Source organism: Leguminivora glycinivorella, chromosome 6, assembly GCF_023078275.1.
Source record: "Leguminivora glycinivorella isolate SPB_JAAS2020 chromosome 6, LegGlyc_1.1, whole genome shotgun sequence".
Lineage (NCBI taxonomy): Eukaryota > Metazoa > Arthropoda > Insecta > Lepidoptera > Tortricidae > Leguminivora > Leguminivora glycinivorella.
This window is the reverse complement of record NC_062976.1, coordinates 14,213,255-14,501,612: the sequence shown is the minus strand read 5'-3', so window position 1 is coordinate 14,501,612 and position 288,358 is coordinate 14,213,255. Positions and strand designations below refer to the sequence as shown.

Genomic DNA, 288,358 nt, shown 5'->3' with positions numbered 1-288,358 from the left:
TTGCCCGCGCAGACGCCACTGCAAAGTTGATGTAGCACCGAGGCAGGTCACAACTATTTTCATAAAGGGTGAGTTTAATACAAAGCGCCGTTGAGCGTCGCGTAGAATAGTGCTTCAGCGTAAGTGGAAGGCGTTATAGCATTGCAGCGAGCGTAATAGTGCAGTGAATTAAAGAGTTCCGCCGAATTTGTTGCGGCATAATATGTAAGTTGGCACAGCACCGCGTACTATGCTTGAAATAATGTGTTCTACTCGTTTGTATGTTTATTTACTTTATTTATATAACCTTTTTTTTTTGCAAAATAAAAAGTTATCGTACCACTTAAATAAAAAAAGAAAAGATTGTAACTGATCAATACAAAAAGGACTAGCACTAGAAAATCATCAAAAAAAATTTGTTACAAATCACTAGCGCTATATCTATTACGCTACATAGACGCACTGGTGCCGTAGCCGAATGGCATTTCTGCGACGCCAAACGAAAACGAAACGCCGCGAAAGGTAGTTAACAAGCGTTTCGTTTCGTGACCGTTTCGTGAGCGTTTGTGCCATTCGGCTACGTACCCAGAACAGAGAAGGCTAGGTTAGTCCCAACATTCATAAGAAACACGTATGCAGGATTTGTCGCCGATGACAAATCCCCGAGCTAGCGCGGTCCATGGCACATGAACTTGTCGCAGACAAATCCCGAGCTCTGTGTGCGCCTTCTAACTTGTCTATGCCATGCCTTAGCTGTAGGTAAAGCGCGAGCGAGGCTATATCAATCATAAACGCGAGCGAAGCGAGGCGGACGCACGGCACACTGTTCCAAGACGTTGCCACGACCCGCTCATTCATCACACTTCGAGCTCTCCTAAGTGCTTTACCCGTATCGCATTGCGCTCTCATGCCAGAACCAAGACTGTTACACTATTTTGATGAAAAAGGCAAATGCGAAATCGATTACCGGGTGAGTTATTATTTTTACGTAGATATAAACAAAACAAAACTGTCTTCCTTGCGATTAAGTAGCCGACATGATTTTGTTTAGTACTGCGGTTATACATATTATCTGTATATTTTTAAAGGTAAATTAGGACATCACACTGATTTAAACTTTCACGATTATTACACATAATTATTTTTAAAATCGGGACTTAATCGCGTATGACTACATATTAAACTGACCTCCAACGTTTCAGGGACGGCGTTGTCCCCGCGGTCTCGTGGTGTAGTCATACGCGATTAAATCCCGATTTAAAAAAATAATTATGTGTTAAATTAGGACATTTTTGAGGATTAGGATACGCTGAGTAGGCGTAGTTTGCCGTTTTTCGTTCCCTGTTGTCGTTGTTGGACACGTGTTTTTAGGGTTCCGTAGTCGACTTAACCCTTATAGTTTCGCCATGTCTGTCTGTCCGTCCGTCCGTCCGTCCGTCCGCGGATAATCTCAGTAACCGTTAGCACTAGAAAGCTGAAATTTGGTACCAATATGTATATCAATCACGCCGACAAAGTGCAAAAATAAAAAAAGGAAAAAAATGTTTTATTAGGGTACCCCCCTACATGTAAAGTGGGAGCCCCCTACATGTAGAGTGATATTTTTTTTCATTCCAACCCCAACGTGTGATATATTGTTGTATAGGTATTTAAAAATGAATAAGGGTTTACTAAGATCGTTTTTTGATAATATTAATATTTTTGGAAATAATCGCTCCTAAAGAAAAAAAAGTGCGTCCCCCCCCCCTCTAACTTTTGAACCATATGTTTAAAAAATATAAAAAAATCACAAAAGTAGAACTTTATACAGACTTTCTAGGAAAATTGTTTTGAACTTGATAGGTTCAGTAGTTTTTGAGAAAAATACGGAAAACTACGGAACCCTACACTGAGCGTAGCCCGACACGCTCTTGGCCGGTTTTTTACCTATGTTATCGTCTTGTAGCGCGTAGCATGAGCTAGCTCTTAAATGGCCCGGGGATATACACAACTGCTACGCCGTAGCATGTAGCATGTATAAGCAACAAATTCTTGCAGTTACTATATCTCTACCAATGCAAGTCATAGAGGCTGTTATAAACAGCACTTTCTTGTAATAAAACAATCTGTTTTACACCTATGCTGTTAACAAGAACATTAAGCAAAACTGTCACTGTTTATACTGATAGATTCGATTCATGGCGTATCAGATCATTCTTTTATTTAAATTATAGTAGAGACCTGTTAATGTTACCGGTTCTGAAAATCTAGTTTACCTACACTAGATAGCAGACTGATTAGTTATATTACGATAAGTATATTATTTCTGTAACACTCGATTTACCAATCTCCCTGAAGCATAGGCAACATTGTTTTGATGTAATGTTAAATGTTAGCTTTCATTCACATGATCTTATTTCCCTGAAGCTAGCAAACGCTACGAACTGAAAACCAGATAGCGTTTCTCTGCAGTTCAACAAGCCAAACTTATCACACATTTCATTTTACTGAACATAACAAGTTAAGTTTATAACCGCTTAGCAAATCATCTGAAACGGAACGAGCGAAATGCCAGCTTTTGACACAGTCATTTTATTCTACTTTTAATGAAACTGAATGAAAATAAAAATTAAACAGACAGAGTCAAACTAAGCTGGAAACGATTTTGACAGTCAATGCAAGTGTCATAATTTCAAAACTATGTTTGACTTTTAGTACATAACACTAACTGTAACTATTTATTTTATTTCATAGATTTAGTTATTACATTATGTCCCGTTTTAATTTATCAATTTGAGTAAAAATCGTGTTAGTTTAAATTAATATACCTAACAGTTAAACTCAAAAAAAAAATGGGATATCATTTGGCTCTGCATCTCATTAGGTACTCTCATTAGCCTTAAATACTAACTAAATTACATAATTTTGATGGCAAACGTTTTCAAATGAAATGAGTCTCTATATCGAGTTTTAGCAGATTCGTGATACGTCCCTTTAACATTTTAGTCATAAAATAAGTACTTAAAGGAGGCATATTCATGGTTCCCCGTTGCGGTACCGTTTTTTTCTCCAAGACCACAGACAATCCATACTAATATTATTAATGGGAAAGTGTGTGTGTCTGTTTGTTTGTCCGTCTTTCACGGCAAAACGGAGCGACTAATTGGCGTGATTTTTTAAGTGGAGATAGTTGAAGGGATGGAAAGTGACATAGACTACTTTTTGTCTCTTTCTAACGCGAGCGAAGCCGCGAGCAAAAGCTAGTCAGAAACAAATTGTCGCATAAAAGTTATTGCCAACTCGTTTCACTCGTTTGTAGCTTCACGGCAATTTAAAAAGTTCGAATGTGGCTAGGTGGCTCCTGTCCCTTGCAAAGGACCACCCACGTTTGTTAAGAATTAAATTAAAATGTTAATTCATTCAAAAAAGAAAAAAAATATTACTTCTTCCTCGGGGTATTGTGTACTAAATACACCACAGAGGCTGTTTTATCCCAGTTTTACTAGTTGAACAGAATTAATTAAGTTAAAACACAAGGCAGCCCTATTGTTAGGATCAATTTACTGTGAGTCGCTCTAGATCCAAACGGTATTGTCATGAGCTCATGTCGATCGAACCCGCGCGTTCTGAGCCGTAGTTTGAATAACAAATTAACGTCTTCTCGAATATCGCTTCATACATAAAAGTGGCAAGGATTGAGCCGGATTTAAGAAGTCTTACGAAGAAATTCTTCGGTCAAACCATTTTCCTAATACTTTGTAGAAGCAGATAGCTCTGAAAATTACTATTTTATATATTATTTTTTTAGTATATTTTTGTTAAAACTGAAAATCGTTTTTGTTCGAGTTAAGACTTTATTTTTCCATTTTTTTACAAGTTTTACAATTACTCTACAGTCTCTGCAAACAAAAGCTGCAATAACAATGTGGGATTTTAATCACTCGAGTTTTTACAGTTTATTTCGAGTCTGATTATGTTACTAGTATATATTTAGTAAATTACAGTTTTAATATGATTATGCAAACATTAAAGACAAAAGAAAACTGAGAGAAGGTAAAGCTAATTAAAAGGAGTAAAAGAACCTGTATTATATGAACAAGTAGTTCCACCAATCACACAGCGGAAGCAGTTTACAAACTCTCACATTAAATTAACTTACTCACATTTGACTTTACGGTAAAAACTATTCCGCGAACACGGGACCTAAGTGAGCGCGCGCGGGATTATTAAAATTAATGGCTTTATTACAGCGGGAGCGCATCAAAATATGTAAACTACGCCGCACCATCCATATGAATGGCTTAGCTGCGGTAGGAAATATGACGGAACCCTTATTCGGAGCAGACAGCGGCCGGCGCGACGAGGGCGCGGCATATTAGGACCTTACCGCCCGACCCGACCCGGATACACGTCTTTATCAAATCTGTTATTAAACTTGGCAGCTGTAGAATACGTAAGGAGACAGATAAATCGAATCGGCTAAATCATCCAAAACGGGCTGAAGTCGCTCGTCTCAAACAAATAACCGATTATATAACTAGATGTGAATTATGCCATAATGTAGTCTTTGATCTGCTCGTAAAGCTAACGCGTCGTGCAAAGTTGATAGCCACTTATTTTATACAATCTACTCGTAGGTCCCATATAACGAGCTGTCAAAGTTATTAAACGTTTTCCTAACGTACTATGTTTTATAACGAGGATTTGGTAGATAATTATAAAATACCTAATAATCAAGTATCAAGATTTTGAACTAAGTTCAGCGAGTATCGGAAACGTGAGTCCGTTTAATTGCAATTTAGACTAAGCCCAGTGATCGGTGCATAAGCCGGGAACAGTGAGGCGAGGTTCTAGAGCAGCCAGATATAGCCGCCACTGCCGGCTCTAATTTTATTGATGCGAACTACAACTGCGGCAAAAAACGAGTAATTCGGAAACTGGAAATCTAAAAATTGTTGAATAGCTTGCTGAACTAATCAATGTGTTATTTGATTTAAAAAGTTGAAATTGCTGAACCTTCCGAGAAAAACAAAAATATGAATGTTTTCGTAATAATTATGCGGATTTGGGGTCTTCAAAATATATCAAAACTAAGTGCAGAATTTTTAAACAATGATAATATTGAAATCGCATACTGTCAATATCCCTCTGCGCAGATGTCAAAATAGATTTATTTAATTGATGGTTAGTAAAAATCCAATTATTTGATTTGTATGAATGCCGCGTGAAGGGTAAGTGGAGCAACCCTCGAACTGCTTAGAAAATAGACCCAGTATGAATTCAGTCAAGTAGCAGTAGGTATCTATATCTTCCGGCACGCGCGACAGAAACCGCAACATCTGAACGAGAAGCCGCATTTACGGCCGTCACACTCCCGCCACAAAATTGATAGCACTTGTCCTAGAATTTCAGTTAAAAGGCAACTATGTCGATACCCGGAGTAGCGGTCAACTTAACTTTTTCAATTTAAATACATTCTGTTTAAAGTGATCTTTAAAGTTTCAGAACTGACGTTATAGTTCGTTGTAGTTAATTTAAGCTTCTTAGTTAAATGGAGATACTTTAATACGGCCATTTTGTAGATAAAATGCTTCGAAAGTGTCAAGTCGAAGAAAAGAAAAGAAAGAAAATGGTTAAACATCTGAAACGCAATTTAATTGACATCATATTTTCTGATAAATTAAATTCGGAATAAGTTCTTTATTATTTACATCTTTTTTAATGGAAAACCGCGTACCAATACATTTTACACGTAGGTACAGTCAACAAATTGGAATCCTAGGCCACTGTAGAACTATGTCATAGTGACATTATAAATCAGATTGTAAGAAATCTCTTACTGCTTGTCATTTTGACATGGTTGTAGAGTGGCCTGGGATTCCTATTGATTGCCAGTGCACTGTTTTTCACGTTCTATTAAATGTACCAACCGCGCTAGACAGCGAGTTCTACAAATAAGATAGATCTAGTTGTCTCAGAGAAGCAATATCGCCCGTAGCTTAAACAACAAGCAGATCGTAGAGGTGTCACATAATGGGGAAACGCATTAAGCTATCCGGGGTTTCGCCGCAACACGGCTCGGTATAAAATGCACTAATGATTGTGGGTCCCGTAACGACCCTCAGCGATTAATGCCACTTGATTCCCCAGTACACTCCAACACTATACGCTTTCAGGTAAATTACATGTTGCAATAGTAATGCGCTACATGGAAATAGACAAAAGGGAATGTATAAAGCTTTGATGTACCTACTATACAAATGGTGTTTCACTGGTAATCTATTTCGCTGGTAACGAATTTCTGTGCTATATTGTATATTTGCATTTCAATCATTATATTATTATATTAATGATAAAAAATATTAAATCAGTCATGTATTAAATACATAAAAATCTGTTCGCCAAACCCATTAACATTAATATAACAAACGAACGGAAACGAGCAAATCCATTGAAACTTTAATTTGTTTTTGAAGCAACATTTTGATTGCGATTATTATAATAGGTATTCTTATTTTGTCACAAAATAAATCACAATGATCGACCGGAAATTTAATCCGTATAATTGCGAAAGATGATATTAAAATAAAATAGAATTATGCATTTGTACTGTGTGTACACTGTTTCTACAAATTGGATATTTGTATATCTGCCACGAGAGTGCTCAGACGAGTGCAAACCATATCAGATATGTATTGGGCAGCGTTCGCTATCATAGCAGCATTGTGCCTAGTCGGTTTCAATCAGAGCGATAACGCCAATTTTGTGAGTAGAACTAAAATGTTTCATATTATCGTTAAATAAACAAACATTATTTGATATTTCTACAATGGATAATATTTGCGGTAGTCTCTACCATCAAAACATGACTAGGTATGTAAATGAACATAAAATAAACTCGCTCAACAAAGTTTGTATAAAGTTAACTGAAAAGTCATAACCACGAGAAGAATGATTACTATTTAAGTTATGAGAAATGCTCGGAACGAACTTGGAATTAAATAAGAATATCAGCATATACTTAAAAGTGAAATTTGAATTGATGTTTATTGCAATAGTGGTGTGTAATTTAATAACCTAAAGGCCGTCGCGATAAACGTTTGTCTATCTTCTTCAAATTATTCTCTAATTAAGTTAACTGAAATTTGTCGGGAAGTTGGGACAATGACAGCCCTTATAACTACTCCAACACTCAGGGCCCCTACCGGACCATATGGAGGTCATTCGAGACGTGCAAGGGTCCAAAACAAGGCGACTGTGGCAATGTGACAATTCGAAACACTCAAAACATGTCGGACGTGATATTTCATTTGGACTTTCCCAAAGATTGTCCAGTAACAAAGGTACAGTTTTACTCTAAGTAATGTGAAGTTTTTAAGACGCCAAGATTTATTGCAACTATGTTTGTAAATAAAATGTTTTCAGGCAAGAGTAACTGCAGGATCATTGCAAAAAAATAACTACACAAAGAAATTGTGGAACTACGCTTTGGAAAAACCTTGCCAACATTTCGTTTTAGGCCCCATACTAGTAGACGCATTCAACTTGAGTAGTGCTTGTAAAATTAAAAAGGTAAGTTTGTTATATGTTAATCATTCTTCAGCTTTAAATTAACTTGTATAAATATTTGCTGACTGTAAATTAGAAATACACAGAGTGGTTATCTTTATCTAAGTGATAGTACTAGAAGGTGTCCTGCCGTTTCGCCAAAAAACGTTTCGTCAAATTTCAATTTTGTCAACTATTTTTTTGTCAAAAAATGTTTCTACAAATTACACCACGCAAAACCACGCTTGACAATAAATATTATAAGGCATAAATGTAATGTAATAATTTTATTAGTATTGTAACAGAAAACTCGTGTGCGACAGGGTCAGTTTAGGTGCGACGACGAGCGAAGCGAGGAGGAGCGTGTTAGGTTGACAGTGAGCAAACCGGAAATGGCTTTTTAAAGTAATTAAAAATTAATAGAACATAATGGTTTTGAAAACATAAGGTTTCTTTTTAATAAAATGTATCCGGACATGTAAGTAAAAATGTCATCCTTGACATTTGCAGCAGGAGGAAAAAAAATACGACATACACATTATTTCACACAAATCTTGGACACAAAATATAAAATCAACAAACAAATTTCTAGTGCGCAATTTAATTAAAATATATTGGGAAATGGAAATTTTGCCTAACAATACCTTTGACTAAATAATATTTGGTAAAATGAAATTTGACCATGTAAATATTTTGGGAAACAAATACTTGCCAAAAAAAGTTTTGCTAAATGTCAATTTGCGATAAGTTGTTTTGCCAAACGTTTATTTGGGAAATGATAATTTGGGAATAATAGTTTGGGATGTGAAACTTTGGGAAACGTTTTTTGGCGAATCGTCAGTAAACCGTCAATACAATACAATACATTTTTTATCACGTGGACATGGAATGCAAAGGATAATGTGCAAAACTAAAGCAATGGATCAATCATAGAAATCCCTACAAAAGACTTTATATAAGTATAATATTCGAGAGAGTAATCTGTTTTTGTTTAATTATTTACAGGGGCAGTACGCAGTCCATGTTAATATGCAGGAAAAATGTACTATGTTCCTGGGGACAAGCTTCTTTTATGGCATTTATTCATTCAAAATAGTGGCATTCAACAACGTAAACAATTTTTTCTGTGTCAAAACTGAATTAGAAGCTGGTAAGCTATAAAGGAAAAATGCGTCACTTGAAGAGTAAAATATTGTCTTATAGAATTTTATTGTCATTGCCTTTTGGCGAAAAAATGTAGGGTCGCAATTTTATGATATCATAGTTCGTTTAATGGAAGCGAAAGGTGGGGGGGCACCGCCGCGTGGGAACAGGGAGAGGCGAACTGGCAAATTTGATCGCAACAACGCAATTGAAAATCAAAATTTCTTCGTAGCGCTGGCTCTCTGACAAATATTGGGAATGCATCCCGGTATTCTCTGTTGTCCGTGATTTACCTACCTACCTCTAAAATGTTTGGATGAAAAAATGTAGGTAGGTAATTCATTAAACGGTAACAATAGCTTTTTGTCTAATGTTTGCAGCATTATTTATTTACTGGTAAGTATCAAGAATAAATTTTGTTCGATATGGAGCAAGTTATACAAAGTAGGTACAATTTACGTTTAAAACAGTTAAACCAGTTTATATTACAATTATATTCTAAATTCAGGTATAAAATAACGTGCAAAGCATTATTTGAAAGAAGAGATAATAATAATAATCATCACAAGACTAATTTCCGCGGCACGATTAAAATTCGTTATAAATGGTCGCGGTGGCGAGCTCGGGGCCTGTCACCATTACCGCAAAAAGATGAAAACGGAGCCCGCATTAAAACGCGCTGAAAATTTGTGGAACGTGAACGTATCTCACATTATACCTGTTATATTTAGGCCGTTTCGGGCGGTTTATTAAACAACTGCTCCACCCTACTCAAACAACTCTTCATTCAATTCTAATTAATGCTGCTTTGTTATGTATAACTATTATATGTTTACCTGGAAACAAGGTTTTTTGTAAAGCGATAAAAGTAGTTCAAAATTTCGTGTATTATGTCTAAATATAATTCATTATTACAACTGTAGGGGTAGAGAGCCTTTGTTCATTAATAACTACCTAGTAACCTCACAGGACATATAGCTTTGTGGGCGAGTAAATAGCCTAGGTATTCACCTTCGCCTTGAATAGATCTAGATCGCATTTGTCAGAATACTGACGACGGGAGCGAATTCCATTCCTTAACAGTAATTGCGTAGAAAATTAAATCACGGCATAATAGTTAATACATTTTTAATGGTCGGTAATAAGTAACCGGCAGATTTTTCGTCTTAGTGGAAGGCCGGGTAAATCCGGCGGGTAATGGCGCGGCGGCACCTGAACGGTTTTTCCTACTTAACGAGCACCACGTCTCGTACCGACCAGTAAAACAACGTTTTGCCATTGCTCATTGTTGTTCCGATTCTACAGGTCACAAAATAGTGGTAACCTGAAGCGGCTATCTCATTAAGCGACGAGAAAATCAGTTCAGGTCTCGGCGCCGACGATGGCGTGACACAAAGAAAATATTACCGAAAGCAGTAGCAAGCAGACTGCATTCAATTTATTAAATACTTGGCACTTAAACCCGTTTAGGTTTGTATGCATGTGAAAATTTAAAATACTAAATCCTTTATTTACAATTTAATTTCAGTTCAGTTGGTTAAAACATAAACATGCGCAGGAATATAGAATAGATAATACGAGAATAAACTGTATCTAAATTAAAAAGGTTATAACACCTACACACATCACGGATAAAGTAGGGCTTTAGTTTCATGATTATTATTAACGATTACTGTAATATTCTGTCTAACAATTATGATAAAACATAAGCCATAGAGTAACTAACAGATAGTTGGCCTGTAGTAGGGACACATGAGTTGCTTAATACAAATTAATTTACTGTATGTTTCCAGTAACGGTCAACGGTCTTTCAGAGATCCAAGTACATACTCTGTCAGACTACTTGAAAAGACCGTAACTACCGAAGTCTAGAAACCGAGTTGTATTGAACCAAGTTTGACGGCGAATCTTCGTTGGTCTTGTTTACTTATCCAGTTGATAGGTGTATTTACTTTGTGACAGAATTTCTGCACTTAGTTTGGAAACTACATAAAAACTTACGAAACTTTGAAGGGCTCTCGCCTGTGTAAAATTGTCGCAACTACTGTTTTTGTGCAGAAGAAAGGCAGTTTCAGGTTTTTTTTGTAACTAATGGCAAATAACAGCCGAGTAGCGGCACCATAAAACAAACTGATATTTTGCGCACAACACGAAAAAAAGAGGAAGTGCCGGATGACTTGTACCTATACCTGCTTTCTAACTTAATTTATTCATATCAATGTCAAGGTTAAAGTTAGGGTGGATTGGCAAACTTGGTTGCGGTTTGTGCGGATCTTCGCCCTTAAATTAGACACGTAACGTGCTTGGCAAGCCTACTGTCTATCTGTGTACTTCCTTGCGGTGGCGGTACGTTGCGAGGTCTCGCTAATTTCGCTAAACGCGATATAAATTACCGCCGCAAACAATGACGTCGCGTCGCCTGGCCGGTACGGACCTACATTTGTATTTATTTTATTATGGAAATTTCATTCTGCATTAATTTTTAAACAAATATATTTTAACCACACCTGCCTTTTCAACAAACTTTATTCATATTTACTGTGAGTAATGCATAATTTTATGTATAGGTAGCTCTTGCGTTGCATTAGTGTGTTCTTTGTTTATTACAAATGGGCTTCATCATGGCCATAAACTTGCTGAGGCGAAGACGTGGACTACGATGGAGCTCGCTCGCCTAGAAAGTGCTTTCTTTTCATTACTGATAGGTAATATATAGGACAGTATCATGATTATTTAAGTAACGTACAAGAGTATAATGAAATCTTTTTTTAATGTGGTGTATGGTGCGTTTGAACTTGTGATTTTCTGTTTAGCTTTAAATTATTAAACATGATATGGAATCTATGGTGCTTTCTTTTTTAATGTTTTATAAAAAGTTTTGCTTTTGTTAAGTGCGACTCGAGCTCGAGGAGAAATATACATATATGTATTTACTTTTACCAAGAACTAGTTCATTTATTATAGGAACATTCTAATATTGCATAATAGTTGTTGTGTATATCTTAATATTTTTTTGTAAAAGAAAACATGAACAAATTAGAACTTCAAACAGATAGCTAAAAAAATGTCCTTCAACGTAAGTTATAAGTAACATAAAGCGAATAAACTATAGTTATGCTTCCTCTTTTTATAACTTTTTATAACACATAGGTATTATGTAAAATATTTAATCTGAACAAAAATTTCACATCAGTACAGTAATTAGAGCCTGCAGGATATTTTCTTTTGAAGTCGGGAATCGTGTTTTTACATTGGATGCGAAATGTAATCAGGATTTCGAGCTTTAAATAAAAGCTATTTTAATTAATAAAAAGTCAAAGATGCACTCGGGTACAGTCGCCATCCGGTACATCAGCAGGGCTAGCACATGATTGCCGCGAGAGTATGTCGCCGCGAGATAGGTTTTCTTGTAATAGTATTAATCATGTGCTAACCTTGCAGCGCGGGCAAGGTGCTCACAAATATCGAAACACACGTCTGTAGGCTAGTTGACCCTTTTTTAAAGTCTCTCTTATATTATTATTTATTAATTACTGTTAAATATTGGCATATTTTATTATGACTTGAAATGGAATCTTGAGCGTTGCGAGTGTTTCAAGGCATGAAGGTTAAACAAACTTTGCCACCGAGTGAAACACGAAATTTTTCACCACACCAACACGAACAAAATACTGACTATAAAACATCAAACTAGATCAAATCCATCGATTTATTCAATATTTATGATTTAAAATCATCATTTATAGGTAAATTCTACCAGCCAGCTTAAGACATCAAGTTAAAATTTGTATGAAATTACTTTGCACTCTTGTAGATAAAATGCAATTTTGCTATCTGTTATCGAATAGCAAAGTAAGTCTTTACCAGTTGGTGTGGTGAAAAATCATTTATTGTGACAATTTAGATAAGTCTGGTAGCCTATTACCAAAGCGTTCAAGTGCGTGTTCCGATATTCGTGAGCACTTGGACCGCTCCGATAAATCAGATAGCCACTGTACCTAAATAATAAAACTGGTGCAGTCCTCACCAAAAGTAGCGGATAAAATAATACTTCAGAAGAACTACCATTTTGAAACTGATGAATGAATAAATGATTAACTAAACTTGTTTGTTGGTTGTTTTCAGTTTTGTTACAAGTTCACCTTTTTGTTTATATGTATGTTGATTTTAATTAGATAAGCAGTGAAATGGAGTTTGTGCGTACCGTTTTATTATTATGCTTGATGTTTAAACTGCTAACTCCTCAACTTGATGCTATAAATTATGACGCATCATGTACGACCCAATTTTATTAACCCACAAAACCTGTGCGTCCCACAAAAATAGTCGACATAAATTGACGGAAACAACAAATACATTTTAAAAATAGAAGAAGAATAAATCTGCACAGAATAAAAATAAGAAGTTCGTTATTGCAAACATTGCATGCATTTTAAACAATATGCTACGAGTCTAAAGTTTCATTTGAAAACAGAAGTCTTACGGGATAAGGAGATAAAAATAACAAAGGTAAGCCCTGCTTAACGCGAAGTCGGAAGGTATGCCGCAGTTAGACAAGAAAATATTATAAAGGAACACAATATAATATTTCAGAACAGTTGAAAGTTTTGTTATGCAAAGCAAAATACTTCAAATTATCAAGTTTACAGCAGAATAAATAATCAATGAAAATAACTAAGGATTGTCCACGATAAAAAGTGGTCATACATAACATGATAAATCTTTATTCCTGAATGCACATTTTGAAGCATATTTATATTTTGATAAATCTATACACATAAAACTATATAATAATTAAAGCTATTCCTTATAATGCTTTAGTATGTGTGAGGTTTAGATGGTATTTCGCCGAATGTATACCATCAAGCATTTCATTTCTTGTACAGCGTTTTTTAACAACCTTCACACGCTTCCTAGCACAATTTCATAATTGTACTTATATTTTTATAAGCTGTTTTACGCACATTAGAATGACATCTTTGCAAAAAAATACTTTTTGAAACTTATTTCGAACTTTGGGAGTCAGGAAGACTTTCTACTCCAAGCACTGACAGTAGTTTTTGTACGGAGAGCCAAAAAGTGTCAAAAAATCGAATTCAGCAAAGTTAGAAAATCTCAGTACTTTCTTAATCTGATTACAATCAGAAAAATGATTACTATTGTAAAATCAGTATGTAATAGGGTATATTTTGGCTAATATACTCGTAATTAAAAATTAAAAATATTTTTAACGGGAAAACTTAGTAAAGACTGCGAGAAGACACTGTACAAAAAAATATTGGTATCATGAGATACATACTGCTAAAATTCATAGGCCACCTAAAGTTATAATTTGTTTGTATTTTTATAATGTAGTTTGATATCTAAAAATTATTTGAAAAAAAATGCTGCTTGTAAATTCTCATTGTATCAAAAGATTTATCATGTTATATATGACCACTTTTTATCGTGGACAGTCTTTATGTGAACCAGCGATATTCTTAGTAAATTATGTTTAGCATAATAGGATTGTGACAATACATTATTCAGAGCCTAGTTAAATTCAGATCAGACGGATCCTACGCCCACCTCGGCGCAAAACTTAGACTGGTAACTAAGACTTCAAACTCTAAGTAGCGTATAAGTAAATTTTTAAACAGAGTTGTAATATCTCAGGAACCTCCGAAGGTTCAGAGTCAAACACTTTGAATGGAAGCATCCATTTTTGCCGAGTCAGATGGTTAATTATTTTCAACGGACAATGAGTTGCCGAAGTCGCCTCATTATCTTACAATGAATGTACATTTTTCAAGTAAATTTTAAGAACCCGGTATTGATTTCGTGATAACGTCGAACGCGCCATTGTAACTTGATTATTTTCCTACAACTGTACATTCGCGTTTACTTGTAAAAAATAACAAAAAAAGATTCTTGTAATAAGTTTTCAAGTTACAACAAAAGTCACTCGGTTTGTGCTGTTAGAATATCCCAATATAATTTCGTTAAACCGCTTGGCAAAACGCCTAGACTTTTCGGTACGCCTTCTACTCGACATTAATAAACGTTTACTTACATAATTCTGCCAAAGTTAGGTGTTATGGTGTTATTAAAACTGAACTTAGTTAGGAATTGATGAATGCCGGCGAGGCGTGTCGTTGCATCGATTTATCTTAATGATTTTCAGCATGTACAGAATAATAAATAGGACTGCGGAATAGTAAGTCGTACGTACGTAAAATATTATATACGTGCATCAGCTAGTAATGGTGTTATGCATGTTTGGAATAAATCAGACCTGAGAACATGTTGCGAATAAAATGGGTCACGCTCACGCACGACAGATATAGTTGTTCCCAAAATATTATTTGTATACAAGTCGCGTTCTATCCGAATATACATCTGCTTCAATACTGTCCCATACAACCTTCACAAACGAAATCAGTCAAGAAAAAAAATAGGCGTTATTGCTTGTTTCAATTTATATGGCAACGACTATGTGTTAAACAGTTTTAATTAGATATTATTTAATATAATATTTATATAAATATGATATAATATTTACCTATGTTTAAAGCTTTGTAAATGTTAAATAATTACCTCCATAATTATACAATATGTAGAAAATTAAAATGTTCTCAAAGCCCAACTGAGTGGATTTAGGATACAAATAAGTATTAAAATTATCTTCATGCATACCTTACCGACAAACAAAGCGAAACCTCAGCTCACAGAGGTGGAAATGTAAATGACGTCACTTATCTTATGGCTCCCAAAGTCGGCGTTAGTACCAAGGGAGCTAGCTGATAAATAGGAAATCGTCGATTCGAATTGTGGGTGAAATGAAGGATATGAATTTCATGTGAATATGTGAACCGTTTTGATCGGAAGCAGGCTATTTAAATGCGCGACCCGTCATTAGGCCGCGCAGGCCGGGCCGCTCGAGTACGCACTCGATGGGCTCGCATAATCGACCCGTTAACGTTTCATCGTGTTACCTACTGCCGTCTACCCTATTACCACCGCTTATCATCACGCAGCTAAGCCAAGACCTCCTTTACCAAGTGTTCGACGTATACATTCGTTTTAAAATCAAAATGACATGGAATAAGATCAGAAGCCTCCTAACGGTTACTTATTGGAACCTGGAACCAAAAAGAAAACTTTTTCCGTGACGCTTACTCTATCGAGTGACGTATACTAAAAAGTCAGAAACTCGTGGTTAGAGGCTCTGTATGTACTTTCCATGAAACTGGGTGATTAATATACATTCGGAACATACATTGATTGATGAGTAGAAATAATTCTGAAGTATTTGCTTACCGTTGTCGTGATGTATTATATTTTTGAAGACATGGCGGATAGAAGATTAGCTTACCTGCAATAAAAAGAAAGGAGATAAGTAAATATTGAACATGATTGTGTGCCAATAAGGGATGCTAATTGAAACGTTCAACGACCAAGACAAGACAGTGCGTAAATGTATGCTATTGGTAGTTATGTGAAATTGTGATACATGTACCGAAATTGATCAATTGATTACCTACTGAATACTAGTTATATATTTACAAGACAATGACTTGGTGTAAACTTGACATTATAATATGTCTATATATACTTGGAATGCTGGTTTGTAAAAAGATTTCAGTTTGATGCGTGTATATATCTATGAATCTCAATATCACATCTAGAACTGCCCATTCGAATTAGAACCACTCACGGTCAAGATCCTAACGTCAAAGGACGTTTCGAAACTAGGCCATGAATAGGCATTATCGGACCCTGGACCAAATGCACTTCATTCTGATGCGTTAAAGAGCATTCAACAATAACCCTGAGGGGTGGAAGCACTGTAGTACCTGTATTATGTTGATCCCGTTCGATACTGTGATATAGGTACAAAGCCGTGGCTGAAGGTAAGTAGATACATTTTCTATGCGAATATTCATTTGATAAAACATTTTATAAAAGTACCTTCCCATAAACAAATGATAAATTAGCGGAAACTTGTATACGAGATGTCATTAATTAGTGCCCGGTTGAATCCTTTCATTTTTTAAATACCCGGGAAATGTAGAAAAAAGAGCAAGAAAAAACTCGTTCCGCACTCAATGTCACTAATAAATAGCTAGCAGACGAGAACCTTTTAAAATGAGTAGATACGGCCTACCTGCTTTCAGCGCTGCCCTGAGGGTACCCTTCGTGTTTGCTCTTGCACAATTGGTGTGTTTATATACAAACAGATGCACATATAATACGTATATATCCACGTTATGCATTAGTATTGTGTAGAAAACAGTGATGTTCGTATAGGTACTCGCTGGTTACGTAGTAATTCTTGAACCTATTGTAATTAAACACAGGGAGCTAAACTGTAATTGACCAGTAGGCCACTGAACTGTTCCAAACCCTAGGGAAAGTAGTTACTTATATAAATACAATAATGTCAAGTTTACACCAAGGTTCTAACAAATTACGAATGTGCAAACTTACACATACAAAACGAAAATGCGAAACGTATTACATACAATAATGTAATACGTTTCGCCGCAGCAGGGTTAAAATAAGTTAACAGAGATTATTTTAAAATATCTAAAGTCAGATTTCAAGACATGTTTTCTCTTATAAAATAAGGGTTTCATTTCGTTCAACCACAGAAAAGTTATTTACTATATTTATATTTAATGTTGACTTGCTCGTATCCAATATAAGGTGAAAGCTGTCAATGTCAAGTTTTATTAAATCTGTCGTAAACGTGCCCTTCGCAACGTCAACAGCAGTAAAACCCGATAAAAAGTAGAGTGGAAAAGTTGAAAGAGGAGAAAAACACTATCACTTAAGTTGTTAGTATTTTGTATTGCTCAGAAAATACAACAACATCTATCGCTGCCGTGGCGTGGGGCGCATAAAAATGTTTTCTTATAATTTGTATTAGCAGGAGGTAAATTCTATATATGTATAATACATTTCACCTGAAAAAGTGCGACACTATTTCGTTTGCAAACAGATCACGTTCGGGACTATTGAAATACTATTGGTAGTACATACATACATAATAAACAGTAAGCATCTCATATACGTACGCATCTCATTCAATACATTAAGGAAACCAGGTCAGCAAGGTAATTATTTCGAAATTAAGTTAAGGAAACTTTGTTTCTCACCGAAAACCGTAAGTATTTACCTGAAACCATCAAATTGAGTTGGTAATATTAAAAATTCATCTATCCCCTTTACTTTAAAGTTCATTGCGCCATAAGTAAGACGTAAAGCATACAGTGAAAGTAAGTATGTATAGGGGCATTTTCAGAATTTGGGACCCCCCAATTAGCGTAAGTTGTTAACAAAAAGTAACTCACTGTCAGTTTTGTGACGATAATTAAGCATGAAATTTTAATAAAAATATTGTTTTTGTGTCGATAACATAAACTTTAAGCGATAATCTACATTAAGAATGTGAAAAAAGTGAATTTTTAAACAGATTTTATGCTAAATTGTCGTCACAAAACTGACAGCGAGTTAATTTTTGTTAACAACTTGCGCTAATTTGGGGGACCAAAATTATGAAACTGCCCATAGTACTTATTTAGTATTAGGTACTAAAAGATGATATATATGCAGGTAGCTACAAGGCCCAATTAACAATTCTATTCACCTACAAGTTAAGTCTGCGCGACTGCGATAAGGGACTACAGAGGTAAACACGACATCACATGTGAAGGTTTATCAGGATGAGCCCAAATCAATGACAATAGAGATAAGCTCAGTGAGATACATATTTGTTATAGCCACAGAACTATATTTAGATAGAAGAAACAAGTTCATCTATTTGTATAGGGGCCGAGCGTGTCAAATTTTGTACTGAAGTTGTTTCTTGCCTGTAATTTTAAATATGTCTCAGGCTCTTGATTGTTCATAATTTTTGTGTTGTTGCAATTGAATATCACGTAACGAGGCATTTTTTATGTTTTGATTGACTTCAACTTACAAAAATTGACGCCCGAAAGCTGCAAGCTGCGATTAAAGACGGACAACTCAGTGGATTTCACTGAGTTCATTTGACACGCTAAGTAGATACGTTTGCTTGATCTATGGTTATAGCTAATATACTTAATATTAATATGGAACATCCGATTACCTATCGAAACAATTCGACTGTATTATATTTCTGTTTCTTCAACAAGTACTTCGAGGAATTTAACTACCTAGGTTTAAGCGAATTTTCCACGCCAGTATGTTTATTTATCACAGAGAACCTCCTATAGAGTGGCAGTCTTGTATATTTGGTTCGCGATACGAGTCACCAGTGTTTGGGGTGCGAGGAGCGGGCGGGGAATGTGTTAAGCGCGCTGTGATTGGCCGTTTCAAGGACGGCGGGCAGTCGCGCCAGATGAAAAGGGACAGAAGTATGACTGTCCCTCTACTGACGCGTAAGTGGCCAATGTAAGTTGACCTATGCCGGCTCTGAATAAATTATAAATATGACTTATTTGTGGAATGTAATGCCGTCTGTTTTTAAATTCTTCTTGCTTCTTGTTACCTTTCCACACCATTTCACACTACAGGTGGACATCTTTAAGGCATCAAAATACCCTTTTCCAATTTTTTTGTGCGAAAAACACGCGCTGCTTTCGGGTCTGTTACTTGGTCGATACTGATCGGGCACGGCGAGCGCCCCTGCTTATATCAGTGCAAATACTAGGAAGGCTGGCGACCGCGAGTCGTCTTGTAATAGATGTCTATAGGGGTTGGTCTGTGTTATTTATCAAATAATCGATAGCTAGTGTACTTATAAGAAATCATAACCCTGGTCAAAGGTCGGAGGTTCTAGGAAAACTCCAGAATTCGACTCAAGAGTAGGCCATTCAGCAATTTTTTCTGTACTTGTGGTTAGTCAATAGCCTAGTTTCCTACTAGTCAAATCAGCTTCAAGTCAAGAACTGAATCGATGAGCTCCATCTTAGACTCTGTCTTCACTTCCCATCAGGTGTGACTAGGATCAATCGCCGATCAGTCCATAATAAAAATAAAAATAAAACTATCAACACGATTTGCTTATATGGAATTGCTACAAGTATGAAATACTGAGGTCTGACGTCACGGTCAATTCATTTACTTTATATCTTTCTCTTTGACTTATTAAATATAAATTATGTTTAAAGATAACTACTGTCCATATTTTTTTCTAATTATCTAGTGCTTTATTGCGTGCACTGCATAATCTTATACTTTTAAACGAGCAATTCTTGTATATTTATTTATTTATTTATTTATTTATTTATTTATTTATATATACCGACGATCTCGGAAACCGCTCTAACGATTTCGCTGTAATTTGTTATGTGGGGGTTTTCGGGGGTGAAAAATCGATCTAGCGTAGCCTTAGATCCCGGAAAACGCGAATTTTCGAGTTTTCATGAGTTTTTCTTTCGCGTTTGTAAACGTAAAATATGGTCGTTAATTTCGCCGCGCGCGCATCGATTCCGCTTAGCTCAGTCGTACGAGGTCGGTCTAATGTACGCAGATAGATCGTAGGTGTCAGGGTTTCGAATCCCGGCCAGAAATTAAGTTTTTGTTTTTTTGTCTTTTTTTTTGTTTTTGTATTTATAAGAGTTTTTTTTTTATCTTTAGACGTGATATATTAAAATAGAACCGAGCGAAGCTCGGTCGCCCAGATATTATTTTATATATTTATTATATATATTTTATTTTAAGTATAGGAAACTAGCCCATTCAGTACATATTTCTACATAATATGAATGTGATTGCCCAATATAGTAATAACAAATATCTTGCTACAGTACAAAACAATGTTACAAGCTCAGAATATATTTTATCCATTGCAATTTCCTTAACCAAAAAGCCATTTTCGCTTATTTTTATCACTTTATATATAAAATGATATTACGTGTTCTATCCAGCATTATCCCAAGTAAAGTTCAAAGAAAAACAAAAGGCATGTTTATTCAAACCGTGCATAATGCCAGGTAATTTCGCCCCGAGACTCAGAAGCAGTCTATAAGGTAAGACGCCGTGGGCTATATGAAACACAACACACGCCAGGAAGATACGATCCGTAATATACACTTGATTAGGCGAGCGTATATCTAATAAATGTATCTACAACAATGCGTATATTGTTAACGTCCGGTTGACCGAAGATTTCCGTTGTTTATCTATTAGAGCGGCTTATGGCATTATGAAGATTAGAGTTTATTATTGCAAGCAACGTCAGAGATCTTGAATAAGTTATCTTTTTTATCATTGTGCAAAAGGCAAATATCAATCTGAATAACTACTACGGCTTACTACGTCTATGACATTGAAATACTATCGGATCGGATAAGTCAGATTCAAAAGTGACATTTTTGCCTGAAGATACTCGCCTTAGGCTCGTTTCATAAACTCACACTTGTGTTGTAATGCACTTCATTATGCACAGTCGCATAATAGTATATTGTGCAACAAGGTAGGTAAGGGGGATTTTGTCAACTAATGTTAATAATTCGCGACAGCCGCAGGCTGGAGAGAGTTATTAACTCACACTTGTGTTGTAATGCACTTCATTATGCACAGTCGCATAATAGTATATTGTGCAACAAGGGAGGTAAGGGGGATTTTGTCAACTAATGTTAATAACTCTTGACAGCCGCAGGCTGGAGAGAGTTATAGACACGAGTTTACAAAATCCCTACCTCCTGAGTTACACACAATATTTTTCATCACATTTGAGAGGAAACACAGAGAAAAAATATCATAAGGCAAAACCTCAATGAATGGAGGTGTCGTACTACCCGTTGCTATGGCAACGCGGTCAAGCGTCACAATTTCCTGCCAGATTGCAAATTATAACGATTTATCTAAGTGAAATTTACAAAATAAATGTAAAACACACTGAAATAATTGTAAAACATATATTAAATGCATTTTTTCATACCGTATAATATTTTTTTATAGCTTAATAGTCAAATTTTAGTTGTGTAAAAAAATCATTGGCTGATTGGAACATCCTTTGCCTATTTGTATATTGCCTACGGATTGTATTAATTTTTAAAACTAAATCCATTACTCCCTTGGGAATAAAATAGTATTCAGTACACGTAGACGCAATGAGACCTTTAAACAGCAAATGTGATGAAAACTATTATTAAACATCACACAAGTAGCGTGTAAAAGTCAGTGACTCCATAAAATTCACGATAAAATAAAGAGTAATAAAAACGTAAACCCAAACGGTATCCAACGAATAAATATTCCACCGACAACCAAATCCACAGTTCGAAGAAAACTCTAGTACAGATAAAATCAAAATAGCTGAACTGGTAGCCAAGAGTTGGCCGACATAATGTAATCTTGCCGCCATCGCAGACGGTGCCTAATGATTCGCCGCAAAAAGATAATTTGAACGGCGAACATTATTGTTCCCCATCGGAGGCAATCGAGAGCTCTCCAATTACAAAAGCCTCGGTGGACGGAGCCATATTTGAATTAACCGTTGCTTTTGACATTCAGGATCAGTTGGTGAGTATTGCTAGTTATCATTGCGTTGGAAACGCCTGTCTATTTTGAGTGTTTAGTGCCTACAAAGTGTATAATCTATCTAAGGACTTGAATACATTTTTTTTTTTGTATGAATAGGTAGACGTTTGACCACGATCACGCCTGATGGTAAGTGATGATGCGGTCTACGGTAGAGCACGCTTACCTATGAGATACCTATTTACTCTTGCTTTAAAGAGACCTGGATACATTTTACATTTTTAACACTTTTCCCACAGGTTAAATTATTTTATTAATGTTTCATTGTGAAGGTTGATAAATATAGACTAAATATACATCAGTGGCGGCTGGTGAAAAATTCTGCTAGGCAACACTGAGCAAAAAGAAACCTACCTTAACATTAGGTACTTTACTAGTAATCAATTTTAGGCAAGCCGGTGGGAATCGGCTTGTATGGACCAGCCGCTGCTGCTATACATGTATATATAAACATGATAAATACATTAATGAAAACGTGCAATGTGTATTTCGTTGTATTTATATACATATTATTTAACTAACATATAATGGTAACAACATGGAAGCACACATACCTAGACAGATACTAAGAGCCAATTACAAGTCTCACCGGTAGTGTAAAAGTCCTAAGCTATTTTTATTGTACCCGAGGTTATAATAGTTTAAAGAAAGCCTATTACCTACCCGCAATTTAATTGGAACGTTTTGTTCAGTGAGCAAATCTCTAGTAATGGCACGCTCCGTCGCCGCCTGTGTGCAATGGCAGCAAAACCTGTATATGAAATACGCCAGCCTAAACAATAACGCGAATCTGAACTGAAAACCAGCGCCCAACATGAAATCGTTTCGGCGAGCAGGGAAACAAAGAAACGTGTACATCAAACATATTGCTCACTCCTAGGTGGTCAAACATTTCACACACGCTCTTACGGCTCAGCCACGACATTGGTCTAAGCGCGACAGCGGTGAGCGGCGGCCATACATTGGAGCGAGACACAGCGATTGGACTTTTCATTCGCACGTATGGCTGCCGCTCACCGCTGTCGCGCTTAGACCAATGTCGTGGCTGGGCCGTTACGCTCCAGGCAATGTATCAATTCATCATCATCGTCACATCAGCCCTTTATCGCCCACTGCTGATCATAGGCCTCTTCTAGTAAACCACAATGAATATTAGGCCGAAAGTACACTATCATATGTATATCATAGAAATATAATAATAGGTCTGTGTGCTTCCCTTTTTCTCCAACGTAAAGAAAAAGGACGGCATGTTACCTGTGATCATATTTCTATGATAAACATATGATAGTGGACTACCGGCATTAGTCTCATCTAGTTGTGATCCGCAATTCACCGGGATATCGTCATCCAATATCAATTATGAATTATCCCTTTTATCTGATCTTCTACAGATACAAACATTCAAAAGTTCTTTGACGATTAAACTGAGCTGAACTAAGCGAAATTAAACATTGTAGTACGTAAATCTACGGGCTTAAAGAAAATCTGTTAATACAGCTGTTTGAATTACCTCCGACAAAGTAAATACGTAATTGAAATTTCATACCGTCTGCACACTTTTGCCTGTCTACAATTCCTACGTACGTACGTTTTATTGCATGCAAGGGGATTAAAAATGAGAAAAAAATATTGCAAAATTTGTAAGAAGCTAAAAATCTATTTATCATTTCAGTATCGTATCACATAGGTACTAATGTAGCAGCCTGGCAGCATTAGATACAACTCTTACAACATTATATATATTTTCAAAAATTTATTTTGTTTCCAACAAGATTACGAGCAACAGATAATATAAGTGAAGTGCACTTAATGCGAAAAAGACAATGTTCTCGTTTATGGCAGCAATTTTAGAAAAAAATATTACGGGCTATATTATTTTGGGCAAGTCATTGTTGAGCAGTCACGCGCATCGTATAGAGAACAGAAGTCCGCACCTGCCGGATTTTGCCAACTATCCTGTGCCATAAAACACGAGTGACAAGCGTAATGATGATGTGCTAGTTGAGGAAGCTTTCAAAAAACATTGAACAGTACTTGAAAATGTCATTAAAGTTTCATAAGAAATATAGAAAATTAAAATGTTTGAAATTAAATGATTCAACTTTCCATACGAAATTGAGGAGAGTTTCTGTTTTTTTTTGCGAATTTCACAGTATTGGAAACTTTCCGTTGGAAGATCAGTAGACAAGCGATACAGAACAAACTTACACGGTGCGAAAACTCGCATGCGAGTTTCATTTAATTGTGGTATTTGATGGGTGTGCTAAATTGGGCGTAACCCCAACTGTCCGCAATGTAATTTAAATCGTTGGTATACGAGTTCTAGCGGCGTGTGGTCCCTTAGTTTTGCCAGAATTGCTGTCTTTGACTAAATTGATGTTATTTGACCCTAGAGACTATAATTTCAAAGTTAGTCGGTTAAGTTATATATCGATGACGTTATTACTCATTCAAGGATAGTCCCCAAAACAAGTAGAATTTCTTTAGTGATTTGGTAATTTTTATTCGTTATCATTAGCAAAATTAATCCGATTTTATATTTTTTTTGTCCGCATACAAATAAAAAACGCGACAAGTCTCACAGAGCCACCTATATGCTGATTAAGTTCAACCTTAGCCTTTTAGCAACATAATATTCTAGAATCAAAATTAATTTTCAATAAAGATAAACGCGAACACGAAAATCTTACTCTCCAACCTTGAATAAAGGTTAAATCTCAAAGTTCATCGAGGCAACATACATGCTCTAGATAAGCCAAACTTTGATATTGTGGATAAAATAATATCATGTGTCATGTTATGTTACAGAAAAATGTTTGCCCTACGTCCCATTAGACATTGCTACGTTTAACTATATTCTGATTCCATTAATCTACCATAATACTTGTAGCAATAGCGCCACTAATGTCCTACGAAATATCTATTGACTGTGTGGAAACGAGTGGGTGGAGCTCTTAATCATAAAGTTATATAAAAGTATATAGAATAAGTATCCAGATATTCATAGTAGTATTAAAGTTCAAGTAAGCAGCAGTAAATTACTTACAGATAATACATGCCCCAAGAGATTCCCAGGTAACAAGGCAAAGACCACACGCGCCAGTTTCCAAACTAAGTTTACAACACAGGATGTTCTAATTTGAATTAAAACTTCAGTACTTTCGGTTGCATTATCACGGCACCCGCCACTCGGCGCTAACACGGGCCACGGGCCCACAAGGGACCTCGTTCCAAACTATTCCTTTGTATTTCCACCACGCAACACAACTTTATTTCATTTTTCTCCTCATCCGTCGATGGAGCGAAATGAATAGCCTCTATAATACAACTGCTTACCAAATACATGTGAAACGGAACGGTCGCGGTATGAAAATCTACGAGATCTTACGCTTAAATTAGCGCTTTCAAGCGAGTTACATCAATTAAAGTGTAGTTGACGCTTATGTTGCCACGTCTATAGACGTTACCCGCCAAAGGGTTAGCTATCAATATTTTGGACAACGGTATTTATTTACATTCATTCCTTGGGAGTAGCCTTTAAATGAGGAAGAAAGTAATTTAGGTTTTATATCGGCCAAAATACTCGTGACGGGCTAAGAATTTTACCATCTTTTTTCTTCCCGTGGGTGTCGTAAAAGTGTAGTAAAGTGGCACTGAAACTTGTCCTGCTCTGCCTACCCCGTTTGGGAATACTGGCGTGATTTCATCGATGAATTAATTAGTATCGGTATAACAACGTGTCTTTATTCATCGCATAGCATGATTAATTCACAGATACTGTATACACCTAATTAGGGATTGAGGTGAGCTCATTTCGTTGGCGAGGTCTTCAAAAATTGTCAGAAATTTCATCTGATTTACTTTAAATACAACAACAGTAATTACGTGAAAATTTGTTTCCTGAAATAGACAAAATTATTTACGGTCAATTCTGCTAAATCCATCTGCAGGAAAATCATACACTAGCAAATGCAACACACAAATAAACAATGAACGTTACAAAATACAAAAGCGGTGCAAGATAAATATTTACAATATTGGTGACTAGTTGGAAATTGTTAATCGTTTTAAAGTATTAAAAAAATATGATTATATTTTCCACAGGTAACATTACTTCGTCCACGTTGCAGGTATCGATGGATTGTTGCAAAGTAAAATTGCATTTACTGCCATCTTTCGACATAGGATCAAAATTTTTAGAGCCTGACTCTTGACTATTTTCCTCAATTGTGAACCGTAATCTATTCGAGCATCAGCTAAAAGTGTAGTGCCATGTCCAAGACTATTGTTTTTATTATTAATATAAATGCCAATAAATGGGCTTACTCTTGGCCATAGAGACTAGCCTATACATTTTTCTGGATGTTTCCGAGGTACGTTTTTTCTTTGAAATTATTTATTTCACACGGAGTTATTAACAAATTAGAAGTAGTTTAAGCTCCAGTAATACGCAAACCTCAGAATCCAATTACTTTAAATGAATAAGTCGTTTCAACCTTCCTCAACTTTTGAGCCACCTCAGGCCGAAAATGAAATTCATTCGGCCGTTTGAACTTTTGACCTTAGACGAATACAGTACGGTACACTCTTAGTTATATAAACGAAATTAATGGAAATTCATTGTTCGCATACCTTGCAATGACATATTGAAAACGGTCTGTTTTTGTCTGTTTATTTCTATCTGTATGGCAAATGTAAGTCCTATATCGTATAAAAAATCCAAATGGAGTCGAATATTTTATACAACAAAATTTAAACTGTTGAACCAATGATGTTTTATCCCGCCAGCAAGGGCGGCTCACTCCGCGATTCTATCGCCGCGCTACAAGTACATGCCGGCGGCCGCGAGTTCGCGGCCTAATCAGGGGTGGCGCGCGTTCTCACGGAACGCACGTTCGCACTTTCTAATGTTACTTTACGTCGCGAGTTTTTTTTAAGGTTCATATGCGATGTCCGCGTGTGGAATGGCTAATAATGCTTAGTTAAATAGATATCATGAATAAAGTAAATACCATGGGACATGTTTACACAGATCTACTATTGATTAAGGCCCCGAAAAGATTCAATAAGGCTTGTGATATTGGAACTTAAACAAAAATTTATAAATACTATATATTTATACCTAGAAAGTACCCACGACTTGAATATAATAATAGTATAACATTTTATCTGAGTATTAAATCGTTTTAATCCGTAGGGAACCCTATCGCCGGGCGTCGCGCACGTGCGGCTCGTTTCTTTGTTAGAATTTTGTAGGCATTTAAAAAGGCGGCATGTCGTGAACATCAAAGCAGTGGGCCTTCTGTACTTGTACTATTATATATTCTGTGCCGGCCAGGCGGCTTCTAAGTGTCTAGGCATGTCACTGTCATTCATATGTGAGAGAGAAAAAAAATATCTTCTTCTCGCTCTCACGTATGAAATTCTTTATCTATGCAATGGACTAATAAGGTGGCGCCATCTGTCATAATTTTGAATGTGCCTACTCATTAAATTCACAGTATTCACACAAACAGCAGCGTTAAAGTCATAGAGAAAAAATAGGTATTTTTTATCCGTTAATGTTCAAATGAACACAGACACGTGTTACACTAGTAGGTATATATTTATTGTAGCTCTGCCGGCCGGCTTACGCAGGCTTACTCGTAGTCCCACAACCGGGAATCAGTGAGTCGACACATATCGCGACTTTGGCTTACACGATGTGCTACTTGCTTCACTGTTTAAACATTAAAGTTTACTTATAGTAGTAATAGTATAAACAAACAATACCTTGTCTATGTTCTGACATGAATCGATACAATACTTGGGCGGTCTAAATAGTTTCAAACTTTTTAAAATGTCACTTAGGTATGTAGACTACGGTCGTCCTGAAAACGAGAGGCTGGTATACCAAACTGCTGGCTTTCATCACGTTTATAATCTGCTAGTGCAACAAATATGAATAAGTAGAGCTATAGATTCGCGTTGGCTAAATATCGAACACCGTGCTGAGTTGCTGACCCAGCTTTATAAATTTGTCAACACGGTATTTCACAAAACGCCAAAAAGTTTACCGTAAATTTCAACTAAAAGTTACTCCTCTTTGACGTGATGTATTTCTCATCTGTTTATTTTTATAGCGTGAGGATCAGCAAATGGGTAAAAGTTGAACGGGAAATGTTTAAGCAAACAAACAGGTTTTTATCAAAATTAAATGCATATAAACGTGGATCACATGAGTAAACAGGTGTGTAAGTGTTAACTCCCGTCACTTACAGATATAAAGGCTAAACGAGACATAAATAAAAAGCCTCGGATCCAGGGTCATAAAAACGTAACTGTACATAATTGAAAATCCACACGAGTAAAACCGCAGGTAAAAGGCAGTAAGTATCCATAAACACGGTATTTCAAATAAGCGAAGTGCCTTGTCGTTACGACTAGGCGAGGACGTGAGTTGAAAGAAGCCTCGGGACGACAGCGTTTATTGGCACACCTGCTTTAGCTGCGCAAACGGCTTCTTAATAAAATAAACCCATCCAATTGCTAAAAGCAATTGTAAACACCATTTGTGCTTGATCAAACAGTATAACTGATCACACTACACAATGAAATATGTATACAATAGTACCTATACAAACACAAAAAATCAAGCACCATATTTACTACAGGTCAATCAACATTTTCCTTTTTTATCTCTAGCTACCCCGAAGTGGTGTTTGATTAACAATAATAAACATTCCAAAAAGTATATTTATCTACGAGCGCAATTAGTAAAGACATTATTACAAAACTTAAATCGCATTAAAGTTTTTTACACTGCAGCAAATTGCACCTAAATTGCTAAAGTTACCTATAGTATTGGTTACACAGTACATTACAATTGCACGTGAGCTGAAAATTCTAACGAAAAGTTGGGTAAATTGAAGACATTCGAATCGTGTCGTATATTTTAGCGCCGGCACCGCACGGAGGAAAGCGGGTTTCAACGGAATTACCAAACTCGAATCTTCCGCACCTACCCTGTTCCTATAAATTTACAATACGGCTGAATTAATGGCATGCCCGACGTAATCTAAACAAATGTACCCCCTATAGATATTACTTTGATATTGAAATTAATTTCTGTCTCTATTGAAAAGATCTTTGAAATGTGGTTTCAAGGTTCGTTTGTTTCGAACCATAATATGGAATAGTTTACGTTAACTACCCAATAAACAAGAGCCGAAAATGACAAAACATTATCTAGATATATTTTAAAATTAAAACATAAAATTAGCGATTAAGATACCGACGACAACAACGTACAAGGCGCAATCTGCGATTTTTTCTTGTAGCAGATAGCACCTTGTACGTTGGTGGGTAAGGTGCAATTTTCTGGGAAAAAAAATTGCAGATTGTACCCTATACGTTGTTGTCGTCGATACCGTGGCCACAAAAATCTGTGTAATTAAAAGCCAACCTGTGCCAATCTGTGTAATTAAATTAAAAGTCATCTATGAGCTAAGTATTTAGGTTTTTTAGTTTTAATTTAGTTTTATTTGTAGTCTAATTAGTACCTACTTTATAAGTTTAATTGAATAAATATGGATTTTTTATTAAAAGCCATATTCCTGTTTACCTACTTTCAAAGAGGATCGAGTATTTATAGAGAGTTACTGTCAAAGTAAAACGTGTAATCACAGTGCAAAGACTGCCATCTCTTTGAACCTCACATTTGACAATTTGGCCCATATTTTTAGCTTGATATGTGTTATAATGTCGAATAATAATATTAGAGCCATCTAGCCGAGCGTTCCCCAAAGGTGTAACGCCATCTAGGCCACCGTACCTTTTTCTCTATGGCTTTGAGGTAATACAGCATTTTAGACGCATTTTAGATAGAGCATGTAAAAAAATACAGCATTTTAGATTCATTAAAAATCATAATTATTTTCCATACATGGGCAGCATAAGCTTGGTATTCTTTAAAGTGTAACGCCATCTAGGCCACCGTACCTTTTTCTCTATGGCTTTGAGGTACGTTTTTTTCTTAGACTTAACTCATATTATCCGTCTATATGGAGTTACATTATCGTCACTAATTTTAAAAAAACTTGTATCTTCTTCTGTCAATGAAAAGAAAATTGTAGTAAGTATGTATGGAATGCATATAAACTTACTGCGTTTTAACTTTGAGGAACAGTGTGAGATACGAGATTTTTTAAAAGTAGTGACGATATGTCTTTGTATTTATAATTAGATAAACATAACTACATAACTGGTAAGCCTGTATGCCTACTACGATAATTAGTATGCGCGCCAGTAACTGACGGCGAGATGCGACTTCATTAATTGCCGGAATTTCAACCAGCTCCACTCAACTTTCACGCTCAACAATTATAACAATCCTCCTAATTATACTTTTAACAATCTTCCAACTTAGGGTAAGTTTGTTAACTCGAGGAGCGAGGTGGATTAATCAGTCAATGAGTATGTCATAACTGTAACCAAAGAGCTTTTAAACGATCCTTAAACGATGTAAGGCGGGCAAATCTGACAGCCGGGTAACTTCAAATAATCCAAGTGGTTCAAACATATGTTACAGTTATTATATTAATCCGATAAAATTTACACAAAGCCAAATAAACAAAAAAATGCTTATACATGAAAATTATTTTATTTCAGATTATTTTGACTTCATTATTTCATAAAAGAGAACATATTTTTTTTAACGTAAAATTCTTGTCAACTCTAAAACTTGTATTTTTTTAACCACATCCTACAATGCGCGTATATGTATTTGAATTTTTATTCTATGATATTTTAAGCGGGCAGGAGAGTCCTAAGCAAACATAGTCATACACTCTCACTGGACACGGTTTAAAAATATTTATATCCTGTGGTGGATCTACAAAATACAGCATTTTAGATTCATTAAAAATCATAATTATTTTCCATACATGGGCAGCATAAGCTTGGTATTCTTTAAATCTAGTTTTATAATCGAAAAGAAAATTCAAAACGCTTCAATTTATTTCTGTAGTAGACTTGCTATATAGATTGTAGGCTACATTAATATCGTCAGGCTTAACAATGTCTATTCTAAAACTAACACCTAACAGCAGTTATTCAGAAAACTCTAAATATTAGCTAGGAGCTTGGGTATTTGATAACACGACAAAATAGGTACATTTTCTAGCAGTGTACAGTGGAAATTCAAAAAAACCAAGAGATCATGAACATGATTATAGCTTATGTTGATAGTGTGCATCAATGAACCCCAGCAGAACTGCTACAACTTCACCCGGCACATAAGTACTTTGAATTATACAAAATTACCCGAAACACACTTTTATGCATGCAATGGACCAGATGTGGACTTGCGCTTTTCTGCTAAAGAAATAGGTGCCACATTAGTGCTAATTGCCACGTATATACGTGACTCTGCTCAAGGCACTAAATTATGCGAACCTGCGGGTAGCTGGTAATAAATATCTTTCTACTCTAAAGCAAACACGTAGACCATTTAATTTAAAAAGCACTTTGGCGTTTTGGCAAATGGAGTAAAATGAACGCACTAGACCACCTTTTCAAGTAAAAATAAGGAACAAACATAAAAGTATCAAAACAATATACTAAATACTCATGTGTCGGCGGAGCTGATGAATGAAATTCTACTTCAGTAAAATTTACAACAAGCTACATACGTTCATTAACATCAAAATATTTATACCAAGCTGAAAACCACGTCGCATGATACCATCTATAGATAAATATACCTTATAGGTACGAACGCGAACAAGGTAAAGAGATGAACTAATTATATTTCCACTCAGAAACTCATCTTAATTAATAGAATGTCTCACATTCTGCCACTTCCTCAAAGTTATTCTGTAATTTAAATTAAAAACGAAGAATAAATTACGCGAAAAAGTTAATTCAATCCATTGGCATTTTCATCCTGCATATTCCGGTATTTTTTGTTACATAATAATTAGTTATGCCGCGATATGCGAAGATATACACATGCATCTATAACCATCAACGGTACTGACGAAACCGCAAACAAACAAGCGCTGCAATAAACATCTACAAGAGACGTTGTGGCCAATGGTGATGGTAGTGATGATTTGGCAATTAAATAAACTGGATAATTCTGATTTAAGCGACAACCACAGCTACATAAGCCTATGCCTTTCATTCTCTAGGAATTAAATAAAATAGATAAACATCAACGCATCACCTTATACGCCTGCGATGGACTATGACGCAGAGATAGAGAGAGATTGGAAAGCTTCGAAATGTGGTGCTGACGGAGAATGAAAGGGATTAGTTGGACAGAAAAAATATCAAATGTTAGAGTTCTAGATAAAGAAAAAATAAATATATTAAAGACAATAGAAAACAGAAAAGGAGTACTAGTTGGACACCTGCTACGACACGACCTGTTCCTCAAAAACATCGTAGAAGGAAAAATAGAAGGAAACAGAGGAAGAAGAAGAACTAGGAGAAACCATTTCAGCCAAATTAAAAACCGGCCAAGAGCGTGTCGGGCCACGCTCAGTGTAGGGTTCCGTAGTTTTCCGTATTTTTCTCTAAAACTACTGAACCTATCAAGTTCAAAACAATTTTCCTAGAAAGTCCTTATAAAGTTCTACTTTTGTGATTTTTTTCATATTTTTTAAACACATGGTTCAAAAGTTAGAGGGGGGGGACGCACTTTTTTTTCCTTTAGGAGCGATTATTTACGAAAATATTAATATTATCAAAAAACGGTCTTAGTAAACCCTTATTCATTTTTTAATACCTATCCAACAATATATCACACGTTGGGGTTGGAATGAAAAAAAATATCAGCCCCCACTTTACATGTAGGGGGGGTACCCTAATAAAACATTTTTTTCCATTTTTTATTTTTGCACTTTGTTGGCGTGATTGATATACATATTGGTACCAAATTTCAGCTTTCTAGTGGTAATGGTTACTGAGATTATCCGCGGACGGACAGACAGACATGGCGAAACTATAAGGGTTCCTAGTTTACTACGGAACCCTAAAAACAGGTTCAGGTCGTGTCATACCAGAAGGTGAAGGAGTTGGTAGAGGTCCGGACAAGTTGGAAATTGCTCCACCGAGAAGAGCACAGCTCTTAAGTTAGAAAAAGAAGAAACATCAAATCGATACTATAAATGCCAAAATCCATATTAAACTCAACAGTGAAATGTGCATGCACCAAATGTAAAACAAACAAAAGCAGGTATAGAGGTATATAATCATCAGCTCTGTGTGTCCATTTGTGTACACTTCATCAATGACTTGATAATTATGATACATTAGTACATTACCCTTCACATTTATTAATGAATTTCTATCATGCCATACTATATCATTAAATTTTAGATGTGTGGCTGTGGAAATTAAAAATACTTAATCATTAAATAGGTAGTTGCATTGTAGCCAAAAGTTTTAACCCTTAAATGCATATTGTTGCCATTTGGCCACAATGTCTATATTTTTAAATTAACTAGCTAAAATATAAGCTGGACTTTTTTATTTATTTTTCCTAGATCCTACATCTTTTTTATTTTTGGTTGGAAATAATATTTTTATTTAGTTATTTAAACAAACTGTGCACCACATCGTTTTCGAATGCCCCTTAACTAAGTACAAAGGGTCACCCTCGGACTTCAAAAACCTCACGAGCGACGCTATCGACTATTAAATTTACGGATTGTTAAATTTAAGTTGTAATTTGTATGTAAGATTGTAAACTTGCCATACGAATACGATAAATAAATAAATCATAGTGTATCTTTCTAATAGTAGGTAGTAAAACTTTTTATATAAATTGTACCAATAATGATACATTTATATAAATAAGATTTAGCATATTTAACTTCTTCTAACACTGATTTAGTATTCAAATCGATGTTTTTCCCTGGAGTTGAAAACCATTGTCTATCACATCTAGTTAAAAGAAAATCATGCATTTAAGGGTTAAAGCGTATTGGTCTATAATATTTAATTCCAATTAATTTGGTTATCAGAACAAAGAAAGGTATGCATTTCAAATAATTTTTAACGTCTATAGACATAGACATAGACATTTTATCAATAATATTATAAATATTACACGTTCATCAATAAAATTATTTAACAGCAATTAAATTAAGATTAATACAATTTCAGTCTAATTATAATTTCGAATATTTAATTGAAAGATGCATTCATTGATTATATTACATATTACCATGCAAACAAAGTCAACTTCCATTTTGGATACAGTTCCGTTTCAATGTTCACAATCACCGTCGATTGTACGATTTTTCTGCGGAGTTTCTATGCTACACCAACCGCTAAATCCATTAATATTAATTCAATTGAGCTTTATTAACTGATTCTTCATTGCGGGTATCAAATTCTGTTATAGGCAAGAGCCGTTATCAATCATAGCGCAAGACAAGTGGACCCTCCTCTAACGCCAGCTAAAAGTTCCATTACTCACCGGGCCCCGCCCAGTGCTGATATGTTCACCGCCCGGACCCACATCTACTGATTGCCATTATTCTTATAACCAATTTAGCTCAAGTATAACTTCATTATCACATAAGAGCAACCACCAATTAATTATAACTGGGACGCAATAAACAAGGACCCGAGGACGTCCTGAAACTACGTACAAAAGAGAGGTATGGGCATTGTGAATGTCATCTCGCTTTGTAGGGACACAACTCAGTGGATGTTATTGCAAATCTAGAGCAGATGCCATTAGGGAAATTACTAGACCTTGCAGAAAACCGCAGCCAAATAACACTAGACCCTTAATGAAATGAAATGAAATGAAATTTTTTATTCGTAACATACAGTTATAAGTCAGTAAATATGTTAATTATTTATATTTGTTACAATTTGTAGAATTAGCTAATTTATATATTTTAATATCATATTAGCGGTAAATTGAAAAAATCTTGATAATTATAAAAGTTATTTCTTCGAGCCACGACTTTAGCCTATATTTAAAAATTTGGGCGGACCGCAGCCAAATAACACGGATCTTTCCGTCTTCGCAAGACCTTCCAACTGTTTGGTTTTACCATGCAGTCCTCTTATGTTTTGGTGGCTTACTCATAGTGTTGTGTTCCCGACGGAAGGAAAGGTTGCCAGAGGTCAACAAGGTTGCGGTGTGTTGCCCTGAGAGAAATTTGCATTGTGAATTTAACAAGTTCGACTTGTTGCGGGTGTATCCGTATGAAACAAAAGTATTTTAGTAAACGGAATAAATCAAAATATTGATGAAAGTCGGATTTGTTAAAAGATACCAAACTTGTTAACCAAACCAATAACAAACTTGTTAAAAGATATTTGATTGAATCAGCCAAACATATGTTTAATACAATATGCGTCACGTTGCTTTTATAAAATCGACTTGTTGATTCAAATATATTCTTGATTCAAATGACAACTTGTAGAATGTACTAGTTTCACTTAACAAAATATAACTTCTTGTTTGAACCAAAAGCACGTAGGCGCTATTTTAACCAAGAAACTTGTTGAACGAACATGAAAACTGGTTGTTTTTTCTCTCAGTATAGGGTTGGCAACGCGCATGAAACACCTCGGGGAGTTGCAGTCGTCCAGTCGTCTAGTTGAAGGCTCTAAGACTGCTTACTATCAGTCGGACTGTTTCATTGCCACCAAAAACACAATCTGACAGATCAGGTAAAAAGAATGTTTGCTGAACCCGCATTCCCATCGGACAGGGTTTGACGATCCGTCCAAGTGGAGATAAACGTATCCATTACGTTAAAAGCATTCACAGTCATTAATGTAGGAGACTTGCGGAGGTTATTTCTATTATGCTTCAATTTCTTCCAATAGCTTCTATAGGTCAAGGACTTGTCAATAAAAACAACGATGAGTCTACGAGTACATAAAAAGTCTAGGCTAGCAAAACTCTCGAGTTACACAATATAGTAAAATGAAAGTGCACTTAAAGCAACAAGTGGGACAATTTTATAGCTACAAGAAAGTAATTCTTTCCGAAGCTGTATTGAATACAAAAGAATCTCTTCTTGACAATTCTAGTACCAGCCGAAAATGCGCGCAGTTTCAGTTGAATTGAATTTAAGGTCCAGGTAGTTCAACCAAAATAAACTATATATTTATTTACATACCTTTTCAGATTGATATTAAAAATTTGGTAAAAATAATAGGTATCATGAAAAAAAATAAAACACTTTTGAAATATTGTCTTCGGTTACCGTGATAGTCACTCATGGACACTATGGAAACGGATTATGGATTATGACTATTATGAGTGACGAGTCACCCGTTGACCACGATTACTGTAGTGTTCGAAACGTGGGGATGAATTGTAAATTCATTAGACGCGATATAATCCGTTTCCATAGTTTTATTTCCTGACACCACTTTTGAATTTTGATACACAAAGAGGAAAAACAATTATTAGGTATTATTACTTTAGGTAGAAAAGTCTGATAAAACGTTTGAAGCTAAAATGAAAAAAAAATGAAAAATAGTACGATAGATAAGCACTATTATAAAAACTTTGTTCTTGTTCTCTCATCTCTGATAAAACAAAGAATGGTCGTAGCGTAGTTTACTGTTCAATTTTGTCTAGCAAACCAGTAGTAGGTATTTCCAATATACCTTCCATAAACGCCAAGATAACATTTGTTTAACGATTTAACGATAGCTTAAAAGGATAATAGTTAATTATTTAATACTAGGGAATTTTATCACTGGTAGTAAACGCGTTGTCATAATAGCGTACAAAGCAATTTGACGGTAATAGTGAAGGTTCCTACAAATTAATTATAGGTGTTTTAATTAGGAGGCGCTTATTGAACGGTGCACGGCAAGCCGGCCGGCGCCGGGCCACGCCGGAGCCGGCCGAGCGCTAACACTGCTGTTTTAATTAAACTCGCCTGCCTACTTGTTCGACAAACGCCTGTCTATGTATCTTCGCTAATAACGAACAAGTCAAATATTGCGTACGCAATGCCGATATTTATATAACCGACAGAATGAAACTGAAACAATCCAGCTTTAATTCCAATTCATGGACGAGCGGGGGGAATACAGTGCGTAAACGTAATAAGGGCGATAAATGAAACCAGGCATATAATTCAATATTGTTATCATTAATTAAGAGGTGTTTTTGAGTTACTCTTAAGTTTCAGCCCATAATTAATTTTTGAAAAATTTCCCAGCAGCAATGTACTGTAAACGTGGTTGCGATGACAATCAATGACAATTGTCAACGAGCGTTTAACGCGAGTGTGTTTGCATTACGTTGCGGGCCGAATTAATTTGTATGGATAAAAAAAAATATTTCAATTTTAAGTAAAAGTTATCTAATTCCATTGTTTATGTCCTATACTCACCACCGTTAAGAGGTTCGCCCGTATTAGGTTTACACCCTGTATAAGTGCAAACGAGCAAGGCATATTGGGTTTAAGTAGATGGCGGCTGGGCGATTTTTACGAGACCGAGGGGCGTTCCTGTAACTTATGGCGCCTATAAACGCTACTCATGTTGAGTTGACGATTTAGGAAAATTTCAAGCTCCGCACAAGGTACCGCGGAATCTGCGCACGCCCGTCTCCAGAAAGCTTTCAAATTACCGGGATTCGTCTCGTGAATAGCCGTCGTAATGACGAGGAAAATTTCGTTACAAGCTGTGTTATATCATAAATAAATAATTTAACGACGAGGCGATAAATGAACGTGTATTTTGGTGGGTTTGTATTTGACGAATCTTAAGTAACGACCATTTAAACAACCTAATCGAAACTATCAAAGACTATTTGTTGATAACTATTTGTTGGCGAGAGGTAATTAACAGTAGCATACCATAAAACAAATTTTTAGTGAAGCGTACACAAATATAAATCAATTTTACCTAGATACCCAATAGGTAAGAAGATTTAGTAGTTCCATGTTCGGAGATTGCAAGTTGGGTATAGCGTTCTAGGTGTGAAATACAATTTGGCATCATAAACGAAGATTGTTTGGTAAACAGCAATATTTAGTAGTTGCCGACATTAATCCGGCAGGCGGTGCACTCAGGTCTGCTCATCACGGATTCTCGAGGGCGCAACGTTAAATGTAGGCCACCAAGTTCCCGACGGCGCTCCAGACGGAATATTGCTTTGTCACTTGCGACATTGTACAGCTCCGCTAAGCCCAAGTAATTGGAAATAGTTGAAATAGGTGACTTGCGGAACCTCTCTACTATCGGAAAGACATTTTAAAACGTATACATTTCAAAGTTGTTTCGTTTTACATGGACGCTCCATTAATCACAAGTGCCGCTCTCTAAAGACTACTTAAGCGTGGACAAATACAAACGCACAGAACTCGTTTAAAAACCAAATAAACGAATGATGAAAGTCTGATGTTGATTTTCTCCGCGCCATTCGCCGGTTGACCGACGAAAAACGAATGGAAAAACAACAAACTGCGGGCTCTAATCTTGGCAAACCTCATGCGGAACCAATCGATACTCGCCTTCCCTCACTCCTGTCCTGTACATTTAGGATACAGATTAATTACGTGTATGTTATGTGTAAAAATACAAGTATGATACTCGATTTAGTTTTAGTAGAGTGTTAGACTTATATTGACCGGGATATAGACCGTGATTACCTTTTTGATTTTTGTCGAGCTTCCGATATTTCGACGCAGTTGCATGCATCATGCGTGCGTAGATCGCGCGCTGTCTTACGCAACTTTGACATCCACCCGCCTTCGTCAGTTTTCCGTCTATATCCCGGTCAATATAAGTCTAATGAAAATAACAAGTCTATAAATCTAATAAATAAAAATGCAAGATGTCATACTAGAAATATATGGCACAATGGTAAGCGGCCACAGTTAGTATATGAAGGCTTACAGCACAGCAACGCCTAATTTATGCAGAAAATCCGAATTATTCTAATCAAGTTTTTAGTTTTGTTCGTTTTATCTTTGTGCTTTGGCAATCTATCCGATAGACAATTTGCATGTAGATTAGTATATGGACCAGTCCGGAAAAGCCAATAGGTATCGTGACTCGTGTACAGTCTCTTTCTTTCTAAAGATTATATATAATGTTAAGGTAAACATGTGCTTTAGTGTTAGTAAATATGTTACGCTGTGATTTTCATGGCTATTTTAGTCAGCTAATTTAGCGAGAATATAAAAGCACCACAGGATAGCTCTGGTAGGTTTGTGTAGTACATGTACTAATAGTACAAAAGACACGATTCCCTGTACCATACTAGACCGAACTACTCCCAAATGATTCTGTTCTCTAGTACATTTAGTACACTCACACACGCGCAACAGAATGAGAGCGAAAGAAGCGAAGAGCCGAGAAGTGACAATGACAGCAAAGCGATCCGTTTGATCCGACCGCAACCGAACTAGAACCGAATGACTCGGACCGAGAGCGCGCGAAAACGGCCGATCAGCTCTCGGCTAGCACGAGCGGGCGTTACTGTACGCCATATGCACAATTTGTCTCTCGCTCTCTCGGTGTACTACTGTCCTAAATGTCCTAAAAGAACGAACTAGTACACTTCGGAGATCGTACTAGTTGGGAGCGATCTTTTCAGTGAACGAGCAGGCACAACTCTAGGCCCTGGAATCAGGAATTGTGAGATGGCTCAGACCAAGTTAATAATTATATAAGGTTTATATAAATGCTATTTTCACGCAACGATCTGAATGTGACTTTTCGTGCTATGCAATGTTTAATAACTGTAATGGCCAATTTGTAACCCAGCGGTGCGAAACTTCGTTACTTTTATTGTAACTGGGACAATAATATTTCGGGACAATAACGGGTACAAACGAATAAATAAATAAATAAGCATACCTATGAGGGGCGGTCAAATTAAAAAAGTCGTAATAAACGATAACAACCGCCAGGGGACGCACGGGTCGAAAGAAAGTACCGCAAAACGTGCGAGAGAGCGAGCGGGGTCAATAAAAATGGAACGGGATTTTCGCGGCGCCGGGTATGCAGCGTGAGGGACAAGAAGGAAAATTCTAGCGGGCAAGTCTGTCTACTCCGTGCGCCGGTAAACTGACATTCCGGTATGTATACTAGATATCCATTTTAGACTTGCCGTGTAGTACAGACAGACTACACATGAAAATATAAATATACGTATTATTATTTGGCACAAATTGAACATAATGATTGAATGAAAATATGCATGTAACTGATTAACCAATACAATGGAAACTCCTGGTTTTCGTAAAGCTATCTCTACGTATGCACAGATGAGGTGCGATGTTGGACGTTTTAAAATTAAAAATAAAAGTTTTTTAACAAGCAACCCCTGTTGAAGTTTATAATTATGGGACTGGGACTGGTCACGCCTGCCATATGCAGAAAGACCTGCAGGGCTAAATCAGTACAGAGTGGGAGGCCGTGGAGCAATACAGAGTGGACAATTTGAGGGTCGGCTTTTGCCCAGCAGTGGGACACGACAGGCACATGTTACAACTATTGAAATAAAAAATAAGACTTCAGGTAACGGACAGCGCGATTTCGCCTATTCATACAATTTTTTCCCTGGATATTAACATTATCCATCTATTACATATATAAATGGGAAAGTGTATTCTGTTTGTTTGTCCGTCTTTCACGGCGAAACGGAGCGACGACTTGGCGTGATTTTTTAAGTGAAGATAGTTGAAGGGATGGAGAGTGACATAGGCTACTTTTTGTCTCTTTCTAACCCATTTTCGAATTTAACGCGAGCGAAGCCGTGGACAAAAGCTAGTCATGAATATTTTCTCCGTTCCGTATCCGCTACCGCTACCGCTACCGAGACCGATATGCTTCCCTGTCGCCAGACGGCGCCGGCGGTGACTCGTAACGCTTGCTCTCATTATGATTGGATTCATTGTTTTTCGCTTCACGCCACGCCATCTTCCGTGTTTTATAATTTCGTGAATAATTCATGAGCATTCATCTCTACTAATAACGCCTGCAACAATGTAGTGACTTGTTTACAACTGTCAATTTGTTTGGGGTTTTTGGGGAAAACGTTTATTTGTAGCAGTCCACACAAGAAAAAAATAAATCAACGAGCATAAATACCTATGTACTAAGTTATTAAAATGAATATCATCGAGGACATGATTACATTATACTTCCAAGTTCTACTGTGGATCTATCTATCTGTGTATTTATTTACCTGTAGAAGAAACGAATCAATTCAGCTTCTAGTTTATTGAAAAAGGTTTTGATCAAGTGCCTCTTACTGGAAGCTGTATTATAACATCAATTTCGATTCGATATAGCCCTTATTGATTTGCATTGTTTAGTTATTGAGTTTCAAGAATCAGCTAGTAGTGTAGGAGCATGGCACACTGCCGTAGTATGTCGTTGTGAAGTGCAAAGCAAGATTCAACGGATTCGTAAGCGGCAACGATGGTACGATGATCCTTTTTTCCCTTATCTTCGTCCGAAGCTGCGCGTCTACGTATAAAATTCGGTACAGTAATCGCTTTGTAGCACAGACGCACCACATCGCCCGGAGGCACGAATCATCGTGAGATACACTTTTGTGCGGAGAGACGGTGCCATTATGTAATATATCATGTTATTTTATATAACAAATCGAGATTCTACAAACAGCCGTATAAACCAATTATAAAGTCACACAAGTGATATATCCGTGCATATAGGCGTGTCAATGCGATTAAGATCAATAACAAGAGCTGCCTAGTGTGGATTGATAAGCGAGGTTGGTCCATTGCTATGTCCTCATGTATTGATTAATTAAGTCCGTGACGAAGATCAGGCTACTAGACTGAGCACAATGATTGTACTGAAACACTTAATTGGCCAAAAATGTAAATACGCATAATTGACTGGCATAAATAAAGGTTCAGTTATTAATTTTGATACTTAGCATGACAACTAAATTCACCAGCATTCGTCTTCATACCATGTCAACTTAGTTTACAATCTATAGACGAGTGGCTGTCGTTTGTATTACGTGGTACCGCGTAGCACAGAGATGCACGCGCTAATGAAATCGTTTATTATAATATATCTTTCGATATCCTAAGTAACAAACGCTACTACTAAGTAACTGACCTCAAGGCCACATTTGCATAGTCTTGTAACTAAAGTGCTTTGCGCTACTTAAGCCCATTATTACACTTTATTTGTTTGTGCATTTGGTACAATTGTTCAGTCGTTTATAAAGATTTCTAAAATTCTGGATCCATTGGAATATGTTATTAGTTATTACACTGATATTCATTGATTCACGAATATTTCTCATTATTTTTGGTAAAACGGGACTTCATCGCGTATAATTATTTAGTTTTTTTTTCTACTTTTAAAAATTTCTTGCGATGGAGAATGTTCGTAACCGCGGAATGTAGTCTCTGTAGGAGGTTGTCTCTGATCAGCTACGTACATAACTATACATAGTATACACTACACCCGTACTCGTTGATCGGTGCTCCACACTGCCTGTCAGCCTCGTCAAATTGCATGATTTAACCGCGTGTTCAATTCGATGTTATATGCAAGTGAACCCGATTCGTTAGCCCGAGTTATTGCTTCTACAGAAAGCCGCCGACTATTCTCGTATCTGAATAATCGGTTAAAACAAAGTGAATTTTTTGCCGATGAATGATTTGATGTCTGTATTTTTATTCTACACAACTATTATTTCTAGTTATATGAGAAAAATAAAAAGAAATATAGTCAGTCGTAAACCAGTTACGCTGAAAAACTTGGTAAAAGAAAATAAAGCTCGCAAACTCAACATACCAATGCTTTGAGCATTAAAAACAGTAACACGAAAATGAAAATTTCCTGGAAAATACCAAACAAGTCTGTGAAAAAACATTCGACCCGTCTAAAACGCTATTCGGAATTACGAGACATTAATAAAAGCAATGTGTTTACTTTTAAAATCGGGAATCGATATCCGTACAATGTGCATTCTACTAACTCTTCAATAACATACTCGCGCTTAAATTTTAGGTTCGATTGTAGGTGCTCTCTGCGCCACTTTTAGTGTGGGGTCAACTCTCTTATGTCATGACATAAAAATATTAGCTACTTTGGCTTATCAGATGTCTATGTTTTGTGTGGGAGAGCCAAAATATTATCCACTCAGTTGCTTTTGGTAGCTCTAGTTACCAGCTGTCACCTTTATTTTATTTTACAATAAAGCCCATTGAAAATTTTAGAGAAATTGAGAGATCTCAATTTCGCAAGTAGGGTTGTACTGCATTAAAATTCCCTTAGTAGACGACATAAAATACACCAAAAGACAAGAAATTGAGATTTTAACTTAACCAGTGTTGTACTAAGAAGAATGATGATCCTAATTAGCGCAAAACTTTGCTGTTAACGTCAACACTTTTAAGGCGCCGCTTCGAGAGCGATCAGTATGCGAATCTCGCGCGCACTCTGCGCCGCTCCGCCCGCCGCAACTGCACGGCCAATATGCCGAAATTGCTACGTGATAACCTCGCAATACTTACACGCCTTAGGTACTTGCAGTATTGCGCACATTTAATATTTTTATTTTCTTGCATAATACATTATTTTGGGCTTATTTACCCGACCCGAGTACGGGCGGTTAAATACGAAATAACATTTACGCGCCACTAGGCATCATCGGTCTAAGCTTGTTATTTTTGAATTTTGAATAAATACATGCCACACAAATACCTTTGCAGTTGAGTCGTTTTTTAAATATTTTTGAAACTTTTTTTGTCGATCGCATATTCTATTACGATGGGTATCTATATCAGGTTATATCTATTTTTTACACTTTCTAACTTTTATGTTGTTCTAGTTTTCATAACATAATACTAGGCTTTCTAATTAGGAGTGCACACGATTTTCATATACTCCAAATGTAAATAAGTAACTCGGTTTCAACTTTCTGCGCGGAACATCTCCTGTTGATTACAAAGTTACTTCAACTTGGAGTAGAGTATATTCCAGTTACTTTGGGGACGTATTCCTGTTAAGTGATATGAAAATTGTATACATTGTGTCTGCTTGCTCGCACTCTAGGCCATCTTCTTTAGTTACTGATTACTACGAGTTTAATTTAGATTTAAATTTACCACCGCGGTTACGAGGACGGCGTTGTTCCCGTGGTATTGGAAAAGGCTTAAAATTGATATCATAATATCAACATCTAGCCGCGCGAGTTTTCGAACTACTTACATCTTATAACGAGTAAAAATCGTGAAAGTATAGGTAAATCTGTGATCTGCGTAAGTTTGAGATTAACTGTTTAAATATATTACATTTTCGTTTATCAACACGAACCCTTGGGATTCTATTTCGTTAAATTGAACAAAGTATTATCAGGTGTATACGCATTGCTAATGGTCCGATGATCCGGCTACACAAGATTTGGAAGGTTCGCTTCGGCTATTCAAAGGCAAACTAAGGTCAGGCTGGGTCACTGGCTCCTTTCTGACCAGGTTTGTTATTTTTCTATTACATAAGGTTACAATAATAAATCAGTTTATGTCTATGGAACGACACACTGTCTTTCCAAGACTTTCCAAGACATCCTTCTGCACTTCCATCATTTTTCGCGAATGAAACATTATTGATTTCCGATTTCATAGGTTTCAAACTTTTTGACAACCGTATCTTATTCATAATAAACAGAACAGTGTGCTACTCAATAATAGATATCGAACCAGAAAAGGAGCTCGAATTCCTTGCACGTAAACAAAGATAACAAATATAAATTTACGATCGAAAAGCAGTTTACTATTTTATAAAGTACCTCGAATAGCATTAGTATTCGCGATACATCAAGGAAATGGTGTATTGGAGAGGCAAGCACTGAGCGGGATTATATTCGCTATTGTGCATGTGAGACAGATATAGGGATGAAGGGCTTAACCGGATTAGAGCCCAGAGCGTCGGCTGATTATGCCACTGCTTGATTTACGATGACGCGATACGGCGCGACCTGCTTGCCTAACAGACCTACTCGCCGAAACGGACAATTTATAGTGTTTCATATACCGATACAATCAATGCCTACCCGCCGACCCGAACCCAAGCGAGAAAACACTGAAATATGAGATACCTACGCACATGTCAATTTACAAGCGAGAAAGGGTCGATCCGCCGCTACAACAGTTCTTACAAATACTTACGAACGACTTATTTTCAGGAAAGGGGCCGACAGGTCTCGAAACTTTCGAAGTTAGGCAATATTTAAGCGCGAAAAAGTCATTTAAATGCGGGCGGTGGTAGTGATTAGGCCGACGACTGTTCGCCGGCAGCCGAGCCTTGTACGAGGATTTGACCTTTCTAAAAAGCTTTCCGGCATTTATCCAAGGTACTCGATTGCACTGGCAAGGTAACACTTTTACGATCTTCACAGACCTGAAAGTTGCGTAACTCGTTCGTGCCTGAAGTTACATTTTCTTTAGCATTCAGAACTTTAAAGATTTGTTCCCATGATATTGAGATGACACTGGCAAAGTGAGCAGAAACTTTGCCTCTTTACTATGCGGACGGGGAAGGAATACGATACAGCAACCAGCAAGTCACATATGGTAAATTCCCGAATGAAAATAAATTTGTTTTCCATCCACGGAAACCTTTGAGGGTTTAACTGGGCATATTATTCACTGCCGAAATGTGTGTAGAATATACCAAAAATCTCAACGATGCTTAAGTATAAAGGATTCGGGAAGATTAAAGTCTTGTCGAGTATTGCACGTGAACGAGAGTTCAATTGTGCTTATCTGTAAACAAGTATGAGTATCCGTGTGCGTCTATACGTGAGTAATCATAAAGGGTTGTACACTTATAAGGATTGCGGAATCAACGTAAGTGGAGGGACGGAATCTCCTAGATACATAAACCGCACTAACCCAACCTAACAAATCTGACAACACAAATACAGCAGCGAAGTTCTATCAACTTTAAATTAAGAGAACTTACTCGACAAGACTTGTTTACGTCGAATGATATTGCTTCGTCTCACAACAGAATTACGTGGATGAATGTTTTCAGCGTGAAAAGATATTTTATATATACATTATTTATATACAACATTAAGCATCTTGAACATATATATTTTCGAGCACTATATTTATTGTTCCGTTCGTTGAATATATTTGTAACTGTCTAAAAACCCATTACATTATCATAAACTGGCAATAATATAATATTTTAAGTTTAGGCATGGCGCACATGGGGGCCTACATAGTCGCATTAGGAGCATTACACCATTATGTAAGTTACAATACGTGGCGCGGGTAATGGTGATCCGTAGGTACGACAGCCCCATCCGGTTTTACATATTTTTTCTATTTATAAATGAAATACGTTTTTACAGTATTTTTATAAATAAATCACTACATTTCTGAATAATATAAATATGTCATGCTACATAGTGAAAAAGTCCACAAATAAATACTTCAGTGTATAGTCATATACTGAGGGTGAGTTAATGTTATTGTTCTTAAACTACTTAATAGGACACGGGCATGTCCTTAAACTACGACAACCAATGTTAGTAGGTCCCGCAAGGGGCCATTTGGTCTGCTACCACCCTCCCGCCGAAATCCAGGCACCGAATAGCCTTGCTGCGTTTCATCTATGTACAGTGCCAGTGCCTTTGGATGATGATTGGGTATCAGGTATGTTGCTTACAGCTAGTCATTTTGGATCCTAAAGTTTACCGGACCCAGTAGCTCACGCTGGAAGGTAGCGAGATCCGAGGCACGGTCTTGTCGGTCGCCGACCGCAGGAAGTTGGGGGCTAAAGCAGTAAGTGTAAACACCAGCGGCACTTCCTCTTATTGAAAGTGCACCTCACCAACGTGCATATAGTGCGATCTGTTTCTCCACCATCTTGAAATCGAAAAGCTTATCAAAACATCATCCTCCTGGCTCTGCAATGTATCCAAAGCGGTGAGTTGGTATTTAGCTGAGCCGTCCCGCAGGTGGCTGCAATACTACGTATATGATCGGAGTTGAGCTTTGTAGAGCATGGAGAGTGGATCGACATGGATTTCACCAGACAGTGGCCGGATCCCAGTGGAGCTGAGACCGAAACCGAGTGCCTTTTTGGATCAGTTGTTAGCAGAAGGTCACTTTCCTGGTTTCCGCTGTACGTCGGTAGACACAGGTATACGATCGCTTTCTCAGAGCCCAAGTAAATAATTATCCACAAAGCGGACCTCTCACCACCCCGGACCCGGTCACCTCAAAGAATCAGAGGCATTGTAGAAAATGCCGTCGCGGATGTACACACAGACCCCAGCATCTGCTCTGAACTTGTCCTCCAGTGAGTAGCCTGGGTAGTTGATGTACGCCGCGTCCGCTGGGTTTTTAATTTGCGTATTCGCCAAAAAGAATATGTGCGGCTTTTCGATTTCAGGATGGTGGAGAACCGGATCGATATAGTGCACGTTGGTATCACCTGTCATTGACAGTTTCTCACAACAAAATGGAACTGCCGCATTACATTACATCGTCATGTTTTGGCAACCTGCGTGAAGGAATGACGCTGATTGTCATAAATATACGTTATTGTGGACATTTCAGACATAATTAAGCGGCCGTAGGAAATAATCTGATTCCACAAGATTTAACATAGAAAAGCCTACAAAGTGCGGGAATCACCTAACGAATAGATTATAATTATATATATGTGTGTGTTAATTGATTGAACTGACCTGAGTTGGGTAGGTTGTCGGAGTTGGGCCGCGCGGAGGGCGCGCCGTCCCGTGCCTCGACCTCAAGCGCGTAGGCGCCTTGCTTCTCCCTGTCGAAGACCACCTTCGTGAAGATCTCGCCCGTCTGCATGCTGATCTCGAAGAAGTCCTTGCCCTCGTTCCGCGGCGAGTCCACGATGTAATAATACACCTGTGGGACAAATGGGAAAAGTTACAACGGTGTGACATATCAACATGTACGAACAATTCTGTATGCGCCCTGCGTTGATTAATTTTAATAATAAAACTACCGTGAGACACTGACATATTAAATGGGGTAACTCAATGTAAAATCGGGTAACTCACGTAAAATTATTCGTCGTAAAATTGTGTCGGGCTTCTCGTTACGGAGCGAAACATGTCGAGCGACCTTCGACAGTTTTACATAAGTTACCCGAGTTTACATGTTTAATACGTTGATTAATTAATTAGTTTGATATTCTACTTTTCACATATTTGTGTAATATCGTGTTTACAGACAAGTATATTTGCATAATCGCTACCAAAAATCGCTAAACGAAATATTTGCTGTCAAAAATACACACAGACAAACGGTCTAATTCAAATGTTAATTTACATCAATTTTATGTTCTAGATTATGATAAAGATGGGATGAGTCAATAGTAGGTGACGTACTTTTGCTTGAAGAATCGTCACTTTTCACGCTGACGAACATGTAATCCAATACAGTATGTAAACTAACGAAAACCATTTACTGTAACCCGTAAATGTCCAGGTGATACTGAGAAACTTTTACTATGGGATCAACCCCGAAATCACGAAAATATCTTCTTACAGTTTCATAGGTAGTTTTATTTTATAGTAAGTATTTCCGATGGGAGAGTAAATTTTTATTTCGCGTTTTGGGTGTTGGTCCCATAGTAAAAGTTTCTCAGTATCACCTGGACATTTACGGGTTTCAGTAAATGATTTTCGTTAGTTTACATACTGTATAAGTATAATATCGTATATAAAACTTATTAATGACACCTAAAACTGGCAACAGAACGTATTTTATAGCACAAATTATTTTTTAGATAGCTACAAAATTTATATCTTAAAACAAAGTACCAAATTCCCGTTAACGCTAGACATACTACATATTTCATCGTAACGAATGAGTATTCATGTCTGCATTAATAAGTTGTAAATTCAATAGCTGCGCTCGTCGTATCGAGACTTTGTAGCTCGTAGCGAAGTTCGTAGCTATCTTTACTTTAACTGGCAACTGAGAGCTCGAGACGTGACAGACTCGGTTCAAACTTACCAGGTAACAATGTATTACCTATATGAAGTTTTGACAAAAACATGACGCAACATGCGTAAACCAGTGTGGCTATCATGCAATTTATTATGTCACACAATAGCGTAAACGTCACGGAATTTACATTAACTATCGAGAATGTAATTTAAAAAAAAATAGTGCTTGGAGTCCCTCCGCGCGGAAGCAGTGAAACTTCTTAACATAATTATGATAGCTGGGGGCAACACACGACAGAAGAAAAAATAAACAAAATAAAAAAAGTTTTGCGTTTGCCGGGGATCGAACCTGGCTAGCGTGGGAGCAAAATTGTACCATGAATCCCATTGGCCCATCGTGGTTTATACAAATGGATGCAAATTTAAGTGTTATGTTCAAGTAGATTTAATGAGTGAGTTAGCGTTGCGCAAAGTAAGACTGACTGAGTGTTACGCGCTGTCAATTCGCAAGTCGCATTAGAAGTTTCACTTCAAAAAGTAAAAAAGACATAGTAGAGGTGCTGGATTACTCATTAACTGTACAAAATAATGGTTTGCGTTTTTTCGTCCAACTTGATAATTATGATTTAAACGTTTCACCTCACGAAATTTAAAACCGGTCTATGTTTCAGTTTTAATCTAAACTCATTACAAAATATGAATTTGTAACATGTAAATGCTCAGTAACTCAATTATCGCTATAAATCCGTATCGAATTCTAATGCAGTACTTCTGTGCGTACCTGTTGACCTGTAAGGTACAGCGGGCCAAATCTCGACTGGGGGGCAATTGTAACTGATTTATTTTATCCATTATTTACATTAACATTGTAAAACATGGAAAAAATGGACCAGTTACATTTGTCGAGATTTGACCCCCTGTACCTTATTTTTGTTTAAATTTTTTTTTTGTTATAGTCTCTGGCAACCGGATCAAACTGCCGCGTCTGAAAGTCAAGCTATTCAATAAATACGCCAGCATTATTATCATTACCTATATCTCACAGTCACAAGTGTGAAACCCATCAGTCAGAATAAGAGCAGCTATTCAGCCAACAAAAAAACCTCTCTGGTTGGTCTATAATAGACGCAAAAGGCCAATCATTATTATACCAAACAATAGTACGTAAGCATCGAGTCAGTCACTCAATCATTTTTGTTTAAATTTTTTTTTTGTTATAGTCTCTGGCAACCGGATCAAACTGCCGCGTCTGAAAGTCAAGCTATTCAATAAATACGCCAGCATTATTATCATTACCTATATCTCACAGTCACAAGTGTGAAACCCATCAGTCAGAATAAGAGCAGCTATTCAGCCAACAAAAAAACCTCTCTGGTTGGTCTATAATAGACGCAAAAGGCCAATCATTATTATACCAAACAATAGTACGTAAGCATCGAGTCAGTCACTCAATCTTACAGGTTTGATTAAATCTATGCAAAAATCAATACCAAGAAAACATTTATTCGGCAGCCCCAAATCTCAAATAAGAACGCAACGCGTGTCAAAAAAGAAAATGGCACACATCCAGGTCACCCAAGTTGTTTATGCGTCACAAGCCTTAAAAAGACGCTAATCGTCGTAGCAAATCGCTTTATGCTCGTGCAATATTTTCTCCAGGAAAATTTCCACCCGAAACGTGACAGGTCGGCGTCACCTTTCTTCGAGGCAATTTTGCGCCAGCAAGAATAGCCTCCTTGAGTTACAAGCGTACTCAAGTTGTTTAACGTCCCCAGGTTTTGTGTGTAATATTTGTAAAGGAATTTAATATAATTTTATTTCTTACGTCTTATTATTTTGGGAAATACAAAGGTAGAGAATGTCTTATGGCATTAAGTTCGCCTATTGTATATTCCGTTTCTTTGTTCAATTAAGATTAAATAATTAAATAAATAATGGTGGTTATTTCTGCGGATGGGTCAAAAAATCGTAGGTTCCAACCTCGGCTATGCCAAATAGAAAAAACCGGCCAAGAGCGTGTCGGGCCACGCTCAGTGTAGGGTTCCGTAGTTTTTCGTATTTTTCTCAAAAACTACTGAACCTATCAAGTTCAAAACAATTTTCCTAGAAAGTCTTTACAAAGTTCTACTTTGGTGATTTTTTTCATATTTTTTAAACATATGGTTAATAAAAAAACGTTACGGAAAAGAATGCAAAAAGATGACCTAATTTTACGCACGGATCCGTGCACAAGCATGCGATGGGTTAAACCTATAAGGAAATGTGAGGTCCAGTTTATTTATCTTGAGACGGTAACTGTGAATTTGATGAAAAAAAGATGTATTAAAACATTAACAAGATTATTGACCTGCCAATAGTAACTTGGGTAAAAAAATGATTTTGTACAAATATTAAAATACACTTGGATTTTGTTAGACATCGCGCCTTCCATGGGACAGCATAACCCGGGTGTTAAACCTGTAGTGGGTTTCTTTGTAATTCATGAAATTGAAAAATGTAATGAATTATAAGAGTGTAACGAATGTTTTTACGTAATTTGAAAGTCTCCACTCTGAGTCAAACGGACGGTTCTGTTTTCAATATTATTCTTAATTATTCTACTTAGCAATTTTTTTCATAGAATATTTATAATTTAGTTACGTAAATATCCATTAAATAAATAACATAATGTATAAAAGATTGAAAAAGAAATGTCCCTTAAAAAAATACTTCAATAAATTTGATTCTGAGTTACGGCAAAGATACAGATAACAAATATTTAATCATTTTTCTTTCCCTTAATTTGCTCAAAGGGTTTGTTTATATTTATTTGATTAAACCTACGAATTGTAACCTACATCCTATTTTGTTGATACCTACAAACCTGTATATCTAATCATCAATAATCTACTATAACAACGCACAGGAAATTTGGACGAATATACTAATTTATACCAACAATGCAATACTGATTACAGACATATCGCTGACGACCTTGTAATTTGGCTCGATTTGATCTTCATTAAGTTATTTATGGACGTATTTATGTCTTTGTGAAGTTTTGTCTAACCCTATAGACTCTGCAATAATAGATCTGATTGATGTTGTCAAACTTTGAAATTTCACGGAAAATGTGTGTAATTTTTGTTAGATCGCTTGGAAGCGTTACTAATATCTCTGTATTCTCTCAGAGCGTGCGCAGACAGAGAGCGGCCTGGAGTTCTGCCTTCCGCATTCAGAGTTCTGCGTTTTTAGGGTTCCGTACCAAAAAGGTACAACAGGAACCCTTATGGTGCGACTCTGTCCGTCTGTCTGTCCGTCTGTCACATTCCTAAATATCTCGAGTACTACTAATGCTATCAACTTGAAATTTGGAATAGTTGTGAACATTGTGAACCTCTACAAATAGAAGGTATAATTTTTTTAAATTTATTAATTTTAATTGTAGAAAATGGCCAAAATGAAAGGGGGGCAAACTGTAAATTTCAAGTTACTAGGTCAAGTGGGGTATCGTTAGAAAGAGCTTAAATTGAACGTAAATAAACTATTTTTTATAATTTTTTTGTTGTGGAAAAAAAAAGAATTTTGAAGGAAAATGTAAAAAAAAATACCGTTCCCCCCCTTATCTCCGAAGTTTACCAACGAAAAATTATGAAAATTTTAGGAAACATTGGTTTTATGCTAAATATTACAGGAAAAATATAATCGTGTTTGTATCTTGAAAACTTTTTTTTTAATTCACAAAAAACTTTTCACATTTTTACTTTTAATTTACCCACCTTTGCGGATGTATATAGTATTTCAAATTAATACGAGATGTTACGTAAATCATCTTCTTTCCAATAAAGTAAAAATTGTTTAAATCGGTTAACATTATAAAGAATAATCCCTGAAAAACCAACATACTATGGTCGCGCAAATTAGTTAGCGAATTCACCGAGAGATGGCGCTATACACAATAATGCTCATTAGTACCTATACTTTTGTCTTCTAGTCAAGTCGTTAGAGTTATGTGAAAACATGAGATTATTTTAACTGGGGAGTTTGAAAGTTTGTACGGAACCCTCGGTGGGCGAGTCCAACTCGCACTTGACCGGTTTTTTTAAAATGTACCGAGTCTGTAGCAGCAACACACACAGCGAGCAGTCTGCCCGCGGCGGTCAAAGCGGAACGCCGCGTTCTAGCGTTCTTTTCCCGCCGAGACAGAGAACGCCGGAACGCGGGAATGTCTGAGGTTGCAAACACAGAAAAAATAATGAATTTGCTAGGAAAAGGAAGGATTTCTGAGGTCGAATCTACGGATAGTACACGACGAAATGCTGTTATGTTTATTTTATCCTTAATAAATAATTACAATGTCCTAAAAATACAGCAAGCCTTTATTTTTCTCAATTAATGAACCATATTCATCGACGTGCGAATAAAAATATCGAATCGCTGTTCATCTGTAAGGAGAATTTAATAGGTGGAATTTTTGAGCAATAATTCTTCATAGGAAAACGAACTTTTCAGTGACATGTTGCATGTACAAAGACACAAACGAAACTAGAACGCGAGAATTTCAACGCCGCCTGTGTGCGTTGGAGCTCTTGAGCGGTCAACGGTCACCAGAACGCGGAACTCTGACAGAACGCAGACCGCTCTCTGTCTGCGCACGCTCTCAAAGTTAGCTATACTTAGAGTAATATTTTCTGAAACTGACTCTTAGTAACGATTCTACGTTGAAGACTAACTTAGTCGAATGCTCTCAAAATCCCACAGAATAACAATGATGAACGTTTCAATCGTGAGATGAGCAACATCCGTATGAATAATAAAACGGCTCAGCCACCGAGATCCGTCTTGCAGAATGATACTGATTGTACCGTCTCGACGAATCTAGACTTACACGTGCAATTATACAGGGATCTCACTAGAATAACTAAACCGAGAGCTTTGCCAAGAAATAATTCGCTAATGTCGCGTGCTGCCGCCACCGATATGTATCTTGTATTATCATTTTTAGCACACTTTCGGGTTTATTCTAAGAAGCAATATTGCGAATTTTGTTATTTTAGAGATACAATGAACGGCAGTTGTACTGATGACAGTGTATTGTTGTGATTACATTGAAAAAAAAACCGGCCAAGAGCGTGTCGGGCCACGCTCAGTGTAGGGTTCCGTAGTTTTCCGTATTTTTCTCAAAAACTACTAAACCTATCAAGTTCAAAACAATTTTCCTAGAAAGTTTTTATAAAGTTCTACTTTTGTGATTTTTTTCATATTTTTTAAACATATGGTTCAAAAGTTAGAGGGGGGGGACGCACTTTTTTTTTCCTTTAGGAGCGATTACGGGCCACGCTCAGTGTAGGGTTCCGTAGTTTTCCGTATTTTTCTCAAAAACTACTAAACCTATGAAGTTCAAAACAATTTTCCTAGAAAGTCTTTATAAAGTTCTACTTTTGTGATTTATATCATATTTTTTAAACATATGGTTCAAAAGTTAGAGGGGGGCGGGACGCACTTTTTTTCCTTTAGGAGCGATTATTTCCGAAAATATTAATATTATCAAAAAACAATCTTAGTAAACCCTTTTTTATATTAAAGGAAAAAATGGAAAAATTTACGCTTCCGGCGGGACTTGAACCCGCACCATTTTTGCAATCCGTGCAATGCTCTTAGCTACGGAAGCCACGCCGGACCTCGCAAAATCTTAGTAAACCCTTATAAAAATTAATTTAGTTTTAAATACCTATCCAACGATATATCACACGTTGGGATTGGAATGAAAAAAAAAATCAGCCCCCACTTTACATGTAGGGGGTACCCCCCTAATAAAACATTTTTTTCCATTTTTTATTTTTGCACTTTGTTGGCGTGATTGATATACATATTGGTACCAAATTTCAGCTTTCTAGTGCTAACGGTTACTGAGATTATCCGCGGACGGACGGACGGACGGACGGACGGACAGACAGACATGGCGAAACTATAAGGGTTCCTAGTTGACTACGGAACCCTAAAAACGATCTTAGTAAACCCTTATTCAATTTTAAATACCTATCCAACAATATATCACACGTTGGGGTTGGAATGAAAAAAAATATCAGCCCACTTTACGTGTAGGGGGGGTACCCTAATAAAACATTTTTTTCTATTTTTTATTTTTGCACTTTGTTGGCATGATTGATATACATATTGGTATCAAATTTCAGCTTTCTAGTGCTAACGGTTACTGAGATTATCCGCGGACGGACGGACGGACGGACAGACAAACATGGCGAAACTATAAGGGTTCCTAGTTGACTACGGAACCCTAAAAAACACACACTAGTAGGTACAGTCGAGTTCATAAATATGTGTACATTTCGTCACCTTAACTCGTTGAAATAAGGTGAAAAAGTGTACACATATTTATGAACTCGACTGTACTATACAAGCATACACGCTTCTGGTGTTGCAGGTGTCCATGGCATCTTTGTTTGCCTCCGTCGTGGTATATATAAATATTGAAGGCACTTTCTATGATTGTATTAAAAAATGGGAAATACTTTGTCAGTCACAGCCTATAGTTTACGTTTTTGCTCATGTCAAAAGCCACTCCAGGGGCGCAAACCTGCAAGTTACGCAAAACTGAAAGTTACAAGCGGAAGTCTCTTTCCACTTGTCATATTAGACCCGCGTTGGGTTCCAGGAATCCTTTAGGAAGGCAAAAGATCAGCCTGAGTGGAGAGCACTGCAACGTACAGCGAGTTATGGTGGTCACGACCCTCAGTCATGAGGTTTCGACTAAGAAAAAGAAGAAGATTAAACACTTGTAAATTTTAACTTGTAGCTTCAAGAAATGGGCCCCGGTATAGCAAACATATTTATTTTTAAGTAAATACCTTTAACATAAAAAGAAAACGTTCGTTACAAGTATAAAAATATTATTGAACAATAATATTTTTATACTTGTAACGAACGACTCAAAATACTTATACAAATTAAACTATTTTGAGTGTTGAGATGAAAATGATGAGAGGTAGTCTGATTGCCTAAAGCCTACGCGCTAGGTATGATTATGATATGAGAAATGTTTATATTTGATACATGCGTAAATCCTCAGTCACTCCCAAGGTTAAGCAAATGCCAACAGACTAATAATTGTAATTACATATTACAAACAATACCTACACTGAGAGAAATTTGCATCGTGAATTTAACAAGTTCGTCTTGTTGCGGGTTTATCCGTTTGAAACAAAAGTATTTTAGTGAACGGAATAAATCACAATATTGATGAAACAAGTCGAATTTGTTCGAACAACAAGGTAAAACTTGTTAAAAGATATTTGAATGAATCAGCCAAACTTTAAAACAATATGTATCATGTTGCTTTTATTATAAAATCGACACGTTACACTTAACAAAATCTAACTAACAAACATACAATCACGCTGTATGCCATAAAGGGGTAGACAGAGCACATGAAACTACTCAAGTTTCAGTGCCACTCTTGGCAAATAAGAGGTTGAATATGGGTTGAATGAAAACGAAATTGTGACATTGCACTGACAGGTTGCCACTGCCAGCCTGTCGCCTACGCCACAATTTAAGCCATATCCCTCAGTCGATTTTTACGACACCCACGGGAAGAAAGGGGTGGTGAAATTCTTAACTCATCACTACACGGGCGACTAACAAAACTTGTTGTTTGAACTAAACACGTAGGCGCTATTTTAGCCAAAAAACTTATTGAACGAACATGAAAACTGGTTGATTTTTCTCTCAGTGTACGTTTCAGTATTAACACATGTAGAATTTTTGATTAAAATATGTCTTTAATTTATATGGTGTAAATTATTAGTTAAATTGTTACGAAAAATATGTTAAATATGTAATACTGGGCCTGAGCATGTGATAGAAATGTTGGCTAAAATCTATTCTTATGTGTTAATTAAGTACTGTACAAAAGAAAATAGAATAATGAACACTATTATTATTTAAATACATAGTAAATAGAACAGTTTGCGCCAAAAAAACCTTGCACAGAGCCAGAACGTACAGTCGGGTCTTTCAAAAGTAAGTATGTATCCATTTTTACTTACAAATTAGGTAGCTCAGAACAGACTGGCGATATGGGTAGGTACTTACATAAGTCGCGCTTTTATTAAACCTACGGTCGTACGTACTAAAATATGGGCGATCTATCAATCAAATACAAAGTGGCACAAGGAACCCAATTCACCCCATTTAAATATTAAGAAAGTTAAGCTATTATGCTGATCTGCCTTCAAAATTATTCAAAAACATAAATAGATTTGCATTAATCGACGGAGTTATGCCTAAATAATAAAATGAGCAAAGTACTTAATCCTCTGTTTCGGATCTGGATTATATCAAAGATAAAATTTACTTTTCAATGAAAAGCCGTTGTGCTTAATAATTTGTGTTGACAGCTTGTATATTTTAATTGCGATAAATGTTACGGATTGCGTAACGAGGGCATTAATTCAATAACTAACAACACCCAGGACAGGATCATTATTAATGTAGGGTAGTCGCCATTAAAACATCTGAATACCGACTCGCTCTCGAGCTCTTTATAAGAGCCTCTACCGTGAGCTTTCGACGTTTTAGAATATTTACAACAAATACGTCGATGCAATAGATAAAGTGCAATACAAATTCCTTAAATTCGTTATTCGTATATTTTTCGGAGCGCAAATGGACCATCTAGCAGGTTATCTCTGGGCAAAAGCTCATTTTGAGTTTTTATATGTTTTCCGAGCAACGCTCGGCCTACCAAATATTGAGTTGAGTCTTACTTTATAAACCTCTGATTTTTTTTATTAAATGTTGTTTTAATCTGATAAACAAAAAAAGGAAAATGAATCAGAGTAGCGGGTGCTAATCTGCGAATACAAACAAAATTCGGAAATTTCGGTGTAGTGAAGCCGATATTGAAACAAAATTCACGTCATGTTTTGTTTTTATCATTCCGTATGATGAGTAATTTCATTGAAATTCGTAAATAATAATTTCGAAATAAAATTATGCTACTCGTATAGGGATTGTAAAATTAATATATTCATCCATTTTAATGGTGACGAAACGTACATATTATACGACGTACATATTTTAATAATGTTTAATTGCCACGGTGATCACAGAGTAGGTATGTACATACGTAAAGTAAACTTCGAGCAGATTAGAATTGTTTTCATCTGACTTTGATACGACGTTGAGGAATTGAGGATCGCTTGACATTAATTGGTGTTCCCGAAATCTCACTCGCGTTTGCCAATATTCGCGAGAGATTCCTGATTAAGTGATTACACAGCTTCAGAGTTTATCTCAATAATATGAAACTATGGCTTAATCTTAAAATATTAATCAATTGATCACGAATACGACGGATATCGCTTTTTAAGGACAGTGTTGTACTGGGAAAAGACTGAGAAAAACCAACCTAAGGGAACTAAATAAACCTGAAGGAGGAGAAAGAGTAAATAGTTGATTAGACATATTTATTCTGATTTACATTTACCCGAAACTTTACGTATAAATACTTAAAATGTGGTTTGATATATTATTTTCAGAAATCCGTAGTGATGGCAGATGACGACATAGCACATGACAATAGTAATAACCATTAGATTTTCTAAAAAAGATTACTAAAAAAAGAGTAATTCGCCGCTGTTTGTTTAATTCGTTGCGTTTTTGATCAACATCTATTTAGGAATGTAACAACATTTATTTAAGTTACATAAGACTTCAAACCGCAACCCCAATGTTAATGAGTAATGATAATCAAGGGCGCTGTAATTTCAACTAATTATACCTTACTACACAATTAATACACGTTTAATTTAGAATCGCAAAATGAAATTGTATTAAAATTGCTTCATAACAACAAATTGTAAACATTACTTAGACATCTAATTAGTTTGGAGGTATTGCACTATGCTCAAATAATGATTGTTAGTTCTGCTCATTCATCCGTAAGTCTGGTAGTACCTATTCAGTAAATAAAGTGGTTTACTCTAGCCAAACTACTGTAACTGCGCTTAGTACGAGATCTTAGTTTGAACGGGAGAAGACTAAAGGAATATTGTTCCTAGTCAGGTTCTATTGCAGCTACGACTCGATACGTTTATGATGGAAATGGTATGCAAAACAGTCTCGACCTGCTGGGGTACCATGAAGTGCTAAAGCCGTTCAGTTTAGGTTGAGAGAGAGGGACGGAGCTATGGAACTGCTATAGCTTCGTCCCTTTCTCTCAACCTAAACTGAACGGCTTTAGCACTTCATGGTAGCCCACCTGATCCGTTTACGCGAAACTACAATAAAGCAATCGTAACTGCAAACTCTGTAAATTGTTGTACTAATAATTACATGGTGAATATAATTTTAAATACTTTGATATTTTATTTTGTTATAGGCATTTATCAATTAAGGTTGTACAATCCTGATTACCTACTACCAACTTAGTTAATATTAACAACCACGGAGCCATAGATAAAATTGGAATTGTGGAAAAATTGATATCAACTTAAATAATATTATATAGTAAAAAAAAATCTTTAAAACTTTGAAAGTCGTACACTGTGTGTCAAAAAAACAAATTTTGGTAATTTCTGAAACTTCGGAAGTAGGTTTGGAAACTTTCATCACCACACTACCCTTTTTTCAAATTATTTGAGAGAAAAATAAAAACCACATGATTCAGGTTCGTCTACCCACATATAATATATTATGTTCGTATGTAAGTACCAATATATCGTATAAACATTGTCATAAGATTTTCATCCTCCAGTGAATAAAATTATTTGCAAAATTGTATTGGTCTCCTCATAATGCTATCCTCTAACAAAAAGTTATTCCAGGAAAAGCAAGTAGGTAATACTTCTCATTTTCTCAAGTATGCTTTTAGGTTAGTAGCTACGCTATCCCGGTGCACAATGCACATGTTGCAGTCATATTTTATGAGCACTGTGCATTGTAGATTGCCTGTACCAACCTTACCATATAAATTAACATACCTACATAAAAGTAAATCATTTAATGTGATTTAAAATACGAGTATTGTCCGGTATTTACAAACCGGTCAAGTGCGAAGACTCTCCCACCTAGGGATCCGTAGAATTCGAATATACCTAGGTATACTTTTCTAGTTCGAGGATTTAAGATTTATTCCTATTTGTGTAGTATAAGAAGATTATTGACATTATTGTTCACTCCCTTGAGTGTAGTCGTTGTGGCAAAGGCAGGCCCATTTTTATACTGTTTGAAGGTACCGTTAGATCTGAGTACCTGATACCTCTATTTATGATTTTTACAAACAGACGGACTGACAACAAAGTGATCCTATCATATAAGCGTTCCGTTTTTTTTCCTTATGAATCCTAAAATAAAAGAGTGTCACGGCAAACTAAACTAAAGTAATATATTTAATAATTCACAATCGTACACCGATTGGAAGTGCAATCACAACGGGTGAAAATTGCATTTTTATTCCCACGCGGCCACGAAATTATAGGCCGAGTAAATTGCAACCGTTGCATACTCACAAAAATATACACTCCCGGTAAGTGTTAACTTGAACTGCACTGCGCATTTTATTTTACAGTTTGATTCTTAGAACAGTGCTTTCATCTTGCAAAATAAATGGTTGTCGACTTGCGGAAAATGCCCAGCATAAGTAACTGACTAAGTGCTTTTATCGAAATAAAGTTCTACGGACTTATTCCGAAAAGAACTAGTCAGTCCAGTCCAGTCACGTTATAACTAAACTAGCTTTTGCCGGCGGCTTCGCTCACGTTAGAAAGACAAAAAGTAGCCTATGTCACTCTCCATCCCTTCAACTATCTCCACTTAAAAAATCACGTCTATTCGTCGCTCCGTTTTGCCGTGAAAGACGAACAAACAAACAGACACACACTCTTTCTCATTTATAATATTAGTATGGATTATTCTACGATTTTAACTACAAATTATTAAATCTATTGCATTTTTAATATTATACTAAATTAATGTTTTTAAAGTCTCAGAAGCGTTTGGCAATCGCTAGTCATTATTATCTTCAGGACATTTGTGTTTCTTAGAAAGCGATAACAATGAACAAAATGTTTTCTGAATAGTCAGTTCAGCCATTAACATTTCTTATTTTTCCTAACCCAGCTATATTTATTTTACACTCTTGCAGTAAACATATAAGTATCCTTAAATCAAAGGTACAGTGGGCTGCAAAATTGCATGGAGAAATTATGAATGAATTCATTGATAAATTCGCAATGCACTTTTGCAGCTGATAGTACAGTGGGCCAAGAAAGTGGTCTACCAGTTTTGACAAAAGTTTCTGCGAGCTCTAACGATCGCTAAGGTTGACTTGACAGATGGCATAACGTAAATATCATATATAGACAGAGCAATTGTCACCGACATAATATTATTGCAAGCAGAAATCGACCTTGTTGTCTCATGACGTTCAAACGAACCTCAACCGTAGGGTGGTAAGCCACATTTTTCTATAGTTGTGTATCGTCATTTACAGTGTAGTGCATAGATCTTTAAAACCCTACATAAAAGATGCCAGCCGGGGCCCCGCGCACCCACGCATACGATATAGCTCTTAAAGCATTGTTAGGAAGCCTTTAAGGGATATAGCGTGGGTGCGCATGGCGCCGAAACTGGCGGCGGCGGCAGCGCGGGGGAGTGCGAGCGACAGGGTGAGGCCGGAGCAAAGGGGAGGCCGACAAGTCAAAATACAGGAAACAGTGAGAATTTCACGAAAGTGATTCTAGAAAACTATTAAAAAATAAGTGCATGCAAAAAATACTCGTGGCGTCTTTTTTAACAATTTTCGGCTTTGCCTCAAATTGTTCCTCACGCCACTCGTCTTTTTTGACCTCACTTAAACGCCAGTTGCATAAAATACTATTATGGTCGACTGTACTTCGACCGCCACCATCCTTCAGTTTAACGCTTTGCTCGCCGCCCTCATAACAATAAATCGTGAAGGACACATTTAATAACAAGAGGAAAACTATTTGGAAGAGCCATTGATATAACAGCCTCCCGTTTACGTAAATACGACCGACGAGAGTTGGGAATCTTTGGGATATATCTGGAAAGAACTGAGTCAATCACACTAACTGCCAAATCAATTAGGAGCCTATATCTACAAACGAATAAAAGGGATCGAGCATGTTTGCTGAAGGGGTCTAAAGGTTTCAAAAGATTTCATATATTAATGTGTACCTACGTAGTAAAATGAGAAAATTTGCTTTTACAGGTTTAGATTTCAAACCTCTGTGCAATGGTCTTCAGAACCCGTACCATGAGTTTTCGACGTTTATGAATAAGTTTCTTTGTGTAGTACTCACGGAAATTGACATTCATTCTATGAAGAAATTAAACGGCGACCTCAAATGCTTACTTACTAGTACTGGAACGAAAAATTACTTACAAATCTCATAGTAGAGACGTAAGAAAAGGGAACGGAACGAGCATCGGTCGAAACATACCTAATCCCGGGGAAATTAAGTTACCCTCATGCGCGCGTACTATGTCAATAAATTTAATATCCCATTTACTAAGCCAATACCTGGCAAGTCGTTAACAGGCTCAAATAAAATAAATACTCGTAAAGTTTTACGTGTTATTGAGCAGGTAGGTCTGTCAATACTAACCGAAGTATTTAGCGTTCAGAAGATGGTCATTGGTCAACTTTTTTGTCACTTATTTAAAATTGCAAACGGGACTTAATCGCATATTACTATGTTTTAAACACTAACCATACATAACATAGTAACACGCGATTAAGTCCCGTTTGCAATTTTAAATATGTGTAAAAATCGTGAAAGTTTATATCAGTGTTTTTTGTCGCTAATAGCTAGGATAAATGTTATGTTATAGTTATAGGCCCACACCATGGTCAATTAGTCATTGGCTCCTCCATATTTGGGCAGGAAAATGGCGTGTGCCTTCTTTACCTAAAGGCAGATTATTAACAATAAAAGGATTTCTATTATTTTGTCTCTTTCTATCTAAACAAGGGTTGGCCAATTACTATTTATTGTAACGACTAATAATTATTACTATTACCAAATTATACCAACAATAAAATGAACATTAGCATGATAATAATTTCAGTAGCGTATCTAAGCCATAATAAAGTATGCATTCACAACGTGGGGGACGCAATGCTCGTATTTCAAGGTGGACTTTAGGTTAAAGTTTAGAAAGACAAAGGTTGGAGCTCCTATATCCTCTTGTGACCTAATTTTGAGAGCTGTTGACCCCTTAGTTAACCACAACGGAACGGGGACGGTTTCTGCAGTTGGGGATGAGATTGTTTCTTTATTTGCGTATGTGTGTGTTGCGGTGAAACCTCTGCGATGGATTTGAGATAAATTACATCTGAATTTTCCTCCTACACCGTGATCATTTCTGTCAGTTTATCCATACTAATATTATAAATGGGAAAGTGTGTGTGTCTGTTTGTTTGTCCGTCTTTCACGGCAGAACGGAGCGAAGAATTGACGTGATTTTTTAAGTGAAGATAGTTGAAGGGATGGAGAGTGACATAGGCTACGTTTAGTCTCTTTCTAACGCGAGCGAAGCCGCGGGCTAAAGCTAGTTTATTATAAGCAGTAGGCCTAGCACATGATGGCCGCGAGAGTATGTCGCCGCGAGATAGATCACACGTCTTCTTCTAACTGTATAAATGACATAAGGACGGGTAGTCTATCTCGCGGCGACATACTCCCGCGGCAATCATGTGCTAACCCTGCAGGGCCCGTAACATTCATGCCGATGACATCAATTTGACGTCACGCTGCATATAGGATGATTCAAATAATTTTATTGTAATAATTAATCATTATTCATTAATCAATTTAATCATGTACAATTTGTACAAATGACTTCAAGAGCTACTCATACGTGAAATAATTAATAACCTACTTGATACGTGAAACGAAAAAGAAACTATTTTGTTTTGTTTTTATAATTTATTGAAATATGGTAACAAAACTATTTAATAAAAGGTATGTTTAAAAATAAACAAATAATTTAATTTACTATTCACGTATCAAGTAGTTACGTATGAATAGATTACTATTGAAGTCATGATTAAAATGATTGATGAATAATGATTAATTAAATCAAATTGAAAAGTTTCGATTTTGCCAAGAGTGATAGTAGTTAATAATACAGGCGATTAATGTATGTAAATAAAACTCTTGAATCACCTATATGCAGCGAGACGTCAAATTTATGTCATCGGCATGAAAGTTACGGGCCCTGATTATAAGTATTAAGACCCTCCTGCTTAAACACTAGAGTAGCTAGTACCCACCCCGCCGCGCCCTGTAGCCGTAAGGTAATACAAAACAAATAAATATACAATAGTCTTTGTATTAAGAATGTCACAGGCTACGAGTTGAAGTACATCAAAATGAAAGTCTCAGATCAACACAGATGTCATATATACCATAGATCAAGCAAACATATCTACTTAGCGTGTCAAATGAACTCAGTGAAATCCACTGAGTTGTCCGTCTTTAATCCCAGCTTGCAGCTTTCGGGCGTCAATTTTTGTAAGTTGAAGTCAATCAAAACATAAAAAATGCCTCGTTACGTGATATTCAATTGCAACAACACAAAAATTATGAACAATCAAGAGCCTCAGACATATTTAAAATCAGATCAAATAAGAACGAAGTTCAAAATGATAAATCAATGTCACTATGTTATTGGCTTCAAATATCTTCGTTCTACTTACGCCAGTAAAACTTAAAAATGTATTCAGTAAACATCCCAACCGCCGCGGACGCGTCAGTATTAGAGTATGGAATTTGGGCAACTATTGTCCGCATGCGCAAGTGGTTATAGGGCCATACATTTTTACAAGCTTTTATTCAACTTGCCTTGTTAACTAACAAGTGTGCGTCAAAACGTAGAAGCTAAATTTGACCCACTTCCCGGTTTCCGATTGAGCTGAAATTTTGCACACATACGAGTATGTAAATCACGTGACAATGCAATATTATGGTATCATGGAGCTGATCTGATGATGGAGCAGAAAGGTGGCCATAGGAACTCTGTCATGAAACGTCGTATCCCATCAAGTAAGGGGTTTTTAGAAATGTCTCGGAGAGCAGTAGATGACTGTTGAAAGAAAGGTACAGTCGGCGATAAAAGCTTGTGCCAAAAATGACGTTTTTGCAAAAAAAACTTATTATTTACGATTTGTCTCGTGCGTAAGTAATAAAAATGTTGATGTTCAATAATCATTTACGATGACATAATCGCTACTAGGTCATTACCTATTAGGTCTAAGTATTTTTGTCTGTCTGGCTCGTCTCATTCAAGTTCATTAAAGTTATCGTGTTAGTTCATACGTGCCTTATATAAGATGTTTCATTTTATTCACGGCTATTTGGTTACCATTGATGGTGGTATAGATGTCGGTCGTCCCCGCCTTATATACCTACGTAAACTGAAATGGACTAACCTGGTTGTTGGGAAACGTGCCGTCCTTGTCTATCGCGTTCACTTGTGTGACCTTCGTGCCTATGGGCTCTCCTTCCAGCACAGTCTCCTGTTCTCGTTCAGTGAAGAGCGGTATCTCGTCGTTGACGTCCTCTAGCATGATGAAGACCGTTGCTTCCGAAGCCAGTTGTTGAGCGCCGTTGTTCTTGAGGAAAAGTGAAAAATTAGAACCTCAATCGTGGACATACGTTTGACAGTGTATGATCAGTACCAATAAACGTATCTCTATCTCTATCTTATAATATGTAAGTACCTAATTTAACCTCGTAAGGCCCGCCATAGTTAGTTTTCCCATTTTTAATTTGAACCTTATTCTATAAATAAATTGGTAAGATTTTCGTTTGTTTCAAAAATTAATGTAACAATGGAAATCCTACTTTATTCAGTTCATGGATGTGTGGAAGGTTCAAATTAGACTGCAACACTATGTACATTGTAATGTACATAGGAAATGCCCGGGTCACTCGAAACGCATACAAAATAAAGACGCAACACTCTCAAAAAGGCCGGAAATCGTTACACTGTAATGTACATTGGCTATTAGCCAAGTTTTAAGCACGAGGATATGTAGTATGGTCGCCTATCATATAATATATTGACATTATTGACTATATTTGTCAATGATTATGCTTTTTTGCACTGCGATTAGAAAGCTAACTATTTACTGAAGACGCTAATATTTTCATTGCTGAGGAACCACAACAGCAGCTTTTTGATGCTAAGTCTAAAGTAATAGAAAATAGATCCATTTTAATAAGTGCAATACTATTTGAACACGAAACGAAAATTTTCTATAAAGCTATTTTCATCGATATTGTACAGTCGAGTTCATTGCTTCACCTTAACTGGTTGCAATAAAGTGAAAAAATGCTCACATATTTATGAACTCGACTGTACAGTACGATGGTTAAAAATTCCTTTAACTGGTGTAAACTGTATAAAACGCCCTCTATCGGGACAATAATGCACTCCCTAGGAACCTTGTTAAGTGAAGCGCACAAATTGCTTTTAGTTTAACAAACTTTGGTCAGAGGGCGCTGTGAAAAGTACTGTAGAAATGTGCGTTACTGGCGAGCGTTTTTAACCTTCTACTACATTCTCGTGTGGTAGGAAGCACAAAACGCAGTTTTTTCTTGTTTTTGCTGTCTGTACTTTCAGGCAGGCGTACTTAGGAGAAAAAAAACAGGAGCGAAAGCACGCCGAGGTGTTAATGTTTCCCTTCCTCAACCTCGCTTTTATGACCCTGTTTTTATACATACATATAGGTATGTATTCATCAATACTGTGAAATCTACAGAAGTAATGTCTAAGACAATTACATTTTGCATAAAATTCTCTGCTAACTTGTCTTTGCAAGTACCTACCTACATATAAGATTAAGACTGATAGTTTTTAAATTATATTTCAAACCGCAATAAAATTCGAATTTATTTTAAAAAAGTCGTTACTAAAAAAAATAAACGAACAATTACCTCCACTCGTATCGTCAAATTGTACTCCTTAATGGTCTCATAGTCCAACGGGTGGTTAACTTTTATATCAGCCCACGTAAATCCATTATCAGCTCTTTGTTGCAAATAAAACGTATGAAACTTATTCGTTTGGGCTGTCGATCCGGGCATCAACCGGTAAAACACGGTCGGATTGTTCTCTATGCCCGAGCTGAAAATGTCAATAGGTTACAAAAGGAACTTTTGTGATACCACATAAAGAGACGTTTACTGGAAATCTACTGGCACTTGACATCACGACATCAATGTTGCGTATTTAGGCAAAATAATGAGCCCAGATTTTGAATGTAAATGAACCTTTCAGCAGTATCGTGTAAGCCTAAACCCACGGTTTTAAAATAGGGCGGAGGATGTGTGTTCTGCGTGTAGGTATTCTTTCGGCAGAGCACACATAAGATGTTTGTTCTCGGAAATTCTTAGGCAAAATCTTTATGGGTCACTAAATAACAGCGGCTGAGCATAAGTCAGTGGATAGTTGCAACACTTACTTCAGGAAAGTAGGTAAAGTCAACCAATTGGAACCCTAGGCCGCTCTACAACCATGTCAAAATGACAAGCAGTAAGAGATTTCTTACAATGTGATTTATAACGTCACTATGACATAGTTTTATAGTGGCCTAGGGTTCCAATTGGTTGACTGTACAATAAGCTAGCGTTGCGTAAAAAGTGTTCCTCCTAGTATTTTAGTAGCTATGAAAGCAAGTTACGCAAACGTTAGCAAGTACCTAGGTCAGTGTTGACACTATCAGGTACTCGTAGCAAGGCTGCTGATATTCTCGGTATATGTACTAGTAGTATTGAGACTGAGTAATATTGAGTCATTGATAAAAATAAAAAAAGATATGTATACACATCTGAATCTGTTGAAAGTATTAATAACTAAACAAACCGTCCCGAGATAATCCGAATATAAAACCGTGCGTCTAGTGCATATCAATCACAATTAATATATCGACGACAACAACGTATAGGGTGCAAACTGCAATTATTTTTTTCAGAAAATTGCACCTTACCCACCAACGTACAAGGTGCTATCTGCTACAAAAAAAAATCGCAGATTTCGCCTTGTACGTTGTTGTCGTCGATATGTAGAATAAATAAGCCTAGAAAAATAAAACATCAATATAATAATTCATAAGCTGCAGTACATATATTTTATTTCTCTCTCTGAATGTTTTTTGGTTTCGGTTTTATGACTTGAATTTCTAGGCTTTAATATTCATGACTGACCAAAAAGGTATTGCTTTTTTTTTGAGAATATCATTTTTCGAATTTTCCTTTCCTAGTTTCTTATTAACAACACAAAGTTGACCTAAAATGAGAAAAACGTATGTCGCCGTTTAGTAAACTTTGTTAAAAAAATTCAATACTTTAGTTATAACATTAAGTGATTCTAAAAGCCAGATAAATGGACTACAGGTTTTGAGGTTTTTTATATTTTTCCTCTCAAAGGCAACAAAGAAATTTTACCTTAAATTTAAACTATCGTAAAATTTCCATACATTCGCCATTGCTGTCAGAATTCTCCTTTCGATTAGACGCCCTGAGCGGCTCATCGGAGGCAGACGTGTCGCCGGTCGCTCCGCGTTGACGTTTAAATTTGACAAATATTTTGACAGAAAATAGTGTACGTACACGAAAAACCATACCAGTGTAAAACTGTGCTCAAAATAAATAGGGTAAATCAATAATGTCAGGTGGAGATCCAATCTCATTTAAAGTTTAAAGGTGCATGGCTTGTGCATAAAAAATAAATAAAAATATATCACATTATTAAAGAAAATAACGAACACAACCGAATGAGTATAAATGATTTCATTCTAGTTCGGTTAAATTGAAAAAAGTTTCATGTTTTCTTTTACTCATCGGAATACATTTTCATTACGCTGGTATTAACAGTACGTCATTTTAAAAATATATATGACAGCACCTACGTCAAATTTTGTCAACCAAACTTCACAGGTTGTATGTAAACAATTACAATTTAATTTATTCATACATATATTCAGATACTTATTACTTGATTCTTACTTAGAAAAGAAAAAAGGGGAATGCGAGCGGGTATAGGTTTAGTGCTTCTAGTTCAAATTTAATTGTATATATAAAAAAATGTCTCAATTTCATTAAAGATTTACTCTGTGCATACCACGAACACGTAACCGTAAGTTGAAAACAATAATAATTATAAAGTACCAGCGGACCGCAAGGCGGTATGGGAGAGCAAGCAGCTACACGGGCGGTTCTACAAGGCCCTCACGGGACCCGATGTAGACCTGCTCGCATCGGTGAACTGGTTACGATTCGGGGACCTCTTCGGAGAAACCGAGGGTTTTGCCTGTGCAATTGCCGACGAAGTTATGATGACGAACAACTACCGGAAATATATCCTGAAGGACGGTACGGTCGACATTTGTCGGGCATGCCGCCGTCCCGGAGAGTCACTCAGGCATATCATCTCCGGTTGTTCTCATCTAGCTAACGGTGAGTACTTGCACAGGCATAATCTCGTAGCCAGGATCATTCACCAGCAGCTTGCTCTTCAATACGGCCTTGTGGACCGCGAAGTACCGTACTACAAGTACATACCTGCGCCAGTTCTCGAAAATGGCTATTGGGATCGATCTATTATCACTGACAGGACTATTGTAGCCAATAAGCCTGACATTGTCATAATAGATCGATCGCAACGCCGGGCCGTGCTCGTCGACATCACCATCCCCCATGATGAGAATCTCGTGAAAGCCGAGAAGGACAAGTCCAGTAAGTACCTAGACTTGGCTTACGAGATAACCGCCATGTGGGATGTTGATTCGACGATCATTGTCCCGATAGTCGTTTCAGCGAACGGTCTCATAGCGAAGAGTCTCGACCAACATCTAGAGAGACTCTCGCTAGGTGGTTGGATCAAGGGTCAGATGCAGAAGGCGGTGATCTTGGACACGGCGCGGATAGTCCGACGGTTCCTCTCTCTGCAGCCCTAACCACCGGCAGCTTGGGCCCTGCCCCGCTGCTGGCGGCACCCTAGGTTAGGTTTTTTATAATGTGTTTATATATTTTGTATTGTTTTGTAAGTGGTTTTGTATTTTACTTTTATAATCATATTATAAAATAGCCTAGCCTGAGATTTAAAATGAATAAAGAGAATTATAAAGTACCTAAATATATATTTAGAAAGTTAACGCTCGTTTTGAATGGCACTTCTCCACTCAACTAGACTAGACCAAATATTCATGGAACAGTCACCAGCATATATGACGACATATTCCCGGCGTAAATTTGTGATGCTCCGTGACCGGCAAAAACATCGTCTCTCTTTCTAGCGTCTCGCGAGCGTAGCGTCGGGCCAACTGTATGGAAAAAGACGCCGCGTAGGCGCGGCTTAGCCATACAGTTGGCCCGACGCTACGATTGCTAGACGGCAGATGTGGGGAGTGTCCTTATCCGCAGAAATATCTGATCGGGTAGCTTAAAAATATTTGATTCCTTATAAATAAAAATCTAAATTACACTCTCACTCGCATAAATATCTATCCATTGTTAAAGCAAATATATATCTTACGGGCTAGAAATCATTAATATGTAATTAAAGTGCAATAACAAACCCTACCTTAGTTGCCTTAGAGCGGTAAATTGTATGAGGTGATTTGACATCAGACTCACGAAACACGTGCAGTATTGTCAGTGCATATGTCTGTCTCATCTGTTGTTAAACTATGACAAGTAAACTTATTACAAATCTGATATCAGAAGCCTTTTTACAAGCTTTTATTCAACTTGCCTTGTTAGTATATCTTAGTTTGGGCCAAAACGTAGAAGCTAAATTTGACCCGCTTTCCGATTTGCGATTGAGCTGAAATTTTGCACACTTATGTAAATCACGTGACAATGCAATATTCTGGTATCATGGAGGTGATCTGATGATGGAGCAGAAAGGTGGTCAGAGGAACTCTGTTATGAAACGTCGTATCCCCATTGAGTAAGGGGTATTTAGAAACATCTCGGAGAGCAATAGATGATTTTTGAAAGAAAGGTACAGTCGGCTAAGGTAAAGCCTGTGCCAAAAATGATTTTTTTGCAAAAAAACTTATTATAAATTGGGAGGTGAATTTTTATATTATCTCTACATATCATTAAGAAGAAAAACCGGCCAAGAGCGCATCGGACCACGGTCAGTGTAGGGTTCCGTTCCGTAGTTTCCGACATTTTACATATTGACAATTTAATAAATACCGTAATTTGGGGTGAATAGGGTTCCCGGGGTATATAATGCTATTATATTTAAATAATATATTTTATGATTTATGTAAATAATATATTTACAGACATGAAAATGTCTGTCAAAGTAGGCATTCAAATTTATTGGATTTTTTACTCATTTTAACTTCATTTTTGTGTGAAATTTTGCTAAGAATTTGTTCATTATCCTTTTGAATGTAGTGTATACCTACACTTCTAAAGTTTATGTTTAACAGAAAATCATAAGACATATTTTCATTTTTATAATGGTTTTCATGAAGAAAGCGATGCAACTGTGTTGGGGAACTTTTACGGGATGAACAAATATCCGCGGCCTGAGGGGTGAATAGGACCAATAATGGGGGGAAACGGGTCGCAAAGGGGGTGAATAGGTTTACGAAGGGGGTGATTAGGGTCGGAAGAGGGGTGAATTGGGATGTGTAGTCAATGGTTGTCAAATTGTATAAAAGATATATAACTTACCTAAAGTGATGTTTTTATGAATGACCTCTCTGTATATGGACGCAATTTATACGTCAATGTATTGCTTCGTAGTTAGACTAGATACAATAAATTAACATTTAGAAATGTTAATCACACTTCTGTCAACCACAAGTCAACGTTTCTACTTAAGTCCACAAAAATCACCCATGGTTGCTATAATATAAACGGATTACTTTAAAATAAAAATCATAAGTATGAAACTATACATCTAGGGAAGAAATAAAATTATTTTATTGAATAATTTTTGATTTGTTATTTTCAAGTTTATATAAATTCTCAATTCGCTCAAAGGTTGGAAGAGATCCCTTATAGGTATAAGTTCGCCTTTGTACACCATAACTACATATACTGTATTTTTATGTCCTAACTTGTCTTATGTACAATAAAGTGTTCACATACATACAAACATAAATTGAAATAGATATCATACACGAAAGAAAAAACGACAAGGCCCACTGGTGGCCGAGCCGGGAATCGAACCCGGGTCTTCAGCTTACGCAGCTAACGTCATTACCACTAGGCCACCCGCCCGCCGTGTGGTACCCGACGAAATTTCTCTAGTGTATGTTATCTCTGATAGGCACATTTTGACCACCTCGTATATGAATCTTTAAGGCCCTTTTGCACCAACCACTTAACTCAGAGTTAGTGGGCTCATGGGCTGTCAACTGTCAAATTCCATGTAAAATGGTGGGTTAACCCTCAGGTTAACCCTCCATATTCGTTGGTGCAAGTGGCACTTAGAGGATTAGGGTATAGCGAGAGAGATGGCGGGTTCGATTCCCGGCTCAGCCACCAGGAGGCCTTGTCGTTCTTACTTTCGTGCGTGATATTTATTTCAATGCATAAGTATGAAAACGGTTATGACTTTATTTTCAAGTAAGTAATTTTTGCTGATAAACTTTTTTTTCGGCATTCAATTTTGTAAGGTATGCTCCCAGCCGAAGATCAGCGCTGATGAAGAGGCACCAAAGAAAACACGTCCGTTCCATACAAGATTTATTAGCAGAGAGCGAAAATATAACCTACCCACAATCAATCGGCGCCTAATTACTAAACTACCCACATTTGTCACAAAATTATTTCAAAAATACTTAAGTCATTATCAGTTTGCCGTTAATATTTGTGGGATATTAAATTGGACCAGGAGTGATATTTAAAAAAAAACTATACATTTATAACCTTTTGAATTTTGGAATTCGGTTAAAAAATCCGGCCAAATGAGAATCTATTTTCGCACAATTGTAAAACTAAATTATCTTTACTAGAAATGACATCTATTGCGACTTAAGTAGTTTGCATAAATTAGTAACCCAATTCACCTAGAGATGGCGCTGTACTTTGGGCTACTTAGTACATCGTTTTTTGAAGATTTTGGATTCATGGGGTCGGAACGGGTATGAACTAACTTAATTTGTGGTGAATAGGGCCAAAACCGACTTTTGAACGTCGATAGCAGTTTTTTTATATGTGCCATGCTAATTTTTTACACAAAAAATCTTCCAGCGGTGTGAACTTCGGGTGGTCTTTGAAAATATGTCGTTTTATTTAGTAATTTTCGCTCACCCTAACGTTGGGGTGAATAGGGTCGGGAAGGGGGTGAATAGAGAAAAGTGCTAGGGTTGATTTTTTTGGATTACGAACAAAACCTGACCTGTCACGAGCATATTATATTTATTTTATCAAAAAATAAGGAACTAATATGTTATGAGTAGTCGGTAATGTATTAATAAAATAAATTTATCGAAATCTAGACATATGATAACCCTAAACCAACCTTTATAGTTATATGGTGCTCTGACGCAGTGAACAAGTAAGTATGGTCGTGGGCAGTGCGGATAACGTGTCAAAATATAAGCATAGTTTGTTGCTATTTTTCATGTTTAAATAACTTCTTAACTAACGTAGTGGGTATTAAAGTAAAAGGTTCTCAGTGAATATTAGCTTGCCAGACATGTGTTTAGCTATACCATTGTATTGAGTGTTGTATCATAAAGTCAAACTAGGCATTTATTACTAATTATTTACTATGTGGGGTGTCTTTGATCACTTGCATGGGGTAAGATTGACCATAATGACACATAGTTGATTATTGTCTGATTATGTCACGGTACTTGTTGAGACTGATAATTTGATCTCTTCTTGTGATAAATATTGAAACAATTGCAAATAAAGGTGGTTTTTCGAAGATAGTAATTTTTATTTTTAATCAAAGTAACCCCAAAATAGCGTTAAAGAGTTGTAATATTTGACTCTGCGAACTGTTTTTTATCTTTTCTTGAGATAAAATACTTTTGTAAGGGATTACATTCGATTACCATTAAAAAAATACATAGGGTATCAAAGTAACCCCAATGTCAGTTTAAGTTTGATAACATCGTTTTTTTTTTGCGTACATTATTTTGTTACCTTTCTAGATTTTTAGCAGGAAAAGACTAAAAAAGTTGATGGTCCCATTTTTTTCTTTCTTTGTTACGTTACATTGACCAATTATGGAATTGGCTGACAGATGAAATAAAGACATCATGCAAGGTCAAGCGAGACTTATTCATTCAAATTAAGAAAAACCCGGATGCACAGTTAGTAAATTATTATAAATCGTATTGTGATATGTTGAAAAAGAAAATTTCTTTAGCTAAAAAAAGTTATACAGAAAAGAAAATTATAAACTCAAATAATAAAGTTCAAGCTACTTGGAAACTTATTAACGATAGCATAAAGGGCCCCAAAAAGAATGTTCACACGGATCTCGTGGGATTGTCCAATGGGACAGATACAGCAATATCTATGGGTGAGATTCCTGACATGTTTAGCAACTACTTTAACTCTATAAACAATAGTATAAATCAGGCTCAGTTTACGAAATCGTCAGTGCCTCCATATGTAACTAGTACAATGTTTGTAAAACCAACAGATAGAGAGGAACTGAAAAAAATTATATCAGGATTAAAAAATAAAAAATCCTCTGGCTATGACGAAGTCACTTCAATGGTTATAAAACATACCGCAAATTATATTTTGGATCCTCTTGTACATCTTATTAATATGTCTATCTCGGAGGGCAGGTTTCCAACCTTGCTAAAAAAGGCAGTTGTAAAACCTTTGCACAAACAGGGAGATAAACTTTTTGTAAATAATTATCGCCCAATATCCTTGCTGCCAATATTTTCTAAGGTATATGAGAAAGTAATGGTAACTCGTCTTTTTAACTACCTAACACTAAACAAAATTATAGCCAAGGAACAATTTGGCTTTCAGAAGGGTATCTCTACCACTGATGCATTGTTCGAATTGACAAATTATGTATTTGAGTCACTGAACCAACAAGAAAATGTAATCGCTGTCTTTATTGATCTTTCTAAGGCGTTCGATCATGTGGACCACACGATAATGCTAGACATATTAGATCGTTATGGTATAAGAGGAACTATAAATGATTGGTTTGTGTCTTATCTTACACAACGTGAGAACTATGTAACTGTGCCATCGTTAGATTGTGAAAGCCATACCATGGTTGACTTAAAATCAAATAGCACAAAGCCTCTTTTTGGGGTGCCCCAAGGAGCATACTGGGACCTATATTGTTCTTACTTTATGTTAACTTTCTTCCAAAGGTTACATCTAAACGTGTCATCATGTTTGCAGATGACGTCTGTGTACTCTTTAAGTTTAAAAGGAATGAAGTAGAAAATCTTACCGTAGAAATAGAACAAGCTCTGGCTAAAATTGTTGATTGGTTTAAAACTATTAACTTATCTACCAATGTAAATAAAACCAAAATTGTACATTTTAGAAACATTAAAATTAATTCATTAAAACTTGATATCAATTTAAACAATGCAACTGTCGATTTTGTGGAGGAAACTAAATTTTTAGGTGTATGGGTAGATGAAAACTTAAATTGGAAAAAACATGTTGATTCTCTCAGTAACAAGCTTAGCAGCTTCGCTTTTGCGCTTCGAGGACTGAGACGAGTTTCCACTCAAACGGCTGCCTTGCAATCATATTATGCATTTTTTCAGTCAAATATGATTTTTGGACTAGCAATTTGGGGAAATTGTGTAGACATACAAAGATTGTTTATACTTCAAAAGAGATGTGTTCGTATTTTGAGTGGATTAATGTCAAATCGTGAATCATGTAGAGAATCTTTTAAGAAATTAGGTATACCTACTCTGACATCACTGTATATTATGGAGCTATGCAAGATTGTAAGGCGATATCCTAGTACATATCCGCCGAAAACAAACTTTAATAGCGAAAGGCTCAACAAGATATTTGCCCATGACGTCCAGGCTCCTGTGAGCAAATCAGCATTGTTCATGAGATGCCACAGGCAGGTAGCGGCAGGGGTTTACAATGCCTTACCGATAGAAATAAAGTCTCTTTCATCCACTAAATTCCTCAATCGTCTAAAAAAATATCTTATCGAACTGTGTCCATATAGTCTTAAAGAGTACTTTCAGCTTGTAAAATAAAATAAAATGTATTGCATGTTAGTTTTACTTTTGTAAACATTGTTTAAATAATGCTACACCAATCTGGTAAAATTGTGTTGAAACTTATTAAACATGTACATGTACCATCTTATGTAAACATACAATTTATGGCAAATAAATGAAATGAAAAATGAATTTATACCCATTAAATGTAGAAGCTAGAGAAGTCGAAATTCCCAAATTGGTCAATGTAACCCCAGTTTACGGCAGACACCGTGAACCTTTTCTAATAATTCTCTTTTTATTTGAAAGAAAAATCGTTATGATACTAAAATATGCAATCTGAGATAAAAATGCTTTTCATATAGTTACAAACTTAGTTCAGAATTTTTTTCTGTAAAACTTTTATAAATTGTTCTACCTATCAAGTTCAAAATAATTTTCCTAGAAAGTCTTAATAAAGTTCTGCTTTTGAGATTTTTTCATATTTGAGAAAACAGCCCTTATTGCCTGAAATACGGCGACATTGATATTTGCTTTTTCGTATTTTGATGGTATTTTGACTGCACTGTTGTATTTTTTGCCATGCTAATTTGAACCTTATCTCTGAGCGATGTTTTTTAATTTTCAGTCACGTCACAGATGTTTATGACATAACATCTAGGTATTTAGCCATTTAAAAGAAACTACAAGTGGCTTTACAGACGTGGCGACTGCAACTGGTACAGGGCCTAAGCCATAATTTAAAATTATATTGTGATTTTTATATGTATTTGTGTTTTATTTAATGCTAAGTATGAGTTTCAACATTTTCAACTCAAGAAACTGAAATTAAGAGAAGAGACTAGGAAATTGGGTAAGATCAAGAGTCTGATGCAGATAGCGATGGCGGTATTGGATATGATAAGATATGCGTCGATATTCCCTGTCTTCCTTTGGGTCTCTGACTTGACTGCTGCTAGCTGTACTCTATTCATTAGGTTTTTATTTTATACACATGCTTTATTTTTGTATAAACTAAATGATAAAAAAACCTAACGACCAAAAAGAATAAAGAAAATATCTGATAGTCTTTAATACAACCCGCATATACGTAATGCACAGCTCAGGCCTCTGAAGACCTGCAGGGCAATCATGGTCGCGCGATAAATGATAAAACATCGGGCCGTCCCTATCGCACTTACAAATAAAGCGATAGGGCTGATGTTTTATCATTTAGCACGCGACCATAATTGTTTGCCTGGAGGTATCGGCCTTCACACACGTCTTTGAAAAATGTATGCGGGGATAGGCGGGCTGACGATTTTTAATCTAAGTATAGAAAAGTAACGCAAAATGAAGTGCAAAGTAATTTGAAATACATCTAGGTAAACAATCAACTGAGTAAGGAACGTTATCTACATATTTAGGTAAATTAAAGTCACATGAGACATGGACAGAGAAGGAAAGCTAGATGACGCGTATTTTTTCTCTGTCTTCTTGTATGCTACCTTTTTTACAGTTTTAATTTCTCAAAGGAGGTCAGTAGTTGACTACAAACTCAAAATAACACTCTTGAAAAAAATTAAGGGTCACTGACCTTTCACAGTAAATTGAGGTAGTGTGAGTGAAGGGTGTTTGTGTGTGTAATGGGGTAATTTGACAGATTCTGAAAATTCTCCCTGCTCTACCCCCTCTTAAAAAGTAAGTTTTAAAACTGAAAAAAAACTACTGGGGTAACTTTCATATCTAAATTTAAAAAAAAGATTATCAAGCCACAGTTACACCGGATACAGCAAAATAAATCTCAGAAAAAATATTAAAAGGATGTATTTTATTTATTATTATTCATACACTTCTAAGTTCTTCTATCACCCAGCAACAACTTTGCAGTTCTAATTTTTCCAAAAAGTTTGTTCAAAGTTTAATTTTTTTACGGTGTCAAGAAAAATGATATTCCCAATGGAATTACTGAATAACGTAACTTATTAGTAAAGTGAGTTAGTATTCGTTTCAAGTATGTCTCAGTAACATGTGAGTGTGAAGTGTGTGTTTTAGGACGAACAGATAGACATCAGATGTGAAACTTGCCATCGGCCAACACAGTGATTGATGCACTAGGTAACTAAGGGCCCATTTACACGGTGATAGAACTCGCATGCGAGTTTCATTACATTGCGGTGATTACATTGACCCCATACATACATAAATTCACGTCTGTGTTCCCAAAATTTGTAGCTGAGCACATGAAGCTACTCACTCTTAGCAATGAATGAAGAACTGGTGACTAGCCCATATCCCACAATGTGGGGCCTACACTCCAAACCCCATGTAGTCAACTTCTCTGACACCCACGAGAGAGAAAAAAATAATCTGATCCCGTCACCACATGGGTGGCGATTAGTGTGCTGAATTGTATCTGACCTCAAAAGTCCGCAATGTAACTAAAATCGCATGCGATTTCACGCCCCGTCTAAATGGGCCTTAATAATGCGATTGCTAAACAGGTATCTAACGGTAGCCCGTGAACACTTAGTGATGCACATTCGCTTTACCATGTCGCAAAGATGGAGAAATTTGGAAAATGTTCAGCCAATTGGGGTGACAGTCATAATCTTCAACCATTTTGTATTCTATTCAGTTCCTTGTAGGGGTAAATCTATTTATACATGGTGTTCACGTGAATCTCGAAAGATTAACCTCGCATTGATGAGTAAGGTTTAAGTAAATATTTCTTAAGTTTTTTTGTTATTTCAAGTATTGTAAGATTTGTAAGTAATTGTATTAGCAAAAAATTGTTAAAATTTTACACATCATCTGTCAATAAGTACCAATACTTAGTCTAGATCATTTTTTTTAGATTTATTTTTGGAAGTGCGCATTTTAGAAGAATTTATTTATTTAATTAGACAATTTTGGTCGGTTAGTAATGTTATTATTATGACCGGGAACAAACTGTATTTTTTACTCAGGTTCCTCGTGAACACCGTGTAAGGAAATTAGCAATCCGACAAAATTTTATTTATATTTCTCCAGATTAACTTATGATTGAAGAAAATGTCAGCTATTAATACTCACAGTTCTACGGAATTCCTCTAAAACGTAATTAGGAGCCCTAGAGCAGTTTTAAAATACGATAAAATATGCTCAGATTTTAAACTCATACGTTTTAATCTAGATCAAAAAGCGACTAGGAATAAAGTTTATACTTTTTATAACACTCACGTCACGTCAATTTAAACTGGATTTTATATTGAAAAGGTTACGACTATAATAATTTAAAACTGACTACAGATTGAAATTAACGAACTAATAAATGAAAATGAAGATAATAGTTTGATACTTCTAATCCAACATGAACGTTTGCAAGCAATAAGAATAATTCAAAATAACTTTTTGATTCCTACTTCAACACTACGTTCTACCTAGAACAAGAATTATCCTTGACATGCTAATAAATTAACCGTTACATTGAAATTTTGTTAAATTAGACAATTTAAAAAGATGACTGATAATTTCATAATAATCATAATGCACTGATAAGTCAGCCTACATGCAAGATACAATGGACATGGACGTTCGCAATACGTAGGTACCATTATCACCTCTCACCGTTTGTTCAAAAATATTTTTGCTCTACAATGAACACCAATATTTAAGGAAGCTAACTCTTTACCCAAAAATATATTTGAACAAACGTTTTTGTCTGTGATCCCCGTTCCATGTAAGCAGTGAGCCCTTTAGGTTGCACGCAGGTGAACGACAAAACCGAGTGAACTCGTGATGATGCTCAATACATAATTAATCACGGACATGACAAATGTCGTCAGATCACCAAGTGAGAGGCAAATAAAACGATAATTGAGACGCGCGCAGCGCACAAACATTGAATGCAATTTCTAACTTGGTCCTCACGGGTCACCGACCGCGGCACGCGCTGCCTCGAGCAGCCGAGTGCCCTGGACAGAGCGCTCGCAGGCGGCCACGCGCCGGAGCGGGCGGAAGCGCAAGCGATGTTTGGGCCGCGGCGTACAGCGCACAGCGCACACTGCGTGCAGGTGACGGGGCTGCGTGCGGTGCCCGTGCGGAGTTGAGGACACGCACCTTGCTTTCACGGACACCACTTTGGCGCCCACGGGCAAGTTCTCTCGAATGTAGACCGGGCCGTACACCGTGTGGTCCCACACGGGGGGATTGTTCGCGCGATCCACTACGTCTATCTGGACCTCCACGGTTCTGGACAAGGGCGGGAAGCCCTTGTCTTGAGCCATAGCCTCCAACTTGTACGTTTCTCGCTATCGGGGATAGAGTCGACGGAAACAGACAAAACCACGTCGTTAGTAGTGTTAGGGAGCGGAGGAGCGGCGGGCCCGGGAGCCCGCTGCGCCTTATACCAACCTGGCTTTCACACTGGTCACTACGGTACCCACTGTGACATTCTCTTTGATGTGAACGGGGCCATACGTGGTCATGTCCCAGATGGGGGGCTTATTGTTCCTGTCTACCACGTCTAATTCAACGTCCACGTCTGCGGAGGAGGGCGGCTCGCCTCGGTCGGAGGCGCGCACGCGCAGACGGTACCTGTCCCGCTACACAGACACGGGCAGAGGTCAGCGGGGACAAATAAACAGAACACAACTCAAATATAAACACATAACGTACGAGTCGCTAATAAACTAAAACAATCAAAAATAAATTAAACTATCGTTCTCTTCGGTTCAAAATTATTGGCTATAAAATAATCACGTTAGCTGATTACCTACTAACGAAAACATACCTACACGCATTCGTCACACAGGCATTCGATAAGCCAAATAAAATCAAGATGAAGAAAGATATTAAAATTTACCGTAAGGGTCCTCTCAATCGTCTACTTGCATATACACATTCGAGCCAAATACAGATCATTCCCGGTAGCCAATATTCAGATGGTGCAAGAAAATAATTGGAAACAAAATGTTTGTAATATTTTACAAGATCCTTCTGTACACTAGGGAAAAAGACAAACTGTACAATATAAATAATTACTTTTTACAACAACTAAACTAATATCGAAACGAAAAGAAATGAACATAAAGCAGGCAATGCATGCAGCTCTGCATCCAAGACATGGCGGAAAGGTCAGTCTGTCATAGCACGGTTTGCGACCTCGGTAGTAACGACTACAACGAAACGACACTCATTGAAATGAATATATTATACAAACGATGGACGTTACGGTTGTACTGTACAAATTTTGGTTTTGGAAACGTTGCCCCTTTCACAGAAGGAATATGTCACAACTGGCCGATGGCCAAACTGCCGAGTAGGCAATCTGACCAACATTATAATTGATTATATACTAACAATGTACAATAAATATCAGTTAGAATCAGGCGCCCTGTAAAAAATTTGTATTATCATGATAATAGATAGGTTAGAGGGTGGGATGATATATGATAGATATGAGGCATGAGTGTTCGTCTAATGTCCAGTATGACAGTCGAGGCGGCATCGAACGCCTCCGCGGGTTCACTCCGCTGTTGCACATTAGTAACAAAACATGTACGTATAATACAGAAAGGTCATTAAAAGCGTAAGCTTCTGAAATCAATTAATCGATTACTTACAATAAAATAAACTTCAAATCTATTTGTGCGAAATATACAGAGGTGCTGTTACAGAAACTGTACATGTTTTAGAACTAAACATAGGTCAACGTGAAAACATATTTACAGGGAGTCTCGTCTCTGTTTCGGATATTGTACACGGGTCATTTTTTCGGCAAAGAGTCGAATGCAAGATAGTGCTGCGGAAATAAATCTTAACGAAGATTAGTGCGGAGCCGGCGCTGGCGGCAACTGAAACTAAATGTGCTGCAAGAAGAACAAGCCCCGGCGGCGCGGCGGCGGGATCCCGTCCGGTATCGGAGTCACCGCGCCGCCTCTGGACGACTACTCCTCACAGCCAGGATTGACCGCTCTCCACAGCAATGTACAGCAGCAGTAATTTAGAACTATTTACATTTAATCAACTCAAACGTGTGCCAATTGAATCCTACGGCCTGTAGGTGTAGCACTCATCCGCCAAACTTTGTAGTAAAGTTGATCTCATTCATTCGTCGCTCTTGTCACACGTCTATCTTAATCTAGTGAGATACGGCTGGATACTTACGTCGAGGGGCTTCTTTAGAACGATCCAGCCCGATTCGGGCTGGATTTCGAAATATTCGATATCTCCCGGATTGTACGGGGCGCTCAGAGTGTAAACTATGGCGCCGTTATTGTCTGCATCTTCGTCGGATGCTGACACTCTCAATATGTTTGTACCTATACTGGCGTCCTGTTTGACGTTCTCCACATATTTCTGAAAGAGACGTAATAAAATAACGGTTTAAATCCCTTGAAGTATTTGCACAGGGATTCATGCGAAACACCGGTGTTGACGTGCATTTATAGTGCGAAAATAAACAAAATGTGACTTACTTGTCTGTCAAATAGCGGTGGGTTGTCGTTTACGTCAGTGATTTCGACTGTGAAAGAGCATACGCCCTCTAAAGATGGTTCACCTTGGTCCGTAGCCTTCACCGTTACCGATACAAATTTACCATCATCGCCTTCTCTGTCGAACACTTTGTTAGTTGATACTTCGCCAGTTTCTTCGTCGACCGTAAATTTAGTGCCTTTTTGATTAGGTTGCTGCACGATCGAATATTTAACTTGTCCGTTTACTCCTTTATCTTCGTCAGTCGCATGAACTTTCAATACAGGACTACCGTTAGGAGCTCCTTCCTCAACCTTTGGGTAGTAGGTTGGGCATTCTTTGAAAATGGGTTTATTGTCGTTAACATCAGTTATAAACACTACTACGACGGCAGTCGAAGTGTGAATCGTGGCATCTCCATTAACGCAGCAAGCTCCATCGTCCATGGCAGTAACATTGAGTTCGTACTTATCTCTGTCCAATGATATAGCTTTGTTGTGCAAGCGAATTACTCCAGTTATTTCTTCAATGACGAATTGTCCAGAGCTGGTGCCGCCACCGACGAAGCCAAACCTAACATTATCACCGTCTTTGTCTGAAGCGACTACAGTTGTTACTAACGTATTGGGTCCAGCATTTTCATCTACATTAGGCGTGTATACTTGTTGTGAGAATTTGGGTTCCTCGTCGTTCTTGTTCTTAGTGTAAACTCGAACTGTAGCAGTGCCAGTTTTAGCGGGTTCGCCTTTATCTTTAGCTGTGACAACGAACTCGTAGTAAGCATTGTTATTGTCCGCGTCAAGCTGCTTATTGTTCGTAATGATGCCGTTGGAGTCGACACTGAAGTGATCATCTGAAACACGAAAACATTCAATGAGAATAAGTTAGGAAAACGAGGAAAGAGCCATCTATTTACAGCGTGCCTATATTTTGTAAGACTGGAATGTTGTACTAGATGGCGCACAACGTTGTTAAATGTCCTACGCTCCGCCACTAGATGGCTTTACCAGTTGTGTTGGTGACAAAATTTTCACAATGTAAGAAAGTTTTTGAGTATGGTTGTAAAAACACTCAAAGATGAACATTATTTTAGTAGAAAGTGAACATAACATTTCATCTAATAAATATAACATTTCATCTAATGATTTGATGTTTTAAGTTGTGTCTTCGACTTTTTGATTTTTGTGTCATGAAAATATACACTTAACGGACTGTTAAACTTGCATCGTTTAATCGTGCATCGAGTCTGCATCCATGGCTTTATACTTTAGAATATTGGTGTCCAGCGGTATATCCTCGTTGACGTTGCAAGCCTGGTAGTCGGGCAGCTCGAACTTTACTCGTTGTATTTCATGTCGCGCGAGTGATTAACCGGAATCAAGTACCATACAAACATTAAACTTACCGGACACTAAATATTCGATCTCTGCATTTTTCCCCGAGTCGGCATCCATGGCTTTGACCTTGAGTATGCTGGTGCCCAGCGGTATGTCCTCGTCGACGTTGTGAGCCTGGTAGTCGGGCAGCTCGAACTTCGGCGCGTTGTCATTCACGTCCGTAACGCGAATTGTTAACTGGAATTTTGAAAATAGATTTCGTTACCTTTAAGCTTACAGAAACACTCGTTACTTATTCAGTATGTCACAGGACGTGTATGGAATAATATACTATTTCGTGTAAAAAGTAACACTGAGGGTAGATTCGTTCTCGAAACGGGGCATAACATCGCTGATGCCGGCGACTCCGCCTATCGTAAACAGACTTGCGAATCCGACTTTGACCCACAGTTTGTACACGTGATGTTTAGACTGGTTGCTCCGAGAAGAAGATCCTCGACAATGAGGAGGCACACTCAAAGGTTATGAGAGATGGCGCCACCTTATTAGTCCATTGCACAGATAAAGAATTTCATACATGAGAGCTAGAACATGATATTTATTTCTCTATCTCACATATAAATGACAGTGACATGTCGAGGCACTTGCACAGGCGCCGCCTGGCGGGATAAAATGTCAGTGTGCCTCCTCAATTAAATCGAAACATATCGGGCGTTTTTTCTGGCATGGGCAAATAAAGCATTATTATTTATTATTATTTTTGCGAAATGATAATATATACTTACGCGAGTTTAAAATAGTTTTCATACCTACCATTGCGGATAGGTTTTCACATACTTAAAAAGTTATAACATCAACATTTTTCATAGATCTAACTATCTAAATAATGCCCACCCCTTCGATTAAATCAGTTTATGAAGGGATGTAATATTTACCTCAACGGACGTAGAAAATCCTCCAGAATCTTCAGTAGCAGTAACCACCAGCGAGTAGACATGCGGCTGTCTCAGGTCCTCGAAGTCCAGTTCCTTGGCCAACTTGACGATGCCCGACGTAGGCCCGATGTTGAAGGTGCCGGCGCCCTGGCCCTGAGCCTTCAGAGTGTAGCGGATCTCACGGTCAGCAAACGACTTCGCTTTCACTGAGATGATGCTGGAAACAAACGATGAACATGTTTGAAGTATTATTTATAAAATGATCTGCTAAAACGGGCCAAAGGAGGCGCAAGGCCATTACCTACATTTTTTCATTTCGTCGTTTTTAGAACCCACAAAACAGAAGTTTTGTTGATTATACAGGATAAACACATTTACAATATACAGACGTCAGGCAAATGACATCATAGTATATAAGTACACGGAATAACAACTATTTTACAAACAAAAGTAAACAATTTTATTAAAACAATGAAGCAGTGCGAGAAAATTTTCACTACTTCTTTTAAAACTAAAGAAGCGCGATAAGCGCGGCGGCGCACGTGCAATGGCCAGTGCGCGCGCTTCACATGAACCTCGATGGTGCTCAGACCAAGGAGGCTGACACTGCGCCCGTTGTTTACAGACTGGCACAAAAAGTAGAAAATAATAGGGGCGCCACCATCTATGCAAACCGTTTTGCATGTGGCAACTATTTTGACACTTTTCTATGAGAAATTGAGAATAGTTAATTGGGTTAAATTGTGGCTTGTGGCGTAGGCGAGAGGCTGGCAACCTGTCACTGCAATGTCACAGTTTCATTTTCTTTCAACCCCTTACTTGCCAAGAGTGGCACTGAAGCTTTAGTAGTTTCATGTGCTCTGCCTACCCCTTTATGGGATGTAGGCGTGATTGTATGTATGTATGTATGTGTTCATTGTTGCTATGATAAAAAAAAAACAATTAGTTCAATTTCTACTCTTTTTTGCTACGCGTACCTACACCTATAAAAGGGGTTGTTGTTATGCGATTTACGCCCGAGTTGAATACCACGCTTCATGAGCAAAGTGATGCGTTCTAATTAAAGATTTCCGCAATCATAGGCGACGCTTTGACTAATTATTACAGTCCCGTCTAATTGGCCGTGTCGCCACTTGCCCATTGGTCCCATTGCTAACGACCTTTATTGGGAGCACAAGTCACTTGTATCAATTAGAACGGCGTGATTTCTAGACTCTCATATATATAATGAATAATTTGTTCAGTTTCAGGAGAATGACTGAACATGACACTGTTTTAAGAAAGTAGGCCTGTCTCGCGATCGATATTTCGAGTTAAATCGATATTTCTTATGGATTTTAATGCGATTAGAGTGAGTTATATTACTGACCTTAGCGTCTATTTCATACGATTCATGGTGCAATGTCCGAGAGACATCGCTTTTGATGACTAAAGAGACCTATGCGAGAGCGACATATTTTGCCACACAGCTGACAAGGGAAGCTTGCAACCGATTGCGACGTTTCGCTATGGTGTCTTCTTTCCCTTTTGTCAGCAAGTGCCGCAAACCAGGCCTCATCGACGAACTTGCGACCATCTCCAACGCACTTTTGCCACTTCGTCCGCTTCTCCACAAGCTTCTCCCAGTTTTGGTTGTCGATTTTAAAGGCTGCCATGTCCCTCTTGGCGCAGTATTTGAAGCGAAGCTATATTATAAGCGAAGTTATATTATGGTTATTATATTTTACAAACTTTCAGCGATCAGAGTTTAAAAAAATCTACTTACATAGCTGTTAAAGAGCGGCCAACTTCGGCGTCGATTGGAACAGAAGGCGCTCGTAACTTACTCAGAATCTTTCTTCTTGTTTTCAGCAACCTCAACCTCGTAGCAGGATAAGTAGAAATACGGGGCACGTTTGCCTCCTACGATGCTCAACCGTTCCTCCGGTGTCGATTGGAGTTTCTCTCATGTACGAGGCTACTTTGTCAAACTTACTTAGAATCCTTCTTCTGGTTCTCAGCGATCTCGGCCTCGTAGCTGGGTAAGTAGAACTGCTGGGCACGTTTGCCTCCCACGATGCTCAGCCGTTCCTCCGGTGTCGATTGGAGTTTCTCTCGTGGACGAGGCTACTTTGTCAAACTTACTCAGAATCCTTCTTCTGGTTCTCAGCGATCTCGGCTTCGTAGCTGGGTAAGTAGAACTGTGGGGCACGTTTGTCTCCAACGATGCTCAGCCGTTCCTCCGGTGTCGATTGGAATTTCTCTCGTGGACGAGGCTACTTTGTCAAACTTACTCAAAATCCTTTTTCTGGTTCTCAGCGATCTCGGCCTCGTAGCTGGGTAAGTAAAACTGCGGGGCACGTTTGCCTCCTACGATGCTCAACCGTTCCTCCGGTGTCGATTGGAGTTTCTCTCGTGTACGAGGGTACTTTGTCAAACTTACTTAGAATCCTTCTTCTGGTTCTCAGCGATCTCGGCCTCGTAGCTGGGTAAGTAGAACTGCTGGGCACGTTTGCCTCCCACGATGCTCAGCCGTTCCTCCGGTGTCGATTAGAGTTTCTCTCGTGTACTTACTTTGTCAAACTTACTCAGAATCCTTCTTCTGGTTCTCAGCGATCTCGGCCTCGTAGCTGGGTAAGTAGAACTGCGGGGCACGTTTGCCTCCGACGATGCTCAGCCGTTCCTCCGGTGTCGATTGGAGTTTCTCTCGTGTACGAGGCTACTTTGTCAAACTTACTCAGAATACTTCTTCTGTTTCTCAGCGATCTCGGCCTCGTAGCTGGGTAAGTAGAACTGCGGGGCACGTTTGCCTCCAACGATGCTCAGCCGTTCCTCCGGTGTCGATCGGAGTTTCTCTCGTGGATGAGGCTACTTTGTCAAACTTACTCAGAATCCTTCTTCTGGTTCTCAGCGATCTCGGCTTCGTAGCTGGGTAAGTAGAACTGCGGGGCACGTTTGCCGCCCACGATGCTCAGCCGCTCCTCCGGTGTCGACTGGAAGCGGCGCTCGTCGACGCGGCCACTCTGAAATTTATAGACGCGTTCGTAAATACCACCTTTTTTACAAACTACAATAATGAATTACTTACAAAATGGCGGATTTGATCATCACATTATTCAACAGTCAACCATAGCGCTGGATAAAGACGTGAAAATAACATATAGATGGTGAAAGGCAAGAACCAATTTATTGATTTCTTGCCTGCTAGAAAATATACATAGAATAGACTGTTTATTGATCCGAATTGGCTTTAATAGTATCCACTTATTGAAGTTTCGAACAACATACAGACGCAACAAATAAAAAAAATGTGAAGATCAAACTCTTGTTAATTCACTGATTAAAACTTTCACTAATTACACATAATTATTTTTAAATCGGGACTTAATCGCCGAGACCAGGGGGACAACGCCGTCCTTGAAACGTTGGAGGTCAGTTTTGTGTAGTCATACACGATTAAGTCCCGATTTAAAAATAATTATGCTGTAAATTCAGTTATCATTATCACTTTGGGAAACGCGCTTTACATGCGACTTACTAACATATATACGACTAGCTTTTGCCCGCGGTTTCGCTCGCGTTAGAAAGAGACAAAAAGTAGCTTCGCTCGCGTTAGAAAGAGACAAAAAGTAGCCTATGTCAAGCTCCATCCCTTCAACAATTTCAACTAGGCACTAATGAGTATTATAGTGTATAAACTTCGGAGATAAGGGGGGAACGGTATTTTTTTTTACATTTTCCTTCAAAATTCTTTTTTTTTTCCACAACAAAAAAATTATAAAAAATAGCTTATTTACGTTCAATTTGAGCTCTTTCCAACGATACCCCACTTGACCTAGTAACTTGAAATTTACAGTTTGCCCCCCTTTCATTTTGGCCATTTTCTACAATTAAAATTAATATATTTAAAAAAATTATACTTTCTATTTGTAGAGGTTTACAATGTTCACAACTATACCAAATTTCAAGTTGATAGCATTAGTAGTTCTCGAGATATTTAGGAATGTGACAGACGGACAGACAGACGGACAGAGTCGCACCATAAGGGTTCCTGTTGTACCTTTTTGGTACGGAACCCTAAAAATCACGTCAATTCGTCGCTCCGTTTTACCGTGAAAGACGGACAAACAAACAGACACACACACTTTCCCATTTATAATATTAGTATGGATTACATGATTCACCATTCACAACTCATAAGTAACCAAAAATTCAGATACAGTAATTGAAAGCTTGTAACAGGAAAATATTTTAACATAAAATCTCGAGCATTCAGGCAGAGAAAAACATGGTATCATCATAAAAGTTGCACGTGACGTACTCTGCTTTCGGAAACAATTCAGAATTACCGAAGTGGGATCCGCTTATATTACAAAGTAAATATTTACCGCGGAATAACGGGAAAGTCAAGTAAATCGTGAAACTGGGGGCGGGTTGCAATAAACAGCCGCGTCATTATGGGTTATTACAAGTTTCTTTTAATTATAATAATTGTTATGACGGGGACCCCCACTGGTTAGTCGCCTTTAGGGACGTTTGCAACTGCAGGGGTGCCAGATAAAGTACCTTCGACTTTTGCAGAACCCCTCAAATATGGCATGTGGGATTACAACTAACAGCTTATCGTATTATTTCTGTACCTCTATAATTGTATTTATCTTTATAATCATTGGAAACATATACTACATGTAAGTTTTACGTGTATAAATCAGGGATCGTTTTGTAAATGTTAGTGCTTTTCAGTCTTTTCACAGAAACAGCGCAGCGCAGAGTTATTCAATATGTGTAATATTTATTCAAGAGAATGTTTCTGGCTGGTTGGAATGTTTGCAAATGGTACGGCGTAGAGCGCGTAGCGAGGGCTGCGTAGGCTCCCAACCGTACACTCGGTAAAAGTGCACTCGTGACGGAACAAATATAGGGTAATATTTATATTGAACAAATATTTTGACATTTATGCACTTTCATTTGAGAGATTCTACGTATTCGGATCGCAATAGTTCGAAATGTCATGTGTAATCCCAGATTTAATCAATAACAATTTTTCGAACCCCTCAAACTTCCCTTGTACGATCATGTAGGGGTTGTCAAAATTGAAAAAAGTTTACGTCAATCAAATGAATTTAGAGAAAATTACCTGATCTTCGGCCTTCACATATAACACGTACTCCATGTCCAACTGGAAAGGATCAGTGCCTCTAGTGCGGACGACACCCGAGCGCTCGTCGACTTCGAATCTGCCTCCAGTCCTATCCCTCACGATGAAGTAGTGGATGTTGTGGTCCGTGTCTGGATCCCGAGCCTGTAGTGTGAACACCGGAGTGTTGGGGGCAGCGTTCAGTTGGACCACCGTCTGCATCGGCAGTGGTCGGTTGATAAAGTACGGAGGCTCATCGTTCACATCCTTCACGTGGATGATCACACGCTGGTTATCCGTGTCTGAAAACATTAAACAATTCCTAAAATATACAAAAGTTTGGATTCCTTCCCAAGCGGTATGTTTACATTCAATTTGTTAAATATTCCTGGGCTTGCCAGGTTTCATTAAGTTTCTGTTGTCTTTGTTGAAATTAAACTCAACACAGAGTTGGGTTGTGCATGTGAGGTACTTGGAGCTTGGTAAGTTAAACTAAACAGGAAATTACGACATCACTCCAGGAAGCTCAAAGCAAAGGGACAAAGGACCTAACTAAACATGAAAAGCGATTTGAGCTTTATAGAAATTCTATACAAAATTTGTTTAAAAGTATAAATGGCAGGGAGTTATGTAAAAGAGCGCATTTCAAGCGTAAAGAACACTATGTAAATGTTCTCTTTGTCGTATTGTCGGGACAGTGCTCAAAGATATTATTGCAATAAAACGCACGAGCTACTCGAAAGTTCGAGCAAACCAGTATAAGAACGCTCTCAGATTATGTATCGTTGTCACTGGACTAGAAGCCCGTGCAGCCTGATGGACACACTTGCCAAACCAATGTGAATATGCGGCCTGAATACATAGCCCTGATACTTTTCGCTTATCGCGGCCAAATGCCCGCTCTGAATGTTTAGGCGCCGTTAAGTTTGGAATTAATGTGATTTTTTATTCGAAGCGGAAAAGGGCGCAGAAAGTCTGTGGTCACAGTATATCTCTTGTTATTTGTGTTTCTGAATTCTCCGCATGCAAAATAAAAAGAAAATCCAATATTTATTCTAATCCAAGTAGGTAACTTAGTTATAAAACTAGATTTTGTAGTTGCTTGAAAGTTATGAAGTTTCTTGCGATACTTACATTTTAAAGCCACTGCAGGGTTAGTTGCGTGAAAAAAAAGACACATTATGATATTAGATAAGCATTTAAGCAATCATCATTAGTATCATTACCATGAATAAAACATATCTAACGTAGTTATTTCTTAAAAAAAAGTACACATTCAAAATTTGGTCTACATTCTTCGACTCTTAAGATAAGGTGAATTTCATATAATTATAATAACCAGTTTTTATTGTTATGTACCACAAATAGAGGATTCGTCACTAATCTTAGTGTTTAGGGTCCTTAGGCCAAACTGACCAAAGCACACATCTCTAACATTTGCTGTTATTGACTACTGGAAACATCGTAATATAGATTAGAGACATGTCTTATTTGATCTGATAGCGTTTGGAAAGTATCAACTAGGCACGTTAACGTTATGGCTTCTCTTCGCAAAAGGGTTGCCATGACCGAGAGCTTTTGATGCACAACAATATTATAAATAGTTCTTGTATACGCGCGCGTGATTCAAAATCCCTTAAATAAAACGTATATCATAAGGACTTGACCACAGGATACAAATATTACAAATAACGCTATTATCAAACATTGCTTCTAATATCCTGGTCACGTATTCCCACCGCTCTCCAAGTTAAAGCAAGAATTCCCGGCAAACACCAGTATATCTGTGATCTCAAGGTGCGTACAGTTATTTATGATTCTAGGGCCGAGTGATGATGGGTTAAACAAAAAGGTCGTTCAGCGATGGGAAGAATAGTCCTAGTATCCTTTTTGTCCGTTGGGATTTCGGTAAATCCGCAATATAAATCCGACGTTTGGTGTAATCCTATTCGTCGGTTCCGGTTTCGTGCCCAGTTTCACGCTGCTCAAGCACGTTGACCCCTAGGGTGAACCTCGTGGACTTGTATGTAATCAACGGGCAGGCTAAACAGGTGTCACTTTGTCAATGATACCCGATATCACAGGTGAATGAATCATTCACAATATAATTTATGTTTTCATTAGTCAGTTTCCTGTCTTCACGCAGTTATTGGAAAGTTATTTATTAACATAAATATTTCATTATTTAGAGATGATATGGCGATGATAATAACCTAACCACAAAATTAAAATTTTGAAACACCCCCGACCGCGACATAGTGGACCGGTTTTCATGAAACATGGCTAAGAACACTCCCGACTAACTCAGCTTTCAAACAAAAAAAAAACTAAATCTAAATCGGTTCATCCGTTCGGGAGCTACGATGCCACAGACACACACACACACACAGACAGACAGACACGTCAAACTTATAACACCCCGTCGTTTTTGCGCCGGGGGTTAAAAACACTAAACACGCTAAAGAAACTGAATACTAATACCTCGCCCTGGGTCTAAAAGCTTGCTAGTAGGTGTACCGGGTACCGCAGGTGGCAGTTTATTTTTACAGATTTCCAGTATTCATATTTATTTGGAGTAAAAAATAATTCAAAGCACTTAAAGAATATTAAAGTGAATTTAAAAATATGTCTTAAAATATTTAAAACAAATACCGACACGTTCAGGGATTGCTGTAGCTTAAATACCTTCAGCGACAAGTAATATAATTACGCCCACGACCGTCAATATTCAAACAAGGCGTAATTTTCAGCGGCAGCGGACCAATTTGTAAATGAGCTGTTATAACAGAAATTAATTTTCACGTCGGAAATGCTTAAAAGTTTACGTAAAATTAGTATATTTAATTTGTGTTGTGTGAAGTGCCACATGAGTTCAGGTACTCGTAATTCAATGATTACTTTATTTATCATTCCATTACACGATTAATTACTTCAATTGAAAGTACATTCAACAGTATCTCTAAAATGAACCCAGTAACTTAAGCTCAAACACTGCAACTAAGTATTAGTTACAAGGCTGAAAATACATCTGGCTCACACAATACAACAGTTTTGGTGCATGTGAAAACATAAACAATCCCATAGTTTTTGTAGTATTTGTACGAGTAAGAGTACAGATCGAGTCATCCAACGAGACAATATGAGCCAGAGTACGAGTCCCACTCCCACCTTAATCCCAGCATATTCATAAAAAAGTTACTGAACTGATTAGTTAAAAAAGTGTTTTTCACCACACCAACTGGTTAAAGATTAATTTAGCTATTTGAAAACTGATAGCAAATTTGCATTTTATCCACAAGAGTGCAAGGTAATTTCATACAAATTTTAACTTGATGTCTTTAGCTGGCTGATAGAATTTACTTACAAATAATGATTTTGAATCATAAATATTGAATATTTAAATCGATGGATTTGATTTAGTTTGATGTTTTTTATAGTCTGTATTTTGTACGTGTTGGTGAGGTGAAAAATTTCGTGTTTCACTCGGTGGCAAAGTTTGTTTAACCTTCGTGCCTTGAAACCCTCGCAACGCTCAAGATTCCACTTTTTCACTAATCCGTTCTGTAACTTTTTTATGAATAAGAGGTTACTTAGTGACATCAAGAGTTCTTATATATAAGGGGCCACTCACACCCCAGCAGGGGTGTCGAATGAAGACGCACCACCAGAGTTCTTATATGACATTAAGCAATATTACAATCACAAACAATTATGAACGTATGTATCAAAGCTGTTAAAATCATGTGGAACAGAGCCACTTAGCAGTATCAGGACGACACTCTTCTGTATTCACAGGACCCATAGTAAACCTTCATGAATCTAATATTCATAAGGGTTTACTGGGGCATCGTCTGTCTCTTGATCCTCATAATAGCTACATAATGCGAATGCGAGTAGCAAGAGCTTCGTTTCTTAGGACACTCCTGTTAAAAATTTACTCGGTTAAATGGTTACGACAATAAACACTTTAAGTTCTCGTGCTTTGTACACATATTTAAAGTCACATACGGGTCGAACGCGATTAATTAACATTATTTTTAACGCGGAGTCTTCCGCGACCACGACCAGTGCAACCTGGCCGAAACGTTGGGAAAAAAGGTAAAAATACTTAATGTTAATTAATCGCGTTCGACCCGTATGTGACTTTAAATACGACGATAAGTCTTTGTGACTATTGACTCGAGCTAAGGAAATCAAGCTATGCTCAGCTAGACAGCTTGTTACAAAATATTGATGGAAAAGGTACCTATTCGTTTATATGTATATTCTATTGAATTCACAACATCACCATCACCACAAAATAACATCTACTCTAATACAATAAACAAAAGCTAACAGAAACAAAATTCTACAAGGCATGTTTAATTCATTTGTTTCACGATTTATTACTGCAAAAACTATGTACATAATTCACATGGCTTCTTTGACAACAACAGAGTCGAATGGCCGTCTAGGGGTGCAACGTACGGTCACCATCTGAAACATCGCAGCGGGCAAAACGCTCACAAAGATCGAAACACACACTAACGCTTTGATAATAAAGGCGTGTTCAGATATATGTGAACACTTTGCCCGCTCCGATATATCAGAGAGCTACTGTACGTGGTTACAGAAAGCTGGACGGTAGCCAAAAATAAAAACATATGCGTACCTACAAGTTGTAGTAGTTACTTTACGGTTTTGTTCAAGCGGCTAACTTTGTATTACTGTAGGTACTTATTTTTAACCCCCGACGCAATAACGATGGGGTGTTATAAGTTTGACGTGTCTGTCTGTCAGTGTGTGTACTGTGTGTATCTGTCTGTGGCATCGTAGCTCCCGAACGGATGGACCGATTTATATTTAGTTTTTTTTTTTTCTGAAAGCTGAGTTAGTCGAGAGTGTTCTTAGCCATGTTTCATGAAAATCGGTCCACTTCCACTATGTCTGGGCTTTTTCAAAATTTTAATTTTGTGATTAGGTTATTTGTAAAATCAATATGGCAGAGATACATTGCGATATATAGATATAGATATTCATTCATGGTTAAATCGTTGTTTTAAGTTGAAAACGAATAGTTTTTGCTGAACTTGTTTAAAAAAAATATCATTATTAAATTGAAAAAAAAAATTTAGTCTAAAGCCTCCGCCACACAAAGCGTTTTGATAGCGTAGCGTTAGCGGAGCGCAATGATAGCGGTGCGCCGGCGGAACACTGGCGTTCCGCTCGCAACGCGCGCATTCCGCTCGCAATCCGAGCTCGTTAGTTACCGCCGGCGTCCGCTGGGCGCAACGCCAGCGTTCGTCCGGCGCACCGTTATCGTTGCGCTCTGCTGACGCTCCGCTACCGCTCCGCCTACGCTATCAAAAAACATGTGTGGCCGAGCTTTAATAAAGCGATTAAAATGAAGTATTCATTTCCGTAACCATTTTATAATATGCGTTTCGGTAACAACAGTTGATGATATACCTTACAGAACGGATAGCAAGGCAAGTACTGAACAGAACGGATAGCAAGGCAAGTACTTACTGCATTATTTGTTTATGTGTCCAATGTGTGTATAGATAGTTGCCTGAACATGGGGATTTATAGTTAAATATCTAAGAATATCAAAGATGGCGGCTAAAATGTATGGGATATCGGTCCTACATCCAATATCGGATCGGATAATGTGAAAACTCACTTATAGTTCTAACGCATGCTCGGTGAGGAATAAATTTTGTTTCAGGTATATTTGACACATAGGTACTTTTATTATTTTTTTTTTATACATAATATTTTCCTTACTTCTAGTTTTCTCCTAGTAGTCCCGAAGGACTAGACAGCTTCTCGCAGCCAGCCGACCCCACGCTTGTCCTCGTTTGGCTGAACGCCAGTACGAGTACCCATTGATAATATCTCTGGCCAAGATGAAAACCTTCCCGCCCCAACATCATGATAATCTTTATTTATTTCCAATTACTTACACCACACAAGAAAAGAAAGAAAAACCATACGGTTCATTCTAGCATTTTTTTTTTCATAAAAGTATGTAACTATGTACATATGTTGAAAAGGGTTAGAATTATAATATCTGCTAATCACCAGGCTTTGGCAATCTTCAGATCTCAATATCTGTTATCACTATCACTACATAGTATAAAACAAAGTCGCTTTCTCTGTCCCTATGTATGCTTAAATCTTTAAAACTACGCAACGGATTGTGATGCGGTTTTTTTTAATAGATAGAGTGATTCCAGAGGAAGGTTTACATGTAGGTATAGTACCCGTGCGAAGCTGGGGCGGGTCGCTAGTTCATTAATATTTTGTTATGTACAGAAAATCTTAAATTTCAAAGGGTACCTATACGCACCCAGGTGTCGAATTTAAAACATAATAGAATATGAAGAATATGTGATTTGCATAAATTTCAATTTCTCACCTGGCAATACGCTTAATTATCAAGAGCAGTGACACTCGGATCCCGTGAAATACGGAGGGTTTTAATATGGTGGCGTGCAGAGTAAAGTTCACTTCGTTCCACCTGTGGGGGGTGTTATTCTGGCGAATCACACGATGAGATATAACAGTGTAACTGTGGTCTCTGATAGCATAATACTTGTTACGATTTCGAGGTCATAGTTACGCTGGTACTCTTGAGCATACTCGGCTGTATACGATAGCACGCCGGCGGCCGGGTAGATTCCTCATCCCACCCCTGGACCGTAGGTGGGGGGTATTCTCCAATGGGAGGATAGGATATCGTAGGCGCATAACGCATGCGTACTTTTACGCCTCGTGCTTCCCTCGTGGTTGCTACTGGCGTGGCGACTGAAGCAATCAGTTTATACGGCGACGACTTTTATGCATAATATATGAAATGAAAGGTGTTTCATAATATATGCGCGGCAGAGAATGTGACGGTTGGGTGTATCGTGGCGATGGGATTAAAGAATTGTTATTAAACGAGGTGTCACGTTTGTGTTTGCATGAAGAGAAATAAAAGCTTGTTCTATAAAAGTCAAACCTACCTAATATTGTGGTTTAGCCACTAAAAAATTTGGCAAAGAAGGAGGGGCTTGGTTACATCTAACGAGATATTTGGCGATTATCATCCTTACGCAATTAAAAAAATCAATAGTTTAGTTTAAAAAGGTCTTAGACGGAATGGTACCTATGACGAAATCGGGCAGATTTATTTAGGTACCTTATGACATTTTTACAGTATACCTAAATGAAACTTGCCGCAAACTTTAAGACGTGATCAATCAAAATTACGAATTTGTGTACACTTTGATTAATGACGCCAGTCTCCTTGTTTCAAGAGATTTACGAAGCAACGAGAAATGAGTGTGACATTTTATCCTTCCCACGATTAGGTCAGATAATAAACACTATCGATATCTCGAGATATGTACTAGTGTAAATTTTCTGCTTTTAGTCAAGTCAACTTAAGTAAAAATGCAAGTTAAAATTTGTGTTCAATTATATGGGCACTGCCTGAAATAAACAATTTTTTTTTTTTTTTTTTTTTAAATAGCTTGGCCTGTTAATCCATAGAATTATTTTTTTATTTAAGTACTTAAGTTTTTACGGAAGATGGTATTTTTATCTAACTAGAGATAAGGGAAAGCTATGACGCCATCTATATATATGTAAACCTTTGACAGTTTCCAACCAAATTGGAACTACAAGTGTGACGTGTTTAGAGTAATTTAAATATTAAAAAACCGGCCAAGAGCGTGTCGGGCCACGCTTAGTGTAGGGTTCCGTAGTTTTCCGTATCTTTCTCAAAAACTACTGAACCTATTAAGTTCAAAACAATTTTCCTAGAAAGTCTTTATAAAGTTCTACTTTTGTGATTTTTTTCATATTTTTTAAACATATGGTTCAAAAGTGTAGGAGCGTTGACCGCTCAGCCGGACTAATTGACTGCGCCTGGACAATCAAATATTAAATGAAAACTTATCATGCTAAAATCTAAATCCAACTATCGATCGCGGGCCGTCTGGCCGGGCGGCAGCAAATTGAACGGGCAATTTATTACTGGCGCTGCGATGCCACAGAACGAGCAGTACAAAATGATATTATTAAGATATAACGCGGTAACTTATTACGGTTACACCAAGTATATTGTATAGTTTAGGCCCTATATAAATTTAGCCAATGTATTAAGTATTTATTTCACCGTCAATATTCTGAGTATTGTACTTTTCTGTGACGGTATAAATAAAACATCACGCCAGTGAGACACTTTATAACTAGGTATTGGCAGGGTGCAAAGCGGGTGGAGGGGGTAGCTAAAACAATCACAGCGCTCACTACGGCCAAAATTGACATCTTAGTCGCTGACTTGTGCTGTCAAATCCATATTGCAGTAAACATTTTCATGTCCTTTTTGAGATAAATTTAATACGGGCCCAGTAAAATTTGTTATGGCGAATTGTAATAACTCCAAGAAAATTAGCGACTAAATTCTAGCTATTTCCAAGACCGTGGTGGAAACGAAACCACCGTTTAAGTGAATAGTTGCCGTAAGAAGAAAAGTGTCGTCCAATTTCTGAAGTTTTACTTAAAGTGCGTAATCATTTGATACAAGTATTAAATTGAATTTGCGGTGAATTTATAGTGCAAATTTCATTGGAGGTAGAAAAGCCGACATGGAAGCCAATCCCAGTTATTTTCGAAAATCATTTTATTTCTTTCCTCATCTGTGCTCCTGTTTACAAATCGAAACGGATTGACGAAAATGCGTAAATATCGAGGTTTCAATGGGAAGGAGCACGAGAACAATAGAAGCAGAAGCAGTCCATCCACGGAAGGCTTATCACATTTTAAATAACATTCCTGAGCACTTATTTCATCGCATTCATGATGATTGTATTTGATGTGATATCTGGTAAACCTCCAATATTTTCAAGTAAATGAAACAAGTTTTTGTAATGTATATTATAATTAAACGTTATTATAGCAAGTTTGTTTTTATTTTGCAATAAACCCTGTACCCTGTAATGATATTTATAATTCCTATAAGTAGTTAGCCTATGAAAATGACAGGATAGCAGTGAACTGATCAACTATTTCAAAAGCCAATGATTTATTTATACTTTATTGCACATAGGTATAAATGGTGGAATAATGTCTTCAATCTGTAGAAAATGCCCAGCTAGCACCAATTTATTGCCTTTATTCATCGTCTCAGGCTGGAAAATGTTTTCTTGAGCGATGGCACGAAACCCCGTTTTAGTCACCAGTTTGTTAATTTCTCACTGAAAACAACGATTTAATGTTATTGGCGATAATGTTTGTAACCACCATCGTCCAAAATTGTCTAATGTAAATAGCACAAGATTTCATTAATTTTTTCACAACGTTTACTTACTTCTCGCTTCACAGCGGTTACAATATTGTCACTGTCACGTGGCGTTGTCGTCGCGCACGGTCCCAATAGTGTTATTTAAGAGCCCGTCACGATGGGTAAAAATTCAGTATCTGTCAAATTACCCCATTTACACACACTAACGCACGTCACACTCACCAACATACTTTTCGCACACTACCGCAATTTACTGGAAGAGGTCAGTGACCTAAGTGAGAGGAACTTAAGACAGGTCTATAGTTTCACTGAAGATCAGTTGTAACGTTAAAATCCCATCAAAACAAAAAAAGGGAAATATGAGCCAAGTTCAATATTATATATGCCTTGGTTGTTGGCGTCAACGACAAAAGCAGTGAGATCTAAACGGGTGCCAAGTTCAATGGCAGTCCTCAAAATGTTTTATGACAATTGATGACATAAAATATCATTTCTTATAACTTTTATAATAGAATAGAATAGAATATAATTAATTTATTCGTTAACACACACACACAAAATAAACGTTACAAATAATAAGACATAAACAAGAAGGAGATCCAACGAAATGGTCTAATCTTCCGATCAGACCATCCGGTGAAACAATCACGATAGGCACATAATATGTATGTCACAAATATCAATATAAGAGCCAAATTTAAGACGTTTATGTGAAATAGTTTTTGTTGTGAGGACGCCCATAGAGGCTCCAAATAGTTCGTGTAATATTACACACGATGTTGTCTGCCAGTTCGGTTACTTGAACTTGGCTTGACACGCTGCCGCGTGTTACCATCTCACACGAATTGACTCCGATTATTTTTCAAAATAAATTTGTGCAAACACCATATAAAATCAAAACAACTCTGGTGTAAAAAACAGTGCTTCGTTTATTCTAATTATAAATGGTAAAACCCTTTTCCGAATGAATTAAAATAATTCACTGTTCCTAAACGGTTTAGCCATTATAACATCCGTTATAAATGCACTGAGACAAAGGTTGAGGTTATGTATGAACAGAGGTTGACAGTCAGTTTACATGTAAAATTGTTGCCATATATATTGCCAATTCTTCATTAAAATAATAATTTTCAAAATTTTGTCAAAGTTGAATCTAAGGTTACGTGCCCCGTGTGCAAACACCATTTAAAAATTATATTGAACGTAAGAAGGTAAGTCATACAGAACAATTTTGTGATAAGATAATATATTATTACAATTAATAATTTCGCCATTTACGTAAATAATCGTTTATAGAATATAATTATAATGATTAGTTCTGTTAGTTTTTTCATACGCCACACTGAATGTCTCTTCGCGAAAGAGAATGTTACACACACTGACACACTAAATAATGTGACCAGTATAATGAAAATAAAGTCCAACGAGTTAAAATTAATTTTAAAACTCTTTCATTTTAATAAAGTTTAGAAGACAAAAAATACCTATATTTCTTATCATTGTATTAAAGTTACATATATTTTTTTATTTCTCAACAATAATAAGTAGTAAACAACACAAAAAAAAACGATTTTAAACTGAGACTCTTTTAGACGTGACGATATTTATTTACCTTATTACTTTTGAATACATTCATAGCACTGGCAATCTTTTTGTATCCGTATATTGGCCGCTGTACACATATGGCCAACGGTTCCACCAACCCTTTGTGAAACCCCTTGGCCAAGATAAGAGCCGCTGTTTCCACATTGGCGAACCAATCACTTGGCATTGGCTCTTCATGAAAGATGGACGTGGAATGGAAAAGTCTAGGAAATTCTAGATCATAGACGTTGACAGAAAAATTTGATAAAAAAATAATAACCCCGTAGTAAAATTTAATTATTTGAAATATTAACAATTTTTTGAATATTATGATAAGAACATTTATCTTTTTTAGGAAATACATTAAACATTTGCAAGGTTATTTTATTTCCTAAAATCTACACTATTATTGACATAGATAAACTTATTATTTTCGTAAATATTTCACTACCGTCCTCTCTGACGGCTGACGACCAACTGAATGAAGCGCCAACGTGTAAACGCAGTTGGCCATTGGCGCCAAGATCCTTTGATGTGTGGACAAAAAACCGACACCAATCGGTTGGCCGGCAAGCGCAAGCGCCAACTGCCAACTTACGGCCAAGTAGCCCTCTACACGCTTGGCCAAGGGGGTTGGTGGAACCGTTGGCCATGTGTGTACAGGGGCCATATGATTTCCAGTGTCAAAAACAAATGTCATTGGAGCAAATTTGGCGACACGTCCGCTCCGAACGAGCCCGATCGGGCGTCTGACTCAATAGAATCTGTTCGCAGTTTTGACGTTTGTATGGAAAATTTACGAAAGTTTATATTCAACATTGATTTTATTCGTTCTCTTTGTAAGGAAAAATATGAAAAGGTAATAATTCTGTAGTCCAGTTATCTAGCTTATAAAATAACATTATTTTAAAACTAAAACACGGTCGTACATATTCAAATTTATGAAGATGCCAACAGGGGCCGACCGCATTTTAGTTACAACTTTAAGTAAGTATGTATCTAAAATTGGAAGTGTTTCCTGATTTGTATTACACACTATTTTGCATACACATACTTAAAGTTTATAATTATCAAGAAAGCCTTTTGTTTGCCTAAAAGGTTTTCGAAGTAATTGCCATTTGATTCGAAGTATTTTTAGACAAATATTGATGTCGTTTAACTTCCATTTACTGTATTTTAGTAGCATGCTAACACACATGTAAACTACTGAATTTTTAGTTTAGGATATAAGTAATGCGACAGCATCAATTTTAGCAGCCTAAAGTATACAAAATTGAGCTCAGCTCACTCAGACGTGAGCACTATTTGCGGGTTTTCTTAAACTAGCGTCAGGAAAAAAATCATAATTAATTCAGGGAGTAACTTTTCCTTGATGTTAACTACTGATTTTGTAGATAAGAATACGCGCTGTTTAAAACAAGTGCTTTTCTTATCAATACGTATATACTGAAACTAAAACCGGACGTAGAAAACTACCAATTTTACGATTTTCTACTTTTTGATATTGACGGCCTCTTAAGCGATTACCAAATATACAAATGCGTATTTTATGGGCCAATTATTGTCATCTTGCTCTGCATTGGGCTTGTTATTGTTATCTTTATTGATTTAAAATCAATTAGATTCATCGCAAGATTGTTAAATGTCGTTACGGAAGTCAAATAAATAGCTTTATAGCTTTGATATAACTTGCTCACACACATGAAGAGATTTGTACATAAATGCCTAATCTAATGTTCAAAATTGGTCCTCAACAACCCGAACTAAATTGAGTACGTATCCAATAAAAGGGAACTAGTTTGAATTCGTTGATCAATTTCCCGCTCTCGGCCGTCTTATTCTGCATTACATTGCCTGCACTCGCTCAACCAATTTCAAGACCTATAAATTCTGCAGAATTCGAATTAGACGCGAAGCTATGTAATATAGAAGTTTGAATCACTTTAGTGGTACGTAGTGTCATAAATATTTCATATTTCTGAATTTATCGTTCAGAATGTTCGAAAATTTAATTCTGACGAAAATTAAATCTCTAAAAAAACCTCTAAATAAAATAGTTCAATATATTTCATATTTCTGTATGTTTATACTTAATTATATACCTTCTGGTATATACACGTTGTGGATTAGTGACGAATCCTCAAAACAAATGAGATCTCAAACCTCTATGATCAGTCCAAATTGGTGGTGTAAACACAGGAGATAAATCGAAATTACCTGGAAATAAAAAAGATATATGTTAATTATAAGTCATAAACACTTTAGAAATATACATATTAATCACACTTTTTGTCCTATAAAATTCCGATAAATCTTTGTCTATAAGTTTCTAAAATAATTGATGGTATTTGAGTGAAATATTATTTTTAATGTCAACAAATACAGCAACAGGTACAGGCTTTTTCTAGGATAATTTGTAATGGTAAGGTAACTAAGGTGTCATGAAAGGTATTATAAAACGTTAAGCATTATTTAATTTAATGTAAAGAAACATGGCAAACTTTTCGTAAAACGAATTAGGTCACAAGCGTACCGTGTAGCTTAACTATCATCCTCAGGAGAGTCTCGGGCCCAACTCAGCTTACAAAATTAATAAATTATGTCGCCATGTAACAATCTGGCATACAGAGATACACCAAAATAATGAGGAAGCTTCGCTTTCAGAGACAGATGACACAGTAGAAAACCACCCTAACAAACAATTATTCACTTTACCTCTAACAATTTGCATTAAAGAATCAAGCGACAAAATATGTCTCATAGTACGCTACGGCGAAATAAATTAACCTCATCCCAGTATTAGTTCAATAAAGAATCAAGCGGAAAAACGTTAATAACTTCGAAACTTGAATAGGTATGGTGTTATTTTTTTTATCTATTTAAATTATGAACACTTTTATAGGTTCAATGTCAAAATTAACTTTTTAACTTTATAAATGAACTTACAACAACTGATTCAAATTTCAAATCTTTCTAGCTCATTTTCTCGATTTCAACTAACTGTCGCTTGATCGCTTATTCCATAACACTGTCCAATTATTTCGCACTACTGCCCTGACACAGAGGAACTCGAAACACAATTTAAAGTTTAGTACACGTGTTCTGGTATTCGGGTATGAAACGATTTACCGTAATTTATATTTATGAACTAGCTATGATACCCGGCTTCGCTCGGGAGTTGATATGAGATTACGTGGTAGTTTAAATAAAAAAATAAACTATGACGTAAACGGTAAAAAAATTTATTGAAAACATTTTCTCATCATTTACACTACTTGTTTATAAACAACATTTTTTATTTTATTATCCGGGGTATATATATATAAATTTTTCGAATTTCCTACTCTTGAGCAAGCTACATATAGCTGACCGTGTGAAAAGCAGGATTCTTTGAGGTTGATGCCACAATATTTTAAAGTTTGCCCTTGCGCTTTGTTAATCGTGAAACTGAAGGCTAATTTAATTGGAAACTGCAATATTTTAAATTGAAATGGCAATTCAGAAGAGATCAGTGGTATTCTAGGTATAAATACTGTGTGTCCTTTGCACTTTCCAGAAATAAGTTCAGCTTCAATGATATTATTCGATAACTGTTTTACGATCATCCTCGTTCCATTACATAGTTTTGGGGAGTTTAGATTTCTGAGTAGTATGATTGGAGATCCAACTTTCAGACGAAGGCAGTGTAATGGCATTCCTGGTACTTGTAAAGAGTTTAGAAATTCAGTAGGGAAGCTTCGCGCTCTTCTTCCGTTTCATTTCTTCGATATTCTTTTTGTTTCCGCCGTTTCGCTGCAGAACTGGCAAGATCTCCTCCTCTTTTACGTCTAGGCATTGTATTCTGTAAAATAAAATTAAACATACATTTAGGTGTCCGTGCCTTCGCTTGAACCACTAATGAGATTAACACCTTCATAACTCGGCCCTAATCGAGTGAATTCCTCGACTAGTAGCGCCATCTGGCGCGCCAGTCAAGTACTAGTGTCGCCCGGTTACCAGCGCTCGGCTGCTTTTTCCTCAGTACGCTTTTGTAACTCGGCCGAGCAACACGTTTACAAAAGCAAGTCTTAAAAAGTTCGAGAAATTTAAAACATCGAAAAGATTATGATTACTTCTAACTTCGTGATATTCCGCTCGGTGCCTTTGGCCCAGCGACGAGACGCAGTGACCTCCTATAGGCACCGTCATAAGTACGCGGATACATATGCCTCACTCACGTGAGACTGACATGGCGTCGTCCCGTGAGACGACAGACGTCGTCCCGTGAGACGACAGACGTCGTCCCGTGAGACGACAGACGTCGTCCTGTGAGACGACAGACGTCGTCCCGTGAGACGACAGACGTCGTCCCGTGAGACGAAAGATGTCGTCCCGTAAGACGATAGACGTTGTCCTGTGAGACGACAGATGTCGTCCCGTGAGACAACAGACATCGTCCCGTGAGACGAAAGACGTCGTCCCGTGAGACGACAGGCGTCGTCCCGTGAGACGACATGACGTCGTCCAGTGAGATGACATGGCGTAGTCCCGTGAGACGACAAGCGTCGTCCCGTGAGACGACAGGTGTCGTCCCGTTAAACGACATGGCGTCGTGCCGTGACACGACAGGCGTCGTCCCGTTAAACGACATGGCGTCGTGCCGTGACACGACAGGCGTCGTCCAATGAGACGACATTGCATTGTCCCGCGAGACGACAGGTTTGTTCCTGTGTGGTGGCATGGAGACGATGAAGAAAATTGTCAGCGATGGGACGCAGTGTAATCCTATGCACCGTCATAAAGAATATAAGGGACAAATGCCACGCTCACGTAAGACGAGACAGAGCGACGTCCCGTGAGACGACATAGATTCGTCCCTTGAAAAGTCATAACTTCGCCTCGTGAGGTGACAGGACACAAGAGATGTCTTGAAACGACAGATGAGGTCCCATAGATAACCTGGCCTATGAAAAGATAGGGCCCACGATCCGATAGGGCATCGCCTCGTGATATGATAAAGGAGATCATTCATTGTGCAGACATGATTCGTCATTAGAGACAACATGAGTAAAGTTGTGCTGTGCAAAAAAGTACACTGTCATATAAATTGACAAGCGTCGCCCCGTAAAAGATTAAACTTTGCAGCGACTTGGAATTTGGATTTCGTTGCCCTATCCGATGATTTACGACATCCTGTGAGAACCCATTGCTATGCACTAATTCACCTTTCGTGTCATGAGACGAGCGTTATGATCACGAGGCAAAATGTTGTATTTGTACTCGAATCTCAATGAGATTATGTCGCTTTAACATCTACTTTGCGGTAATTAGCACAACGCTTAACTAAACATACTTTGTATAAGGTATTTCTAAACATATGTACTTCGTAGAAGGTCTTTCGAATCAGAACCACAGCGTACGTGTTAACCTGAGACATACACAATTACACAGTTTAGTCATTGTCTTATTATACAAAAATCATCACGTGATGGGTTCCCATAAGTGGGGTCGTTTTAGACAGGTAAAGTGAACGACATCGGCGTCGTCTCAGTTGCCTAATTAGCTAATACATAATCAGCGTGGTCACCTGACCAACAGATGAATGATTGTGAAGAATGTCCAAATTTCTCTCACTCGTGAATATCTGAACGGCCATAATGATGACGAATGTGTGATCCAATTACTGTAAAGCAACGCCGTTATTGCCAACCTAATTTGTCATGTCAACTTTTAGAATGCTCGTCATGATAGAGGTTTATTAGCAGGTTTGACGTTGTGAAAATTCACTTCCACATCTAAAAACGTGTGGGTGGAGCTTCGGTAGCAATTAACTAGCACTTTGTTGCCAGATACTAAGCGAATTAAGAAATATACATAATAGTGATGCTAAACAGAATGAAAAACCACTTTATATTACAAAGCCCTTCTTGCCCAATCAGAAAGGGAGAGGGGGCGGCGAGGATACCAATGGGAAAAAGAAAATCCATTGATTTATGCCACTGTTTTACGCTATTCCTAGAGTGCAGATTCTTTATAATGAATGATTAGAGCTCTAGTCTCATCAACTCACGGGCGTCAATAATTGACGCATGGTCTTGGGTCTTGATACGGACTTTAGAAATGCAGAAGAACCACTCAGGTACTTAGCAAATGTTGACTATTAGCTACAAAATAACTTACCGCAAAGGAAAATTCTTGTACTAGGCTCATTACTCTGTGAAACCTGGATATTCGTCTGTATTTCAGCAAACTTATAGCTGTCCGGCTAAAACATCCAGTCGGACTAATGGCGGATAATGTTCCAGTATATGTTGTTCAGTATACCGAATTGACAAAAGTATTACTTCTGTAACAATCGACCAGTAGAGACTTCTGAACCAATTCATTTAGAAATAAAAAGCTACAGCTCGGAAAGTTTTCTAAGTACGATATATACATATATGTACTACAAATTGACCTCAAACTGCCGTTAATCGACCAACGGTTAGAATACTCAATCATGCATTATTACTAACGTTAACTAGACCAAGGTTACAGACAATCCTTGAAGAGGTTAATTACAAAGACAACAAACTCGTACCGGAAATCTGACTCCCAAATATATACGATATTTTGTAGATAGTTTGGCAAAATGACTTAAAGTATATGTTATTTAGTACAGTAGCATTTTAGTATGCCTTGTTGCATTGTTACTCAGGACGGACTCTCGTCGTAAAAGGATTTGTCGGTTGGCCAGTTCGATGGCGTAATGTTACGAATCCTATGTTTCTATAAATAACTAACGAATTAGATTAAAGAGACGACCGAACAATATTCTCAAACTATTTACAGCGAAGAACTATGGCTTACATCTCTTGATCGAAGTAAATGAAATTGGTCCTAAACTTAAACAACTACACAAAACAAAGCAAGAAACCGTGTAGGTAAATTGTATTCAAAGTGCTTATTTGTTGTATGAGTATGATATATCGAAAACACTTTAAGCTCATTAAAACCAATAGGGCAATACATTTTCCGAGAGAAGCCGATTTTAACAATTTGCTAAGGCACTCTTATGGATAAAATGTTGAAAAGTAGTCACTGAATGTGGAGGCCTGTTTCTGAAATAATAAATTAAACGGAAATTGAAGGATGAATCTCTTTCGATTTTAGACCACAGTTTCCTCTTACAAATAAAGAGGCGCTCGCATCCTAAAATTATCACCCGCTACTGCGGTATTACTAACAGAAAGTTCCCGTTTATTTCATTTGACAAATGTTTTCTGAATAGATTTCTGGGGCCTAGAGAGATTAACAGAAGTTGTGTATTTACAATTAACTTTTGGAACTCCATTAGCGCGTTGTAGGATCGATACACATTTCCGCAGTTGCTTACTAAGCGCCATTTATTAGAATTTTGCGGCGCGACTATTTGTCAGTAACAGAGGAGACGCCACAACTTATTCAAAAACGGTTCGTAAGGTCAGAGGACGAGTCCCAGTCCCAATTGAATTTAGTATAAGGAACTAGAAATATGATGTTTATAACATTACTGTGCTTATGACTTAATTTAGAAGACTTCGGACTCCTAATATACCTGACATACAAGAATTTGTTAGGACACATAAAGGGGAGCGCAGATTCTAGACAAAATGGGTTTCTAGTGGTAACAGAAAACTTAAAATTATTGCCGTTTAAATAGATATTGATGATCTATATTTATCGGAAGTAAGGTCTTTAAACCTAAATGAAAAATAAAAGCTCAGCGCTTAAGGTATGCAGTACTTATAGCTACGATATTTTGACCTATTGGTCTCGAATGACAGGCAAGTGTAAATACCATTATCATCGTCCGTGGCGCTACATGCTACAGCCGTGCGCACGTACGACTTTTAAGAAAATTCTAATTATATGCCATACGATAAATAAATAATTGTCATCTCGGTATAATTGTAGAATCAGGTAGGAAGTCCCGCTGCATATGGATTTTGGGAAATAAGCAAGAATACAGTAAATATTAACCCGTATGTTTATGTGTATACATCAGTTTATAAAGAACGTGAGACATTTATATTATTCGCACAAAAGAGCAATATAGAGTATATTGCTTTGCAATTTGGTGATAAATTACGAAAGTTCTGAAAAGAAAACTATTTACTATCTTAAGCTGATGACTGAATTTTAATTATAAATGGGTAATCGTACATCATTAACCCTTATTTGAAGAGTTATCTGTCGTCTTACATTCTTATTAGAATATCGAAATGGACTAAAGAGCCATAAGTCGTAATGTTTTAGAATTACTAGCTCATGAATCGTACGATTTTGCCTTTATAAATTCGGCTAATCAGCACATAAGTCATAAAAATGATAAGCCTAAAAATATATGCATCACATATTCATAATTATTCAAACACAAATTAAATATTTCAAATATCGAAAAAAAAAAAAAAAAAAACATACTAGCTAGACATAGTAAAAGACTAAATAAAGTTGACGCGTACAGTGTAGAGAGGATTCCCGCATTAACATTCATGTATATTCATGGAAGTATCAAAGTCAATTTAATTAGAAATGATTGCCTTCATTTGATCTTCGCCTAAGTATGTGTGACTCATTAGATCATTGATTCGTTTCAATCACTTGTATCCCAAAGCTTTTTGCTCAGTTGACCCATTTTAATTTAATAGGAAAAATTTGCATAGTTTCCGTTCTCGTAAAGACTTTGAGTAGGAGCTTACCTTTTATTATATGGATCCTTAGCTAATCATGGCCATGGTATTGTCAATTCAGTCAGAAGCCGAAAATGTATTATCATCTTATTGTATTATCATGGTATTGTCAATTCAGTCAGAAGCCGAAAATGTATTATTTGCAGTTTTGCTACCAGTCCAGCAGTAACGCATACATTATCGTGATGTGGGTATACAATACAAATTAACATATGATAGCGTGCAATTTCTTCCAACTCAAGCGTCCATTTCAATTGTTTTGGCAAATTTATATTTCATATACAGAATTCATAACACATTATGCAATGGGAAATGTTGACATTTGGCAGTGGGCTATGTAAGACAATGTTTAAGCTATGTCAATATTGCTTATTACTCAGTATACTAACAATAATATGTGCATATTCGGAGATAAATATAGGCGCATTACTTATGGTACAGTAATCAATTTACATGAAAAATAAAAATTTCAACATAATGTCATAATGCTCATGGCAGTGCTATGATATAATTGTGTATTATAGTTACATGATATAATTATAGTTATCTTAAGCAGAAGAAGACTAGTATCTTGGTGAATTTACAAGATAAAAAACATGTATATGATCTTGTTCTGACTAGGGACTGTTGTAAGGGAAACGTGAGACAAATTTTGCCGACGTTGATGTAACACCATTGATGAAGGGGAAGCTCTTCAAAGTTTGGGTTGCTACACATATTTTCTCACAAAAATGTTATTGAAATAACAGGTTTTATTTCCGTAAATATTGTTATACCGATCTACTAACTACTGGCTTCCTGTCGGTTTTATGTTATACATAAATTAAGTGATTCACCACCATCATAGAGTCATAATGGATAACTGTACTGCGCTGTGTGGAGTCAGTTTCAACTCATGAAACCTTAGTGGCTAAATTTTGAAACATCCCTTAGTATACCTTCCTATTTCTTATTATGACATTTCTGTATAAATAAAGTATATCAGTCACAGTACGCCCTAACCAGCGCCGGCAGAGGTTTAAACACGTCTCATTAGTGGTTCAAGCGAAGGCACGGACACCTAAATAGAACCGTTTTTCCCCCGAAGGGTAAAAACGGATATTTAGGTTCCTGCCGAAGCTTGAACCACCCTTAAGGGCCTTGCCGGCTAAAGGTACTGAGGAAAAAGCAGCCGAGCGCTGGTAACCGGGCGACACTAGTACTTGACTGGCGCGCCAGATGGCGCTACTAGTCGAGGAATTCACTCGATTAGGGCCGAGTTATGAAGGTGTTAATCTCATTAGTGGTTCAAGCTTCGGCAGGAACCTAAATATCCGTTTTTTACCCTTCGGGGGAAAAACGGTTCTATTTTATAGACAAATATATTGTTACGTAAACGTGGGGTACGTTGAGACAAAGCAAAAATTTTATTTAAGGAAATTACAATTAAAAGAAAAGAAATCTATTAGAATTAATTAAACACACTATTAAAATACTCACATTTGATATTTCACAGTAAAGGCTCACAGACAACTTTTTTCTTCTTCGCTTCAAAATGGAAAATTATTATACACACTATTAAAAATACTCACACGTGATACTTCAAAATAAAGGCTCACAGATAACTTCTTTCCTTCTCGTTTCGAAATCGCTTGTTTCACTGTTCAAATCGAACTGACTCTGGCGGGCGACACCGGGCTCTTATATATTCAGAGAGCTAGGCTCTAGAATATTCGAGAAAGTTTTAGAATATTTTCCTTCTCATATCTTCTAGAATGTTCTCGATATTATAGTCTGCCGTGACAATAGGTTCTGCTGCTGTAGAATACTTTCAATGAAGTTCAACTACTCGACAACAGATGGCGCCACTATACTTAGGGTTGAAGAAGCCCTTATATCTTTAAAAACACGCCCTTTAGGTTATATCTTTATAGGTTATGAATTATAAGTTACTTTGAACATAGATTTATTTATTTATTTATTTAGACTTTATTGCACGACATAAAATTGTACAAAAGGCGGACTTAATGCCTTAAGGCATTCTCTACCAGTCAACCATTGGATCAAACAGAAACCTTAGTTAGTGCAGGATTGTCAATATAGAGATGTGACAAGAAACACAAATCAAATTACCTATGTATCCAATAAAAGAAAATGTATACATATATGAGTGTATAACACATAAATATATAGCTTATAATATAAACTTACATACAAACTATAAATATATAACTAAATATATAATATATATAGATCATATTTGAGAGGAAAAAAATTGTTTTGATAGACTGTCTGTATACGCGAACTAGAACTCATTATTTCTGTTTGACCTATTTTGTACGTAACTTAACGTTTATGTAATGTGAACATTAAATGTAAACTACACTTGCAAGTACAGGGCTTTGAAACCTGACAGAGGGAGCCCTTAAATAAATCAACCCGAGCTCAAAACCTCAAATGGGAACAGCTGAGAAGTTCCTTGTAACGTCACCGTCATCATTACGACGACAATTAGTATAGGTATCTAAATAACGGTATAAAATTGCCACCACAGTATAAATTGCGCATTGCACGGTCAGTGAACGAGAACATTGTGGCGCGACTTATTTGTTACCCGATTATTATGGAACGCCATAGACTTAGTAAACATAGACATCTACCAGTGCGGTCGTGAACAAAACATGTGCAATGCGCCAAAATTAAAAACACGTTCGAAGACTGCTCATAACATACCAAAATCAATCTGCGTAAGTTGGTCGGGTTAATTTTTACCCACGATTACTACCCAAGTTTGGTGGGCAACAGAATACGTACGTGTACGATACGTCACTTAAGACTTACACGCCTGCCCATAAAGATAATTATGTATTATTTTTAAGAAGGCAGAAAAGAAAAGTGAGCCTACTCTTAGAAAGTCCCGTAAGAGCATCTTGTTGGGTCATCTCATCTGTCCCTACACCAAGTCATCTCAAAATTTTTGTACCTTTATGTAGAACGCGCATACCAGAGCAGAAACATGGCGACTAAAATTAGAGTCCGCGCTAGTGACATTAATTAATACTAGACCGCACTAACTGCTCGTGAAACACGGAAGCCGAAATATTAACCTGACGAGTTAATGTTGTGGAAAACCGGAATATATGCTAGCTGCAATCTGGTCATGTTTACACGCCTCTAATGACATAAATCTGCTCGTATCCAGGTGAGAAAATACGGTTTAAAGTTTAATCTCCTTGTATGTACCGAAAAACACTAGTATTGTAATTTTCATTTTGATAATATCTTATTCATATTTCTGTTTTTTTTTTACATAACATACAATCACGCCTGTATCCCATGAAGGGGTAGGCAGAGCACATGAAACTACTCAAGTTTCAGTGCCACTCTTGGCAAAGAAGGGGTTGAAAGAAAACGAAACGGTTTTATTTTTTAACGTAATTATAAATGATATTGTATATGCGACATACGTAGAGTTGAGAAGTTATCCTTTTGAGCACTACTACATACTCGTAAATTCCAAAACACGTTTTGGTTATGTCACATAACGACCCTTCACTTCGATGTCCTCAAGAACAATTACAAATTCAAATTCCATGTTCTTTAATTGAACGATGAGAATGGCATTATGTTATGAAATTAAAAGCATAACGATTCTATTTCCACCCCAATATTTGAATGTTTAACAAGCTGATAATATAAATGACATATTGGTATCTATTAACAAAAGCAAACTGTTGCGTGTCTTAGTCAATTTGCCGGGTCATTCGGGGGCGGTAGTGTAGAATGCTGCCCTCAAGGCTCTGAAGAAACTAACTAGGTGTCCCTACAGACATATGACCTTTCGTATGTCGAAGGTCGTATACGGGCCCTCCATAATAAGGCAATTAAATACTCAGTGCGGGGCTTCATTAGGCCGATACGGGTTTCCACCACCTTAAAAACTATCAATTCATCCATAGTTGAACTTTAGAAGGAAATACTGATGTAGTTGCCTTTGTATCTACAGACATGCTACATGCTATTAACATAGATTTACGTGTCGTCTTACACGTGTGGCTTTTTATTTATTCATTATTACACGAGTGATTTTTAATTTATTCTTTTTCCTTTTCTATAATTATGAAAAAAGAAATGTGACATTTCACAACAATTGTACTAAACAAAAAAATTGATAATAATAACAATTTTACGACTTACATAACATACTTAAATAGACTTATATTGACCGGGATATAGACCGTGATTACCTTTTTGATTTTTGTCGAGCTCCCGATATTTCGACGCAGTTGCATGCATCATGATCACGGAAAACTGACGAAGGCGGGTGGATGTTAAAGTTGTATAGACAGCGCGCGATCTACCCTCCTTCGCGCGCGTCGGCTGCGTTCACTTTCAGCGTTACCACTGGTCGCATTCACACTCGATGGTCTGTCCAAACACACTACACTCACAGTGTCACTACGTTTGTTCAATTCTGACTTCACCGGTTTTTTACACAAACAAATCACTGGATTCCATACATTAGATAGTAAAAAGGTAATCACGGTCTATATCCCGGTCAATATAAGTCTAATGAAAATAACCGTGAATCATTCAAAACTCTTATACTTAAATAAACAAAAATAATAAAATTTCCATGGGTATGTGGAATTCGGAAACAAGAACCCACATCACAGAGCCAATAAAGAGCTACGTTTGCTTTCCTTATACTCGTTTGAGGGTAACAAATAGTGACCATGATAAAACTGAAAAACATATAAACATTCCTAAAATAAGTTCGATCATTCACAAACTTGAAAATGAATTATTTTCAGTTTATGTTTCGACGAGATATAATTTGAGTCAAATTTGTTTACTGTGTCTGTTTCATTAACCTTACATAACATTATCTTTCAGAATATAACCCGTTCGGTCGTAAATTGGCTTTATAGAAAAACATTTTAAAGCTAAAATTCTATCAAAAGCCAGGCGGAAGCGGGTATAGTGGTAAAAGCTGCCCAATTTCCCGGAGCGAGCGCCCCGAGCGCTGAAGGGCGGAGCGGCGCACAATGAAACCTCGTCTAACTGAAAAGACGTGCAATTGACAGTTTTGCCGATGCCGACTAAATCCGACTACACGGAACGGGAGTCGTAAATTGGCAAAATCAAAACCATTAATCATTTTGTATGATGAGCGCTGGAAATTTTCAACCGAATTGCATAACTAAGCAGCTTCCAAGTTTTACTGTAAACCTCAGGAATCCTCATAATTTCATTTCGTGGACGAGGATCGGTTTCGTAATCAGTTTGCCAGACCGCCACTTTGGTTATGTATCTATGTATATAATATAATAGGGCTTTTAATTCAGTTATGGAATAGATGTTAACAGGGGTTTATTCCACCCTATGCATGATTTTTCTGTATAATTTGTATGTAAATATTTAACTGTAATTATCACTCCTATTATTATTCAATCGAAGCGGAATGGTTCCCCCATAAATAAGTAAATAAATGTTCGTTTACTTTCCACCCTAAACGATTGTGCGATTAGGGTTTGTATGTCTAAATATTTCCAAAATCTTACGTCATGGTTTGTAAGTAGATATTACTCATAAAAGCAAGCTACACTCTAATAGTTGTATGAAGTATGTATGTACATTTAAATACCTCATTATTTTTGTTTGACATATACACGATTACTTGTATATTAGGTATATTAGATTTTGCAAAAAGATCTTGCATTTATTGGATAAACAATGAATACCTACTATTCTATAAATAATTCCCAATTTACATTAAGTAAACTTTCAAAGAATCGAGGAGTTACCTAAATAACCACGCAAAAGTCCAAAAATAAATCCGGGAAGGTGTTTATTTACTTATACCCCACGCGAACGTTTTAAAGGCTCCCATCAAGGCTCGGACAATGGTCCCGCCCACGCACGTCACTTCAAACAAAAACGCTGAGTATTACTAAAATTATTGACACAAGTATGTCCTCATAATCCATGAGTATTATGTTTGGACACTTGGCTCCGATATCGAAGAATAAAACTCGTCAGAAATTGGTACTATGTGTTAAGATCGAGAAAACTAAACACAAAGGAAAGATTGAAAGGGATAAATTCGCCTTTGTACATGCATTTTTCTCTTAATCCTATTGTACATACGATGAAGTGGGTTGATAGGATTTTTTTATGAAAACCTTTAAAAAGCCTTCATACCTCAATATGATTTATCCGTTTCTCCCAAATAAATATAAGTAGTACCTACTTATGTTTGCTACTGGTAACAGCTAAGGTTAAAAGAGAGAGAGATAAGTATGTAAGTAGAAGTTTCCCGGATCATCTAGTCTAGTACCTACATAATCAATATTTTTACAATTAGACATTAGCGATAAAGGGCGCATAATCCATCTAGATCCAGATACAGATCCAGATATATGAGAGTAAATTGTAGACGACTGTAGTCGCGTTCAGTTACGCTTTGTGCTAAAATTATTAGTCGTGTTCAAATATTTTTGTTCGCGTAACTATCTAGATATTGCTGAACGCGACTGTTACAATCACAACAAAAGCCGCTATCTACGAGACGGGCGGAGAAGTCCCGTCTAGTGTGATTGGAGCTCAGAAAGGGTATCTCGCTCAACCGCTTACTTAGAGTGATACTACTCCAGTTAGAAACATGCGATAAAGTTTCAGCCCTAAGTAAATATACCTAGTTGAGTGAGTTACAAGCTCGCGTAGTCTGTGAAGACATTTCATGTCAGCGTGTAGATTGAATTTAATGCTTCATTTATGAAATTCGCTTTGAAGCATTTGAATTTTCAATGAAAAACTAAAGTCACAGACAAATCTAAGTTGATAACGATTTACCACAGATTGCGTAAGGATTACCTATTTCAAACGTCAAACTTCTATCTATTTATGACGTTTACCTACTCAATAGCCAAACACGTGAAAAGTCTGACATTATTTACAGTATTTTATGATGCAACAGGCGTTTAAAGGAGGTCAAAAAAGACGAGTGGCGTGGCCGGCGTGGGTAACAATTTGAGGCGAAGCCGAAAATTGTTATTAAGACGCCACGAGTATTTTTTGACTTAGTTAAACACCGTTGCATATAATAGTTTTTCTACGACCATGCACTTAGTTGTCAATAGTTTTCTTGAATAACTTTCGTGAAATTCACACTGTTTCCTGTATTTTGACGCAAAGGTTTGCACTGTTAGCTCAGCTGCCCAAAGCCTTCCCACGCACGCGCGCAGTATCGTTATAACAATGCGTTGCCATGGTTACAGAGCCAAACAATGCGTTTTCAGTTTTTTTTTCGATACTGCGTGCATGCGCGGAAAGCCGGCGGACGCTGGCTTTGGGGAATAGACTTTTATCTGGGGTTTTAAGTTCCGGTTTTAAGGGTATGGGAGTAGAAAAAAAAATTAAGTCTGTCATAATCGAAAGGATAGTTTTAAGTTTCGGTTTTAAGGGTATGGGAGTAGAAAAAAGAATTAAGTCTGTCATAATCGAAAGGATATTACTTCAGATTAAGCCGATAAACACTCAGGGGTACAAATGTGTATGCCAAAAAGTTAGTACTTGTACTAAAGAACATCTGACCTAATTAGAAAAGTTACATACATACATACAACATACATACAATCACGCCTGTATCCCATAAAGGGGTAGGCAGAACACATGAAACTACTAAAGCTTCAGTGCCACTCTTGGCAAATAAGGGGTTGAAAGAAAACGAAACTGTGACATTGCAGTGACAGGTTGCCAGCCTCTCGCCTACGCCACAATTTAACCCATATCCCATAGTCGCCTTCTACGACACCCACGGGAAGAAAGGGGGTGGTGAAATTCCTAACCCGTCACCACACAGAAAAGTTATAACAACCTAAATATTAAGTAAAAAAATGTGCAACGTGTCTTATCTAACGGACAAACTGTAACTAGTTAGGTACCTGCCTATGTGCGGAACGCCCTCGTATAAAAGTTCAGCTGACTACATATTGCACCGGTATAAGTGTTCACAATGAACACCTGTCGTTAGATCGTTACGGCACGTGCCTCCTGCACGGGCTGATGATATAGAATTTATGTTATTTAATAGAAAAACGTCGTTAGTGACAAACTGGAGTTAGGGCCCTTAAACACGGTGAGAGAATTCGCATGCGAGGTGCGAGTTTCATTAGGTTGCTGATTTAGGTTTATGTGCTAAATTGTATGTTACTCAAAAGTCTGCAAACTAACTAAAACCAAATATAGACCACACGAGTACCACAAATAATAGGCTACTTTCCTCTTAGTCAAATCAGCTTCTCTTTAAGAACAGTCAAAACGATTTTGAACGACTTCCTAATATGGAATTAATATGAAATCGAAATCATTTGTAGGTTCAATTGAGCTCGTTGATGGAGTCCATTGAAGTTTTTTCGAGGATAATATACATCTCACCAGCTCAGGTACCGTCAGTCAGTGTTGTCACATCTACCTATTTATAGGTAGATCTACCTATTTTGCCTCCCGTCTACCTGTCTACCTATTTCGGTCCTAAATCTACCTATTTTCTAAAATATTACTATTGTAGAAAATTCTCCATGCGTGTTACGAAATTAAGTTTTACCTGTCTTATAATTACAGCATTTTACTTAAATCGGAACGTGTTTAGTGAATAATCTGTGGGTGAGTCAGCTTGAAAGTCTTGATGTTTGACAGTTTTGACACTGACAGCCTGGTAGTGACAGTGACAGTGTCATTAAGGAACAGATTATGTACGGAAACGTTAGAGGGGCTGCTTCATACAAAGCGGTTAATTGCGAACAATGGAGACGCTTATAGCTTGTGTTTAAAATATTTTAACAAAAACATGTATAAACACCATAAAAAACTTACCAAGTAAACCATTAAATATATTTTTAATAGTTTAGAAGCATTTTTAATCATTAAAACTGGACTTACCTTAGATGGTATTAAAACAGGTAGATCTACCTATTTTTCGTTTCTAATTCTACCAGTTTCTACCTATTTTTTCACCCTGGTCTACCATTTTGTTCAAATTGTATGTGACAACACTGCCGTCAGTGGTGTAAAGATGCACTTGAAAATTGGCAATGCAGTCAAAGTACGTCATCTGACCCGACGTGTTAACATACGAGTATTAAGTTTGGTTGCGTTGCATACATCAAATTATGTTAAAGCATTTTCCATCATTAGGGAGCAAAACGAGGAGTGTGTAAGTAGAATCGATCGTCCCTACCCTCTTTAAGTTTTGCTGTCTCCTGAACGGTAACACTGCAGCACTGGTAACAAATATGACTTTTAGTTTCCGAGCGCAGCGCACGACTAATGATACAGCGCCCGCGGGCAGTAGCCATTCATTCCGCCAAGTGCTCCTAATTACCACTTGCTATTACAACTTAGGAACAGTATTATGTCACTGTGAAAAATTAGTACTTTGTATAGAGAATCGATTGTCATCTTTAAGTTGTGTCGTCTTCCTAAAACGGTAATAGATATGACTTTTAGTTTCCGAGCGCAGCGCACGACTAATGATACAGCGCCGGCGGGCAGTAGCCGTTCATTCCGCCAAGTGCACCTAATTACCACTTGCTATGCAACTTAGGAACAGTTTTAAGTCACTAACTATGAATTATCTTTACAGTTTTTGCAATAATTTAGAAGTAAGAAGGTAATTTAAAAAGGCCAAGTATATGAGAAGTCTCTTCACTGTAGTTCATTCATCAATGAGCCACAATATTCACAACGCGACACTACGCAACGGTGATATATAGTATTATACCTATATTAATGTACAATTGTACATAGTATGTGATATCATGAAACTGATGACATGATAGATGAAACTGTTTACTGTAATTGTCTTTTCCAAGCTTCAAAGCGAAGCATAGCATCCTATGTCTATCGTCACCTAGTTACGACATAGGGAAGAATTCGGGGCACTGAAAATCAAAATAAACAGCCCAGAATCGGGAATTTACCTACATATTTAGATGCATCGTTCAACCTATTGCGCATTTATCAATTCATACAACCATTTTTGCCATTGATGGAGCCTACCGATATATCGAGGGTTTACTGGTGAAACCGGATAATTTGAGCAATTTCCACAATGTTGTTATATCAAGGACAAATTATTTCGATTTATCGGGTTTCACTAGTAAACACTCGATATGCCCGACAATTATTTAATATTTTGTACGTAAGTTAAAAAAATTCAGGTTTGAACATAGCGACCTTCAAACCCCTCTTTAATCGACGTTTCAGTCGAACTTAATTTTTTTTTAAACTTTATTGCACAGTAAAAATATACAGTTACAGAAGGCGGACTTAATGCTACATGGCATTCTCTGCCAGTCAACTTTTAGGCCAAACAGAGAAAATCGTATCGAATTAAAATATTGTACAATAGCTAAAGAGTTCAGTTACAAATAATTGAAATATCATTGAAACCGCACGATTTTCCAGCAGTGAAAAATGGGTTCAGTCGCGAAACCCGCCACTAGTGTGGGACACGTCCATTACGACGACGTCCCGCGCCGGTTCAATGTCCGGTCCGCTCTATTTTTACCCCGCTAGCCCCGCATCAACACATGTTGCGATCTGAACAATGCGACCATTTCCGATGCTACTCTGACCTTTCCTGAAATTTTATCTTTAGGTTTTCGGCACGAGTTGCAAATTAGCTTTTCGCAACTGTATCGTACAGTCGAGTTCATATGTATGAATAAAAGTAACCCCCTTGCACACAAATTTGTATGTACGGGGGTCTATTACTACTACTTTTCTCTGCAGCTGACTGTACATATTTTCACCATGAGTTAAGGTGAAGAATGTTCACATATTTACGGTATATAGGTACGAGCCTTTTCAAGTTTCAACATAGGGCACAACACAAGTATGCGCATTAGTGCGATAAAGTTATTTCATATGTACCTACTGTAGATAATTTTTCTTAACAACAGAAGAAGTAGTTCAGTATCCGATACAAACGATCAGGATACCTTGACAACTGGTCAACTGTTTAAGCTCTGGTGTATCATAGTTATCCCTATAGCTCTTCCGTATTAGTGCGACAGAAAACAACTGCGATACGCCAAGGTGTGAATGATTGACAATTTGTCTATACTTATGTTATGTCTACGCACTCGGGTAAAATGTGAAAATGAGTCTTATTTCTAGTGTAGTTTTGCCAATAACGTCTTATATAAACAGCCTGACACAACATGAATTAACTCCCCCATTTTCAATTCGATCAAAATATGGATAACTGTGTAGTTATTTAAATATTTATTCATTTCAGTCATACGTGGCTTTTACTAACGATCCAATCAGTCCAATTAAGGACTTAAACCAAAGTATTCCAATATTTTCTCACTTAAACGAAACTTCACATTTAATTAAAATTTACTTGTAAATCATATGAACACTTTGAACATTATATCGAGAAACCATGTGATCTTTAACAGAGCTATTGTAACTGACATATCGTGTTTGATTATATTTTTTCTATACTACGTCGGTGGCAAACAAGCATACGGTCCACCTATAATATACCTATTTCTCACACCTATAAACATTTTCAGTCTAAAAACGAACCATTGAGTCTGGGTTTTCTATAGATAGGCTAATAAGTGTACAGCGTGCACAAAATTTCCGAACAAGTAATTGTATTATACCAAAAAAACGCATATAATATTATCATAAAAGCGTCCATTTTATGAGTTTAAATAAATTTATTACGATTTCCAGTCACGTATTGGCGCTGTTCCTTTCTCTTAATGAAGCCATTAGTTGAAAATGTACTGTATTTACAGAATCGGAAGTAGAGGTTTTACATTGCCTTTTTTTTTACAAAATAGGTTAGAGACGATGCCAGGCGGGGTCAATTGTCCATACAAACGCTCTCGACTATTTCCTCCCTGGTTTTTGAAGCTAGAGCAATAATTTTTTCAACACAGATTATTATTATTTTTACTTGTGTCGGAACGTTTTGATTTGAGCTCATCAAAAAATTCCAAAAAGGCTTTTTTCATTATGGCGCAAAAAAAGTGTGGTATTCAAAATTGGTAACAATTAGCCAAAAATATTAAACGGTCCGACACAGATTATTTCATTGTTATTTCATATGCTCATATTTCGTTACGATTGATTAAGTTTTGAAGGAGGAAGCAGTCGAGAACACGCGTACCCTCGATTTTAAAGATTTTTTTTTGCAATATCTTCTGAGTTGTTCTGAATGGACATTTTTTTTTTTGACACTAGTATATTTAACTAAAATCCCCAAATTGAAAGAGGGGCTCCTTTCCATTTTAGCATTTTCGCTCCTGTAGAGTCTTAAATTGACATATAGACGCACCAAGGGATTGGTAAAACTAAACTCGTCATAATAATTAGGGTTTCAGTCAGTAGTTACTATGGAACCCCGTTGTAGTACGCCTGATACATTTTTGTTGACTGGACATGTTCAAACGGCACTCATCTGATCAACCATAATTATTTCACTCAACAGGGCTAGCACGTATTGGCGCGACAGTATCTTACCGTGACATGGATCAGATCACACATATTTTTAGGGTTCCGTAGTCAACTAGGAACCCTTATAGTTTCGCCATGTCTGTCTGTCCGTCCGTCCGTCCGTCCGTCCGTCCGCGGATAATCTCAGTAACCGTTAGCACTAGAAAGCTAAAATTTGGTACCAATATGTATATCAATCCCGCCAACAAAGTGCAAAAATAAAAAATGAAAAAAAAAATGTTTTATTAGGGTACCCCCCCCCCTACATGTAAAGTGGGGGCTGACATTTTTTTTCATTCCAACCCCAACGTGTGATATATGGATAGGTATTTAAAAATGAATAAGGGTTTACTAAGATCGTTTTTTGATAATATTAATATTTTCGGAAATAATCGCTCCTAAAGGAAAAAAAGTGCGTCCCCCCCCCCCCCCCCTCTAACTTTTGAACCATATGTTTAAAAAATATGAAAAAAATCATAAAAGTAGAACTTTATAAAAACTTTCTAGGAAAATTGTTTTGAACTTGATAGGTTCAGTAGTTTTTGAGAAAACTACGGAACCCTACACTGAGCGTGGCCCGACACGCTCTTGGCCGGTTTTTTTTTAATTGTTTTAATGACAAAAGGACGGGTAGTTTACGTCGCGACGACATAATCTCACGCCAATCGTGCGTTAGTGATGCCTAGCCTTGGTGCAACAGTTAAAAGACAAGTGAAAAACAACAAAAGTCCGTAATTTGTCTGGCAAAGGAAGCGAATGCAAAACTTTGGCCTTGCCGCTGCAATCGATAATGCCGTCTCGACCGCAACCCCCGTCTTACGTTTTTCCCTTCTCTCCGATAAGTTTTTGATAACGTTCAACTCCAGTTACCGGATACCTATACTTATCAGTCACATCTATTTATATGGGAAAATAGCCCTGTCTGTTATATGCACTAAAGGATGTTAAATAGAAGTTTATGAGTACAGTGGAAAGATATTCTACGCAGTCGTGAGCAGAAGTTTGTAATTACATACATACATACATACATACAATCACGCCTGTTTCCCAGAGGGGTAGGCAGAGATCACGGATTTCCATTTACTACGATCCTGACAACACACTTTCATAACGTTTCTCATACACGCTCGTCGGTTTCGAGTACTTCTGACCTGGCCTTTTTGCAATATTTCCCCGATTTGATCAAGAAAAGTTCGCCTAGGTCTTCCACTACCAACTGACCCTTCCACTCCTCTTTCATATACTTTCTTCGTTAATCTCCTCTCATCCATCCTCTCTACATGCCCAAACCACCTTAACATACCCATCTCAATCTTTGTCACCACATCTACATCCACTCCACACTTCTCTCTTATCAAGTTTGTAATTGCAACCTAAATATTTATTTACACTCACTCCACGACTTTGACCATGCTGTAAGCTTCTTTATGTTAAAAGTATAATTGACTATATGAAATTGAGTGAAATTCCTTCTGAAAAAAAAATGAGACTAATGTTTGTCTGTTAATTTGAAAATCCAAATTGGCATAATATAAGTAAAATTTATTTATAAATTAATATTTCTTGTACTAATAAAATTGATAATTGACTGTAAAGAAAATATTGTACTGCAATTGACTTGGGATCGATTACCGGTTTTCGTTATTGGATGGGGTTAAGGAGTTTTGCTGGTAACCGATACCAGGCTCAAGGGCCAATAAAGCTTTAGATTGTGAAGGATAAGGATTGGTTCGAAAATATAGTGAGGTTGTGGATATAATTGTGGTTTCATTACTCAAGAAAAATATCACCTGGATTGGGTATTGAAAGGATCTACCTTTCAAAGCAATTCATCATCTTTCAGTCTTCACCAGTCGCTTTCACCAGTCATGGAGGCAAATTTCTTTTTTTTTGTGAGATTACCTTCACTAACGTGACATTGACACTGAGAGTGAATAAAATTAATATTTAATCCCACTATTTTAATAAAACCTTTACATTTTTGCTGTATTGCCAAACTTTGTTTATTATATAAAGAGTGATAATGTAAATTAGAATACAATATCACGAATGAAAATGTTTTTCATTAAAGGCCGAGCCAATTTCTCCCTAATATTGGATACCTACCTAGTAAATGTTTTTATAATATGTTTGCTTTCAATATCAGTAAAATTATATGAAAAGATTTTTCATATTATGATTTATAACCCTCAAGTCTTTTAATGACGAAAATTTATAGGCACAATAAACTATGGGTTAATTTGATCGAAATGTGATTTAAATGAAAAATCATATTTCGATCAAATTAAGTCTGCAATTAATATTGCTTGGAATTAATAAATAAAAATAGAATCAAAATATTATTAAGAACCAGAAAGGAATTCATGAAAATGTCACCTCAACTAATGCAATTTTCCAATAACAATATTGAAATATTTAGTGTAGGACATAATTACGTATACGGTACGTAACTTTTTAATTACGTAAAACAAAGAAATGTAAGTAGTTATTATTATGATAGTGCTACGCACATAAATAAGTATTTATTCTTAAAATAAGAAGAAAAAGAGCATACACCCATATTAAAAGCCGGCAACGCATCTACATCCCTTCTTGTATTCCGGGTGTCCATGGGCGGCAGTAATCGCTTACCATCAGGTGACCTGCCTGCCTCCCACTGCATAAAAGAGTGACTAAATTACAGCAATATAAGAAGTAGCATACATACACATTACACATACTAGCAAGAATAAAGTAGCATTTAAAGTAATGAGATCTAATGAAGGCGAAATCAAATAAGGATTAAATAAAATATTCGTGATAATTTAATTTCTTAAGGCTGCGGTCATCCTGCGGCCGTGGGACGGTTAAGCCTGCCACCGCAAGGGTTAACGTTCAATGTTAGATAACCATTTCAGGGATTAAGAAGCGGGTTAGCTCGACCAAAAAATGAACGCGGCGAGTAAGAAATAAGGGAGACATTTAACAATTATGAATTACAAACAAACCTACATATAGAGTTATTTATTTCGTCCTCTTGTAAATTGTAAGTAATGTTATCTCATAATAAACATAAATGTGAAATGAGACCCAAGTTAAATTCTGAAGAGTAGCCAAGTCAAATTCTGAACTTTAATTATGTATATACTTAATTAATAATTATACATAATTACTTACCTACAAAGTGAACTAGACCTCAATTCTAGTCGGCAAAGTTCACAACGAGTATTATTTTATTAGTGTCCGTATAGGTCATCCTTAAGCTACTAAGCTAGTTACTCGTAACTGCCACAAAAATTGTCATTTAACACTTTATGTTATCAAAATGTTTAATGTTTAGGTACTCGTAACATTTATCGTTCGAGACACGGCCGTTGCAGGACCGAGATAGAAGGACAACTTCCTAAACTCATCCGCTAGCCCCAGAGAATAACATTTTCCCCTCACTAGCTCGGAAACACGTGTTTTGTCCTTTAATACCAGCGGGTAAAAACGCATTTTATCCACTAGTGAGTAAAGTAATTTGACCTTGAATAAAATCAAATTGACTGCTTTAAAATTGATAAAAGTAGGTGAATCTAGTAATAAAGATGATTTACCACCTGTGGAAATACTGGAAGCAGTGATAAACGCATTTTTTGCGTTGTAGTTTCCTCGCTATAGTAAGGGGAAAAGTTTTGTGTTACACTCGGGTGCAAATGTATTTTACTTCTCGTGTGTTAAAAAACTCGCAAGTTCAGGATTCTATTCTCGAACCACTCGCTTCGCTCGTGGTTCAACTATAGAATCCTTTCACTTGCTCGTTTTTCAATTCCACACTCGACGTTAAAATACAACTTTGCCCCCTTGTATAACAAATAACTAATAACATACTGAGGGCTGCCAAGCGATCGACGCTTTACAAACGGTATGGTACGTTACGATACGAGGAATTAAGAAACGAGTGGCGATAAATTAAAACACGACTGAAGGGAGTGATTTGAATCGACACGATTGACAAATTTCCTTTTCGTTCTTGTATTGTATGACGTGTTTTGGTACATAATAAGGCCCTTTAGGGTTTCGACATGACAAGAAATATACTACTTTATGCACGTACGAAAAAAAACACCATAAGTATATGTAAGGTACAGCGGGGCAAATCTCGACTGGAGGTCAATTGTAACTGATCCATTTTTTCCATTATTACACTATGATGTTGAGTTCTACATGTATCCACTGAACACGCCTACCATATATAACCGGTGGACACTCTATTTAATAATGCAAACATTGTAAAACATGGAAAAATGGACCAGTTACATTTGTCCCACAGTCGAGATTTGCCCCGCTGTACCTTACTGAAAAGAAAGTATTGATTTCGTACATAATAAACACTCAGAACTATCCAATAACCTAACAAGATACAGTGGGATTGAATTCGATGCCACATACGTCATGTAAATTGATTCAAGCAAGCGGCACATTTTTCAGAAAGTTGCCCGACCGTGATCGAATGGCGCACGATACGTTACAGTTAACCAACTCTGGCAACCCTAGCTGGCAGGAGTATGGCACGCTTGCCAGCTTTACTTTGAGCAAACTTTCTTATACGATTTGCTTCCACTTCGGCCCAATATATAACGTGCTAAACTGGCAGTTGAGGTCGCCAAAACACAATTTAGCAGAGTTGATAAAACATAAATGCCTATATTTATAATAAATAACTGATAGTTTATTGTTGTTTTGACTAAAACATTTCTTGATTGTTTTTATCAAGCTTTAAATGTAGAAGGAGGAGGATACTATTTATTGTTTTTAACCGACTTCAAAAAAGGAGGAGGTTCTCAATTCGACTGAATGTTTTTTTTTTTTAATTTTTTTTTTGTATGTATGTTATTCGATATCTCCGAGAATCGTGGACCGATTTTCAAAATTTTTTTTTTGATCGAACCGGTATAACCCCGAGATGGTCCCATTGGCACCAAGTCAGGGTCTGATGATGGGATCCTGGAGAAATCGAGGGAACTCTTCAAATGTTATAGGCACATGTAATGTTTTTAGTCTATTTTTCAAAGGTACACCAGTATTTACGTCTGATGGTAATAATTTTTTGTGGCTGAGCTGATGATGGAAGGTCAACTCCTCAATGGTTAGGAGTTTAAGGATAATTCTTTCACTACTGTACATGTATTCGGACTGATACATATAATATCACTAGGAACCACTAAAAATCAACAAATAAATAAACTTTTTAACAAAAAATAAAACCGCCTTCAAAAATAAGCGCGTTACAAAACACGGAGAAACTAAAAAGCCAAAAATAATAAACCTTTCAATTCAGATTTCTTATCGTATTGCAATAAGCTAAACATCCAAATTATAAACAAATCAATTATTTTTGGAGTCGGTACCAGCCTGTGTATGGTTGGGTGGGGCAAACAGGCAATAGCAAGGTGACGAACAGGTCTGGTACCGACTACAAAAATAATTGATTTGTTTATAATTTGGATGTTTAGCTTATTGCAATACGATAAGAAATCTGAATTGAAAGGTTTATTATTTTTGGCTTTTTAGTTTCTCCGTGTTTTGTAACGCGCTTATTTTTGAAGGCGGTTTTATTTTTTGTTAAAAAGTTTTGTTTCTACCCAGTGTAGCTAAAAGATAAATTAAATAGCACCGATTTATATATAAAAGAGAGAGCTCGTTATAAACTTAATACAAATATGGCATTACCCGGTTTTGCCATTGCAAATGCCGTGTTCTAACTATAGGTTCGACTATATGACTCATAAATCCTTAACTCAATTTGTCTATCAATAGAATATATTGGGTTGGTAAGAAAGTAATGAGCGATCGATTGAATTCCACATAAAATTTTTGAGAGAGTTCTAGAATCTTCTATGGTCGAAAGTATATAAAGGGCGAGTCGCACAGTTTCTCGTCAGTCATTCACTAGCTGTCGCCGAGCTAATATAAGGAAGAAAATGGACGAATTAAAAGTGCATGTAAGGCATTGCTTACTATATGAATTTCAGTCTGGCCATTCAGCCGCCAAAGCAGTGCGTAATATATGTCAGCGTGTTGCTCCTGAAGTTGTGTCTGAGGCCACGGCGAAACGATGGTTCCAGCGGTTTCGTAGTGGCGACTTTTCATTATCAGATCAACCTAAGTCTGGTCGACCGGTAAAGATTGATGTAGCCAAATTAAAAACCTTAATTGAAGGAGATCCGAGGCTAACGAGTCGTACTCTTGCTACCGAGTTAGGCTGCTCTCATGTCACCATAGAAACACATTTACACGAGTTGGGAAAAAACTACAAATACAGTGTTTGGATACCGCACGAACTTGATAGAGATCAACTAAACCGCCGTGCCGATATCTGCATACAACTTCTGTCTTTTCGCCGCACATTCAACTGGTTGGACCATCTTATCACTGGAGATGGAAAATGGGTCTTATATATAAATCACACACGCAAACGTCAGTGGCTAGCTCCAAACGAAAAAGGAATAGAGGCACCAAAAACAGAGCCTCACCCGAAAAAAGTTATGCTGTCCGTTTGGTGGGATATTCATGGTATTATTCACTGGGAACTCCTAACAAGTGGAATGACTGTTACCGCATCAGTATACTGTAATCAGCTTGAAAATTTAAACCAAAAAATCTGTCAGAATCGTTAACAGCATGCTAAAGTTTTTTTCTTACACGACAATGCTCGCCCACACATTGCAAAAGTGACTCGGCTAAAGCTATTGGAGCTAGGTTGGAAAGTGATACCTCATCCACCGTACTCTCCAGACTTGGCACCTACGGATTACGCATTGTTCAGATCGCTAAGCAATGCCTTGAATGAAAAAAAGTTCGATGATCAAGCCCATCTACGACAGTACATAGCTGAGTTTTTTGAATCTAAACCTAAGAACTTCTTCGCCGATGCTATTCATTCTTTACCAGAACGATGGAGACAAGTAGTAGATAACGAAGGCCGTTATATTTTTGAGAAATGATTAAAATAATAAATAAAAATTACAATATTGGTTATGATTCGCTCATTACTTTCTTACCAACCCAATATTTTCTACGAAGACATACGAGACTGAAGGTAAGCAATTGTAGGTATAATTTGGCACGAGCACTTTATAAAACTCACATCCCTCGCAGACGTCTCAAAAGGGTATTTTGCGAAGAGGACGCGCAATGACGCCGAGGGCTACAATTCCAGCAATCTTTCCCTCTGCTTCAAAATCACTCCCCATTTTTTTTTATAACCCTTCTGGGAAAACAAGTCGAGCGAGTTACGATAGCGCCATGAAAATGTTCAGCACATATTGAAGAAGCTTTAAATAGCGGTTTGTGTTAAATGAAAATTTCTGAACGCAATTACAAATATTCTTGATATTGAAGTCATGGGATCCCATCCCAGCGCCACAAGCTTTTTGCAGAAATCGCAAAGAGTCTGTTTCGACATAACTGGTGAACGAAAAGCTGACGACTTCCTTGCACTGTACATGTATTAGCATTGTGATACAGCATAGAAATGCCGCCAGCATTATTGGTACAATTTGCCAAGGGCCTATTTATATTTGAGCTAGCTATATAAATTGTACCTATACTTAGTCATACAGTGTTAAGTTTCTCATATAAATATTCTTTTGAGGGCATAATAACGAGCGTTTTTATAGCTTTACAGGAAAATTGGGAAATTTAGTGTAAAAAGGTTTTGTACGGGCGGAAAGCACAGCTGAGGACGAGGCGGACGTAATAAACCCTGGCGAGCGGAACGAACGCATAAACACTGCTTCAGAGAAAAGCGCTCTGCTCTTTCAAGCTACGGCATAACAGACTAGTCACAGCGTGAAAGGGATCCTAAAATGACGAGTAAAATGCGATGTTTATGGAGAGATGTTGAGCTGGTGGATCAAAAAGACACTTTTTTAGAATTAGCAAACCTAATAGTTATCAATCAATGACCCTTAGTCTATGAAGTCTTTGTGCAAAATTTCAGCTTTTTTAATCAACATCTTCAGCCCCCCCCGCATTAGGTTTGAAATTTTGAAAATCTCATACAAACCTGAAAATTCAACTTTCAGATAAAAAAAAAACTTTCGGCAGTTTTATGTTCAGTATACATTATTGATACATATTATTACAAGAAACTACCAAAAGTTGCGAAAATAGCGTTAAAAATCGCAAATTTTCGATATTTTAGCGGCTATTTCGGCAAATGTACTAAAACTAGGCGAACTCTGGCGATTTTTGATGCTATTTTCGCAACTTTTGGTAGTTTCTTATATTGATATGTATCAATAATATATACTTAACATAATACAGCCGAAATTTTTAATATCTGAAAGTTGAATTTTCAGGTTTGTATGAGATTTTCAAAATTTCAAACCTAATGCGGGGGCTGAAGATGTTGATTAAAAAAGCTGAAATTTTGCACAAAGGCTTCATAGACTAAGGGTCATTGATTGATAACTATTAGGTTTGCTAATCCAAAAAAAGTGTTTTTTTAATCCACCAGCTCAACATCTCTCCATAAACATCGCATTTTACTCGTCATTTTAGGATCCCTTTCACGCTGTGACTAGTCTGTTATGCCGTAGCTTGAAAGAGCAGAGCGCTGTGCATATGCTGCACATTGACAAAGACTACAAAATTGATACCCTCTTAAGACCCAGACTTTTTTTTAAACGAATTTGGGGATATTAAACAAAACAATCAACTTCATTCCATCGCCATGCCCAACGGCTTATCGAGTATCCCTTGTCCTTTCCGTCTATAAAATACCTAATGCTCTTTCGCAGTGGGCACATTTTGCCTCATTTTCAGAAATAAAGATCTACTTACATGATATAAGGGATCTTGTATCCAAACAAATATTATTATGATACCGTCATATAATGTTTGTTTGGAATAAAGACCGCCAGCGATAGTGCAACGTAAAAGCTTCATAAATCATGAGATTCGCGCACTTTATTTTACGGCCTTATGAAAAGGAAGGCATTCGTTTTCCGCGTAAAGATGATTCTATGTAGACATTCTCTCCCTCTGTCTATTATTGTAAAGCAAATAAAAATACGCACGGATCATGTATTTATGTTGATTACCTTGATATTACCATTCACATATATAAAGTCACGTCCGTATTTCCAAATAGAGCAGGCAGAGCACATGAATCTGCTCAGGTTTCAGTTCTACTCTTGACAAATTACGATGCGTTCACAATAAAATTATTTAAGTCCCAAGACTAGACCATACCTCCATGGTCTACTATACTAAGGTTTATGGTAATAATCATAATGAAATAACATATCAAAACACAACATATTAGATGACATAAACAAAGGTTTAGCTAATACTATTATGGGGATTGTCTCCATTTTCAAACTATCCACCTCTACGAGACTGAAATCCATAGTTTAACCCGAGTCTTGCTTACCGCCCGACAACTATTTACTTATTTCTGCGGCTCTAGTTGAATAAATAAAATACGTACTGAATACTAATGCGTTGTACGCAAAGTTTGTATACGATTCAAATAGCAGTAAGACAACTGGGAATAACAGCTACAAACACTTTACTGTTCGCGAAATAGTGGAACGTAAAGTTAATGTTAGCGACCTCGCTTTAAAAGTAGGTACCGAAGCGTGATTGTACTGCGACTTGCATGTTCTGAAATAATTTAAACTGCAATTTACCCATTAATTTCGGCTGTTAAGCTTTTCAAGCTGGAAAACAGTGTTTTGATTGTGGCTTTCTGGCTACGGTTAAATTAGGTACATTCTGGTAAAGTCGGGTTATGCGCGATACGGATGCATTTCATTTCATCTGTAAATCAGTCAAAGAGGCATAGAATAGAATGTTCATATTGTTAAAGCTCAGTAACAAGATACTAACGAAAAGGAACTCTTTGCCTGTTACACTTTCATTCAATACTTTTATGTCGAATACAAGTACGATATAAACTTGAATAAATGTAATTTGTTTGCCAACCCGTTACAATACCACAAGTTTGTTTTCTTTCAACCTCTTAACTTAATTACCGAAATGAAACTGAAACTTGAGCAGTTTCGTGTGCTATACCTACCTCTTAGGCGTATTTATTATGTATGTTACTAAGTTACAGGCAACTTATCGCGCAACGGGTTTTAACGACCAATCTGAGCATCTAAACAAATTGCAATACATATTGGGTCAGCGAGACAACAATGGCGGGCAATTAAAACTCCACCACGCAAACAAGCTATTAGCACTACCGCTCTCTCGGGAACTACATTATTCACTTATACTCTGAACAGATGTACGGGCCTTCAAAATGCAACTAACGAGACTCGATAAAACTTTGACTTTTATACTTGCATCATCAGCGTTTTATTTGGATTTCGGAGACTAGTTTAATTAGTATTAGAGGATATGGAAACGAAGTTTATTCGCTACGTGCAGAACTGGTGCTGCCCCCACCATGTAGGCTTATATGTACATACATATATGCATGATTCCTACTGTATATAATACTGAACAAAATTACTTTGTTAAAGCTAATTTAATTTAGTTTAATTTAGTTATAATTACCACTGGGTTCTGTAACACAGGATATCCTAGCTCAGAACCCAAAGTCATGTTTATCCACTTTATATGTTTTTTTTAAGTCAATAAATATTTATATTTCTATTTCTATATATTCAATATGATTAAGTCTAAATAGCTTCAACAGCCGCCGCTAATATTAATAATTGACATTCCTTTAGGTTATCCTCCTGATAATCAGCGCCACTCCTTAATGCACTCCTTATTGTTCTTCGACGGCGGTTCACCTATCAATTAAATTCTATCAATGACATTATCAGTCTTAAGTGTCTTAACACTCAGGACCGATGACTGACGGACGGGCTGCAACCCAACTGCAACTATAGGAACTGCACGGCGACGGCAATTCTGACACAAGTCACAGTTCGTCTGAACAATCCTGTAGCTAGTGTTATATACTCCTATAAGTATTTGGTTCCTAAATGGAAAAAAAATGATGAATCATCTCTTACAAGTCTTACAACCTTAGTAGCTATGTATACGTATGAATGCGGTTTCACCCTCATTGAAACTGAAATAAAAAACACATGGAGGTTGGAAACTCTTTGAATAGGTTTCTCTATGCTCACTAGGAATGCCAAACCACATTCACCACTTCCAACTGATAGATCTGAAATTGGTTTTTGTTTAAATTAGTTGCGTACTTTTTAAAAACCTATAATGAAAACAATATCCTTTATTCTCGTTAATCTTATTTTCACTTGTTAGTAAAAAGCTCGACAAATACTGCAATATTATGTAATGTACATCTATTATTATGGGAGGTTACCTATCTCTTTTTCTTTATTTGCACTTTTCTTGCGTGGAAAATTTCGCGCCGTTTCTATCCCCAGACAAGTTAATCTCAAATGTTAAGCAGCGAATCGTGCTAGCTTCTATTTATTCGCGAATCCAACTAGCGAATATGCATATTTTATTCCATTTCAGTCGTCGCCGGCCCGCGCAGACATGCACAGCACAGCAGTCTTGAAATGTGGGGCTTGCTAATGTTAACTGGCGTCTCATGAGAGCCGGACTGAGATCTTTTTGGATCGCTCGGAGAATGCATTTATGTAGCGGTCCGATAAAAAAATTAAATTTAACCCTTCGTCTGTGTTTGATAAAGATCCTAACACATGCCGTTGGACTTTAAAAAAATATGTCAAAGTTAATTATTTAATGACAATTTTGACAGAAACAGACGACGGGTTAATGGGTCTCATGGTACCGACAATTTACCTCAAAAACACAGCAAGTCGATTTCTAGTAGAGACCATGAGAATACTAATACAAGTCTGCATACTGGTCCAGTTCTTTATGCACCGAGCAATCGCTTCGCTTCAGGCTACAGTTAGAGCGATCTCTATTTACGGAGATTTTTTATGGATATTGATATCTCATTTAGACTATTTCAGCAGAATCACTGCTTGGTAAGAGATAGGAATACATTGGTCCTGCATACGAGTATTAATGCAGAGCATATATTAGGCGGCGAGCGGACGGTCTCCGTGGGAGCGTTAAAGTGTTCTAACATTGTTAACATGTTACATTAAATTTTATGCCTTTTACGGGCCGAAATATTTGAGAAAGAATCAGCTTCTTATAGTAGATTCTACACAGCTCGGCAACAATGCAAGTCCGGCTTCATAGACTCAGTGACCCAATATCCATCCGTAGGGGGGTGCGCCAAGGAGATACCATTTCACCCAAGCTTTTTACGACGGTACTTGAAGACGTCATAAAAACGCTTGAATGGGACGAAACTGGTATCAACATCCATGGTGTCTTCTTGTCGCACCTGAGGTTTGCCGACGATATTGTATTGTTCGCCGAGACCCTAGAAGAGCTCCAAGGCATGGTCGAAGACCTGTACCATGCTTCTTTGAAGATAGGTCTTAAGATGAATATGTCCAAGACTAAAGTAATGACGAACATCTCTGGTGATTCGGTCTCAACCATTATGGTGGGGAACGAAGAGCTAGAGTCTGTCAAGCATTACGTGTATCTTGGACATATTCTATCTTTTTACAAAACACACCAGGAGCAGGAGATCTCGAGGAGAACCCAGCTGGGTTGGGCGGCATTCAACAAGTTGGCGGACATCCTCAAACCTGTTAACATTCCACAATGCCTGAAGACTCGCCTCTTTAACCAATGTGTCCTGCCCACCATGACCTACGGTGCCGAAACATGGACGCTCACTAAAAAGGCTGTGCATAAGATCCGAGTTGCACAGAGAGCCATGGAGCGCGCCATGCTCGGTATCAAGATTCAAGATCGGGTAAGGAATGCCGAGATCCGTCGTCGCACCAAGGTGCTAGACGTGGGTTTCGTCATTACCAAACTAAAATGGAGTTGGGCGGGACATGTTGCTAGGCAGAGTGATGGCAGATGGACTAAAATGTTAACAGAATGGTGGCCGCTCACAGATGTCAGAAGCGCTTGGCATCCGTTGGCTCGTTGGGTGGACGACATCCGGAAAATTGCGGGCCACAACTGGATGAGACTAGCTCAGGACCGGGACAAGTGGCGTACTGGAAGAGAGGCCTATGCTCAGCAGTGGGCGATAAAGGGCTGATATGATGATGATGATGATGATAGTAGATTCTAGAGATACGCTGAATGATGCACTCGTAGTTCGAGCCTTGTGGATATTGATGAGATACAATGTATACGACATAGGAATAGTTCACTACTCGATTATCTTATTGAGATTATCCCTGCCTCTTTGTATTAGGTTTAGGTACACGTTATTAAAGCGTGGGATCTAAACAGATGTCTTGGTAGCGTCGTCGCCTTGTCCACTGTGACAAGCGTAAGGAGTCCGACTTAGTATTTAATTTTTGTACTTCTAGCCTTTAATTACCTAATGAATTTTATAATGCTTTTAAATTTCAGTAAATATTTTCGGCCGAAACAGCCGAGGAACAGTATAAATGGGAAAAAATATAAACTATCCCATAACATTAAGGCCTTTTTGTGTAAAAATGTGTCCATAGGTTACGGTGACCGCTTTCCATCAGGCGGGCCGTACCTATGCTTGTTTGCCACCGACGTAGTATAAATAAATGTACTCTACAATTACAAAAAATGTACGCAGCAATATCTTATTCTGCATTAAATATCTATTTTCTTATAAGTTTTCGCGTGCCACTGTCATTCCCCTATAAACCAATCACCCTACCCCAAGTACGTATCTAATCCCATATTCGACAAGGAATGTGGAAAGCCCTAAACCTATACAGTTTGCACGACACAGTTCAAGGACGCTCGGCCGGAGCAAATGCTGATTTATTTATAAACTGAAAGCATTAGGGGCACGAAGTTCTACTTTAAATTCGTCGCGCTGAATTTCTGATGTGCCGTTATATTTTATATCATAGCTGTTAAACAAAACACGATGATGAGACGATGACCGACATATTGATATAAATAAGATGTAACGTTTGCCAAAATAGAAAAAAAAACACAGGTATTTGTACTGATATGCCGACGGAAAGTTTCCAAAATTCTGAAATTTTCACATAGGAAACCTTCGGAAACTTTCCATACTTTGTATGGACAATTTTATGGGTGGAAACTTTCCATTTCATATATTTATATTCCCTTTATTTTTCGTGAAAGTTTCCTGATATTTTCAAGAAATTTAAGATTTTTTTGGAAAGTTTCCGCAAATTGCACATCACTAGGTATTTGTATAGACCAATATTATAATGTGAACTGTTGCGGCATCTATCTACGTATTTCTAACAAAACATTCTTGATTAGATGCGTAATATTCTTTTCCCCTCACTAGCTCGGAAACACGTGTTTTGTCCTTTAATACCAGCGGGTAAAAACGCATTTTATCCACTAGTGGGTAAAGTAATTTGACCTTGAATAAAGTCAAATTAACTGCGTTAAAATTGATAAAAGTAGGTGAATCTAGTAATAAAGATGATTTACCACCTGTGGAACTACTGGAAGCAGTGATAATAAACGCATTTTTTGCGTTGTAGTTTCCTCGCTATAGAGAGGGGAAAAGTTTTGTGTTACACTCGGGTGCAAATGTATTTTACTTCTCGTGTGTTAAAAAACTGGCAAGTTCAGGATTCTATTCTCGAACCACTCGCTTCGCTCGTGGTTCAACTATAGAATCCTTTCACTTGCTCGTTTCTCAATTCCACACTCGGCGTTAAAATACAACTTTACCCCCTTGTATAACAAATAACTATAAAAAATATAACAAGTCGAAATCAAAGCGAGTACGAAAATTAATGGACTTGTGTAAGTCGCAATATCGCCTTGCAGATATTGCAAAAGGTCTCAAAAACAAAACTCATTACTTGAAGTTATTTCTTGGAAAGGCGAGGGCACGACCCTCAGCTCAGCTCCAATAATAAAATCGTTACTATTGATTTTGGTGTCGAGAACAATCAATTTGAAGAAAGCCATGTCGCTACAGCTAAATCGCCAACATCCGCCCGTCTCCCTTTATTATGATCCAATCAATAGCCCTGTGTTGTTATTGTTACGGAAACAAAATTCCTGATTTTGTGTAGGTATCTCCAGATTTGCCTGCTAGATTAATCTACTTATAGCGATATTTACCAAAATACCACAATTATTTTTGCCTAGCATGCATCATAATCATAACGTAAAAATATCCAAAGAATAACCTTAAAAGGGACTTAACCTACGGTCAACCAATGTGAATTCTAGGCCACTTTAGAACCACGTCTTATTGACACTGTGGCATTGAATTACTATGTACTAACGTACTAGAAATGAGCGCCGATTAAAACACTGGCTTATTGAGCGCCCGTTCTATAACTACAATGAATTTTTAATGTATAAGAGCAGTTAGCCCTTTATTTATTTTTTATAATTTTATGAGCCATGATTATGTTATTTTTATTAATGAACATTTGTAATTACAATTTTGTGACTGAAAATGTTCAATGTTATTTTTATGATTAATTTTACTGTATTGTAAAATAATGTATAAGTAATTTGTAAATTTATTTCTGACTTGTAAATTGGTTTTATAAAATAAATTACTATGACTATGACTATAAGTCCACGGACTTATTATGTTCGTGGCGCAAACTTTTTGTTCGCAGCGTCCTCTAGTACATTATACCTCAATGCACTGTGGTGTATTTTTCATAGAAGTCACTTCGACGTTTACTGTAGTAAGGTTCTACAGTGGCCTAGGATTTAATATCCCAAATTTCAAAAAAAAAGCTCTCACATAAAAAATTACGAAGTCAGCCAAAACGTATGCAGTGGCAATTTTCCTTGGTTCCATAGTAAAAGTAGTTAGTTCCTATTAATATTAGCCGTAAATTATTGTCGGCGTATGGAACCCTGAATCGAAATTTGCAATTTGTAAGAATGGCCGTAAAAAGTGCACACAAATTCGTGGCATAATTCCAAATCATACTTCACATCTTCAAGCAGATTTGGTTGTAGTTGGTGAACGAAAATTCTACCAAGATTCTTGGTAGGAAATGTACGACCAGAATTATTTTCGCATCCGTAATATTAGAATGGCAGTGTGCACTTCGTTTTGGAGACAAGCTTTTACGTTAGCCAGGCTATAAATAAAGCGACGTCTTTAAACTGCAGACGTTTGCCAAAAAGCCGATCCAGCCGATCTGATAAAAAGAAAACCGGCCAAGAGCGTGTCGGGCCACGCTCAGTGTAGGGTTCCGTAGTTTTCCGTATTTTTCTCAAAAACTACTGAACCTATCAAGTTCAAAACAATTTTCCTAGAAAGTTTTTATAAAGTTCTACTTTTGTGATTTTTTTCATATTTTTTAAACATATGGTTCAAAAGTTAGAGGGGGGGGACGCACTTTTTTTTCCTTTAGGAGCGATTATTTCCGAAAATATTAATATTATCAAAAACCGATCAAAGTAAACCCTTATTCATTTTTAAATACCTATCCAACAATATATCACACGTTGGGGTTGGAATGAAAAAAAATATCAGCACCCACTTTACATGTAGGGGGGGTACCCTAATAAAACATTTTTTTCAATTTTTTATTTTTGCACTTTGTTGGCGTGAATGATATTCATATTGGTACCAAATTTCAGCTTTCTAGTGCTTACGGTTACTGAGATTATCCGCGGACGGACGGACGGACGGACAGACAGACATGGCGAAACTATAAGGGTTCCTAGTTGACTACGGAACCCTAAAAACAGTAGTTGACGTAGTTGTAGAAAAGTTAGTACAGCCACAAAAAAAAAAATACAAAATCATTTATTCAGCAAATAGGCCACGGGGGCACGTATACATGTCTCGGACACTGGCGATGGCAAATATCTGAAAGAGGCGCGTTACTAGCACATATTCTAAGCTCGTGTAGGTATACGCGTACCATGCATGCTTGTATGAGTGAGATATGACAGGTCGACTGTTAGCGTTTTTGACAGGCGGTAACTATATGGTAACCGAGAGGGGATGGGCGGCATTTACGTCGGAGAGCGGGAGTGGCCATCCTGTACGATAGTACTCTTTAATATACTGTGATACAGCTAAGAAATGTTATGTTATGTATTAATCAAAATTGCAAGTTACTTTTAATTAATTATAACAGTTAGTTTTATTATAACATCGTATTTTTTAGCTTATATTGAAATTGTTAATTTATATTGTAGTGTATGTGTATAGGTAATGACTATTGTATTAAATAAAGATCTGTGATTTATTATAAAGTTTTATATTTAAAATCTTTGAACAATTAAATTTCTTACGTCTGAATATCGTGCAATCTTAGATTTTCCATCAGTAAAGCGAATGAACTCCTTAAATCTAATCTTTAAGATTAATTATTCAGGCTACGATTCCTCAGACATGTAAATTAGCCAACAAATGCTCGTTAAGACCAAACCCCTCACGTTTTAATAAGTTAAGTAACAGGCATTTTACTGACTTTCTAGGAACAAACTTTTATATGTTACCCACTCATGTATCAAAGGTTTTATGAAGTAGGGTTAGTTAGTGAAATAATAGTTATTTGTTATACAAGGGGGCAAAGTTGTATTTTAACGCCGAGTGTGGAATTGAAAAACGAGCAAGTGAAAGGATTCTATAGTTGAACCACGAGCGAAGCGAGTGGTTCGAGAATAGAATCCTGAACTTGCGAGTTTTTTAACACACGAGAAGTAAAATACATTTGCACCCGAGTGTAACACAAAATTTTTCCCCTCACTATAGCGAGGAAACTACAACGCAAAAAATGCGTTTATCACTGCTTCCAGTAGTTCCACAGGTGGTAAATCATCTTTATTACTAGATTCACCTACTTTTTTCAATTTTAAAGCAGTTAATTTGACTTAATTCAAGGTCAAATTACTTTACCCACTAGTGGATAAAATGCGTTTTTACCCGCTGGTATCAAAGGACAAAACACGTGTTTCCGAGCTAGTGAGGGGAAAACATAGTCAACGATAAATGAACTAGACTGGACCTTCGTATCTACAGCACTCCTTTAGGAGAAAAAGCTTACCGAGGTAGTATGTCTCCGTCAACTGATCAGGAAGGTTAAAATCGTCATCTGATGGTGGATCATCATCGAGTGGTTTATCAACATTGGTACTAGCTACAACTACTCGCTTTTGTCGAAATTGTGCAAAACTTTCAATGACCGTATCTCAGTAAATATATGGCTTCGTGCTGTATTGGTGGCAGAGTATGGTTGGCAAAAAAACAAATACACAAGTATTTAAAACATTATATACTTAACAAATTATGAAATATATACATATTTATAATTACTTATCTAAACTACATTGAATAAATAACTAAAATTTGTTCAACAAATTTGGCTTCGTGCACTACTTTTGACTTGAACTTTGTTCGCTTCACACCCCGGTATTACCGGACTTTCTAGGAACAAACTTTTATATGTTACTCACTCATGTACTGTACTAGTCTTGTTTGCTTCACACCCCGGTGTTACCGGGTCGTATAAGTAGTAGTACTCATAAAACGGGATCCATTCCGTGCCTCATATTCGCTGCTAGCCAGAACACCGGCAACTTGGGTTAACCAGTGTAACGTGAGCCTAGACCATATGGTTCAAGTCTTGACGTAGGAGTACATTTATACTGGTACTCTAAAATCCTCAGACCACTCGTAAGCGGTAAGCGGTTGCAGTGACACCCCTATACGCGAGTTGTGGCAAGCCCAACCCCAATAGTAAGCGTACGGACACCACTCCACTCCACAATACAAACATTACGAGTATATCGACTTTGTATAATAGCTTCCGGATAGATATCACAGTTTGTTAAGTTTCGTAGCGTGAGCAGAGCTTCCGCTTACGAGAACATACAGTTTTTAATTAAATGTGAATAATAGTGAGTAAGACATGGGTTTAAATGGATTGATGAATGGGAAATTAACTGTCCAGTATAAAATTTATAAGTTAGCGCATGATGAATTTCTGTAACGGTAAGATAAAAACTTTTACATTATAGGTAATTAGGCACTATAGAGTTTGTTAGGAAGTGTCTCCTTAATGTCAAATGTAGTTAGTAGTAGTAGTAGTAAACTCTTTATTGTACAAATTAATAACAAAAAACACAGTAGTTACAGTAAAGAACAGTACAGGGGCGAACTCATCCCTTTGAGGGACTAAGTTATCTGTCATGTATTTATAGATCTATTACATATATGTTAAATCAGCGGAGTAGTATTTGCGCACGTGTGAAGATACTGTTAGCGTTATACTGTGCGAGTCTACGCCTGCTACCCCATGCATCCACTGCATTGCGGAATGAGAAATACACATATATCATTTTTAGAACGTGAACGGTCGCGTTATTTAATATTTCGCATTGTGCTCAAATGCTATTTTATGAGTTTTATGACAGGCTCAACGAACCGTTCGTCCCTGTGGTGAATGAGAATAGTTGGATTAAACGTTATTGTTGGACATTATTTGAAATTGGGATTAGATTTTAGGTATAAATGTGAATGTATTAGTTCTGGCAACATCTAACTAGAAGGGAAGCATTGTTATAGTTAAGGTCCATAAAGTTGACGATCTGTCTAGCCTAGCGGGGCCTTGCCCGTCAAGTCTAGGTTTGAACCTCGGTGAGATCGACATTTGTTCCTGTCATGGATGTGTTCTATGTATTTGTGAGTTAAATAGATCGTTGTCTGAGTATCCACAATACAGGCCTTATTGAGCTTACCGTGGAACTCGGATTTTTTAAACGGTAGGTACATTTAGAACTGTGCTACTTTTAGCCGTGAAAAAGCTTGTATCCCGAGGGAAATACCCTTTCCTAAGCTGTTTTAATATAAAAAAACAACACGCAATCAAAACAAAGGGTTATAATTTGCAATTCCGCTTTTTTCCTAAAACCAATTTTCAGAACTTGGATTAAAAATAAGAAGCTTTATAAAATTACTAAAATAATTGGGTACAAGAATGGAATGATATCAAAACTTTAATTTTTAGAAACATCGCAGAATAAATAATGCGTAGTTACTCCACATCATTAGAGTAGCCGTCACGAAATGGGATAAATATCAACTTCTCTTCTTTGACAAAGGCAAAAGGGGGCATATAAGGGACGGACGTTGCTACGATACTTTCATAGGGTTACCAAACTTACCAAACGTCTGAATTTTAATTTTGGAATTTTGGCCAGTTATTAAGAATCAAATTATCAGGTAAAATATAAAGCTGAATTAAAGATTTTAAACCTACTCCTAGGTCCTAACCCTCTTTAATATGTTAACACATGTTACTAGGCTAAACTAATAGGTATCGAACATTATGACGTTATAAGTTTACATGCGTATTATCCAACACCCACCTTTACTAATTAAATAATCCTAATTTGTTCAACACTACGGGATTTATTTAACATTGACATGTTTGTTCCATGAAAACGATTACAATATCAGCTTAGGGACGTACTTGTTTGGCACTGTCGGTGTCGGTCTGTCCGATTATAGAAAAAAATCTATACAAATAGGAATCTGCTTACCCTAACTACGTATATCGCGTGCGCTCGACAATATTTCTTAGCAAATGTGCCGATATATCACCCGCCCCCAGATATCTTGGTTCGCTTCCGCTGACTAGCTGGACGATTACGCAGACTAAGTAATACTATCGTGAAAAAACTACTTTCATTAATTTAGTTGTCTACTGTCAATGTGGCCCTGATCTTAAAAATATAAATCGACTATTTTCAAAATTTTATTTTTAAAGTATAGACTGAGATTTCACTAACAACGCCGTAAATATGTAAAAATTTTAGTAAAATATGAATTTTCCATTTCGTATTGAATCTCATCGTTCATCTCATAAAATGAGAAATGAACTTGTTTTGAACGCTACTGCAGATACGCTAAGCTAAGAATTAAATTAAAACCGGCCAAGAGCGTGTCGGGCCACGCTCAGTGTAGGGTTTCGTAGTTTTCCGTATTTTTCTCAAAAAGTACTGAACCTATCAAGTTCAAAACAATTTTCCTAGAAAGTCTTTATAAAGTTCTACTTTTGTGATTTTTTTCATATTTTTTAAACATATGGTTCAAAAGTTAGAGGGGGGGGGGACGCACTTTATTTTCTTTTAGGAGCGATTATTTCCGAGAATATTAATATTTATTTATTTATTTATTTATTTAATCTTTATTGCACAAAAGAAAATCTTGTAGTACAAAAGGCGGACTTAATGCTTTAAGGCATTCTCTACCAGTCAACCTCAAGGCTAAGCAGAGAGACTGTGAATATTATCAAAAAACGATCTTAGTAAACCCTTATTCATTTTTAAATACCTATCCAACAATATATCACACGTTGGGGTTGGAATGAAAAAAAATATCAGCCCCCACTTTACATGTAGGGGGGGTGGGTACCCTAATAAAACATTTTTTTCCATTTTTTATTTTTGCACTTTGTTGGCGTGATTGATATACATGTCGCAGTAAGATAGATAAAGCCGTTATATAGTTATAACCCTAGGGATATAATTATATGTCGTGACATAGTTAAACGAAAGCGATTAATTGCTATCTTACTAGGAATATAACTATAATACGTTACTAGTTTAGTGATATAATTATATGACTGGATTCAGTTTAGTGAAATGATTGTAGGCAGGAGTGCGGCCGTGCGGCGGAGGTATAGTTATAACCCTAGTGATATAATTATATGCCGTAACATAACGATATCACAGAAAAAGTGGCGAAAATTCAATAAATAATTATGCACGAAAACTCAACCGTGACGTGAACGACAACTGATGCCGAACGACTGCCTTGTGGTAGCGGGTAAGCTCCCGCCCCCGTCTCCACTGCATCCCCGCACTACACTGCTACAATTATACTACTGAACTTAATCCAGTAATGTAACTATATTACTTAACTAGAGACGTATTATAATTATAATATATTATTCCTAATATATTATCCCTAGTAAGATCGTAAGGAATCGCTTTCGTTTAGCTATGTTACGGCATATAATTATATCCCTAGGGTTAATACCTCCGCCGCACCGCCGTAATCCTGGCTACAATCATTTCACTAAACTGAATCCAGTCATATAATTATATCACTAAACTAGTAACGTATTATAGTTATATTCCTAGTAAGATAGCAATTAATCGCTTTCGTTTAACTATGTTACGACATATAACTATATCCCTAGGGTTATAACTATTGGGTTGGTAAGAAAGTAATGAGCGAATCATAACCAATATTGTAATTTTTATTTAATTTATTATTTTAATCATTTATTAAAAATATAACGGCCTTCGTTATCTACTACTTGTCTCCATCGTTCTGGTAAAGAATGAATAGCATCGGCGAAGAAGTTCTTAGGTTTAGATTCAAAAAACTCAGCTATGTACTGTCGTAGATGGGCTTGATCATCGAACTTTTTTTCATTCAAGGCATTGCTTAGCGATCTGAACAATGCGTAATCCGTAGGTGCCAAGTCTGGAGAGTACGGTGGATGAGGTATCACTTTCCAACCTAGCTCCAATAGCTTTAGCCGAGTCACTTTTGCAATGTGTGGGCGAGCATTGTCGTGTAAGAAAAAAACTTTAGCATGCTGTGGACGATTCTGACAGATTTTTTGGTTTAAATTTTCAAGCTGATTACAGTATACTGATGCGGTAACAGTCATTCCACTTGGTAGGAGTTCCCAGTGAATAATACCATGAATATCCCACCAAACGGACAGCATAACTTTTTTCGGGTGAGGCTCTGTTTTTGGTGCCTCTATTCCTTTTTCGTTTGGAGCTAGCCACTGACGTTTGCGTGTGTGATTTATATATAAGACCCATTTTCCATCTCCAGTGATAAGAATGGTCCAACCAGTTGAATGTGCGGCGAAAAGACAGAAGTTGTATGCAGATATCGGCACGGCGGTTTAGTTGATCTCTATCAAGTTCGTGCGGTATCCAAACACTGTATTTGTAGTTTTTTCCCAACTCGTGTAAATGTGTTTCTATGGTGACATGAGAGCAGCCTAACTCGGTAGCAAGAGTACGACTCGTTAGCCTCGGATCTCCTTAAATTAAGGTTTTTAATTAGGCTACATCAATCTTCACCGGTCGACCAGACTTAGGTTGATCTGATAATGAAAAGTCGCCACTACGAAACCGCTGGAACCATCGTTTCGCCGTGGCCTCAGACACAACTTCAGGAGCAACACGCTGACATATATTACGCACTGCTTCGGCGGCTGAATGGCCAGACTGAAATTCATATAGTAAGCAATGCCTTACATGCACTTTTAATTCGTCCATTTTCTTCCTTATATTAGCTCGGCGACAGCTAGTGAATGACTGACGAGAAACTGTGCGACTCGCCCTTTATATACTTTCGACCATAGAAGATTCTAGAACTCTCTCAAAATTTTTATGTGGAATTCAATCGATCGCTCATTACTTTCTTACCAACCCAATATATAACGGCTTTATCTATCTTACTGCGACATACATATTGGTACCAAATTTCAGATTTCTAGTGCTAACGGTTACTGAGATTATCCGCGGACGGACGGACGGACGGACGGACGGACGGACAGACAGACATGGCGAAACTATAAGGGTTCCTAGTTGACTACGGAACCCTAAAAACAGGCAACATCCGCCTAAAAACAAAAAGAAGTTCAGACTGAAGTAATATAAGTTAGACACGAGACCGTCCACAGATCAATAGCCGCGGGTGGTGCTCCCTCATTCGCGTCACGACGCCGAGATTTGCGAACAGAACTTGTTATTAGTTTTATTATTTACCCTTTATGGTTAGGAATATGGACGTGGAGTTTTACGTATTTGGAATACTTGATTTTTCCGAGGCGTACAATCAAGTATCATTAGAATATTTTGCCACATTGGCATGAGCATAAGAGTCATCGGTGGGATTACGTATTATTTTATATATGTTCTTAACCCGTCAACACTCATAGGGAGAGGAAGACGTGCTAAGAATGTCAGTTATCTGTCTGGCTGGAACATAAATATTATAAGATATTAAATATTATAAGACATTCTTACACAGATTGACTGAGGCCCACGGTAAGCTCAAGAAGGCTTGTGTTGTGGGTACTCAGACAACGATATATATAATATATAAATACTTATATACATAGAAAACATCCATGACTCCTGAGTCATGGATGTTTTCTATGTATATAAGTATTTACATACACAGATATTTGTTCCTGAACAAATATCTGTGCTCATCACATAAATAAATGCCCTTACCGGGATTCGAACATACGCATTGTATGTTTGTGATGAATCTTCAAAAATAATAAGATCTCAAACCTCTACAGTAAATCAATTGATCGACGTTACAGGCGAAATCACTCGAAATTACCTGAAAATAAAATGAACACACGTTAATTATATAATAAATTACCTAAAACAATTTAGGAACCTAGTACCCACTGAAACCTTTCGCGTTGAGCGATCACCACGCAGGTATTCCGGGTTTATTGTAGTTCAGAACTAATTGCAACAGTTGCAACAAGTGATAGTTATTGTCATATGGTTACAGAATTAAATAATAAGGAATGAAACACGACACTCTTTGGTTTGCATAACTACTGCAACGAGTAGGGTTTGTGTATCATTTATTTTGTTAAATCGAAATAGACTTTTTGATTCTATAAAATTAACAAAACCTACCAGGCAAAAGCCGCATTAAATAAAGTGTCCAAAATGATTCATAGAAACAAAACATGAAAACCTTTCACGACTATTTTAATTAATATAATATTAATAAAACCCTTGTACCTAACAAATCTACGCCATCATCATCAGCTTTATGTAAATCATTAGTAATTTTTCAAAACGTACAAAAGCAGCTAATTAACGTAATAAAGTCATCAAAGGGTCATTTAAAAGGGAGCGTGATAAAAGTTATTATCGTTGATGTGTCTTGACGGGCTTAATTCTTTGACCGTTCTTGCAACCCCTTGTAAAGATCGAGCGAGCGTTTGCCTCCTGACCCTCGAGTCAACTAGTATAAAAGATCCGTAGTAGGGCATTACCAGAAAAAAAATCTAGTTATTACAAATCTTGGTGTTTTTGAGCTCATTCTACTCAGAATCAACAGTAGTTTCCGTCCAACCATATAACCAAAGATATTCCAAAACGTCAGTTACATAGGTACATTACATTACGTTATCGAGCAGTTAAAAGAATTATTTCATTAGCAAAAATATGGGAGGATCTGAGATAATTGGGTCTGGGCTTTTTTTATAGCAGCGTTCTTAGAAAAAGCCCAATTAAACCATATTACACAGGCAGACCACGCTATACTGGACGAACTCTGACTCGCGCTATGTAACCGATAGAAATATAACGCCTTATCGGAGAAGGAAATATTGTAGCCAAGCCACCCTTGAAATCGCTTCCCTGCCGCGTCGAGGGTTAGCTCTTTATAGGGTTGACGGTAATCGTTTTATTTTCTTTCTGTAAAATATTGACTTTAACGTGTCAGGTTTATTGAGCTTTTATGGGTTTTTGGATTTTATAATAAGGACGTTAGTTTTATGGTGTAATAATGTAAATAATGACAATGGCTCGTTTTATTTCCAATATCAGTGGATGTTTGTTTGTTTATATTGATGTAATAATCGTAACGAAAGGATATAAACATTGCTGACTCTCTCGAAACTAAAAGAACCCTAAAAGTAATATTGATAGGTACTTGATTTGACATTCAAATTTGTCTTCTATGCTTTTATCGATATTTTTTTATTTATTACTCGCGCTGATAGATTTGCTTAAAATTTTTGCCTATATGTATAAAAGATCCAATTAACGCAATCTTAGACGTGAAACTCATAAAAATTCCTTTTTTTTTTACTGGTAGCCCTAACTAGAGGGAGGGTTCTTATGCAGCGGCCGTTGACACGGCGGCGTTGTTTATACACGGCTCCGAGGAGCCGACGCCAGAAAACAGAATCTTACATCAAATTGTCTCATCAAGAGTAAACTGTTTCATATTTGATGCAAGCTTTTACTGTCGATTATAATATTTATAATAGAACAGTATTTGCAGATAAATCTATGAGGAGCAGGATACTTATGATCTAAAATTCGTCGCATTTACGTCGACATTATATGCAAACGATTTTTAAGATGCCCGTGAACTCGGCTTCAGAAAAATCTGGAAGGATATCGCTCTTGAGTTGGAGTAGCAAGTCTGAATCTACTTTAAAAAGTGGAGTTCAATAGAAATTGCTAATAATAGCATAAAAATTTGGTTAAAAAACTGTCCAGTATCCACGTCTACGATAGGGAGCCAAAAAGTTTCGGCCATTGACTGCATTGTTTATACTTGGCTTGATGTTACAGCTTGCATGCGTAATATGCGTATGGACCTAGTTACCGAACATACAAACAAACTCATGATTTTTATAATTTACTGATGTATCAATGAGCAGACACATACTCTTAAAGAAAATATAATGTTTATACATTTACACATCATCTTATTGTATACATAGCCAGAAGCAGGTTTACCATAAGTTACCCACCACTGAAACCAAAATCGAGCCTCCTGGTGAGCTTCACTGACATGCAAATTCCAGCCCGTTACATACCTATTTTTCCCGCGCTTAATATCTTTATAGGAAGCTCTCGCAGCCAATTTTAATACAGATGTTATATTATTATACAATTCTCTCAGCTTATTTTTATGATCCACATTTGAACACATCCTATCTGCACATAAAGTGAATTCAGCAGGAAAATTAATACACTTAAGTTCGTTCGTACAACAATACTTATATTTTTCCACTTGCAAAGCGTCCCTCTCACCCCACTTCACCCTATCAATGGGACACGAGTGACTAGTTTGAACTTTTGCCTTTATTAGCTTAAAATCACATTCCAGTAGCAAAGGGTAGTTGTCTGACCAATAAACGTTGTTATATAACACTGCTGCACTAACAACCGTGGACCGCGCAGCGCTTGTCACCACGCAGTGATCATTTACCCCCTTATTCATAAACGTTTACTAAAGTTATCACGCCGCCGATAAAGTTCGTTTGTCCCTTTCCGGCGTATTGGTGTAATAGAAAGCGACAAACGAACTTTATGGGCTTGATACTTTTAGTTTACGTTTATTAATAAGGGGGTTATTCTTTATAATCTAACATTTAGATTTGCCCCATTAATATTTCCTGAGTTTCTTGACCTGATTTCTGAAAGAATCCGAATAATTTTAAATTATATAAGACCCGGACGGATAGCCCGTGTAAGTATCCGAAACGAATTTACATTATTTTATTTAAATTCTTGAAGTGTGCCAACTATGCCTTTGAATACTTTTTCGTTCAATCTAATTTTGTTTTTAGAGGAGCATGAATGTATAGAGCCATAGAAATGTTATATTATTTTCAATATATTTTTTTATATGGAAAGTTATTTATCAACCTTATTAGGTAAGACCATGATCCATAAACCCAATAGATATTTAAAAAAAATACATTAACGGTGTGTTGTTCAAAGTTCAAAATGTATCACCTAAGAATTTTCATGCGAGATAATTTTATACCCACAGTCTACGTCTAATCTTTAAGCAATGATCTTGCCTAGCCTACTATTTAGGTTAGTGTTTAAACTCACGATTTGGCAAATTGATACGTTTATGCTATAAGAGTAAATATTTTTAAACCCTTATTGCAGTCATATAAATTGGACTTATTAACGTGTACATGGCCAAGTTATAAGAGTAAATGTACTATTGGCCAAATCCTCTTATAATGAGCTACTATAAGAGTAAATATTTTTAAACCCTTATTGCAGTCATATAAATTTGACTTATTACATGTGGTATGGCAATATATGAGCATTTAGGTACTGTACAGTCAATATCAAAAGCAGCTAATAAAACAACGCTTGTGAAGTGTCTATTATTCTGAAGCCGCTGAACAAAAAGGTGTAGGTAAAAGTATCGAAGTATTTAATATATATAATATTAGACTATGATACTTCTGACCGCCAACTGTATGTACAGATTTATATGTAAAGTTATTTGGGATGTCAGATACTGTAGGTGCGTTGTTTTTTTTATTCACTAGCTATTGATATTTCAAGCATTTCATTGGTATCGAATAACTTGCGAATATATTATGGCTATTGTTCATATTTATCTCAGTAGAATCAAAAGTTATTCAAACATGTTGATTTCAAACAACGATTTTTAAGAGTTATTCGGAGCGTAATAAAGGTATATTTCCCTTCAATCTGTTTCATCCGACAATTGTTTTTAATATTATGTGCCAGTAGTATTTTGAATATACTTCTAGAAAAAAATGCATGAATTAGAAGCAACAATGTTGATAAGTTGACGTTTGTTGACATATTACTTTCAGATAAATTAAATCTTTATGTTGAAAAACCAGGTCACACAGATATTAAAGTTATCGGCCGCATTTTTATAGGCACGGACGTCTACACAAACATTATTTACCTACCTACATTCATGTTTGATTACCTAAAAGTTGATAGAGTATCAAACTTATCTCCCCAAAAAAGATAGTCTAATCGCTGAAATTGCACTTAATGATCGTTATAGTTCGAGATTGTTGAGCTGTTTGCCTTAAAATATGATAATAATTATAAGCAAAGTACTTAGCTCATCCTCTCTAATCTTAACTTATTTATTTATCGCTTTTTTGTCGCTTTACAAGTTAATATCCGATCTTAATAGAATATCATCAGCAAGGATCATACTCCAGACCAGAAACCAAAATTCGCACTCGTGAATTCGACGAACCCTTGTGAGTGCAATTAGAAGAGAAGCTATCCAAACTAAGCCGATTTCCCTTATCCGGACAATCCCACTTTGTCTCCCGCTCCATTTATCCGCCGATTTATGGTTAAACAAAAGAAACATTCGGACGTAAAAAGCATTTTTAGATTTGGCGTCTTGACAGCGTGAACCATACCTCCCAAGTCTTAGTCAACTCTTAGTCATTTTTATGTAAATTTGCAACCTTCTCGGATTGAATTTGTCCATTTAAAAGGACTTCGGGACTTAGAAGGATGTCTCGCTTGAACCGTTATTTTATTTGTGTAATTTTCTCTCACAAGAAACGTGGCTTTCTAGTTTTGTAACTTTCAATCAAAGCTCCTTAAAACGACCTTACTGCACCTGAAGCATACAGACCCATTTATACAACGAAATTGGTTAATTTGATGCCAAGTTGCCAACATTAAATAAACGTGTAACGAAACCATTCGTAATTGAAATGGAATATTAAACAATAACGAAATCAGACGTCAGTGAACTGTACAGAACTTGACATAATTACATACAAGTGCAAAACTCTCGCGGGAATGTTTCACGGACGAGCCAACAATTAACTCCCCCGAGTCCAACTGTTTATTTTTACACTACTCGAATAAAGACGATAAAACTCTTAAAAGAACACTGACATACGTTTCAAAATAGTATAGACTAGAAATACCTACACAATATCATCATGATATTCATGATCATCCATTTATCGCCTACTGCTGAACATAGGTCTCTCTTCGAGTACACCACTTATCTCGGTCCTAGCCTGATCTAATGATCATGTCCCACGATGATCAGATACTTTTTTCGTCCGTAAACGGCAACAATTCTGTTATCATTTTGGCCCACCTGCCATCACTTTGCCTGGCAAATGGTTCTGCCCACTGCCCTCTCTTTATTTACTGGGCGAAATCTCGTTTATGACATTTCAGTTCGAAGCGTATACTCGTACATTCAGCGCAATCGAATTTGTGCCGTTCCTTTATTATTTATTCAATTCAATTCAATTCAATTCAAAAAAATTATTTCAGGTAAAACCCATAGTAAAAGAACACAATTAAATACAATAAAAGCAACAGAATTTAAACATTACAAATCGTCAATAAAAATTAAAAATATTAAAAATAAAATAAAAATAAAATTCAAAACATTAAATAAAAGTCAAAAAACATAAAAATTAAAATTATTCAATCTATTCCGATATTTACATTAAATTATACACCACGCCTCTAGAACCCATATGCAAGGAATTCCAGTGTCTCCAGAATGTACCGGCAGGATATCCAGAGATGAGCTGAAGCAGGCTGTTGGGACTATCACGTACCCGGTGCATGAGAGACGCGGTACGTTTGCGGATTATAGGCCCGAAAGAATCTACTGCAGCCTCCGCAAACATTCCTGAGGCACTACAGTACCGTGGCATTTATGCAATGTAAACAAAACTTACGCACACCGCAACATACAAGTACCTACGTATCACCAAGAACGGAGGTGATGATTACACGAGTATCGTACCAATGTAAATATTCGATGAATAAATAAACAAATTGAAAGGATTCATAATCAGAAAGGACGTGCTGAATAAAATATTGGCTCAACAATATCTGAATTAAGATGCGCGATGGAGAATGTAATTAAGATGGAAACATTAAAACTAAAACCGACTGAATTAATGAAAATGCTAATACACATCTTTTTCATAAATGTGGAGCGTCCTAAAACCGGTATCTAATTTTAAATTTATTGACTTGCCCGTATTCCATTGTGGACGTAGAATGGTAACGATTTCAATTAAAAAGTAATCTAAATATTATACCTATTATTTGTCTTATCTTGATAAATTAGCGTTTTCCTCTGGCAAAAGTTAAGGAATTCATTTTTCTTCATTATTGTAATATATCACCTTCTTTGCTTTTTATTCATTTAATGTCACGATTATGTCAGAAGATCATATACTGGACCACGACCTATTAGCATCAACACCGCACCGGCACCATTGATCCGGTAGAAGTAGACCCCTTACTAACTGGATGTCCCATCATTAGCAAGCCCAAATAGCTCTCGAATGACCCAGGGTACGTAGCCAAAATGTACACAAATGCTTACGATAATATCGTTATCGTAGCTAGACTGCTATAGTAGCAGACGGTGTTTCGATCGACGTTTAGCGTCGACGATTGTCATTTCGGCAAGGCCGGCTGAACGGAGGAGAGCCGACCACAAGTGATATGGGTAAAGAAAGGCTAAACTTTAGGTTAGATATTTAGGTAAGCAAAAAAAATTGGTTTAATTGAAATTCAACCTTTATTTAAATACCAGCATAAAACTAAATGTACGCCGTTAAGTGTGGTAATACTGGTAATTTTAAAATAACTGTTTTAGCGTCCGCTTGAAAGGTTCGTTAGTCGACGCGGCGGGTGTCCGCCAATTAGCGTCAATTAAACAATTTAATCCGGGGCGCGGCCGACAAGGGGAATTTACACACTTGTTATGGGTTTAATGTGACCTTAGAAAAATCAAAGGTTAATCAGAAGTCATGATAGTTTTAATAGAGCAATAAACAATCAGGGGCGATTATTGAACTTCGACCGCTCAATAATACATCCACTAAACTAGTCGTCTAAATTATATTAATGGATTTAATAGAATTTAAAACGCGTGATCAATATCACTAGATTCTAAACTTCAAACGCCAGTATTTCAAAAATACTATTTCGCCATTTTACACTGTATTTTGAGTGACGTCGTGCGTTCGTTTTTAGTCGAAGTAAATTTTAATTTGTTGTCAAAGGTTTGAAAGCAAAAATTTTAGATTGTAACGTACTTAAAGAAACAACAATAATATTTTGGTATAAAAATGAGCTCATACAAATGCAGAACACGCTTACAAAAGTTACAAACTTCAAATATCGAGGACGAAACCCTGAAGTTTATTTCGGCTGAATAGAATTGAAATAAACTGTAACCTTTATAAAGCCTTAGGTTGTTTAACAAAGCTGACAGGAGTTAGGTCACGTAAACAGAATATTGATGTTTTGTCAGACGTGTACCTTATATGTTTAGGTAAAGCGGTCCCATTATTCACCCCGGTAACGCCGACACCCTTGAGGTTATGTATATGTCTGTAGCTTAGGTACCGCTCTCATGAGTATACGTTTGAAAATATTGAAATTACGGTACCTCAACGATTTTAATGAGGGCTAGTGTAGAAAATGTAGAGAGTTATTTTATTATATGGCGTTTATTTTGTAGGGTTGCAAAACGATTACTGGAAGTTAACTTTGTAGCACATTAGGAAATGTTGAATACCTACGTCAATGACAACTAACAATATATTTTGTTTGAAAGTTTGTACTTTGTACTAATCGAGTGTAATTTAATTTAGAAATAAGGGCTGTCAAAAATCGATTGATGGTGGATTAAAACGTGCGCTCAAAAAATCTGGGAGACGTTTAGCGCACTATAATAAATAACGCACAGAAATTTATGGTCTTCTTTCAATTGACTCACTTTTTAAATATCCTCCTTTTCAATTGATTGTAAAGATCTGAGTCGGCCCTTTTAATAAATTTTAAAAGCTGGTGCAACCAACCAGGATACTCCATTTCAATAAAACGTTTCCAATTTTCACAAATGGTTTAAATATTTAGAATGGGTACTCAAGGGATTTCTGGCTCGCGAAATAATCAGTTTTCGAAGGCTAAATACATGAGCATTGAAAATTATTTCTTCGCGTGCAACATTGCGGGTTTGCCCGGTTTCCACATGAGAAAGTTTTAGGTCAAATCGAATTTCCAGTTCACTTTACCCGCTTCTTACCTCGTATATCCGTTCAAAATCACATCACCCCGATTCGACATGCGTAGATACGTATTTTGCGTGTTAAACAGTATCAGCGTGCGGTTCAGAGGATCTACCGCAAACTAAAAAGTTCACAATTTACGAAATATTTTCTGTCATTCTAATTATTACGTCCAAATCTGTTGAATATAAGCTTTGGCGTAAGTGCAAACTTTGAAAATATTGAATGACCTCGATCGAAAAGATTACACGGCCTGTTTTCCTATACCTATATTTTCCCTTACAATGATTTCGCTGCGTCAATCTTGATTTGCACACTGTACACAATAATGAAACACGACGCAACCTGTACAATAGAGGTGTTATCTTATTGTTAAGTTGAACCAAGTGAAGCATAAAATATGCGTAGTATGGAGACGATCCGTTTGTAGATACAGACATTCAAATAGGATCGTTCGACCTGTGCGATACGTCGTTTGTATAATCCTATACTCAGTTAACACCTCCAAGCATTGATGCTATCGGTGCTTACTATTCAAAACTAACCTGCTTAGCTATGCAACGACGTAGTTTGTGATAACTTAAGCCGATATACACAGAATATATAGACATAACGACTGTTACGACACATTGTTTGGTACCCGTTGAAGACCAGCTTGCTACCTTTAAAAGGAGTTGCTAGGATGTTACTAGTATGTAAAAGAAAGTCTAACAGGTAAGACCATCTATGCTCTATTATAGCTTCAAGCTTCTTGCGTTATCTTGCGTTAGCAGCGCTGAAGGACGGAAGATCGTCCTTTCGGACTATGTGAACTATATTATCCGAGCGTGCGAGAGTTCTTGCCCTACTTACCTATAACAGTTCCCGTAACTAAATAAATTCTCCACATTGATCTTAAAAGGTACACTAATCTGCAGTTGATAGTTATTTCAAAACAATCAGAAAGTGAGCGACAAAGAAATCGTTCATTCAATATATTCGTTGAAAGTTATTTGAACAACATCGTATTGCTGTGAATACTTTGTCATTGCTGTACGCTACTGGCATTTAGTTGTCAGCGTAGTAGGCAGGCCAGTACAAAGGCCGCAAGACCTAAGATACAGTTAGATAATCTCGGTCACAATCCACAATTAAGTCTCCTCACGACGTACTCTAGAGTGGAAGTGCAGAGCTATCGTCGCCCTGATCGTCGGGACGGTCACGATCTCACTATTGTGGGAACTACTTTACGATATATCTACGGATTTCGTTTCTTTTTTACGAAATACCCCCACTTTATTTCCAACTGGACTTGTTCTACTTCGAGTTGGTAAGTACACGATGCAGTCACGACTGTGACAAACGTAGCATAATATTAACTCGTCTCAACCCTGTTTTTAAATTGATCTACTTATTTGCGGCTTCTGATTTTACCTTTTTCTTGACATTTGGCACAGAAACACAATTTGTATTACCTATTACTCATTCAAATACATATAACAAATCGGTGCCAAGCAAAGGTCGTCAAAGCCTACGCGACAAACTGAAATAGTGTTGAAAAGTGAGTTAAAAATTTTATCGCATTTTATATTCACCGACCAAATCAATCTCATACAGCCTGACAATAAATGGTTTGTAAATTAAAAGTGTATATTTTTATAAAGGTCAGACACAATATTTATTAATAAATTTTTGTGCACAAAATATTTACGTTTGCCATTACATTTTGAGAATAAATAGCATAAACATAAGGACACAATAACTTTTTGTATCAATATCGAAACGCAATCATTCTACCACGAGTCAAAAGCCGCCAAAGTCAACCCTTCCGCTGCTCAAACACGTGTGAATAGGACTTTAACAGATCCCATAACAATTGCTCCACATTATAACACGACGTGGACGTGACCACACCGATGCACATTGCACACAGCACGTTTATACTCAGCGCACACACCAAACCAGTATTCAAGTGATCCCCGCCTACGAATTGTTGCAATGGAACGTACGGTCTAGTTATACTGGGAAATGGCGTCTAGTAATGCGAATAAGGTGGACTGCACGCCAGTGCACGCAGCCTGCGGTAATTGAGCCACTTCCTTCCGCAACGAACATGTTTTATACCATGCGGTAAAAACGGGATTCTGATACTAATGTGGGCACTGGTAGTGTTAAATTGTGTCACGTGATGTAAATGTGATTAACAAAATCATTAAATCTGTATAACTTAATACATATTTTTATTTTAATAAGCAAATTACAGTTGCACAGTATTACAATTGTACATACTTAATATATGTAAACAATGCGAATTTACAAAGCTAATTAAAATACAATGTACCATAATCGTTTTTGGGACAACATTTATGTATAGATACTTTTAAAGAATCTGTTAAAGAACCTGGACCTAAAACAAGCCATACCTAATCATAGAATTTAAACATAAATAAAACTTTGAATAGATACCATTTTAATAAGCGCGAACGTTATGTCGTTATGTGTCTACTGTCTACTCATAATAGTCGTACATGAGAAATATTTAAACTGGCGTCAAGCTTCGAAAGAAAAAAAAAGTTGAAAATAGTTACGTGATGCTCAAGTCAGAGTTAGTAACAGTAGCACTGTAGCATCCATAAAGCAGAGTAAAATAAAAAGTATCGTATTCGGGTTAATTAAAAGTTGCATAAAAGACATTCCCCGATTCGTTAATAGGTTTAGAAATAGGTCACTGCTAGTTTTATTTGTATCGCGTGGCAGTGCGCGGCACGCCACGGCTGGTAACGGGTTGCAATTGTATTCCACCGACATGTGCTTGTGTGGTTCCACTTTCGACCAATTCGCTTCCCTGATCAGACTTTTATTTGATACGAGTATCGACATAATTACTACAGTGCAGCCCTTTAAGCAAGAGAGCTTTACACAACTCCGCATCCTTCGCATCTTCTTTTTCTACCGATGAAGGAATAACGGAATGGTATGGGGCAGATTTTTCGCCTTCGAACGCACGACCAAACCCAAAAAATTGTGCAAAACAACCAATGCTAGTCTTGAAATACCAGAGTTGAAAATTGGGATCTGTTGGTGGTCAACACTTGTTTTGAGAAGCAAACTAGAAATTAAATGGTTAGTAGTTGAGATATGTATTATTGAATGAAATCACTAAACCGAGCGATTGAAGAAAATTGTCCTCCTTGACTTTCATGACGTAAAATATATGAAAATATGCAAGACAATTCATCAAATCAAACGGAAGTTGATCAAAACACGTTGTGGCGTCACATGTGTACTCATTACCCACTTCGGAGTAGCAAATTATTTAGATGTTGAATAGCTCGTTTGATTTATTAGGTCAAGTATTCAGAGTAGGTAGAGCAGCATAGAGGAACAAAAGTTGATGGATGTTTCACCTACCCTAGGATAACGTCGTGGTAATTAATACGACTCTGCTCTGGCTAGGGTTGTAAAAAAACGGTTTTTTTTCTGGCTTGAAAAAAAAACAGTTTTTTTTCTGGAGAATGTTTTTTTTCTAAAGTACGAAATCTCAAAATTTGCAAAGTAGTTAATACTTTTTTTTATACGGTTTTTTAGACTTAATGTTAACTATTAAACGAATTTAATCAAATAACTTTGATTTCTGGTCTTATAAAAGTAACATTTACGAAATCTGTAGTTTGTAGTTATCACTATTTACTGTTGGCAACACCACCGCCTCTCCACGCTACACGCCGCATCGGGGATTCCCCAATAAACGTTTGTATACTGAATTAAAATGTACGTTATTGTTATTGAAACACGTTACAACTCACGAAAAACCGTTATTGTCGTATTATTTGTTCATCTGAAAAAAAACCATATTTAGAAAAAAAACCAAGGTGCTCGGTTTTTTTTTTCATGTTTTTTTTCATAATTCTGAAAAAAAACATTTGGTTTTTTTTCTATTTACAACCCTAGCTCTGGCGCCAGTTTTTGCCTAAGAAAGCATATTCATTCACAACCACTAGTTTGGAAACCAGGACGCCTAATCGTACTTACAAATGGATTCCATTTTGATATACCTACCTACAACTACATACATATATCGTAACTGAACATTCTAACTAGGTACGTTGAAATGACAAATTGATGTATTTTGATAAAATAAATCAGACAAATTACCTGTAACGAAAAAATATCACTGTTATAATCGATTTAGTGTTAAGGATTTCTTGAAATAAAAGTTGCAGAGAAAACAGCTTTCTAGTGCTTACGGTTACTGAGATTATCCGCGGACGGACGGACGGACGGACGGACAGACAGACATGGCGAAACTATAAGGGTTCCTAGTTGACTACGGAACCCTAAAAAAGTCATTAAAAACTACGATTTGGGTCGAAAATCTGGCCAAATGTGGAACCAGCCCCGCCCCGAGGCGATCGATGCCTGACCCCGTGCAATGTCGCCTCGGCTTTTAGCACCGCCTCTTTTGTACCTTGGCTAGGGTTGCCATAACTGTAGACAGTTCGACCGGAACAAGACTGTTTTGGGTACGGAACCTTCATAGTACCAATCTAAGAAAAAGAAGTAGTAGAGGATACTCAAGAGACCTAGAAGCGAATGTTGTTATGTTACAAAGGAACTCTTAGTAACACAATAAAATATTGAAATTATTTTGGAATATGTACTAAAAGACTCAGGAGGCTATAGTGCGTTTAGTTACAGTAGAAGTAGAAAAACGAATAGGTATTACCCAAGAGACTATAAGACATGACGAGGACACCGGAACACCAAGCTTCGAACGAAGACATGTCCCGGTGTACGGGTACTTATGCAACCCTAATTTTGACGCGACGCTGTACCTCTTCATTATATTCACAATCCGTCGCGACATAATTCAATAACTCCTCTTTTCGTCTGCTCTCCTGGTACTTTCGCGATGTTTGTGCAACGTTTCCGATAATACAAGAGTGGCAAAACTGACAAATTTGAATTTACATACATCTTTTGCGTGAACTCGAAAACAGTAAGCTAATGGACTAAATAGTAAAAGTCACCATGAAGTCACCCTTGTTCTTATCTTATAAATATTGTCAGACAAGTTTTTATTGCAGGTTTATCTATTTTTTCCCGTATGTAAAAAAAAATTGTTAAAAACGTATTTATCTGAAGCAGTTTTTTTCCCTGTATACCAGGCACAGGGCGACAGTAACTTCTACGAAATAAGACTACATGACTTTTTCTTACTGTAACAATTTGAGTGTGACGAGTAATCAAAATTTATCTTACGGGCAAGATACTGTTGCGCCGCTCGAGAGCTCTGCTGCTGACTACACAATGTTTACAAAAGCATAAGTCGAGAGGTATCTAAAATTCCAATTTCAAAATCAATAATGGACAAGTGTACAATGCATGTTTCTATGAAGAGGCAATCATAGTCACACAATTCAATTTATTCATGTCCAATCCCGCCTGACGCCCACTACACGGCCGCGCCGGTTGTCTACAACGAAAAATAAACGAGACAGATCAACTCTATGAATACGTAACAGGACTACTTACTATTTAGGTTATATTGTTGAGTTTGAGATCGAAAGTCATATAAACAAGAAGTTGTACAAGATAGAAATGAGATAGAAAAATGGCGGCCAGATGAAACGAAAAATAACTGTTTTTTTACAGCGCCGTTTCAGAAACGGGGTTTTTCCCTTGCTAGAAAACTTTCTTTCAATTCTACATTTGTGTTATATAATTATGTTTTTAGTTTATACATTATTTTGCAACATAATGTTTCCTGATTGATGATAATGGTCATGTGTGATGTGAATAACACACGGTGGCAATATTATTTCCATCTTGGTACTGCTAGTCAAATGCTGTAACTTTGCCCACCCTGTCCAACATTGCCTGGGTCTAAAATGGTAGTAATAATCAAAATAGGTGTCTAAATCAAAATGTTGGGAGACAGGACAGTGACCACCATTATAAATAGCTTATTATAAAAGGCCTTTCGGCAATAAATCAGTATTTTTTGAGCCAGGCACTGTTAGACAGGGTAGGCAATGTTGCAGCATGTAAGTGTTAACACTTAAATCCTTCACTATGCTGACAAGACTTACATTAACACCCTCGTTGCAAATATTTTCCACGCTTGTGATATTTAGTTTAGCCTCCTTTTCTTTATTCGTAAGGAATTCTAGGTTCCTCTAACCCTTCCTTAACCCAATTAATGATTACACGTTCTTCCCTTTATGATTGCAAGTTATCTTCTTCCCTTTCACTGTATTAAAAAATCGTAGTTTGTTTACTCTGACCCAGCGCACGTGTTCCGCGCACATGCGTACGCGCATTGTTTGCCTCTCGTCCAATGTGGGGCGTAAATGTTTCGACAAAGCTCTAAAAAGGGAGAGCTCGGAAAGAACAACAGATATCCGTTATGCTCGCGTTCTAACAAAGGGGAGTTCCGACTGTTTGAATGTGTACAAATTTTTTGGGCAAGTTTTTTCGGTCATTGTAATTCGGCACGAGTTTATAGTTTCCACAAATTGCAAGGCCAGGCCCCGTAGCCGAATGGCATTTCTCCGACGCCAAACGAAAGCGATACGCCGCTGGCTCTGTCGCGCCAATACGCAAGCGCGATAGAGATAGATATCTACTAGCGCTTCGTTTCGTGAGCGATTGTGCCATTCGGCTAGCCACCCTGAAATTGACAACGTGTGTCAATGTCAAGGTTAAATTTAATAGAAATATTAAGAAAAATTGTACCTAGTGTAATAGTTAAAATGCGTTGTGACATTCCATTCAGAGAAGGGTTATAGTAGTTGAAGAGCAATAAAGACCATTTTATCTGAAATTCCAGCAGACATTTTGATACGACGGTCTTTACTGCAATTGAAGAATAAGGACCCTTCTACAAAGGAAAACCACATTTACTTAATGCGTAAATGATTCTCAAAAGGAACACAGAAAGATGCCTATCGCACTGAATGGTCCTCAAAACAATCATGGCGGTTATCTTCCAATCTTAAAAACAAAAGCGCTCTAATGCTCTTTTTTTAGGTAAAAATGTGCGGGCGCTAACAAAATAGCGAGAAGCTTGCTGCAAGATGCAGACATGTGTTATCACGAAAGGGAACACGGTTTTTCATACAATTTAGTCCTCATTTTCCTCCATGGATATTGACATTATTGGAAATATGTTTACATCATTTGATACATTTTAATCATAACCCTTTTTTTTCATTTTTTGACTATCATAAATATTAGAGGCGAAAAATATAGATATACATACAAATTTATACACATTTACAAAAGCTAGTTTTTAACTCTCATGATAATCGAAAAATCAAACGTAAGATACATAACTATAATTGTTTAAAAATATTTTACAAACGTACATATCCAGGGAGGAAAATAAGGACTACATTTGTAGACAGAATTGATCGACCCCTGTCCTCTAAAAAGGCAAGAAAAAGCAAACGGGTGCAATAAAAACAGAGCGCGGGTTGTCGCGCACGTGCATCCGCCTTTCCCCTCTGTGCGAAGTTATTTTTGATGAACCACGCCGAACTGTGACGATCAATGACTTCTTTAACGTCTAGAATCACAGTCTGGCGGCCTTGTTATTACTAGAAATAGATTAGTCTAGTAATTCTAAGATCTACATATATAATATCGCATTTGCTCCGCTGAGAATTCCAAGTATTTGAATCTTTGCTATTAACGTTACGTCTCGAGCGAAGCTCATTTCTTATCTGTTCGAAGTACGACCTATCCAATATCTTACTTTATTTCTCTTGTTAATGTTATCTGCTCCAACCTCAGGTACTATATCAACTAAATAGTATCGGTTCCACGATTAATAGCTACGTGTCTTATTGGACCCCGTATCAACGTAATATATAAAGACCTCTTAATTACATCACCTACGCGGCTTCTTCTCAATAACATAATACCCGTAGTATCTAAATACCTATTCGATAAGCCGTATCGTATCTACTTACTGTAGATAAAACGTATAAATTGAGCTGTTAGTAATAGTAAGCCGCTAAGATATCCATTCCGTAAGCTCTATTCAAGATTTACTTTACGATGTGTCGAGGCTAATTCCCCAGAGACGTCGGCCGTTGATTTAATAACCATTCAGGCGGAGTTATTAAAATTTGAAATTATGCCTACTTATAAAATAAACATTTTGTATTCATCGCCGCCGCCGGCCGGTCATTCCGGGCTTAATTACGATATCAAAAGCTGCATCGTAAGCTCCGACAATTATGTGCACGTGTGATATCTCCGTCCCGTTCGAATGGATAGGCCGCTGCATAGCCACTATAGCCGGCATCGCCGATTAAACACGTTTCTATGCGCGGTCTCGTATTTTTGTGCCGGTCCCATACAGCCTCCGTACCTTATAGACACACTCATAAATGACCCCACTTATATCTCGTGAGACCACGATGACTTGGCAAAAGTGGCTCGTTGTGGGGAGCAATTTCGAAATGTAGATGAGTATAATTATAAGGCGTAATACTAAATAATATCTAATATCTCATGTGTCGACGCATTATTAGGAGGTTCGATAACGATCTATCTATCACTGCGGGAATGTCGGCAGACTCGGGAGTAGTGATGTGGCGATGAGAACATCCTCGTTTCTAAGAATTCCTTTCTGGATAATTCTCAACTTTCTCAAAAAGTTCTCTTACTAGTAGAAATTAGCATGAAAAATTTTGCTTCAAGGCCTTTAAGTAATATGTTTGGAAAATTGTGTGAGGTTTCACTGCTGGGCTTTCATACATAGTAATAGATATGTTTAGTTACATTTCCATGAAAAGTACTAAGTATGTTATTTAAAAATTTCATGATATTTATCTTATCTTTTATACATACTAGCGATAAGAAAAGACTTCATCGCGGTTTGCGATAAAAACGTTCATCAATTTCAAAGAGAGTTTCCAGAAATTTCTGAGAAAGTTTCCGAAGGATCTCTGTTCTCGGGGAAAGTTTCGAGAACGGCACAGGTTCGCTACTCGAGAGATGCGCCGGACCGGGCCGCGAGAGCACGAGAGGGCGTGAGAACATTGCAGTGGCGAGGAAGCGGTGCACGCAAATGAAGTGCAATTTCGCCCCGGGCTGGGATTGTGGCTAGGTATCTCGCGGACGGTTAGTTATGCCGCAAACAATCGTGCATCTCTGATACCTAATTTCCTAGCCTAACAATGCACTGGTTAATAAGTAAACTGTGACAGACCCATATATGTAGGTACCTACATTTATATGTTGACTTTGTTGTTTATGTCATATACATATTGCTTGTCCCCTAATCTTCAAAAAATGCTAAGTGAACGCCGATTAAATACTTCCCAAAAAGCACCAACGAAAGCATACACCACACTAAAAAGAATCCTCTTTAAACATCAAAATAAACGGTTTATTTATCCAATACATATTTTTAATTAAACGATTGATAATATTAACTGGCCGGACTTCCGTCCGCATCCTAAGTGGGGCAGCTGCGAAGCTCCGCTACCATTTCAAAGCGTCTTACGTATATAACTAATGTAGTACATTTACGCCTTTCTAAGTAACTTAGAACAGCCACAATTTCAAAGTACGACCACGGAGCTCATTGTTGCAGGACTTGCAGGTAATTTCATTAGGCTGCTTGCCCGTTTCAAGCTAGTATTGTTCGGTTCAGAGGACTTCAGTTGCTGCAAACAATTGGCGCCGTAAATTGAATGCGACTAACTTGCCAACTCGAGTGTAGTTGCAAAGAAATGCTATAAATCTGGGCAAGAGGAAGAGTAAGACAACGGAGTGTTATCTACTGGACTTTACTTTTTTATATTTTTTTCAATGCTAATGCTAGAAACACTGAAGGTTTATAATATTAAAATAAAAAAAGCGTTATTGAAAACCATTGTGTATGCAACCATTTTGTACGGAAATGACAATGCGCTTACCGCTGCTTTTATCGCATAAAACAATAAATCATTTTTAGATTATCTGATTCAAAATGGGTGTGCGGCAATTGCGTTTGACGCTCCGTTTATAACATTAAACGAATAAAACTTACATACTACTGAGTTATAACGTATTAATTAAAAGATATCATGTTGCTAGGAAATAACAATAAAACTTTAAATTATGTACGGAACGTAGAATAATACTGCATGTTCATAACGTAAATATTTTAAAGTCCACATCAAATGCCAGTGGGTGTCACGACCCCTGCGGTCTACACGCCAGTGATTCAAGTAATTTGTTTAGTGAAAAGACTATTCATAATCCAATCGTTTTACCCATTAAAAAGTGCTCGATCGTCGATAAATCAAATTACATTCATACATAAATTTATATTCAGCTGGCCTAAAGCAAATACAAATCACTTTTTTAGGCACGGCAACCGCAAGACAAAAACATTAACTACAGAGCTTTTACCATTAAAAGCGTTGACCAAAATTGTTAGAACGCTTTCGCAATCGTGTATACAACTTTTATAAGCTCGTATTTCAAAATAGTATTCAACGAAAATGCAACAATGTCAAGAGTCTGTTAGAGTTGATAGTTCTTTGTAACGTGGAAGCGTGAAATAAGCATGTGAACATTATCATACTAGGTGTGAGTGTATAAAAATATTAATAATGGCCGGGCACGAATCGGACAAATAGTCGATGCACGACATCACCATCAGTTAAGTCCGTTAGTATGTATTAAACGTCAGAACGTCATATCATCGTCACCTGCGGACCGAAGATTTCGTCTTCGTTTAATAACTAAACTTTTATAAGAGATTTATTCTAACTAGCATTTACTCGCGACTTCGTAGACTACTTTCAAAGGGAGAAAAGATCATCCTGCTATTTTTCGAGACTTAAAATAGGTATTTCCATACCAAACTTGATCTAAATCTGTTTAACGGTGAGTGAAGTTGTAATCGATGGATACTTGTACTGTTGTATTTGTAATTCTACCGGATTGAAATACATGTTAGTAGATGTTAAAATGGTGCCATTTACAGATGTAGAAGGTATAATCCGTAATTCCATAGCCATCGTAACTTCTCGGAAACATGCATGCAAGACATTTTCGTGGAAATTCGATGCTGAGGGATTATGCACCAGCGACCAGCGTATATTTACAGGACTTTCCTGACTTTACGTACCCGGAATTACCTTTCCGGTATTAGTTTCATTTTGCGTCACACTTGCTATGATTATTAGTGCCTAAAGTAACGTATCTACAGTTTATAGTATAACAAACAGAATGGATATAAAGGATTTTTGTCAAAATGGAATTTGTCGTCAAAGTGCACTTACTGCAATTTCTTGAAACAGGGTCAAATTGTAACTTTTAGAACATTCCGTTTTGATTTGATCCATTTCATGTACCTGATATGGCGTGGCGTGGCGCCAACTGAACGAACATACATTTTTCTTGATGTTTAGCAAGGTACTTCGGTGGAGAGTTTATTAAACATGGTGTTAGAAAAGTACGACGTAAAATGCATTCGGGATATAAACTAACGGGGCAGCGATATTTCGAAGAACAGTACGCAAGTATCCCACAATCAGGCACTCGACGTATTCGAATGATAATAGTTTATCATGAAAACTTTTTTCACTTAAGCGATAAATTCTATAATCGTTTGATACTCACGCAATAACTACCTTAATGCAAGAATAATTGCATCAATTAAACGGCCACAAATTCCAAATACCTAAATAACAGCTTAGCGGACTCTTTTCCTAAACGATTAATCAAAGCACGCAATGCCCGGCAAAAATTAAACCGTACTTTATTGCAGTCGAGAAGACAATGTTGTAAAAGGTCTTATATGCATCTTATGGGAGCCTCGTCTGCCAACAAACCTCAAAGTGGTTTGGCAGAAGATATGTAATAGGGTTAAGCTTTACGTTCTGAATAAACGTTTTATTTTTTTTATTTTTTTTATATATACATGGCAGATACGTTCATAATTCTAGGTCAGGTATAACGTAAAACTTTAACTTTAAAGAATAGAAAGATCGCGAGCAATCTCTTTTTATAACATCATGCGCCCTTATGGTTCTAAAGCTTCAATATAAAGTCCGAGTTGATAGATGAATGGGTAGGAAGAGTACGTAATTATTATACGCATGACATGATTCATGGCAGGAAATGGCGAGGATTTTTGATAGCAACACCGTAAACGAACGCTTCTTTATAGGCAAATTTTATAAACATGCGATATAGTTTTTACTGTTTCTATTTAGGTAGGTAGATTTTTGGTAATTACTCTTAGAAGTGTGTAACTATAAGTAATAAATAATGTTATGAGTCATTAAGTAAATGTAAAGCATTATAAGCTTGTCAAAAGAAAGCAAAACTCGAAGCTGGTTAGCCTCTATGCGTGCGTTTATTTAAAAAAAAATTTGCTAGTCGCTAAGGTATCCAATAGCTCGCTTTATCTTTAGATATTTGTAATTATTTCAAGTAGTAATAATCATAGCAAAACTTATATATAGATAATTGTTGAACATCCTGGTATTCCTGGTGCTTAAATTCCTCGTAATTTATAACTATTATCCTTTTTGTAGTAAGAAATTTAATGAGGTTAATTAAAGTGCAAGTTCTGTGAGAACAGGATAGAAGTCATTATTTAATGTCCCTCGTAATCCGAAAAATGTTCCGTACCTCGAATGAGACGCGCCCTCGCGGAAAAATGTTATAACCCGAACCTGACATGACTATCTCACGTTTAAAGTGTTCTGGAACTAACTTCTTTCCGTATCGAGGTTCCTTTTCATACAATAGATGCCCAATAAGCAGCTCTCATTTTAAACAGTACTGCGCTATTTTGCCGAACTAATGCAATAATTAGCACTTTAAGAAAAATTAAAGGGTAATGTAGTGTAAAACGTGGTAATGATGACTAAAGTGCAATTCGCCAAGTTCAATGATTAGATATCCATGGTATTTGTGGGGTCAGAAGAACATTAATTACTTGGTGACTGGCCGCGTGCCGAGGGCCAGAACGACGTTATGGCCCTCTGTATATTTCCCAGGGGCCAGTAGAAGCTTGACCTGTCCCCAACGCTTAGAGAGCGAGCGCACATGAGTTCCTTACTCAACATGACCAGCGCATCTGTGACTTTAATAGTATACCAGAATGTATACTAGATAAGATCGCGCTTACTGGCTAGCTTTAGTAATGCGTAGGGAACGACAGCCCCGCTGATAATGCACCTTCGGTCCAGAGGTGCAGTAAATCTTAATAAAGTATGCGCCATTGTGTTCCCCTTGCAGCTTACTACTAAATTAATCAGACGAGCTAAGCAACAGGAACACTATTTAGCAACCTAGCTACATTTCCTGGAATTTCCAATAGACTAATCCTAACATAATACCTAGTTTGTAAGTACACTAAGTTATATAGTACCAATAGAAAATTGCTTTTGATTCGACAAACAACAACTAGAATTGACGTTATCTGGAAATTACGTAGATATCATCAATTCGGAGGCAAAGTTAAAATCAATAAAACTAGACAGTTATAGTCATAGAGTACAGAAAGCAATAGAAATGTGTTATTTAAATGTAAGCCGTTGAAATATGGCAGCTGCGAGCAATGCATCACGTACCACCTCCGACTATAATTAGAAACTTGTACAGACTATATTTAGTTGTAATTCAGTTTCAAACACACGAACTTGTGGCCTTTGTGACCCGCCTCGCCTCTTACTGTATGTTGGTAAGTACATTCAGCAGCAGAATTTTAACCCTTAAATGCATATTGTTGCCATATGGCTACAATGCATGTATTTTTTAATAAACTAGCCAAAATATAAGCTGGACTTTTTTATTTATTTTTCTTAGATCTGTAGGATCATCATCCAGTTTTTTCACACTTTTCCGCCATTTTTTCTTAAATGGTTGGAAATAATGTTTTTATTTAAGAAAAATGGCGGAAAAGTGTGAAAAAACTGGATGATGGTGATTTTTAGTACATGATTCAGGCAGATTTTTTCAGAGTTAGTAACTATTTTATGTTTAATCATTTTATCATAGGGGTTTCTCAAATAGTGTACCTTTTTAATAGTAGTAAAAGTTTTCTTATAAATTTTACTAGTATTTATATATTTATATAAGTAAGATTTAGCCTATTTTACTTCTAACACTGATTTAGTATTAAAATCGATGTTAAATATTTTTTTTATTATTTTTCCTAGAGTCAGAAAACCATTGTCTATCACATTATTAATTTCTAGTTAAAAGAAAAAAATCATGCATTTAAGGGTTAAATAATCTTGACACTAAGAGAATATGGACGTGCTAAGTTAGCAACTTTTGCAGCTGACTGTACTTGTATGTATCTTGTGTACGTATCGTGATAGTTGTGATTCTGAACTACGAGTAGTGTAAGGAAAATTCGGTACATGTAAGTATGATAATCCGTAACTTATTTGGATGTTTTGAAGTAAATAAGGGACATCATTCGTAAAAATTGTAAGAGCAAACGACCGTAACAAAGCAGCTCCATGGCTTCTCGTATTTACAAACGCCGAAAGACGCTCATCTCATAATTATAGCGTCATTTAAAATTTAAAAGCTATGAAATAGCAAAAGGCCTCGTAGGAGCTTAAAGCTTAGGGCAATGTATTTCAAATTTAGATTACAATTTACGACTTACGATGAGAAAGAGCACCCGTTGACACACATTGATTACTTTCACACATCTATGTCTGTCTCTCACTTAAATATGTTCGTTGTTTACTGTACTTCATCATCATCCTCCTTGCGTTATACCTCGCATTTGCCACGGCTCATGGGAGCCTGGGGCCCGCTTTGTCAATTAATCCCAAGATTTGGCGAGGCACTAGTTTTACGAAAGCGATTGTCATCTGACCTTCCAAGGGTAACTAGGCCTTATTGGAATTAGTCCGGTTTCCTTACGATGTTTTTCTTCACCGAACAGCGACTGGCAAATATCAAAAGCCATTTCGCACATAAGTTCCGAAAAACTCATTGGTATGAGCCGGGGTTCGAACCCGCGACCTCCGGATCGAAAGTCGCTCTTACCGCTAGGCCATCAGCGCTTGTTTACTGTACTTATGTAGACTAAATACACAGCAACTATACAGCAAGTTAGTAAATTACTCCATTAATCTCCATCGTCACAGAAATGTCGAAAACACGCCGGTTACAATAATCGCGCATCTTGCTACTCTCGAGTGCACAAAGTTGAAAGTGAGCCTTTATTACAAACAATATCCTATCAAATATGTAACAGGCTTTAGCCCTCGGCGGGAGTAAAGTTTGAGCGTTCTATTATGGCAAAGTAATGTAGCGATGTACTAAAATAATAGGTGTACGTCTTCTTTGTAGAACAGAACAAAAGCACTACAATTTTAAGGTTTAAGTATTACAATTTAATTTCTAGATGAACAGGGAAGTGTGTTCGTGAATTTCACTATATATTATTTTTCGATATTTTATTTTAACTGACAGTTATATATAGTTTTACCACTTGTACCTATACGATTATCAGGAAATTTGGATAAATACGATTACCTGGGTAGGGTAACCTATCTGGCTTTCGGTTCAATATTCGTAGCAAAATTAAATACACACTGAATTAACGTCGATATGTAGGTATTAAAAACTCATTCTAAAACACACTGTAATGGACGATTTTTTTATTTTTATGCGAATAAACTTTCAGAATATTCTAATGACAACCGTATGGTACCTTTAGCTTGAGAACGTCACAATCGTTTATAATGCAACATATAACAGTCTACTTGAACTCGAGCCGCCGATAAAACAATCCGTCTAGTTCCCAAGAACTCTTGCCAACTTTAGGTATTTTGCTTTACAATCTACCAAGGTAGGGGGAAGTTTCTGAGCCGTCTGGCACCGGCTGTGAATGTCAATCGTGGTTGAGGAGGGCTCTCGAGCACGGCTATTGCGGAACCGAACAATGCGGAATGAAGTGCATGCATAAATTGCACACGGTGGCGCGGTAGGCTCGCCATGCGTCGAGAATTCGCTAACGGGGGACCTAGGTATTTGCTTATGAATAGACCACCACAATTCACCTCACCATGAGGAATAAATACTTTCAGGAAATAGTAAGTACGAAACTCAGTTTAAAAACACGCGTGAATGATCCTGGTTGATTGGTCATACAATAAACCGGATTTTCATATCGATGAAAAGGGGTCGGTGCAATACCGCGCCGAATTCATTTTCTAAATTCAACGAGGGACTCAATTGACCGTGGCAACAGAAATTGCGCCATATGTTCCCGGTATTGATTTTATCCCTTCCTCAAAAATAAAGAGCCGACGTTTGGTATACAATAAATAAACAAGAGAGGAAATAACGTTTGCTTTCAAATAGCTTATTACGGAGTACATGAACTTGATATTTCGAAGACGCGAGGTCGTGTGAGCGGTCGAAGGTATAATAGGCCAATGTGTTGTACCTGTGGAGCGAAGCCTCTTACTAACACGGACATGACACGGTATTGATGGTGTATCGACGCCGCGAATGACGGAGATGTATTGCTTCATTAATTGATCGTTGTTTGGTTTCGATGTTGGGAAACGATGATGGCTCAAAATGTTATTAGAAATAACATGCAGCCACTCGATCTCACTTAACTACTCTTTTGTTGATTGTTTCGTCGCGAAGTTTTTAATGCTTATCGTGTACAGCGTGCAAGTTCTAAGCATAACGAATATACATATGACACACCGAAACGGCCGACCAACTTAAAAAGTAAGCACTTTAAAAAAGATACAAAAACCAAACAAAACCTCAAAACCATGGCCATTTGAAAGCGTCAAGAAATCAAATAGAGGCAAGGGTAATTTATTAGACGTACAAAGTACAAGCGCATCTCACGTCAGTCGAGCGTGTAAGGCATCGCGGCCGCGCCGTTTAGGAGGACGAGCAAATGACCGCAATCAAATCACAATCACGGTGAAAGCCTTATAAATGGGCAGACTGCGATCGCGGCACTCTGTTTACAGTGTGTTAGAGCTAATTATAGGGCCGAAGTGTGAGCGGCTCACGACTCACGACTGAGATCAATGCAGCCGATCTGTATGTATATGCACGAGCAATTGGCGGAGTGATGACCTGGTTAGTTTTGAGATCGGCTCCATCTCGAGCCAATGGTATCACTCGAAAATCAAACGGAACTTCTACAATTGGTACTTTTAAGGGTAAATATAAACCTTTATAATTATATTTTAGAATAGAATAGAATATATTTGTATTGTTATAACAGAAACAGAAAGAATGAAGTGTCACGAAATAACCTCATCTCAGCAAGGTCCCAGCGCTATATTTCGCACTAATTTAAGAGTTTAGATTTCTCAAAGGATTATTGTAATACTTATGAAAGCATAATTATAATTATTATAGTAAATAAAAGTACTTTGTTCTGAGAAATGAGCTAGAGGTAGAGTCACGTGTTTACAATGATATTTTCTTATTGAATTGGCAACTCTTTTTTCCACCCGGTGCCGACTATTAATCTACGCCGGGGTATATCTGTGAAGATACTTTGGCCCTTTTGGGTGACTTATGAACTATATCCTTCTTCGACCGTATTAAAAGTCTTATTGTTTTAACTTTAACTTAGATTTTTAATTCGATATCCATACATCATATCATTAGGATGCGAAACTAAGGAAAATTATGGCAAACCCACAAAACTGAGAAGATTTATAACATCACAACTAGAGATGGGCCGAATATGGACTTTGCCGAATACGAATATTCGGCCGAACATTCGGTTCAGCTCTTAACGAACCGAACATTCGGCCAAATATTCGGTTACGCCATATTTTTAAAGCGGATGTTCATTAAAACTATTAAATGATTGATAATGGTTACATATGTTACTATAACTATGTTCTTATAATTTAGTGGATACTAAAACTTAGTTAAAACAACTCTGAACTCTTCTCAACTCTTAAACTTTTACATATTTTGACGTATTAATTATCTCTTTTTAGTAGTTCCTTAGAAAGCTACTAAAATAGGAGCTTATTATCCAATGGAATACAAAAGATCTTCATTAGTTATTTACTTGGTTTATTCGGTAAATATTCGGCAATTTAACCGAATTATTCGGCCGAATACGAACATTGAAATATTCAGCCCATGTCTAATCACAACCATCAAATCTGGAAGTAAGCAGACAGACAGGACTTCGTGTAATTTATATTTATTTAGAGAGGGTGCAAATTTCATTAAAGTCGGACTTAAGTCAGCCATGTTGGATGGATCTTTGCGGACGTAATACATCAAGCTAATTTAATATATTGGAATGTAAACCTAATTTCGGCTCCAATTTTATTGTACCCCAGTATTCCTTGGGGGAGTGTGAGTTTTATTTGCACATAAATTCCTGTTTCCACGTATTCGATATTTCGATATCTGCAGGATATCAGAATAATATTTAGACATAAATTACACTTTTACTGCACACTTATAAAATAAAGTAACCTACGTGGATGTATGCACTAAAATGTTTCAGTAATTTCTCACACGGGACTGCTATGAAAATTGTTTGTTTTTATTTCGTTACGTGCATCCCTCATAATGCCAGCCGAATAAAACGAATGCGCGCAGATGTGCTGATCATACTGGGTAACTGGGGTCATTCGTAGGAAGTGCGCATCGGCGATCGCTTCTATAACGTCTTAAGCGCCAGGTTTTTTAACTTTTAAAAAACACGGCTCCAAATGTTCTGGAAACTTTGAAAAGAGTAGTATCACTGTTAGTTTAAGTGAGTAAAAAATGTCACTGATGACTTTTTGTGTCTTCTCGTTGGTGTAATTGCGCCGAGTGGACACAATGAGGGGAATGTGCGCCGATTGTTGTGCGACCGACGCGCCCGCACCCATTGCCATTGATTGAGTGAATTCAACAAACAAGCATCAGGCGAACCGTAACTGGTCTGCGACTCGAATCAACCGCCATAGCAGGTGGCTTAAACGCGGCATTAGGTCAATATGCATTGTTGGGCGCTGTTTTCAAATATTTAAACAGCGCGAACACTCGAAAGTGTCAACATTAGTTTTATAAACGCACTTATCTTCGTAAAGATAAACATTTTGATGAACAGCACCCATGTTGGTCAGTATGAGTACATGTCTAACACTTCGTTAGCGAAGTGTCCCTATTCAGGATGTGCCAATTGCGAATCCACCGGCCAGTGCTCTACACTAGACGACCGCCACACTACAAATCATATTCAATTATTGATTCAGCAGAGTGTCTCAGCGGCACCACAGAATATATAATAGTACAAGTACAGAAGGCCCACTGCTTTGATGTTCACGAAATGCCGCCTTTTTAAATGCCTACAAAATTCTAACAAAGAAACGAGCCGCAACGTGCGCAGCGTCGGATGATAGGGTTGCCTATGGATTAAAACTAATTAATTCTCAGATAAAATGTTATAAAATGTTATTCAAGTCTTGGGTACCTTCTAGGTATAGGTATATAGAGTATTTATATATTTTTCTTTAAGCCTTCAGCATCACGAGCCTTATTGAACTTCTCCGTGGGACTTAATCAATAAGATCTGTGTAAGATTGTCCTATTTTATTCATGATGTCTATTTAACTATTCATTATTAGCCATTCCACACGTGGACATCGCATATGAACATTAAAAAAAAATCGCGACGTAATGTAACAATAGAAAGTGCGAACGTGCGTTCCGTGAGAACGCACGCCAGCCCTGATTAGGCCGCGAACTCGCGGCCGCCAGCATGTACTTGTAGCGCGGCGATACAATCGCGAAGTGAGCCGCCCCTGGCGGCACGTCATTTGTCTTCTCAATGTAATGAAAAAGAGTTATGATATTTGAGATCATCAAGCTCAAATGTCTTGCTAAATATCAGATGATGTGTTAGGACGTTAGGAGCTATGTACTTTTTAGTAGTAATTTGTGTTATAATTTATGTATTATTAGACATAATTATGAAATTAACGTTAAGGGGCTCCACACTGTTTACATAGATTTTTGGCAAGTTTTGAGTTGAAACTCCTAAATTCTTCTCCTAAAGTCTTATAATTCTATCTGTAGTGCACTAAATACAAACAAAAAGTCTGAAGTCTTAGGGCCAGTTGCATCAACCACATTTGACAGACACATCATCGTCATGCAGCAAACGTCTATGGAACTTTCCATACAATTTAACGAATGCTTTAACGGTGACAGACGGTTTGGTGCAACTGACCCTTATATTGTCTTCTATTGTCTTCGCTTACCGCAATAGTTACTCATGAAATAAAACTCTATTTTCTTATAATTTTATCTGTAGTGCACTACAGATAGACTAACGACCATCGATTCTTCAATCTTTTATCTCTATTCGTAAGAGCCATATTTTGAAAAAAGTTAACACTTATTCTTTAATGAATTTTTTAAACATGGTCTAAAACAGCCATTCTCAAAGTGTGCTCCGCGGACCCCTAGGGCTCCGCAAAGTCTCTCTGGGGGCTCCATGTGAATTTTGGGTACCTGATATGCAACTTCAACTCTCTTCCATAAAACCAAATATTCACCAATTGTTAAAAAATAAAAAACAGTTCATGTAATACCTCACATTAGAATCTGATTAGATTTGACTATCATGATTGCTTATTAAAGTAAAGATTGCAATAAAAAAAAATAATTTAAGGGTTCCGTCAGATGTTTTACTTTCTAAAAGGGTTCCATGCGAAAATAAGTTTGACAACCGCTGGTCTAAAAGAAACCCTTTTATCGAAATTTGATTTTAGTGAAAGATGAAATACATGAAATCGACATATTTGGACTTTTCTAAAAACTCAAGATAGATTTTAACAAAAGTTATGACAAAAAAAACCGTTTTCGACCCTAAAATTGTTCAACTTTGATGGCAAATACCATAGAAACGATGAGCTGTGAAGTAATTATGAATGAGATACTAGTTTGTTTAAAGACAATGCTGTTAATATGATAGGCTTTAGAAACTATCATTATATCAATGGATTCAAATCGAAGGTCATTGGCGCAAGGAACGCCCGGTATTAAGATTAAGACAGTATATTAAATTTTAAAGTGCAAGGCGGTAATTTTACCATATTGCTTTGCTGTCGTTGGAATAATATTATTGTGTGCACAATTGTTCGATATTTTTTTGGTGTCACACAATGACATCTAGACCTTCAATAAAAAAACCGGCCAAGTGCGAGTCGGACTCGCCCACCGAGGGTTCCGTACAAACTTTCTTTCAAACTACCTAGTAAAAATAATCTCATATTTTCATATAACTCTAATGACTTGACTAGAAGACAAAAGTATAGGCACTAATGAGCATTAGTGTGTAATTGTGTATAGCGTCATCTCCCGGTCAATTTGCTAACTAATTTGCGCGACCTGGTTTTTCAGGGATAATTCTTTATAATGTTAACCGATTTAAACAGTTTTTACTTTATTGGACAGAAGATGGTTTACGTAACATCTCGTATTAATTTGAAGTACGATATACATCCGCAAGGGTGGGTAAATTGAAAGTAAAAATCTGAAAAGTTTTTTGTGAATTAAAAAAAAAGTATTCAAAATACAAACACGATTATATTTTTCCTGTAATATTTAGCATAAAACCAATGTTTACTAAAATTTTCATAATTTTTCGTTGGTAAACTTCGGAGATAAGGGGGGGGGAACGGTATTTTTTTTTACATTTTCTTTCAAAATTCATTTTTTTCCACAACAAAAAAATTATAAAAAATATCTTATTTACGTTCAATTTGAGCTCTTTCCAACGATACCCCACTTGACCTAGTAACTTGTAATTTACAGTTTGCCCCCCTTTCATTTTGGCCATTTTCTACAATTAAAATTAATATATTTAAAAAAATTATACTTTCGATTTGTAGAGGTTTACAATGTTCATAATTATTCCAAATTTCAAGTTGATAGCGTTAGTAGTTCTCGAGATATTTAGGAATGTGACAGACGGACAGACAGACGGACAGAGTCGCACCATAAGGGTTCCTGTTGTACCTTTTTGGTACGGAACCCTAAAAACATGTCCACAATGTTTGTAGACAACTGCTGAACAACTTAGCATATATATATATTATACATTAAATAAACAATACATTTTTAAACATAAACACTTAGCAAAGGAATTCACGATTGTTTAATTATATAACTAATATCCAATCCATCACAGTTTACAGTTGATTCATTAAATATAAATCGAAATAGAATAAGTAATAACCGAAGTGTGAAGTGAGTGACCGACACAATGAACCGACTCGATATACCACGGGAGTCAAAGTAAAGCAAAAAGGCTCGCGCGTGCCGACCGAAAATAAGTCTAATATTCAGTAGAAATGCTACCTCCATCATTTTACAGTTACGGAAATGACAAGCGAAATTTATCACGTGCGTCAACAAAAACGCACGATAATTTAGTACACCAAGGGCTAGCACATCATGAATACCTCGCCACGACATAGATCACACGTTTTAAATTGTGTTAATGACATAAGGACGAGTCTATCTCGCAGCGTCATGTGCAAGCCCTGCATTCCAGCGTTGTAGAGAATAGAAATTGTTTTAGTACTCGTTATAATTAAGAAATGAAACAAAACCGATTGAGCAAACTGAAACGCGCTTCCCGCAATTGATAGCTCTTGGGATTGATTCTTCTGCATTGTGCCGTCGATCTCACTGGATTAAAGTGCCGTCCACTTGAAGGCGCACCTGTTCCGCTTTATTGCCCCACTCTACTGCCAGATAAACATGTCTATAATAAGCTCTATAATCAAATTATCATCATTTGCCTGCACTATGACGTGTCCCAGCTGGGATCGGCTCGCCTTGTCCGTTTTCTTTACAAACCATTTGAGCGATATCCGGGTTTAAGGTCATTTTAAAACGTTGTAAGCCTTTCTGTGTGTGACACACCCCTTTTTCCGTACAAAATCAATACAAGTACTAGTTGATAAACACGAATAATGAAGGTTTCAATAACAACTTCAAAGCGTTTGATTGGTGGCACAAAGAGCGGAGGCGCAGGGTAGTACGGAATTAATTCGCCAATAGACGCTTTTCCAGACAAAGGTGCTTTGACGGGGCGCCCTCGAGTACCGACGACACTCTACTTGACGGCTTTTGCTCCAAATTGTTTCGTCCCTGTTTAACTAGGCAAAGATGCTTCACATATCCCAACTGGGTAACTAAGCTACATGAGCATGACACAAATAACTCTATGTTTATTTAACCTAAGACTTAGTTTTTCGGTTTTGACTCATAATTTGGACCTGAAAACGGGACTTGATCGCGTAACACGTAGTTTTATATTTAGCTCGACGTTTCGAACCTGACGCGACCTTCGTGTCACGGGCAGACGCTTTTTATTGGTTAATTAAAATAATTAAGTACGGTGACCACGAACGTAACGTTATGTTCAAAACGTCAACCCAAACAATACATAAACGTAAGTGTTACTGCCCGTTTTTGCCCAAAGCTCTATATGTATATTTATATGTAATTCAAAAATAATTTTGTTTTTAGGATTCCGTACTGTAAAGGAACAAAAGAAACCCTTATAGTCCGGCTCTGTCCGTCTATCTGTCTGCCTGCTTTTTTCATGACGATTATTTTACTTAAGTAACTACTTAGGTAACTTGTTTATTCGTAAAGCTAATTTAATATAAACTGATGAACATATTTCAAACTTAAGAAGACAGATTGAAGACGCGCGCGCTAGCCGAGATATAATGCTCGATCACGATATTTCAAATAAAAAGAAACAAACTTTAGTAAGGATAATGATTAGATTTCCCTGTACGGCCGAGGCGGGTAGTGCGCGCCTCAGGCGCCCACCCACCACGGCCTACCCAGAAATGTTTTAATTAAACAACTGCTCGATTTGTTTTGATAAGACACGATAATATCCAACTGGACCACGACTTTTTACTTTCCCGATGGTCCAGAAAGATTTAGTGCATTTTATTCCACGATTTACTGAAACGGCGCAGTAGACAGTTGGAATGGAAAGATCACGCCTCGTAATTGTTTAGTTGAATTCGTTTAACCGGTTTCTGCTACTAGTAAGTTTTTATAAACAGTCAAGTCACCATCGCCATAGATAAGACTGTTCCAAGATGACGGTTATTTCGAAGTTGGTGTTATTTTATGGAAGTCTATTAAATTATTCTTGTCCGTTCCAGAATCTTTTTATGATTTAATTAGACATACTACAGACGTATTTCCATTTACAATTTAGTTCTATAGAATTTACTGTAGGTTATTGCATTTTAATGTTATATCAACATAACTATACATTTTCACTTTAAAGCCTGTTTTGAAATGAGTTACTACGTATTTAATTTTATAAATCCTTTTCTATTTTGACAATAGAACGTGGATTCTAGGGAAAGGTAAAATATTTCAATTTTAACTTGTACTTTACTCGCGTATCCCGACCTGACCCCAGCAAAGTTTAAGTTCGTTCTACCTGGAATCATAATACAAAACAAACGAATCCTATGAAACACAGGAGCTACGGAGCTACGGAGTTATAGAAAATTCGATATTGTTCAACTTTGCTCGTTAGATGTGTACGAACGATATTTATTCTATTAAATTTTTAGCAAGAAAAGGTCTGATGAAAACACGATGAAAATGACGAATGTAGAGTCACTTGAAATAATTTATGTTACACGACGAAGCAAAGGCCACAAAAATATCTGATACTTATTTGTAGAGACTTAATAGCGTGTCACATATTTTTGAGGCCTTCAAGAAGGGACATGATTGCAGCATAAACAAGAGCAAAGACGATTAAATAACTATCTCAGTTTTGGATGTAAACACAACCTATCAGCAATAGGCATAGGAATTATTGTCAAAACAGTAATACTTCAACATCCTACATTTATCTCAGCTAAGTAGTCATCGCTCAGTTTAATCAATCAAAGCTAACATTCCACATCGCCGTCGTGCTCGTCACGGTAGATGGAATCGGAAGCGAGATGAGGCCGTGCGACAGGTCCCAGATTCTCCACGCATTCTGCACGGTGGTCGCAACCTGTCGCTTCCATTCCGCTACGACACGATTGTGCCTAATGGGAATTCCACGCAGACCACTGGGCAAATAATATGCACGCGAGGCGACGCGATTTCTTATGGTCATCACAGGCGCGTGCAGTCCTAACCATGACTGTCATTACTCAATCTAACGCAGTAGACTGCAGCTGTAACTAACCCATCCTAGGTTACACGATTAGGACACGAATGTGAATCCCACGCGGACCGCTGGGCATATAATATGCACGCGAGGCGACGCGATTTTTTATGGTCATCACAGACACGTGAAGTCTTAACCATGACTGTTATTACACAACGCAGACAGCTGTAGCTAAGCCATGCTAGGTCACACGATTAGGACACGATTGTGCGTAATGACAATTCCACTACGACAACCGAGCAAATGATATGCACGCGAGGCGATGCGATTTCTTATAGGCATCAAAGTAGGCGCGTGCAGTCCTTACCATGACTGTCATTATATAGTGTCATCACTCAATCTAGCACAGTTATAGCTAGAGAACTAGAGATATGCCGTCTAAGGGACCATCCACACCGTCGCGCCGCGACGCCGCCGCGCCTCCTAGGGGCGCGTCTTACGTCCGTCCTATACAAAATGTACTGAGGAGACGTTTTTTGAATTACATTCGGGCGGCGTGGCGGAGACGTCCGTTGCGCGCCGCAAGACATGCGTCTCATGAGTGTGGATGGTCCCTTATAGGTCATTTACGGTAGTATTCGATTCACATGCAACTTTTTTATGCGAGAGAAGGTTGTTTGTTGTTTAATAGTGGACTAATCAGCGAACTTGGTTACACTCCATTCGAGAAGGGAAAACTATTATGTCACTATACAAGAAAAGGCTAGCACTGGGGAATTCTTCAACAGGAGGTCCTCAGTTTGCGGCACACTGACAGCCAAATTACTAGGCGTTGCCGTAGTTAATGAAATATAGGAACATTGAACATAGAATAGAATAGAATAAACATTTATTCGTGAACACAGACAAGACAATAGCTTAGCATAGCATAGCAATAGCATAGCTTTCGACCCAGTAAATAACTTAGTTAATTGGTTTTCTTCAGAAAAAAGGAAAATCAAAATCTCTTAATAAAGGTAAAAGTAGGTAGGTATAAAGAAATTTTTCAAGAATTAGGAAGTGCAAAGTTTGTTTAGTAAGTACATTTTCCTCAATTGTGGCAGTAATTTGTTTTCAAGAGAGGGAGGATAAAATAACAAATACGATGTAAACCAAATTAGGTCGTGATGGGAACGGCATCGGCAATACAAATCGGGTGCAGGACACGATATGTCATGCTCTAGTGCGCCTTTAGATGCGCTTACAGGTGTATTATAACCCGGCAAGCGATCCTCGCCCGTATTCAAAAAGCACTTAAACAGAATATCTACCGAAGACCATTAAAATAGTTCGTCATGTGGCAAATAATAAACAAGTGAAGTCTGTTGCAGCCAGAACGATAAGCTTGGTGTAGGAACGTAGTTATAAGGCGATGAAGACATTATTCAAAATTAGATAACGATAAAAAAGCGAACCTTTTCACGGCGATAAAAACAAAAGTAGATGGATGCAATCAACTCGCTTGTACCATTGCAGACAAAACTATCTATAAGAGACCCTCTAACCATAAGATATGGTTCAAAGTTGATAATTTAATCGGACACGTCTTCGCTTGTACCCGTGCCTGCGGTGGGGCTCAAATTTGAAAGGGTTGCACGCCTGTGGCACCATCAACGCTCATAATTTTGATGAAGCTATTATTTTGACTGCATAGAGCATTCGATAGAGTCGTTCTCGATTTTAAACTAATGGGTCAGTCCATCCAGCATAAGGTATTCAATAAATATACTTTAATTGATAAATATCCGTGACTTCCGAGAGATCGTTTATGTCTTAGTACCGTAAAACCAAATGAATTTAAGTATAAACTATACGTGAATGTGATTCACTGAGAGGATATTTGCGCAATATCCATATTTGCAATTTGTAAGTTATCATACCTTGCACCGCAACTGAAAGCTTAATCCCATAACAATACCGGCAAATAACAATGGACATACTCCCTCGCTTCTTTAGTCCCCTGTCATTATCCCGCACCCCTGATGGAGCCGTCATACCGGACAACGGAAAAAATGAAACACCGCGTGTCATCGGAACAAAAAATAAAACAAAGCCGCGCGAGCGATTTGTTGATCGTGTGGAGATATTGTTTTTGTGAACAACGTGAACTGTGGGATTTCACCGTTCGCGGCAAAATAAGTTGAGCGACTGTATTACTGTGGCATGTCAAACCTTTGAAACTGTCAAAGACACAACATTGTGCCACAGATACAGCGATGCATTAGAAATTGGTAAACTGCAGCTGCTAATCACACCAATTATGAGTCCGTGCGCCCGTAGTTAGCTAGCTCAGCTCAGTTCTCCAAGTTTGTATGGGAAGATGAAATTCGGATCGGGCTAGTTTGCTGCAGACTCTTAATTTTTTTTTTATAAAAATCAATACTGGTATTTGGATGCAGAGAAGTAGGTCAAAATAGAGGTACAGAATCGCACATGTAGACGTAATTCTTGACGTATAATAAAACTTCGTACTGTCGGCTCTAGTCTGGGTCACATTCACATGTGTAACATGTGTTACAACTTTTATTAGTCAACGTTTGTGACAGTAAAAGGGATATTACAATAAAGATTGATGGATAAGATTTCCTAAATTAAAGTACCTACACGTTAAATTTATGCACAACTTAAAAATAAACTTTCCCGTACAAAAGCTTTGCATCTAGATATAACGTTCTTATACGTTTAAGTGCGTACAATTACATTTAGCTGAATGCAACAACTCTCATCAAAATGATCATTAACCCCTTATCGAGGCAATTAGTGACTAAAATTAGTTTATTTCATATATGCCCAAAACTTATTTTTAGGTGCCGTACTTGTTGCCGTACTTCTACAACTTTTAATAAGTGGGAGCAAATTTTCTGCAGGCATGTATGGATTAACCATAATAAATAGCAAAGCTTAAATAAACTTACCTCCATTTCCAGCGTTGGTGATGGTCACCCAGAAGTCAATTGTCTTCTCAGGTCCAAGCTCCTCATAGTCCCACTTCTTTTTAACTTTCACTACACCACTGGGCTCGACGGTGACCCACGGATTTTCGTCCCGAATTTTAAAGGTTTCGCGGTCAGTTTCCTTTTCGAGAGTAAACACAGAACGTCCTTCCACTTCACCATCAGCCTCGGAGAATTCTGTACGTTTAGTAGGTCTCACAGCACGTGTCACCCGGCGCTTCTCACGGTGGAGCGCCGGTAGTTCGGTACGTTCAGGTACCACGAAGTCGATGAAGACGCGCGCTGGGCGACTCTTGCGCGGCGGCGAGCCCGTATCGTGCGCCAACACCCGCACTTCCACTTCATGCCCATCCGGCTCACCGGCCAGGATCAACTCCCCAGTTTGCGGCACAATGACAGCCAAATTACTAGGCATTGTCAACGAGTAGTACACGCGATCTCCATCGGCATCATACGCGTGCACTTGACCAATATTCGAAAATCTCTGCCAATGCGCAGTCCCATTAGGTCCGTTTTCATCAATAGTGCCATTTACAGCGAAATAATAAACGTCTTGTTCAAATGCGGGCGCGTGGTCGTTTTCATCAGCGACGTCTATTCTAATTGGAAGACTAGCCTTATTAGTACCTTTCAAATCTGTCGCCTGAACTACTATTTCGTAGGAGCTTTTCTCTTCAGCGTCTAATGGACGAGTCGCAATAATCTCCACGTCTCCTTCCGTAATAACCGATCTAACTTCCGGGACGATATCTCCCTTGATCTTGTCACGTAGCGCGAAAATGGGATCTTCATTTCCTTTTACAATTTTGTAAGCGACGGGTCCTGAATCATGGAGTGATGTGGCTTTGATAGGTGGCAAATCGACGACAGATCCCGAGGGAGCGTTTTCTGGTATCTCTCCGCGCAACCCGTTGGTGGTAGGGAAATGGAGCATGCGCTTTCGATCGACCACGAGCAGTGGGACGGAATGAGCGGCGCTGCTGTAGGGTGTTTGCTCCAATATTGCGAGGTTCAGTGGGCGGTCGAGAAGAGGAGCGAGGTCGGCTATGGTCATCAGTAGGCCGTCGTCGAGTAGAGTGAAGTAGGGCTCTAGGTCGGGATCGAGCATCTTGTAATGGGAATGGTTGCCTACGAAGTGTCGGACGGCGTGTCCGGGGCGCACGTCGTGGGGCAGCAGCGTGACAGCGGCCAGCGGCGCCGCTAGGGCGCACAAGAGCGCCACGCCCGCTAGCATGCTGCAAGCCATCTCTAACTCAGCTAATCAGTTACTCCGTGTCATACCTAGAAAGGAAAAGGTACTCATTTAGAAACCCTATAACTAACCAGCCAAACAAATCTATTTCGTATACCTAACTACCTAACGAGTAAACAAGGAAACATCGAAATTTTTATCTGTAACATGGTATTTAGGTTTCCTCTGTATAGACTATAGTAATAGGTAAATTTGTACCTCTAACATTCAAACATTTAAATGAACCAGACCAGGCTAATCCAGAAATTAATATTAATAAGTAAGTATGTGATTTAATTTGTTAGGTACCTATTACCTTTGGAAGACCCCGTAATCGCAATAGAGTTCTGCGAAGTTTTATTTACGATTTAAATTAAATAAACAATGCTTGAGACGTGTAACTGCCGTATTCGAACAATACTTCTATATTTGTTCCAGATTTTCTAGAGCTTCGAAAGATGTGATGTAACTCATGTGAGTGAGATGTGAGTGTGACATAGCCAAATGATGCCATATTATACCGACCGGTCAAAATTATGTTTTTTAAAACAAAAACGTCATTAGTCATTTAATTATTGTTAAAATCGGGACTTAATAGCGTATGACTACATATTAAACTGACCTCTAAGTGAACTCCGATGGATTTAACATAGTTATACGCGATTAAATCCCGATTTTAAAAAAAAGTGTAATAATCGTGAAAGTTTAAAGTTGAGAGGATCTTTCTATTATTGAATGTAGACAAGATACAACATTATAATTAAATAGACATTCGCTACACGTACTTTACTAGTAGGTATTGGGTCGTTCTATCTTTTCGTGCCGATTTGGTGTTTGAGCTCGGATCAAGTGTTAAAATGATTCTAATGTACAAGTGGTTATTTTTAAAAGTTGTATTTCAAGTTTTAAACATAAGGCGAGCATGTTAGAAATTTGCTAACTCTAATACTTTTTTTTATAAAAATAAAAAACATACGAAAACTTCATTTCCCTCTTACCAAAAATGGCGTATCATGAAGTTCAAAATTACAAAACTCCCATAATTTACAGACAAACCCCCAGTTTTCTTTATTGATTATAAGTAAGTATATAACTAATAATATATAAGTGCATATTCCGCTTAGCTAGCGTGCATCTTTGATAGAGAGAACGCACTTTTTAATTTTGTCACGCGCGCCATTTCATTTCCAGTCGAAAAAATTGTCAGACTTGTCGAGTTTGAACGCGCCTTTATTTACAAATACCCGTGATCCCCGCGTGTCTCTGCCGCCTCAGCCTACCACGATTTGTCAATGGGGAAGGACGCACGTTAATGGTTTACCAACAATTTCGATTCTCCTCATCAAAATCCAGTTTCGTCCTGGGTAAGTACTCATTACCATCTGGTTATTATTTTGACATTATGTAATGAAAGAAATTTCTTGTCAAGTTAATTAATTATCATTTGGGTATGTCTTCATTTGGCTTGCTTGGTGGCCTTGAAGTCCGAAAGACGGTGAAGATATTTGAAATAAACGTTAAAACTTCATTCCGCTCCAATTCATTTCCGTCCATTTCCTTCCAATTTTAGCGTGGAAGGGAATGAATCGGTTTGGAAGGAAATGACAATAATGGGGCTACAGAGGGGGGAACCAGGCTATCCGCGTACCGTTTCAGAATGCTACGTCTATTTCAGGCACTTGAGCCATCCACCACCGTGTCGGACCAACGGCTATCGGATCAGGTGCGCGTCATTCAGCAGTCAAAGCGGCTGGATGACGCCACACTTGATCGGCTTTGCTAGGCGGCTCTCGCTGCTCGCGTGGTCTCCGCTTCTTCCTCTCCGCGGAACTTCTGGCTGGCAACGAAATTTCAACAAGCCCTCGATCTTGGTTCCAACTGGTGTTACTTTCTTGCTCTATAAGTCCGGTAGTACCACGGAAGCAAAAAACTATAGACCCATTACGTGCTTGCCTAATGCCTACACTATATAAGCTCTTTCCACCTATTTTGAGAGCAAAAATTAGCGCGCACATTACCCCTAACAATATTTTGGCTTCCGCTCAAAATGTCTTTGGTAGGGTTGGGTCCCGCGGTATTAAAGAGCTCCTATTAGACATGACCATCTGTAAACAAGTTAAGCGGAACAAGAGGGCCATCTCGGCCGCTTGGATTGACTATAAGAAGGCACATATTCGGTGCCTCACTCATGCATGGAGCTGTATAAACTTGATGCAGCTTTAATATCCGTCCTGGCCGCATGTATGAAGCAGTGGACCACCAGTCCTTCGTCAGCCAGGAGACAGGGATGACCCCCTTGGCCCGCCGGACTTCATACTGGAATATTCCGGGGTGACATTTGAGTCCATAGTGGTTCTGCCAAGCTCTGAATCCTCTCGGCACTCTGCTGAAGGATTCTGGGCTAGGTTGCCAGCTTCAGAGAGAGGGTGAAGTCATTTCTCACCTTCTGTACTTGGAGGATCTCAAACTATTTGCACCGAACACCCAAGATCTGATGGTACTATTGAAAACCACAGAAGTTTTCTGTAGTGTTGGTGTCGATAAGTGTGCGGATATGCATGTCTAGCGGGGGAAGGTAGTAAATTCAGAAAATGTACACCTTTCTGAGACAATGTCGTTCAGATCTCTGAATCAGAAACCTATAAGTGCCTACCTTGGTAGGCCACAGTCGTTGGGTATTGAGGATGATGACTTTAAATAGTCGGTGAAGGAGAGCGTTTTTTCAGTCGGCTCACAAAAGTCCTTAACAGTATTTTGTCAGGAGGCAACAAAGTGCGCGTCTTTAATGCTGGGTAATGGGCTCATATACTCTTTTGGCAAACTAAGGTGGCCCCAGACCAAGCTGGACGCCCTGGATCGGAGGGTCTGCCTACTGCTCACCATAACTATACTGTATTTCTATGTCCTAACTTGTCTTATGTACAATAAAGTGTTTACATACATACATACACACATAGTATATATGTTACACTCATGAGATTGTACATCCCACGGAAGTGCGGAAGTCGAGGCTTCCTAAACGCCAAAAATCTCCACAACCTCGAGGTGTACTACCTCAGGAATTACTTAACAACGAGTGTGGGATGCATCGTGATGTGGTGGCAGTAGACAGAAACCTCACGCCGCTCTCCTTGGCGAAAGAAAACTGGCGCAAACCTGTGGTACTAAGTACTGCGGACCGCAAGGCGGCATGGGAGAGCAAGCCGCTACAAGGGTGGTTCTACAAGGCCCTCACGGGACCAGATGTAGACCTAATCGCATCATTGAACTAGTTCAGATTCGGGGACCTCTTTGGAGAAACCGAGGGTTTTGCCTGTGCAATTGCGGACGAAGTTATGATGACGAACAACTACCGGAAATATATCCTGAAGGACGGTACGGTCGACATTTGTCGGGCATGCTGCCGTCCCGGAGAGTCACTCTATCATCTCGGGTTGTTCTCATCTTGCTTAACGGTGAGTACTTGTACAGTCATAATCTTGTAGCCAGGATTATTCACCGGCAGTTTGCTTTTCAATACGGTCGTGTGGACCGCGAAGTACCATACTACACTGCCGTCCTTAGTGACTGCGCCAGTTATCGAAATCGGTCATACCACGCTCGCTCTATTGGGATCGATCTATTATCGCTGACAGGACTATTATAGCCAATAAGCCTGACATTGTGGTACTTAATAGATCGACCGCAACGCCGGGCCGTGCTCGTTGACATCACCATCCCCCATGCTGAGAATCTCGTGAAAGCCGAGGACAAGTCCAGTATGTACCTAAACTTGGCTCACGAAAATTTGGAAAATATCAAACAGTTAATTATTTTATATTATGAAACAGGTAAGTATTTACTCGTTTTATTTTAAGCCTCCATCTTTGAAAATATAATCAATTTCATTTCCATCCTTACGTAGTTCATTACCTTCCCATGGATTTTCATTTCCATCTACGCCTTCATTACAATCCTTACTTTTTCTTAGAAAGTATAACTAGTATAAAGGTGCCTTTCACTAAAACATAGTTACTATGTGTATCTACATTCGCAATATCAAAATAACGACCATACCTTTAAAAGAAAAAAGTTATCACAAAAAACGCCAAATCGGCACGAAAAGATAGAACGACCCATTACAAACATCAAATATTCTTTAATTTGATAGAACAATCCTTCTCTTACCTAGATAAAATACCTAATTACCCTAATTATCTAACTAGATTAAGTTCAGTCAAATTCGTAAGCTGCCTCTGTCTACGCCTTCAAGTATCTATTACAACTTAAGAGGGCTTTCATGTGAAAAATAGTGAAATCGCAACCGAGGGCTTAATCATACCGTATGTGGTATCAAATTAAAGGACTTTGCGAGTACTTTACAAATATATAACATATTATAGGTTTTTTTTCTACTTAGTCTAACAAAATATCAGAAAATGTCCAAAAGACGTAATAATTGTGACGGTGAAGGCTCGTTTTCAAAAATTACGAAAAATATATAATATAAATTTATGATCACTGAGGTCATAAGAGCAATTTTAGTAAACGTTGCAGATTAATTTTGTACCAAAGTTATTTCGATGTGATGTAGATTTTCAAAGAAATTGTCACTTAATTTTAGGTAATATCTAAAAAAATTGATTTCGTCTTAGCTTCGTTTGCTCTTTTTCAAAACCTTTTAATAAAAATGTAGTCTGAGAAGATTGTAGTACAGGATATACGTTACGTATTATACATTTACCAGTTTCAGTTTTCAAAATTGTCCAAATTTTACAAATAAGATCGACTAATTCAGCGCTATACGCGGGTTTTCCTAAAGTTAAACGTGCATCAGAGAAAAAAAACCGGCCAAGTGCGAGTCGGACTCGCGCACCGAGGGTTCCGTACAAACCTGCAAGGTTTACAAAGTTCGTTCATTACGACAATCGAGTCATAATATATATTTTGTAATGTAACTAAAAATTTAAGGTTTTCGGAATTTTTCCTTTATGTGTGCTATAAAACGTTGCTTCATGCCAAATTTCAAGATTCTAGGTCGACTGGAAGTACCCTTTAGGTTTTGATTCCCTTGCGAGTACTTGCGAGTTTCAAAATATGCAGCTTAAATTGCTGTTTCTTTTGATTACGTTGACATAGAAGTTTGATTTTGTTACAGCTTAAAGGTATTATAGACCTGAGTATTTGGTATGAATTTCAATTTAATACCTCTGTTGGTCACCACAATTTTTGTAGCTTCCACATAAAAAACTCAACTTTAACTTTCACTGCATCATTTATTTCATAATAAAAGTAAAAAATACATTCAATCCGCCTACATATTTTTCTCCATTTTCTTTCTTCTGTTTTCTATTGTTTTTAAACCATAAACAAGTTATAGACTTTTTACTTTAACCTTTCACATACAAAAAGTTTTAATACAAATTAAACTTGTGTTCTGTTCTGAACAACCTCTACGCGTTTATGAGGAAATGGGTAGTAAGGTTAAAATTATTAAAAAAAATATATTATGTGATGTAACTAAAAATTTATGGTTTTCGTAATTTTTCCTTTATCTATGCTATAAGACGTTGCTTCGTACCAAATTTCAAGATTCTGAGTTTACGGGAAGCACCCTGTAGGTTTTGATTCCCTTGCAAGTGTCGAAAATTTGCGGCATAAACGGCGTTATTTTTTGATTGCGTTGGCTTAGAAGTTTGATTTTTTCACAGCTTCAAGGGACAGTAGACCTGAGTAAATGATATAAATTTCAGCTTCATACCTAAACGCGTTCCTGAGAAAAAGGGTCTTGACAGACGGACGGACGGACAGACGGACAACAAAGTGATCCTATAAGGGTTCCGTTTTTTCCTTTTGAGGTACGGAACCCTAAAAATCATAAATAATGTAGTGAGTTAGTTTTCAAAAATCCTGTCTGATAAGAATCAAGATAATAAGATGCTCTAATTGAAATTTGAATTAAATATATCTATTTGATAACGTAAAGTGTAGTATTTCACCGACTAAAACTGTAAATTTTACATTATTTTGACGTGTTTCTTGAAAGCACCCTTAATTTTATTTTATTTCAGGAGTTCTCTAACTTATCGCAGCCACAGTCACAGGCCGCTAACTTAGGCTTCATCTCGTTCAGGTACAATTCCTATCCTAATAAATAGGTAGTTACTCAGGCATGTTTACTATAATGTAACTAACCTTTTTCAGACCCCTAAGACTTCTTAATAAGGTCCAGAAATGTCGAATGTATTCCTAATGTAAACTATGCTAGCAATGGAGTAGGTACATCAGTGTACCCTTTAAATTGCTCTGCCCATGGCTACTACACCCTCGCTACACCTGTACAACCTGTCCTGTGAATATGAAATATGAAATAACCCCTAACCTATTAAAATTTTGAAAAAACCCCCGACCGCGACCTAGTGGACCGATTTTCATGAAACATGGCTAAGAACACTCCCGACTAACACAGCTTTCAATTAAAAAAAACTAAATCGAAATCGGTTTATCCGTTCGGGAGCTACGATGCCACAGACAGACACACACACAGACAGACAAACAGACAGACAGACAGACAGACAGACAGACAGACAGACAGACAGACAGACAGACGGACAGACAGACAGACAGACAGACAGACACGTCAAACTTATAACACCCCGTCGTTTTTGCGTCGGGGGTTAAAAAATATAACAGTTACGCCTTTTTATAAAAGCACCGGTTGAGCCTTTGATTCATTTTTAACCCCCGACGCAAAAACGAAGGGGTGTTATAAGTTTGACGTGTCTGTCTGTCTGTCTGTCTGTTTGTCTGTCTGTGTGTGTGTCTGTCTGTGGCATCGTAGCTCCCGAACGGATGAACCGATTTTGATTTAGTTTTTTTTGTCTGAAAGCTGAGTTAGTCGGGAGTGTTCTTAGCCATGTTGTATGAAAATCGGTCCGGGGTCGGGGGTTTTTTCAAAATTTTAATTTTGTGGTTAGGTTATCACTGTAGAGGTTATAGCTAACTATACAGCTGACCGAATAGCATCAACGCCATCAAAGCAGAGCGTTGCGTGGAAAGTTGTCAATGGCATTCGCAATGGGGTAGTAATGGAGTCATGACATGTGAGTACGAGGGCGCGCTCGGCATCGGCGAGGGCACATGCAGAGCTTTTATTTTAAGCGACGCTGGCGTCTAGCGGCCGCTCGCGCCCGCGCGATCAATACTGCCGTCGCGCCATCGCTGCGCCGCGCGCCCTCTACTACCAATCTTGCCATCAAATATTCACATATTCATTTTCTGAATAAAACCTCCTTAAATTCCAATCAGAAACACACTCATCCACAGATTGCACTGTATCCTCACAGACCGATGAACAAAATACAAACACTAATTCGCCAATAGGATTCCAAAAAGAAACAACACGCAAGGTTTAATATTTTCACTAAGATTTCACCATTCATCCGATAATTTGTCACAAATATAGCTTAAAATGCACGTATAGCACTAAATTTTAATTGAAATTCAACAACTTAAGTCATCTTTCTAATTAATTCGGGTGTAAACATCTCAATGTAAACAAGCTACCTAAACTTCACACACAAAACTGGGTATTTTGCAGTATTTACCATACACAATGATCGGTTCTATGCAATTTATATTTAAATATTTTAACGTAATTAAATAGATACGTACTTAATAAAACGACAAGAGTATAACATCGATATCGAAGCGTTTGACAGATGAACGCCGGCAAGCGGCATACAACCCGAACGCAACGGCGGCGAAACGCGACTGACGAACTCGCGTGGCCGCGGCGCGCGCGCGTATCGAGCGCCGAAACGCCCTCTGCCACCCTCCGCCCTCGCCACCCTAGCCCGGCTGCGAGCTTCAACCCCCTTTGCTTAGCTGCACTAGCTCCCATTTCTTTTCGTATTCTGCTATAATACAAACAAACGCCACACTCGCGTAGCTATTGAGTTGTTACTTTGACTACCACCTATTCACGGAGTGTCCGGACGATGCCTTTGGATACCTACGCTACGTAGCGTAGCAACTATAGTCATGTATGCCTCTCAACAGTCTCAGCCGCAAAAATCAGTTCTTTGAACTCATTAGTGGCTTAGATAGGTGTTCATAAGCTCGTAAGGGAGCAAAATTTGTTTACAGCGAGGGCGCTTATTGAATCCTGAACTAGGCCAGCGTTTCTATAATTTAATTCGATAGTAGCGAGGGCTTCTAAAATAGAATATTAAGTGTAAGTGTAGCGGGGGAATTAAATGTTTACGTACTGGTTTTCAAATCACTTAATTAATTTATTCCAAAATGCGTATTAAGCTAAAAAAATAATAAATCAAAAAATAAATAAACTTTTTAACAAAAAATAAAACCGCCTTCAAAAATAAGCGCGTTACAAAACACGGAGAAACTAAAAAGCAAAAAATAATAAACCTTTGAATTCAGATTTCTTATCGGATTGCAATAATCTAAACATCCAAATTATAAACAAATCAATTACTTTTGTAGTCGGTACCAGACCTGTTCATCGCCTTGCTATTCCTGTTTGCACCACCCAACCATACGCAGGCTGGCACCGACTCCAAAAATAATTGATTTGTTTATAATTTGGATGTTTAGATTATTGCAATCCGATAAGAAATCTGAATTCAAAGGTTTATTATTTTTTGCTTTTTAGTTTCTCCGTGTTTTGTAACGCGCTTATTTTTGAAGGCGGTTTTATTTTTTGTTAAAAAGTTTATTTATTTGTTGATTTTTAGTGGTTCCTATTGATATTCTATGTATCAGTCCGAATATAAGTACAGTAGTGAAAGAATTATCCTTTAACTCCTAACCATTGAGGAGTTGACCTTCCATCATCAGCTCAGCCACATAAAGTTATCACCATCAGGCGTAAATACTGGTGTACCTTTGAAAAATACACTAAAAACATTACATGTGCCTATAACATTTGAGGAGTTCCCTCGATTTCTCCAAGATCCCATCATCAGACCCCGACTTGGTGCCAATGGGACCATCTCGGGGTTATACCTGATTGAATGAAAAAAAAATGTTGAAAATCGGTCCATGATTCTCGGAGATATCGAATAACATACATACAAAAAAAAAAAAAAAAAAAAAAAAAAAACATTCAGTCGAATTGAGAACCTCCTCCTTTTTTGAAGTCGGTTAAAAAGACAACAAAATCGGGCCCTAAGTACACCAAAAAAAGTATATTACCGCTAGTGAGAAGAAAGGTACAACATGGCATGCGATGTTAGTGTTTTTTATCTAGGTAAGTACTTAGAAAATTTGCAATGTCAGGTTGGGTTCCAGGGAAATTAAATAGGAACCTAAGTATCTGGATGGAGTCCAAAGCTAACGTTAGAAATGTATTCTATTAGGTACCTACCTAATTACTTACCTCCATTTCAGTTTAAAAATGCTACTTATAGGTAAATATTTACCTAGAAGGCACCTATGTAATAGTAACTAGTAACTAGATGAGATGGGATGATAATGGCCCCATAGTTTCGGTTTCTTCTCTCACTCGTAGATTAAACCTAGTAACAAACTTAGTAAGTAATTAATTTTGGTTTCGAATCGATAAAGTAGGTAGGTACCTACCATAGCTAGGCATTAACTCGTTAATCCGTTAATTAACGAAATTAACATTTCGATTAACTTTTAAGTTATCTTTAAAAAATGTTAACGGACTCGTTAACTTCTGTTAAATTACTCCGAGTTCGTTAATCGTTTACTTTAAAAGCCCGAAGTACGACAAACAAAGTTTTGAAATCGATCGCTAAAAGTGATTATAAAGAAGTACGGATTGTTCAGTTTTACCAACGTTGATTCGGTGAATCCTAAGTTTTACTATGGCGACTGTTCTAGTGATAGGGCAGCAAATTCGAGCACAATTTACGAACACATTCACTTCCATAGCCTCTTCCACCTCAGTTCCAACACCACCAGCATTACGCTTCCGCCTGCTGTGATCTTGCAGCTCTCCTGACACAGCTTTCGGCAGTAGCTCAGGCGATCACTGCCTTCCACATGCAGCCTAGAGTTCAATAGGCTTGCTGTACTTCGGGCTTTTACAGTAATACATATAAAATACATTATAATGGATTACAGATACAACTAAATACCTACAGTAAAATTCAACTTTTTTCACGTGTTAACGGATTATCGATTAACTTTAACTTACGTTAAATTTGTCGAAATGTATCGCTTTAACGATTAACGAAGTTAATTTTTTAGTAACGGATTAGCGGTTATCGAAGTTAACTATTTGATTAACGGTGCCCAGCTATGGATTACGACAGGCCCAAATATTCATAATAAAAAATGTAACAACCGTAAGAATCTAAAAAAGTGGTCAAGAGCATGTCGATCATGTCGGGCCATGCTCAGTTTACTAAGAGTTAGAAATATATTTACCCTTAACTTCGTATTATACCCATAGTTTTAATTTTTAGACCCATAGTTCAAAGTTCAAAATATACAGGGAGAGGACATATTTATAGTCCCACAATACGCTTAAGAAGGGTTGTGTTGTGGGTAATTCATAATGGATGTGGTACCTAATCGCTCCTCCTCCTTTCGTTATTCCAGCATTCGCCACGGCTCATGGGAGAATGTCCGCTTTTGACAAATATTAAAATACTTATATGTACATAAAAAATCCACGACTCGGGAACAAATATCTGTGCTCTTCACACAAATACATACCCTTACCGGGATTCGAACCCAGAACCACGTCTTAGCAGGCAGGGTTACGTACCCGCTAGACCAGGCTGGTCCTTCACCCTTATAGATTCTGTAATATAGGCCTACATACTGGCGACGATATACATACTTACGTAGGTATATCAAGTTTATAATGTAGATATTAAATGTATACAGGGTGTATTTTGATAGCGGGTCAGTGAGGGCAGCAAAGCGAAAACGGTCTGAGGAGACCTTCCTTCAATTCACTAATAAATGTCCTTACCGGAATTGAAACCGAAGTCCATCTGCTTCACAGGCACGCCGGTCGTAACTTTTTTGCGAACCACAACTTCTCAGGGCAAATTGCTAGTAGTATTAATTTCAAATACCTTTGAGCAAGACTCGCTTCTAGCCTGCTGCATGTTACTGGCTTGGCTACAAGTACATAATTATAGGTAATTAACAGGAGCATAACACTAAATATTTTATCACAATTGCAAAGTTGCCAAACCGACTAGTTTGGACGCTCATTTTAATTTATATAAATTTTCACATTTTCACTGAAGATAAGAAGTATTTTTCTCAGTAAATAAATATCATATTCACAATAAAAGCCCTGTGACTGTGACACTTCAGTGACAGTCATACTTTTGTAACGAATAAGGCATTTGTCAATAAAACCAGAAATAATAGAAACAAGTTTATTATAAAACAGTTTTATAGACTAGTACAAAAATAGCAAAGGCTAAAGCACTGAGCAAAATTTTGTGACATTAAATACATTCTTTAAATATACTTGATAATTCTTAATAATAACTCTGAAATGTCAACAATATTTTTAAAGGCATAATGTACCTTGTACATTAATATAAAATAGTTTAAAAATAAGGCAGTAACAAGGCTACCATTAAAACAATTATGTATTTTTAATTTAGCATATAACTATACATGGTGAGTATACTGTTTGGGAACTGTTTCCGTGGCATTTTTGTATCTGATTTCCTTGATTGTCAATTGTTTTCCTTGATGTATTCTCTGGAGATGGCTTCTCATATCGTATGACCGGGAGAATGATCGATGGCAAACTGGACATTGAGTTTTTCCGGCGTGTGAGTCCTTGTGTAGAGTCAGCGATGTTGGGTGCTTAAATCCTTTTGGGCATAATTGACAACGAAATTTAGCCAAATCAGATTCTGTAACAAAATAAAAACACATTTTAGAGACATATTATCATTATTACATTCCTATGTTTAATCATTTCATATTCTTTTCACAACACCAACTAGTAAAGACTCTCTTGGTTCTTTAAAAACTGATGAGAAAATTGCATTTGACCTAAAAGAGTTCAAAGGAACTTCATTTCATACAAATTTTAACTTGATGCAAAGTTTGCTGGTAGAATTGATATTTAAATGATAATTTTAATCATAAATGTTAAATAAATTGATGGAATTGAACTGACTTGATTGGAATTCACATTCACAACCCTCAATATTGGAATCTTATGCTTGCTAGGTATAAACGAATTGTGTCATGGTTAAAAAACAACTTGACCCCCTTGTAAAACCAATAACTATTGTGTTATCATTATCAACTCACCTGAACTGTTTTTATCTGATAAATCTTCTGCTGATGTTGATTGATTGTCAACTTGCATGTCCTCACTGGAAGTCTGTCCAAATTTCTGTTGCACACTTAGAGTCTCATCAGGTTTAATTTTTTCTTGAACCTCATTCTCCACTTCAGGCTCGGGAATAATTCTTATTGGAGTAACTTGTGGAATGTACACCTCCCTAACAGTTTGCATTGTCGCTAGGTTAATAGGCTCCTCATTCTGAACTGGCAGCTCCTCAGTAAATCTAGATTTGGCACTCAAATCTAGTGAAGTGTTATCAGTTATCCTGAACAAGGCTTTAGATGGTTCATCATCAGCATTATCTGTTAAACCTTTCACTTCCAGAAGCTCAGCAGTCATCAGAAACGATTCCAATTGTTCTTGTAAGATATTAACCTCCCCGTGATACATGAAGTTCACGATAGCGTTAAGATCTTCAAACTTCACATTCCTAAATATGATCACAGGGTGTTGACAAGGGGTCTCTTTAAAAACCTGTCTGAAGTAGTTACTGCACGCTGATAACAACATCTTGTGGGCTTTAATTTTACCTCCATCACAACACAAGGTAACATCCACCAAATCGTTCTCAAATCGCAACACGTTGAACGCTTCAGTGACGTGGGAAACATAGTTATTCCAGCGTAACGACAACTGCGGAGCATTATTCATGTTATATCTTGTAATAACCAAAGGATGGTGATGAATTCTTAGACAAAACTGTAATTAAAATTGCTGACGAACTGAATAGAAAGATAACAACAAAATCAATCAGCCAATCCCATGAATACTCAACGAAAACGGTAATCAGAAAAAAAACTTGTCAGTTTTGACAATTCGTGCGCCCATTTTTCTAATTATTTATTTTCTGATTGATTTTGTTGTTATCTTTCTATTCAGTTCGTCAGCAATTTTAATTACAGTTTTGTGTAAGAATTCATCACCATCCTTTAGTTATTACAAGATATAACATGAATAATGCTCCGCAACGCAGCTTGTGGCGAGCTGTTAGGGAACAGCGACCCCACGTACCCGAGTGCTCCTGGGGAGTTCTGTTACCCGCAAGGCGGGTGGGTGGGACAGTACTCTCTACAGTCTCTACCTCTGGCTTGCCTTGGCTGGCCGTCCAGAGTGGAGTCGTTAGGGCTACATGCCCCAGGGGTGGAAGTGAAAATTTGCATAAGACGCGAGTTGGTACAGTGGCTTAACAGCCACTGGGCAGAAAGCGGTGTACAGGTGTACACCGCTTTCTCGACACCCTTGAGTTCTCATACCGGTGTTGCCCTGGAGCCATTTTGGATGTCGCTTTTTGTGGGGGCCCATCTTGTGGGGACGAGTCACCGTCTGCCGGAAATAAAATTGGATACCGTTTTATTAGGCAGGCGTCCGGTTTTTTATCCATAGCCCAGTATTTAGTCCATCACTTTCATCAAAATAGCCCAGTTCATTTTAGATTCCATTAACTCTCAAATAGTCCTTACACCCTGGCGGGTGTTGCCTCTGCGTGTGTCCCATGATACGGGTAAGGGCAACATCCACTCGGTGTACCCCTTACATTTCATTAAAGTGTCGAAAGGGCCTCTACGCGTTGGCTTCGGCCCCGCGAACGCCTCCCAAAGGTCCGGAATACCATTGTTCCGTGATGGGAAAGACCCGAATACTACTTAAAGTTCTGCAAAGAGTAGTAGTTTGGTAGTAGTTTCGGCTGTTCCGGTCGAGTCACTTATAGTCTGACAAAAAAGAGTAGAAATCAAAAAGTAGCAATATGATTGTGTCGTCCCTTAAAAATCTGTAGAGTTATAGATTAACCTATTAGGCACTGGTCCCACCCTATCTTCTTAGTAGTTTGTGGCGTACAGTAACGCTCGCTCGTACTAGCCGAGAGCTGATCGGCCGTTTTCGAGCGCTCTCGGGCCGAGTCAGTCGGTTATGTTTCGGTTGCGGTCTCACACGGATCGCTTTGCTTTCATTGTCACTTCTCGACTCTTCGCTCCTATTCTGTTGCGCGTGCGTGAGTGTACTAAATGTACTAGAGAGCAGAAATTCTGCTACTACTCTAACTACTCCCAAATGATTCTGCTGCAGAATCATTTGGGAGAAGTTCGGTCTAGTACAGTGCAGGGAATCGTGTGTTTTGTACTATTAGTACATGTCCTACACAAGCCTAATGTAAACTTTCGTGTGAAACGTGTAGTGTATACGTGTGTAATTGTGTATACGGAAAGTTATGTTTTGTTATTTCTATTAGGTAATGAAATCTTTAAATAAGGTGGCAGATTATAACAATCGATGCTTCGGTGTATATACATATCTCTGATATCGCGTGATACTCTGCAGCCGGACCACCACGCTTTATTGTGCTCAGATTACCATGGTGGAATGTACCTCTGACATACCCCTTGTACCTCGTCGGAAATGACATGTACCTCAGTAGTTTGCCAGAAATATGCATTTAAAAGGGGTCCGGCTGGGGAGTAGTACTCCCCAGCCGGACCACGGCTGTACCCGCTCATATCACTGACTTCAAGATATAATTTAACTATCACAAGAATGTACCTGTTACATACCCGTGAATAAGTTGTTTATTCCTTTTAAAAAGTGGCCTTATACATTATTTTTCACACATTAAAATTTTTGGTTATCGCGGTTAGTACGCGATTTCGTTAGCGCCTGAAATATGTGAATAGCAATGTTTTGCGTTTATATGAAATTGCGGAAAAATCTCATAAGGTATTACATCGACTTAAATTCAATTGTATATTTAGTATACATAATATATGTAATATTTATTACAGTATAATCTTTGTGTTATAACTTTCACATCATAAATATGTATATTATAATTCCGAAAAACTCATCGGTACGAGCCGGGGTTTGAACCCGAGACCTCCGTATTGAAAGTCGCACGCTCTTACCGCTAGGCCACCGTTAGGTATCTTTATTTATTTTTTTCAAGTTTAAAGATGATACAGATGTAGTGCGAAAAGGTTTTCCTTCGTATTTTTCCGGAAACGTTCGTAAGGTGCATTAGGGTAATTCCGAATGATAGAAATGCTCGGATAATTCCGAAAGGGAAATGTAGATATGATGGAAATAATGGCGATTTTTATGCGACTTTCGTAATTAGATGACTTTCGGAATTACCCTAATGCACCTTACCTACGTTAGTACGTTTTATCACTCCTCGGACTATGGCGATGAAATATATGAAAGAGGCATGTTCCTGATAGTTGATAGTTCCAGTCAGCAACACACCTATGAATACTTACTATGTTTTTTTTTTCCTGTCTATCTCCAACATGATCGGAGGTTTGCTACAGTTCTTCACTGTATGGATATTAGGAACACGCCTCTTTCATATATTTCATCGCCATAGTCAGAGGAGTGATAAAACGTATTAACGTTGGTAAGGTGCATTAGGGTAATTCCGAAAGTCATCTAATTACGAAAGTCGCATAAAAATCGCCATTATTTCCATCATATCTACATTTCCCTTTCGGAATTATCCGAGCATTTCTATCATTCGGAATTACCCTAATGCACCTTACGAACGTTTCCGGAAAAATACGAAGGAAAACCTTTTCGCACTACATCTGTATCATCTTTAAACTTGAAAAAAATAAATAAAGATACCTAACGGTGGCCTAGCGGTAAGAGCGTGCGACTTTCAATACGGAGGTCTCGGGTTCAAACCCCGGCTCGTACCGATGAGTTTTTCGGAATTATAATATACATATTTATGATGTGAAAGTTATAACACAAAGATTATACTGTAATAAATATTACATATATTATGTATACTAAATATACAATTGAATTTAAGTCGATGTAATACCTTATGAGATTTTTCCGCAATTTCATATAAACGCAAAACATTGCTATTCACATATTTCAGGCGCTAACGAAATCGCGTACTAACCGCGATAACCAAAAATTTTAATGTGTGAAAAATAATGTATAAGGCCACTTTTTAAAAGGAATAAACAACTTATTCACGGGTATGTAACAGGTACATTCTTGTGATAGTTAAATTATATCTTGAAGTCAGTGATATGAGCGGGTACAGCCGTGGTCCGGCTGGGGAGTACTACTCCCCAGCCGGACCCCTTTTAAATGCATATTTCTGGCAAACTACTGAGGTACATGCAATTTCCGACGAGGTACAAGGGGTATGTCAGAGGTACATTCCACCATGGTAATCTGAGCACAATAAAGCGTGGTGGTCCGGCTGCAGAGTATCACGCCTGATATCTCCATGTGTAAAATATGTGTTTATAAATAATTAAATATGAAAACATAAATAATATGCCTTTTACTTCAATACACCAAAAACCAAGTCAACTACCCAGGAATTACATATGTATATCGATAAAAATACAACCCATAACTGCTAAACCGGTTGTTATCAATTTGAGTTCCATTAATGTCCGTTGGACTTTATTTGAGACTGCCACTAGTATAAACGTGTAATAGTTGTCAGTGATGGGAAGGGGGCATGTTTTTGTATGGAATGGCGTTCTTCTCCTAGTAAGGTTATGATATTCTTTGATAGTCTGTCTCATCCGGTTTATCCACGTAAGTATGTATAACTAAAGCATGGAATCCGTTCATCTGACTACATTGAAAAATCACTGCCGAAGTAGAAAAATATGCCTGTGTGTTGTCAATCTCCATGACATGATGACATGACACTGACATTTGACCAACATTGAACATTTGATAGTGACATAGTGAGCTATAGAATACTTTTATCTGCTGGATTGCCTTTCTTTCCTTTGATATTAATTAAAATCTATTATCCATGTTTCGTTACCCTATGAATTAATCTTGATTTGATTTCTCTGCAGTACTTTTCACAGCAAAATAATTAGCTATCACGTTCTACAATCCTACTTTTGTTAATTTTTTTTATAGGTAACTCCTTTAAAAATGGTGAGTAACATTTTATTCTGTTCATGCAATTTGATAATAATACATTTTTCAAGGGTCTATTTTGTTTTACTAAAGTTGTTGTCTGCTGTAAATATTTTCTTAATTCGATTTTTGGGTATTCATTTTCATTATTGTAAATCCTTTGGCACAATTTGCATATGCTTAGTTAAATAGACATCATGAATAAAATAAATACAATAGGACATTCTTACATAGATCTACTATTGGTTAAGTCCCACGGAAAAGTTGAATAAGGCGTGTGATGTTGGAAACTTAAATAAAAATATATTATTATTATATACCTACAAATTACCCAATATTTGAATATAATAGTATGACATTTTATCTGAGTATTAATTCGTTTTAATCCATAGGCAACCCTACCCGGTCACCGCGCACATGCAGCTCGTTTTTTTGTAAGAGTTTTGTAGGCATTTAAAAAGGCGGCTTTTCGTGAACATTAAAGCAGTGGGCCTTCTGTATTTGTACTATTATATATTCTGTGCATATGTAAGGATTTTTTAAATTATTTTTTTATTATTATTATAAATGGGCTTACTCATGGCCACAGACCGAGACAAGACAGCCTATGATAGACCTCGTTGGTGTTTATTTACCGTTGATTTGAATATTGTTTGTGGCTTATATTGGTTGTTGTTTTAGCATGGCAGAGTGAAGGTCCGTACCTCAGAAGAGGAAAAGGCTAGAAAAGAAAAGGAACGCCAAGAAAAGTTAAAAGTGTTTAAACATGCAATGCAAAAGATCCAGTTCAAGGTAAGTGAATATCAAATGTTGAATTGCAGCATTTATAAAATCATAATAAGGTGCACTTGTACATGTGGTTGATTATTGAAAACAAAGAACCTGAAAGTATGACAATATATTTTTTAAGGGTTATAGGGATTTTTAAAGAGGGAGTATTTCATAAAATATAAATGTAATATAATACATAGATTGGTGTATCTTTTGAGAGCCTGAATGTATTCCAAGATTTATTATGAGCAGTGATCAGGGATTTGGATGCCACTTGGGTGAATGACCTCAATCATTAAGCTAGTATGGATATGCCGCGAGATTCCAGGGTTTATGTGGTTAGATAGTGAACAGTTTATTATCATAATATTAGCTTTATATTACATATTGATTGTCAATATAGGTATTGCTATTACGGGTCAATGTTTTAAATGTGACATCAAATCATCAATGTTATTAAGTTATTACTGCTGAATTATTTTTTCCTAATTAATTTATTATAGGCCTCATTTACAATAAAATATGTGATTTGTATAACAATTCACTTTATTATCATCCAAAAATACTAGGTAAATGGCAACAATTATTACATTAAAATTCATCATCAAGCCTACTTCACTAAAATGGTAGTTTCCGTAAGGAAATCCAGTAGTAACTTAAGAAAACACCGATCATTTGTCTACTGTGACATAAAAAAATCACATTATCACGGGCCAGACGGCGCATCCAATTTTTTTTTTTTTTTTATGGCCTGGAGGCGCATCCATATTACCGTTTCTACTTGACATCCCGCAATGTGGCATCCAAATCCCCGATCACTGATCATGAGCAAAACAAATTTATCCTTTGGTGTAAATATGGCCAACGGTTCCACCAATCCCATTGGCGAACCAACCACTTGGCATTGGCTCTTCATGAAAGATGGACGTGGAATGGAAAATGCTAGGAAATTCTAGGTCTTTTACGCTGTCAGCAAAGTTTGATTAAAAAATAATAACCCCGTAGTAAAATTAAATTATTTGATATATTAACAATTTTTTGAATATTCTGATAAGAACATTTATCTTTTTTAGGAAATACATTAAACATTTGCAAGGTTATTTTATTTCCTAAAATCTACACTATTATTGGCATAGATAAACTTATTATTTTCGTAAATATTTCACTACTGTCCTCTCTGACGGCTGACGACCAACTGAATGAAGCGCCAACGTGTAAACGCAGTTGGCCATTGGCGCCAAGATCCTTTGATGTGTGGACAAAAAACCGACACCAATCGGTTGGCCGGCAAGCGCAAGCGCCAACTGCCAACTTACGACCAAGTAGCCCTCTACACGCTTGGCCAAGGGGGTTGGTGAAACCGTTGGCCATATGTGTACAGGGGTCATTAGACTTTGTAGGTTTGGCTTAAAATATTATTACCAGAGATCGGACGGATTTGCGACATTCTTAGTGACTTACGTCGTTTTAATGACTTTTAGTATGAGATGACGCACAAAAATCCGATCTCTGATTATTACATATAAAACTGACTAATTTCCATAATCATTTACAGAGAAAAGAAAATGAGCTAGATAAAGAACTACTAGACCTTACAGGAAAGGTTCTATCCTCAAACCCGGATGTCTACACGCTATGGAATATAAGGAGAGAAATTTTAATACAGCTTAGGTGCCTTAGGTAATTACACCTCACTAACTTTAGTGTTCTGCTCCTTGCACTAGTGTGTTTTGCCCTCACTGGGCAAACATTCTAACCCCCTTATTCATAAACGTTCATTAAAGTTATAAAGCTGATAAAGTTTGTTTGTCCCTTTCCGACGTATGGGTGTGATAGAAAAGGACAAAGAACTTTATTGGCTTGATAACTTTAGTGTATGTTTATGAATAAGGGGGTAAGAGATTATTTACTATGCTCCTTACTTCATATATTATATTCAGATGACATGTCTTGATCACATGAGTGGAGATATTGTATACTGTTCTTTTAACTATCATTCATTCACTTCAAGTTTACCATGCTCCTTACTTCATATATTATATTCAGATGACATGTCTTGATCACATGAGTGGAGATATTGTATACTGTTCTTTTAACTATCATTCATTCACTTCAAGTTTACATTGACTTATGTACCCAATTTTTTTCAGGCAAAATGGGGAGTGTGAAGACTTATCAAAATTGTATGATGATGAGCTGCAATTAACTGAGTATTGTTTGAAAATAAATCCCAAATCATACTGTGCGTGGCATCAAAGGGAATGGGTGCTCACTACTAGGTCTGACCCAGATTGGCAAAGGGAATTAGACATTTGTAATAAATATTTGAAATTTGATGAAAGAAATTGTAAGTAATTATTATTTGAACTTTATATATCTGGATATATATTTAGATGCTTAAATGCCGAAAAGAGTTTCAATTGTCTGAGAGTATTTTTTTAGCACTTTACTACCATGGTATAGCATTTTACATTATTATTGTTTATCTATGTAGGTACATTATAATATTTCTTTTCTAAAATGCATACACAACTTGGCTATGTATGTGACTATGTGATGATAGTGAAGAGATGGTTATATGTAGGTATTTAGACTGATACAATTTGAGTGACAAGACTGAAACTTTACTTCTAAAAATGTATTACATTTCCAGTTCACACTTGGGACTATAGAAGAATTGTTGTGTCTCACTGCAAATCATCATTAAAGGAAGAATTTGATTTCACAACAGAGAAAATACATGACAATTTTTCAAATTATTCAGCCTGGCACTACAGGAGTAAGATGTTAGTTGAATTGTATCCTGATTTGGAAGGTTTGTTAACTGTTATCTGAGCTAATAAGATGTGTTTGTCATGTTTGTGTAATGTCAATGTCCATCTTCACCATTTTGATGGTTGACAGTCTTCAAATGTGTGTTTTTTCAGTCAGTCAACAACACAGTTGTGAATACAGACAGCCAAAAATATACAGAACTCTATTGTGTGTACATTAAGGTGTGTATACGTATTTTTGGCACTTTGTCTGTATTCACATCTGTGTTGTTGACTGTACAACCAAACTGGAATTAATGAGGCATTTTCAGAACAATACTACCTTTAAAGAATAGCGTACATCTTCGATACGGCCTTCAAGTAGTCACAGGCCGACACTGTACTTCTAACACCTCTGGTATTGCAGGTGTCCATGGGCGGTGGTATTTTGAAGATACGTCTGCTCATTTGCTTCCTATATCATAGTGCCGAAATTAGAAATCACTTGAAACCAGAAAGGCAAGTATGGTCGCGCGATAAATCAAGAGTGAACAGGCATCTTCTGGGCGAGCTCACTCCATCGTAGGCCACGTCTTTGCCTTTGGCTAGTCTGTGGCCAAGAGTAAGCCCATTTATAATTAAAAAAAATAAGATAAAACATCAGGTCGTCCCTATCGCACTATTTGTAACTTCGATAGGGACGGCCCGATGTTTTATCATCTATCCCGCGACCATGATTGCCTGCCACGAATTACCCCGATTTAGTTGATTTCCGTCTCTTTACGATAAATTTAACAGAATAATTAATATAATTATGTATTAATTACAGGAGGGAGACCTATTGAAGATGGCCATCACAAACATGAGTTGAAACTGGTGCAGAGTGCAGCTTTTACTGATCCTGATGACACAAGCGCGTGGTTCTACCAGAGGTGGCTGTTAGGTAGGTACAGTCTGAAAAAAGCTAGATAAGGTACAGCGGGGCAAATCTCGACTGGGGGACAATTGTAACTAATCCATTTTTTCCATTATTACACTATGATGTTGAGTTCTACATGTATCCACTGAACACGCCTACCATATATAACCGGTGGACACTCAATGCAAACATTGAAAAACATGGAAAAAATGGAACAGTTACATTTGTCCCCCAGCAGTCAATCAAGATTTGCGCCGCTGTGCCTTACCTATATTAAAAAAAATAGAAGCGGTTGTCATTATGATTATTATCGGAAGCCTATTAATAATGTGCCACTGGACAAGGCTCTCCACCCTAATTCTTTAAAAGTCTAACTCGTCTGGCCATCGCCGACGTGGTCTGCCAAACCCTCGCTTTGGACCTTGGCAATCATGACCTCTCTTTAGAGGGCGCAGTGTTAGTCTTTGAAAAATTAAATAATGGAAGTAGTTTGAGCTCATATCATCGTTTTCCTAACATTTATATGGCCATTATGTTATTTATGTTACTTTTTTAATACATACTTTCGTGTAACATGTTTCAGGTGCAGTAAAAACAACAATAAGTCCGGTAGTCTGCGTTGTGAAGCCATCGAAGACGACCGTAGCTTTCAGCAACCACGTGCCCTTAGACGCAGTGAGATCTAGGACGAAATTGTACGTCAACGACATCTATTTGGAAGGCCAATGGGTGTCCTGTACCGGCAATCAGTACGATGTTCTATGGACGCTCAAACATGATAGAGAAATTACTGATGATTTGGATATCAGGGTTAGTATTTAAGTCACATAGCTTTACTTTCCAAGTTTCTATGTAAAATTATTTGTGATCAAATTTATAGACTAGGGCTCTTTTAATTACGGCCGATGAGAGTTCTTATCCATCCCTCAAGGCCTGAACAGTAGGTTTCGGTTAAAACAATGGTTTTGTTCCCGTCGGTTATAGTCTTAATTAGCTGAAAGCTAGCAGATTCATACTGTGTGAGAGGGCTCTATCTGGAAATCAAAATACCTTAAAAGTGGCACTGGATTAGTCCAGTCCAGTCAATGTTATTTACATACCTGTTCTTTACTTTTATGAATATCCTAATATCGGTAACATTAATTAATGAATCTACGGTTGTACTCACGTAACTCACGTTATTATATCGCTATTGCTGCGACATGTTTCGGGCCAATTCGGAGGCCCCTCTTCAGGCATATAGGAGTTCACGCAACGGCTTAACTCCGTGAATAGCGATATAATAACGTGAGTACAACCGTAGATTCATTAATTATTTGAATATGTCTCACGAAAGTTTAACGTGTATAATCGGTAACATTATTATTCTCAGTATTTATTTTCATTCTCTAGGCTACTGGGTTTTTTACAATATGTATATAAAAATAAAATATAAAAACATTTACAAAACAATATAAAAACATATAAACATATTATAAAAAACCTAACCTAGGGTGCCGCCAGCAGCGGGGCAGGGCCCAAGCTGCCGGTGGTTAGGGCTGCAGAGAGAGGAACCGTCGAACTATCCGCGCCGTGTCCAAGATCACCGCCTTCTGCATCTGGCCCTTGATCCATCCACCTAGCGAGAGTCTCTTAAGATGTTGGTCGAGACTCTTCGCTATGAGACCGTTCGCTGAAACGACTGTCGGAACAATGATCGTTGAATCAACATCCCACATGACGGTTATCTCGTGAGCCAAGTCTAGGTACTTACTGGACTTGTCCTTCTCGGCTTTCACGAGATTCTCATCATGGGGGATGGTGATGTCAACGAGCACGGCCCGGCGTTGCGGTCGATCTATTATCACAATGTCAGGCTTATTGGCTACAATAGTCCTGTCAGTGATAATAGATCGATCCCAATAGAGCGTGGCACGACCATTTTCAAGAACTGGCGCAGGCAAGTACTTGTAGTACGGTACTTCGCGGTCCACAAGGCCGTATTGAAGAGCAAGTTGCTGGTGAATAATCCTGGCTACGAGATTATGTCTGTGCAAGTACTCGCCGTTAGCAAGATGAGAACAACCGGAAATGATATGCCTGAGTGACTCTCCGGGACGGCGGCATGCCCGACAAATGTCGACCGTAATCGGTAACATTATTATTATTACATTTTCAGGTGGAATATGAAGTGGATACTAACGAAAAACAGATAATTAATTGCGTCAAAGACGATACATGTGAATACGTTGGCAAGAATGAAATCAGTTTTCAGAAGCAGTATTCTAAACCTGTGATCGAAGAGTTAAATAACCAATTGGTGGCTTGTCGGCAACTGTTGGAGATGGAACCTGATAATAAATGTGAGTAGTTTTTAACTTTACTATGTTTATACGACAGTTCAAAGACCTCAAAAGGCCCATTTCCTACAATAAATAGTACTAATTCTACAAGACAAAGTTCCTACCTACTTACTAAGACATATTTGGTAAACCCTACTCATATCTTTCAACCTATTATTCCAGGGACCCTTCTGACCACAACAGTCTTCCTCTATTGTATCAACGCTGAACTCTACCACGAAGAAGCAATTAAAAATCTTCACGAATTAAAGAAAATAGACAAGCTACGTTCCGGTTACTACGACGACTTGATCACAAAATGGAGCATCGAGTCAAAGTTATTATTTGACTACAAAACAAATGACAATAATTCTGAAGTGATGTTTCACAATAAGATAACGAGCTTGCCGTATCTTCAGTATTACAGTTATTGCAAAGTCGTGGATTTGTCTAATCAGAATCTGAAGTCTAATATTTTGCCATCGCTGGTGGTTCTTCAACATTGTAAGGTGAGTTTTAATGATAATACTCCTAGAGCGAATTGGTTAAAACTGACGCCAAGGAAATTAATAGGCAGTGCTAGGACAAGTCATCGGAAGACTGCAATGGAACAAGATCAATGGAGTCGCATTATGTACAATATTATTTTATATATATTTTTGAAATAATTTATTAATTTGAAATAACCATAATTAAGCAAATAATTGTATTTATTTAAATTGTCACCACAAAACTAGGCACTTATTTCAAGCATGCCACTTTGACAAATCCATGACAGATATGCGACTAAAAAGGTCAAATGTTAAATTATAACATAAAACTAAACGGATTATATCACGTAAGTATAATGAATTTACAATTCATCCCTACGTTTAGAACACTTTACAGCATTCGTGGTCAACGATGAGTAAATATCGCGGTAACCGAAGACAATATTATGTTAAATTATAAATTACGATAATATCAGATTTACATAATAATAATCTTAAGTCGCGACTCTATAATAGTCTTGTCCCATGTCCATAGCTGTTTCTGCGATGACTTATCCGAGCACTGTTAATAGGTTATGCCAGCCGGTAGAGACAGCCATTGGTTTGGCAATTAGAATTCCTGCCCAGGGCCCCCTTTATTTTACGGTGGCAACCGTAATCATCCAGGCAGACAAGATGGTCGCGCGATAAACGATAAAACATCAGGCCGTCCCTATCGCACTATTTGTAATATAGGAACGGCCCGATGTTTTATCGTTTAACGCGCGACCATGCTATCGGTGCAGGTTGCCTAAGACCGATTCTTGTGGACCTAGGCGGAAATCTGGCCCTGGGAGTAGGCTCGTTTAGCTATTAAGATAACTATCTAACACCTTTGTAGTCCGTGATAGGCTGCTAGCACAGGACCTACCTACCGCCAACATCGAAAGAACGGAAAGTTCATATTTCACGATAGGAAAGGAACTACTCTCCCAAATCCTAACTGTCTATTTGAATGTTCAATCGCGTGGGTTTAGATACTTATTCAATATTTTTAAATATTTCAGATACTGAATTTAGGTAACAACAAATTGACAACACTAAAAGGTTTCCCAACCCTGGATTTGAAGGTGCTGCATTTAGAAGGCAATGAAGATTTAGATAAAAATGAAGAGATTCTTAGTTTAATCAAGAAAAACTGCAACTGTGAAATATTTATATAAAGTATTTCTAGATAATATATAAAGATCGTTTACCTAAATTTGTAACTATTACCTAAGTAGGTATTTATAAAATATATTTGCTAAGCTAATCGTATTTTTAAGTAATAACTGTAATGAGCTATCATGTAAATCGATATTTAAAAGGTCGTTTTTGGTGATGAGATTGACCAAAGTAAAAATAAAGTACATTTTAAATCATTGATTTATTTTCAGTATCTATATATGTTTAACATTCTAGAAGTACATTTTACAAATCTAGATGAACACTTGTCCTTAATATACGATGCAGTAATTCATGTATTACTACTTATAATAGCTAAAATAAAAATAGTCCAATTCAGACGTCAGGGTTGCGTAATGTGCATTACATTATAGGTTCGTAAGTTATTTCGATAGTTTTAAGAAAAGTAACCCTTCAGGTGGCGGAGCTACAAGTTGCATAGGGGATAAGTGGCACGGTCGTTTTATAAAACATTCCGTTAAGTGGCAGGCGCCGGGAGCCGGACTCTGGGAAAAACAAGCCGATAAGTGGCAGGGACCGGCTCCCGGACCCCGTGCGACGATATACCTAAATATATAAATAAAACCGTCTAAAACTATATCTAGCTTCCTCACACTTGCACGAACCATTCGTCACTAAACAAGGACGGCATTCAGTAAAGGTCCAACACCCTCAACTTCAAAACAGCTTGAAATATGACCCAATTTGATTGGACCAACCGCCTGCCATATTTGAGACACGTGTTTAAAAACCGTCTTTTTGCAAAAATTGTACTGTAATATGTTAAAAAAAGGGATATAAGTGTAAATAAATGCATATTTAAGTCCCTGAATTACTTTTTTATACAATTTACTGTTTCTTTTCCTAAATAAAGTTACTTTAATACATGGAAGTGGAAAACGTAGCCACCTGATATTTGATCGAGTCTAGCAAAATTCACATAAATGGAATGTATTTTTTTGCTATGGAATGATTTTAGCCGTTTCATAATGAATCCAGTGATATATGGTTTATGCACAACATCCCTACACTTTTTGAGAAATTATAATTTTTGTAACACAAGTGACATTCGCGATGACCACCCGTGAGGGCCCCGCCACTCAAGGGTAAACTTTTTCTGTCATTTTATCGGTATCCTTGCCACTCAACAGCTTTTTATTTCAAGTCCGGCTCCCGGTTACCTGCCACTTTACGTGCGGTCGGCTCCCGGATTTCGCCACCTGAAGGGGTAAGAAAAGGTTCAATTGTGCAAATACTTCCAATAGTAGTTTGATCATGATCACAATTATTTAATAAACTCTGCCGTTAAGTGGCCGAATGATTTAGCACCTTATCTATACCCCGGCTACACATTGATGAGCGAGGGTATGCGAAGTATGCAGAGCAGTATATAGTGGTCAAAAGCTGGAACGACACTGACCGACCATCCTCGCAATGCATTGCCTCGCGCGGAAAACATCAGTGCTCATGAGCGCACGTTTGCTGCACGGTCAGTGTAGTGTACACAGAGAAATTTGCATTGTGAATTTAACAAGTTCGACTTGTTGCGAGTTTTTCCGTTTGAAACAAAAGTGTTTTAGTAAACGGAATAAATCACAATATTGATGATACAAGTCGAATTTGTTTGAACAACAAACTTGTTAATAGATATTTGATTGAATCAGCCAAACATATGTTTAAAACAATAGGTATGTGTCATGTTGCTTTTAATCGATGGAATCAGGCGTTACTTTGCGGAAATCATGTTAATCGTAAACTAGAACTTTCCTTTGCGTGCGTGAATAGATGTTGCTTTTATAAAATCGACTTGTTGATTCAAATAACGAGTAACTTGTAGAATGTACTAGTTACACTTAACAAAATCTAACTTGTTGTTGAACATATTTACATAATTATATATAAGAAACTAAGACTAAATTTAAAAGCTAGCTAATGTCTAAAATAGGCCCTTGAGGCATTGTACCAAGGATACTGGCGACATTTCCTCGCTGTATCGCAATGCTGATACGTTGTGCGAGGAAGTCGCCAGCTCTTCGGTCACCAGTTACCTCAACAAGACGCTTCGCGATTTCTGTGAACAACTTGTTCGCGCTGGGACCCCATGGACCTAGACTTTCTACGCCAAAGGGTACAAAAAGGTATTCTTTGCCAAGACTTTTGTATTTATTACGTTTCAAAATTTTGGCACAAAAAGGTTTCTGCCGCTGTTTCAAAATTTCGGCACTTTCTGCCGCTTTTATCTTGGTCCGTTGGAGGTGAGACGGTGCCAATGATAGATAGATATTAGATAGATTTATTTATTTCTACTTGAAAATAACATGGTATTTAACAATTTACGCATGTGTCTACGCAGGTAGCATCCCACACTAACATTCGTCTCATACTCCAAGGGACACTCCATCAGGCCTCTTGCCGTCATCTCTGATTATGCCAGTCGGCTCAAAGGAGAGCAGACGCATTGATGGTTGCAAGGGACCGACGGATAATGTCATTAAGCGACGCATGTCTCGAAAAACGGCCTGCACTTTTTTGACAAGATCATCCATAGTGTCCCAGTCGGTCCACGTCCGTGCCACAAGAGCATATGTGTGGCGTACACACCGAAACCCCAAGTCTCAGGCCAGTCTAAGGGAGGTCGGATCCAAGAAAGTACTAGTGTTTCGTGAGGGATGGGCATGTAGCCAGTAACCGGCTTCCCGGGCTCCGACCGCCAAAAGCCTCGCGTGTTCTGGACCTGTGAAGTTGTTTATCTGGAATTTTTTTGCCTGGGCAGGCAATTTTGAAAGCATTTCTGGCATCCTCAAAGCCCGCAATCTCATAGTTTGTGGGCAAAGCCCTTAAGATATTTCCTATGAGATTTGAAGCGCCATGGTCACATGGACACTGGTCATTTTGCGAATACCTTACCACCGAATAGGAAGGGATGCTTGAGACCAGGAGGCCTCACTCAAATGAATATTTAGGATTGTCTCTAAACTAATTTTGATTAAATCATCTATGGGTGACAGTAAATTTTGATGTTTCCAGAAAGGACAGCAACAACGGAGCACATATGTAAATTTAGGGACAAAAAGACAGAATTTAAGAATTACGAGAGCATAATGAGGGCTAATTTCGAGTAACCGATCAGTGTGACTTTTGAATTTAGATATGTAATTAGAAACGTAAACGGGAAAAGATTCTTCAAATACGGGAGAACCCAGGAGGCTAAGGGAATACCTATAATACTTGTCTACTTATTTGATATTGGGGGCCAGATCGTCAAATTTTGGTTTAAAATCAGTGAACGTAACTATAAGGTTTTTGAATAAGAAAATCACATTTGCTGAAATTCAGCTCTAGACTAATAAGTTCGAAACTGCTTTTTATGTAAGACAAATCAGAAAGTACAGTATTCACGTCGCCTCCTAGGGTACCGTCGTTTAAATACCAAACATTGAATTTTGATTTTAAGTTTTTAAATATTGGATTTATCGCCAAACTGAAAATAGCTAGGCCGAGAGGGTCACCTTGCTAACAGCCAACTTCAGATGAAATTTCGTGTGTCTACTTGTTATTTGAACCAAAGAGCACGCAGGCGCTATTTTTAACCGCCTTCCAAATCTCAAAGGAAGGGGTTTTCAATTAGTCTGCATTTTGTTTCTCGATATCTCCGTCGTTACTGGACCGATTTTGAAAAATTTTTTTTTTGATTGAATGTATATGCATACAGATTGGTCTCATTTTTCTCAGAATCCAGTTCTGATGATGGGATCCTGGAGAAATCGAGGGAACTCCTCAAATCTGAAAGGCATACATATGGTGATTTTTGTGTTTTTAAAGGAACAACATGCATTTACGCACGGAACAGTGACATTTGGTGCAGTGGAACTCCTGAAGATGGTCAGAATGGAACTCCTCAAATCTGAACGGCACACTTATAGTGACTTTGGTATTTTTATAAGAACAGCATACACTTACGTCCAGAACAGTGACATTTGGTGCAGTGGAACTGCTGATGATGGTCAGAACGGAACTCCTCAAATCTGAACGGCACACTTATAGTGACTTTGGTATTTTTATAAGAACAGCATGCACTTACGTCCAGAACAGTGGCATTCGGTGCAGTGGAACTGCTGATGAAGAGTGAGCCGCCCCTGGTTAGAGTTCCGTTCTGATAATCATTCTCATCTGTAAGTACTTCAGAATCATCCAGATTTCAAAATTGGTTCAGAAATGACGGAGATATCGATAACAAACATTAAAAAATATACAGACGAATTGATAACATAATCCAACATTTGAAAGTATTTAGGTATTTATCACCAGAACCACAAAGGAAGGCGGTTTTTTTTTCTTAACCCTTAATTGCATATTGTTGCCATTTGGCTACAATGCATATATTTGTAAATAAACTAGCCAAAATATAAGCTGAATTTTTTTATTTATTTTTCCTAGATCATACATCTAAATAACTAAATAAAATCATTATTTCCAACCAAAACTAAAAACCTATTCATTTAAGAATTATAAATTAAGATAAAATGGCGGAAAAGTATTAAAAAAACTGGATGATGGTGAGTTTTAGTATATGATTTAGGCCGATTTTTTCAAAGTTAGTAATTAATTTATGTTTAAATATTTTACCATACGGGTTTCTTAAATAGTGTACCTTTCTAAAAGTAGTAAAACTTTTCATATAAATTTTACCAATAATGATATTATTTATATAAATAAGATTTAGCCGATTTTACTTCTAACACTGATTTATTATTAAAATCGATGTTAATTTTTTTTTTATTATTTTTCCTACAGTCAGAAATCCATTGTCTATCACATATATTAACTTCTCGTTAAAAGAAAAAATCATGCATTTAAGGATTAAAAATTATAACCAAAAAACTTGTTGAACGAACATGATAACTGGTTGTTTTTTCTCTCAGTGTAGACCCAGTTAAAGACAAGTAAATAGACCACACTACGTATCTACCTACTTCCCATGCCACTCATCGAACTCATCGACTCTTGACGTAAACATTGCAGTTTTTCATTATATGCCGCTTCACGTCGACTTCGCTCTTGGTTGTAATTATTTATTAGCTTAAACAGCAAATTGCGGACCTCGCTTGGTATCGTCATTGTTATAATATTTAAGATTTACCCTTAATAACCCGCGAACAATTTGAATAAGTGACATAAATTGACAGCAGACTTTTAGCCTTTTTTTAAACCATAGACAATTGGTGATACCACAAGGAAATATCTGTCAACAATATTTGGCTAGCCAGACTCTATGTAAGGAGGTGTATCTACGGGTAAGCGAGAGGGAGATATGTTCCTTCCCGCTCGCTCCCGCGCTCGGCGCGTTTCGTTCTAGGTTTCAATAATTATTATTAAATTTATGCCCCTGTTATACACTTTGCTTTTCACTTCGATTGCGAGGAATTAATTATATTTTTCTCGGCAATTTACACCACGAAATTGTCGTAACGCGAAAGAACATAATAGGTACATAAGATAACCAATTCCCGCCAACTTTTTTTTCAACATGTGATCAGAGTTTCAGACGCTTGGTTTTTTGCCAAGTCAAACATTTTTTAAACGATAAGTAATCGAATCCTATTTTATTTACTTAATTTAACGATAGAAAATACGGAATTCTAATAAATTATAGCAAAAATAAAAGAACCTATCAAAGTTTTGTCACCTACACAATTTTATTGCGTGCAATATGTTTTAACTGTTTGTCTCTTGAGACCGATTACCTTAGTCTTAGGCCGGCACGGCAACAGACAGTCTTCAAATTCATAATTTGATAAAGTCATAATCAGTACAGAAATCAGATCGAGTGCACGGAGTTACATATAATTTCGCGACTGTCCACACACACTCTTGTTTTTTAAGATTATGAATTTTAAGACTGTCTGTTGGCGGCCTTAGAAGAAAATTGTACCTACTTTATGCTCTAGAATATAAAATGCGATTTTATGTCGTCTTCGAACTACATAAAGGTGCACTTTTCGAGCATGAGAACTCATTGACGTCAAGTTCGCAACTCTGACTGTAAAATAAAATGTAATAACTATTTTTGATAATATACCTAAGGCAGTGACTGTTACACCAGTTTTCCAGACATAACATTTCTTATTATGCTTATGCACATTATTCAATAGCTTATTAAATATATTGTTGTCTATTTTAAGTCAAACAATCATTGGTAGCTATGCTTGCTGCTGCGATATCCGATCTGGTTATGTTTAACGACTGCTAAGTAGTTACGAAGTTAAAATAGATATTACAAAACCAAATACAGCTTTTTCGACGCATTACGAAAACGATTAAAGTATTTCGTGATTGACATTCTGGAACGTGGATTCGTGGAAGTACATAATTATTATTTATGATTTGTATTTTTTAAATTACTTAACAATACTTTGTTCATAGTTTTTTTATACAACCACATATAAGGATTATATTATAATACACATTTTTAATAATCTTTCAATACATGTTTACTTTTCCATAGTCAAATGTTTTGGGACCAAACAAATATGAGATTCACCTATTTCACCATACCTAGACATTATCTTAATAATTTAAAATTGATTAAAATTAATTGTATGCTGTAACACTTAAGTAAATACTATGTAGTTAAAAACTATCTAATATAATGTTATATACATTTATTACTACAGGCAATATATTAATGTTTGAATAAACATTTTATTTTAAAACAGTATTGCTTTTAACATCTATTTGTACCTTCGTATATATATATATATATTCTCAGATGCTGAGTTTTGTAATATTTGAAACTAGTTCACTAACTGGTTTTAAGCTTTCATCTTCATCCCAAAATACCTTACCACAGAGCTCACACAATACTGCTGATTTGCCAGAGGACGAAAGTTTGTTAACATTACTTATATCAACCGGCACACCCTTGCTAGTGAGGCAAGTTGCCTTCAGTACTGGCTTGTGCATTGGCTGTAAGGTATCTTCATCACATTCTGAATCACTATTAAATCTATCATAAAACTCTTCATCCTCATCATAATCATTGTCATATGTCTTATTGTTAGCTTCAACAGTTAGTGAAGCTTGATACTCATTACAAATTTTAGTTACCTCATTAACAGACATAATCTTCAAAGCTTTGCCATTACATAACAAACAACGACTAAGTAAATCATTCTGCTTAATGCCTACATTACAAGTACTAAAGAGCATGTGAAGTTGCTCTTTAACATTCCTGCCCTTCCCTGCATCAAATATACAGCTCTGTGGAAATTCGTCAAATGGAGTGCACTTAAATTTAGCTGTTACAATCATACGATCTTCACTTATAGCTAAATTTATTACATCATGCCATAATAAAGTAGGTGGAATCAGCACAGCATCTATTCCACAATACCTTAAATATGCCACTATGTTAGACAATTCCGGTTCAACAAATAGTTTTACATCAGTAACAGACTTTAATGGGACAAAATTTTGAGTTTTTTCTAAAGCTTTCACTTTCTTTGAACACTTCTTCTTTCTCTCCAGTGTTACTTCATTGCATATTTCATCAAAATCTATTTTCTGTTCTAAACATTTTTGCTGAAGGAAATAATATATCTGGATTAGGACATGCGCATCCAGAGCTGCATATTGGATCTGTGTATCTCGCAAAGGTCGCAATTCCCAGTTAGAGCATTGCTCTGACTTCTCAAGTGGCAAGCCAAAGCATGACTGGACTAGAGAGCTCAGGCTGTTTCCTGCGCTGTCACTGTTGCTTGGCAAAACTAAACCACAACCAATAAGATTCTTCCATAGTATACAAATATCCAGCAGACCTTCTCCTTTTAGCTTTATGTTATTCAAACCAATAATTGATGCTTTCATTTCCCTCAAATCTTGTTCTAGACCAAAACCTATTTTGATTATTTCAGCATTGTCAAGGAGAGACTTGTAAAAAGTGTGCCAAAAGCTGGAGTATTGTTTTTGATTGAGTATGATACTATCTATAAGGTATACATTTCTATCAGTTGCTATCTGAATGAGCCCTACTTGAGATTGTTTGGCTCCAAATGATGGCTTCCATTCACAATCAATACTCACTAGACTACATCCTACTAAATCATTCATCATCAGGTCATAAAACTTTTCAGCTGTGTCTATTATAATTATTTGCTCCAGGGGCAAAGTAAACTTATAATACTCCTGATGAGTAACTTCAGTCTTAACATCAGTGTCCCAATTTTCAGGTTCTGCTTCATCATGTTGAATAGTCATTTCCTTCAAGGCGGCTGGCAACAGGTTGTCTGGTAAGTTCAAGTATGATGCCCACTTAAGAGCTTCATTCTTGTCATACATCATAAGCATGTCAATGAACTCATGTGCCGAGTCTGCATTCTGTCTAAGTGAATCTTTGATTAAATCATCCCAAACAGCTGTGCTTACATTATTTTCTTCATATTTTTGGTGAATTAAATATCTTAAGCCACCAGTTGTGCGATTTTTGCTAAGATTTTTACAAGTTTCAATTGGAACCTTGAATTTATTGCACAATCTTGCCACCAACTTTCCTAGTGGCTTATAATGTATTTTATCATATTTGATGTTACAAATATTGTGTTCTTCAATATATTTTTGAACATATTCACGAATGCAAAAGTTTTTGTCAAGTAACATATCCAGAAACTGAAGAAGTGGTGCCACTTGAGCCGGGCACTCAGAAAGGTATTCATCTATAATATTTGATTTATCTTGCAGAATCAATGGAAATAATAATTCTTGTACTGATATATCGTCAAATAACTCGAGTGCAATGACGATTTGACATGCTTGCTTACAGTTATCATTTGTGATCATAGACCTTACAATAGGTAAAATGGTTTCTTTGATGGTTGATAACTGATATGTTTTTGCCATAAGACATAGAAAGCTCTGGTTTCTTTGCCTGATAGCTATGTGGAATGCAGGTAGTTTAAGACAGTCCTCAGGTACTATATTTCTAGCTCTTGACCATTTATGTAAAATCTCAATAATGAAATGGGGTAATGTTTTAGTCTTACAGTCTTTTGAATCTTCGCATTTTATAACAAAGACCAGGGCCACGCGAAATGTATCGTGCCTGGAGTTTAAAAACAATTCAATATGATGCTCAACGGTAGGACTCCTCTTCCACGTCTTCCATGTTTCTTTCAATTGATTCAGCCATAGTATTGTGTTTTCATCCAAATCGACATCAAGTCCTTGATTTTGTAGAGTTTCTTCTATCGATGGAACTATCTTAATGGACTGATTTTTGCTGACAAGCTGATTTATATCCATGTTGATGAAAAATTGCAATTTATTTGTACGAACTCGTTACAATCTATTAACAATTTCTCTTATTATTTTAAGGCCAAGCCACAGCCATGTCGTGTACGTAACATTGAGTTTCACGTGAAATTGTAGTTTCTAGATGATAATTGTTAAGAACAAAACTCATAAATTCACCACAATACCGCCGAGGGTTCTTTCACAATTTGTGAATTTGATTCACTGAAATGTCATTGAATCCTGTCAAATTATTTTTTAAAGAAGACGTTCGGATACTTAAAACGGGGCTTTTGATGATCCTATACAAAATTTGTACTAAATTCGGCATCGGATTTCCTAAATGCTTTTAATTATACGGAAAACCACCGGAAAACAATCGTGTCAATGACAAACGGATGCCTGCGCATTTTTGTTGGAACTTTTTGAGTTGGGGTAGGTAAATTTTATAAAATAAATATCTAGACTAGTCTTAAACAATAAAAAAGAATCCGTTATTTTTTTACTAGTAACACTGTAATGACAAAGTGTTTTTGACAAATTGAGGTATTTTATATGGCGTTTTTATTGAACCATTCATTAGTTTTATAAAATATACGTATGAAGAGACATACTAACTCGTTGTACACAAATAAAAATACTTGTCAAATTTAAAGTATTTTTACTTTGCATATATGAAAATTAATAGCCACTTGCTACTTTGTTTACGAATTTGTTTATTATCTACAGAAATTGTCGCCATAAGTAACCTCTACATGACAATCTAACATAACCTGCCAATCGAGTGACAGCTCTGACTGGCTAGTTTAGATTGTGGATACGCTTTGTGAAATTGTTATTTCTTGTGATTCTCTTTGTGTAGTAATTATATTTTAAATCGGAAAAATGGAATTATCAGCTGAGGGTAAAACTCCAGAATACATGGCCCTAGCTGGCATTAAGTTCAAGTTGACTTTGCCCCATTTGAAAAATGATGCACAGCTTCGGGAGCAGCTATTTCAAGGGATAAAGGCTGGAAATATGGCTCCTTATTACAAGGAGGTTTGTACTGACTTGGGCTGGAAATTTGATCAGAAGTTATATGATGCCATGTCTAAAGAGAATCAGGATAGATTATCCAAATTCGAAGAGGACGATTCCGAGACGCCCGTTTGGCAGGACAGGTAAGAAGTGCTAGGCTTTTTGTTTATATGCATTTATTGCATTGTCATTTAAAACTGAAAATTTGATTAGAAAGAATAGATATTTCATATTTGGTTGTCTCTTTCAGATTAGACTACATGTGCTCTATTGGCGACAAAGAGGGGGCCACTGCCTTGGCTACTTCTAAGTATGAAGACTCCACATTAACCACCAACAGAAGACTTGATGCTATATTTGCTTTGTTCAGAATTGCCTACTTCCATGGCTGTAATGTGAAGGATATGGGAAAAGCTATTAACAAGGTAAACATTGGTAAAAGTTGAAACTTATTCATCATATATACAGAGCTGCAATGTTGCATGGAGAAATTATGAAAGAATTTATTGATACATTTGCAGCTGTACCTAGTTATCTGAATAAAGGGTTTTGTTAAGTCATGCATGTTATAATTGTCTGTGGTCTGATCGGAAGATCAGCGCTGGAAGTCGCCAGCAATATGCTGAGATTAGACCATTTCGTAGCACCTCCTTCTTGTTCATGTCTTCTTATTTGTAACATTTATTTTGTGTGTGTGTGTGTGTGTGTGTGTGTGTGTTAACGAATAATGCATTCTATTCTATTCTAATTTTGTTATTTATATCTTGATTAACTTGTTTTGCTCAAAATATAGATGTATTTCCCTTTGACACAACTTGCATTTATTACATTATCTGTGTTTAATTCTCGAAATGAAGTCCATCACTGCACCATGGAATAATCCATTTCTAATAAATTTTTAATTTTTCATGATCAAAGAGTGTGTGGTGTATTAAGTGATATTTGGTAGACTGTCTAAAGAAAGTCATCAAAAGAGGGTGTTACACCTCCAACATATGTTGCTCGGAAGCACCATTTGAGCAGTAATCTATTCTGCAGGGCAGCATAACACAACTATGCATTAAATAGGTCAGCCGATGGAATTCTCACCATAACTTGTCATTTGGAGACTACTAGACTAAGTCCAACTGTTTACAATTGTTTAGCATTCTTTTTTTTTTTTTATTATAAACTGGCCAGTGATTGACCTTAGTCGCACCTGATGGAAAGTGACGACAAGGACGAGGTTGTAGCTCACTGGTTCATTAATTTTATTTTCACCTGGACTAGGAAAGCTATAAATAAAAACAGCTGGGAGAGGTTTATGTGTCACAAGACACACTGATTACTAATTCAATGTGTTTAACTAACCCATGGTATGCTCAGGCACGGATCCATGTGTAAAATTAGGTCATCATCGTTTTGCATATTTTCTGGGAATTATTATTTTGCTCTACATGGCTTAGCCGGAGTTGCATCCAACGATTTTTTGACGCATCCGCACACAAGGGGTTAATTGTCTTAATAAATTTTAATGTAATACTGTTTTGGTTTCGGCAATAAAGGCTATTATGAAAATTATTTATTTTTATTTATACTTTCAGGCCCATGAGCTGGTGGACAAAGGCGGAGACTGGCGTTCAAGGAACAAGCTGAAGGCCTACGAAGCCATCTACTGCCTCGCTGTCAGAGACTACAGCAAGGCTGCAGACCTCTTCATTGACTGTGTCTCCACTTTCGAGTCTTATGAATTGGTTGACTTTGGTAAGATACTTTTATTAATGGCCTATAGTGCAAAGTTATTAAGAGTGAGTGAATTATGGAATGCGCACCCAGCATCCCAGAAAAATACGACCTCGGTCTCTTTAAACGTAGAGTGAATAGGCTATTACTGAATCGGTGAGCTCCATCTTAGACTGTCTTCACTTCCCATCAGGTGTGACTAGGTCAATCGCCGATCAGTCCATAAAAAAAAAAAGTGAGACTGATCATATAATATATAACTAGCTTTATTAATAGTGTGTGAACCTGCCTTAGAAATCTATATTATTTGTGGTCATGGTTCGTTAATATTTCTTGTAAGTGGGTAGCTTTTGCACATTTTAATTTTTCCTCAGTCACCCGTTGACCACAAACGCTGTAAAGAGTTCGAAACGTCGGGATGTATTTTAAATTCATTATACGCGATTTGATCCGTTTCCATAGTTTTATTTCATGATCATATAATAGTTTAGTTTAGTTAGGAGGCCTTTGCCTGCAAAAGGCATATAGACCAAAATTAGAAAATAAATACATGTATGTTAATAATGAAATGTAACAAAACGTCTGCAATAAAGGCTATTTTATTTTATTTTACTTATTCAGCTATGGCGATTTATAAATTAGTGGCATAACTATTATTACTTTAACACTGTTTATAATATTTATATCTCTCAGGGACTGGGCGTTTTTATTATTGCCGGAGATTTTGATACCTGCACTTGTCAAAAATGTGATTCTATTAATCAGCTGGAAGAATTTATAATAGAATAGAATAGAATTTCTTTATTTGCCAGAATACGTATGGTACAGGATGACAAGTTTTATAGGTTTTTTATAGGTTAGTTTTATAGGTATTTGTTAGTAGTAGTACATTTCCAAGTCTTTAAAAGATGAAATGTTATATTCCAGGCACCATAATCCAATACTGTGTGCTCGCCTGCGCGTTGGCCCTAGAGCGTCACGCGTTGCAAGCTGCTCTGCGGAGGCAAGGCGCCGCCGTGCAGGCGCTGCGCTCGCGCTTCCCAGAGCTACGGGAGCTTGTTGAGTCGCTGCACGAGTGCCGGTATGCCGACTTCATGAAGAGTCTGGCTTGGGTAAGTACTGTAGTCTAATACTGTGAGGCCTTTAGTGGCAGATGGTCTAAAGTATCAAAATCTTCATGTAACCAGAAAGACCATCTATACAAAATGACAAATTCAAAATGTCCACAGTATCAAAATGACCACAATATTAAAATGACATAATATCAAATTTACTGATTATCCACAATACTTTTTTTCATTTAATCTTAACATAAAAGCGTTATCAACGGAGCCCCGCTCCAGTGGGCCCCTACCCTAAAGACTGGCCTGGGCGAGTAGGTACTGCAATACTCTATGATTATGTGCTAGGGTTTTGCCTTAGGACCTGAGCCAAGCAGTGCCGTTGTGGCTTTTTCATTGCGTACAATATCGCTTCGTGTGTACCAGTGATTGGACACTAGGGCGTCACTTGTCAGAAAAATTAACCTTATGATAAAAATAACGCCTAAAGTCCGATCACTGGTAATGACCCCTTATAAACTTAGCGCACTTGTATCATAATGTACTATTCTGACGTCAGGTGGAAACCCAGATCTGCGTGGACCCCGTGTTCCGCCCCCACTACCAGCACTACGTGCGCGAGGCGCGCATCAAGGCCTACGTGCAACTTCTCCGCGCGTACCGCTCGCTGAGTCTCGACAACATCGCCGCCACCTTCGGCGTCACCCGCGAGTTCGTTGAGGAGGAGATCTCTAAGTAAGTTTCATAAACAAGTAGGGAACAAATCAAATTATTTTTCCCCTCACTAGCTCGGAAACACGTGTTTTGTCCTTCAATACCAGCGGGTAAAAACGCATTTTATCCACTAGTGGGTAAAGTAATTTGACCTTGAATAAAGTCAAATTAACTGCTTTAAAATTGATAAAAGTAGGTGAATCTAGTAATAAAGATGATTTACCACCTGTGGAATTACTGGAAGCAGTGATAAATGCATTTTTTGCGTTGTAGTTTCCTCGCTATAATGAGGGGAAAAGTTTTGTGTTACACTCGGGTGCAAATGTATTTTACTTCTCGTGTGTTAAAAAACTCGCAAGTTCAGGATTCTATTCTCAAACCACTCACTTCGCTCGTGGTTCAACTATAGAATCCTTTCACTTGCTCGTTTTTCAATTCCACACTCGGCGTTAAAATACAACTTTGCCCCCTTGTATAACAAATAACTATTATTGAATATTTTTTGATTTGTTCTTTTTTCAAGTACAGTCGGTTCATCTTTTACTTGTCCTATCATGTAAACAAACGAAACGTCAAATATGATCAAAGACAATTACTAGTGATTGGAAATGTCGATAAAATGATGTATTAACGATAATTTGTAAATAAACGCTGCTAACGTCATCAGAGGATTTTCAATTTCACGTCACACAATATCTATGTAAAAACCAAAATTTAATTAGGTTTCGTAGCATTCGCAACAATCCTATGGAAAATTCATTTTATAGTTAGTGCCTAACATTAACATTAATACAACAAAAATATACTGATAGTAAAATATTTATTGTAAAGAGGTAGGAAATAAAACGTATAAAAGTCGGTTAATAAATCTGATAAATTATAACATTTTTAGTGAAGGTTAATGTGCAATTCCACTGAGTGTAGTCACACTACTACATATATATAAATTATAAACTGAAATAGATATCATATACGAAAGAAAAAACGGCAAGGCCCACTGGTGGCCGAGCCGGGAATCGAACCCGGTCTTTCAGCTTACGCGGCTAACGTCTTTACCACTAGACCACACGCCCGCCCCCGCCCGCCCGCGTAAGCTGAAGACCCGGGTTCGATTCCCGGCTCGGCCACCAGTGGGCCTTGCCGTTTTTTGTTTCGTGTATGATATCTATTTCAGTTTATAAGTTTCATAATTTTACCATATTTAGTGTCACCGGGACTAGCCCAGCTGGAAGTGCAAACGTACTATTAGCTATGCCTAACTTAAAATATGTCTAATATGTGCGCGATAGACGTATCACAGCTGACGTGCAACATCTACGCGCGTACTGTTCGTTGAGTCTCGACAACACCGTATTAGTATTTAGAAGCATTAGAAAATAAGTCACGCCATTTATTTAGTAGAAATAAGTTTAGTGTCAAATAGGCGAACGGTGGATGCTAATCAATGTATTCGCTAGATTATAGTCGATTACTGCCTCGTCGGTACAAACCGTTCTCGCATTCCTCAGCTTCACGGCGGCGGGGCGGCTGCAGTGCCGCATCGACGCCGTGGCCGGCTGCGTGGTCACGGGCGCGGGCCGCGGCGCCGACGCCGACCGCTCGCAGCTCTACCAGGCCACCATCCGCGAGGGCGACCTGCTGCTCAACCGCGTCAAGAAACTAGCCAGTGTTATCAACTTCTAGATATAGATACGACCCAATAATAGCAGTCCTTTCACATACACCGACGAAAACGAAAACGAAGTATAGTACGATTTCACGGCGGCAGGATCGCTCTAGCTGTACCGGGCCACCATTCCCGAGGACGGACTGCTGCTCGACCGCGTTAAGAAGCTAGCCAGCGTTATCAAGTTCTAGATATAGCTACAACTTAGATATACTGTCCGTTAAACGCAGTGCGTGTGCTTCACATATACCAACTAAGTGAGTGAGTGTGATCTCCAGTTTCATGGTGGCAAGGCGGCTTCAGTTATATCAGTGGTTCATTATAAAGGGTAGAACACAATGTTATGTCGCTAATAAATATGATTCCGTTTTTCCAAAAAACTTACCTCACAAATGTAATTGTACCATTTTAGAAGTTTAAATTCAAACAGTAAGAACTTACTCGTATTTTAGTTGGTGCAACTGTATCAACAGAGCAGTATAATTATTTAAAGGACTACCTAAACTTTACTAATTATTTCAATTGTACTGAAATTATTTTATAAACATCTCTAAATAAATTTATGATAAGTATTTTTTTTATTTCTCTCAAAATTCTTATTGCAAAACTGACTTTTCTGAGTCACTTTGGGGATTATTTAGGTAGTAATAAAATATTACAAAATTAAAGCGCTGGTGGCCTAGCGGTAAGTACGTGCGTGCGAGGTCGCGGGTTCGAACCCTGGCTCGCACCAATGAGTTTTTCGGAATTAATGTGCGAAATGTCATTTGATATTTGCCAGTCGCTTTTCGGTGAAGGAAACCGGACTAATTCCAATAAGGTCTAGTTTACCCTTCGCGTTGGAAGGTCAGATGGTAGTCGCTTTCGTAAAAACTAGTACTTACGCCAAATCTTGGGATTAGTTGTCAAAGCGGACCCCAGGCTCCCATGAGCCGTGGCAAATGCCGGGATAACGCAAGGAGGACGATGAAAATATTACAAAATTCACAATTAAAGGCATAGTACACCAAACTAGCGACCACTACACGCCAGTAGAATTTGATTTTATTCGATTGGAGTTGCCGGAAAAGTGACGTATCAATAAACGTCAAAGCTAAATGACTGTTTAGCGTGTTTAAAGTTTAAACTTAAAAAATAAAAGGAGCAAAGGGTAAAGGAGAACAAAAAAGAAAATAATTATTAATATAATTGTTTTTTAAATAATTTGAATACTTTTTGGACATTTACATAAACATTTAATAATTTACAATGATTATTTATACTGACATGACCATGACACATCATATTCATGACTAACACTACTCTCTAGGATCTATTTGCAACTTGAAAATGAATCGTAGGTGCTATGAGAATTTACTCTTTACAACTAAACTGTAGTGAGGCCTACCGCCCCACAAGCCTTTGTTCAATACTAAGAGTGCATGCATGATTTATACTTCATATATAAATAATTTTGTAGGACATTTATACACAGATAACTAGTAATCATAAAACATACATAGTCCGTTTAGAACCCAACACGGAGACTTGACTATCGGTGACTATCATAAGCATAAGAGCGGATCACACTATCAATATTATCATATACTTACATGTCAATATCGTACATCATTAATATTGACGCGTATCAAGTATTGATGTAAATTATTAATATTGATAGTAAAAACCTGTGCCATAGAGAAAATGCATATTGGAAAGAAATGTTACAGTAGTCCCGGGAACATCTCGCAAGGTCAGTCTGAGTACTGGCAATACCCTAGCGGTAGTAACCTATTAATTTCAACAAGACTTCAACAGCCGCTCGTATTTTACAAAGATATGTCAAAGTATTCTAAAGCAATATAATAGCTATGACTCTAAATACTTACAACTATGTAGACCTCAAATGCAAATACTTTTTTAATTTACATGATATGAATACGTCATTAACCTCTGTTACAATAATTTAAACTTAGGTCAACAATTGGTAGGTAGTTTAAAATGTGTGCCTTATACATACAATATGTTGTAGTTGTAGTCACATACGGCATTAGGACAGATATTTTATTGTACAACAATGTCGGCTCGACGAGCCGTTTGCACCGTGATAGTGATGTTCGTTGTAGTATTAGGCACTTGATGATTTGTTTTCTAAATATCGTGCCTGTAATTAAGTTTGAAATAATATATCGGTTGGAATGTAGCATAAGATAAAATCATGCATGTTGCACTCCACTCGAGTGTTGTACAATAAAATGTACTAAGTCTATCTGTAATATTAAAATTTTTGCTATACTTTAATTTATAATTATATCATACATTTTATTTACAGTTATAGATATAAGACTTAAAACTTTATTTAATTTTTGGGATAATTTATTTATATTTACTTTTGATGTTAGCACATTTGACTGTATTCAAGTTACCCGCCGTTACCGGAGTAAGCCGTCGAAACTAGATACAGTACCAAATGTGCTCTATCACAGAGTAATGACATACACGCGGGGCTGCCGCCCCCATTGCCCCCGGCCCGTACTCATGCATATAACTTACTTACAGTTAAAAAAAAAAAGGTACTAGGCGTATAACACTTGGAATAACATCGTTAAATACCACTACGCTTTGCACATTTACAGTCGCCCATTCGTCGTCAGTCCCTTAAACTTCGGATAAGATTACTTTGTACATTATAAACATGACGCGTCTACTAGGTTCACCCGTCGAAGACCATCGCACTAATCACATAAGAGGCTCACATCGCGTATCAATATCTGGAATGTGTTCGGGTGGGAGCTCCCGTTTCCGACCGATATAAATGCAGTTCCGACCCTTCAGGTGCGCGTTAAACCGTGAGTCCTTCCGTGCGAGCGGGCGGCGGGAGCGAGGCGAGCGAGTGCGGGTGCGGGTGCGGGTGGTGCGGCGCGGGCGGCGACGCCTGCGCGGGCGGCGGCAGCGCGCCGTGCGCGGGCGGCGAGCGGTACTGCTCCTCGTCGCGCATGCGGCTGCGCTCCGCCAGCTCGCGCCCGCGCTCCGCCAGCTCGCGCATGGCCGCCTGGCGCTCGTCGCCGTCCAGCGACGGCGGCCCTCCAGCGGTGACGCCGCGCCCGGTCGCGCGCCGAACGCACCGAAGCCGAGAAGCCCGGGGAATTTTGCAGCGACGCCGTTCTGACCCGCGCTTTGTTGGATCACTGATATTTCGTTCAGCTGTTGAGAAAAATATTTGTTTAGTTACGTACTGTTATGACTTAAGGAAGAAGGTACCAGGTACCGGCGTGCGTAGCCGAATGCACAAACGCTCACAAACGCACACGAAGCGAAACGCTCGTAGATATCTATCTTTATCGCTCTTGCGTTTTGACGCGACAGAGTCAGACTAACTTTTGCGGCGTTTCGTTTTCGTTGCGCGTCGTAGAAATGCCATTAAGCTACGGGGCCTGGTACCTATTCCACCAAAACATTTACATGTAAAATATTGCCAAGACGATACCGTAAAATATATATAGTTACAAAGCCGTTTCCTTACTTTAACGAATTAACATATAAACAACGGCCAAACCACATGAATCAGGCAAGTAGTCAAGTATGCGTTACCTTTTGCTGCATGCCGTTAAGGAAGGGCGCGGGCAGGTAGGGGTAGAAGAGGTCGGGGCGGCGCAGCAGCTCGTGCGGCTCGTGCAGCGGCCGCGGCGGCAGCTCCAGCGACATGCGGCGCCCGCGCCGCGACGCGCCGCCGCTCCACATGTGTGTGCCCATGTGCACCTGGGATACAAGTGTACGTTAGTGGAAAATATCCGATGAAGTATAATACATTTTATAGTAATTTTCTTCTACAAAGAGTGAAAGCGCTGGGACTAGCTACGATCGAAGCGCTACTACTACTTATAAAAATGTTACATTTCCTAAACCAGTGTGTGAATTATCATATAAAATAAGATGTGCATTTTATCACAATATTGAATAGTTTAAATAGGCTACTTGCCTAGTCAAATCAGCTTCTTCTTAAGAACTGTCAAAACGAATTTGAACGACTTGCTAATATGGAATTTATATGAAATCGAATTGAGTGACGTCACGGCCAACTCAGTTACTTTATAAATTTCTACCTGACTTATTAAATAGAAATTGAATTTAAAAATAACTTCCGTCCATGTTTTTCTTATAATTATCTGATGCTTTCTTTCGTGCATGGTATAAAATATTGGGTTGGTAAGAATGTAATGAGCGAATCATAACCAATATTGTAATTTTTATTTAATTTATTATTTTAATCATTTATCAAAAATATAACGGCCTTCGTTATCTACTACTTGTCTCCATCGTTCTGGTAAAGAATGAATAGCATCGGCGAAGAAGTTCTTAGGTTTAGATTCAAAAAACTCAGCTATGTACTGTCGTAGATGGGCTTGATCATCGAACTTTTTTTCATTCAAGGCATTGCTTAGCGATCTGAACAATGCGTAATCCGTAGGTGCCAAGTCTGGAGAGTACGGTGGATGAGGTATCACTTTCCAACCTAGCTCCAATAGCTTTAGCCGAGTCACTTTTGCAATGTGTGGGCGAGCATTGTCGTGTAAGAAAAAAACTAGCATGCTGTGGACGATTCTGACAGATTTTTTGGTTTAAATTTTCAAGCTGATTACAGTATACTGATGCGGTAACAGTCATTCCACTTAGTAGGAGTTCCCAGTGAATAATATCATGAATATCCCACCAAACGGACAGCATAACTTTTTTCGGGTGAGGCTCTGTTTTTGGTGAATCTATTCCTTTTTCGTTTGGAGCTAGCCACTGACGTTTGCGTGTGTGATTTATATTTAAGACCCATTTTTCATCTCCAATGATAAGATGGTCCGACCAGTTGAATGTGCGGCGAAAAGACAGAAGTTGTATGCAGATATCGGCACGACGGTTTAGTTGATCTTTATCAAGTTCGTGCGGTATCCAAACAGTATTTGTAGTTTTTTCCCAACTCGTGTAAATGTGTTTCTATGGTGACATGAGAGCAGCCTAACTCGGTAGCAAGAGTACGACTCGTTAGCCTCGGATCTCCTTCAATTAAGGTTTTTAATTTGGCTACATCAATCTTCACCGGTCGACCAGACTTAGGTTGATCTGATAATGAAAAGTCGCCACTACGAAACCGCTGGAACCATCGTTTCGCCGTGGCCTCAGACACAACTTCAGGAGCAACACACTGACATATATTACGCACTGCTTCGGCGGCTGAATGGCCAGACTGAAATTCATATAGTAAGCAATTTATGACTTTTAATTCGTCCATTTTCTTCCTTATATTAGCTCGGCGACAGCTAGTGAATGACTGACGAGAAACTGTGCGACTCGCCCTTTATATACTTTTGACCATAGAAGATTCTAGAACTCTCTCAAAAATTTTATGTGGAATTCAATCGATCGCTCATTACTTTCTTACCAACCCAATATTTTATTTTAACTACAGTCAAGTTCCCTATTGTCAGTAACATGTTCAATATTGATCGTTTATTGCTGGCTTTAGACCAATGAGAATAGAGTCTTCTAGAGCGCTATGGTTTAAGTCAATTGTGTAATGGACTATTTGAATGGCTTGGCTTTCGCTAGATGACTCTAGTAGTTCTTTTTCATGGAGTTACGTCCTTTTGCCTCAAATCATTTATATGCCTTCATCAAACGAAATTATATAGTTCTTTGCTTTAAATAGACATAAAAATGTACCTACCAAAGAAGATCGAGTATACGGAGTAAGGAGTTACCTATGAGTTATATATGTCTATGACTGCACAAAGATGGCACAAAGCAAAGCGTTTTGTTGTATGCTCGAATAGTGTCATATTTTGTCAGTACAAACATTTTACTATATGCTATTCATTTAACAACTGTTATTTACGGAACATAATAATGCTTTCAAGGCTATTTAGACTAGTAAGTAAGTTATCTAACCATGAACAGAAAAATGTGGAACCCTTTTATACCTACAACAAACACGAAGAATCGTTATGAAAAAAGTTAGTATTGACTATACTCAGGTATCCGTGGTTTTCTATAAAAATTACAAGACTTCCGAAAAAGAAATGCGTACTCGCGTCGCGTATGTGATAAGTGAAAGTGTCTATATATAGACCAACCTTAAGATTCCCTTTGGTGGTGAAGGCCTTTTGGCAGACGGCACATCGGAAGGGCTTGTCGCCAGTGTGTGTTCGCATGTGGATCTGCAGCGCTGACGATGAGGAGAAGTTCTTGCGACACACGCCGCAGAGGTGCTTAGAGGAGACTGGCGGTGGTGGGTGCGTCGGCCCGGTTGCCACTGAGGAGGTAAGGTCAGTTTAGCTCAATGTTTATTGTATAGCGTAAGCTGCTCTTTGCATAAAGTTATTGTGAAGTGTCTTTATGTGGCAACTTTACTTTCCGAAAATACACTTAGGTGGTAAATTCCTAATTAGTCATGAATTGAGGTAGTTTAGTCATGAATTCATGATCGGGTTTATTTACTATTAGCTTTTGCCCGCAGCTTCGCTCGCGCTAAATTTGAAAATTGCGGAATGGTCCATACAAATTTCCACCCCGCATTTAAGGGAAGAGCTAGAGGCTAGAAAGAGACAAAGTATTCACTCTCCATTTCTTCAACTATTTCCACTTAAAAATCACGTCAATTGGTCGCTCCGTTTTCCCGTGAAAGACGGACAAACAAACAGACACACACACTTTTCCATTTTATAATATTAGTATGGATATACCTACATTTACTGTCGAAAACCTGACTACCTATGATAGGTATTTTATGTATAATTTCGTTTCCAGAGTCCGGTCATTCGTTTCCGACCATATACCTAGATTGGATTCGGGACTATAAAATAATACGAGTATAACAAACGTTCGTGGCCCGGGACAATGAATCTATTAAAATTATTCATTATTTTCAAATAGTCATCTCAGAGGTAGACTTTTGTATTTTTTTTACTGTTGTGTCGTGTTTTGCTTTTATATTTTGCGTTTGATACATTTATGGAGTGTGGATTGTTCTATAACGAGAAATGACGTAATGCTACAGCTACGCAACATTTTTTTGATATCTCGCTTTCACTCCGGATATTAATATTCATTTTTCATCGAATTTCCACAGCTCTGACATAAATTTATTATGAATTTCTTAATGAGACACTTTAATCTCTTATCTTTTGGAAAACCGGTATGGATTTGTTAATTCTATACTATAGGGACTGGGTATTAAGGGCCGCTACTTATTATTTTAATGGTTTGAAATATTACTTAACCCAATTTCTTTCAATCGACAGCAAAGACAAGTAATTGGTAGAGGAAATCTACATACCTACTCTACAAAAATGCTTGCATTTCATTGAATCCCTTTGTATCAAAGTTTAACTATCTAAACAAATAATTAACTAAGGTCAGTGTGGAGAAAACCGTCTACCCGGAAAGACCGTCTATTGACTATAACTGTTGTGTTTATATATCTACGCCTCTCACACCTCCGGAGGTATACCAGTTTTTCATCCTTAATCCATTGGTCTTCAATACCTATCTCTAGGACGAACACTAGTTAACATAAAACTTGATTTGTGTTTCGAACTCGATCATCGAGTTCAACATGGTTCCGCAAAAAATTAAAATAAAATAGAAGCAGTCGGAATATTTGTATATTGTGTATGTAACGTAGTCATTTAATAACCGTTCTTTCTGACTAGTACTATTAATCTACTGAAAACGCGCTCAATTTCTAGTTTTATGTTCTGAAATATGTAACTTAGAAATTGTGCCTACTCAGAAAGTCCGGCATAAAAGAGAAAGGCAAGACCGGCATATGATAAACAAGGAGTTGCCAACCTTTTTTAGGCTTTATTGGAAATAAGTCGAGTGTAAACAATATCAATATATAAGTACGTTTTTGGCTTATGGTAGATGTACCATTTTTGATTTTAACTTCGAAATATAGTTTTGATAATGATTCCTATGGTGTTACAAAAATCATTCGAAAGTATTAAGTGAAAAAAAATATATGTGACATGGTTGTGAAGAATGATAAGAGGTGAAGAGAAGTAAGCCTACACTGCATTATTCATCATCGTATTCAAGTTGGTAGAATTATCGTAAGTTCTACCCGTTTTTTATTATTTTTGTTTAAGTATAATTATGTAGATTGTGCAACATACGACGACAAATATTTCCAAAGAGAGTAGGGTTTCAAGTTGGTCATTTATATTTTTATGATCAGCATTACCCAACAGGGACCGTATGGGTACCCTTTAAAACGGTTTTGACCGACTCTTTTACGGCTACCCGACCGTTAATTGACATTGCTGACTGTCACTTTGACATAAAAATTGTCATGGGTGTCATCAATAGATTTCCGGGGGTGCTGATTTCAAAATTGAACACCACTTTGGAATCTGACATTGCTGACTGTCACTTTGACATAAAAGTGGTCATGGGTGTGGTCAAATAGGTTCTCGGGGGTGCTGATTTCAAAATTAATTCTGTAATGACTGTTTGTGCCAAAATAAAGAGAGAAAAAAAAACCAATCTGGAATCTGACATTGCTGCCTGTCACTTGACACAAAAGTCGTCATGGGTGTCGTCAAATAGGGTTTTGGGGGTGCTGACTTCAAAATTAATGACCGATTGGAAATCTGACATTGCTGACTGTCACTTTTACATAAAAGTTGTCATGGGTCAACGGGTCATGGCTAATATTAATAATTCAAAGATAACGCCAACTAGAGGCACTCAAAACAAATCAAATTAATTTTATTGAATATTTTTTGATTTTTGTTCTTTTTTCAAGTAGTCACACTACTATTAATATAAATTATAAATTGAAATAGATATCATAAACGAAAGAAAAAACGGCAAGGTCCACTGGTGGCCGAGCCGGGAATCGAACTCGGGTCTTCAGCTTATGCGGCTTAAGTCTTTACAACTAGACCACACGCCCGTTATAATTCAAAGATCATAAATGTTACGTTCTTCTCGATATAACTAGTTATCATAACATCTCGATATATCTGCCAACAAAACACAAAGTGGTTTGGCAGAAGGTATGTAATAGGTTTAAGCTTTAGAATAAACGTTTTTTTTTAAATTAAGTATTAGCAAAGTGTGACGTTGTGAAGTAGCAATTTCGCCATACCCTTTTCATCAGGCTCATCTTATTTTATGTGACATACATCGTATAAAAAGTCGGCGTATCATGGATATTCGTGGCGTGTTAACTGTTAACTAAGGAAATGTATTAAAAAACTAACCGCTGGGTCGCTTAGGCATCGGCGGCATGTCGATCGGCGGGGGATGCGACATCGGCGGGAGCGCCGGGGGAGACCGTTTCAGCTCCAACTTGTCCGGCGTCGACCGGCGCTCGGGGCTCGCGTCGCGCTCCTCGCTCGGAGGTCCCGGTGGCCCCGACATCCCCTTCTCGAACGATGGCGGCATATCACGGATCTTGTGCGTCAGCATATGCTGCTTCATGTTGCCCTGAACAAAAAAAAAACAGTTAAAAATTTGAATAAGATGCCAAACAAAGAAGCATGTGCTGATTGATAAATATAGTGCCTTTAAAATATTGTGAAGAGGTCTTTAGAGGAGCAGATAAATTTAATTACATTTAAATTAATGAACAGTATAAAGGACACATGAAGCACGTAAAGTCACAGCCATTCTAGTACCAAGCAAGCTTTTTAATTAAAAACAGAACGTCGTGTCGTAGCATATCTCAAACTATTGTAACAACCTAAGCCGGCAGCAATTTTGATAACCTCGCCGGTGAAAGTGGCAACGTCAAACTTCGATGAAATTATGACGTCCCCCTTTCGTTAACCCTTGCAAGGATCAAAAAAATTGTCGCCAACGTAGTCTGAGTCTATATCCATAGATTCTAAATTCAAAGTTATGAATAGTTAAAGTACAGCTAAGACACGAGTTCTGCGTGACACGCTCAGGCGTCTATCACCCATACCGGATAAACGAAGGCGTTCCAAAGATCCAAAGCAGTGGCGTGCGGCGGGCGAGGGCGCGGGCGCCTACCACACCGACAACCGCCGCCACTGCTCTGGAACCACAAAGACACGCAACATTACACACACACTCGCACACCGTTAAATGGGGACACACAGTTTATGTTGGGACACTAGGGCAATACATGCCGAAAGGAACGATTATTCAAAATATGGAACTGAAGGCGGACTATTAAATCGATGAAAAAATAATTTATAACTTTGTAGGACGTAGGGAACAAATCAAATTATTTTATTAAATATTTTTTGATTGGTTTTTTGTAGTAATAACACAACTATTTATAAATTATAAACTGAAATAGATACCATATACACTAAAGAAAAAGCGATAAAGCCACCAGTGGGGCGGAAGCCGGGAATCGAACCCGGGTCTCCAGCTATCGCGGCTGACGTGCTTAAACCACTACACCACCTCGACCACCGAGGTACCCGTCAAAATTTCCACCAGTGGGCTTGATCGCTTTTTCTTTAGTGCATGGTATAATATATAACTTTGTAGGACTTCAATGGCTATCTTAGCTTGTTTGCATAAATCAAGTTTAGTTACATTTATTTCAGGGCAAAGGTGTCTCAAGGTTGTAAATCATGGCCTAGGTACAATACCTATTTTAATTCCAAAAACAATTAATTTTTGGTTATGTTAAATAAATTAAATTTCCTAATCGTGTATCCCTTGTTATTGCAAACAAGGAAATCAAAAATGAGTTGAAAGTTGCTACTCCACGCTAGATGGCGCCACGAGTTGCCAACAACATCAAAGCAGAATCGGTTTTAATATACTAAAGAAATAAGATAATATAATTATGTTAAGTCACGTTTGCTTGTATTAATCAAAATAAAAACAAAAACATAAAAGATAAGTAGGTCCTTCTTATTTTGATAGCTCTATTAATTTTAATATGTATCATATTAAGTAGGCGATTCCTATGATGATGAATATGTTGATAACCTATTTAAGTAATTGACATTGAGTTCAATATATGTATTTATTATACCTAAATATTTTAAGCAGTAATTAACTATATTTACTTATTTTCGGAATTTAAATTTAGTAGATATTTAAATCGCGTTTATAATTTGGTGACGGTGATTAGTTTTATAATTTTATTTAATAAAGACAATTTTAATCACTGAATCAGTTAGAGTTAGACTGTGCTAAGTTGACCACAATTTTGATATTATCACAGATTGCGCAAGGGTCGTTTTAAACATCAAAGATCCATTAAATTTTGACACGTTTACTTAATACGTACCTAACGTACGTAGGTACGTACGTACCACACAGTCTACTACCCTATTATAACCGCAGTCAAAAGTAGCTGGAGCGGACTCTAGTCAGTAAGTCTAGGTACCTAGGTGCGAAACATTCAACTAATTCCGTGAAAGTAGGTAATACCGTATCGCTTCCAACACACGCGCAACGCGCAATGCTAATGCTGCCGTGTAACAAGATTTCAATATTCGATAAAATGTTTGACTCGTGAACTTTCGTTAGGTGGCGGTGGGTGTCGACTTATTGTAATTTCAAATGTGCATGTAAACGGCACGGATAGTCCCCCGTATTCCGACCCGACGAATCCATTCGCTGCGTTCGCTAGCATTCCCAGCTTTTCATTGCGCATGTTCCGATGTGATAATGCGAGTACATTATGGTTAGTGTCGGTAGACTGTACTATCATATTCTAACGATAGAATAAGCGCCTAAATTTGTATATTTTATAATACATGATTTTATACCTTATAGGTACCCTTTTTCGTGACTTGTACTTTGTTTTTTTTTACATGTATATGTAAGGGTCTTTGTACCAAGCGGCACAAGCATTAAATTTAGTAGCTAAAGCTAGCTTAGCGGGTAAAATGTTAATTTTAATTGCATGTCTGTTTAATTATTTATATTTTTTTCTCAAGTTGATATCACTTTGTTTTACACGCAAGTATGTTATCTGAATAGGTGTAGATAGATGGATGCCAACGTGGTGAACTAAAGGCAACTCGGGACTTTCTCTTTAGCAATTCAAGAATGTTCACGATCACGATTAAAATTACAAGCAGGGACAAAGAATTTATTCTCTTGTAGTGAGCGTAATATATGTTTATTACAACTTGTCGGAAATTATCTGAAACTGCAGATCATTGCCGACGCGTTAATTATTCCCACGTTTATTTCGAAAATACACCTTTCGTAGGCTGTATCGGGCATACATTATTAACAAATAAATGCCACTCGACCTATAAATACGGGAACACAATTTATAAATGATATACGATTGCATTAGTGAGTTCTTTAAACTTGTTACTCGCGGCGCCGTCATAAATATAAATAAAATTATATTTTATTGATAAGACCGAAAACTTTTGGTAATATACGAAAAATGTTACTTTGTAGAGCATAAATAATCTTTTTATGACGAGAAGCGTAGGTAAAGGCTCAAGGATTTATAAGCAATAAATATTTTACGACGTGAATTAATATTCTGATCGTTTTCCGTGACGTTGTTTTTATGAGTTATCATTTTTGTGTCGCGCCTTGCGAAGCGACTCTGGCGCGGCGCGGGCGCAGCGCTGTGTCCCTGCTTCTTGAAATATTGGCCGGACCGGGTATAAACCAGAATCGCCATAAACGTGATCCTTACTTAGCCTTTATTTATTATTAATATAACAATTTAATTAATTCGTTAGTGTAACATGATATTACTGGAGAGTTTACTTTATTAGGTACCTATATGTTACCCGCCTCCTATGCGCGAAAGATTTTAATAGTTATAGGTTCTTATTTAAATTGCTCTTATATAATTTATAACGTTTTGATATTGTACCAACATTTGTTTAACATTCTACCTACGATACATTAGGAATGTTAACTAAAACATGTAAAATTGAATGGCAGACTATTTTTAACCGACTTCATAGCATTTTAAGTCTATAACCTAAAACTTACAAAAGGGAATTTTTCACTGAAATATTATCAATGAATATTTTAACAAAAAACTATACAAAGTACATCATTACGAAGTAGTTATAAAAGAAGAATTAGTTTGTTTTCATTTTATATCTGCCTATAGTAATTTCTTTCGTCTTGATGGGTACAGATGTTTGTACGGACTAAATTAAGTCGGCGTCAGTCAGGAAGGCATCAGTACAGTTTTGATTAAATCGGATCAAACGAGCCTACAAGTTTGCCAAGTTGGTCGTCAATTACTCGCAAGTCGGCAAGTCGCGTCGGCTCGGATGCGCGAAGACAACGGCCCAAACTAATGCGAACTAGAGGCGACGACTAGCGACTTGTAATTACAGCTTGCAAAATTAATGCACTGAAACTTCTCAGAAATGAAACCGGCGCAAGAACTTCCTCGGCGTTCGGGCAACTTGTCTCCTCGACAGCTAACTTGGAGTTCGATGCTCCGATCACTTGACACGGCTATCTATTCGACTCGAACTATTTACATCTATTTACGTTACAACAATCACGATTGTTACAAGCATGAATTTAGGCTCAAAATAGCCACCGCCTATTTACACACCGTAAAACAATTTATTTCGCGAGTCAAAGATTTTATAGTCAATGAGGTTTATGCAGATGTGGGCCTATAGAAAATTAGTGGAAACGTAAACGCGCATATGTCGCTATTTGTGTTTCAATAAGATATTTACTGGCCGCTGGCCAAGAATACTCGATCGGTGTCGTGTGTCCTCTTATCTGATTATTAAACAAACAATTGTAATATCTTATACGCGATAAGTAGGTCCCCATACTACCTATACAGCCTGGAATCCTCGGGTAAACTCATTATCGTGTTAACAGAAATGATGGTAATTTGGAGGAATATTATGGGAGAGAAATCAGAATAAATACATAAAGCAACAAGAATGACAATTCACTAACCTTTGTTGAGAAGCCGCGATCGCAAACAGTGCATTTAAAAGGGCGCTCTTTGGTGTGACTTCGATAATGTATCTCCAGGGCAGAGTTGCAGGCGAAAGTCTTGTAGCAGATGTTACACGTTGTGTTGCCGCGCACTGTACACAGACAATTCCTCTTTACAATCGAGTATTTACACAATGCCACACTGTATTTAAATCGGAACGCACGATTACACTGTAGAAGTAGTGATTCAACATCTTCTAGAGTTAGATAACTGTATAATTACAATCAGCGTGTATTCGAGCGCCCGGCAAGCGATCTTTCGTTAGTTGGCAGGCGGAGGATGAATGATTCGAGGGGAATGGACGTGCGGGCGACCGGGGCGGACGAAAACATAGGTTCCCGCTTAGCGCATACCTGCGGGAGGAAAAGCGAGTCCGAGCGGGCTGAAGGGTGATCCTCCGAGAGCACCAAGCGCCGCGAGGGGGGCCGGCGGCGAAGGCAGCGGCGAGTGCAGCGGCAGCCGCGGCGGCGTGGACAGGCTGGACAGCGCCGGCGACGGCGGCGACGCCCGCGCGCTCCGCCCGCTCTCCGAACCTGTCGCCGATGGGAGGGAAGCCGTTGTGGTGATGGTTTTTACTTCGCATTCGGACGCCGAGGCGCAGACGGAGAGCGGCGAAGTTCGACGATCCTTCGTATCTGAGTCGTCGTCGAACTCCCTATTAGCGGGCTCGCGCTCGTCCCGGCCGCTCTCATCGTCGGTCCCGCGGGAGTCCGCCCGTCGGTCGCCGGGAGTGGATGGAGTGGGGAATAGGGGCTGAGGGACACGGTACGAAGGAAAGTCCATGGTGTCTAATCCATTACTCATTGGCGCGTATCCGTTAATATAAACATTGCGAATCTGATCGTATTGATTGCCTGTACGCTCACCGGTATGTAGGCGTATATGTTGGTGTAAAATAGAAGGATCTGAAAATTTCTTGTGACAAACTGGACATTGATGTAACATTTGAGTGGGAGGTCTAATACGATGAACGCCCATATGCGTCTTTAAGTTGCCTTTAGTGGTAAATGCACGACCGCACAATTTGCACCGGAACGGCCGTTCGCCTGTATGAGTTCGATAATGCATTTGTAAAGCGCTTTTGCAAGATAAAACACGATGGCATACTATGCATTCATTAGGATCGGATACTTTGTTATCTATGTTGTCTACCAACTGCTGTAATTTTGTTGTTTCTGACGTTTTTGTTATCTCTATCAAGTTTTCCCACGAGTTGTCGTTGCTACCCGGACGTGGTAAAAGCGAATTATAATACAAAGGATCGCGAGCTAAATCCACGTCAACGACGCCATGGACGGAGGAATGGAACGGAGTTAAGCTACCCGAAGAAATACTGCTAGGCGGGGAGTTGGGGAACAAAGGAAAAGTGGGAAATGTACGTAGTCCCGTTGCTATTGAAATTGGCCCAGATATCGATGAATTCTTACTTGATAAGTTTTCCGGTTGATCTGGATCGGGCTTCACATGCGGACTTTCTCTGCCGATTTGGTCTTCATTGCTGTATTTTGAGTCCATGCTGCAGTCATCGTAAGGCGACGTTGAGGGATATCGGTCATGTTCAGCCTCCTGATTTGCATCGTTCTCTTCTGGTTCTCGTTTGGGTGATACGCGTTCTGATTCTTCAAAACTAGAATCCCGTTGGCTTTCCTCGTCCTGGGGTTCAGCTTTGAACATTTCGGGTGCAGATCGGGAAGGGCTCGGCGCAGATGGTTTACTGAGATCAGCCGGAGCATCTTGTTCTTCGCGCATTGCGAATAGTGGATGAGGCGGTAGAGGTTTGTCTCCCAGTGGACGTGGAGGCAGTAGATCGTGGTGCGGTGGTCTGTATAATGGCAAACCTGGCGGGAAAGGTGCAGGTGCGCCTGGAGGGAACTGAAGTGGATGGGGCGGCATGCCCGGGATAGGTCCCGGCGACAGTTGCGCTAATAACGGAGGGTGGTATTTGTCCAAATGTTCTGGTATCGGGTTAGGGTTCATCTTGACATGAGGGAACTTCGCAGTATGTCTTTGGAAATGGACTTTAAGATTCCCTTTAGTCGTGAATCGGGATCCACATACGTTACATTTGAAAGGTCGTTCACCTGTATGCGACCTGATGTGGATTTGTAGCGCTGAATCGCTCCCAAACACTTTCCCGCAGTATCGGCAGCGATGTTTGAAGAAAGGTTCATTTCTTCCTCCACTTTTGCCGTCGTAAGGCGACATCTTTCCAGATTTTCGAAATGCTAATTCGTCTGCAAGGTTATTCGCTAGTAGACCTTGTGATGCGTTATCGAGTACTTCTTGGGCGCGTTTTTGTAGCATTTCAAGCGTATTTGGTTCGTTGAGGGATGGCGGTGGATCATTATTCGTTATGATCGAAGAAGCTAAAGAGGACGATATGGAACTGTAGGGTGGGTGGGACATCATAGGTGGGGTAGAGGTTGGGATTTTTGGAATGGAGATTTGCTCTGTCTTAGGAATAAGATGCGCGTGTGTAGACGGTAAACTTTGGCTAGTAGGAGGCATGGGTACAGGAGGTGATGGCTCCCGTGGCGGACGAGGCGGCGACGGAGATCGAGCGGCAGGCGTAGGCACCATCGGTTCAGCGTCATTCGGTGGCGGGCTTCCATCATCATCTCTCCGTTGTGTTAGCGACAGTTGGTTTTGTAGTTGTCGTATTAACTGTAGTTGAAATACTTGTTGATGTTGTAACGTGAAAAGTGTACTTTGTAGGACGGCAAGTTCATGTAGTGCCGCTTCATTGTCAGCATTATTCGCCATCGCTGTTGCGGCAAATTGCGCTACGGCAACTTTCGTATTTTGGAGCGCTTCGAGCGTCACGTGTCCGGCAGCCGGGAAAGGTAGTCCCACCGGGGGCACGTCGGCCTCAGGCACTTCTGCTTCTCCTTCTTCGAGGCTGTTATTATTTTCTGCATCTTGTCGATGCCTTCGCACTTGTTCTAATCTTTTGTTAGGTTCATCCATTTCTTCGTCCCCTGATACGACCATCTCCTCAGGGTCGGAGTGCATTCGTTCCTCGCCCATCTGTAGCGCCTTCTCATCGCACACGCGTTTGTGGTGCAGGAACTCATGCAGGTTATCGAACTGCTCCTGGCAGCGCGGGCACATGTGCGCCTCTGTTCTATCTCTCGCTTCTTCTGGTATAACATTGTTAATTTCGTCTTCCGAACACGAACCGGAACTTTCACCTAAAACAAAAAAGACTCCATTAGTTATCGATTTTTTTGCTTAATATTGTGTATATGTATGAATAGGTATGTGTAAGATGATGGTGTACCTATACCTATGTGTCGATTCTGTCTGTTTTAAAGTATTAATGGTGAGATCTTATCAACATTCCGAAATAGTGTTAAAGCAGTATAATACAATACAATACTCTATATTGAAAAAAATTAAACAGAGGGCAATGTCATAAAGTGATTTTTTTTTATTATATTAGTCTCACTCCTTCACCATCCATCCGTGCAATCCTTGAAAATTATTTATTTTATGGAAAACTAGGAAAAATAATAAAGGATAAGAAAGGATATTTTTTTGTGCACTTTTAGTGTAAAGTCAAGGTAAGAGTTTCTGTGTTTTAATGTAAAAGTTTAGTATGTTTTATGAAATAATTTCTTAATATGACAATATGATTTCTTCTTTTGTAGATGACTAAAGACTAAAGTTCCTATTACTCTCTAATACTTTTGAAAAAAAAAAGGCAAAATCAATAAAAATAAAAAGTAGGCCGTGCAACCGCCATTATTACTGTGTTCATGCGTTCGGTGTTTCTTTTTTCTAAGCTATTTTTGTATCAACATGGAACAATTTTCAAAGGCGTTTAAATTAAATTGACTGACCGACGCTTTAACCCATCAATATTTATTTCTAAAAGCATGAAAGTTTAAAACCGCGTATATTTCAGCTGCCACGAGTTGGTCTATAATTAGGTGTCTACCCAGGTATTCATCTGCATTCAACCCGTCTGAGTGTCCGTCACTGTCGATCCATACCATATCGAGTAGGTTTTTACTATATTCAGTAAGGATTATAAATCCTCTTATGTGTGTATAATATTTTGTAAACTGAAAAAGGGCTTGTAGATTGTGATTGTACTCACTCTTTCCGATCTTTAAATTATAATAAATAAGTAACCATTTAAGTGCCGACATACAGGACATACTGCATATTTTTAGCCACTTATTTTTAAATATACATATAAGTATTATATGTGCCTACATAATTCTCATTTTAATCTAGGTTAAGGTAGATGTTCATTTATATCTTACTTCCATTTAAAGTTACTCGTAAAGTAAGTAAAGTAGTCGCCGGTACTTCTATTTTTAACCCCCGACGCAAAAACGACGGGGTGTTATAAGTTTGACGTGTCTGTCTGTCTGTCTGTTTGTCTGTCTGTGTGTGTGTCTGTCTGTGGCATCGTAGCTCCCGAACGGATGAACCGATTTAGATTTAGTTTTTTTGTCTGAAAGCTGAGTTAGTCGGGAGTGTTCTTAGCCATGTTTCATGAAAATCGGTCCACTATGTCGCAGTCGGGGGTTTTTCAAAATTTTAATTTTGTGGTTAGGTTATCTAACTAAGTAATATAGATACATACATATGCACGAAAACGGGACTACACTACGATGTTGCCACTTTTTAATTTTTACCCTTTCTTTGCCTGGCTATAACCATAATTGTATATAAATACCTATGATTTACCTACTAAGGCTACAAAAAAACATCGTTATGAAACTATTGTTGTATTTATTTAGGTTACATAATTATTATCCGTTTAATCTTTGATCAGCACAAGTTTAGGTATGTGGTAAATCAAATCAAAATAATTAAGTCATCCTCCTTGCGTTATCCCGGCATTTGCCGCGGCTCATGGGAGCCTGGGGTCCGCTGTGACAACTAATCCCAAGATTTGGCGTAGGCACTCGTTTTACGAAAGCGACTGCCATCTGACCTTCCAACCCAAAGGGTAACTAGGCCTCATTGGAATTAGTCCGGTTTCCTCACGATGTTTTCCTTCACCGAAAAGCGACTGGCAAATATCAAATGATATTTCACACATAAGTTCCGAAAAACTCATTGGTACGAGCTGGGGTTCGGACCCGCGATCTCCGGATTGAAAGTCGCACTCTCTTACCGCTAGGCCACCAGCGCTTATCAAAATAATTAAGTAATATACATATACATACTAATATTATAAATGGGAAAGTGTGTGTGTCTGTTTGTTTGTCCGTCCTTCACGGCAAAACGGAGCGACGAATTGACGTGATTTTTTAAGTGGAGATAGTTGAAGGGATGGAGAGTGACATAGGCTACTTTTTGTATCTTTCTAACGCGATTGAAGCCGCGGGCAAAAGCTAGTATTTTATATTTGTGCCAAATACACGCGGCTAGGGTTAGCGAAACGATGTCCCAAGTTGGCTGTGTAGTGTGTCCTCCCCGCTCCCCGCACGCTGTGACAGTGACTGACATTGGTTAAGACTCAGCGGTCGGTCTTGGCCACGTCGAGTGCGAGTCCTTCATGTTGTGATTTTTCATTGATGTAAAAGTATCAACTCTAAATTAAGTATATTTAAAAAAATATGGAGTAAGAATTAAAATCAAATGTAGGTATGTACTTAATGCGCAAATACTTAATAAAACGGTGTATTTGGTAAATGTAAAGTGACGAGTAACTAGAATCCTCAGCATTGAGGGAACGACTGAAGAAGAAGAATTTGATACCTACCGCTCGTGAATCGCGATTGAAACAGTTTCAGTTTGTAAATTAATTTAAATTTATATTTTTGTGTAATATTTTATAGAGGAATACGGTTTGTAATTAAAAAGATACTGGCAACACTAGAAACGTCATAAGACTCTTAAAATGCAATGTCGCAAGTTTATAAGGCATAATGGATATTTAATCACAAAGGGCCGTCACAATAGATCACTACTGGTCGACGTGACGCAGAAAGGCCCACATTAACCCCCCAATAATAATAATAGGGCGATAGGTATGTAATGAATATAGGTACTCATTTACTGTAAATCGTACGAAAGAAGTAAGTACCTACACATTTTCCTAAAATCTCTTTTTTTTTTTAATGCCACGTCGGTGGCAAACAGGTATACGGTCCGCCTGATGGAAAGCGGTCACCGTAACCTGTGGACGCCTGCAACTCAAGGGGTGTCACATGCGCGTTGCTGACCCATTAGAAACTTGTACACTCCTTTTTTGAAGAACCCCATACTGTAGTTCATCGGGAATCGGGAATACCTCGGCAGGGAGCTCATTACCTAATACATAATATATGTATATTACTGTTTTTGAACAAAAGTTAATAAGGTTTTTAACAATATTTATTCTGTCTTCTACTTTTGTATTTTATATAGGTACCTACTTTATTGACACAAGTTAATGCTTAACTTATGATTAACATAATAAGGAGGAATGTTGAAATGATCATACTTCTTTGCCATTAATTGGGAATTTAAACAACAGCTTGTCAGCGCACATGTCGACAGAGGCAAAACCAATAGTATAATAAGTATAGATACTCGTACTTTGTTAATTATACTTTAGTAGTATCTCTGGTAACCAACCGGTTAATTGTTACATTTATGATGTACAAGCATTTGCCCGCGGCTTCGCTCGAATTAGAAAAAGACAAAAAGTAGCCTATGTCACTCTCCATCCCTTCAACTATATCCACTTAAAAAATCACGTCAATTCGTCGCTCCGTTTTGTCGTGAAAGGCGAACAAACAAACAGACACACACACTTTCCCATTTATAATATTAGTATGGATGGTTTCCTAAGTAATCTTTTTCCAGAGCCAGTTTTTCTACTTCTGAATTCAGAATTTTAATTTATTTTATTTCATCAATAATATTTTTTCTGGTTGAGATTAAAATATTTTGTTTGTCAAATACCTTTTTGATGAATTTGATCGGACATTTAATTTGGGATTTTTGTATCGTATCAGATCGTATCGGTTTGTCGGCGGACATCATTACTTTTGATTGAGAAATAATGTTATTTCTTCTGAATATATTGTTCTTAATTACCGTTACCTAAAAAAAATTGGGTATGATTGATCGGTGATATGATATCGACAGATATCCTAAAAATAAATTTCAAGTAACGAGCATAAGACGTTGGTTATTTGAAATTTATTTTTTGAATATTAAAACGTACAAAAAAGGTTATTACAATGTTATTTACAACCTATTCCTGAACAAATTGAGGTGGGAGTGCGACGCCAACGGACAACCCTAACCTACCCTAATTGGGAACCCTTTTTTGTGAAAACTACGTAAAATTGAGAATTATTAATATAAATGATCATTTATTCATATCTTGTTTTATGTATAACAAAAATGTATTTAAAGACTGCATTCATCGACTCTTCATTGGTTGTATTTTCAGCTTTCTAGTTCCATAATCAAGTAAAAATTATGTAATTATTTAAAAATTACTTTAAATATAATGTTTATATGTATATGTATTACATAAAAAAATGATTTCCAAAAAAATACTCGAGTGTTTTATTAATTATTCGTTATGGCGGTGGTTTGGCTACTCATCACTAGATGTCGCTAGCAATCCCACTAACCTAACCAAGTAGCTTCCGTCTAAAGTCAGAGATATATATATAACATTTGCGCGCTACGGCGATATTGACAGGGATAGTCGTATTGCTAAATATTACTGCCAATTCAATTAACCAACAAGACGATACAGTAGGGGTCAATTCTCCATAAAAACGCTCTCGACTATTTCCTCCCTGGTTTTTGAAGATAGAGCAATGAATTTTTCAACACAAATTGTTATTATTTTTATCTGTGTCGGACCGTTTTGATTTTTTTGATATTCTGCGTTTTAAAGATTCTAGAGCCAATCAAAAATTTCCAAAAACGGCCTTTTTTATTGTGGCGAAAAAAAAAAGGTGTGATATCTAACAATTAACCAAAAAAGCTAAACGGTCCGACATAGATTATTTCATTGTTATTCAGATTCTCAAATTTGGTTCCGATTGATTAAGTTTTGAAGGAATAAAGAGTCGAGAGCGTAACCTCGATTTTAAAGATTTTTTTGAAATATCTTTTGACTGAGTTGTTCTAAATGGACATTTTTTTTCGATAAATCTAGTTAATAGCACTTGTATATTTAACTAAAATTCCCAAGTTGAAAGGGGGGCTCCTTTCCATTTTAGCATTTTCGCTACCGTATCCTCTTAAGCGCTTTAATTTATTGGCAAAGCAAAGTAATATTTATTGATACACTAGCTTTTACCCGCGGCTTCGCCCGCGTAATAAAAGTATTCATTAATATTTTCATTTGGATCCGTAGGGACCGTAGGTTTCTCTGTAGGTATATTTATCTGCGATTATTTCGATTGCACATAATACTTTTGCTTGCAATGATTGTAGAAATATTACACATCGACCACAGCGTAGGTAATTTTATATACGCTGGGGAAACCTTTATAAACATCCCACATAGCCCGTATTTCGACACTATGATCGGTGGGTAAAAAGTACTTTTTTCTATTATCCCTTACAATTTTTTACATTTTGCTTATACTTATCGCAAACGTAATCTTCAAGCAAGCAAACAACGATCGTCTTAGAGCACATTGATTGTAAGAGACCGCCGACCGATTATCCGTATCCCGCTAACGATACCCATATTATCCGTATCCGTATCCGTATCCGTATCGCTATCGCTATCGCTATCGCTATCCCTATCGCTATCCCTATCGCTATCGCTATCGCTATCCTATCCTTATCCCTATCCCTCGCTATCCCTATCGCTATCCCTATCCCTATCCCTTATCAAGATGTTTAATGATATAACACCTTAAGTTCTCGCGCTTTGTACACATATTTAAAGTCACATACAGGTCGAACGCGATTAATTAACATTATTTTTACCTTTTTTCCCAACGTTTCGGCCAGGTTGCACTGGCCGTGGTCGCGGAAGACTGACGTCCCAGCAAAATGTCACCGGAGATGTAAACAACACAAAACTACCCGATATTAATTTATATAAATGTTCGGGGTAGACAAATAAATATAATCTACCCGCTTTTAGTTAATGTTTATTTCCCGCCATGTTTATTTTAAAGGTAAAAATAATGTTAATTAATCGCGTTCGACCTGTATGTGACTTTAAATATATGTTTAATGATTTCTTATCAAGTGCTAAAATATAAAGTTTCATGGTTTTATCATTTAAAATTAAGAAATCACATACAAACTTTCAACCTCTTTTTCAACCCCTTCATCCCTTTTTTTCGAAATAAAAAGTAGCCTATGTTCTGTCTCAGGGTCTAAAGATTGTCTGTTCCAAATTTCATCAAAATCGGTTGCGTGGTTTAAGCGGGAAAGCGTAACAGACAGACAGACAGACAGACAGACAGACAGAGTTACTTTCGCATTTATAATATTAGTATGGATTTGTCAAATAAAAATACTAATTTTGAAACTAACGGCAATTAAATTACATGAAATGTATTGAGTACCTAAAGTTTAGTTTATTTGATTACTTTAAATAAATAAATAAATATTTGGGACACCTTACATTGATCAACTTAGCCCCAAACTAAGCAAAACTTGCACTATTCCTAGGCGACGATATACATACTTAAATAGATAAATACATACTTATATACATAGAAAACATACATGACTCAGGAACAAATATCTGTGTTCATCAAGTCATCACACAAATAAATGCCCTTACTGGTATTCGAACCCAGGACCACGGCTTAGCAGGCAGGGTCACTACCGACTGAGCCAGACCGGTCGTATACGGTAAATTTAAAACAACAAAAAATTAATCAATAACTGAATTGATTTTCTATTGGTTGTTAATAAATTGTAGATAAATTTTATTTAGTTTACAGGAGCATAAAAAAGGTTAAATGAAAAAAAAAAAAAATAGCGCGCAACCTTTTTGAATTTAAAACGTACGATTTCGATTCGGAAATCTGGGGGCCGATTTTTAGGTCTCATGCGTTCGAATTCAGAAAATTGTCACTGAAAATAATAAGCAAGTCACCGTTTTCAACCGGTATTTTAGTGACAAAATCCCGTAGGACCTATACGAGATTCAAAAATCGCCCCCGTTGGAAACAATGAAAAGATTTTTTTTTTTAATTAGCGCTAGTAATGTGGAATCCACTGGCAATTATCACTCGTTTTTAATTCTATTAGTAAAAAGTCTAGGAGTAGGGATATTAATGAACGAATTTCACGAAATCGAATGGCCGAATTAAAAAAATCGGCCCCCAGATTTGGGGTTTGATTAAAAGAATACAAATAACTTTCGTTAAGTTAGAAGTTCCATTTAAATATAAAGTACTAATAAATAAGTATTGATATATTTGTACGATATTTAATCAATTATTATTTATGACGGTTTGTTGTAGATTTTGTATTTTTTAACCGTCGCCTCATATCTCAAGAAGGACGGTTATCAAGTCGTCTGTATGTTTTTTTTTTTTTCAGTTCTGATGATGGGATCCTGGAGAAATCGAGGGAACTCCTCAAATCTGAAAGGCATACATATGGTGATTTTTGTGTTAATAAAGGAACAGCATGCATTTAGGTACGGAACAGTGACATTTGGTGCAGTGGAACTGCTGATGATGGCCAGAACGGAACTCTTCAAATCTGAACGGCACGCTTATAGTGACTTGGGTATTTTTATACGAACAGCATGCACTTTCGTACAGAACAGTGACATTTGGTGCAGTGGAATTTCTGATGATGGTCAGAACCGAACTCCTCAAATCTGAACGGCACGCTTATAGTGACTTTGGTATTTTTATAAGAACAGCATGCACTTTCGTCCAGAACAGTGACATTTGGTGCAGTGGAACTGCTGATGATGGCCAGAACCAAACTCCTCAAATCTGAACGGCACGCTTATAGTGACTTTGCCATTTTTATAAGAACAGCATGCACTTTCGTCCAGAACAGTGACATTTGGTGCAGTGGAATTTCTGATGATGGTCAGAACCGAACTCCTCAAATCTGAACGGCACGCTTATAGTGACTTTGGTATTTTTATAAGAACATCATGCACTTTCGTTCAGAACAGTGACATTTGGTGCAGTGGAACTGCTGATGATGGCCAGAACCAAACTCCTCAAATCTGAACGGCACGCTTATAGTGACTTTGCCATTTTTATAAGAACAGCATGCACTTTCATCCAGAACAGTGACATTTGGTGCAGTGGAATTTCTGATGATGGTCAGAACCGAACTCCTCAAATCTGAACGGCATACTTATAGTGACTTTGGTATTTTTATAAGAACAGCATGCACTTTCGTCCAGAACAGTGACATTTGGTGCAGTGGAACTGCTGATGATGGCCAGAACCAAACTCCTCAAACCTGAACAGCACACTCATAGTGACTTTGGTATTTTTGTAAGAAAAGCATGCATTTAAGTTCAGAACAGTGACATTTATTTAGTTATGTTTGTTAAGCATATGTTTTTAAGTCAAAGTTTGTCAAGCTTCGATTTCTTATAATATAATCGGATTCATGAGGAATTGAGGAAACTCCTCAAACCTTAACGTTATACGTATATTCATTTGTGTTTCCATCTAATAATTAAAGCATTAAAAGCAGTTTTAAAAAATACTTACACATTTCTACATAATCCAACATTCGCAAGTAGCTTTCACCAGAACCCGAAAGGCGACGGTTTTTTTTTTCTTAAAAATTATTTGTAAAAATAATTATTTCGTGGTTATGTTTTTAACAAGAAGTTGTGGATATGAAAACTGTTTTTTCATATTAAAGATCCGGCAATAAAACCGAACTTTTATTTAGTAAATAGCTTAAATATGAAAATATTGAAATGGCGAATGCAAAAATTAACAAATAGGTTTTTATATTGCTACGAGTATCTTGAATACGGCAAAGAAGATTTTAGACGAGTTATAAATAAATATCATGGTTCGAACTCTGATTTAAATACATACATAGATAAAAAATAGGGACGCTAACTTTCTCTTAAATACCTACATTTTTTGTTTTAGAAATTCTACGAGAAGTTAAAAACAATTGGAAATTTTATACCTATAATATCTTTAAATTTTCTATGGCATGAAAACATTAAAAATGCGCAGTTCAAGTACCTACCTAGTAAAAAAATTACCTATTGTGCAATTTTATATTATCCACCATAGGCATTTTTTTACGTGCTATATGATTGGTACCAAAATCAGTTATCTGCATTGAGTGAGAAGACCAAAAGATGCAGATTGATAGTTAGATATTGTACTTAGTCATATAATATATCAATAAAGTTTTGTAAAATCGATGGAATGCCCAGTATTACTATAAAAGTGTTTTTTTTTTTAAATTATTAAACAATTATTTTATATTCATACAGAACGTGCAATTATAAATTGTAATTTACCTATAATTATTACTTATATTAGTTATTTTCCAACATGTATGTTTTATTGCTAATTCTAAGCCATTTTATTGTATATTAATGTTAATATTCTTTATTATGAACCATAAGAAAACAATTGCTGTTGACTTATTATTCAATAATGTTCGATGACGTGGACACACAGAGTTTCGCCTACTCGCATTTTTATCCGTATTTTACATGCCAACAATTTACAATTTTCCTGGATAATGTATTTTGACAACCAATATTCGGTAAACTTTTATTATGATGAGGTTTTACCTACTTGGTAGAATGATTGTTCATGAAATTATTGTTAGATATGATAAACATGGGAATACCATTAATTTACTACATAATCTGATGGGCAAATTATTAATGAATAAAATAAATTGTGTTATTACGTTATTAGACACAGACAAACTGGGTGCGATGACGAGTGATGCGAGGAGGAGCGTTTACGTTAATTGTGCATGAATCAGCTTTTTTCATTGTAGTAAATACGGTTAACATACAAAAATTTACAAAGTTTATCTTATCATCATCTTTACCTATTGCGAGTTGTGTATATAGTTATAGTTGTACAATTTTTTTTTTAGTATGAATAGGTAGACGTTTGACCACGATCACACCTGATAGTGCTGAGGTGCTTTTAGACCTACGGGCAAGTGGAAGGAACTAGGTATAGACACACGACAAATTGATTGTACCTAAACTGGATGATTTTCGCGTATATATGTGTTTTTTTAAATTAAATTTGTTCATCGAAGTGTTGAAAACTTAAAGCGGTTTTGTAGGCAATTTGGTATACGTTGGCTATTTTGTTGAAGAGTGGTCTAGTATGTCCTAACATCCCTTACTCTTCCTCGATTCTACTAATACATACCATTAATGTACATATCCCTTAAAGAGGTAATTTAGTCTTTGTATAAGTATTAAATGTATACCTATCATAAGTAAGGTTGATTATTTTTCAGATTATGTATAATATATATTTATACACAATTAATCAACCTTAAAGCGGGTCCATATTGGCTCATATAAAATTATTTGTTATAAAATTATTGTTTATACCGATTTGTGCTCCGAATGATCATTTCTCATAATTTTACTTATCATAATTTTGTTTCATTATTATCAATAGTACTACTATCACTGTTCATAATAATCATTTAGTCGAAAATTTTTAATCATAAATTCTATACAAATATTTAATAGCATTCATAATTTTGTGTTTAAGAAAATCATTTATCATAAAATTATTTAAAAAGTTTTGAGGAAGTTCTATGAAAAACTTGTGCCATTTATAGAAGCGCGCTTGAAGCTTTTACAGTGACATATACAATTTACATTAAAAATTCGTTTCTGGTTCGCTCACGGTCAACCTAACACGCTCCTCCTCGCTACGCTCGTCGTCGCACCTAACTGAACTGTCACATGTGGTGTCTGTTCTGTTAACAATAATATAACGATAAATTATATTACTCGCAATCGTTATGATCAATAAGTATATAAACATAAACATTAGTATAAAACGTATTTATGATGAATGACATTATGAACATAAGTCATTGGAAGTTACGATAGTTATTAACATAAAATTGTTATAAATAATGATCGTTATAATGTAAAATTGTATGAGAAACATTTTCGGACTACCAATAATCTATATAACAATTTTATATGAACTTTGGCGCACCCCCTTAAAGCAGAATGGATTTACCCGAATTTGAGTTAAGCAACACATTTTACATAGTTATCACATACTTTATTAAACTATTGTGTCAAAAGAATACATATTTTCCTACTAATTACTAAAATTGCTTTCGTTTGTAAAACTGTCTACCTACTATGAAAGCAAGTATAGTGATATTACGGTATTTTAATACTTTTTACATTTACTTTTTTGTATGTCTCTATTATCTTATTAAGACAGAATTCTTTCGGTCGATGTAAGTACTATTTATTGCAAACACTAGATGGCGACACAGGTCAAGGCTAAAACGAATAGAAAATACACTATTTGAATTTTTGTGGCGAAATGCGCGCCATCTCGTGTGGAGTAGTTGTGTTGTTAAGGCTGAGAATTCTTTCGCTCGATGTAGGTACTATTCATTTTTGAACTAGATGGCGACACATGTCAAGGATACGAAACAGAACCGAGCGAAGCTCGGTTGCCCAGATATTGACTTATTAAATAAGTATGCGAGTGTGCACGGGAAAACGTCCCACTTGGCACTTTGTCGATTACTATAAAGCCGCTTTGTCAGTTTATTCATATAAAGATAGAAGTAAATCTCGCCTTAATGGTGACCGACAAAGTGAGACGTTTAAAAATAAGGAACCTTTTTATGTACTTATACATTTCCTAATAATTTTCTGGTGCTTTATTTCTTGTGTAAAATGATTTATTTAACGCACAGGAAACTTCTCCATTTACATATTAGTCGTTTATTGTAATTTTGTGTAAAGTGCGTATTGATTTGACATTTCTATAGCTTATGTAGATTTGATGACAATGCAATACCAAGTTCCTACCTACCTCTAGTATTTAATTAACATAACAAAATCTAATGCATTTAAAATGAGTTTGTCCTTTTTTTTGATACTCTTGTTTGTTAGGAGACAAATCTTGATATATCTGTAAATGGAATGTTTTATGAATGGATGGGTTAAATTCTATGGTTAAAATTGTATTATTGGTATTTCGTCAACAATACTATTTGGGGGTAGGTAACGCCTACCCCCAAACGCCTAGTGCGGAAACGATAATAAAAAATTATAGTCACTTTTATAGGCTATAAATCGTGGCCGAGTTGAATATAATGATTTAAAACTATTGTATTTCTACCTACACTACCATATTGACCAAATTGAATTCATCTTCAATGTACTAAACCTATACGTACTTCAATAATAAAATTTCAATAATTGTTTCAGAGAAAAAGATTTACTAAAATATTTTTAGTAACACCTACAGTGTATCAAAAGTATAAAACAAGTTATTGTTAGTTCTCCGAAAATTGCGGTTACAAAAAAAAAAACACAAGAAAAGAATTGCATATCCGGTGCATAAGCCGCCGCGTTTGAAGCCGTTCAATTTTTTTGACGTTTATGATGTTTACACTGAAAGCGAGCGATAAAGTGAGCACCGACACAAAACACAGTAATCCGAGCCTTGCTGCGGCACGGATTAACCATCTCATTTGAGGCAAGATGCCGGTGCGTTTAATAGATATTTGTAAGATGAAGGATTAGTGGTGTCGCTGTGAGCCCGGTGACAGCACTTTTGCGCTGCGTCCGAAAGGCCGGCGGCCGCTGCATTACGCACAGAAAAAACAGTCACTGCCACTGTCCTGCAACCGCCGCCTAAACCCACCATTATATTAAGTTTACAAAACAACTTGCATTGTTGTTTATTCTAGTTACATTGTCCAAATCATAACAGGTTCAAATCCCTTGCGGTAGTGAATTGTCTACCTGATAATATGATATCTTAGAATAACGCAATCTACATATATGTAGTATAGTCACCTATTTTTTTAATGTTTAAAAGTTACTTTATTACTAGTTTTTCTCTTTGTAGATTCGTGTTAGAAGATATTAAGTACCTACCTAATAGTGTCGGAGTATAGGTAGTAAAAATGATTGCAATATTAAACATGTTCCTGTATATAACTATTTTGATTTGTGGCCATGATAACGACTATATAATATACGTACCTAACGACTTTCAACCCACGTACAATAAATTTATTTATTATTTTGTTTTATCGCTACAATCACCATTAAAATATTTTAAGATTATAATTTAAGTTGAGAGCTAATTAATCTACTTACAGAAGGTCTATAAATTATATTAAAAGTAATTATTCATCATCGAGTGCGAGTAAATGGTTTATGCATATCAACGTTTCGGTTTAAGCGTTGGGACCGGAACATTAACAAGTTTTTCGACTTTATTAGTGGACCAAACAAACAGTGAATATATTTCATAAGAATGTGAATACGTTATTTCAATAGTTGGCAGATAAAACGCCTCTTAGTATTTTATAGAGCACTCATAAAACTGGCAATGAGATAAGTCGTCTGTAACGGTGTTATAAAAATTTGACAGCTACCATATTATATGTATAGTTGAGTCTAATCATTGTATAAAATGACTCAAGTTTTAGTAACTAATTACTAGCCTTTAAAAACATAATTACAATAAAAAAATGTACCTTTACAATGCTAATTGATATAAAACTAATGTAATAAGAAAAATTCTAAATTTTTTTGCGCGAGTATAGTCATCGTCGTTAGCTATAAAATGTAGCTAAGTATTAAAAAAAAACGCAACTGGATAAACGCTTAAAAATATTAAATAGCGTTACTAATTTTGTACTCTAAAACAACAACTAAAAATGTTTTTATAAATTAAGGAAAGGTAGAGTTCTTCATGTTTTCCACTTTATTAATATACTCATACCTTCTTATAGATACCAGGAAACTTAAGTATGTACTCTAACTATTTAGGTATCCATGTTATTTATCAATACAACTAAAATATGTAATTCTACAGGTGAAAACCTGTAAAAACTCAAAATACTTGTATGATTTTCTTTACAAAATAAACCAAAGAAAATTGAGTAGGTATTTATTCGAATTTTATGTCACTTGTGACAAATACCAAATGTAGGTATTATATTGGACTTTACACCAAACTTTATTTAGAAGTAAGGAACAGAGTAAATGTTCTTCTCTATTAAAATTTACCTACCTTGATTGAACTTTACAAACTTTGAAAGCATTAATAGTAAACGTACGTATATGTATATTCATATAAATGGAAGCAATAACTTTTTGAAAGTACATTTCACGGGTAAAAACTTTAGTTGTCACTTCACAGAGCTTCCGCACCTACCTGCGGGCGCGGGCGCGTGTTTCCCTCGTGTCGTGTTTGACGCGTTTGTTTGTAAGTGTGGAAATTCACTGCACTCTACTCACCACGTTGAGGGCGAATTTTAGTGCTCACTTTCTGGTGGATGCCGAATTTTATCGTCGCTAACTGAATCATTGTCGCGGACCGCGGTCGGCTCTATTACGGAAACGTATTCACGGTAATCTTTCTCGTCAAAATATATTCACTGTTCCGAAATGTATGATGGTTGTGTAGTGATGATGGTGTTGGGTTCGAGGATGAGCTAGGTACCGATGGAGACGCGACGGACGCAGGCTGGCTTCACGCGCGGCATGGTGTCGGCGGCTAGAGCCGGCGCATGGCCCCGCAGCAGGCTGAGGTCGCACTCGCGCGTCGCGCAGTGTTCGGGAGCTACGGCGGACACGGGGTGCGGCCGAGCGCGCCACTCGCCATCTGAAGCGCGACTGAGCGAGGCGGCGGGCGACGGGCGGCGGGCGGCGAGCGCGCGCGCGCACCAGGTATACGGTTATGACAGGAGGCGGGGCCGCGCCCGGCTCATAAATCAAACTTCGCCCATTCGCACGCGCCGCACGGGCCCCCCTCCTCCATATTCCATATTCGGGGCGGGGCATATTTTCATAATCATAACGCCTCATATTCATAAGCGATATGTGGCGAGTGGGGCCCGGCCGCGAGGCGGTGCGCGCGGTGGGCGGCGCGAGCCCGCTAGATGGCGACGCTCGCGCCCCACGAAGCCTCCCACATACACTAATTAAAGCTACACGTTATCTAATTTATTGTTTTGAAGACCTCAATCATAACAAAAAAAGTATTTTGAATAAATCGTTTGATCTTGACTTCTTTGGCACCGACGCGCTGGAATGTTTTAGCGGTTAACTAAGTTTGGAAAAGTTTGCAGACGAGTTTTTCAAACTTTTATTTTACTTGTGACAACTCTAATAACTACAGCTATCCACCAAGTTTTATTGGCAGGGTGCAAAGCGGGTGGAGGGGGTAGCTAAAACGATCACAGCACTCACTACGGCCAAAATTGACATCTTAGTCGCTGACTTGCGCTGTCAAATCCATATTGCAGTAAACATTTTCATGTCGTTTTTGAGATAAATGCATGTAATACGGGCCCAGTAAAATTTGTTATGGCAAATTGTAATAACTCCAAGAAAAGTAGCGACTAAATTCTAGCTATTTCCAAGACCGTGGTGGAAACGAAACCACCGTTTAAGTGAATAGTTGCCGTAAGAAGAAAAGGGTCGTCCAATCTCTGAAGTTTTACTTATAGTGCGTAATCATTTGATACAAGTATTGAATTGAATTTACGGTGAATTTATAGTGCAAATTTTATTGGAGGTAGAAAAGCCGACGTGGAAACCAATCCCAGTTATGTTCGAAAGTAATTTTATTTGTTTCCTCATCTGTGCTCCTGTTTACAAATCGAAACGGATTGACGAAAATGCGTAAATATCGAGGTTTCAATGAGAAGAAGGAGCACGATAACAATAGAAGCAGAAGCAGTCCATCCACTGAAGGCTTATCACATTTTAAATAAAATTCCTGAGAACTTATTTCATCGCATTCATGATTGTATTTGATGTGATATCTGGTAAACCTCTAATATTTTCAAGTAAATGAAACAAGTTTTTGTAATGTATATTATAATTAAACGTTATTATAGCAAGTTTGTTTTTATTTTACAATAAACCCTGTACCCTGCAATGATATTTATAATTCCTATAAGTAATTAGCCTATGAAAATGACAGGATAGCAGTGAACTGATCAACTATTTCAAAAGCCAATGATTTATTTATACTTTATTGCACATAGGTATAAATGGTGGAATAATGTCTTCAATCTGTAGAAAATGCCCAGCTAGCACCAATTTATTGCCTTTATTCATCGTCTCAGGTTGAAAAATGTTTTCTTGAGCGATGGCACGAAACCCCGTTTTAGTCACCAGTTTGTTAATTTCTCACTGAAAACAACGATTTAATGTTATTGGCGATAATGTTTGTAACCACCATCGTCCAAAATTGTCTAATGTAGTAAAATAGCACAAGATTTCATTAATTTTTTCACAATGTTTACTTACTTCTCGCTTCACAGCGGTTACAATATTGTCACTGTCATGTGGCGTTGTCGTCGCGCACGGTCCCAATAGGTGGAACTCATTCACATTCTAGGTAGGTTGGTAAATACATACTTAGTAAATCCAAACTTATTGATCACATTCGGAAGTGGTCCTTCATGCCGTATACCGACAACAGTGACCTCTATAATTTTCAAGTCAGTTAAAAAATAGGAACATCCTAAAGTATCTGGTTTGCCCATATATATTTTTATATAGTATACTGTTAGGTATGTTCCGTTACTTAATTAAATTTATGTTATCATTTTGGATACCAAGTACCTAACCCACACTGCATTATGTTAGGCTATGGTTTTTTTCTATATTCATGAATCAATGCATAATTGAATAATTAGGTTTTATTTTACATTATTATAGCACATTCCAAACAGCACCGATCCAATTTTGATTAAAATATCCGAAGCATAACTTGTACTGTGACTAAACTCACCACTGACATGCGTAACTAGATCCAATTTAATTAGAAAAAAACTCCAGTTATTAAAAAGCGGAGACCGGGAGCTGTTAGATTAAATATATAAGTTTAAAAAAATCATGTCATTCGATTATAGGGTTTATCGAGTTGGGTTAAGTGTGAGTGAGCCTTTTGGTGTGATTCGGGGCGGATAGGCCTCCCGGAGCGCGGGCGGCCAATTTGCTATCTGCCAGTCATCCTAGCCAACACACGAGGTGATGAAATGACTTAGATAATTTGATTAGCCGATCCCAGCCTGGGTTTAGAATTTAAACGATGACTTTACTGATTTTCGTGGCAATTGTTGAGATTTTTTTCGATGTGTAGGAATTATTAATCTTATTGTGATGATGTGTCATTAATAAATGACCAGCGGGCCGATTTTTGAGTATCACGCGTTCAAATTCAGAAAATTTTCACTGAAAATAATAGGCAAGTCACCGTTTTCAACCGGTATTTTAGAAACAGTGAGACTCAAAAATCGGCCCCCTGAACTGAAATAAGTATGTAGCCTAATAGGTAAAGTTATATGTGTCCAAGGTATATTTTGTTAATCAGTATCAAAACATTTTTTTAAATATCATAAAGATTTTTTTCTGCGGTTTATGGTTGCAAATAGAATTATAGTTATTTCAGTTTTTTTTAACTATTTCATGAGTATTTCATTTTAGACAGTTGAGTAGACTAAGTACCTACTTTTGTACCTACTAGGTACCTAGGTACTTTTGAGATAAGTTAGATAATAACATGTTTATAATAATGTTAGTAATACCATGAGTATTAGATTCTCCAAAAAGATTGACTTGTTTAGCGTAGGAAGCTTAGTTAAAGTTAAAACACTACATTTAAAAATAAACAGCAAAGTGCGTTTTAAATAGGTATTGACACAATAACACCCACAGCGGTGTCAAGGTCGAACGTTTTTGTCCCAGCGTTGCGATGCGACCCTCCACTTGTTGACACGGCTTTACTGTTTAAAAACTATTTAAGTACATAAAAAGTTAGCATTAGCTCACTCATAAAATATAAAAATATGTTAGTAAATTAACGTTTCAATACGTATTATTTCTACATTCAGTAATTTCAGTTCAATGCTCGTACTGCTAGCGCCATCTTGTGCCAAGCGGCGGAACTGAACAATAAGGAAAACTTGCGGAAATATTCTTGCGGTGTTGGGACACTTACCGTGCTGTGTTTTTGTGATTGATCGCAGGAATTGTTTTTATTGTGCTTTCCCGTTAATTGTAAATCTTCTAAAGAATCTGTTTAACAGGGTTTTTAATAGATTTATAATGTAATTGTATTATTTTTGAAAAAAAAAAAAACGTTTATTTAGAAAAGCTTAGACACGTCCCTAAATTAAATTATGTCGGTGTGTATGTTATGAATTTAGCTAAATGCGGTCAATTATATGTATATTTGCTATTAGTTAATCTTTTTTTCATTCTTCTACTAGTTACTTAGCTATGAATTTTTATCGTAGCAAGTCTGAATTGACCGCGACAAAACATGGTAAGTAGCTAATTGATTCCAAATAAATGCAGCTTTAGTTATGTTCTAAATGTAGTTTCATGAAGTTTAAGTTATTCTAAGTAGGTAGCAGCTATAGGTACGATAAAAACTAAGTAGAAATGGATGTAAAAATAACAACACGAGCTAAAGGATTGAAATCCGCTTTCCCTAGGCACCTAGGGGTCGCTCCCCTACGCTGGCGTCAAAAATGAAAACACTGACGCTGTAGTGGGAGACCCCATACAATGGTTGTAGAGTTATCTCTTTGAGAGTTGAAACACTTATTCTACTGTTAAAAGTTTTAGACTAAAACTTAGCAGGCAGCAATTTTGCAGAGATATGTTTGAGTTAAGCCTCATTTAGTGTAGGTACTTACATACTTATATCTAAATATTATAAAACCACTTCAGAAAATCGTAGTAATTCCGTCTAAAATTTGCCGGGGAATAAATCGTACATTTTCTTGTGAATTTAGTTAGTTTTTTTTAAATTAAATGGTTTCAGTCCATTATTGGGACTATTTCGCCAGTGTCAAGGTGACATGATTTTGGTACGGTAAGTAGGTACGACAGTACACGGTGAGTTAGCACTTGTAAATTGATAGCTAGATGTTACAAGAGCACGTGGACTACCGACCGTTGACGACAAAAAAGAGGCTAAAGGCTAAACAAAACATGGTAAGTAGCTAATTGATTCCAAATAAATGCAGCTTTAGTTATGTTCTAAATGTAGTTTCATGAAGTTTAAGTTATTCTAAGTAGGTAGCAGCTATAGGTACGATAAAAACTAAGTAGAAATGGATGTAAAAATAACAACACGAGCTAAAGGATTGAAATCCGCTTTCCCTAGGCACCTAGGGGTCGCTCCCCTACGCTGGCGTCAAAAATGAAAACACTGACGCTGTAGTGGGAGACCCCATACAATGGTTGTAGAGTTATCTCTTTGAGAGTTGAAACACTTATTCTACTGTTAAAAGTTTTAGACTAAAACTTAGCAGGCAGCAATTTTGCAGAGATATGTTTGAGTTAAGCCTTATTTAGTGTAGGTACTTACATACTTATATCTAAATATTATAAAACCACTTCAGAAAATCGTAGTAATTCCGTCTAAAATTTGCCGGGGAATAAATCGTACATTTTCATGTGAATTTAGTTAGCTTTTTTAAATTAAATGGTTTCAGTCCATTATTGGGACTATTTCGCCAGTGTCAAGGTGACATGATTTTGGTACGGTAAGTAGGTACGACAGTACACGGTGAGTTAGCACTTGTAAATTGATAGCTAGATGTTACAAGAGCACGTGGACTACCGACCGTTGACGACAAAAAAGAGGCTAAACGCGTTTCGAGATTAATTCTTCTTCAGCTTCTCACTACAAAATTAGTTTACTGCATAATACTATCGATATTACACTATAAGGTACTTATAGTAACTTTAATTTTGGAATTAATATGAAATTGAGTTGCTAATAAGAGTCCTGGTCAACTAATTTACTTTTCCCCTCACTAGCTCGGAAAAACGTGTTTTGTCGCGTTTTATCCAAGAGTGGGTAAAGCAATTTGACCTTGAATAAAGTCAAATTAACTGCTTTAAAATTGATAAAAGTAGGTGAATCCCGTAATAAAGATGATTTACCACCTGTGGAACTACTGCAAGCAATGATAAACGCATTTTTTGCGTTGTAGTTTTCTCGCTATAGTGAGGGGAAAAGTTTTGTTGAAAAATAACTATTATTTATATATTTCTATCCGACTTATTACTGTCCCTGTTTTCCACACCAACTGGTAAAGGCTCTCTTTGCTATTTAGAAAACAGATAGCAAAATTGCATTTTATCCACAAGAGTGCAAAGTAATTTCCTACAAATTTTAACTTTATGTCTTAAGCTGGCTGGTAGGTTTTACTTATAAATGATGATTTTGAATCATTTTTATGATTGAATAAATTGATGGGTTTGATTTAGTGTATGATTTATAGTCAGTATTTTATTCGTTGGTGTGGTGAAAAATTTTGTGTTTCACTCGGTGGCAAAGTTTGTTTACCCTTCGTGCCTTGAAACCCTCGCAACGCTTAAGATTCCACTTTTTGAACAACTCGCTATGTTCGCGGTTCAATATTGGAATATTTCGCTCGGCTATCAATATTGGTACGTGCGGTTAAACTATAACTTTGCCCCCTTGTAAAACAAATATTTAACTATTGAAGCTGGATAGTAGTGATATTTTTGTTCTCTAGAACCATTCCACCGAAATGTTGTTGTTTTTAACCTCAGTTGACTAAATAATTCCTGTTTATGATGACATCTAATCCCATATGAATTAATGTTAGAAACTAAGTTTTCTGAACGGTTTCACCTAGCGAGGTGTTATTTCAGAGCTATAACGGACGGCTGTTAAACGGAAATAACTCCGTAACACGAGTCACATTCGATTTAAACACACACATTTTTGAAAACGTCTGTTTATCCAAACGAAAGCTCGCGTCTCCGTCACAAAACGTCGGTCTAATGTCATCGCTTGTTTACTTTACCGGTCGCCACTGTTCAGTAAGCACTTACTGTTTACGTTTAGGTTATCGTGAAGTTGCGGGGAGCAAACGATTCCATGGTTTAAAACGTCCGCTACCGCTGAAGGGGGTTGAAAGTTTAAATTAAACGCCAAATTTATTTGTTATGTACGGCGATCGGTGTGACCGGCGGGTCGGTGCGGGCGAGCGGTGCGGACGCGTTCATAAATTTGAATATGGAAGTGAGTTCTAATGGCGTCGCTGTTTATTTTTACTGCACCCCCAGAGCCGTACGCCCGAATGCGACGCCGAATTTATTTCCATGCATTTTAATATCTCCCTCTGAATAGCTATTGCCATTTTCACGCGGTTTTATTGCGAGCTCCGTAGGTATGTTTATGTTCTCGTTTTGTTAGGCGCGCTTTACGATCGAGCGATGGACATATTGGCCGAAGCCTCGCAAGGGAACATCGGGCGTAATTAGCGGCGGGCAAGAGACGGTCGCGAGTGGTAATAAGTAGACGTCGCAATAACAAGTGAATTTTCTCTTCATACACATTCTCGGCGGTATTGCCGAGATTGGGTTATGTCAAAATTAAGTCATTAAAAGTGGACATTGATTGATAGGAGGTTGCGGTGTGGGCAGTGGGCACGCATCACGGAAGCGCTCGCAGCACGAAAGTGCTGTCGCGCCGTTCACCGACCCGGGCGTCCCTCGGCGACTTAGCGGCTTGTTACCTCCTTGTTTACTCGTCTCTCTCAGCATCGACTCACTCAACTACTAGTGCCCTTTGTTGACGCGACTATACCCACCTAACTTTGGCTACACATGATATTTGCTACTTACAGTTCAAACTTTTGCAAGATACAATGTGTGACAATTCTTATGCTGGTCAATAAACTAATGTGGTTACAGAGAGTAACTAACTGACCTTCATCACGATACCTGTTTAAGCATTGATTAGCGTAAGTCGCAATCAATGTGAACATGCCCTAATATGAAGGCCAGCCACATAAAGTGTGACTGACCTTATACATTTTTAACTAAATGTATTCTTTATCCAAAAATTGCATGTTAGCAAAATACTTCGGAGTGCAGTCGAGTGAAGAGTTGCTACTGCTCGAATGACTCACCCACTAGACTCCATATTACGCGTTCAAGAAGTGTCTTCGTAGTTCTACACACCACACATAATTAATAGGCGCTTGCGAGGAGCACCATTCATTTGCAGTCAACATCGGTTTATTTGTAGATAGTCGTATATACTCTTATCGACATATTATATACATGACATCCGCATTAATCACCTCGAAAATTAAAAAAAAATAGAAGCAGGCGATATTTTTATGGAAAGTCTATACTTTACTTAGGTATTTATTGAAATGACTGCATTTTTCTACTGACAAGGTCGCTGTACCAAAGTATAGGTACATACAAACTTTAAAAATGGTGGCGAATTCGAACTCTGAAGTAGTACTGAATAAATATCAGTTAGAGAAGAATCACTAACTGTTTCGGCTAACCCTAATCCTAAGGGGTTGTCAAATTTCTAGTAATTATCTTATAATACCGATTGCATTTGCAAAACTGAGCCGAACGGAGTCGACAATGCAAGAAGTTTCTCTCTACTACTAGTGGCAAGTGATCTGTGGCCTACGCTTTACATTGTTCCAAGTAGGAGGCGTAACTGGCCTACATAACTGTTTCTCACCGATTTAGTCAAAAGAACAAAGAAATGCTCAGGGCGATACCAAAGTAAATTGTAAATGTCGTTCCGAGTTCGCGTGTGCGTGTATTTTTTTTTTATTTACCGGCATGAGAGATGAGACGAAATCTAGAAAAGTTTATATGACATTTTAGTCTTAAAATGTGACCACGAATATGCCGTTAAAATTATATGGGTTCCTCGCGAGCACCTTGTATGTAGTTGTAGGCATATACTTATTTTGCCACCTTTTTTCATTAGTATGCTACTAATGGGTGGTCTGGTAAATTTGGCGATTAGACAAGCATTAATGTACGTTGTTTTCTATTAATTCTCATAGAAGACCAAGCTAAGTTGGCGATTATTAGCTCGGTTAGCACAAGTGTTACTTGATCGTCACAATTGCATAGAAGGTTGACGTTTCACGCAAGTGTCAGAGCAAGTTTTAATGCTTTGACGGGGCTATCAAAATCGTTGCACTTAGCTTGATCTAACCCGTCTACATCTAATATCATAGTTATTATTTCAGCAACACATTTAGAGTAAAATAGCTACACCCCATTCTATGCACTAGTAAGTTCATCAATATACATGGGAAAAGGCTTTGTTCCGCACAAAGTTGCGAGATAAATCTTGAGGGGCGCGGGGCGATCCGCGGCCTCAAATATAAAAGTGTCCGGCGTCCGGGGGCACTCGACGGCCGGACGCTCATATTTTGTTATTTTATTTATATTAAAAGTAATGGTTTGCCGCGTGCCATAATGCTCTAGACGGTTTTTGCGCATTTCTTTTGTTTTTCCGCCCGTATATTTTCACTTAAATGACGTGGCCACGAAGTGCCCTCTCATCTTTGTTAGTTAACAATTTAGGGCGTGCACTCACAGAATCGGGAATGAACGCGATATACGTATTACATTTCTCGTCAGCTGCAGTAATTACGTTTTATGTCGTCTCGACAATAATTATGTTCCTACTATACCTGTCTCGCGTTAATTGGTAGAACAGACACTGTGCTCATAGTTATGTTGCTTTAAATGTATGGATAGCATTAAACCGAACATGGCTATTAAATTAAGATTAAATTACTTTATTACACAAAAGTACTAATTAATACTAAGATATATATACATTAAATACAGATAACGCAGGTAAGTGCCTAAATACTAGGTACTTACTTTGTAAACTATAGACTTCTCATAGTCAGTCCATAAAGTTTCACTCAAAGACATAGTATACACTATACAGGACCCTATAGGTAACAGTATTTATTTTTGCTTTGGCACATGAATAGTTTATAAGAATCGATGCACGAACTATATAGATTTCTTAACCATTTAAATTCAGTAAACGTAGACACTCTTACATTGATACGAAGGCATAAATTTACTTACCATAGTTTTATGCCATCATAAACAAGACATACAGACATCTTCACCATAATATAATGCACGGAAACTGCTCGAGTTAAAACAACCAAACGGGAGCCGATGCGGTCGGGACATTTTCACCTTATGATTTTTGCTTTAGAGGTGAGATTTGAGTGTTGTTTAGCGGCATAGCATGTGCCGGTTGGCAGCAATCTGCACAAGCAGAAGCGAGGTGTTGCGGTGGCATGAGGCGCGATTCTGTTCTAGTGAAATTGTCCTTGTTTGGAAGGTATGAAGGTTGGGAAAGGCTCGGGATCGGTAGTGGCGGCGTCGCTTTTCCGGGGAGGCACTATCTCGGGTGCAGCGGGAGCGCAGCCGCCACCCCGTCGTAAATAACGCGCGCTGGCGAGCCGGCGAAGCACCCGTGCCAGATTCTACAGCTAGAAACAGTTAAACGCTCATAATTTCGTGCTGGTTAAGCTTATCTTTGTCTCGTGTACGAAATTCGCGGCGCCGCCCCCCTCGCGCGTTTTCGCAGACATTATTTTATTTGTTGCGCCCGTCCGGGCCAAAGTTATAATTGTCGTTCGACATACCGCTGCAGATTCTGCATAAACTTCAGCGACGTCGTTTACATTGTTTAAATAACTTTGTTCTGCTTCATTTCACAAGTTTCCGTTCTGTGCAGTAGGTTGTTATAAATAAAATTAAAGTTTTAGAAACTATGCATTTACTTTTTAGCACGCGCATACAATTTCAAATATACTCATTGTAAATTAATTACATCGGTATCATTGTCTATTATTTACTCTGTTCCTCAGAGACGTTATACAAGATTTTAACTAATATATATCACTGCAATAAAAAGAGTTACACACATATTCCACCTTAAAGTTAAAACAAAAATATCACCCGCAGTAAAACAAGGCTTGTTCAGCTCGCAACTAGCAAGCATAAGCTTCAGGCAACTTTTCATGCAGATATACGCTGAAAAGGCATTCGAGTACCGCAGATAGTGGTGTGGGGCGGGGGGCGCTAAGCCGGTATCATCCTGCCTTATCGCGTCTGGTTTATAATAATTTTAATGCCTTATGCTGCGTTCTCACGTACTTGTTCGACGAGCATGCTTACTTCGAGCGTGTCAGGTCAGGTGCAATTGTAATATTATTTGATTTGACATGCGCATTTGCGTTGCGTTTTTCGCTTCCAAAGGAGGGTTAGCTGGAAGTCAGTTTTGTAAAAATATGTGCCTGTCCCATCTTCTGGGATTCGTTGCCAAGCAGACCCTAGCTCATATAAGTTGTGTTATAAATATGGTACATGCAAGGACGATGAGGATGAACGATTTAAGATAAGATTTATACACTTTTCTTTTACTTGATAAAACTGGCGCCCAACGTGGGGCCAAATCGAGTAATGGTTCAGTTTTCACCGTGAACACGCCACTACCACTACCGGATACCTAGCGCATACTTTTATGATTGCGTGTATTTTTATTTTTACCATCAGTGTCAGTGTACCACTCGGATATTGAAATCTTACAATGATCTTAAGTAGCTAATATCTCTAGCTATGGAAACAGTTTGTGAGTCGATTTAAGTTACTAACATTATCTTTCTAAAAATATTCTTCACATTTTCAATTTTATGAATATTTATAGTTATTTAATACTTGTACTTGGCAAATATGGCGCCCAACGTGGGGCCGAGTAATAGCTTCTCTGTGAACACGCCACTACCAGATACCTAGCGCATACTTTTATAATCGCACCTGCTGACTCGAGGATTCGCGCCTCGTTGTCACCCTTGCGTGTCCTCAATCTCGCCTACTTTATTCGACGCCACTGGTGAAAATAATCCACGGCACAGTGTGGGATTAGACCTCATTTTTGACCATGGTGTTTTTATAGTAAAAATCGGTAGCCTAGACCAAAACAATGCTACGACTAAAACTCCCGAATGTCAAATATGACTAGTTTACGAGAAATTATTTTTTGAAGTTTAGGGTAAATGTACCCGAAAATTGACTAAAACTCAAAATATCCTGAGAACGGTATCGATACTCAAAGAACACTTTGAAGAGAACTTATAGAACTAGCAATATACTATCGTATGGAATAATCACCACAGTCGTAACATCATTCATATCGGTATTAGAACCAAATTAGTCATTTTCGATTTTGATTTTTTTTCTCGAAAGTTCCTGTATATTAGCATTTTTTTAATTTTTTTACTGAAAGGTGATTAGCTTCCCTATATGCCATAATTTTTGCACTAAGCAATTCTATAGGATCTAGAAATTATGGTGTGCTTAATTACTCTATGGGGATTTTATATGGGACGTTTAAACACACCATAATTTCTAGATCCTATGGAATTGCTTAATGAAATAATTATGGCATATAGGCAAGCTAATCACCTTTCAGTAAAAAAATAAAAGAAATGCTAATACATATATAGGAACTTTTGAGAAAAAAAATCAAAATCGAAAATGACTAATTTGGTTCTAATACCGATATGAATGATGTTACGACTGTGGTGATTATTCCATACGATAGTATATTGCTAGTTCTATAAGTTCTCTTCAAAGTGTTTTTTGAGAATCGATACCGTTCTCAGGATATTTTGAGTTTTAGTCAATTTTCGGGTACATTTACCCTAAACTTCAAAAAATAATTTCTCGTAAACTAGTCTATTTGACATTCGGGAGTTTTAGTCGTAGCATTGTTTTGGTCTAGGCTACCGATTTTTACTATAAAAACACCATGGTCAAAAATGAGGTCTAATCCCACACTGTGCACGGGTTTCATTCACACTGTTTCTACTGGCTATCATAGTAGCGGGTACTAGCAATTAATTGGGTAATAATTAATTAATTGGGTAGTCGGGCTTGCATAAATATGAATAAAACATGGAAATTTAAAATCTAACATACACATTAATTAATATACTCAAGTACGCCCGAGGTCATGATACCTATTTGGGAATTAGAATATTTACCTACTCGTACCTATCTTGACAATCCTGACTACTTCACCTACGTAGTATTTTTGGTTTAGCCCATTGGTTACTCGCCAAGGAATGGCTTACGCCATTAAGGCCGCCTTTTGTACCATTATGTATTGTGTAATAACATTAAACAAAGAAATACATCTTATGTTATAGAATTTGATATAAATAGTTTTACGGATTTAGTTCCGATAATTCAAAATTTTCACAACGTTTCAAAATTTTCAATGTCCCTAAATCGAAAACCATTTCGAGATATACGCTTGTAGATCACATAAATATTTTTGAAAAATTTTTTTTCCGTATTTTTAGTATAAAAAACCGGTCAAGTGCGAGTCGGACTCGCTCACCGAGGGTTCCGTACAAACTTTCAATACCTAGTTGAATCATCAAAATGTTATTCATAGAACTCTACAGATTTGACTAAATCCCTCAAGACTCAATTTCCCACATAACAGTAATATTTTAATACAATTTTATTGTTAGACAACGTCCAAATAAAATCAAGACTATTCGACTTCAATAGTTTACGACTTACGACATGTCGCAAGGACGCTCCTGAACCGACCTCATTATAATTATGTATCAGGAAAAACGCGATGTAGGAAATGAGCGTTCAACATACAGCGACATCCATCGGCAAATTGAGTAAACGAATGCGCGCGAGCTAGTACGGAAGATGATTTTTATGGAATAATTGTTTATTGTGTGAACCGATTTTAACTATTTTGCCTCTATTTGAAAGCAGGTAATTTCATTGTTATTTTGTTAAAAAATACGGATACAATAAAGACCCGCAAGGGTGTTGAAATTGAAAATGTAAATCTGAAAGGTTTTTATAAATAAAAAAAAAAGTTTTCAAGATACGTGTACGATTTTATTTTTCCTGTAATATTCATTATAATAGCCATGTTTGGTGAAAATTTCATAAATTTATGTTGGTAAACTTCGGAGATAAGGGGGGGGAACGGTATTTTTTTTTACATTTTCCTTCAAAAAACATTTTTTTTCCACAACCAAAAAATTATAAAAAATAGTTTTGATATGTACAATTTGAGCTCTTTTTAACGATACCCCACTTGACCTAGTTACTTGAAATTTTCAGTTTGCCCCCCTTTCATTTTGGCCATTTTCTATCATTTATATTAATTCATTAAAATAAAAAATACCTTCAACTTGTAGAGGTTCACAATGTTTATAACTATTCCAAATTTCATATCGATAGCATAAGTAGTTCTAGAGATATTTAACAATGTGACAGACGGACAGACAGACGGACAGAGTCGCACCATAAGGGTTCCTGTTGTACCTTTTTGGTACGGAACCCTAAAAATCATAAAAATAGTTTAAAGGGGAAGTGACGTCAAATAGCTGATTTAGAGCTGCCATCACTATAAGAAAAAATCTTCCAGTTGGGATGTCCCTTGAGTTTGACAGTGACACGTATCACAGTTCGTAGCAAAGATATTAAAAATTTCATGGCTTAGTCTATGGTTCGTAGTCATTCACTATGGGTTGACAGTGACACTTGACAGTCAAACATACCGGACTGTTTGAGCTGACTGTTAAAACTTTATTTTTTTAAAAGATTTTGTCGTTTTCATAGGTGTATGAAACAACACATGTGACGTCACGAAGCTGCGTCTTGACGTTTGTAACTTACGCTCTTTCTGCTCGAAATAGTAATAAGAAGGGATTTTCTCATTAAAATAGCAGTTTTTGGAAAAATGAAAAAATATGTGTATCTTTTAGTATTAAGTTCTTTTAAACCAAACAATAAAAAGTAGTACTCAAAAATATGAAATGTTGTCAATTATCATACTAAAATATGCATTAAATTTTCTTCTTAATTAAAACAAAGTGGCAATAAATTTCACCTACATAATAATAATACTCTTAACTATCTCACCAAAACAAGGCTATACAGTTCCCTTAATTACCTCGAGAGAGCGCTCATAAACTGTGCAAGATCAGCCAATTTGCCAAAATGGATATAATAAATGACAGCAGTAATAGAGGCGGTTGAGTGTGGCATTAATAGACGTGCCGGGGCCCATCCTTGGAGGCAAATGGTTTCTATGGAGCTCCTGGGTTTGACGTACATTGCTTGCCTTGAGAATTTATTATGAAGTTTGTGAATTTTCCAATATATATGAAGTTTAAACTATTTGTGTTTATTTAGTTTTGACTTATGTTTAGTAAAGTCAAGTTTAAATAATACTTTATAAATATTTTTTGGATTAGTGAAATCATATTGCGGATTTATTATAGCGTTATTCAAAAAGACTTATTAAGTCTGACAAGTCTTGTATATATAATCCATTTTTTATAATTAGTGTTTGTTAGAAAGTGACTATAACTTAGTGTTTGGACTAAAGGTGTATGCATAACTCAATGTTTATTAAATGAGTTGTAAAATGATTGCATTTTATCATTAAATCATCTGTAATAAATATGACGCATATTGGGATTCATTACGCATAGAACTTTACATTTTGCGGGCCTGTGTACGCCGCGATGTAAACAAAACCGCAATATTTACGCCGGTAGTCGTCAGCAGGCGGCATCGCAGGTCGCGTCGCGGGCAGGTAGGGCGGCGGTAACGAGCGTTTTTATCCAGGGCGGGCGGATGATGGATGGGCCCACTTCCGCTAGCGGCGGCCGCACTCCACCGCCACCTCTGTATTTATCAACATTAATTTCAATGTGCTGGAGGAAATATTGCCTTGCCTGATTGTATTTTGTAGGCCCGTTTTTGCTCTAAGAAATAGTGCTGTCTGTGAACCAGTTAGCGAACAATCCGAGTAGAGATAAGCGGTTACGGTGAAGTACAACAATTGGTAGCGTTTACTAGTGAAATTACTACAAATTCTAGAACATGTTTCGATAGTGTTCTGTGCTACGCAGAAAGACATCGAAACAGTTATTTGTTTTACAAGGGGGAAAATTTGTTGTTTAACCGCACGTGCCAATATTGATAACCGAGCAAGCGAAAGCTTCCAATATTGAACCGCGAGCGTACCGAGTGTAGTTTTATTTTTACCATACCAACAAGAGGAAAATACTAACTGCAAAACATCAAACTGAATCAAATCCATGAATTCATTACACATTTAAGATTCAAATAATCATTCAAGGGTCGATTCTCCCACCTAGCCCAACTTGCCTTGTCGCGCGTGAGTCCATACTTCAACGTTTGATGTATGGACTCGCGCGCGACAAGGCAAGTTGTGCTAAAGGGTCAGATAAGTATTAAGTTATATTTATATGAAATAACTTTAGGTACCTGCTGGTGTGGTGAAAAGTGAAAATACGCGTTTTACATTGTGGTTTTTACTCGGCTTAAATCTACTTTTTGTGTGCTGCGTCGAAACTAGGTAATAAATCGAGAACAATAATAATCTTTTTATTAATGGTTCTTTACCTCGGTAGACCTGTTTTATTGCCTTAGTTAATGGGCGATGATAAAACGTTATTGATGGTGAGGATAAATGTTCTATTTTATCTTCAAATATTGAATGGATCATGGGCACGATTGTGTAACCGATTGATAAAAGATTTCATAAAGAGAGAGAAATTTCACCACCCCTTTCTTTCCATGGGTATCGTAGAAGTCGACTGTTGGATATGGGTTCAAGGGTGGATGGATAAGCTAGCAACCTGTCACTAATACTTATAACACTTTTTCTTTCAACCCTTAAACGTGGCACTGAAACTTGAGCAGCTCTGCGTACTCCTTTTGGGAAAATAGGCGCGCGTTTATGTATGTATGTATATGTATAATAACAATATAAGTATAAAAATAGATGGCGTTTTCCAATATACATACGTAAGTCTTGGAATATGTTTATACTTTGACCCACTTATTGATTAAACACTGGTAGTAGTAAATTAGCATAAACATTGAACAATATTGTCGATATCAGTCTATAATAATGATTATGATTAAACTATTGACTTGTCAGCTAATGCAACAGGGGGCTGTGTAGCATCTGCGCCAAGTTGAGCAAACAACATGAAATGTCTGTGCTTATCAAACTAATAAATACCCTTTCAGGGATTCCAATTCAAGACTATCGGCTTTTTAGGCTGGATCACTACCCAGCTCCATCAGCTACCCACTAGGCCAGACCTGGTGTCAAAAGCCTATGAAATAAATATCATTGTGTAAATCATGTGAATAATTTTATAGGCTTTTGAACCTGCATGTACAAAACTTCTTTTAGCTAATACGAATAAAATGAATAATCCGATCTAAAGAGGAAAAACAATTTCGTTCTAGTAAACTTACAATTAGACGAATATGACCGACTGACCAACTCGGTTCAAGTCGGACGACTAAATCGGTCATCGGGTAAATCAATAGCCATATTGACTGTTTCTAGGCATAATGTAGCATGTCTTTAATACCGATACCAGGTGGTGGCACAACTTGCGCTCCCAGGTGTTAAAACATTTTGATTTCAATATGAACTAAACATCATCTTTAGGTAGGTAATACCCGTATAGCCAATAGAGACAGTCAAGATATATGCGGCTTGAGCAATCAAGGTGTAAGAAATCGTAGACAGAGCCATTCTGCATGGAGTCTTTTTTGTTAAGACGGACAGGTAGCGTGCAAGGCTTGGCATATTTTTTACATTGTTTGTGCATGATTTTATTTACCTTAATATAAAGTTGTATGTTAATTTTCTCGTATATCTACTTAGAGGGAGGGAAATATATTCAGAACTAAAATGGTGAAAAGGAGGGTCTAAACAAAAATATCTTCTTCCTCGGTTCCTCATGGCTGAGGGTCGCGACCACAATACATGAGGTCATTATTTTGCGGACCAAGAAGAATATACATATAATCTTTTGTGTGTTGGAAATTAGAATAATTTTGATTTTTTATTTCGAAGCACTTACTCTTTTTGATTAAGTAAGTATGTTTTTTATTTCCGCTACCTAGGGTTGTAAATAGAAAAAAAACCAAATGTTTTTTTTCAGAATTGTGAAAAAAAAAACATGAAAAAAAAACCGAGCACCATGGTTTTTTTTCTAAATATGGTTTTTTTTCAGATGAACAAATAATACGACAATAACGGTTTTTCGTGAGTTGTAACGTGTTTCAATAACAATAACGTACATTTTAATTCAATTAACATTCAGTATACAAACGTTTATTGGGGGAATCCCCGATGCTGCGTGTAGCGTGGAGAGGCGGTGGTGTTTCCAACAGTAAATAGTGATAACTACCAACTACAGATTTCGTAAATGTTACTTTTATAAGAGACCCACCATGATATAGTATTGTTTGCAGACGACACCTCACTTATTTTCAAACTCAAACGACAGCAACAAGCTCACAGTGATGTAAACAATGCTATCTCTAAAGTAGTGAACTGGTTCAATGTTAATAATTTATTATTAAATGAAAAAAAGACTAAATGTATTAAGTTTGTCACTAATAGTAACGTAAGGAATGAGCAAACAAGTGTCATTGTGAAGGATGAGGAATTGGAACTGGTAGATAGTACAGTTTTTTTTGGTATAACCTTAGATTCTAAACTTCAGTGGGGTCCCCATATTGTTAACCTCTCGAATAGACTTAGTTCTGCAGCTTTTGCAGTGAGCAAGATCCGTCAGTTAACAGACGTGAAAACAGCTCGATTAGTTTATTTTAGTTACTTTCACAGCATTATGTCGTATGGTATTTTACTTTGGGGCAGTGCTTCAGAGATAAATACCATATTTATTCTGCAGAAGAGGGCTATTCGAGCAATATATAAAATGAACCATAGAGACTCGCTTAGAGATAAGTTTAAGGACATTAATATAATGACAGTGCATTGTCAATATATTTATGAGAATATTATGTATGTACATAAAAACATTTGTAATTTTAAGAAAAACTGTGATGTACATAATATAAATACTAGAAATAAACATAAACTCGCGGTGCCCTTCACACGGCTCTGTAAAATTAAAAAATCATTCATGGGTAATTGTGTTCGATTTTATAATAAACTTCCGAATCATATTACTGACTTGTCAATTAATAAATTTAAGAATCATGTAAAGCGTGTACTCATTTCCAGAGCTTATTATACAACACAAGACTACATGAATGATAAAACAACGTGGGATTAATTGTTATTCGAAATGGTTTCTTATTTTTACGTTTTTTATTATTATTATTGTTGATGAAATTAATATTGTATTTTTTTGGACATTGGATTTTTCCTAGAAATATTCTAGACATGTATTTTTATATATACATATACCTAATTATATATTTTTTGTTTAACGATTATTTTTATATGAAATTGTATATTATAGACTCAATATTATTATGAACAATAATTACAACAATAAATTGCTCTGATAATTAGGTTAGATTAAGATCATATTAACATATATGTAATGAACTATTCATAAGAGCTTGTAACTAGGCCTACATGAATAAAAATATTTTGAATTGAATTGAATTGATCAGAAATTAAAGTTATTTGATTAAATTCGTTTAATAGTTAACATTAAGTCTAAAAAACCGTATAAAAGTATTAACTACTTTGCAAATTTTGAGATTTCGTACTTTAAAAAAAAACATACTCCAGAAAAAAAACTGTTATTTCACGGTTTTTTTTCATGTTTTTTTTTTCAAGCCAGAAAAAAAAACGGTTTTTTTGCAACCCTACCGCTACCCAAAGGTTGTCTGGTAGAGATCGCTCTTTAGCGATAAGACCGCCTGTTGTCTGCCTCTTTTTATAATCATTTGTTTTGTCTCCAGTGTATCTTATTTCTGTATCTTTTGCTGAGGTGTGCCAATAAAGAGTATTAGATCTATAAATAAAAAATCGATATCAATAATAAACTGGAAAAAGGCGCAGGTCCAGGTTAATTTCAACTAATTATAAAATTTTCTATGTGTTATATTATTAAGAGGACATATTTCAGTAAAGTGCCAGAAGAACATCTACGAGTGCAAGTGGTACGCTGTTCCGATGTATCTTTTGTTCAATAAATATTTATTAATTTATTATTAATAGGTATAAAAAATATAATAAAACTACCAACGATATCCGTGCTTATATCAAGATATTTAATTCATGTGATTTGTATTGCAGGTACCGGTACCTCCTATATGAGATTTGTTATTAAAACTTTTGATTTATCTATTAAATTTTTGAATTAATTGTTTTAGTAATATGAAGTAAATAGTAAACACTTTATTGCACAGAACAAATTACAAGTACAGTGAATAATTATAATGACTATGTACAAAGGCGAGCTTATCCCTTTCTATAGCGTTTTCTTTACATAACATTTAATGAAAAGCTACATTTGATCTGATTAAAAAAAAACTAAAACATACTCCTGTATAAAAAAACACTTTAATAAGTAACAACATATTGGTAATATTTTTGGAATTGATTATAGTTTCTGGTATTTATAGTTAGCTACAAGTTAGCTGGCCCTATTCCGCATATCTCAGCGCCGATGACCTTATTTCGTGCGTGAACGCCGATCGATGCTCCGGGCGATTGTAATCGCACTAGATTTAGACGTAGGATTTGAACGTTGTAAATTATAATTGTTGCTGACGCTTATCTATTTGAAAGCTAAGTTTCAAAACCAAAAGTGTTGCTCTTTAGCTCTAAATACCCCGTGATTTAAAATGTGCATAGGCTAGGCTAAGAACATAATTGACTCTTTCTACCTATTTTTGCTAACTTAAGTACTTTAATGTATTGCCGGTCTGTAAAACTAATAAAACAAGGAAAAACTTCTACCGGTGAACAACTGTTATAATAAGAAATTTTCTAAATTGTCAAAGTACGGGCACCTATTTTTTTTATGAGATAGGAGCCAAAAGTGCAGATAAGTCGCATACTAATAAAGTAATGGTAAGGCAATGATGTAAACAGAGCTGTATATAAGGTCCTAATTTATTAGATGCAGATATTTTTACAGCTGATAGTACTCGGTCTCTGGAGTATATTAAACCGTGAAACATTATAGCTTTTACGATGTTTTTTTGGAGAAAACGGAAAAACAAATTTGCTACGTAAAAACACCCTGTTTATGTGATTATTAAATGAAAACTCATTGAACAGATTCTAGTACCTCTTTTACGTACCACTTAACTGTAACTGGCCACTTCAATGACATGTGCAGTTTTCCCGCCGAACCTTTACGACATTTACAACAAACAATTGTTGACATGACAGACAGTGTTATTGTGACATGTGATAATGCACATGATGATTTTTTTTAGACGAAATTATAATTATTTTTTTTGTTAGGAAAATGAAATCAAAAAAGTTACACGAAAAGATTTCTTAATTTATATTTAAAGTTAATTATTTTAATGTAAAGTATCATGTGTTAAAATATCTGCAACTAATAAATTAGGACCTTATATATTCAATTAAATAGTAACATTTATGCGTCCTCTTAATTGATCGAGTACAGAATGATCCTGTTCACATTTATGCAAATTTAACAGATATCAGATAAGCATTCGTGTCCACAACATCATGGTTACAAAATAAACTACTTAGATCACTACAGTTAGGCCATAATATTATGTGCGTACAAACGGTTTAATTGAATTTATGCCCACGTCCTCAAATGAATATGAGTAGAACATCGACAGTACTGTTAATGAGGACTTATGCTGATTACGCATTCATGGGGCCCGTCGCACGGTGAGAACATCGTAACATAAATTTCGCGTATTACTTGCGTCGACCGGCGTGCGTTATGAAATTATAATAAGTGCTTGATATGCGAAGCGCTCGTGACAGACGTGTCGAAATTCTCATCGACTAAAAGGGTTTCTGAACGTTGTTTGTTTGAATACTTATACGTCTTTTGTCTTTACACTGTCGTCTGTTGTGATTGAGGCCTGAAGGACGCTAGCATATCACTGGCTGGCGACCGTGTACTGGCATATTTTCCTTTTTATGACACGGATACATTCTAAAGTTGTGTTAGTAACCTACGATTTTATTACAATCTTACCGGTGCTTCTTATTATACAATAAGATAGAGCATGATAATATAATGTAGATGTTTTATATTTCTTCTTATTTGATTAAATATTGTTTTGGGTATCCTGTAGCTGTGTTTGATTAAGTATTTTGTTTGTAGCCTGTCATTTGGCATTACATACTGTCAAAAATTTATTATTAATTGGTACCTACTCAAAAATTAAAAAAAGAAAAAAGCACTGCAATTCAGGCGGTCAGTCTTAAAAAGGAAATAATTGTAGAAAATGGTAATTTTTCTATTTAATTTCCCAATGTATATGTTGTTGATAATAAGTACCTACTGGTACCATTCCAATCTTTAAATAATATGTAAGACGCATATATTAGCAAATAAGTACTAATAGCAACTACAATATATGGATAGATGATATACCATTATCTTATTAAAATTCGGCAGTCTATCTTTCTGCCCCGTGAATAATTCTATTTTATAAATAATTTGGGGTCCGATCCGTGCAGAAAAGTGACGGACTAGTTCCGCGGCCAGCCAGGGCAGTCTCGCCGAAATAAAGCGTGCCAATCAATATTAACACACCGCAAACAGCGTAAATTGTAGCCTAATGCCACGCACACACGAGCACCGAATACGTCCGATGGAGCCCTTACGTTAGCTAGGGTGTTCTTAATCTTGCTTCCGCTGGCGGTTGTAAAAATGATGTTTCAGTTATTAGTAAATTGTACTCGTAGTTACATACATAACAGAGATACTCATTTAATATGACCATTATACACTGAGATTATACATTTCATGACAGTTTCTGTGTTGCCTTGAGTTTTTAATACGTTACTCGGGAAATGTATGTAATTTTTGGTTTTGGTTAACTAGTATTCAAAACTAGATATAGTTAAGTGAAAGCACACAAACTTCGTTTTTGGTCTTGTGTAAGAAAGTGCAATTCACATTCTCCATACAATAAATCATTTTCCGTGATGTTAACGCCATTGAGTAATGTCTTAAAAACTCCTGGTAGCCACACTGTTCACCAAAGTAAATAAGAGGGAGCAGCAGTTACTTGAACAACATACATACATACAATCACGCCTGTGTCCCATGAAGGGGTGGGCAGAGAGGGGGGTTACTTGAATAATCCTTTTTTTTAGTTTATTGATAGAACAGATCAATTAGAATATTACATGTAAAATTTTCTCCATGCAAGTTTGTTGCAGCCGTTACATGAATCTGTAGAGACATGCTGTATGTTGCGCATTACCTACTTAAACAAGAAGCACACAGCGAGCAGGTATAGCCTCGTGCTCACACACGCACACACGCGCCGCAGCCTGTAATAACTCGGAACCACAATAAATCAATGTGATTAATGTCATTAAGCACTATGTGCCGGCCTCTCTATATTCCGTCAATATGCACTGTTTTACGACGCGCTGCGTCCTGATAATTAGTCAGCTTTGTTAGGACCGGCGATGTTATGTCCAAACTGCACTCAAGAGAAATTAGACCAATAACATTATGTATACGGCGGCCATACGCCAAATGTATGCAGCGAACGATATTACAAATTCGACGCGACTTGTCAGAGATCAAAGAGGCATATTACGAGCCGATCATAAACACTTCAACGCAAAAAATGATCTCTGCTATTTCTCAGGTCGGCACGAAGCGTTTTTAACGATTACCATATTTTAGAATCACGTATTTTATTATATATGTCTGTTTGATGGATTGATCGTAATTATTTCGATTAGAACGGCATCGCAAATCATGGGAACGGCTAGGACAAGCCGCGCTAGTTGACATCGTTATCGGCGCTTCACATCTCGATTGTTGGTCCGGTCACAGTGCGTCGCTCGGCGCAAGCTCGCGACCAGTTTCATACTTTATTTCATCTCTATGATCCGACCACGATGCGTGGACACGGCGCGTAGCCTGTACCTATTCAGTATCGATTCAGTGGCCTATTTAGATCGTCGATACGACATCTGACAGACAACATTCGAGTTCGGACTGCGTAAGATTTGAAGAATGTCTCTCAGTCAATAATGGCTTTAATGAGACTAAATATCCAGTTAAGCTACCAGTCTATGATTAATACATTTTGCGCAATTTGCATAATTGAATTGATTATATCGAATCGATATTACCTTAATTATGTGAACAACCGTGAATATAAATGAAACAGTTATTTAGTAGGTAGATGGTAGGCCGACTAGGTACATTTTTCCATTCTTGTATTCTTATAATTATGTCTTTTAATTGAAAGATAATCACTTGCAACGGCTATATTTTTCACTGTATAAGGTAAATATTATCCCTGCTCAGCTTCGGAAATGTCAGTGGCTAGGTATTTAAAATACTTCAGCGTGTATTAAATACATGATTTATACGAGTATTATTTAAGTCGATTAATTTATGATTATTATTGTGACGTATATCTAACTGGGTGGATGACCTTCCTTCATTTGCTATATATAGTCATACATATAAGAAAGGCATTAATAAGTACATATTTAGAAGTTTGCTTGTGTATATACGTCTGTATAATAATCGACTATAACGTCAACGAAAGTAATTTGGAACTCATTAGGTATAGATTTCATCCTTTCATGTGTATTGTTTGAAAGTGAACTAACGTATTAAAATAATTACATATTTCAATCAGGAACCATCTGATGGTTAGCACAGCAGTAACTACAACCTATGGACGCCGGCACAGCAGCTCCAGAATTTGCTTTGTCCTTTTTTTTTGCGTAATGCAATGAGATTCTGATTGGCACTGTTATCGTTCACTTATCAAATTAATTTCGCAGGGGGCATTTTATCAAATACGGGGTTCAGGTAATTTGCCACCGAAATCAAAAAAGTTGAAACGCTCTGAGAAATGCCCAGTTGTCATGTCCCTAGTCATTGCCGAACATTATGTTATCAAACGACGTGTCTTTCAATATTTATAATTGATTAGTATATTCTCTTCTAATCCAATTATACTTAGAACATGGTAACTAGTTAATTTAATAGTGTGTCCTATCGGCTAGTTTATAGGCTAATTCCGCGCGGCACCGCTCGGATGCCGATGACCATTTCGGTTGTGCGCCTGCGCTACAAAGTTCGCAATCAAATAAATATTTCGGCACAATTAAGAAAACGCCGGCGAGGGTAGCACTCGTGACAATCGGACAATGGGATGCTGTGGAGAGGCTCCGTTAAAATACTTATTCTTAGTTTAAATGACGTTACTCAGAAATTCGCCTCAAATAGTGGCATACACCCTTTGCTTTAATCTGTACTTAAAAATCTTAAAATATACCTATTTGAAAGACAGGGATAAAAAAAATTAATTCATAAATTAAGTCTTGTTTTGCTTTATCAGTAAGAGGTCAAATTTATTAAGTAATCAGAGTCTGCACACAAACGCCTAACAAAAAAAAAGAAGATCGGAATGATGATTGATGATTTACTATAAAGTCAAGAGATTGTACCTACTAACCGGTATAATGACACATTTTATGACTTTTGAATTTATGAGACGTATTTGTCTTATTTAGGTACGTATTTAAAAAAATGGTGCAGGTATTGTGCAGGTAAGGTACTAAATATTCAAAACAAACTAATTATGTACGTACTTGGTATTTTCAGGGGGCTTAGCTAGGATGCTTGGGTAGGATAGTGACAATATATCATAGAGAAATCACGAAAATTCAAGAACATAGAGAACATAGGGTTTTGTTCCTTTAACTGAAAACGATTGTCACGTTGGCTAGGCTAGGCCCCGGCTCTGATATGAAGTTATTAAGTTGGCCGTGAGATGAATCTCCATGCGTTTCTGTGTGCATCCGCAGCTCTGCCCACATCCGCTGAAGTATTTTGTTTATTGCTAATGCGATTTTATTTTTTATTGCTTTTTATTTATCTTTATTCTGCGATTGCGGTTTATTGTATTAAAATAAATAAGAATTCTTCACTTTTTAATTTTATTCGACGCGGTACACAACATCGCTGCCTGGAGAGAAAGAAATAAATTTTAATAAGCGTTTCTTTTTTAAGGCGTGATTCTTCAGTTAAAAGCGATTTATTTTTTATATAAACTTGAAGATAAACCGTATTCATTAGAGATCGACTGGAAAGGGTCTAAAATAAGAATAAATGTGAGCAAGTTGGTGTTGTCTCTGAGTTATTGTCGTTAATCAGGCGTCTCCGGGAGGCACGTTGATTGGCCGCCGCGTATGGCCGCGCGGCATTGTTCCCTTTATTAACATTTGGCTTAATTATACCACTCATACTCCGCCTATACGTCCAGGTCGCCACATACTTACCGAGGAAGGGATATTCTGTTTTTTGGGGATGATGAGACTAAATTACACTTGGAATCAATTAGGATCAACTGGGAGCAATAAAATAGGTAGTTATAGGTTCTGCGGCCATTCCATAAAAAATGACCAAAAATATACTTTACATAGTAATTATATTTTATACCCAAGCTAGTCGTGTGAACAATTGTTTGTAAAAAAATACATTTTATGTAGGCAAAAAACTCGTTACAGATATTTCTAGTATTATTTTTACATACTGAACTAGTTTTTCAGATTAGGTGTTACTTTTAACTGTATTATGGTCCATCCCTTATTATTAGGCAACTCGCCATCGCGCGCCTATGGTCATAAAAAATACCTGCCCTATTATATGTGTAAGCAGGTTAAATCTTCATAAGTAAAAAATCTTACCTGTAATGTGACTTGAGGATTGAATACTAAATAATATAAGTATTCAGCTGGCATATAGGTGAACGAATTTATTTACGTCAAAGTCAAAGGTACTCGGCCGGGGTGTAGGTAAGGTACACGGCGGAAGTACATAAATTATGTTTATCGATCGATCATCGCCAAGGCTTAGTGACACACTCGTTAGATTTATGCCTTCATTGTCAGCATCGTAAACTAGATCTCCATAAAAAGGGACATTTCCTATTTAAAATTTATATCAAAGACAATGGTTGACAAAAACTCGGCGCCTCGCGAGGCCTGCGGCCGGCCGGGCCACGGCGCCAACTGCCAAATCTCTATCGGACGCGCGTAAATTACGCCTTTTTACCTGGATTCCTGTTTTGACATATTTAAGGCATTAGTAATAATTATGAGTGCCCCGGTAAGTGACGCTTGTGAGCGTGCCAGTGAGTTTTGACACTATCTTAATGACGGACGTCGGGTGACAATAAATATTGAATCGTTATCAGTACCTATCCGTGCTTGCGTCATGCGGGATTTGTGTCCTAAAATAGACCCCCCAAATTGTAGATGCAGTTTAACATTATCGAAATTATTTAATTCTCTCCCTGTGCAACGAAATGTCGTAGGATTTGGAATTGTAAGATATTGGAACTGTAGCAATGGAAGCTAATTGCGAGTATAGTATTGGGGTGAGGAAGGTCGCAAGGGTCGCGCGCACATCTGCTATTGTTGTTCGCCCACGCGCCGCATCTTTGTTAAACGAGTCAGTTTTAATTGCAACCCGATATCTGCACTTTTATGTCATTCCCCACTTGTATCAACTTCAAAGCTCTATCCTAAAGTTAAAAGGTAACAACAGACTCTAAATATAAAAACTAGTGCTAGGTAGGTATCTACAATATTGGCAATTGGAATCTAAAATCTGCCCCTGGACTGGATCATACTCGCAGGGAAATGCAAAACGCTAGCCATGTTTGCCAACCAATTTAGGACGTCAAGCTTTCATAGAAGTTGGCAATGCTAAAACCTATTCCAGTATTTTCCATTTCCATTTGCTATATTTTTTGCAACGAACGAGTACCAGTCAAAACACACGGAATAAATCTATCTAGGAATGACGTTTAAAAAAGGTTTCTCATGGTGCCATGAGGTAAAATAAAAAAGATAACTGAAAATACGCTATCTGAAAAACCGATCATGTGTTCCGGGTGGTATGAATAAATCAGATATAGCGCTGCGACCGGAGTAGGCGCCAGGGGAGCCAGCGCAGGGAGAGCCCGATCGAGTTATAAAACCGTTCCTGAGGTGAGCTGAAGATGTCTGCGTAAATATTAAAGGTTTACGATGGCTCATTCAGTCATTAGAGCCTTTTGTACGGAGTTGACGCATGGAGGAGATAAGATCGAAGCCGTCGCGACTCGTCATTATTTACGTATGAGAGTTTTGACAGCACGGTCTGCCCGCACTAAACTAGCATTATTTACGGCAAGTGCGGACCTCACTCGGCATACACCACACCACACCTATAAATTACTCTCATCGAATTAAGACAAAAGCTAGTATCGATAAGGCTCGCGATTAGGGCACGCCTCGTTGTTCTGACGAGTGCAATACTGATAGCCAATATTTTTTCCACTTTTACGACTTCACTTCGTGATTGCCTTGTTTATGTGTTTATGCTTTAAGTATATATACATGTGTGTGTGTGTGTGTGTGTTAGGGAAATAATTTTACAACCCTTGGGACCACATTTGAATGGCCGTCGGATTTATTTGTTTACCTTGATGTTGGATATATTTTTGTAAATGAATTTATTAAGGATAGACATCCGCAAGGCATTGACAATAGACGGAAATAAAATTTATACCCCATAATAGGCTCAGAACGGTGAGGGTGGATGAAAGGGGGTTAATGATAAATCCACAAATGAGATTTGCCGGACGTCTGGCCACTCAAAACCGTTGTCCTATTGTCACTGGACACTCTCACCTTACATTACACAGATCAACCTAACATGGCGCGTTTATTTGCACTCTATAGGATGCTGTATAATTGATGGCGGGCGAGATTAGATATTATCTCTGTAAATTAGACTAGACGTTACCAAGATAGTGAACTGAATGCTTCTCAGTAAATTATTTTTTTGGTCATTATGAAACGCTTTGAAATGAAAGCTGTTCGATAAATATCTTCGATATCTTGAATAACTTTCGTGATATTTATCCGTTATTAGGTATTAAAATTGTTTTTGACTCTTTCCATTTTATTTTGATTTCTATTTAAGTACGTGCCGTGCCTATCGGTGATTGTACTGGTCAATATATGTTTAGCATCGGTTTCGTGGATATAGGTACGTAAATTGGATATGCCGAATTCATATGACACTGACACTATTCCGAATTAGAAATGAACTCAAAATGGACCTAACGATGGAATTTAGGAATTTTGTAAAGAGCTTACGATAACAAAATTGTTTGTCTTACTTATTTTTTATATTTAAGTTTGGGTGACAATGTTTCCGCTGCAATCAATTCTCACGACTTTTGTCTTTGATGCTTAGATTTTTTTATTGATTTCTGATTTTTTCCAAAGCCAATCCATGTTTTAAAAGATTTGTATCCTTACGAGGTTTATAGCTTATAAAGCCACTAACTAGTATGTATTACCTAAATAGTTGACTGACTTTCCTGACATATCCTCGTCCTGCCCAATGTGATTTATAAAGGACATATTCCATTTTTTGTAAATTATGAATTAAAAGGGCAAAAAATATCAAATTTTTCTTATGTTTTACCTAAATTACGGTATAAAGGAAAATCTACCCTACTTATTCAATAATTTGGTTTAAATTTCAATGTCTCAAGTTGTATATGGTGGGCAGGACGAGGATATGTGTACGTGTACGTAGGTAGTGCCTATACCGTCGCGATAGAAGGTTCGAATTATGGGTAAATCTCCTATGAAACGTGTATCTTTAACAGTAAAAGTAAAAATACAAAAGTTCCAGTATGTGGGTTCCCATAGTTGTTGCAATGCTTCCTGATGTCATGCAAGATGTACTTGTGAAACGAATTGCAAATATATATATTTGTAGTAGGTATGTTGAATTGTTCTCAACATATCAGCTTTTCTACCAGAGACTTTGTCTCCGAGTAGTCCGAGCTACATTGTACTTCCTTGTTTCTCTTTTATTTTAAGTTCCAGTTTATGAGATATTTTTATGAGACAATCCATCATGGTTGGGTTGGGACTAAATCAGTTCATCACATTCAGCACTTTCAGCAACTCAAGTTTAAGAGCGGTTACACACTACGTGCGATCCGAATCCGACCCGGACCCGTGAAAATAAGATGAGTAGTAGTCGTAGAATTATTTTATAGCAAATTACGCAAACAGACACAGACAGGGTACAGATGTATTGTGATCGTCAGAGGAAAATTATATCAATATAATTAAAATAAATTAAATGTACATAGTCATACGGCGTAGAACAAATAGTTCTACGGCGACTACGGATCTTATTTCATCGGATTCGGATCGGATCGAAATCGCTTTAAGATAAGGTAACAGCCAGTAAGACAGAGATTCTTCGGCATATAATAATAGTAGGGTTAGAGCAGCACCCTGTAGCCCTGGTGATCCAGATGGACGCGGGTCAGCAGCTGTGGGGTAATTAAGAGGTGGCTGGAAGTGGCATGCGCCGGCGCACAATGCGGCTCAATTGAATGAGAATAATCTTTGCACCCACGCTTTTGTGTGGGTGGACCGCTGACCAGTGGCCGATCGACAGCGAAGTTGCTCTACTTTAATTTTATCTGTTGGTGGATATTGTGTTGTGCTACAAGGCGTGCTTTGATTCGTATTGTCATGGTGTTTAAGGTTATAATTTTTTTTTGAAAATGAAAAAAATGAAAAATATTTATTTCGATAATAAATGTTTACATTTTTAGTTATAGGTTGGAGCTTCCTTTTAAGTATAATATACCTGTATCAGGAGAAACATAATTATATTTGACAAATTTACGCATTAATGTTAATGACACGACTGTATAATGTATTGCAATATTTGCAACCAATACACCGTGTTTCACTTAACACTAAAAACCTGAAAACACTTTGTTCAGAATCGAGAGTAGAATCGATTGAGCTATATCTTGATGGGGGTAATATTTTTATTTAAATTAGTATTATTAGTTATTTTTTACGTGCCCATTCTATTGTACTCGTAATACAACATTGTGTATATCGTATATCGCATTGATAGAGGTTGTTTACCTTTTTTCAGTATTTAGGGGTATTTATACTGGCCGGTTACTTGGACGATTATTTTTTCCGCTACTAGTTTGACGTTGTTTGTCAGTTTAATCTTAATGTTTATCATAAGTCATAACAAATTGAACTCGTACCTAATTACAACCTTGTCATTTTGAATATTGAGTTTATTTGCTTACTGCGATTACCTGTCCAATTTGAAGTTTACTGTGACAAAGCTTTAAAGTGTTTTACAGTGACATCTTAGCTGTCTATTGGTAAACCTTATGTCGTTGCAGTAACGTACACAAATAAATAGTCTTATGGTTTATGATGGTAGTTAGCAATTATTTTATTGAGTGTAGAGCTAAAAGTCAAGTAGAGCTGTACAGAAAATTAAAAATTCAATTAAAAAAAAAGTAACGATCAGATTAAAAGATGAATACTCTAGATGAGTTTAAAAAAATAAAAATCTGTTGGGGTGTCTGAGGTTTTGAGTGATACCGGAAACACCGTGTATATGTAATTTTATTTTAAAACGGAGGAACATTACTTTTAAATATAATTTCGACAATTCTACCTAGTGTATTGACATTGATAAATGATCTAGACAATATAACCTTACTAGAAAATTAAAATTTTGAAAAAAACCCCGACATAGTGGACCGATTTTCATGAAACATGGCTAAGAATACTCCTAGTTAGTCAGCTTTCAAACAATAAGAAACTAAATCTAAATCGGTTCATCCGTTCGGGAGCTACGATACCACAGACAGACATACACACAGACAGACAAACAGACAAACAGACAGATAGACAGACACGTCAAACTTATAACACCCCGTCGTTTTTGCGTCGGGGGTTAAATATTTGCTAATAAATAAAGGTACCTATAGCCGTAAAAAAAGCTCTTCACAAGTATAACATGTTATTTAAAGGTCTATATTTAATTTTATTTGCATCAGTGTTTACCAAATACAAAGTAGAGTATTTTCCACGATGCGACCTTCGCACAAAAGCAAACAATTATTGCAAAAATTGCCTTAATGATAAATTGGTGACCGTTTCCAATGGCCACTGGGGCAAAGCGTGTTCGGTCCGAATTGCTGGGCCGTCATAACGTGCTTCACACACAATGCGCTCTTTGTATGATTTATCTCTTAATATTGTGTCCGTT

At 37.2% G+C, this 288,358-nt stretch overlaps 6 protein-coding genes across 7 annotated transcripts; 2 read left to right on the top strand and 4 right to left on the bottom strand.

Moving 5' to 3' along the window:
• Positions 1–47,816: 47,816 nt before the first annotated feature.
• Positions 47,817–191,867, bottom strand: LOC125227120 (neural-cadherin-like). Of its 2 annotated transcripts, XM_048131338.1 has the most exons (13): positions 191,780–191,867; positions 182,857–184,176; positions 90,107–90,408; positions 87,856–87,992; positions 84,991–85,207; positions 84,124–84,292; positions 82,721–83,571; positions 82,410–82,601; positions 80,651–80,845; positions 80,361–80,551; positions 67,060–67,249; positions 65,550–65,732; positions 47,817–48,041 (listed from the first exon to the last, which is right to left on the bottom strand). In XM_048131338.1, the coding sequence occupies exons 2-13, from the start codon at positions 184,139–184,141 to the stop codon at positions 47,817–47,819; spliced, it is 4,137 nt and encodes a 1,378-aa protein (XP_047987295.1). In that variant the 5' UTR covers positions 184,142–184,176; positions 191,780–191,867. The 2 variants fall into 2 exon arrangements, with proteins under 2 accessions (XP_047987295.1, XP_047987294.1); XM_048131337.1 differs by lacking the exon at positions 80,651–80,845.
• Positions 191,868–195,481: 3,614 nt separating this feature from the next.
• Positions 195,482–197,197, bottom strand: LOC125227254 (protein abrupt-like). The gene is made up of 2 exons (XM_048131513.1): positions 196,394–197,197; positions 195,482–195,987 (listed from the first exon to the last, which is right to left on the bottom strand). The coding sequence occupies exons 1-2, from the start codon at positions 197,079–197,081 to the stop codon at positions 195,737–195,739; spliced, it is 939 nt and encodes a 312-aa protein (XP_047987470.1). The 5' UTR covers positions 197,082–197,197; the 3' UTR covers positions 195,482–195,736.
• A 3,925-nt stretch (positions 197,198–201,122) lies between these two features.
• Positions 201,123–209,869, top strand: LOC125227138 (geranylgeranyl transferase type-2 subunit alpha). The gene is made up of 10 exons (XM_048131360.1): positions 201,123–201,341; positions 202,005–202,115; positions 203,650–203,774; positions 204,245–204,441; positions 204,748–204,909; positions 205,677–205,790; positions 206,350–206,576; positions 207,925–208,108; positions 208,271–208,596; positions 209,625–209,869. Exons 1-10 carry the CDS (start codon positions 201,339–201,341, stop codon positions 209,778–209,780), a joined length of 1,605 nt encoding a protein of 534 aa, XP_047987317.1. The 5' UTR covers positions 201,123–201,338; the 3' UTR covers positions 209,781–209,869.
• A 5,936-nt stretch (positions 209,870–215,805) lies between these two features.
• Positions 215,806–219,305, bottom strand: LOC125227520 (exonuclease mut-7 homolog). Its single transcript, XM_048131855.1, has one exon. It carries the CDS (start codon positions 219,076–219,078, stop codon positions 216,547–216,549), a length of 2,532 nt encoding a protein of 843 aa, XP_047987812.1. The 5' UTR covers positions 219,079–219,305; the 3' UTR covers positions 215,806–216,546.
• A 539-nt stretch (positions 219,306–219,844) lies between these two features.
• On the top strand, positions 219,845–225,328 carry LOC125227144 (26S proteasome non-ATPase regulatory subunit 6). Its single transcript, XM_048131365.1, has 6 exons — positions 219,845–220,229; positions 220,337–220,511; positions 221,670–221,829; positions 222,736–222,920; positions 223,429–223,604; positions 225,092–225,328. The coding sequence occupies exons 1-6, from the start codon at positions 219,952–219,954 to the stop codon at positions 225,264–225,266; spliced, it is 1,149 nt and encodes a 382-aa protein (XP_047987322.1). The 5' UTR covers positions 219,845–219,951; the 3' UTR covers positions 225,267–225,328.
• Positions 225,329–226,422: 1,094 nt separating this feature from the next.
• LOC125227115 (homeotic protein spalt-major) lies at positions 226,423–256,760 on the bottom strand. The gene is given in 10 exon segments (XM_048131327.1): positions 226,423–228,312; positions 228,315–228,432; positions 228,820–228,987; positions 231,351–231,529; positions 234,486–234,711; positions 235,193–235,285; positions 239,134–239,267; positions 239,530–239,709; positions 240,604–242,367; positions 256,584–256,760. Coding segments are annotated over 10 exon segments (3,174 nt in total). The 5' UTR covers positions 256,654–256,760; the 3' UTR covers positions 226,423–228,070.
• Between the last annotated feature and the right edge of the window lie 31,598 nt (positions 256,761–288,358).

What these genes read in the sequence shown, in the direction of transcription:
- LOC125227120 (XM_048131338.1), bottom strand. Translation starts at nt 184,141, where the DNA reads ATGGCTTGCAGCATGCTAGCGGGCGTGGCGCTCTTGTGCGCCCTAGCG. An exon ending in ATGTGAAGGCCGAAGATCAG is followed by an intron (nt 87,993 to 90,106) that starts GTAATTTTCTCT and finishes TATAAATTTCAG; the next exon opens with AGTGGCCGCGTCGACGAGCG. An exon ending in GCACGTTTCCCAACAACCAG is followed by an intron (nt 48,042 to 65,549) that starts GTTAGTCCATTT and finishes TTTGTCCCACAG; the next exon opens with GTGTATTATTACATCGTGGA.
- LOC125227254 (XM_048131513.1), bottom strand. Translation starts at nt 197,081, where the DNA reads ATGAATAATGCTCCGCAGTTGTCGTTACGCTGGAATAACTATGTTTCC. An exon ending in ATCAGATAAAAACAGTTCAG is followed by an intron (nt 195,988 to 196,393) that starts GTGAGTTGATAA and finishes ATTTTGTTACAG; the next exon opens with AATCTGATTTGGCTAAATTT.
- LOC125227138 (XM_048131360.1), top strand. An exon ending in GAAATTTGATGAAAGAAATT is followed by an intron (nt 204,442 to 204,747) that starts GTAAGTAATTAT and finishes TTACATTTCCAG; the next exon opens with TTCACACTTGGGACTATAGA. An exon ending in ATTGTATCCTGATTTGGAAG is followed by an intron (nt 204,910 to 205,676) that starts GTTTGTTAACTG and finishes TATTAATTACAG; the next exon opens with GAGGGAGACCTATTGAAGAT.
- LOC125227520 (XM_048131855.1), bottom strand. Translation starts at nt 219,078, where the DNA reads ATGGATATAAATCAGCTTGTCAGCAAAAATCAGTCCATTAAGATAGTT.
- LOC125227144 (XM_048131365.1), top strand. Translation starts at nt 219,952, where the DNA reads ATGGAATTATCAGCTGAGGGTAAAACTCCAGAATACATGGCCCTAGCT. An exon ending in ACGCCCGTTTGGCAGGACAG is followed by an intron (nt 220,230 to 220,336) that starts GTAAGAAGTGCT and finishes TGTCTCTTTCAG; the next exon opens with ATTAGACTACATGTGCTCTA. An exon ending in TGGGAAAAGCTATTAACAAG is followed by an intron (nt 220,512 to 221,669) that starts GTAAACATTGGT and finishes TTATACTTTCAG; the next exon opens with GCCCATGAGCTGGTGGACAA.